Source organism: Acartia tonsa, chromosome 10 (genome assembly GCF_053477335.1).
Source record: "Acartia tonsa isolate MP-2025a chromosome 10, ASM5347733v1, whole genome shotgun sequence".
NCBI lineage: Eukaryota > Metazoa > Arthropoda > Copepoda > Calanoida > Acartiidae > Acartia > Acartia tonsa.
In genome coordinates, this window is record NC_137269.1 from 38,041,549 (window position 1) to 38,329,906 (window position 288,358).

At 33.8% G+C, this 288,358-nt stretch overlaps 11 protein-coding genes across 68 annotated transcripts in view; 9 read left to right on the top strand and 2 right to left on the bottom strand.

Moving 5' to 3' along the window:
• Window positions 1–1,408: 1,408 nt before the first annotated feature.
• On the top strand, window positions 1,409–8,465 carry LOC145330021 (alpha-(1,3)-fucosyltransferase fut-5-like). Of its 5 annotated transcripts, XM_080174552.1 has the most exons (6): window positions 1,409–1,499; window positions 2,997–3,090; window positions 5,276–5,342; window positions 6,163–6,224; window positions 7,706–7,793; window positions 8,276–8,465. In XM_080174552.1, exons 1-6 carry the CDS (start codon window positions 1,432–1,434, stop codon window positions 8,413–8,415), a joined length of 519 nt encoding a protein of 172 aa, XP_080030678.1. In that variant the 5' UTR covers window positions 1,409–1,431; the 3' UTR covers window positions 8,416–8,465. The 5 variants fall into 5 exon arrangements, with proteins under 5 accessions (XP_080030678.1, XP_080030681.1, XP_080030682.1 ...); XM_080174555.1 differs by lacking the exons at window positions 7,706–7,793; window positions 8,276–8,465 and adding an exon at window positions 7,161–7,238; XM_080174556.1 differs by lacking the exons at window positions 7,706–7,793; window positions 8,276–8,465 and adding an exon at window positions 6,834–6,931.
• A 187-nt stretch (window positions 8,466–8,652) lies between these two features.
• Window positions 8,653–11,397, top strand: LOC145330022 (glycoprotein 3-alpha-L-fucosyltransferase A-like). 2 transcript variants are annotated; one of them, XM_080174557.1, is made up of 5 exons: window positions 8,654–8,819; window positions 9,171–9,330; window positions 9,679–9,731; window positions 10,365–10,496; window positions 11,094–11,397. In XM_080174557.1, the coding sequence occupies exons 1-5, from the start codon at window positions 8,709–8,711 to the stop codon at window positions 11,370–11,372; spliced, it is 735 nt and encodes a 244-aa protein (XP_080030683.1). In that variant the 5' UTR covers window positions 8,654–8,708; the 3' UTR covers window positions 11,373–11,397. The 2 variants fall into 2 exon arrangements, with proteins under 2 accessions (XP_080030684.1, XP_080030683.1); XM_080174558.1 differs by lacking the exon at window positions 11,094–11,397 and having other exon boundaries at window positions 8,653–8,819; window positions 10,279–10,400.
• Window positions 11,398–13,964: 2,567 nt separating this feature from the next.
• Window positions 13,965–47,376, bottom strand: eRF3 (eukaryotic translation release factor 3). 30 transcript variants are annotated; one of them, XR_013883496.1, is made up of 19 exons: window positions 47,238–47,376; window positions 46,698–46,777; window positions 45,964–46,236; window positions 45,024–45,158; window positions 44,296–44,377; window positions 43,681–43,827; window positions 30,202–30,502; window positions 29,829–29,892; window positions 28,813–28,892; window positions 28,347–28,433; window positions 25,145–25,232; window positions 24,042–24,122; window positions 22,883–22,975; window positions 19,165–19,242; window positions 17,709–17,809; window positions 15,928–16,007; window positions 15,099–15,178; window positions 14,883–14,905; window positions 13,965–14,079 (listed from the first exon to the last, which is right to left on the bottom strand). XR_013883496.1 is itself a non-coding variant. In XM_080175228.1 (18 exons), the coding sequence occupies exons 2-17, from the start codon at window positions 46,767–46,769 to the stop codon at window positions 15,135–15,137; spliced, it is 1,806 nt and encodes a 601-aa protein (XP_080031354.1). In that variant the 5' UTR covers window positions 46,770–46,777; window positions 47,238–47,376; the 3' UTR covers window positions 14,789–14,905; window positions 15,099–15,134. The 30 variants fall into 30 exon arrangements, 2 of the variants coding, with proteins under 2 accessions (XP_080031352.1, XP_080031354.1); XR_013883495.1 differs by having other exon boundaries at window positions 13,965–14,113; XR_013883494.1 differs by having other exon boundaries at window positions 14,856–14,905.
• LOC145330596 (uncharacterized) lies at window positions 33,620–180,905 on the top strand. Of its 2 annotated transcripts, none has more exons than XM_080175231.1 (14): window positions 33,620–33,623; window positions 174,369–174,514; window positions 174,835–174,927; window positions 175,208–175,303; window positions 176,037–176,114; window positions 176,534–176,667; window positions 177,666–177,766; window positions 177,981–178,072; window positions 178,192–178,295; window positions 178,651–178,750; window positions 179,215–179,282; window positions 179,666–179,741; window positions 180,185–180,292; window positions 180,623–180,905. In XM_080175231.1, the coding sequence occupies exons 1-14, from the start codon at window positions 33,620–33,622 to the stop codon at window positions 180,848–180,850; spliced, it is 1,428 nt and encodes a 475-aa protein (XP_080031357.1). In that variant the 3' UTR covers window positions 180,851–180,905. The 2 variants fall into 2 exon arrangements, with proteins under 2 accessions (XP_080031357.1, XP_080031356.1); XM_080175230.1 differs by lacking the exon at window positions 33,620–33,623 and adding an exon at window positions 173,335–173,433 and having other exon boundaries at window positions 174,371–174,514.
• On the top strand, window positions 51,987–78,645 carry LOC145330023 (kinesin-like protein KIF3A). The gene is made up of 28 exons (XM_080174559.1): window positions 51,987–52,277; window positions 52,700–52,772; window positions 53,728–53,808; window positions 55,658–55,719; window positions 56,342–56,430; window positions 56,859–56,908; window positions 57,300–57,358; window positions 58,219–58,296; window positions 58,860–58,917; window positions 59,957–60,077; window positions 60,596–60,711; window positions 61,491–61,580; window positions 63,847–63,925; window positions 64,226–64,283; window positions 65,949–66,008; window positions 66,476–66,547; window positions 67,016–67,117; window positions 67,407–67,514; window positions 67,992–68,078; window positions 69,656–69,754; window positions 71,352–71,428; window positions 71,991–72,054; window positions 73,436–73,519; window positions 74,916–74,971; window positions 75,729–75,839; window positions 76,926–76,982; window positions 77,182–77,274; window positions 78,023–78,645. The coding sequence occupies exons 1-28, from the start codon at window positions 52,221–52,223 to the stop codon at window positions 78,054–78,056; spliced, it is 2,175 nt and encodes a 724-aa protein (XP_080030685.1). The 5' UTR covers window positions 51,987–52,220; the 3' UTR covers window positions 78,057–78,645.
• Window positions 105,233–110,825, top strand: LOC145330025 (uncharacterized). Its single transcript, XM_080174560.1, has 7 exons — window positions 105,233–105,372; window positions 105,551–105,619; window positions 105,861–106,446; window positions 106,663–109,385; window positions 109,564–109,632; window positions 109,874–110,460; window positions 110,677–110,825. Exon 4 carries the CDS (start codon window positions 107,074–107,076, stop codon window positions 108,553–108,555), a length of 1,482 nt encoding a protein of 493 aa, XP_080030686.1. The 5' UTR covers window positions 105,233–105,372; window positions 105,551–105,619; window positions 105,861–106,446; window positions 106,663–107,073; the 3' UTR covers window positions 108,556–109,385; window positions 109,564–109,632; window positions 109,874–110,460; window positions 110,677–110,825.
• On the top strand, window positions 112,922–160,211 carry LOC145330595 (uncharacterized). Its single transcript, XM_080175229.1, has 4 exons — window positions 112,922–113,770; window positions 148,258–148,385; window positions 148,801–148,887; window positions 158,993–160,211. The coding sequence occupies exons 1-4, from the start codon at window positions 113,367–113,369 to the stop codon at window positions 160,027–160,029; spliced, it is 1,656 nt and encodes a 551-aa protein (XP_080031355.1). The 5' UTR covers window positions 112,922–113,366; the 3' UTR covers window positions 160,030–160,211.
• A 33,565-nt stretch (window positions 180,906–214,470) lies between the features above and the next one.
• On the top strand, window positions 214,471–220,346 carry LOC145330598 (uncharacterized). Its single transcript, XM_080175234.1, has 7 exons — window positions 214,471–214,750; window positions 215,353–215,434; window positions 216,915–216,966; window positions 217,068–217,138; window positions 219,274–219,305; window positions 219,411–219,543; window positions 219,729–220,346. The coding sequence occupies exons 1-7, from the start codon at window positions 214,569–214,571 to the stop codon at window positions 219,777–219,779; spliced, it is 603 nt and encodes a 200-aa protein (XP_080031360.1). The 5' UTR covers window positions 214,471–214,568; the 3' UTR covers window positions 219,780–220,346.
• A 132-nt stretch (window positions 220,347–220,478) lies between these two features.
• On the top strand, window positions 220,479–238,742 carry LOC145330597 (uncharacterized). The gene is made up of 29 exons (XM_080175233.1): window positions 220,479–220,818; window positions 220,979–221,094; window positions 221,181–221,243; window positions 221,314–221,576; window positions 221,667–222,011; window positions 222,082–222,227; window positions 222,497–222,601; window positions 222,681–222,744; window positions 222,811–222,848; window positions 222,953–223,079; window positions 223,155–223,204; window positions 223,281–223,380; window positions 223,488–223,624; window positions 223,747–223,893; window positions 224,050–224,076; window positions 224,352–224,402; window positions 230,557–230,613; window positions 230,686–230,764; window positions 230,915–230,982; window positions 231,377–231,478; window positions 231,918–231,974; window positions 232,085–232,139; window positions 232,518–232,612; window positions 234,130–234,260; window positions 235,134–235,171; window positions 236,333–236,366; window positions 236,698–236,746; window positions 237,457–237,524; window positions 238,046–238,742. The coding sequence occupies exons 1-29, from the start codon at window positions 220,791–220,793 to the stop codon at window positions 238,073–238,075; spliced, it is 2,670 nt and encodes an 889-aa protein (XP_080031359.1). The 5' UTR covers window positions 220,479–220,790; the 3' UTR covers window positions 238,076–238,742.
• Window positions 238,743–243,394: 4,652 nt separating this feature from the next.
• Window positions 243,395–288,358, bottom strand: part of LOC145330604 (hrp65 protein-like) — a 118,245-nt gene continuing 73,281 nt past the window's right edge. Inside the window, exons 2-10 of one of the 4 annotated variants that reach the window (XM_080175243.1) lie at window positions 253,891–253,997; window positions 249,373–250,181; window positions 246,799–246,882; window positions 246,482–246,552; window positions 246,002–246,095; window positions 245,584–245,645; window positions 245,163–245,229; window positions 244,311–244,446; window positions 243,395–243,932 (exon numbers count right to left, since the gene is read on the bottom strand). In XM_080175243.1, the coding sequence (XP_080031369.1) occupies window positions 243,751–243,932; window positions 244,311–244,446; window positions 245,163–245,229; window positions 245,584–245,645; window positions 246,002–246,095; window positions 246,482–246,552; window positions 246,799–246,882; window positions 249,373–250,181; window positions 253,891–253,963 (1,578 nt within the window). In that variant the 5' untranslated portion in view covers window positions 253,964–253,997 and the 3' untranslated portion in view covers window positions 243,395–243,750. Of the gene's footprint in view, window positions 243,933–244,310; window positions 244,450–245,162; window positions 245,230–245,583; window positions 245,646–246,001; window positions 246,096–246,481; window positions 246,553–246,798; window positions 246,883–249,372; window positions 250,182–253,890; window positions 253,998–288,358 lie in introns of those variants that run through there. The other 3 variants (XM_080175242.1, XM_080175245.1, XM_080175244.1) reach the window with 3 other exon arrangements.
• Stt3B (catalytic subunit 3B of the oligosaccharyltransferase complex) lies at window positions 255,610–287,212 on the top strand. Of its 20 annotated transcripts, XR_013883503.1 has the most exons (30): window positions 255,610–255,777; window positions 256,199–256,338; window positions 257,082–257,216; window positions 257,497–257,545; window positions 257,954–258,025; window positions 258,901–258,999; window positions 259,396–259,456; window positions 259,909–259,966; window positions 260,343–260,416; window positions 262,178–262,236; window positions 262,757–262,829; window positions 263,030–263,085; window positions 263,687–263,759; window positions 264,021–264,186; window positions 264,604–264,690; window positions 265,097–265,175; window positions 265,644–265,757; window positions 266,043–266,169; window positions 266,309–266,385; window positions 267,338–267,419; window positions 267,902–268,015; window positions 280,732–280,820; window positions 282,203–282,309; window positions 282,681–282,821; window positions 283,158–283,242; window positions 284,163–284,214; window positions 284,755–285,046; window positions 285,352–285,422; window positions 285,683–286,177; window positions 286,555–287,212. XR_013883503.1 is itself a non-coding variant. In XM_080175236.1 (27 exons), exons 1-27 carry the CDS (start codon window positions 255,742–255,744, stop codon window positions 284,766–284,768), a joined length of 2,319 nt encoding a protein of 772 aa, XP_080031362.1. In that variant the 5' UTR covers window positions 255,610–255,741; the 3' UTR covers window positions 284,769–285,204. The 20 variants fall into 20 exon arrangements, 2 of the variants coding, with proteins under 2 accessions (XP_080031362.1, XP_080031364.1); XR_013883497.1 differs by having other exon boundaries at window positions 285,683–287,212; XR_013883500.1 differs by having other exon boundaries at window positions 285,709–287,212.

Genomic DNA, 288,358 nt, shown 5'->3' on the forward strand with positions numbered 1-288,358 from the left:
CAGTGCTTCGCTTTTATGGATGTTGTCATCCTTGTTTTAATGAAATGATATTACAAAACTAATGGCTTTATTAACATAATAATGACAGTCTAATTTCTTGTTTTTGTCAAAAGTTATTAGTCCATAAAATCTTTTCTCGTATTCATTCGAATCCGGTGGATAGGAACCGGTTCTCATCCATACGAAAAAACTATGTCTAGCATCGTATTATATCCAGCTTTCTACTAATATAAAAATGTACAATCATAAGATTAAAACCAGTTTTTTTAGCCCGTGCCTACGGCACCTAGGGGCTAAAAAACTGGTTTTAATCTTATAATTGTACATTCTATATCCGCGGAAAGCTGTTTATAATACGATGCGAGAAATAACTATTACAACGCATTAAAATTACAAATTTAAATTAAATTTAATATTAGTATTATCCTCTAATTGTTAAAAGCGAGGCTTTTCTATTGTCTTAGTCGATCTGTCCGTCCTAAACTCTGGCATGTTAGAATTGTCCTTTCGATTTCAAACTTTGCATGGTGATTCCTGTATAAGTATTGCACGGTGATTTAGAAAGCGTACCAACTCTATAATCGCTACCAGAATGTCCATTTTAAACATGTTGATTTTTTTAGTTATTTAATAACAAATTTTTTTGAAATATAATTATCCGATTGATCTGATTTTTGGGATATTGTTTCCTAGGACAACAAAATTGCCGCGTCTGTAGATTACAATCAGTGTTTGAAACGTTTGAACACTCAACTCAATAAACAAACCAATCAAAATTCAGTCCCCAAAGTTGTAAAGATAACGAATAAGAAAACGTTCTTATAAAACTTTAGGGACTAGTATAATAAACAGCCCAATGTCCCCTTCCTCCTTGTCCAATAACCCATGAAAGAAAATCTAAATTTACAACTGAACTATGTTTTTGCTTCATCATGATGATATTTTAGACGTAAATGAAATGATACAATTGATACTTTTAAATGCTTACGTGGAGGCTGGCAGCCTTTACCAAAATACCACCATTTTAAAGCGAAAAGTTGGGGGGGGGGGGGGCTGTTCCAAGGAAGTAGCTTAAAACCACCACAGAACCAATAGCTATATCATGTAGAGCCCATTTGGTTCAGCAATTACTTTTGTTCACAAAAAAAAAGAAAAAAAAAAAAAATTTAGAGGGAGGGTGTAGGGGATATTTTTTCTTCTTTAGAAAATAGCTTAAAACCACCCCAGGATAAGTAGGTATATTCAATGAAGAGTTTAGCTCAATCGGTTCAGCAGTTACTGAGATCTTAAGCTTCAGACGGTCAGACGGACTGACATTGGGCTACTTTGTATTATAGATGATATGCGTGTTATGGCCATTTTGTAGGTCTTGTTAGAAATTTATTTATTTTATATTTTTGCAACTTTCAGATGAAATGCACATAAATAAAAATGATTTTGCAAAATTTGCAGTTTCAATTTGTAATTACTATTATTACACTAAACACTTTTACCAACAGGTATAATTATTTAATCATAACAAGAATGACAACATCCATAAAAGCAAAGCTCTAAAACGAAGGACAAACAAACATTGACACTTGTAGAGTGTCAAACCTGAATAATCAGAATATAAATGTATAAAATTCGAAACAAAATTGTAAGGAAATTAGTTAAAAAACTGCTTAAATACAATATAATGTTTTAGGACATACTAACATTCTTGGACTTGATTATAGAGATGCTTCACTTATAACATTATACTTTATTGTACTAGGAATAAGTATTCCAAAAATCAGATCAATCGGATAATTATATCTCATAAAGATTTGTTGTTAAAAATCGACATGTTTAAAATGAACATTCTGATAATGATTATAAAGTTGCTATGCTTTCTCAATTGACGGGGGGACCGACCCTAATTATAGAAAAGCTTCGCTTATGATAAATGTATTTAGTATAGATGTATAACCCATTCAACTACCTGGATCCAATGCTGGGGCCCTTTTTCGTCTCCTGGCAAATTGCTTTCTGTTCTTTTGTAGTGACTTTTTTTTGTTTTTAAAATCCTGATGTTATTGACATATACTCAAATATCCGATTGAAAGTCGGCACGGGTGTTATTATACTTTAATTAATATTATTTAGTTTAAAGTTGAAGTAATTAGCAACTTAACGAATCAAAATTTAGTATAGTATTGTTGTATCAGTAAATTAAAATTAAAGATTTAAAAAAACAAGGATGACAACATCCATAAAAGCGAATCTCTGAAACGGTAGGACAAACGGACATTAACAATCAAAGAATAATTGTGAGTAAATTTGTTAAAAAAGATAATGTTTATGGACATACTTACATTTTTGGGACTTGATTATAGAGTTGCTTTGCTTATGATAATGTACTTTGTTGTCCTAGGAATCAGTAAACCAAAAATCAGAACAATCGGGAAAATGGATCACATACAAATTAGTTGTTAAAAATGTATAAAAAAATCAACATGTTAAAAATGGACGTACGGACATTTTGGTAGTGATTATAGAGTTGCTACGCTTGCTAAATCGTACCTAACTACTACAGGAATCACCATGCAAAGTTTGAAATCGATAGGACAATTCTAACATGCATAAATTAATGAAAAAAGCTACCCATCTCAGACGTGCGGACGGACGGACCGACCCTAATTATAGAAAAGCTACGCTTTTAAAATAATGGTTGTGTTGATTGCATAATATTTAAAACCTGATTTTAGTGAAAAATTAAAGCTGTAATCATCAAATGAAATTACCATTATCGCCCCTAACATAGGGGGAGGGGGGGGGGGTGCTGAGTATTTAACCATTTCTTTCTCAACCGCCCTAAAATAGCTTAAAACCACAGGTAAATTCCCTGAATAGCAGAGCTAAATCAGTTAATCAGTTACTGTGATCTTAAGGGATTAACAAACAGACGGACGTTCAACGTTCTACTTTGTATACATAGATATCAGATAAACATAATTAATATCATCTATTTCTAGTATGAAAACAGTTTTGTTTTGGACACCCTATCATTACCATAAAGACTGGGATATGAAATCATGGTTGCCACATTATCAAAATAATTGTAATCAGGTTAGTTTTGGACACCCTATCATTACCATAAAGACTGGGATATGAAATCATGGTTGCCACATTATCAAAATAATTGTAATCAGGTTAGTTTTGGACACCCTGTCATTACCATAAAGACTAGGATATGAAATCATGGTTGCCACATTATCAAAATAATTGTAATCAGGTTAGTTTTGGACACCCTGTCATTACCATAAAGAACGGGATATGAAATCATGGTTGCCACATTATCAAAATAATTGTAATCAGGTTAGTTTTGGACACCCTGTCATTACCATAAAGACTGGGATATGAAATCATGGTTGCCACATTATCAAAATAATTGTAATCAGGTTAGTTTTGGACACCCTATCATTACCATAAAGACTGGGATATGAAATCATGGTTGCCACATTATCAAAATAATTGTAATCAGGTTAGTTTTGGACACCCTGTCATTACCATAAAGACTAGGATATGAAATCATGGTTGCCACATTATCAAAATAATTGTAATCAGGTTAGTTTTGGACACCCTGTCATTACCATAAAGAACGGGATATGAAATCATGGTTGCTACATTATCAAAATAATTGTAATCAGGTTAGTTTTGGACACCCTGTCATTACCATAAAGACTGGAATATGAAATCATGGTTGCCACATTATCAAAATAATTGTAATCAGGTTAGTTTTGGACACCCTGTCATTACCATAAAGACTGGAATATGAAATCATGGTTGCCACATTATCAAAATAATTGTAATCAGGTTAGTTTTGGACACCCTATCATTACCATAAAGACTGGGATATGAAATCATGGTTGCCTCATTATCAAAATAATTTTAATCAGGTTAGTTTTGGACACCCTGTCATTACCATAAAGACTGGGATATGAAATCATGGTTGCCACATTATCAAAATAATTGTAATCAGGTCAGTTTTAGACACCCTATTATTACCATAAAGACTGGGATTTGAAATCATGGTTGCCACATTATTGAAATAATTGTAATCAGGTCAGTATTGGACACCCTGTCATTACCATAAAGACTGGGATATGAAATCATGGTTGCCACATTATCAAAATAATTGTAATCAGGTTAGTTTTGGACAACCTGTCATTACCATAAAGACTGGAATATGAAATCATGGTTGCCACATTATCAAAACAATTGTAATCAGGTTAGTTTTGGACACCCTGTCATTACCATACAGACTGGGATATGAAATCATGGTTGCCATATTATCAACATAATTGTAATCAGGTTAGTTTTGGACACCCTGTCATTACCATAAAGACTGGGATATGAAATCATGGTTGCCACATTATCAAAATAATTGTAATCAAGTTAGTTTTGGACACCCTGTCATTACCATAAAGACTGGAATATGAAATCATGGTTGCCACATTATCGAAATAATTGTAATCAGGTTAGTTTTGGACACCCTATTATTACCATTTAAGGTAACAATGAACTATAAATTATATACAACCCCAATGAAGATAAATAAAATTCTCCTTCAGTAGATTAATAATTGGTTAATAGGTTAAACAAGGATGACAACATCCATAAAAGCGAAGCACTGAAACGTTAGGACAAACGAAAATTAACTCTTTATAGTGTGAGAACTAAATAATCAGAATATAAATGTTTAAAAGTCGAAGGAAACAAAATTGTAAGTAAATCTGATGAAAAACTGCTTAAATACAGGATATTGTTTAAGGACATACTTACATTTTTAGGACTTGATTATAGAGTTGCTTCGCTTATAATACTGTTCTTTGTTGTCCCAGGAATCAACATACCTATAATCAGATCAAACGGTTAATTAGATCACATAACAATTTGTTGTTAAAAAAGTAGAAAAATCAACATGTTTAAAATGGACGTACGGACATTCTGGTAATGATTATAGAGTTGCTACGCTTTCTAAATCATACCTAACTACTACAGGAATCACTATGCAAAGTTTGAAATCGATAGGACAATTCTAACATGCCTAAATTAACTAATAAAAGCTATCTATCTCGGACGGACGGACCTACCTTAATTATAGAAAAGCTTCGCTTTTAATTAAAATTCAATAAAGTAATCAAAGTTTGTGAGCCAACAAATAAGATAATATGGCTATAAAACTTTAGGGACTAGTTTAATTTTCAACCCAATGTCCCTCCCAACTTGAAATAAAAAAAATTTAATTTAGAAATGTATGTTTACAAGAGATAGATCAAAATTAGAAGAATCTGATGCCATTATTTTTCATTCTCTAGGTAAAGATTTTATCTCATGGAAAATCTTAGGAACTATATTTCATTTGCTTTTTCCTCATCAACTCACCAATTTTTAAGACTACTTTTAGAAACAAAACTACTAAAAAAGGCATCTCCTTTTTATTTTTTCTTTCTGTGTTACGTGTTTAATTTGTCAAGGATGTTTGTACATGGGAAGTTTATTGAAGGTAGCCCTCACCCCCCAATTTGAATTTGAATACATGTTATAAATAAAATATTTGGATCTACTGCAGTTCACGGTAAAATATTGCTGGTAACGAATATTGCCCAAAATCTATGACTTTTAAAGGCTGCTAGCTGCCAAATGGCTGAACGTAAAGATCATACCCGCACACCATTTTAAGCGGTATAAGAAGGCCTACAAATAATCTGGAATAGCCAAGATCTAATGATGCACAGGGAAAGCTTTACTGAAGAAAAAACGCGTAAATTAGACCTTTTTTGCACATTTCACTGCACTGCGAGATAATTATGCATTATTGATTTATGGCTATTCCAGATTATTTGTAGGCCTTCTTATGCTGCTTAAAACAGTGTGCGGGCATGATCTGTACGTTCAGCCGTTTGGCAGCTAGCAGCTTTTAAAATTCATAGATTTTTGGCAATATTCATTACCAGCAATATTTTACCGTGAACTGCAATAGATCCAAATATTTAAATAAGATGTGCACAAATATCTGTCAAAATTTGATAAATTTGCAATCAATTAATAAACTTTTAATATATTGAAAGGTGAAAAGGTTGTTAAAAATCATTTAAATGAGGTACATTGTTCTTTTATTGTTGCATATTTCTTTAGATTTGCCATGGTTTGCCAAATCCTTGTTTTTACCTTCACAATATTCAAGAAGATCAAATCAGGTACAAATCACATTCCTAGCCTGAGAAAACCTCAAAAAACCTCTACAATTTGACAATTCTCAATAAACCTTTAAAAATGGTGGCTTTTTAGTAATTTCTAAGGCTAGGAACCAGATATTTTGAAACGGACAAAAGTTCCTGATTCTACTCCTCAAGGCCTTTCCTGGGAGCACTATGAAGCCATAGTTCTGATTCAATAAATTTTTACTCTCATTTACAAATAGCTATACAATTGTATGTCTGGTCGTTGGTAAAAGGTTGGTAAATAAAGGGTAAGGAAGCGAAATATGACTTATAGTAGGAAATTCATTATTAAACTGGGGAAATGCACAAAAATATTTAGCATTCTAGCACTAAAAGGAACTGAGATAATAAGTAGTAAGGACTTGAATGTCGACTTTGCATATTTTTTTATTAATGAATTACATCTTTAAGTGGTCGCACTCTAAATCTCAATTTTTTAAAATTCTTTTTTGGTCAGAAATTTTCTTTAAGTTAGTTTTATCTATTGCACATCCCCTCTTTGTCTAATTCCGATATGAACCCGTCCTAATGACTATGATGATTTCTTTAACTAGACTATAGTCATAATATAGTTTATTTACCTAGGTATATATATTTATGAGTTATGAGTCTCCAGTAATGGATATGCATGATCTATCTACCTATGATGATTTCTTTATCTAGACTATAGTCATATTATAGATTATTTCCCTAGGTATATATATTTATGAGTTATGAGTCTCCAGTAATGGATATGCATGATCTATCTACCTATGATGATTTCTTTATCTAGACTATAGTCATATTATAGATTATTTCCCTAGGTATATATATTTATGAGTTATGAGTCTCCAGTAATGGATATGCATGATCTATCTACCTATGATGATTTCTTTATCTAGACTATAGTCATATTATAGATTATTTCCCTAGGTATATATATTTATGAGTCATGAGTCTCCAGTAATGGATATGCATGATCTATCTACCTATGATGATTTCTTTTACTAGACTATAGTTATATTATAGATTATTTCCCTAGGTATATATATTTATGAGTCATGAGTCTCCAGTAATGGATATGCATGATCTATCTACCTATGATGATTTCTTTATCTAGACTATAGTCATATTATAGATTATTTACCTAGGTATATATATTTATGAGTCATGAGTCTCCAGTAATGGATATGCATGATCTATCTACCTATGATGATTTCTTTTACTAGACTATAGTTATATTATAGATTATTTACCTAGGTATATATATTTATGAGTCATGAGTCTCCAGTAATGGATATGCATGATCTATCTACCTATGATGATTTCTTTTACTAGACTATAGTTATATTATAGATTATTTCCCTAGGTATATATATTTATGAGTCACGAGTCTCCAGTAATGGATATGAAGGATCTATCTACCTATGATGATTTCTTTATCTAGACTATAGTCATATTATAGATTATTTCCCTAGGTATATATATTTATGAGTCATGAGTCTCCAGTAATGGATATGCAGGATCTGTCAGCATATGATAATTTCTTTAATTGGACTATGTCATACAGGAATGAGTTATAGAAATCTTATGATTGTAAAGTAGCAAATCTGAGAATTCCTTTTGGTTGCAAAGCCACTCTATAAGTGGTAGAATTTGTATTTACTTTTCTTATTCTTCTGTTGCTTTTTCTTTATCTTATCTTACCCTTCACTTCTGTCTATTTCTCACTCTTTCTCTTGCTCTCTCTTTCCTTCTCTTACTGATAGTCCTGTGTTTCTCTTACTCTCCATCTCTTTCTCCCTCTTTCTCTGTCTGTCTGTCTCTTTCACTTTCTCTGTCTATCTCTCTCTTTCTCTCTCTCCCTCTCTCTCTCTCTCTCTCTCTCTCGCTCTCTCTCTCTCTCTCTCTCTCTCTCTCTCTCTCTCTCTTCTCTCTCTCTCTCTCTCTCTCTCTCTCTCTTTCTATTTAGGTAGGGTTGACAAATCCAATAGACCTAATGCATAGCTATACTTCCAATAAATGATTTCTGTAACTTTTTCTCAAAAACAGGCTTGACTCTGATATCTATTTTCCATACAATGCTTTTAAATTAAAAAATGAAGAAAGAAAATTTGGAGATTTAAAACCTCCAGCTTCATGGATGGAGCCAGAGTTTACACATTTACATAAGGATAGTTCAATTTGAATTTAAATTTTACCTATTACAATTTCTCAAAAATATATAGATCTTTATTATAGCACAAATACAATCTATTATATAAAATTAAATATTTTGAATGATTTTATTATGAATTATTATGATTTATAGAGAGACAGTCAATAATTAAGAGATATTTTTGATTGATGGATAGTTTTTTTAGTTTATTTACTGATTTTTAACAAAAAAAGATAAATAAAATTAGAGAGAGTAAACTGAAATGCATTTAAATCTCAAAAAAATATGAACTAACTATTAAAAAGGTAAGTCATGATAATAGAATGAAAGTAGACAAGGACAAAATTGTTAGTTGGGCTGTGTCTAACTGTAAAACTTCATCACAAAGAGAAGATTATATTAAAGAGCTTAGTAAATTCATTAATATTAATCAGGTAAAATACCTTCATTTGACACAATCACACAAATTTTTAAAATATTTTTTGGGTGGAGAAAAGTGTCAGAAAATAGAAAATGAGCAAAAGTGATGTGAAAAAAAACTGTTCCAATCCTGAGCTTTAAGAATCTTTCATTTTACTATTATCTGAAAGTACAAAACTTTCAGTAATTGAGAAATTTTTATTTCTTTTGGGAGGGTGGTTTGCTCAGGAATGAATCAATTTATGTAGGCTTGCTTTACTTGTCAGGGGTGTACCTCTGATTATTTAAAATATAAAGATTTTAAGATTCATAATGCACACCTAGTACAGAGAGTAATATCTCTATAAGAATTAACTTTTTTGTAGGTGGGAAAGTGCAATGGAGTAAAATGTAATGATTCCTGTTACTCCTCTCTGTGGACAGATTCCAAGTTCTACCTGGCCCTGGAGAATTCCAACTGTCAGGACTATGTAACTGAGAAATTCTGGAATTCTTTGGAAAAAGGAGTTGTTCCCATAGTTTCAGGTAGAACATTTTTCAGTTAGATTTTATGTACTTATGTAGTTTGACATACATATATTAATATTTATATATTATATGCTTTTAAAAGGCTTGCAGTAAACTCATTTTTTTTGTAGTTGAATATGCATATAAAAATTTTCTTTTATTGATTACATTTTTAAAAGGCATCCCCCAAACACAAATTCATTTTACTTTGTTAATTTGACTTTTTGTCCATAAACAAAAAAACCTATTAAAGAAAAACACAAGCATTACATGTGATGCATTACAGAACACAGTGTGATGGATCCTAGGCTTAATGGAACACACTTTACATGTTAAATATAATACAAAACTGTTTTAATTATTTAGGTGTTGCAGGACATTCTAAAATAGCTCCTCCTCATTCATATATTGACATTCAGGTAAACTCCACCTCATTCAAATATCAACATAAAGGTAAAGTCTAAAGTAGCTCCTTCTCATTCATTTATTGACATACAGGTAAATCAATATTAATGATAGATACTTAAAAATATATGAACATAAATGACAACAAACCTAAGCTTTTCAGTATAAATTTTGTGATTGCTTTGGCATGAGTTTAGTTTTCTGTGTGTGCTATCCTTTAAAAATCATTTTGCAGGATTTTTCATGACCTGCAGATCCTGGCATAATACTTCTACTGGACAATAATAATTTCTTGTACAACTAGTAATCATGTTGCAGGATTTCTCAGGACCTGCAGATCTTGGCATAATGCCTGGTTCTACTGGACAATAATCATACTTTGTACAACCAGTATTTAAGTTGCAGCATTATTGGCAGAATACCTGACTCTACTGGACAAAAATCATACTTTGTACAACCAGTATTCAAGTTACATGATTATTCAGGACCTGCAGAACTTGCTGTATATCTGATTCTACTGGACAACAGTCATATCTTGTACAACTAGGTTTCATATTTCAGGATTTCTCAGGACCTGCAGAACTAGCTGAATACCTGACTCTACAGGACAATAATGATACCTTGTACAACTAGTATTCATGTTGCAGGATTTCTCAGGACCTGCAGAACTAGCTGAATACCTGACTCTACTGGACAATAATCATACCTTGTACAACCAGTATTCATGGTGGAAGGAGTATTATTCTCTACATGATGGCATCCAGAATATTTGGTCACAGGTTTGAGAAAAAAATTTTAATACAAATAATTTTTAGCTGTCTGTCTGAATCAAAATATCTCAGTAACTGTTTGACAGTTAGCTCTGAAATTGTATTTAACTCAATGTACTTGATTATCCACAACAACAAAAAGACTCAACTACTGCTTTCAATTTTTGGAAAGCCAAGCCATTTAAAGAAGCTAATTATTTTCATTTACTCTGATAAAGTGATGCTCGCAGCTATCTAAAACTAGAGTTGGCTCAATATAACTATCTCACTATTGGCTAGTTTTCTATAAATTATCAATGTTGTTTACTTATTTTTACACTATCCTAACGCTATCTTTATACCATAATTGCCCTAGTTAAAATATGAAGCACTTTACAGTGCCTATAAAAAATTTCGTCATATAAGAATAGTCCATTATTCTAATATGACATAATTCGTGATTTTTTAGCCAAAATTTTTTTATTCAGAACCTATAAAAAAGTGGATAAATTAAAAAAACTTTTGGCCACAAAATCTCGAATTATGTCAAATGGACTATTCTAATATGACGTTATTTTTTATAGACACAATAAAGATCTTCTTGTTCTTAAATTTTTTTTATTTCAGGCTTTTTGTTCCTTATGTGAGAAACTGCATGCAACACCTGTAGAAATATCAGAATACAATATAAGTAAATGGTGGGAGTTTAATAAATGTACAATTCCGTACAATACAGACTGGTTCTCATTACACACTATTATCACCATATACCTCAAATTTTCTTCATATATTATTGCCTTTGTTGTTTTTATTAATTTTTTTGTGCTTATTGGTTTATTAAAGAAAATTATTTCAAAATGTAGAAGAAATTTAATTTCGTTTAAAATGTCATCTAAATTATCATAAATAAAAATAAAATTTGAAATAAAAAGTTTTTTACTTTTTTTTGTACTTGCGGCTACGCCCCTAGAGGCCTCAAGGGGGAACTTGAGGAGGGGGGCGTCGAATCCAAAACCTATTTATTTTAGTTTTAAAAATAATTAAGATAATTCTTTTGAAGGGGGGGGGGGGAAGGATGATAATTTTTTTTTCTAGGGGCGATTTCTCTTGGGAGGGTGGTGGTACCCTCCCCCAAAATAGTAATAAACCTTCCTGGGAGCTATGAGAAGCTACCCTGTTAAAGAGAACCCGATCAGATCAGCAGTTGGCGAGATCCTTCGGTGCAGACAAACAGAGACACAGACAGACAGACAAACAAACAGACATCCTGTTAATTTATTATAAGGATATTAAACTTTTGTCCCTTCTTTTTTAACAGAAACAAGGATGACAACATCCATAAGTTACAAAGCACAAAAAATCTAGGATTGGAATACGGACAAGGATATTTAAAGAGCATTTGTTAAAATCAAGAATTGAAATTCAAATATATTGGGAGGAAAATCCACGAAACCTTTCTCACATACTTTTATATTTTTTTGGTAATCATATTTATTATCTTGAAAGATAAACTGTCGAACAATGTAAATTACATAAAATTCCGCTGAGCGATTTGAAATTTAATTTTGATAGAAATATCTGCAGTATTTTATTGGACTAAGAAACACTATCTACAATACAAAGTAGAACGATGTCTGTCTGTCCGTCTGTCCCTTAAGATCTCGGTAACCACTGAACCGATCGGATTCTACTCTTCAGGGTATCTACCTATTGGTCCTGTAGTGGTTTTAAGCTATTTTCTTGGGGGGTGGGACACCCCCAACCCCCCCCAAAAACAAAAAAATCCCCCATTTTTTTTTTTTTTTTTTTTGAAGGAGATTTCCATGGTCCTTTACGATTTTCGCCATAATTTTTTTTTTATCACCTCTTGGGGCAAGGCCCCTAGAGGCTAGGGGCGAAGCCGCTAGTCTACAATACAATAGAATGATGTCTGTCCGTCCCTTAGGATCTCGGTATCCACTGAACTGATCGGATTCTACTCTTCAGGGAATACCTACTGGTTCGGTGGTGGTTTAAGGCTATTTTCTTCGGGGGTGGGACACCCCCTGTTCCGTGAGATTTCTATCCTTCTGTCCTGTACTGATGTGCGCAGAGATAGGTTTATAGGATTTTTATATTAAAGGATTTCCCCGACAAAGACGACATTTAGTCATTTTTATGAGTTCCAAGCCACATTGAAGGCCTTCTAGTCCAAGTATTTAAGCGGATTTTATGTCGTATTCCATATAAGGATTTTTGAAGAATAATTAGACAAAATTGGCCGGTTCCTTAAAACCAACATATTACTAAAAAAATTCTATTATATAGTTTTTTATGATTGTCTGTTCCCGAATGATTACGCATTTTATGGAAGCTATAAGCTGTAGTTTTAAGCTATATTATTCTTAATTTGAAGTCATTTATTTCTACCCTTATCTCTTTGAATAAAGCTCCATTATACGCGTGAGACGCAGCCAACATACTAGGATAAAAGCATTTTAAGTAGTCATTTTTTAAGTCTACGCAATCTCTGGTGCAAGAAATACGCATTTTAGCTAACAAAATTACCTTTCCATTAGTTTAATCAGATTTCATTAATACGATACTATTTCCCGAACTTTATATAGAATTAATTTCAAAATTGCGCAAGAATGATAAAATGCGATCAGTCGAAATTGATTTAAAGTAAAGTAATTTATTTCATATTGAATCAACCCCTCACTCTCTAAGTTAAAATATTCTTTAGGGTAAAATGGAGCAACTTGAAAAGTTTTACTTTTAAATTTATCAAATGTAAGAATTATAAAATTTTCTACATTTTACCCTACCATAAAAAAGGCTGAGATTTGGCCTTACAACAATTTTACATAAGATTGATCAAAATAATCAAGAAATTAAAGTTTAAATTAATACATAGATATATTTATGAAATATAAAGCACTTTGTTATAAAGGCCAAATCGTAGCCAAAGTAAAAAAAATCACTGTTAAAACCAGTGAGCTATAAATATCATGTATTACACTGAAATAAAGCAATTAAAAATTAAGATATTATATATTAACAATATATTTTTTTTTATATAAACCAAAATAACAATTTATTTATCCCACTTTTTTTTGACATTGCATATTTTTTAGTTAAAAAATTACTTTTAACTCGTTTTTTTTCACTAAATAGTTACGTTATTAAATACAATATCATATGCACGGTAAAAAATGTTAAATATTATTTTCTGAATGAAAACCTAGTTAAGCTTGAAGAGAGCCACAGCTGATCAATAGTCGTGGCTATTAGATTTTTAGCCTTTAGGGTTAGTTCTTTATAGGGCACGCCATCGTGAAGACATGTGACAGATTTTAAGTTTTATTCGTAGGATTTAAAGCACACAAACCATACTAAAAAACAAAATATATGTCAATGAATATAAAACTGTGACAAAACGCCTCTAGAATCAACCCTTTAATTGAGACGAGAAAAAAGATTTTATAGAAAATATGCAGGAAAAAATATGCTGGGTAATAAATTAATAATTATAATAAACTTATTGGTTGTTTGTTATTTAAAAAGCATCACATATATTTATTTCAGTCCGCAAAGATTGTACATAACATTAGGTGTACATACAATTTCAGAACTCAACAATTTACATTTCAGTTCACATTTCAAGACTTTTACCTATAATCCAATATTTGTGTAATACGTAACATAGCTTCTCGTGTTTTTTTCTTCAAAAATTAAAATTCCATGGAAGAAATTGATGCATCTTTGCATAGTATACTCTCAAAAAATAATCTATAATATGCTGCATATTTAGTACCTAACTTATTTCTCAATAAAGAAATTATACAATTGCTAATAAACACCTAAAACTTTAGCTTTTAAGTAAACCATTTATTTTTGACAATGTCTTTAAAAAGCTAGGATTTTGATTATTTGCATTGATCAGTCAGATTTAGAAGATTTTTTTTCCAGTACAGCTTCGAAACCTAAAAATATCAGGTAGATTAGAACTGGTTCTTAGCCATACTGAAAAATTATGTATAAAGCATCGTATTATTTACAGTTTTCTAGGAATATAAAAAAGTACAATTATAAGATTAAAACCAGTTTTTAAGCCAAAAATTGTACATTTTTATATCCGCAGAAACCTGCTTATAATACGATGCTATAAATAACTATAAATTCCCCTTTCTAAATACTTATTAATGGATGGGTGGTTAAAGGGTGGAAATTAATAAAGTTATCCCCCCACCAATTTTTCACCAATTCATAAAGCTCTTATATATGGTCTATAATTGGCCAATGATAGTTAACTTTTATATAAGGCCGAATTTAAAATTAAGTTCCTCTGGATTGTTAAAAATGTTGAAATGTGAACTGTGCACTATTGTTCACTGCACTGCACTGGACAAAATAGTTCACTCATATCAGCCTCACCACATCAATATTAGTCCAATTAACTTTAATAAACATAATAATAAAATAATGTTAAATCACTTGTCATAATTAGAGAAGGCCAACTGTACTTAGATCTATTTTCTAGTAAAAATATATATATCATATCAAATCTGAGTATAATCCATTGCCGTTTCATAAGAGCAATGGACATCTGTAAAGTGAGTTAACATAATGTTATTAGGATGTTGTGGAGATATGATGTGTTGTTGACAAGATAGATAGATTAAATGTTTATTCGACTACTTTCAGAATCTTTCCAATGGCGATGGTAGTACCTGAAATATAAAAAACACATTATTAACAATTGAACTTCAATATTAAAATATAATATTAGTTCTTTATCGCATCGTATTATTGACAGCTTTACGGTGTTAGATTAAAAGCAGTTTTGTTAGACCCGAGGGGCCGAAGGTCCGAGCTATTAATTTATGGTTTTTATTTTAATATTTGTGGAAAAATATCTCCTATACGATGCTATATATCAATGAATTTTCATTATGGCTAAAAACCGGTTCTAATCCAACGAATGACAATCGGTTTCGAAGCCATACTGGAAAAAAAGTTTGAAATATAAACATAAAACAAAAATAATGGTCTTAATATGCATTCATGGACAACACTTTTAGAGTTCTTAAAAGTCATGAAGATTATAAACATTTTGATCAAAAAGCCTTTTAATAAAGTTATTAAAAATTATGGTTAGGCCGGATACTTTTTTTGCCGGATACCGGATATCCTGCTGTATTCTAATTCCGGATATCCGGTCGCATATCTTGCCAACGCCGGATACACGACAAATTACCGGAAATCCTGCTGATTTATAATTCCGGATATCCAATCGCATATCTGGCCAATGCCGGATACACGACAAATTACCGGATATCCTGCTGATTTATAATTCCGGATATCCAATCGCATATCTGGCCAATGCCGGATACACGGCAAATTACCGGATATCCGGCAATTTAGATCAGCCGAATGTCCGGCCAAACCGGATATCTGGCCAAATTGTATTAAAACTTACCTTCGTCTCTAAGTGTGAATCTTCCTAACTGCGGATGAGCTTTAAATGTTTCCATACAGATTTGATGGGAAGTAACGAACCTTAACAAAACAAGGATGACAACATCCATAAAAGCGAAGCACTGAAACGGTAGGACAAACGGACATTAACACTTGTATAGTATCTGAACTGAATAATCAGAATTTAAAAGTATAAGAGCCAAAGCAAAATTGTAAGTATATTTGTTGAAAAGCTGCTTGAAGCAGGATAATGTTTAAGGACATACTTAAATTTTTTGACTTGATTATAGAGTTGCTTCGCTTATAATATTGTTCTTTGTTGTCCCAGGAATCAATATACCAAAAATCAGATCAAACGGATAATTAGAACACTTGAAAATTCGTTGTTAAAAAAGGAGAAAAATCAACATGTTTAAAATGGACGTACGGTCATTCTGGTAATGATTATAGAGTTGCTACGCTTTCTAAATCGTACCCAACTACTACAGGAATCATCATGCAAAGTTTGAAATCGATAGGACAATTCTAACATGCCTAAATTAACGAACAAAAGCTATCTATCTCGGACGGACGTACGGACGGACGGACGGACGTACGTACGGACGGACGGACCGACCCTAATTATAGAAAAGCTTCGCTTTTAAAAATATATTATGAAATTACAAAATATTTAAGTATAGTTTCTATTTGTCAATGGCTGTATATCCTACTATATAGTTACAGTAGTAAGCTTTTTATGTCTGCAGCGAAGGATCTTGATTCTCGCTAAAAGTTAAACCGATATGGTTCTCCTTTACAATCAAGCTTAGCTTCTTATAGGTCCAGGAAAGGCTTTTAAATATTTTGGAGGAAGGATATCTCATACATTAATTGCCCCAAGAGGCTTCTAGGGGGCGTTGTCGCTAGCAAACTATATTTTTGAAAACAGTAGATCCAATGACGTTAGTTTGATAATCTAATTTTTCAAGCCAAAAAAAACATTAAAAGGGTATTAAGTAGTGATGGCAAGCCGTCGAATTTTTGGGCCGGATTCGGATTCTTAAAAAATCCGTCAAAAAAAGTGGCGGATTCCTGCGGATTCCGGATTCTTATTTATGGCGGATTCCGGATTCGGATTCCGGATTCTAGCAATTTAAAAGGATTTTTTTTTTAAATTAAGTGCTACATATGTCCTAAAAATCAATGTTCTTGGTGTTCTCTATAATTCACTTCCGAGAATCGAACCAGATTTTAAAAGATATTATATATAACGATGAAAATCTTTGCCTTCAAAGAGGAGGAATTGAAAGAAAAAACTCAAGACGCTAATTTTAGCCTACCAAATGAGAATCCAGAATCCGCTATTAAAAAACGGATTCCGGATCCGGATTCCAAAATTGGCCAAAAATTGGGCGGATTCCGGATCCGGATTGCCATCCCTAGTATTAAGTATTTTGTAGTTACGGCTTCTTCGAGTATTGATAAGATAAAAAAACCAGCTCTAATGCCATAGAATTTAGTAATAAATCCACGTTAAAATTATTTCAATACGTCTACATTATTGCTTCGAGTAAAACTTATCTTTTTATATCAATGCAAGTGTTAAATTAATCTTATAAGTAGCGAAGCTACTCAATAAATCCAAATATTCGTCTGTCCGAATTGGGGGAAACTTGATTTTCTCGGCTCCTATTTAAGATAGAAGACTTAAACTTCTTGTCAACATTCCCACCATTATTGAACATAATTGACTATAAAACATCCATGGCGATCGGAGCAGGTTTTTGGCTAGTTAAGTTCTACCTGGCAATGGCAATCTGGTCCTGTTTGATAAATCTCGGCCGTGTTTTTGACTTTTCACCAGTTTTCTTATCAATCAAGCAAATCAACGCCTTTATTGTCACCTACATAAAAAAAATAATGAGTTATATATATATTGTCATGTAGTTCAGGTAATCCTATAATATAAAGTAGTAAGCGTTTTTTGTCTGTCCCGAAGGATCTCGCTAACCGCTGAACCGATATTGTTCTCCTTTACAGTGAAGCTTCTTATAGGTCCTGGGAAGGTTTTAAACTATTTTTGGGGAGGGTGTCTTCACCCCCCCCCCCAACAAATTTTTTTTAACTCTTTTGAAACTTAAATTTAAAATGGGATGAGGTCGACTTTTTCCCCTCCTACCTTAAGTGCCCCTAGAGGCTTCTAGGGGCGTAGCCGCTAGTCTATAATACAAAGTAGAACGATGTCTGTCTGTCCGTCTGTCCGTCTGACCGTCTGTCCGTCCGTCTGTCTGTCTGTCCCTTAAGATCTCGGTAACCACTGAACCGATCGGATTCTACTCTTCAGGGTATCTACCTATTGGTCCTGTGGTGGTTTTAAGCTATTTTCTCGTGGGGTGGGACACCCCCAACCCCCCCAAAAACCAAAAAATCCCCCCCCATTTTTTTTTTTTTTTTTTTTTTTTTTTTTGAAGGAGTTTCCATGGTCCTTTATGGTCTCTCGCAATAATTTTTTTTAACACCTCTTGGGCAAAGCCCCTAGAGGCTAGGGGCGAAGCCGCTAGTAACTAATAACTGACATGTTGAAAAATTTGATTCTAGGACAAGAAAATTGAATCATGGAATGAACCCCAATTGAGAGGGGACCATTCTTCCCCTTAAACTTTATAAATGTGTTCTGCAATTGTGTTATACAAGTGTTAATGAAAGGTTGGAAAGATAAAGAACCAAACTTTTCCACACAAATAAAACACATTAAATGAGTAATTTTCTTCATCATAATTATGAGATAATAAAGTATTTTTCATTGTAATATTAGAGTAAAGCAATAGAGGTGGAACAAAGGGTTAAATAACTGTATGCCACCACCCCGAAGACCCTGTGCCGACTTTCAATTGCACCTAGGGTTGGGCCGGATATCCGGTGTGGCCGGATATCCGGCCGGATACCGGATATTGCAACTATACGGCCGGATATCCGGATACCGGATATTGAAACTATCCGGCCACACCGTATATCCGGATACCGGATATTGAAACTATCCGGCCGGATATCCGGCCCATCCCTAATTGCACCTTTGAAAATCAACCAATAGCGTCAGGAATATCAACACAGCCAAGTCGGTACAAAAGAGCAAAAAGCATTTTGCTAGCAGACGAAAAGGTCGATTACATGTGGATCCAGGCAGACGAAAGATAGATTACATGTGGATCCAGGTAGTTGCTCTACTATTGTTCTGTCCCTGATTCCGTAAAACACATACCTCTTCCGCCATGGCTTGTAAATGTAGGATACAGGAGTAACCAGCACAAATAATAGATTTCAGGTCAAGCATAACAATCTAAAAAATACATTAAATGATCAACATAGAAAATTCAAAATTATTAATGTCACGTGTTAGGACTTGCAGAAAAAGGTCATGCAATGTAGTTGTAAACTAAAGACTTGCCGGTGCCTTCAGCACCACGGGGCTAAAAAACTAGTTTTAATCTTATAATTGTACATTCTATGTCCGCGGAAATACGATACGAGAAATAACTATTCTCGTATTCATTCGAAACCGTTTAATATCCGATGGATTAGAACCAGTTCTCATCCAAACGAAAAAACTATGTCTAGCATTTTACTATATCCAGTTTTTTACGAATATAAAAATGTACAATCATAGGATTAAAACCAGTTTTTTTAGAACGAGCCTTAGACATCTCGGGGCTAAAAAAAACTAGTTTTAATCTGATAATTGTACTTTTATATCCGCGGAAAGCTGTTAATAATACGATGCACATTGGGGCAAATCCAAAAACAAGGGGATTTAATTATTTAGAGCCCGAATTTCGTGTTGAAAATGTCATATTAGGGGTTTTTGAGGTCAGGAAATGCATATCTAAACTTATCAGAAAAATTTGAGAATTTTTCAGTAGCGCAGCTACTCTATAACTAGCTTTTTGGGCCCTTGAAAGTGTATCTATGTCAATTGTAGACCGATTTTAGTGTTCAAAGTGTCAAATTAGGGTTGTTGGGGTCTGGAAATTCATTTCAGTATGAGGGGAGGGGATGGTGTAAAGGGAGTGGATGGGGAATCCTTATTTTAGCTAGCTACAAGTTTCACTTTAAGTAAAAATAAATTCATTTGAAATGTGGGCATGATTGACATCAATTTTTATAACTAATATCTATATTTATATTGATGTTAAGATTCTTATTTACCGTTTAAATGTATATTAGCGGCTTTGCCTCTAGCCTCTAGGGGCTTTGCCCTAAGAGGTATTAAAAATAAATTAAGTATCTCTGGTGTTGCAACCACTACATTAAAAAAAGAATAAGGGAGATTTTTGTTTTTGGGTGGGTTATGGGTGTCCAACCACCCAAGAAAATAGCCTAAAATCACCACAGGACTAGTAGGTATATTCCCTGAAAAGTAGAATCCAATCGGTTCAGTGGTTACCGAGATCTTAAGGGATGGACAGACAGACAGACATTAAGCTACTTTGTATTATAGACTAACAGCTTCGCCCCTAGCCCTTATGGGCATTGCCCCAAGAGGTAATTAAAAAAAAAATACCTCTGGTGCTGCAACCATTACATTTTAAATTAACTGCATAAAAAATTTTTTTGGTTTTTTTAGAGGGTGTCCCACGCCCCAAGAAAATAGCTTAAAACCACCACAGGACCAGTAGATATATTCCCAGAAGATTAGAATCAAATCGATTCAGTGGTTACTAAGATCGTAAAGGACAGACAGACGGACATACATCAAGCTACTTTGTATTATAGATTAAAACCCAGGAATCTAGGGGACAAAACAATGACTGATTAATGTATGTAAATCCCCAATATTGATACAGCAAATTATATTACAAAAAAAAATAATTGTCTTTAGATGAAAATTAGTGGTTGAAACGTTTTAACACTCAACTTAATGAACCAACCAATAAAAATCAAACAAAATTCATAATGTCGCGTTGTTAAGCCAACCAATATAAAAACGTTATTATAAAACTATGGGGACTAGTTTAATAAATAGCACAATGTCCCCTCCCTTCCTAAATAAAACTGCAAACATTAAAAATGAAGACCATGTAACTACATAATAAAAAAACAAAGCATTACCAATAGACAGACAGATAATAATTGACGGGGATTTTTTGTTTTTTGGGAGGGTTAAGGGTGATGTATTCCCATGAGATTAGAATCCAATCAGTTCAGTGGTTACTTTAATCTTAAGGGACAGACAGACGGATAGACATCAATCTACTTTGTATTATAGATAAACACCCAGGGATCTAAGGGACAAAACAATGACTGATTAATGTATGTAAATCCCCAATATTGATACACCAAGTTATATTAAAAAATTAATTGTCTGTAGATGACAATTAGTGGTTGAAACGTTTTGACACTGAACGTAATGAACCAACCAATAAAAAAAATTCCTTAAGTTGTTTAGCCAACGAATATAAAAATATTATTATAAAACTTTGGGGACTAGTGTAATAAACAGCCCAATGTCCTTCCTAAATAAAACTGCAGACATTAAACATAAAGACCATGTAACTGCATAATTTTAAAACAAAGCATTACCAAATGACAGAAGGATAGGCTACTTGCTAATTCCAATTTCAATTGATTATAAGAAAATTACGTTATTTGCATATTGATTTTACCTTTCCGCAGTGAGGGAGGGGACATTAGGCTGTTTATAACACTAGTCCCAAAAGTTTTAAAGTTATGTGTTCAAAGGTTTTAAATACTAATTTTAATCTACATAAGATAATTTTGTGTATTATCATTGGGGATGTACATCAATTTATCGAACTTTGTATTATCCCTTTAAATCCCTTATATTTGTAATAATCTATAGTTACATTAAAACCTCGAACATAAAGAGCTTTAGATTTAGGTTTATCCCCCCCCCCCCCTCCCCTCTCCCCATCATTATTGCAATAGAACTTGAAAATATTTATTATTAACTTTAATTCAAAGTCTGAATAACTATTTCCCAATATGACTATGTTTTTGTGTCTTTATTTAATTGAATTATATCTTAAGTTTTGACTTTAAAAGCGCATTTAAACGCTTTTTCTTACAAACTTTTCGTGCACCCACCCTCAGAAAACGCGTTAAAAACCCCTACGGGGGCGCGGGGGGGTAAATAAAACCAGTACAGGCGATTATAATATGTCTTTGGGTAATCAAATATCGTATTTTTAGCCGGTGGCAACCAGTGAAAACATGTTTCCTCTAACTGTCTACTTAAATGTTTATTATAAAACAAACCAAAAAAACTAAAATCTTAACTTCAACTAGAATTATTTAGGACTTATTTCTTTAAATTGTGTTTTTTTCTTTTATAATGTCAAAATATATGTAGTTCATGACTCACCTGAAGTTATTTTGTCTAATTACGTTAATTCTAAGAGATTTTATAATACTTTTAAAATTGTTGGTGAAACACAAAAAATATGCCTTTTTCTGTAAGAAAATTTTTGCATTTCTTGACTTTCAGGCATTAGAAAGCTTACTTAAAAAGCGTATTTTCACGATTCCTTTAAAACCTGATGTACATTGGGTATGACAATACTCATAGAATGATTAAAACTTGATTATGGGGTGGTGAATTGAATCCCCTTGTTGCCCTTATGTGCGATGCAAGAAATAACCGTCATCAGTCTTGGAGGTGTACAATACATGTTATTGTCCGTCCCTTGTCTTATCCCTTAAGATCCCTGGATTCAAGGACAGCAAAGATCAGGGATCTAAAGGGATAAGACAATGGCCGATAAATTGATGTACATCCCCAATGATGATACACAAAATTAACCCTTCTGTAGATTAAAATTAGTGGTTGAAACGTTTGAACACAATCAACCAATCAAAAATCACCAAAAAGTCTTAAAAGTTATCAAAAGCTAAAGGACAAAAAAAATTGGGGACCAGTGTAATAAACATTCTATTGTCCACTCTGGAAAAGATGAACTTACTTGTGCATCGAAAATAGTTCCAGTTTTGATTGGATCTCTGGGGTCACACAGCACAAAACCATTTGTAATGTCAGCTTCTTCGATACCTTTCAACTGAACAAATAATTTTAGTTTATCATTTATTGCATTTTTGTTTTCTGCGGATAGTAATATTAAAAATTAATTAGGTAAGTTTTGTTAGCACAAAGGGGTTAACTTTATGATTTATAGTTTACTTTCGCGTGGACAAATCTATATAATACGATACATGACAAATTATTATATCTCTGAACTAGTTTTAATCCAGTGGATACGAATCGGATTCGGAACCATACTGGAATAGTTATTTCTCGTATTCATTCGAATCTGGAGGATAGGAACCGGTTTTCATCAATACGAAAAAAACTATGTCTAGCATCGTATTATTTCTACGAATATAAAAATGTACAATCTTAAGTTTAAAACCAGTTTTTATAGCTGGTGCCTTCGGCACCTCGGGGCTAAAAAAATATTAGGAATAATTAGAACAGTTGTGCTACCCTTCTTTTTAGAAATTATGAATTTTTCCGAAACACTCTGTAATGAGACTTTCTACTTGAAAGTACATGTAAATGTTTGACAGACTAAAAGTACATAGTTTAGATGCCTTTCCTCCCAATTATCCAGTAATAGAGATAAATATCAGAAGAACTTTGAAAAAAAATGAAGCTTATTTGCATTTAAGATAAATCCGTACGTCCGTTCATCCGTATTTTTAGTTAGAATCTTCCTATAGATTTCAACTTTGCAACACTAAACCTAATAACATACAAGTCCTTATTACTAAAAATGTATTACATTTTTACATGATTTTCCCCAGTTCAATTGCAAGCAACTTTTATTTCGAAAGCTTTGAGTTTATTTACTTTATAGTTTCAATATCCTTATTATTAAGTAACAGGATTCTTTTCTGTCTGTCTGTACCGAAGGATCTCGCTAACCACTGAACCGATTTCATGGTCTCCTATACAGTGTAGTTTCTCATAGGTCCTGGGTACAACTATTTTGAGGGACGGTACCCACACCCTCTCAATAGAATTTGACCCTAGAAATTCAAAACTAAAATAAAAAAAAGGTCGGCCCGTTGTAAATGTTATATGGAAGATATACAACCCTGGAAGGAAAGAAAAAAACTTATTACCTTGGCTTTAATGTTCTCTCCAGAAGTGACGGCAGTCACTTCAATTTCATCTGACCACAACTGATCAACTTTCACTTCAACCTAAGGGTCAAGAAATTAGTCAATAATTCCAACGTTACATAACAAGGATGGCAAAATCCATCAGTAGCAAAGCACAAAGAAATTAGTGAATGACACACCAAACGGACAAAATAAGTCACAGAGCAGAAGTTCAGTGGGCAAAAAATGGAGGAAGAGAAAAAACTTAACGAAAAGGGGAATAAAACCTTAATAAAAATCATTTTATTATCTTTGCAGAATAATAAGATCTATTTACCCGAGGGCCGATAGCATTACGGACTAACCCACAGAAAGAATATTAAGGGGGGGGGGGGGGGGTTAATGCAACCATCTCGTGATCAATGAGTAAATGGCACTTAGAATTCGAATTTCCATCTTAATTTTGCATGAGTAATCCTTAGCAGGTCTATTTTCCCTAAATCGAACAAAAAGTTGGAAAAGTGGAAAAGTAACGGCTAAGGGCTGGCGGCTCAGCCGTTTTGCCATTTTTTAGCTATCTATAGGACAAATTAGTCACGAAACCTATCTCCACATAATACTCTTCGCCGCTCCAAAACGTTATCAAACGGTTTTAGTCGGTAGCTGTTGGTACTAGAAATTTTAAAAATGGTTAATGCTATCATTTAACATGAATTAAACCAAAAATATCATATGTTTTAAAAAGTTGATTCTTACGTAATTAGTGAAGAATTTGCCCTGAAAATAGGCAAAAAAAAACGGCTAAACGGCTGAGCCATAAGCCGATACTTTTACAAATTTTTATTCGATTTAGGGAAAAAAGACCTACCAAGGATTACTAATGCAAAATTTCAGATCAAAATTCGAATTCTAAGTGCCATTTACTCATTGATTACGAGATGGTTGCATTACCCCCCCCCCCCCCCCCTAAATAGGTTTGCTACTGTTATTTTATCGCACTTAAAAATTTAGATCAAGAAAAGGGGGAGAAAAGTTCTGACACTTGAACTTCTTTATCTTTACAAATATTATATATCTTATTTGTAAAGTTTCCTTGCAATTTATTATACTAAAATATAACTTACTCTGTTAGGCATAACTAATAGTGTATCTCCCTTAGAGCATTTGCCAGATTCAACTTTTCCTATCACTACCGTTCCCATCTCGCTATATCTAAATTAATAAAAATAAAATAAGATTTTAAATAGGTAATTAAAGTTCGAGTTATACACGATTTCTAATTAATAACTCCTTTCATCAAAAAAGTATTCAATATTTTCAACCTGTTTTTTGTTAAATCTTATATATTAAGGGGGGGGGGGGGGAAATGTGGTGACTCGTGCCACGACATACCAGTAATTTTATTTTGGGTGCTACTCCCTTAGTTTTAGAGATAATTTCCGCCGCCGCCGCCAAAAAAATTTTTATTGCATTTCTCGCCGAATTAGGCAATTTGGAATCATTTGAGACCATGTTATTTTTTTCAACAATTTTTCCCCTTATAACCAACTTCGTCATTTTTTTCAAATTCTCGTTTATCAAGGTATATCTTAAATTCAGTGCCTCTCCTAAGCTTTTAAAGATATTGAGACAAAACCTTTTGAGGTAGATCAGTAAAAAATATTTGAATAAAAAATGGCGGCGGTACCGCCGCTCCCGCCGTCCACCGCCATTTTCCGCCGCCGCCAAAAAAAAAATTTTATTGCATTTCTCGCCGAATTAGACAATTTGGAATCATTTGAGACCATGTTATTTTTTTCAAAAATTTTTCCCCTTATAACCAACCCTGCGGGGGGGACTTTGTCATTTTTTTCAAATTCTCGTTTGTTAAGGTATATCTTAAATTCAGTGCTTCTCCTGTGCTTTTAAAGATATTGAAACAAAATCTTTTGAGGTAGATCAGCAAAAAAATATTTGAATAAAAAATGGCGGCGGTACCACCGCTCCCGCCATCCACCGCCATTTTCCGCCGCCCACAGGACGGCTTGTTAGGGGAAAAATTGAAAAAAATAATATGGTCTCAAATGATTCCAAATTGCCTAATTCGGCGAGAAATGCAATAAAAAAATTTTTGGCGGCGGCGGCGGAAAATGGCGGTGGACGGCGGGAGCGGGTGTACCGCCGCCATTTTTTATTCAAATATTTTTTACTGACCTACCTCAAAAGATTTTGTAATATTTTTTACTGACCTACCTCAAAAGATTTTGTTTCAATATCTTTAAAAGCTTAGTAGAGGCACTGAATTTAAGATAGGGTCAAGCGGGGCATTAACCGGTAAGGGGCATTACTGGTAATTTTTTACCCACCTTCAGAAAATGACATTTATCTCCATGTTCTAATCGACTGACAGAAAAAAACATAAAACCAAATTTGTTCCTTATTAAATTGCCTACAAAAAAGTATAAAATGAAATTTTTGTGAGGTGAATTTTAAGGGTACTTTTTGGGTCACAAAGTCGGACTAAATTTTTTTTTTTCCAAAATTTTTTTCACCTAGGTGTATAAAGATCGACCTACACAAAAATTGGTAAGACCTAGAACTGATCCGTAAAAACCTTTTGAACTAAGAATTGTCCGCTCTTTCCAAATCCGTTGAGAGCTTAAATGTAGAGTTGATATTTTTTTCAAAAATGACCAAAGTTCGCGCGGGGTATTTTTCGGTAACGTCGAAAAAAAATTCAAATTCGATTTTTAAGATCAATTTTCAGGTTTTCTTTGGTAAAATCTAAAATTCAATATGGGCGTTTTTAAGAATTAGGCCAAAAAGTGAATAGAACAGGTTTTTTTATATAAAAAAATTTAAGTTTTATTTTTTAAGAAAATTTTTGTGAAAAAAAAATCGAAATTTCTCGTCTTTTAAAAAAATGATTTTTGACATAGAAGGAATAGTCCGATATTTATGAAAATTTTTGTGGATAATCCCTATAGCCTATACTAATTATGATTATTTATGTTTGACTGGCCGTTTGGCCGTTTTTCATCGATTTTTTTTAGGTTGAAAAGACGTTACCCACAATGCCCCACCGTGGGGCATTTATCGGTAATTTCTTTGAGTCCAATTATGACAAACTTCTAAAAGTCCTAGGATAACGTCCTATTAGGACCTGATATTCCTTTCCGTAAGCTTTCTAATGGTCTTGGTCCCATTTAAAAATATTAATATTTACCCCATTTTTTTTCAAAAAACCGAAAAAATTACCGGTAATGCCCCGCCTCACCCTATACCTTGATAAACGAGAATTTGAAAAAAATGACGAAGTTGGTTATAAGGGGAAAAATTGTTGAAAAAAATAACATGGTCTCAAATGATTCCAAATTGCCTAATTCGGCGAGAAATGCAATAAAAATTTTTTTGGCGGCGGCGGCGGAAAATGGCGGTGGACGGCGGGAGCGGCGGTACCGCCGCCATTTTTTATTCAAATATTTTTTACTGACCTACCTCAAAAGATTTTGTTTCAATATCTTTAAAAGTTTAGTAGAGGCACTGAATTTAAGATATACCTTGATAAACGAGAATTTGAATTTGGTTATAAGGGGAAAATTTTTTGAAAAAAATAACATGGTCTCAAATGATTCCAAATTGCCTAATTCGGCGAGAAATGCAATTTTTTTTTGGCGGCGGCGGAAAATGGCGGCGAACGGCGGGAGCGGCGGACCCGCCGCCGTTTTTTTTGAAAGATACCAATAGTTGGGGTAATTAGTGACCCAGCCCAAAAGATTTCACCCAATTATCTCTAAAACTAAGGGAGTAGCACCCAAAATAAAATTGCTGGTATGTCGTGGCACGAGTCACCACATTTCCCCCCCCCCCCCCCCTTTTAACTAATATGAAGCTTGTTTTCTCAAAAGATTTTTTGAATATGGTTATTATTTTATAGAATTGAGAAGGCTTGAATAAAGCGAAATATATTATCTACTAAGAAGTGTATTCTTGTTTTTGTAGTATAGCTCTATACCGAGCGATTTAAAGACTTATGCATCTTAAACAAAATTTTCTTTTTTTCAATCTGTTTTTTTTTTTTTGGGGGGGGGGGAGTTTAGTAAATACTAAAACAGCCCCTATCACACCAAAAAAACTGCTGAAACAATATTTTTTTTCCAAATTATTTCAGTTGTTGGTTGGTTGCAACAGGTTTAAAATAATTGAGTCTTCTTGAAGTTAGGAATGGACAAACGATTTATATTTTATTTATATTTTTTTAGGTGAAACTTAAACCATCCAATTTAGTATTTCATGGCAATAAGATTTTAAGATCAAAAGAACTGTCCAATTAACATTAATACTTACTTGTCTACAATAGGCATCATAAAAGGACCATCCACTTGACGTTTTAAACTAGGCAATCCATCGATGTAAGGAATGAAAGGTAGACCTCTGAAATATAGAAAATGTTTTTTATTTAATTTCCTTAGAAAGCTGTAGAAAATATATTAAATTCTTGGAATGACCCAAAAGAATGAAGAAGGCCAAAAACTGATTTTATACTAATTTTCATTTCATATCAAAACCTGAAAGATTTTTCTGTTGGTAACAATTTTACATCTGGAAATAATTTTTTTGTAGGCTAAATCATTTTTTCCTATGGCGATATCTATAGGGATTGCGGTGGTGTTACCTACCCTAAATTTTACGTTTTCTGTTCTGTACTTCGCATGAACTTAAAGGTATTTTTTTGGTTGCAAAATATTAACAAAAGCCCCACCGCTTAATGGAGAACCAAATCGGGTTCAACAAAAATAAAAAAAGAACTTACGTGTAATAAGGAGCGTCGCTACCTACTGGTTCTTTAAGTCCAGAGCCAGTCAGACCAGAACAAGGCATAAACATTAGGTCCTAAAACAAACATTTTCCTTCAAGTTTTTATCCAAGCTAATCTGTTAAAATTAATATTATATAAGACTTTTAAGAATACAGGTGTAATTTTTTTATCAAACCATGATACCTATGTGTTATATCTACGTAAATTCTAAGTGTTGCTTGGCCGTTTTTTCAGTCTTCGCGATTTTATTGTGCGCCGTGTAATTGTTTTAATAACATTCTCTTTTTCGTTTAATTAAAGGCTTTGAGTTCACGTTAAAAAAAAACTATATGAAAACTTTTTTAAAAATTGAATTAGTGGAGACTATTAGCCTTTTTTGAAAGGCATAAAAAGAAACATTTAACTATACGGTCATAACGGAGAAGATAAGGGGGGGGGGGGGGGGGTTAATGCAACCATCTCGTAATCAGTGAGCAAATGGCACTTAGAATTCGAATTTCCATCTATAATTTTGCATGAGTAATCCTTGGTAGATCTATTTTCCCTAAATCGAACCAAAAGTTGGAAAAGTAACGGCTAACGGCTGGCGGCTCATCTGTTTTGCCATTTGTTTGATATCTATATTGCAAATTAGTCACGAAACCTCTCTTAACATAATACTCTTTTCTACTCCAAAACGCTATCAAACGGTTCTAGGCGGTAGCTGTTGGTACTAGAAGTTTTAAAATTGGTTATTGCTATCATTTAACATGAATTAAACCAAAAATATGTTTTAAAAAGTCGATTCCTACGTAATTGATGATGGATTTACCCTGAAAATAGGCAAAAAAACGGCTGAACGGCTGAGCCGCTGGCCGTTACTTTTCCAACTTTTTGTTCGATTTAGGGAAAATAGACCTACCAAGGATTACTCATGCAAAATTTCAGATCCAAATTCGAATTCTAAGTGTCATTTGCTCACTGATTACGAGATGGTTGCATTAAAACCCCCCCCTTAATAAATTGTTTACCTTAGCAGGATTGAAGCCTAATTTCTTGAGATATGGTATTAGTTGTTCTTTGCAGTAATTATACCTAAAAACAAAAAGTTATGCATCAGATAACATTCTTGAAACAGAACAATATTAATGCGAATATCCAAACTTTTTGTACAAACTACAAACAATTACTAAAAGTAAAGACTTTTGGATCTAGTAATATAAATATCTAAAACGCTTAAAATCCATAATTGAAGCTTTTAAATAACAAAGATTAAATCGAAGTTTTTGACATTATTTATATTTGTCTCTATTTATTTCCATTTGAAAATTAAATGTTATTGAACTTCAAGCAAACTCGTTTATTATATAATAACTAGGTAGGTTTACAAAAAAAAAATAAGACCTCTTTTCGTCCCAACCAACTGTAGGATCATCCATTTTATTGATAAGTACCACGAGATGCTTCACACCCGCCGTTTTCACCAACATGGCGTGTTCTCTGGTCTGCCCGCCGCGCTCAAACCCGGTCTCGAACTCGCCCTTTCTGGCCGAGATGACAAGGACGGCAAGGTCGGCCTGGCTGGCGCCGCCAATCATATTGGGGACGAAGGATTTGTGGCCGGGCGCGTCCAAAATGGTGAAATGCTTTTTCTCAGTTTCAAAGTAAGCTCGACCGACCTCTACGGTTTTGCCCTTTTCTCGCTCTGAAAAGGAAAAAATATATCTAAGGGGATTGTTTCATGTAAGTAAATATTACTTTATTTCTGCTACTTGACTAGGTAGGTACTTATTTACAGGGGTGTATATTCTGCATGGGATCCCCGGCTAAGGGGGGGGGAAAAAAATGAAAAATATGTTGAGGGGGGGAAAAAAAATGAAGAAAAAAAATACAGAAAACATCAGCTGAGCGTAGCTCAGCTGATGTTTTCTTTGAAACAAATGTATAGAAATTATAAAATATAAACAATTAGATAAAAATATTGACTGAATGCACGACAGCTTCATTGATTTTTCCATTTTTTTCTATTTATCATTATCATGTATTATTAATATTATAATTTATCAATGTCAGATCTAGTTTTAGTATGGGTTAACTAATTAATAGATATTACTCCGCACTGCACATTTCACCATGGATTTTTCTAGAATTTCTGCTGTGACAAGCTCTTAGTTTCCTGTTTTGTCATTGGCTCTGATACCATATGATCTCTCTCCTAATTGGCTCAACATCCGCCCTACTTCTGGACAACACCTCTCAAATCAAATCAACTCTCAACATTACAGCCTTCAAATACCTCTTAATGAATATCTAGTTTAATGTGTAATGTGATGAAAATCAAAGTATTATGTTCAGTTAGACTAAATCAAGCTTGTTCTATCAAGAGAGCTTAAATTAAATCTTTAACCACAGTAGGCCATAAAATATGTATGTCTAGTATAATAATTTCATAACTTATTTGTTAATTCTCTTAGAAAATAATCATGCCTGGAATTTCTGGACAACGTAAAAGGACACCATTAAATAAAGAAAGTAGATCTATAACAAATTGTCCAGTGCAAAATTGTAGTATTAAAAGAAGAGCTGACAAATTAAAGAAACATCTTTTTGAATTAGTTCTGGCAAATGAAAATGGTGATATTGTTGGTCCTGACTCTGAAGAATATTTGCTCGCCAGTGTTGAGAAGCAAAAGCATACAGATTTCTACAGAGAAAACAATCTGGCTGCAGATTCTAGTATAAAAGCTGTTTTAAAATGCAGAAAAGATAAACAAAGTGTTGGAAATTCAACTATAGGACAGATGTTTCAGGTAATTTAGTTAAAACCAAAAAAATTATTGTAATTAACTTAACTAAGAACATTATTAAAACATGGCTTTTTATAACATCATTAGATATTAAATCAATTAAAAAATCAACATTAAAAAGGCTATTTTGGGAGCGGGACAAAATTCAAGCAATATTAATCAATATACCATTATTAACATACTCTTTGATTTAATTTTTTTCCAACATACATTTAAAATTACAGAGGCTTGCAGACAATAGACTGACGGGACAATCTGCATCTGAACTGACAGTATCTGTTGACACTCTCTCTAATGATCAAGAAACACAATCAGATGAGAATGATGATGAATTAAGTAATAATGATGATGATGATGCACCCATTTTACCAGCTGCTAAGAGGTTTAGAAGTATTAGCCGAGCAGGTAGGAATATTAATGCTTTAAGGGGGGGTGAATTTAAGGCAACCATCTCGTAATCAGTGAGCAAATGGCACTTAGAATTTGAATTTCAATCTGAAATTTTGGCTATTTTTAGGGCAAATCTGCCATAAATTATGTAGAAATCAACTTTTTGAAACATATTTTTGCTTTAAATCATATGAAATGATACAAAAAAAAACATTTTTAGATTTCTAGTAACAGCAACTAGCGGCTAGAACTGTTTGAAAACGTTTTGGAGCAACTTTTCCAACTTTTTGTTCAATTTTTAGGGAAAATAGACCTACCAAGGATTACTTATGCAAAATTTCAGATCAAAATTTGAATTCTAAGTGCCATTTGCTCACTGATTACGAGATAGTTGCATTAACCCCCCCCCCCCCTTTTCTTTTCCTAGAGGGGAAATTGGGCTGTTTAATAAACTAGTCCCCAATGTTTTCTTGTTAATTGGCTTGATATCAAAAGGGAATTTTACTAAATTTTGATTGGTTGGTTCAATAAGTTGAGTGGCCAAATGTTTCAACCCTTAAGTAATATTAAGTAATCTCCATCTAAGTAAACATTTTGATTTACATTAATTTATCAGTCATTGTCTTATCCCTTTAGTAGATCCCTGCTTTAGAATCTTTAATTTCTTCATATTATGGAAACCATAATTATTAATTCTTATTAGTAGCAAATTACTATATTGAAATTTCCAAATGTCTGTTATACACAAAGTGAAGGAAATTTTTCTTAGCTTCTATTTAAGTTAAAAGGCTGAAACTTCTTGTCAATATTTTTATAATTAATGAGCGTAATTAACTATAAACATCCATGGTGGTCTGACTGCTTTTTAGCAGGTTTTTGACTATTTTTGTATTTTTTACATTTTCTTCCATATCTTTAATGTTTTTTGTCTGATATCTAAATTTTTGTAGATATTAATTATTAATATCATAATAAAATCAAAAATAACAAAATGCTCTTTAAATCTTCTTATCTATGATTTTTCTGCCTTGCTACTTATGGATGTTGTCATCCTTGTTTGATATTTATAATTCACTTGTTTACAACTAGTATAAATAACCACACCAACATTTTTACTAGAGTTGGAAGTGTCCCACTCTGATCAAGAAGATCTATATGATGAAAATCAACCAGATCAAGAAGATCAGGAATTAAGAGATAATGAAGTCATAACAGATCCAAATATTGAAGTAGCACAGACTGTTACAGAAGTAGACAATAGTCAAGCACAAGTAAATAATCAGAATTCAAATGAAAAGGTTTGCTTTATACAAACATTGTTAACAGCAGTGGGTAAATATTTTGCTTTGGAAATATTATATAAGGTAGTAAGCTTTTTTTGTCTGTAGCAAAGGATCTGCTAACCACTGAACTGATATGGTTCTCCTTTACAATGATAGTGCCCCAGAGGCATTTAGGGGGAAAAGCTGCTTGTTTTATATTAAAGACTTAAATTCCTATTCATTAGATTTTTAAACATATAGCAATTTAAGAAGTTGATAATACAATAAAAAAAATTTATTTTGTTATTGATTTTTAAATAATTCTGATAGGTTGATTTTGACGAGGAAACCCTAAAAACAATCATGAAATCAATTTTGGATAAAAACAATGCTATATTGATACAAAAAATGCAAGATGTAATAAAATCTGAGTTAAATCAACCAAAGGAAAATGAGGAAAAACTAGAAGAATATTGGAACGAAACAGAAAATACTGTAACCTGTACTGTATGTCTAACTTTTGCTTCGAGTCCTAACAGACCTAGCCACTTGAAAGCCTTACATAAAAATAATTTTGGAATATATCAAAAAAACAGGCGTGGTACAAAATATGAGAAAGAACAAAAGGGATATATGAATCAACATTTGAGAAATAACCTACATAGATGGTGTGCTGGCCAATACAAACAGAAACTTAAGAATAATGAAGAAAGAGAAAAAATGGATAAGAAAGGTTCAGAAATGATTGTTTCCAATGCAGTATTTTGCCTAAAAAATGGATATGGAGCCTTTGATTTTCGAAAATTAAATGACAAAGATGAGTTAACCCTTAGCAATTTAGAGGGAGTTAAATTTCCTGAAAAAAATGATGGTTTAAATAGTTTCTTTGAATTAAGAGGTATGGTCCATAGTGAAATTATGTCTATTGCAAAAGATAGATTCAGTGACTTAAAAAACATTAGTTTTTCTCTTGACAAAGTTACTGTTAGTAATATTCCATATACTGTTTTAGTGACTTACTACTTCTACCTAGGCAAGATTTACATATACTTAAACAGGATCCACCCTATGTTATCAACTGAATATGATGGTGAAAGCACAGCAAAGTTTGTTGCAGATGATCTTATGATGTCTTTAGGATATTCAAGGTACCAATTAGCAGAAAAAGTGGTTCATGTAGCTTATGATGGTGTATATGCTACCCCAGAGGAGAGATCTCATGGTGGTGGATGCTTATCTCTAACCAAGAAGTTTGCTGAACATTTGGATTTAGATCCAGATTTGGACTTTGGGGGATCATGGGATCTAGGCCATCTTTTACAATTAGCTATAGGTGATGCATTTAAAGATAATCCAGATGTTGAAGAATTTAATCGTTTTATGTATACTATTATGTCTGAGCATAAGTCCCACCAATCAGGCCTAAGATTCAATGAAATAGCTGAAGAACTTCACCATGCATGTCTTACAAATAAGGGTTTTCAAGAAACAAGATGGGCTCGATCAGTATTAAGATGTTTACAGGCCTTCTTAAGAAATACACCTACATTCAGCATAATAACTGGAAGAACAATGGAAGAGGCCAGGGAGAGAGGTGACAATACTACTTTCAAGGAACAAGATAAAATTTTCAAGAGTCTGTCCAATGGTTCTATTGTTTGCTTGGCTGTTGGCTTGTGTCAAATTCTTGAAATCTATTCTCAGGCCTCCCTTTCTTTTCAAGATATTCGCTTGCTTGCTTGTACAATCCCTGAAACTTACAATACTTTACATGACCAAATTAAAACCCTAAGTGATAATTGGGCTTGGAAGGATGAAGACCTCAAACTTGCAGGCATTGGTAATCCATCCCAAATAATTGAAGGACTGAAGAATGGAAAATATTCCCCTGACCTATCTAAGGCAGTAAAAGTAGCAGCTTTAAGAAGACATAATACTCTTGCCCAAAACAGAAAAGAGTATGCTAAGTATCTAGAAGAATGTGGGGAGGTTACAGTTACTGACCTACAAGATGATATCACAGAAGAAGAAATTTCAGCTGGAGAGATGGTTATTGAAGAGTTTGACCAGACACAATTAGAAAGAGTTGAGATGAAGTTGACATTTGTTGCTAAAGATATACTCAGGAATTTTTGCATTTAATGTAACAAATATTTACTTTTAAAGAGTGCCTAAGAGGATTAATATAGAATTATTACTTAAGAATATGTCCATCAATCATGTCAAGTAGTTATTGGGTTAGATCCTAGAACATGACATACTTAAGTTGTTGCAATAGTACCTATATAATGCTTCAGCAAGCAATTAAAATAAATAGTTGAAGTAAGGCATTATCTTTCAATTTTAAAATCTTCTGGGGATGGGCGAGATTCAATTGGGCTTGTATTTCTTAGGTGTAAAAGCACAATAATCTCCTTAAAAAGTGGTCTTAAACTTTAATTCAATCTTAAAATTGGTGAAATTTCATTGCACCAAATCATTATCATTAAATGCAACAATTTTTAGAAGTATAGAGAGTAGGGTAAATATACCTGATTATTTGAAAGAGAGTTACGAAGCCTTCTGTAATGTTGATGCTGATAAAGTTGATGATGTTGATGCTGAGATAAAAATAGAAGGAATCCTAGGAAATTTAAAAACACAACGAATCAATGAATTTATTGAAAGCATACAGGATATCAAAATTGGATATAAAAAATTTCTTCAATTCAAACTAGCTAGGCCTAATGATAAACTGGAGCAAATATATGAACAATTTTGCAATCTTTGTGATGAAGAAACAGAGTCATTCCGTGATTTTTTTGAAAACATAAATATTAGAACTTCCTCTGAAGCAATATGTGAGACAATAGGAAGCATAATGAAAATGCAATTATCAAAAGGTAGAAATTTAAGACCAAACAACCTAGACAAGGAGGTCTTTTGTAGATTCAATTTGCCACCATTCCACACTTTAAAAGATTCCTTCATTCCAGCAATTTCGGAAAAGTGGAGAAAAAAGAAACCAAAAGGTCTGTATAGGTCTACTGACAGACTGAAGTTTGCCAATCTGTCATCAAGTTTGCACAATTTTCGACGTGGAGAGGAAAAGAAAAGCTGGTTTCCACCAAAACTTTTCAACAATGAATAACTGATTTTCAGCTGTAAGGTAAAAAGCTATTATGAAACAAGAACATTTCAACATGCTTTATTTTCTAATTAAGACTTTATATGATATACCTGCCTATACAAATTGAACATTGAATTATTACAAATATATCTCATGTTATTTTAAAATAATCTTATCTTAATAAATCTATAATAATGAAATACTGTTAAAAACTGGTTATAGGTATATTCAGGGCGACCACTCCAAAACAAAAAAAATATAGTATTTTTATAGTATATTTATTTTATCCATATAGTATATATAGTATATTTTTGTTTACTCATATAGTATGATATAGTATCGGACTTTGAATTGTTTAGTAATACATAGTATATACATCATCAATAATAACTCAAAGCAAAGTTATTATCAAAGCAATTTAACATATAAGGGGAGGGGGGAGGAGTTTTGCCACTTTCGCTTACTCTGTGATTATTAGGCTAGGTATTAATGTGAGACTATAGGTTATTTGGGATAAATGTTTACTTTTGAGAAGTATTTCACGTATATTCAGACTGGCCAGCCAATTTTGAAAATAAAAAACGTACATAACGTACACACAAAAAATACGTTACGTACATAAAAAAAGTAAAAAACGTACAAAAACGTACATTCCTAATAAAAATAAGTTAAATAATTTCCTAGTTACCTATTTTCAATACATTTAAGTCTACTAGCAGCTACCTGTAAAGGAGAACCATAGCTAACTGACAGACACAAGATATCCTATTACTCTATTTAAAAGAACTAGCGTCTACGCTCCTAAAGGCCTCTAGGGGCACTTGAGGAGGGGAGAGTGAAATTCAATAAAAAAAACATGGATGACAACATACATAAGTAGCGAAGCTCAAAAGTTATTTATAGACATCTGGAAAAAAATTAACTTAAAGGAAGCATGCAAGAAATACCACGCTTTAACTGCTGAAAGACTGCCACAAGTAGACCAAATACCCAAAATTTGAAGCCTTCAGCTTCTATAACAAAAAAGTTCTAGGCATTTTAAAATGACATTTTATGTACAATGGAAATTTTGAAAGAATTGCAATGCTCATGATGAAAACTTTAAAATTAAACTACGTGGCCTAGAAACAAAATTATAAGCTTATTTTTGTCATAAATTTAGGTTTCCAGTAACTAATTATATTTTTACAATAAAAATACCCATTTTTATAGTCAAAATCATTAAAAAAAATTAAGTTTTACTTGCGTTGTACCGAATGTACTGTAGCCAATCAGAAGGCTGAATCAGCTTAACAACCAATCACAGCTAAGCTTGTAATAGTTTACCCCTTTGTTTCCGCTATGATTTTCGTTTAAAAATGCAATTTAAATCGAATTTTTTTCATAGATTTTGACTATGAAATGTGGTGTTTTTATTGTAAAAATGTAATCAGTTACAGGCAATCTAAGTTTCTGACAAAGATAAGGTTATAATTTTATGTCTAGGCAACGTAATTTAATATTGTTTTTTCTTTTATGAGCATTGGAAATCTTTCAAAAATTCCATTGTACATAAAATGCTATTTTGAAATGCCTAGAACTTTTTTGTTATTGAAGCTGAAGGCTTATAATTTGGGGTATTGGGTCTTCTTGTGGCAGTCTTTCAGCAGTTAAAGCGTGTTATTTCTTGCAGGCGTCCTTTAAAATCAGTGAGCAACTAAAATTCATTTTTGGGGGGAGGAGGTAGTTTTTTTCTAAAGTCAATTTCTCTTGGGTGGATGGTGATACTCTTCCCCAAAATAGTTATAAAACTTCCAAAAACCTATGATATACAAAGTATATCCTATTATAAGGACCAGCGACTACGCCCTTAGAGGCCTCTAGAGGAACTTGATTAGGGGGGGGGGGAGGGGAGTTGAATTCAAAAACCAATTTTTTTTATTTAAAAATAAAAAGTAAAAAACAAGGATGACAACATCCTTAAGTAGCGAAGCTCAAAAGTTATGGATGGAAATTTGGGAACTATATAAACTACTAGCGGCTTCGCCCCTAGCCTCTAGGGGCTCTGCCCCAAGAGGTGATTTAAAAAAATTTGGGCGAAATACGTAAAAGGACCAAGGAAATCCCCCTTTTGGGGGGGTTGGGGGTGTCCCACCCCCTAAGAAAATGGCCTAAAACCACCACAAAACCAGTAGGTATATTCCCTAAAGAGTAGAATCCGATCGGTTCAGTGGTTACCGAGATCTTAAGGGACGGACAGACAGACAGACAGACAAACAGACAGACAGACAGACAAACAGACAGACAGACAGACAAACAGACAGACAGACAGACGGACAGACATCGTTCTACTTTGAATTATAGGTAGAGTAGTGTCGTAAAAAATAAGCATTTAACTTATTTAAATAAATCACAAAACCTTTTAAAAATACATAATAACGTGAAAATCTGGGAATAAATTCAGCCCCCCAACCAATAAGCAAATCTCAATGAAATTTAGTGGAAGTATTAAGAATGAAAACTAATACAATCCCTAAAATTACAACCGTCTATCAGGATTATGAGTAGAGAAAATCACAAAAACCTATACATCTAGGAATCGATCTAGCACTGCAACAAATAGACAAACCTTAAAGAAACTTTTTGAAAATATGTAGAATGTGAATTTATTTATTCCCTGAAAATTTCAGTCGTCTACCTTGAATAGAAGTCGAGAAAACCATGAAAAAAAAGAAAATCTAGGAATAGATCTAGCACCCCAACCAAAAGGCAAATCTCAATGAAAATATGTAGAATGTGAACTTATTCAATCAAAAAACAGGAGCCGAGAAAATCACGTTTCTCCGATAGCATAACGGACTGACAAAGTGATTATAGAGTAGCTTCGCTAATAAATTTTTTAGTGACGGAGGGGGGAGTAGACCACCCCCATTTCTGATTTCAATTTTAACAAGGATGACAACATCCATAAAAGCGAAGCACTGAAACGGTAGGACAAACGGACATTAACACCTATATAGTGTCAGAACTGAATAATCAGAATATAAATGTATAAGAGTCGAAGCAAAATTGTAAGTAAATTTGTTGAAAAACTGCTTTATACAGAATAATGTTTATGGACATACTTACATTTTTAGGACTTGATTATAGAGTTGCTTCGCTTAAAACATTATACTTTGTTGTCCTAGAAATCACTATACCAAAAATCAGATCAATCGGATGATTAGATCACATAAAAATTTGTTGTTAAAAAAGTAAAAAAATCAACATGTTTAAAATGGACGTACGGACATTTTGTTAATGATTATAGAGTTGCTACGCTTTCTACATCGTTCTTAACTACTAAAGGAATCACCATGCAAAATTTGAAATCGATAGGACAATTATAACATGCCTAAATTAACGAAAAAAGCTATCCGTGACGGACGGACGGACGGACCGACCCTAATTATAGAAAAGCTTCGCTTTTAAAAAGAAAGAAAACATAGGGGAAGGGTGGTGATTTTTTTCTAAGAGTAATTTCTCTTGGGAGGGTGGTTGTACCCTTTCCCAGGACCTATGAGAAGCTACCCTGTAAAGGAGAACCATATCGGTTTAGCGGTTAGCAAGAACCTTCGGTAAAGGGGCGTCCAAGCTTTTTTTTTCGGGGGGGGGTAACAATTTTTTAAGGGGGGGGGTAATTCGTTTTTTGGGGGGGGGGTATAATGGCGCGCGTAGCGCGCCGCAAATTTTTTTTTACCCCCCCCAAAATTTTTCAGTCGGTTCAGCAGTTAGCGAGATTCTTCGTTACAGAAAAAAAGGATTTATAGGATAAACATATAATAGGATATAGGGTTATTTTGTCTATTGCTAAAGATCTCAGAAAATACTACTCTTTAATACAAAGTAAATCAATGCCTGTCTGTCTAAAGCTTAAGATCTTGGTAACCGCTGAACAGATTGGGTTCTAATCTTCAGGGAATATATCTACTGGTCCTGTGGTAGTTTTAGGCTATTTTCTTAGAGTGTGGGAAACCCAACCCCCCCAAAAAAATCAACCACCCCTCAATTTATTTTTGTAAACTAATGCAAATCAGCGGGATGGGGGAACCCCCACCGCACCCTGGGGCGAAGCCTAAATGAAAAAAATAATCACAATCTTTTTTTATATTTTTTTTGGACAAATTTCCAACAAACGATTCTATAAAAGAGGGGACGCAGCCTCTAGAGGCTAGGGGCGAAGCCTCTAATCCTAGTAGAAAGTAAAAAGCTTTAAGTGTCCCTCCCCCAAAGAAAATAGCAAAAAACCATCACAGGACTATTAGGTATATTCCATGAAGAGTAGAGCCCAATAGGTTCAGTGGTTACTGAGATATTAAGCTTCTGATATACAGACGGACAAGCAGACGGACAGACATCATTCTACTTTGTATTATAGATAATATACTATTTTTGTAATACTTTTTGTACAAATACAAATAAATATACAAATACCTTTATACTTATATTTGATTCTTATTCTTTAAAAACTGAAGATACCAAAAAATAAGACTTCTTAATCCTAAACTGAGCACCACATGATACCTCGGAAAATTTACCCAAGTATATAAAGAATTTTGAAAAAAAATTATGTAAAATCCATAAATTTAAACTATAAGTTATAGTAACATATATGCATAATTTACCTACATATTTTTGTTCTATGAAAATTTAAGATAATATTGAATTTCTTTAATATAATACACCTATAGTTTTTGTTAAAATTTTCGTACAAAACATACAAATTACTTTTCTGCTAATATTTGATTCTTATTATTTAAAAAAAAAACGTAAAACGTACAAAAATACAAATTTCAAAATACGTTACGTACACATATCAAAATAACGTCCAGAACGTACAAAGATTCGATGCGTAACGTACAAAACGTACAAAACGTACACTCTGGCCAGTCTGTATATTCATTTTTTGAATAAGTATCCAGGTTCAGGTCCTGCAGGCTAGCTGGAAGGTGGTTTCTGGACAAGTAAAATGACATTCTGTTTGAAGATTTAGAGATCAACTTATGAAACAAAATATGCATCTTTATGGATGTTATTAACATATCTGAAGGAAAAATTAAAATAGGCCTCCAAGTTCTGGTCTTGCAGGCCTATAGGTCCACTCTAGACAGGTTATAAATATTTTTTTTGAAGAGTTAGAGGTCAACTTATAAAACAGAATATGCATCTTTTTCGATGTTATTATCACATCTGAAGAAAAAATTAAAATCGGCCTCCAAGTTCTAATCCTGCAGGCCTCCAGGTCCACTCTTTACAGGAAAAAAATTCAAATTTCTTATTTGAAGAGTTAGAGGTCAACTTATAAAACAAAGTATGCATCTTTATGGATATTTTTTTACATATTGAAATGAATAATGACATTTATAAGTCTCCAGATTCAGGTGCTGCAGACCCTCAGGTGGACTCTGGACATTTGTTATTAGTTAAACACAATGAGCTTATATTTGGATGTTATTTATATCCTCTTTAAAGAAAAAAAAATTGGCCTCCAGGTTTATGTGCTGCATGCCTCCAGGTGGACTCGGGGACAGGTATAAAATCAAAATTTGAAATTTATAGAGTTAGAGGTTCGTTTATTAAACAACATACCTAAGCATCTTTTTAGATTCTATTTATGTGTTTAAAGAAAAAATGACAATCGACCTCAAGGTTAAGGTGCTGCAGGCCTCCAGGTGGACTCTGGACAGGTAAAAATCAAAATTTCTTATTTAAAGAGTTAGAGGTTAGTTTATAAAACATCATAGGCATCTTTTTAGACGTTATTTACATAGCTGAAGAAAAAATACAATTGCCCTCCAGGTTCATTTTCTTCATATATGTTAAAAACATCCAAAAGATGCATATTCTGTTTTACAGGTTGACCTCTAATTCTTCAAACAAGAAATTTGAATTTTTACCTGTCCAAAGTGGACCTGGAGGACTGATGGATCTGAATTTGGAGGTCGATTTTAATATATTCTTCAAAATTGTTAATAACATCCAAAAACATATTCTGTTTCATAAGTTGACCTCTAACTCCTAAAGTAAGAAATTTGATCTTTTAATCTGTCCAGAGTGGACCTGGAGGCCTGCAGGACCAGAACTAGGAGGCCAATTTGAATTTTTTTCTTCAGATATGTTAATAACATCCTAAAAGATGCATATTTTTTTTAATAAGTTGATCTCTAAATAACAAAAAATTTAAATTTTTTTACCTGACCAGCACCTGATCCTGGAGACCTATCCAAAAAATGATTAAATATAAGTGAAATACTTCCTAAAAGTGAACTTTTATCTAAAATAACCAATATTCTCACATTAATACCTAGCCTAATAATCACGGAGTAAGCGAAAGTGGCAAAACTTCTTCCTCCCCCTTAAGTTAATTCTATTTAAATCATAATAACAAACAATAATATATCTTAAGGGATTTTCTTCATCTCTTTCTTACTGTAGAGCTTTGATCACGGTATCTTTGATAGGTTATTTTAGGTAAGATAAAGGTTAATGATTTCCACTCAGGGCTAGAGCCCCCCGCAGGGGCTAGAAATAGGAGAAAACCTACTGTGAAAATAAGGCAAAACACTCCTTAAGAGGCGTTGTCACAAAACTGACAATATTCGTTTTTTGTTATATAAATGTAATATCATATAGTATATATAGTAAATTTTGGTCAAATAAAGGTAATATTATATAGTATATATAGTAAATTTTGGTCATATAGTATGATATAGTATCCAAATTCATCCTATATAGTATAAATAGTATATATAGTATGCAGTGGTCGCCCTGTATATTTGAACTAGGGGGGGAAAAAAAATGAAAAAATTTTTGGCAGCCGGGGAAAAAAAATAAATCTTGTGCAGAATATACACCCCTGCTTATTTATTTGTATAATATCGCCCTCCCAATTTTCTTATCTTATCAGTAAGTCACCCGCTAACTAACCAAAACGGGGAGAGGGAGTAAACTAAACACTCTTCCTTTCATTTTAGTTAAATTAAAAAATGCACAAGTTTCATTGGGGCGTAAAGGTAACTTCTTCTAAATAAGAATCTTCGGATCATGGAAAAAAAACGAAGTAGTGGGTACGGTTTGTCGTATTTTCAGGAATAGGATAGGAATTTGGGCCCGCAGGGGCTAGAAAGAGGAGAAAAGCCAATGTGAAAATACGACGAAACCCACTACTTCGTTTTCTTTTCATGATCCGAATCTTCACTATACAGAAGAACAATATCGGTTAAGCAGTTGGCGAAATCCCCCCCCCCTCAACACACATCCTGTTACCTTTAAAAAAGATGTATGGCTGCGCCGTTACCTTCTAGGTTAGTGTCCATGCACCATGACAGATACCAGGTCTCTCTGTTCTTCTCCTTCGCCTCCTTCTCATATTTCTCCAGAGTTCTCTTGTCCACCATCCCGGTCAGGTACATCATCTGACCACCGATTGTGCTCTTGCCTGCGTCTGAAAAAAAAAATTAATGCAATATTTATTTATCGGATTTTATTATAAACAGATTTCCGCGGTTATAAAAATGTACAATTATGAAAAAATAAAAACCAATTTTTGTTTAGCCACAAGATGATGAACATAATTTTTCAGTATGGCTGAGAACTGGCTTTTATCACCCAGATATTAATCGGTTACGAAGCGATACTGGAAATATCAAGATTTTTAAATAAAATATTATATTTTAGAGATAAATCAAATAGTTGTATGTATAAGCGTGAGGAAAGGAAGCGTTTACGTCCACCTAAAAAATTACGGATTCGGATTTAGGGTCCAAAAATTTGAAAACTTTGTGTCTTTCTTCTGTGTTTGTATTTTAGGAAATTCAACTAGGTCGGAAAAAATACACCCCAGCATTCTATTTATTAAGTTAAAAGTTTATTTCAAAGACGTATTCCTTCAAAAAAAATGCGCAACTCTTACCGACATGACCAATAAAGACGACATTAACATGTTCCTTCGAAGTTGTCACAGACGCTGCAGATTTAGGTTTCTGTTTGGTTCGCTAAAATATTTAACAAATATTAGTTTTCATTTATATCAAGTAATTGTAATAATAAGGATCAGAGATTCTTCCTTGCGAGAACGACTTTAAAAATTAAAGTAGCTGGGGGGAGTGGGTGGCTAAGCTGATACAGTTCTGTCAAGGGGTAGATGGTTCAAGTCACAGGTGTGATTATTTGCAGTCCCCCGTAGCTTAGTTGGCAATTTCTTTTTCAATTCAAATAGATTTAAAATTGTAGTGTAGCATGATTTATTGTATTATTTGAGGTCAGTATGTGGAATTAAACACTCTTTTACATTCTGTCATCCCTATAAAAGATAACACTTGAGTGGTAATTAACCGCAAAGTGCCTTGTCGAGCACAGAACTTCCCCCTCCCCCTTGTTTAGAAATAAATCTAAAATAAGGCGATGGTTGTGCTTGTTTGTGCAAGTCAAGGGCCCCGCATATTTTAGGTTCTATGAAAGGGATAGGTATAGAAAACCACCCTACCCTCGTTATTATAAACTTATTTTTTTAAAAAGAGGTTTTTCAGTGCTCGCTAGGCGCTTTCAGGAAAATAACACAAAGGGATAACCCTATTATAAAACTGTAGGGACTAGTGTAATAAATAGCCCAATGTTCCCTCCCTCCCTGGATGTGTATACCTTTGGTCTGGTAGTTCCATCCTCATCAATCTCCATGGAGTCCTCCTCCTCTGGTGTTGTTGCAGAGCTAGAATTATCTGCCTTATCCTCCCAGGAATCTGCGGCAGATCTTTCCACTGCGGAATCGTCAGATTTCTAAAAAGAAAATAAGATTTTTGAGTTTTAGAAAGAATAATCTGTAAGGTTTATGATTACGTGCCGCATACGATCTCGAAACAAAGTAACATCTATTACAGGCGTGTATATTCTACACAGGATACATTTTTACCCCATTCTACATAGGATACATTTTACCCCTGCTACAAAATATTTCATTACCTATCATTTCAAGGGATTTTAGTGTGTGTACATGAGTAGATAGTATCTTTATGCTGAATTTTAAAATATTTTCTCATGTCTTTAGTGTAGTTTTGGTTCAAAATTCTGAATAAATAGTATCAGCTGATGTTATTAGTAGGTATTAGGTCAGGGGTGTATGTTCTGCACAAGATTTATTTTTTTTCCCCTGCTACAAATTTTTTTATTTTTCTTCCCCCCCCCCTAGTTTTTTCTCACCAAGTAGGGGGGAAATGAAAAAATATTGAAAGAACTCTATATTTTATTTATTTTATCCCTCCTACCACACATTTTTAAAAGTTTTTTTCACCAAGGACGGGGGGAAATGGAAAAAATGTTTTCAGTTTTCTTAATTTTTACATTTTTTTTCCCTCCAACCACTTATTTTTTATTCCCCCCCCCCCCCCTGAGCAGGGGATCCCATGTAGAATATACACCCCTGTATTAGGTACACTTTAATTTTTTTTTATACAAACCCCCTTATAATTTATAACCCCTCCCCACAAAGCCAGGGATCCCAAGCAGAATATACATCCCTGATTCAGTATTGAATGTCGATTACGGAGATTTTATTGGACAAGAAAAATTACTTTTGATCACTTACCATACTTGCATCGTTTGGACTGGATTTGTTTTCAACATCTGGAGAAATCTTCTTTTCACTGGCTGTCGGTGACATCACCGCGGCTGGCGGAGGCTGTGATAAAACTGCGGCAGGCGGTGGCGGCTGTACAAGCGGCAATGTGGGCGGTGGCTGGTTAAGCACAGCACCGCCTACCGCCGGTGGAGCGGCTGTAGGCGGTGGCTGGTTTAAGAAGGAAGGCACAAAAACGGGAGCGTTCACATTCGGAACAAATGATGGTGCGTCAACATTTAACTGAAAGAAAGAAACATTTATAAAATCATCCAAAATTTAAAGATAATGGAAGTTTTAAAAAAATAAGGAAAATGTGTGTCTCGCTGTCCGCTGGACTTATCTTGCTCTTTACTACAATTATGTTTAGTAATGGATTTATTAATATTTGAATGTAACACCAGAATTTTATGTTGAGAAACTCGCAGCAGGCTAAAATAACGATACCCCCCCCCCCCATCTACAATCTGTACTCAATCCCCTCGTACTCGAGCGAACTGACCAATAAATATGTTCCACGTTAGCAAACTAAATTCACACAAATTTTTTCCCTGTCATTATATCTACGTATATTCTATATCACTTAGCAGGTCTCGCAATGCAATGGTTTTAACTATTTATTAGAATGGTAGCTAACCCTACAAAATTCATACAATACCAAATGTCTGTCTCATTAGTCTGGTAGGTAGGTATGTTGTATTTACCTGGTTTAATTTGTTTGCTAAATTTTGATCATCCGCATCCTCCCAACTTTCTGGAGCTCCGTTGGTGGACATTTTGTTCACTAGCAACAAAATATATTGTTAATTATATTGGCTTTACACGGAGTTAAGCTTGGGGCAGGTTGCTCAACAAGGGGTCAACATCATAATTGAAAAAGGTAAACATGCAGATAAAGAACAGATTATCAGCTGTAACTAACAACTGAATTAATTCGAACACAATATTTTGGATTTCAGTTAATTTTCCGTGATTTTTCGTGGTATGAACGAACTTTATATCTCCCATTCAAATATAACATTACATTTATATCGCTTATTGGTTATACCTTTTCCTGTGAGATTATACTTTAACTCAGATCCGAAAATAAATCATCAATGAAGAAAATTAAAGATTCTTATACGAACATTAGTTTGGTAAAATAATCACTTTTAAACAAAAAATAATAACCCCACTCACTCTATAGTTCGATATTAACATTCAGAAAGGTAGAATTCGTCCTTAAGTACAAACATTATATTTTCCTTGATATGCTTTGCTATTCCTGCAACAGACAAGTCTGGATTACGAGCTTACTATCAAGCTTGTCTTTCCTAAAGTCTCCTTTAACCAGTGTCCCCAGGGACACTGTGGTTGAGACCTAGCTGTGTGTCTGCACGGAGCTAGGGTGCACCTTCTAGGGCTGGCAGGGGGGGTGTGTGGCACTACCTAGAGTTGTCGATACTTCTTACACCTCAGATTTACATTAGAGGTATTTATCTGAAATTCAAATTAAGTTCATGTACAGATTTACAGCTTTACACAAAAATGTCTTGAAGAGTTAAGAGGGGGGGGGTTAACACATTTCCGTTAACAGTGATTATAGGCTTTATCTTTAGGCACAGAGGATGGATTATAATTCATTTCATTCTTATATAATCTCTGTTTACGTAAATGTGTCAAACCACCCCCCCCCCCTTTTTTTTTAACTATAGCGTACAAAAATGTTATATGGTTAGTACAAGTGTTGTTTAAATAGCAAGTGGTTGCGCCTCTTACTAAAAGTGGGGAATGGAGCAGTAAATTAGCCACAAACCATCCCTAGGCTAAAACAAATTAAACGACGAGCAACCGTGGTTGGAGATATCTAAACAGAGAAGCAAATATTAAGGAGTGAAAGTAGAGGGGGGGGGGGGGGGGTGTTAAAACAATTTAACTTTAATAATAATAACGGCTTCGCCCCTAGCCTCTAGGGGCTTTGCCCCAAGAGGAAATTTTTTTAAATTTTAAAACATTTTTTCTGGTGCTGCTAATTTTATGTAAAGTAGTTACACCAGAAATTTTTTTTGGGGGGGGGACTTTCATTTCTTGGGGGGTTGGGTGTGTCCCACTCCAAGAAAATAGCTTAAAACCACCACAGGACCAATAGTTGTATACCCTGAAGAGTAGAATCCGATCGGTTCAGTGGTTACTGAGATGTTAAGCTTCAGACGCACAGACATCAAAGATCCTATTGAAGCGTAGGGAATAGGTGTTTCTTAAATTTACATATGGTATACAGGATATTTGATAACATTATTTTACATGTGCATCACTGAAATATGTAATTTCGTCTTAAACCAAGAATTAATAGCATAAAACCATCCAGGGACATATAAAAAGCTTCCAAAATATAGAGAACTCAAAACTCTGTTCAGTAATTCATAGGTTACACCTACAAATATCTTAAATATTTACATAGAACATACGTAGGATTTAAAGGGGTCTGAAAAACAGAAGCCACATACGGTATATCCTAAACCGGATAAAACCGGATTAGAACTGTTTTTTGTTTTTGTACTTATAGCTCATGCAATGCCTATGTAATGTAACGTTTAATTCCTTAAAAAAAAACATATTACTGCAAAAATTTGGTTAAATATAGATAAAAAAAAATGTGTTTTAATATGAAAGATTAATTCTAATAAACTATCCATTCTTAGAGTTAGAAATTTGAACAATAGATTTTTTTCTAAATTCAATAAACACAGAGAACGAAAGAAAATGGTTTAATATACCTAATAATTGTGAAATGTAATAGAAACTGTAAAAAGGATTTTTATTACGTTTAGAAGCAAAATATTTTATCAATAAAAGGATAAAGCACATAAGAAAGGTTTAGAAAATAAGATTTTGAGTTACAACTTTCAAAAAAATATGTTAATAGATTTTAATCAATATCTAGACAAAAAGACATTTTAAAACAGAATTTAAAATTTAGGGCAATAAAACATATAAACTTATAAATAAATCATAAAAACTATCATTAATAACATAAAAACAATCACTTTTTTACACCACAAAATTTATAAAAACAGACTTATTCTAGCCGGCCTTAGCCTCGTGTACATGCGTGCGTGTGTGTGTGTGTGTGTGTGTTAACACATAGATGGTGTAAGGTGTAATGGAGTCCAGTCCACCCCTTCTAGTCCCACCCAGCAGGTTTTTGACTATTTTATTGATGACGATAATATTAATTAAACAAAGTTTTAATAATTAAATCTTATAAACAATAAATTTTGTTTTTAAAATAAATTTTAAAAATATTTTTATTAAGTGAGTCATTTTTGATAAATTTTGCTGGGTGGTGCAAGGCGAAGCAGCTTCTTTGGGAAAGGGGAAGGCAAAGTTATGGCTCACTTTCCCAAATATGCCAAACCAAACGGAACTCATAAAACAACAAATACGACATTTAGAAATTATTTTTTTTGTGTAGGAAATAATGATAAGGATTTTTGACAATTTCATGAAATAGTTTTCATAACAAATTAATAGCGAAGCTACTCTATAATTCACTTTATCTCTCAATCCGTACTTTAGACATTTGATTTATATTCATATCATTATGGATCATATCTACCATGAAGTAATATCCAGGAATAAGTTATAACCAACAAGCGAAATAAATCTAAAATAATATTTGAGGGGTAGATGTAAATGTCGCCAATTCTACTATGTGTTGCCCCCCAACGACAGCCAAAAATCACATTTATGTTTCGTGATTTTTCCCGAATTTATTTCGTTGTTGGTAAAAGCCGAGTAGGATTGCTCTAAAGCAGGTTTTAAGCTGGTTTTATATTTATATTCATTTCTTATTTTATATCTATACTAGCGGCTTCGCCCCTAGCCTCTAGGGGCTTTGTCCCAAAAGGTGATAAAAAATTTTTTTTTGGCGAAATTTGTAAAAGGACAAAGGAAATCTTCAGCAAAAAAAATGGGGGCAATTTTTTTGTTTTTTTGGGGGGGTTGGGGTGTTCCGTGAGATTTCTATCCTTCTGTCCTGTACTGATGTGCGCTGAAAAAAAAGTTCCCTAGATAGGGGCGTTTCCGCTTGTTAAATCATATAGAAGTAGGTTTTATATAGGCGTGTGTGGGCGTTTTGGAACACACAAACACATACATATATAACATATAGAAAGCTGAAAACCATAATATCGGAGAAAGCACTCTGATAGCAGAACTTTGTCTAATATCGATTTTATAAGAACCTTTCCCTTTACAGTTAGGACTTTGAACAACACTAAGTTGCTATTTTCAATTTAAATTGCTTCGCCGGATAGGTGTCGGGATCGGGTATTTATTACACTGCGTCAAATCAAAGATATTAAGAATAGTTATTTCTCGTATCGTATTATAAACGGCTTTCCGCGGATATAGAATGTACAATTATAAGATTAAAACTAGTTTTTTTAGCCCCGTGGTGCCGAAGGCACCGGCTAAAAAAACTGGTTTTAATCTTATGATTGTACATTTCTATATTCGTAGAAAACTGGATATAATACGATGCTAGACATAGTTTTTTCGTATGGATGAGAACCAGTTCCTATCCACCGGATTCGAATGAATACGAGAAAGGTATTTACTGCTATTACGTAAGGCACATGACTTAATTTTAAGAGAAAGAGCAACGGGTTCGAGTCTTGGAACACTAAGTGTAAAATATAAAGTTGTATCTACTGCTGCTGTGTCAAGGACTAAATATCATAGTTAGAGGAATGCCTTTGCCTATGTAAAGAACAACTCATTACCTCATACAACTGTCCTAAGCAGGTATAGAGCTATTTTTAATGAGGGGGGATTGATTCTTTACTCTATCCACCTTCCCATTTTATGAATTTTAATAATATAACTTTCACAATCCTAACTTTTGCCAAAATTTGTAATACATATATGTATGTATAGTTATACCATTCTTTAGTTAATAAATTCCTTTCTGCTAAGTAAGAAAATTATTCTGTTCGATTATAGATACAAAGTGACTTGTAGGAATGGTTTTTAGTTTATTATGTACTTTAGGCTTTGCCCCTAAGATCTAGGGGAATCTGTATTAATGATTGTTATTTTTAAAAGCGAAGCTTTTCTATAATTAGGGTCGGTCCGTACGTCCGTCCGAGATAGATAGCTTTTATTCGTTAATTTAGGCATGTTAGAATTGTCCTATCGATTTCAAATTTTGCATGATGATTCCTGTAGTAGTTAGGTACGATTTAAAAACCGTAGCAACTCTATAATCATCAGCAGAATGTCCGTACGTCCATTTTAAACATGTTGATTTTTCTACTTTTTTAACAACAAATTTTTATTTGATCCAATTATCCGTTTGATCTGATTTTTGGTATATAGATTCCTGGGACAACAAAGAACAAAAGAACAATAGTATAAGCAAATCAAGTCCAATGTAAGTATGTCCATAAACATTATTCTATATCAAGCAATTTTCCAACAAATTTACTCAAACTTTGCTTCGACTCTTTTGATACTTTTATATTCTAATTATTCAGTTCAGACACTATACAAGTGTTAATGTCCGTTTGTCCTACCATTTCAGTGCTTCGCTTTTATGGATGTGGTCATCCTTGTTTTTTTATAGGGGGAGGTTAGAAAAGTTGCCTTTTACCAATAACTTTAATTTCATATTAAATAAAATTTCTAGGAAACTATGAGGAGCTTCCCTAAAATAAAGAAATTAATCGGCTCAGTGGTTAGTGACACAAAAAGCCCTACTACTTTATATAATAGGACTAGCGGATACGCCCCTAGAGGCTTCTAGGGAACTTGAGGTGGGGGTTGAAGAGGGAATGAAGTTGAAGACCCCACTTTCATTTTTAGTTTTAAAAGAAAAAGTAAAGAAAAATTTAGAGGTGTAATTTTTTTCTGGAAGCGATTTATCTTGTGGTGGGGGTGCTCGGGGTAGTGAAACCCTCTTAAAAATAAATTAAACCTTTCTATGACCCAACCTATAAAAAGCTACGCTGTTAAGGACAACCATATCGGTTCAAAGTGTGCTTAGGTACAGACAGAGAACAGATCCTGTTTAAATTATGAATAAAGAAAGGCGCTCAAAAAAATTCTGACGTCATAAAAATGCGGGACGAGGAGAGGAGGAGTGGGAAACAAAACCCCTAAAAAAATGGATAATCCCTAATTTTTAGACGCCACATACTGATTTTTTGAGCGACTTTCTCCCCTCACTTTACATTTCAGAAAAAATGGGCGACAGTGAACACGTGAGGGTGGTGGTTCGAGTCCGACCCTTAAATAATCAGGTAAAAACAAAGTTAGTATTATCACTTTAATTGATTTTTCGTTGGAGAGTGAAGTTACCTTTCTTAAAATATAATAAAACATTTCTAAGCACACACAAAACGAAAAAATACCTATTCTGCCTTTTTTTCATCACGGATTTTTTTATGAAATAATAAATAATGAATTTTAGAATGTTAGAATTGTACTATCGATTTCAAATTTTGCATGATGATGACTATAACAGTTAGGTACTTATTAGAAAGTGTAGCAACTCTACAATCGTTACCAGAAAGTCCGTGCGTCCTTATTTTTAAACATGATGGTGTCATCCTTGTTTCTTGAATTCTTACTGTTTTACTTGTGTAGAATAGAAACTAATCTATAATTTGGGTAGATCCGTCTATAAGTTCGTCCATTATAAAAAAAAACAACGTTATTTTAGGAAAGGGGCGAAGGTTACAGAAGTATCATACATGTTAACACTATAGATAGAACTATCTCTATAGAATCACCAGGTATAGATAGATACTCATTCCAAGAAGTAAATCGACTAATAATTTAGTAGATAGATCAATTGATGGATACAACCAGGGTTCGGAAGCCGCGCCTCAGCCGCGCATAAGCCTCAGTTTTAAACCTGCTTGTGAGCAGAACAAGAAATTTTTGAAAGAAGGATTGTCTACTAAACAGACAATTTTATACATCCAGCTAAATTTTATAGGGATAAAATGACGATTTCACTGAGGCTTACACGCGGCTTACGCGCGGCTTCCGATCCCTGGATACAACAAAAGATAGACTGATAAATCATCGAAGAGATCATTTGATTGATAGATTTATGTTTATTCAAATAGATGAATATGTGCATGAATTAATTCATGATTAATTACATGTAGTTAAACAGATAGATACAGCAAAAGGGCTTAGTTTTCGTAAAAATATTAAATAAATCAATCTATTTTCCTATGTGAAACTTCCTAATATATAGTACTCAATCAATTTTGTGGATAGCGAAAAATCTTTTCTCGTATTCATTTGAATCCGGTGGATAGGAACCGGTTCTCATGAATACGAAAAAACTATGTCTAGCATCGTATTATATCCAGTTTTCTACGAATATAGAAATGTACAATCATAAGATTAAAACTAGTTTTTTTAGCCGGTGCCTTCGGAACCACGGGGCTAAAAAAACTAGTTTTAATATTTTAATTGTACATTCTATATCCGCGGAAAGCCGTTTATAATACGATACGAGAAATAACTATTCTACTTTATAGAAATCAAGCAACATTTTTATGCTGTTTTGAAAAAAAAGTCATCTGGTGTTCACTTCTGCCACCTATTTCAAAAAAGTGTTAAATTAGGCTCCAAAAGTTTTCCTTTAGTGTGAGTGTCGGTCATACATTAGGATGTTAGGGATGTCTGAGTCTGCTTAATATGTCTTTACATGAAAACTAATCTTGTTTACAGGTAGAGAAACAACTGGAAGCCGTGAACTGCCTGTTGAAGCTCCTCCCAAAGTGTTTACATTTGATACTGTTTTTGCTCCAGGTTAACATACGCATATAAGAATTGCTGCAGCTCTCTAATTCAACCTGTCTGTATCATAGGCGTCCAAGGGGGGGGGTAATGGGGCGATTACCCCCCCCAAACGAATTTGGGGGTGCCGTAGCCACCCCCAAAAAAATTTTCATTTTACCCCCCCCATTTAAAATTTACCCCTACCCTGGGGGTGCTGTATGCACCCCCAACCATTTAGGAGGGGGTATTTACCCCCCCAAACAATTTTGGGGGGGTAAATACTCCCCCCAAAATAGAAAATCTCTAACAAAAATATTTTTGCGCGCTTCGCGCGCATTTTTAATACTAAATTTTTGATATAATTTTAATTACCCCCCCCAAAAATTTTACCCCGGGGGTAAATTTTGGGGGGGGTAAACAAATTTTACCCCTGCCAACAGATTTCAGGGGGGGTAATTACCCCCCCCTAAGCAAATTTTACCCCCGGGGTAAAAATTTTGGGGGGGGGGGTAAAAAAAATTTGCGTCGCGCTTCGCGCGCCATTTTACCCCCCAAAAACCGAATTACCCCCCCCTTTTGGGGGGGGTAAATACCCCCCCCAAAATAGAAAATCTCTAACAAAAATATTTTTGCGCGCTTCGCGCGCATTTTTAATAATAAATTTTTGATATAATTTTAATTACCCCCCCCAATAATTTTACCCCGGGGGTAAATTTTGGGGGGGGTAAACAAATTTTACCCCTGCCAACAGATTTCAGGGGGGGTAATTACCCCCCCCAAGCAAATTTTACCCCCGGGGTAAAAATTTTTGGGGGGGGGGTAAAAAAAAATTTGCGTCGCGCTTCGCGCGCCATTTTACCCCCCCTAAACCGAATTACCCCCCCCTTAAAAAAATTTTACCCCCCCAAAAATAAAAAGCTTGGACGCCCCTGGTCTGTATGTCCATATAATTATTTTGAGTATGGCTTTGAAACCACTTGATATCCAGTGGATAGGAACTTGTTCTCAGCCATACTGAAAAAATTATGTATCGTATTGTATTATATCCAGTTTTCTACAAATATAAAAATGTACAATCATAATATTAAATACCTTTTATTGCATTGTATTATACTTTACGCAATTAGTAAAACTGGTAATTTTTTTTTATTTTATCAATTGTAGAAAATTTTATGTAATACCATCCGACACATGATTTTTCACTAAGGCTTGAAACCGGATCTAATAAAGCGTATACTAATTGGTTTAGAAGCTATAGTAAAAACTTTTACAAACAATGGAGTTTTATAGTGGATAAATTAACATTAGAATAAAAACAAGAAGTAGAAAGGGTTGAATAATTGTATTTACCTATCGCAATGACCTTGTGCCGCCTCCTAATTGGGTCTTTGAAAATCAAACAATGGTTACGGGAATATTAACACTGCCAACAAAATATAACATCAAAAAACATCTATTGTAACACCCATGTCTTAATTTTAAATAAAACAGTTATTTTAAAAATTGGTTTTTAGGTTCTTTTTTTAAAATTTGTTGTCTTTTTAGCTTAAAAACAAGGATTTTATGAAATATTAAGCAATTCAAAGTTTTATTAAGACTTCAAAATAAAAATAAACTCTCTAAATGTTATTTTAGTAATTTGATTGGATTTAGGGACAAGGGAAGAATATTCTGACAAACAATTCTAAAGGAAAATTTTCCCACAACCCTCTTCCCCTTTTCCTCCCCTTCTTACCCACCCCTCTTCAATTACATGAAGAAAAAAATATACTTACACATACTTTAAAAGGTTTCGTGATTTTTTTTTGTAGAATTAATTGTTAGACTAGCTACCCCTGGATTGGATTGGCTTCCGCGTATATGATTTTCCTTATTTTAGATGTAAAGCAAGTTGATGTCTACAACAGAGTTGCCAGAAATATTGTTAATAATGTCCTTGAGGTTAGATAAATAGCTAGACAGTTTTCAGATAAATAGACAGATAGTTTTCAAATGAGATAAATAGATAGATTGAGTGATGGACCAATATATAGGTCAATAGATAGACATTTGTAGAAAGAGACATGGATCTTTTAAAGGAATAAGAAATGACCGATAAATTGATGTTCATCCTCAATGTTAATACACAAAATTATCCCTTCTGTAGATTACAATTATTGGTTGAAACGTTTGGACACTCGAATAAGAAAACGTTATTATAAAACTTGTGGGACTGGTGTAGTAAACAGTACAAATACTCCTTCCTCTCTGAGAAAGAGATGGAATGGATATTTTTATGTATAAATCAATGGATAGATAGATAGATAAAAGATATATAGATTAATTGATAATTTATTGATTATTCATAAATTGATCTATAGTTAGATTAATAAAGATAGTTCAATAGATAGGTCAAATCTTAGGTCAATATAGATTACTTAGTAGATCGAATGATAGATAATTTAATGGATAAATTGATGGGTAATTTATTAATGGATAAAGTATAAATAAGAACATTGATAGAAGGATGGAGGGTTAAATCAATAGGTATAGACGATGGATTGGATCTAATAATCTTATTTAGGGGTACAATGGAACTATATTTGCATATGGACAGACTGGCACTGGAAAAACATTCACAATGGAAGGAGATCGAGCTGTCCCTGAATTAAAAGGAAAATATCAACGTTATGCAAAGTTAAACAATGTTTGTCTGTCTGTCTTTCTGTCAGTTTCTGTAATACATCGTTTTAAAATATAATAGTTAGGGTTGGGCCGGATATCCGGTGTGGCCGGATATCCGACCAGATAGTTTCAATATCCGGTATCCGGATATCCGGTGTGGCCGGATATCCGGCCGGAAAGTTTAATATCCGGTATCCGGCCTGATATCCGGCCCAACCCTAATAATAGTAAAATTCTATTCTCTTATCTTTATTCCTTCTTCTTGGAAATGAATAATGAAAATCTTAACTCCCCGAAAAAAAAAAAAAAGATTTTCTGTGACCTATAAGAAGCTTTATTAGTAGGTGTGAGGATTATCTTTTGGAACAGACAGACCACTTTTCGGTAAAAATTTCATTGATATTTGAATTTTGATCAGGAATAATTCCAAATTCATTTGCTCATATTTTTGGCCACATTGCTAAATCAGGAAATTATTGGATATTTATTCACCTAATAAGAATTTGGAGTTAATCATTGTTCATTTTTAAATACATGTATTATGGGACGTCTAAGCATTTTATTTTGAGGAGGGTAAAATGAGGGGTTTTAAAGGATTTACAAAAAAGTTTAAGGGGGTAGACAAAAGGCTTTCAATGTTTGAGAGGAGTAAACACCCCTTAACCCCCACCCTGGCCTTGGACTGTTGGTCTTTGGAGTTATACGGTTAATGTGGATAACAAGAAATCCAACTTTGTGAAGATTTTTACGGATTTTTCATTTAAAGAAATTTATAATAGCAGAGTTATTGAATATGATTTTAATTTCAAATATTAAAACATTATTAGGATAATTATCCATAAATTTGTTTTAAAAAACAGAAGAAGACAAAATCTTCCTTGTCAGAGTTTCCTACCTGGAAATTTATAATGAAGAGGTATTGATAATATTCAAATCGGATTGATATCCACTGGATTATAAACTGTTCTAAGCAAAAAAAATTGTGTATCGCATTGTATGAAAGACAATTTTACATCTATAATACAAAGTAGCTTGATGTCTGTCCGTCTGTCCGTCTGTCTGTCCCTTAAGATCTCGGTAACCGCTGAACCGATTGGATTCTACTCTTCAGGGTATATACCTATTGGTCCTGTGGTGGTTTTAAGCTATTTTCTTTGGGGGTGGGACACCCCCAACCCCCCCAAAAACAAAAAAAATACCTCCCATTTTTTTTTTTTTTTTTTTTTTTTTTTTGTAGAGGAATTCTTTTGTAGAAATATTCTTTTGTAGAAATATTCTTTTGTAGAAGAATTCTTTTGTAGAAGAATTCTTTTGTAGAAAATTTCTTTTGTAGAAGATTTCTTTAGTTCTTCTAATTTTTTTTGTTGAATTTTTTTGTTGTCATCTCTTGGGACAAAGCCCCTAGAGGCTAGGGGCGAAGCCGCTAGTAAATAATAAAATAAAAGTCATTAATTGGAACCAATAAAATAATCTTATAATTTTCAGGAAAAACAAAAATTTTTAAGGCGTTTTTCCAAAAAAATACTAGTTTAAGAATAAGTTTTACCAAAGTTCAAGCTGTTAAATCTATGAGGTTGCCTTATAAGGTCAATGTGGTCAATGTCATTGTTCCCTCTAACTTTATTCAATAAAATTTATGTACAATTTTGTTTAGACTTACAAACCAATGTTCTTACACTTTATAAGAGTTATTGTTCGTTTGTCCTTCCTTCTGATTTTAGACTTCGCTTTTATGGATGTTGTCATCCTTGTTTTATCAGAACTATTGTTTCTAAGGTTAGAGACTTACTTGGTAAGGACCAGTCCACCCGCCTGGAGGTCAAGGAACGTCCTGATGTTGGTGTTTATGTCAAGGTAAGTGAAAAGTAGTCAAGGACTAGTCAGGGATCCAAAGGGTTAAAACAATGGCCGATAAATTGATGTACTTCCCCAATGATGATGATAAACAAAATTACCCCTTCTGTAGTTGAAAATTAGTGGTTGTTTGAGTCAGGTATAGACTTCTACCTGTTTTTAAAAATTGTGTAAGGTTGATTTTCCTGAGGATTACAGGCGTCCTATGTACGGCTGCCTAGCCTTCAGAATGCTATGGAAAAATACATAAGTATTAAGTAGACTAAAGGACAAGCAGCTTTTTTTTTCCTCAAAATTTCATAATAGTTATTTCTTTCATCGTATTATAAACCGCTTTCCGCGGATATAGAATGTACAATTATGAGATTAAAACTAGTTTTTTTAGCCCCGTATTGCCGATGGCACCGGCTAAAAAAACTAGTTTTAATCTTATGATTGTACATTGCTATATTCGTAGAAAACTGGATATAATACGATGCCAGACATAGTTTTTTCGTATTCATGAGAACCGGTTCCTATCCACCGGATTCAAATGAATACGAGGAAAACTTTTCTTGTTTTAGGATCTATCAGCTTTTGTGGTGAATAATGCTGATGATATGGATAAACTTATGACTATAGGTAATACTAGCGGCTACGCCCCTAGAGGCCTCTAGTGGCACTTTAAATGTTTTTGTTTGTTAAAGTTAATTTTTTATGTACTATACCACTTTATTTGACGTTGAAGTATCCCAGATTTTAAGAAAATTTTCAATTTTTTTGTCATTTCTTTTGGGAGGGTGGTAGTACCCTCCCCCAAAATAGTTAAAAACCTTCCCAGGACATATGAGAATCTACCCTGTTAAGGAGAACCCGATCGGTTCAGCGGTTAGCGAGATCCTTCGGTACACACAGACAGACACACAGACAGACAAACATCCTGTTACTTTAGTATAAGGATTATTAGCAGTCAGGCTACAATATAATTCACTATCGGATACGCCCCTAGAGGCCTCTAGGGGCACGTAAATTTCTTTTCAATCTATTTCAAAATCAGCTGTTTACAAAAAATATTTTTTGTCGCTAGATGAGGTTTAGCTATTTTTTTTGTTTTAGCTGTTTGCCAAAAATATCCGCTAGGCGGCGTTTTTTTGTTTTTTTTTGGTCGATTTTTCTTATTAGGGTGGTGGTACCTCTCCACAAAATAGTTTTAAAACTTTCTTAAGACCTATGACAAGCTACATTGTAAAGGAGAATCAATCGGTACAGCGGTTAGCGAGATCCTTCGGCACACACAGACAAACATCATGTGACTTTTTTAAGAACTAGAGGCTACGCCCCCCCCCCCCCCAATGAGGCCTCTAGGGGCACTTGAGGAGGGGGGAGTTGAATCCCAAAACCCTGCTTTTTAATCTAGATTTTTTTTAAAGTTAAAAATTTTTTTGGTATATTGATTCTTAGACAATTAGATAGAATGTTTTTAGAGAAGCATCTTTATAATCAAGTCTAGAATGTAAGTACGGATTATGTAACATGTATTCCAATAACTTTGGAATAGATTAACATGGAATTTTTGTTTAGACTCTAAATAAAATTGATTATTAAATGCTTTGTTACTCTACATTTGCTAATTTTTGTTGAGCTTCGCTTTTATAGATATTGCCATCCTTGTATTATTTAGGAAACAAGAACCGAAGTGTTGGGCCTACGAATATGAACGCCCACTCCTCACGAAGCCACGCCATTTTCACCATTACGATTGAGTGCTCAGAAAAATCCGCGGATAACTCAAAACATTTCAGGTTAATATATATTTTTCAGTATGGCTTCGAAACCGATTAATATCTGCTGAGTTGGAACCGGTTCTTGACCATATTGAAATATGTTTTCTCCTTACTTTTTATTGGTTTAAATGATTCTATATTAGTAAATCTAGAAATTTTAAAGGACAGTCAATCCTTTTATTGTACCACCTTAGTCTATCCAATGCCATTCTAGATATTACAATATAGTTAATAGAGCAGTACCAGGTTCTATCTTTATTCATGGGTGTTTTTTTTTGGAGGCAAAATATCTTATGTGAACGATACAGCCCCGGGCCAAATAGCTTAAAACCTGCCCTGTTCTGATACTAAACTACCCTGAAAACTATTGAATAATTGGCCTAGCCGTTTACGATAGGGTGGTCGTAAATCCTCAAAAATAGTTATGAACCTTCCATAACCTATGAGAAACTTTGCTGCAAAGGAGAACCATATCGGTTCATCAGTTAGCGAGATAGACATAATTTTACATCTATACAAGGATGCTTGTTGTTCAGGGTTGGAAAGCTGCACCTGGTAGATCTTGCCGGCTCCGAGAGGCAGGGCAAGACAGGTGCCACTGGGGTCAGGCTCAAGGAGGCTACTAAGATCAACCTCTCTCTGTCAACTCTTGGTAAGTTTATTCCAGTTTTGCTTCGAAACCGATTAATATCCGGTGGATTAGAACCGGTTCTCAGCCATACTAAAAAATTAAATACAGAATAGTTATTTCTCGTATCGTATTATAAACGGCTTTCCGCGGATATAGAATGTACAATTATGAGATTAAAACTGGTTTTAATCTTATGATTGTACATTTCTATATTCGTAGAAAACTGGATATAATACGATGCTAGACATAGTTTTTTCGTATGGATGAGAACCGGTTCCTATCCACCGGATTCGAATAAATACGAGAATGTATTATATTCAGTTTTCTACGAATGTGTAAATGTACAATCATGAGATTTTCTTGGCATCTCGGGGCTAAAAAACTGGTTTTGGTTAATTGTACATTTTTATTTCCGTGGAAAGCTGTTTATAATACGATGCGATAAATAACTAGGAATTATTGTTGTTGTTGTGTTGACTACTAGTGACTGCAACCCTAGCATCTAGAGGCTCTGTACTTAATCTTAATCTACAATCTCAATATTTAATCTTAAGCTACAGACGAGACAGCGCAAAATAGCACCATAAAATCATAAAATAAAGTTGTCCAGTCAGAGGTCAGTATATATTGTAATTGACCAATGGTAAAATTTATACTCGCCTTTTATTGGTTATTTTATCGTATGATGTCATTTTTTTGGTGCCATTTTGCGATGTCTCGCTACAGACTTAGAAAAAACTTTACATTAAAAAATGGGATGATGTTTACATGATTAGTTAAAAAAAACTAATTTTGTTTAGGAAATGTGATATCTGCCTTAATTGATGGAAAGTGTACCCATGTGCCCTACAGAAACTCTAAACTCACACGTCTACTTCAGGATTCATTAGGTAATTTTTTTATATTGGAGAAGCTTTGCTCCTAACATCTTGGATAAATAGTCATATTCATTAGTACCAGTGGGAGAGGGGACAATGAGTTATTTATTACTCCCCAAAGTTTCATAAAAAAACCTTTTCTTATTCGTTGGATTAACAACTCTGGGGTCCTTTGTCGAATTTTGATTTATTGGTTAATTAAGTGTTCAATCGCATTAACCAATAAATGTAACATACATAAGGTGTAATTTTGTGTATCATCATTGGGGATGTACATCAATTTATCGGCAATTGTCTAATCCCTTTAGATCCCTTAAAAAGTATGCATAGACGTCCAGGGGGGGGGGTATAGGGATTTTTTAACCTCTCAAACTTTGCAACCCTTACAACCCTCAAATTAAAAAAATTTCATCAGAGTACCCCTTAAAACTTTGAAACCCCTTATTAACCCCCCATTAAAAAAAGTTTGGACGTCTTTGTTAGTTGCAATTCTATAATAATTTCAAAGTGTTTACCTAATAATCAAAGTTAAGGAAATTATAATTAATTAGCGGCTTCGCCCTTATCCTCTAGGGGCTTTGCTCCAAGAGGTTTGATCAACCTATTTTTGTGTTATTTAGATTTAAAAAGAACAGTAAAAATTTTTTTTTTTTTTTTGGGGGGGGGGGTGGGGTATAGTCGACCACTCTTTTTAAATTTTAGTGTTAAAAAGAAAGGGGGGGGGGGAAATGTGGTGACTCGTGCCACGACATACCAGCAATTTGAGACCATGTTATTTTTTTTCAAATTTTTTTCCCCTTATAACCAACCCTGCGGGGGGACTTTTTTCAAATTCTCGTTTATCAAGGTACATATATCTTAAATTCAGTGCCTCTCCTAAGCTTTTTAAGATATTGAGACAAAACCTTTTGAGGTAGATCAGTAAAAAAATATTTGAATAAATAATGGCGGCGGTACCGCCGCTCCCGCCGTCCACCGCCATTTTCCGCCACCGCCGCCAAAAAATTTTTTTTATTGCATTTCTCGCCGAATTAGGCAATTTGGAATCATTTGTGACCATGTTATTTTTTTCAGAATTTTTTCCCCTTATAACCAACCCTGCGGGGAATCATTTTTTTCAAATTCTCGTTTATCAAGGTATATCTTAAATTCAGTGCCTCTCCTAAGCTTTTAAAGATATTGAGACAAAACCTTTTGAGGTAGATCAGTAAAAAAATATTTGAATAAAAAATGTCTGTCTGTCTGTCTGAAGTTTAAGATCTCAGTAACCACTGAACCGATTGGGCTCTATTCTTCAGGAAATATACCTACTGGTCCTGTGATGGTTTTAAGCTATTTTCTTGGGGTGAGGGACAACTCCAACCCCCCAAAAAATGAAAAATACCCCTCCCCCCAAAAAATAAATAAGGGGGGGGGGGGGGAATGTGGTGACTCGTGCCACGACATACCAGCAATTTTATTTTGGGTGCTACTCCCTTAGTTTTAGAGATAATTGGGTGAAATCTTTTGGGCTGGGTCTCTAATTACCTTTTTGGTATCTTTTTTATTGCATTTCTCGCCGAATTAGGCAATTTGGAATCATTTGAGACCATGTTATTTTTTTCAAAAATTTTTCCCCTTACAAGCAACCCTGTGGGGGGACTGGGCTGGGTCTCTAATTACCCCAAGTTTTGGTATCTTTCAAAAAAAACAGCGGCGGGTCCGCCGCTTCCGCCGTCCACCGCCATTTTCCGCCGCCCACAGGACGGCTTGAATGGGAAAAATTTTTGAAAAAAATAACATGGTCTCAAATGATTCCAAATTGCCTAATTCGGCGAGAAATGCAATACAAATTTTTTTGGCGGCGGCGGCGGAAAATGGCGGTGGACGGCGGAAGCGGCGGTACCGCCTCTGTTTTTTTTGAAAGATACCAAAACTTGGGGTAATTAGTGACCCAGCCCAAAAGATTTCACAAGACAAGACAAAACAGACATCGTACTACTTTGTATTAAAGATTAAGCGGTTAGCGAGATCCTTCGCTACAGACAAAAAAATGCTTAGTACTTTTTATGATAGGATTATAAGCTTAAACTAGGAGCAAACTGCGATGTAAATTTTCAATTCAAAAAATGAAATTAGATTCTATATAATGAAGTTAATGCCTGTAATGTAAAAATATTTTTACCCAACTTGTATTTTAAATAAACTGTGCCTAACAAATAAGTAACAGATAAAATTATCTGAGTTACTAATTAATATATATTGCAAATTGCTTTTATTGAAAAAAATTTCAATCTAGGTGGTAACTCTAAAACATTGATGTTTGCTAATATTGGTCCTGCAGATTATAACTATGATGAAACTTTGGGTACTCTAAGGTAAGTCAGTATATCTATCTATCATTAAATCAATCTATCTATATATTATTTCATCAATTATTCTATCTATTATTAAATCTATCTATCTATATATTATTAAATATATCTATCTATCATTTCATCTATCGTTCTATATATCTATCTATTATTTTTACTAACTATCATTCTTTTTATTTGTCATTCAAATCTACCATTATATTAATGCATTATATTTCCTTCTACTTATCTCTAAATCAATTTACCTATACATCTTTTTTAATATTAAAGTGTCATTTATCTATTTTTTTTATCTATTTTTAGATATGCGAGCAGGGCCAAGAGTATTAAGAACAAGGCAAAGATCAATGAAGATCCAAAGGTGAAAAGACAACAGATTGAGAGACAAAAAGACAGACAGAAGGACAGACTGAAGGACAGACAGTTGTACAGACAGTAGGACAGACATAAGAACAGACAGAGGGACAGACAGAAGGACAGACAGAAGGACAGACTGAAGGACAGACAGAAGTACAGACAGTAGGACAGACAGAAGGACAGACAGAAGAACAGACATAAGAACAGACAGAAGGACAGTCTGAAGGACAGACAGAAGTACAGACAGTAGGACAGACAGAAGGATAGACAGAAGAACAGACATAAGAACAGACAGAAGGACAGACTGAAGGACAGACAGAAGTACAGACAGTAGGACAGACAGAAGGACAGACAGAAGGACAGACAGAAGGACAGACAGAAGGACAGACAGAAGGACAGACTGAAGGACAGACAGAAGATAGACAGAAGACAAACAGATAAACAGATAAACAGACAGAAAAACAGACAGAAGGACAGACTGAAGGACAGACAGAAGGACAGACTGAAGGACAGACAGAAGTACAGACAGAATGACAGACAGAAGGACAGACAGAAAGACAGACAGAAGAACTGATGGAATGGCAGACAGAATGATAGACAGAACGACAGACAGAAGGACAGACAGAAGGACAGACAGAAGGACAGACAGAAGGACAGACAGAAAGACAAACAGATAGAAGGACATACAGACAGACAGAAGGACATATAAAGGAACAGACAGAGGGACAATCAGTAGTACAAACAGAAGGACAGACAGAAGTACAGACAGTAGGACAGACAGAAGGACAGACAGAAAAACAGACATAAGAACAGACAGAAGGACAGACTGAAGGACAGACAAAATGACAGACAAAAGAACAGACAGAAGGACAGACTGAAGGACAGACAGAAGTACAGACAGTAGGACAGACAGAATGACAGACAGAAGTACAGACAGTAGGACAGACAGAAGGACAGACAGAAGAACAGACATAAGAACAGACAGAAGGACAGACTGAAGAACAGACAGAAGTACAGACAAAATGCCAGACAGAAGAACAAACAGAAGGACAGACAGAAGAAAAGGCAGATGGACAGACAGAAGAAAAGACAGAAAACCAGACAGAAGGACAGACAGAAGGACAGTCAGTAGGACAGACAGAGGGCCAGTCAGTAGGACAGACAGAAGGACAGTCAGTTGGATAGACAGATGGACTTACAGAATTACAGACAGAAGGACAGACAGAAGAACAGACAGAAGGACAGACAGAAGGTCAGACAGAAGGACATACAGAAGGACATACAGAAGGACACACAGAAGGACAGACAGAAGGACAGTCAGTAGGACAGACAGAGGGCCAGTCAGTAGGACAGACAGAAGGACAGTCAGTTGGATAGACAGAAGGACTTACAGAATTACAGACAGAAAGACAGACAGAAGAACAGACAGAAGGACAGACTGAAGGACATACAGAAGGACAGACTGAACGACAGACAGAAGGTCAGACAGAAGGACAGACAGAAGGACAGACAGAAGGACAGATAGAAAGACAGAAGGAAAGAGAGAAGGACAGAAAAACAAAAAAAGAGAGACAACGGAGATACAAAAGGACAGACAAAGGACATACAGAAGGACAGACAGAAGGACAGACATTGTTTTTCCTACAAAAAAATTTCTAATTATATTTAGGATGCTTTGATGAAACAATATCAAAAAGAAATAGAAGAGCTAAGACGACTTTTAGAGGAGGTAAACATATATATAAATATGTTTTTCTAGGCAAACATCTTTTTTGTGAATATTCCCTTTACCAATAAATATCTAGTCAGTCATGATACAGAAATATATGTAAAAGGTTTTGTGACTTTAAAATATAATTTATTACCACTGAACATATTCATATTAAATCACTTTGGCCGTCTATATTTCCTTCATGATTATTTTTGTCCTTCGCTGCTTATAAATGTTATCATCCTTGTTGTAGCTGTGTTTAGTGCACTAAGAAAATGGGGATAGATATCACAGCTTTTGGCCTACCTATTATATTGACGTCATAATAGAGGGAAAGAGAAAGGTAAAGGTAAAGAAACCCCTTAGAAAAGAGATGGGGTATAGGGTATTTCCTGACGCCCATAGAATAGGTAGGCCAAAAGCAGTGACATCTATCCCCATTTTGCTAGGGCACTAAAGACAGCTACATCCTTGTTTGTTTGTAGAGCGGAGGTGGTACAGACAGCCTCGAGGAGACAGAGGAGTCAGAACAAGAACAACAAGATACAGAGGATCAGGTTCATCAATAAATACATTGACTGAAAAAAGACAAATTAACAGAGAGAGAGGGAACATTTGGCTGTTTAGTGTTTAATATACTTGTCTCCAAAGTTTTATAATAATATTTTCTTATTTGTTGACTTAAAAACTTTTGGAGACTTCAGGGATTTTGATTTGATGGTTCATTAACTTGAATGTCCAATAAGTGTAATCTACAGAATAGGTCCAGGAAAATAAGTATTTATGAATAGATAGGACATGAAATATAACCTATCATTTTGTATTAAAGTTCGATATGGTTCTCCTTTACAGTAATGCTTCTAATAGGTGCAGGGAAGATTTAAAACTATTTTGAGGGATGGAAATCCTCAATCAGCCCCTAAAAAGTATTCATAGATAATTCAACATTCATGAAATATTTCTAGATTCATTTTTAATATATTTATTAATATATTAATTTAATTTATATTGTATATATATATTAGGATGGTATAGAGAACGAAGTAGCCCCTAAAGGGATATTAGTACAGAATGGTGATGCTACCGAAGATAATGCTGACGCTGAAAACATAATTGTTCAGAAGAAGGTATAGTGTTGTCTTGACTTATACAGTGTGTTTTATATATTATAGACAGCTTTTCTGCGGAGAGTAAAATGAATAATAAAAAGATTCATTCCAGTTTTGTAGGCTCCGTGGGGACATTGATTTTTTTCACAAACTAAATTTTCATAAAAACTAATCTTCTTTTAATATTAAAGTAAAAGAATAAAGCGGGAAGGTGTTAATTAATTGTATGGCTCTGTGTCGAAGTTGCCAGGGTTATACATTTATACTTATAAATGAATTGATTTTAACAGTGTAATAATTATTTTAGATTGTGAAAGTAACAAAGAAGATCAAAAAGAAGAAGAAAAAAGATAGTTTGGAGAAAGAGCCACCCAAAAGCAATGCGGAAATACTTGAAATGAAAAGTAAAATTGAGGTAAAAATTTGTGTTTTTTGTCTTGTTAGCAAAGCTACCTTTATTCCCAAATTTATCTTCTTTATTATCCTGATTATCCCATTTGGCTAGGCTTTAATTATTTTTGTATAGCATAAAACCTGCCCTTAAAAAATTCCTAGATATTTTTGGAACAATATTTTCAGCCATTTACGAATTCTTCAGAGACATAGAGATAGATATTTTATTACTATGTAGGAATTTTTATTTAAAGAATTAAAACGTGAAGCTTGCAATGTTAAGGCAATCGAAATATTATTTTTTGGATGTTACACCAGATTTTCTTGTACTCTAATAAGTGTTACTTGCAGCAGGCTTAAATAACAATACCTCACATCCAGCCCCTCCCCTCCTACTGGATAAACACTGACCAATGAATAAGTCCATGTTAGCAGCCTAAATTAACGAAAAATTTTCCCCTGTCATAATATCCATTTATATTATATATCGATTGTTAAGGCTGAGAAGAAGAGATTAGAAGAGGAGAAGGATATGGCCGAGGAACAGAGAAATCAGCTGATCGGCAATCTTAGGGTTCATGAACAGGTAAGGAACAGAGAAATCAGCTGATCGGCAATCTTAGGGTTCATGAACAGGTAAGGAACAGAGAAATCAGCTGATCGGCAATCTTAGGGTTCATGAACAGGTGAGGAACAGAGAAATCAGCAATCTTAGGGTTCATGAACAGGTGAGGAACAGAGAAATCAGCTGATCAGCAATCTAAGGGTTCATGAACAGGTTTTACTATTCACACTTAAGACGTGAACGGGGTAGGGGGGTAAAAGGGGTGTTTAACCCTCTTAGATTTGGAACTTTTCATATGACCCCCATGAATTTTTTAAAATACATTTCATTATCATCCCCCCAGCACCCAGGCAAATACCTTAAAGGAAACCAATCCTTTCGTTACAAAACCTTTGTCTGAGGATCTAAAACTTATTGTTTATCATTTGTATTTATTCACTTTGTGTGTCCGTCCGTTCGTAACGCTAATGGGGTAGATGTGCTTTTTTCTGCTATTATTCAAGATTAGGGGATTTTTTTTTCCCGGCTTTTTTTGAAATTCAAGTAGTGCCGTTGCAATTATTATGCCTTTTGGTGAAAAAACACTTGTGTAAAAATTTTAACCATTTTGGACAAGTATTATGCCCAGTAATTTCACTTTGAAATTTTGACGCCCCCCTTATGGGGGTCAAAAAATCATTGCATCAGAACTATGGCTTCATGGTGCTCCCTGAATAGGTCTTGAGGAGTAGAATCAGGAATTTTTGAAATTTTGAAAATATCTCGTTCCTAGCCTGAGAAAAGTTCAAGAAAACCCTAAAAAACTTTGAAAAAAACTTTTTTTTGAACTTTTCTCAGGCTAGGAACGAGATATTTTCAAAATTTCAAAAATTCCTGATTCTACTCCTCAAGACCTATTCAGGGAGCACCATGAAGCCATAGTTCTGATGCAATGATTTTTTGACCCCCATAAGGGGGGCGTCAAAATTTCAAAGTGAAATTACTGGGCATAATACTTGTCCAAAATGGTTAAAATTTTTACACAAGTGTTTTTTCACCAAAAGGCATAATAATTGCAACGGCACTACTTGAATTTCAAAAAAAGCCGGGGAAAAAAAATCCCCTATTCAAGATAGATGGCTGATTTGTTAGAGATTCCCTTTAATTACAAGAATACAGTGTTTAATTCACTTGTGCCGTTGGTTTGTCAGTTACTCCGTTCAATTTATGAAAACTGAGCATTTGCTTTTTAAATCACTTTGTCCATGTTTCAAGTCATGATTTTTTATGCTCTGCTACTTATGTTATGTTTAGGGTTGGGCCGGATACTTTTTCGGCCGGATACCAAATACCGGATATCCGGCTGATTTCTAATGCCGGATATCCGGTTCTGGCCGGATATCTGGCCAAGGTTCGATATCCGGCAATTTACCGGATATCCGGCCGGATAACCGGATATCCGGCGTCAAAAATCAGCCGGATATCATGTAATTGGATAGTTTTAATATCCAGTATCCGGCCGGATATTGAAAATTGCCGGATATCCGGCCGGATAACCGGCCAGACTGGATATCCGGCCCAACCCTAGTTATGTTGTCATCCTTGTTTTTAATTGCTAGGAGCTAGCAGAGGCCCAGTCTGAACAAGCAAACATAAAAGCAAAGCTGGATGCATTGGAAAAGAAAATAATCGTTGGCGGTGAAAATCTACTTGAAAAGGTAATTTATCAACAACAATAATAGTTATTTCACGCATCGTATTATAAACGGCTTTCCGCGGATATAGAAAGTACAATTATGAGATTAAAACTAGTTTTTTTAGCCCCGAGGTGCCGAAGAAAGCTGGATAAAATACGATGCTAGACATAGTTTTTTTCGTATGGATGAGAACCGGTTCCTATCCACCGGATTCGAATGAATACGAGAAAAAGTATTGGATGATTTAACCCACCTACCCTTGTCAGAAATTAATCATTAATATCTTATTTTCTTAATTGACATGGGGAGTTTTGTATCAGAAAAAAATTAATTAATTCTTTTTTGCCTTTCAATTACAATTCTATTTGTGTTTAAACTTAGACTTTGCTACCAGCCATTGTGGTGAGCTAGCTGCATTCAAGTTATTTTGTCGAAACCATAACCTTGTAAATTTGTCATGATCCATTAATATTTAAAAAATGAAGCACTTTGGAAAACTACATAGATCATTTGGTTGCAACACACAGATACACATACTATCATCTATCTATCAATCAATTTTTCTAATGACCTATATATCTATAATACAAAGTAGCTTGATGTCTGTCCAGTGTCCGTCTGTCCATCTGTCCGTCCGTCTGAAGCTTAAGATATCGGTAACCACTGAACCAATCGGAATCTACTCTTCAGGGAATATACCTACTGGTCCTGTTGTGGTTTTAGGCTATTTTCTTGGGGGGTGGGACACCCTTAACCCCCCAAAAAACAAAAATTCCCTCCCCCATTTTTTTTTGTAGGAGATATCTTTGGTCCTTTTTTTTTTTTTGGTAGGAGATATCCTTGGCCCTTTTTTTTACGAATTTCACCTTAACTTTTTTTACCATCTCTTGGGGCAAAGCCCCTAGAGGCTAGGGGCGAAGCCACTAGTTTATCTATATAAGAAGTTAACTCACAAACGAAAAATATGAATTTTACATATTTATTCCGACATAATAAATTGTTTCGAGCATGTTTGCTCTTTTAAGATGTCCATGTAAAACTACCTATCAATATTTTTAAAAGCGAAGCTTTTCTATAATTAGGGTAGGTCCGTCCGTCCGTACGTCCGTCAGAGATAGATAGCTTTTATTCGTTAATTTAGCATGTTAGAATTGTCCTATCGATTTCAAACTTCCTGTAGTAGTTAGGTACGATTTAGAAAGCGTAGCAACTCTATAATCATTATCAGAATGTCCGTACGTCCTTTTAAACATATTGATTTTTCTACTTTTTTAACAACAAATTTTTATGTGATTTGATTATCCGTTTGATCTGATTTTTGGTACAACAAAGAACAATATTATAAGCGAAGCAACTCTATAATCAAGTCCTAAAAACGTAAGTATGTCCATAAACATTATCCTTTATCTATCAGTTGTTCAACAAATTTACTTACAATTTTGCTTCGACTCTTATACTTTTATATTCTGATTGTTCAGTTCAGACACTATACAAATGTTAATGTCCGTTTGTCCTACCGTTTCAGTGCTTCGCTTTTATGGATGTTGTCATCCTTGTTATTTATCAATTTATCTTTCTATTAATCTAAAAATTATCTATCTATCCAATTTATATATAGAGCGAAGAACAAGAACGATTATTAGAGGAGAGCGCAAGAGAATTAAATGAGACTATTGTTAAAGAACAACAACTAAGGTTCAAATTTATTCTTACTGTTTTTTTAAAATTCAACAGTTCATATTGTTTTTTTTATGGTAATTACAATTTTTCCACCATAATAGTTATTTATTGCATCGTATTATACACAGCTTTCAGCGGATATTAAAATGTAAAATTACAAGATTAAAACCAGGTTTGTTAGCACTGAGGGGCCTAAGGTTAACAAAACTTGTATTTATTATATGATTTATATTTTAATATTCGTTGAAAATTGTCTCTAATAATACGAGAATTTTTACGGATATTAAAATAAATTTAATAAAATTGATGAAATTTAATTTTGTAGTTTTTCATTAAAATATATATCAGTGGAAAGATGTCTATAATATGTTGTGATAAATAACTATTTCATATTTTATTTAAAAGCAAAAAATAGAAAAAATAATGTATTTGGCTACGTAACACAGATTGTGTTGATGTTTTAGGCGTTAGAGTGATAGAGCCCCCACAGGGGCTAGAAATATTAGAAAAGCTACAGGAAAATACAATGAAACTTGCTACTTCTTTTTCTTTCCATGATCCTAAAATTGTATTTTAGGGATCAGCTGTTAGCTAAAGAGGCGGAGAGATTGGATATTGAGGAAAAATACTCCAGTCTTCAGGTACAGAGATAGATAGATAGATAGATATATAGATGGATAGATAGAGATATCAAGGCGGAGAGATTGGATACTAAGGAAAAATACTCTAGTCTTCAGGTACAGAGATAGATAGATAGATAGATAGATAGATATATAGATGGATAGATAGAGACATCAAGGCGGAGAGATTGGATATTGAGGAAAAATACTCTAGTCTTCAGGTACAGAGATAGATAGATAGATAGATATATAGATGGATAGATAGAGACATCAAGGCGGAGAGATTGGACATTGAAGAAAAATACTCTAGTCTTCAGGTACAGAGATAGATAGATAGATAGATATATAGATGGATAGATAGAGACATCAAGGCGGAGAGATTGGACATTGAAGAAAAATACTCTAGTCTTCAGGTACAGAGATAGATAGATAGATAGATATATAGATGGATAGATAGAGACATCAAGGCGGAGAGATTGGACATTGAAGAAAAATACTCCAGTCTTCAGGTACAGAGATAGATAGATATATAGATGGATAGATAGAGACATCAAGGCGGAGAGATTGGATACTGAGGAAAAAACTCTAGTCTTCAGGTTCACATAAGGGTATAGATAAATATGTATCATTTAGGTCTTTGAATATCAGCCAATGGCGTCTTAAATATTAACACAGTCAAATAACTACAAAATACCAGAAAGCAATAGACTTAAAAGGTTCCCATTTCTTGGTCCAGGTAGTTGTCTGGGTTATACATTTATAATTGTACATTTATAATTAAATAGGGTAGATAGGGAGCTTTATATTAAAGTTACAGGTTATCTATCTGTATATCTGTATGTCTGTATGTTCGCATAAAAATATCTCTAGAGCTCTTCTTTGCAGCTTTTTTTGTCTCCCCCAAATAAACAATTGTAATTTAAACACAAAAATTTTAGATATTTGGTTGACCGGCCGAAATCCCAGGCTAACAAAACTGGCATTATTTTTATGATTTATTTGATTTTAAATTTAATATTCAAAAAATGTTTATAATACGATGCAATACATGATTTTTCAGTATGGCCAAGAACCAGTTATAATCCAGCGGATATTAATCGGTTTCGATGTCATACTGGAATAGTTATTTCTTGTATCGTATTATAAACGGCTTTCCGCGGATATAGAATGTACAATTATAAGATTAAAACTAGTTTTAATCTTATGATTGTACATTTCTATATTCGTAGAAAACTGGATATAATACGATGCTAGACATAGTTTTTTCGTATGGATGAGAACCGGTTCCTATCCACCGGATTCGAATGAAAACGAGAAAATCTTTTATTGCCGTTTACGAAATCTTATTGGACATGCTTACAAACATCCTACAACTTGTGTGTGCATGTATGTTATTATTTAGGACGAAGCAAATGGGAAAACTCGAAAATTGAAGAAGGTTTGGTCCATGCTGCAAACAGCTAAAGCAGAACTCACAGATTTACAGGTAGGATTCTTCAATTGATTGACTGGATCAGTAGGTATATTCCCTTAGAATCCAATCGGTTCAGTGGTTACCGCGATCTTAAGGGACACACGGACGGACAGACAGGCAGACGGACGAACACACATTATTCTACTTTGTATTCTAGATAGCTAGTTGGTCGCACCCCATAATCCGACGATCTCAGAAAGGATAATCTAGCAGACAAAAACTATTGTTTATTTTTTGTTGTACACTATTCTTTCTAATAATACAAGCGAAATTTTCGACTGCATAATTATACAAAAGCTAGCTTTGTCCTAAGAAATTTAACAATTCATAGCTGACTTTTTAAGCACGTTTTGTAATATGCGGAGAAACTATTAAACGATACGATTTACCCAAGCGAAGATTTATTCTAAAAACGCGACTATTTATAGCTGAACTAATGTAAGATTAAAATGAACAAATAACAGCCGTATTTCCTAAAAATCTGTACACTTTCAAACCAATAACCTGGCCGTATTGTTCCTCCATGATTTAGATAGTATGTCTCTAGATTAGCTCTATTTGTTCTACATTTAGACGGAGAATAGAAATAGAAGAATAGAAGCATATTATGAACCCTTTTTTCGTCAAATCTAAGAAGGAACATTTCTAGCAGACAAAAGTATTGTTTACTTTCGACTCAAGCTGATGTGGATTCTTAAGAAATTATAGACTCGCTACTCGATAGTGAGACAAAATTATTTTTGTGAAAAATCATCCAAAAGCACATTAAAAATCTACAAAAATTAAACAAAATCATATGTTAATAACCCTTTAAGATTTTATTTCATTTTTGTAAATTTTTTTATTTGATTTTGGAGGATTTTTCACAAAAATAATTTTGTCTCACCAGCGAGTAGCCAGCCCAACTTTTTTTTTAAGAATCCACCTCGTTACTAAGCTTTCAAATTTAAACGAAATTTTTGGGCAATTAATTCTGATTCCGCAAAGCTTTCTACTAAGAAAATGTACTATTTACAGCTGACTTTTATGTATGTATGAAATGAAAAAAAAACATGCCTTCGTAGTAAAATGTGTACACAATTTCAACCAATGAGATTCAATGTAAATTCCGATGCGATTCTCCTATTGGCTCAATCAGACATTCCCTCTCTTTCTTAGTACCTTTATTAGACGGAGTGATGGATAATAAAAGAGTAAATTGCAACATATCTTTGCTACAAGAATAATTATCTCACAGAATGTCTGTTTGTCTATTTATGTGTCTGTCTGTGTGTCTGTGTTCAAAAAAATCATCAACAGCTGAGAAACTCCCATTTTTTCGAAGGACTGATGGATTGACTGACTAACAAAGAAAGTTAATTATAGAGTAGCTTCGCTTCTTAATAATGATATTATTCTTGTTATTTAGACAGAGCAGCAAAGAGAGATGGAGGGGTTACTGGACAGTGTTCGACATTTAACAAGGTTACACATTTTATTTTTATACATACATATATTTATCTATCAATTTTCATGCTTTACAATTATCTATCAAAAATAGAGGGGGCATGTATCTCTGAATAGAACAGAGGTGGATTCTTTAAAAAATTTGCCCCACTAATCGCTTAGTGGTGCAAAATTGTTTTCGTGAAAAATCCACCAAAATCACATTAAAAATCTACAAAAATTAAAGAAAATCATATGTTAATAACCCTTCTATGATTTTGTTTATTTTTTGTAGATTTTTAATGTGATTTTGGTGGATTTTTCACGAAAACAATTTTGTCCCACTAAGCGATTAGTGGGGTATTTTTTTTTAAAAGAATCCACCTCTGAACAGAAAGCAATTTGCTAGCAGATAAAACTGTCTCCGCCATTTGGGCTAGGTTGAAGTCAGGCTTATACATCTTTACTTCTACATGTATTAATCTATCTATCAAATCAAATCTAATCAAACATTCTTTATATCTATTACTATTACTACTTAGCTTTCCATTATCTATCGATCAATAACGCAATGCAATCTATTTTTCTACCATTTTATGTTCTTATTTATTTTTTATCTACATATCTATAATCATCTTTCAACATTTCTATTTATCTACTAATCAATCCACCCATTTATTTATTAATCCAAAACTATATATCCATCTATTAATCTAACTATTTTTAAATCTAGTAATCGAACACCTAATATGAATATTAGAAAAATTATCCACTAAAAATCTATTTATATATCTAGGGAACTCCGGCTGCAAATGTTGATAATAGATAGCTTTATACCGCGAGAATATTTGGATATTATTGACTCCAACGTGGCATGGAATGAAGATATCGGAGAATGGCAACTCAGGTAAGTAACAAGGTTAGGGGGCGTCTTAGCTCAGTGGTAACGCACTGAGCTACGGTGGTGTGAGTTCGAGTTCAAGTCCCCATGTGGTAACTCGAATTTCTCAGTCGAAATTAATTCACGCAACTTCCCATTGGTTGTGTAAAAAGGGTGATAATTGGGTAGTTTGGATGCTAAATAGTCACATACATGATATCAGTGCAGCCCTTACCCAAGCTTCTCAGTGGTTTCAATGAAGCTTGGTCTCAATGGTGACTTAATTTGGGACACCTGCCATACTTGGCGAGGGTGAGGTAATTAAGAGTAGGTCCCTTGAGAACACTTGTCACCAAACCTTTATAATAAGTTTTCATATTCGCTGGCTCAACAACTTTGGAGACTTTTATTAGATTATAATTGGTTGGTTGAGTGTCGACAAACAGACAAAATTAGTTATAGAGCATATGTTTAGTTCTTATAACAAGTTTTAAAAAGAAAGAGATTATGGCAAAAAATCACGAAACCTTAAAAGAATAACGTTTACATTTTTAAAGCATGACCAACAGTCAACGGACAAAGCAATATATAGATAAGTTGCGCAATGCGCATTTGCCATATACACTACAGAGTTCAAATCTACATCTAATAGCAGCCGAAAAAATCATATTTCCTCCCATAGCTTTACGGACTGACAGACGAACAGACAAAGTTAATAATAGAGTAGATTCGCTACTTAAAACAGGAACTTATTAATACAATGGACTAGAATTTGATGAACATCCCAAATTAGCAATAACAAATTTACCCCTTCTATAAATCTAAATTATTGGTTGAAAAGTTTTACCCTTCAATCAAGCATTATTAAATATTTTCTCATGCGTCTATGCAGTAATTGGATGCCTGTCAAAGTATGTATGTTTGTCTGTTTATATGAAATTTAGTTTAACTTACACTTTTTCAGAAAATTATTTCTAGAAGTTCTATATGGATTGTCTGTTCTCAAGAAAATAAATATTGTTTAATCCTTTTAGGAGGCGGGATAAATGCCGCTTTATACCTATTATTGTTAGCAGACCAAACTGAATAGATATAATCAGCTGTTTAATTTAGGTGTGTAGCCTATACTGGTAATAACATGAGGAAATCTTCAGATCTCAATACGGACAGGTAAAACATAAAAATTTAAAAGTATTTTGATTGGACTATAAGATTTCGCTAACCACTGAACCAATATGGCTCCCTTTTATAGTAAAAGCTCCTAATTGGTCCCTTGGAAAATTTAAAAAACTATTTCAATAAAAATTGCTCCAAGATGAAAGTTAGATCTCCTCAAATGTTTTTTAAAAATAAGGATGGAATTTTTCAGGGAGGAAAGTGTTGATTTGGACTTATCTGCCGCGTATCTGAGATACTCTGATATACAACCTAGATCTCGGGCGGAGAGGGTTAAATCTGCCAGGTAGTTAGATAGATAGATATATGAAAAGGCAGACAGATGGGCAGATAGACAGACATATAGACAGACATACAACCAGACAGAAAGTATTGCCTTGGACTTATCTGCCACGTATCTGAGATACTCTGATATACAACCTAGATCTCGGGCGGAGAGGGTTAAATCTGCCAGGTAGACAAATAGATAGATAGATTAATATATAGACAGGCAGACAGACAAACAAACAGACTTTGTTGATTTAAATCTGCCACATAGACAGATAGATAGATGGATATATATATAGAGGTATACTATAGACAGATAGATAGATAGTTATATAGAATGAGATAGATAGACAGGCTAACAGATATACAGACAGAAAATAGACAGAAAAACAGACAAACAAATAACATGACATACAAACAGACAGACAAACATACATACGTCTAGACAGACACACAAACATACAATATCCAACAATCAGACAAATAAAAAGACAGGCAGACTGACAGACAGTAGACAGACAGACAAACAGATTTACAAACAGAAAAATTACACAACAATCAGACAGATAAAAAGACAGACAGGCGGACAGACAGTAGACAGGCAGACACACAGACACACAGTAGACAGACAAACAGACAAAGAGACAAACAAACAAACAGAGAGACAAGCAGGCAGACAAACAGACGGACAAATAGACAGACAGACAGGCAGACCAACAGACAGACAAACATATATACAACAAAAAATTTATCTAATTTTATTTCAGACCCAAAAGTTCCAAGTTACGCAGAAGAAAGTAACTAATTAAAACCTGGTTAAAATAAAAAATCGTTGATATTATGTTGATATGCATAACAGCACAATGAATCAATCACGCATCATATGTATTTAAAATTGGGATCTACTGCAGTTCACGGTAAAATATTGCTGGTAAGCAATATTTCCAAAAATCTATGAATTTTAAAGGCTGCTAGTTGCCAAACGGCTGAACGTACAGATAATGCCCGCATACTGTTTAAAGCGGCATAAGAAGGCCTACAAATAATCTGGAATAACCATAAATCAATAATGCATAATTATCTCGCAGTGCAGAGAAATGCGCGAAAAAGACCTATTTTACGCGTTTTTTCTTCAGAGAAGCTTTCCCTGTGCATAATTGGATCTTGGCTATTTCAGATTATTTGTAGGCCTTCTTATGCCGCTTAAAATGGTGTGTGGGTATGATCTGTACGTTCCGCCGTTTGGCAGCTAACAGCCTTTAAAATTCATAGATTTTTGGAAATATTGCTTACCAGCAATATTTTACCGTGAACTGCAGTAGATCCTAAAATTGTATAATATGAATAAATATAAAATATAACATGTAATAATAAATTGTTTGCAAAGATACTCTATACCTTTGTCTGGAAGTCCTAACTGTTCTTGGTAATGATTTCGCCTGTTTTGAGCAAAGGCATTACCCCTAACGCTACGTCTCTTTAGCCAGCTACAAGTTTCACTTTATTATAGTACATGATAATCTTGTATAAGATCCAAGTGATAGAAATCAATAACTAGAGCCATGTAAGAATAGAATAATTGTTAGAGCTCCTTACGCAAAAGCTAGTAACACTTTTTAAGGTGGGTTTTTGGGTTCTCTGACAGTTAGAGGGATTGTACAAAAAAAATATGATGAAAACAAATATAATAGCCGTTCATTGCATCTTAACTGACATACGAACTAACACAAAAATTACAGATTTTTATTTTTTTAAACACGAAACCTTTCAATTTCTTTTACAAAAACAATCACGCAACCTTTTAAAATTCGTGCAACTTTTCAATGGCTTCAATCAAATTTAATAATTTTCCGCTGGATTGGAACCGGTTCTCATATCACAAATACTATAATAGAAAGTAGTAATGTTTTTCTTTTGTCGTAAGCTAAAGATCTCGGAAAATACTAGTAAGTATTGGTTATAATTTTAGGAAAAGCTTAATAATTTTTTGGGTGGGTTTTGGCTATTTGCCTGTCCTCTCTCGCCCTCCCTAGTGGCTAGGGAGTGAAGCAACTAGTCTTTAACACAAAGTAGTACGATGTTTGCTATTCTATCTGTTCGTCTGAATGAAGCAACCTTACCTTGACTGATTTGGCTTTACTTTTCGGAGACTTACAAGGAAAGAAAACGAAGTAGCTGGTTTCGTCATATTTTCACAGTAACTTTTGATAGGTTGTTAGGTTAGTTAACTGTTAATGGTTACAATTAAGAGAAAAGCTATTTGTGAAAATACAAAGAAACCTGCTACTTCGTTTTCTTTACATGATCCAGAATTTTGGCAAATATTAGATATTTCCCACCCTTTCTTGCGATGAATAGTTCTAGGAGCTAGGGTCGAGGCCACTAGTAATATAAACATTCCTATTTATTTCTTATAGAAAACAAAAATCAATACTTTATGAAACAGATACATTATTCATGATAGCCTGATATCTAGTTGCCGAAAGTGTACGCAGTTTCCTGAGTGTTTCCTCATCCTAGCTCAATATTTACTACTAGCTACAAATCTTCAAACTTCCCTTAAAAAAATCAAAATTTGAATGTGTAAACGATTTATACAATATACATTATAAATTTGAATTTTTTAAATTTTGATTTTTTTTTTGAAGTTTGAAGCTTTTTTAGCTAGTAGTAAATATTGAGCTAGGATGAGGAAACACTCAGGAAACTGCGTACACTTTCGGCAACTAGATATCAGGCTATCCTATTCATATTCCCTCCGCGTATATTAACAACGTCCAAACAATGTAACCAATGATTAAAATTTCACCAATATTGTTCAGCACACCTAATTAACATACATGATTTAATTATCTAAAACACATCGACGTCCAATAGAGAGTGGTGGTAAGAGATGTTTAACCCCTCAAACTTTGAAACCCCTATTTTACCCAACTAAAATTTTTGTTTGATAAATCAGATTATCCCCCTCAATCATTTAAACCCCCTTATTGTATCGCTTTATAAAAAGCTTAGACATCCTTGATTTGGGTCCTTGAAATGTTTAAAAAGCACAAATTTTTACCTTTTTCTACCAATTCAAAACCAATTTATAGGGAGGGGCGGTTGTTATTTTTTCTAGAGGCGATTTTTCTTGGGTTGGAGCGGTTCCTTACTCCGAAATAGTTGTAAACCCTACAGAACCTATGAAAGCTACCATATCGTTTCAGCGGTTAGCAAGATCCTTCGGTACAAACAAACAAGCAGACAGACAGATAAACATCCTGTTACTTTATTATAAGAATTTGTTGTATTGTAAAGACATGATTATTGATAAAGTGTATGATTCATAAACAAAACAGCATTGATTGCAATAAGAATATTTATTCCAGTGTTTATTCCGCTGGAATATAACCGTTTCTCTGCCATACTGAAAAAGCATGTATGCCATCGTACTACAGTTAATTTTATACAAATGTTTTTTTTTAAATCATAAAATAAAGAACTCGGCCTCTGGTTCAACTTTTCATTTTTTTATTTTGTAATCCGCGGAAAGCTGTTTATAATGCAATGCGATAAATAGCTATTTCTTATTCGTTGGCTTAACAACTTTAGCGAATTTAATCAAATTTTGATTGGTTTGTTCATTAAGTTGATTGACTAATAGTAATTTATAGAAGGGTTAATTTTGTGTATCATAATTGTGAATGTACATCAATTTACCAGCCATGGTCTTATCCCTTCAGATCCAACTATCCATATATTTGTTTTTGAATAGAACAAAATTTTAGGTAGAAATATATCGATTAAACGATCAAATTTATTTGATTCTTAAAGAAAAGTAAAATAACAAGGATGAAGTATTAATTAGAAGCGAAATAAACCATTATCATTATCTGAATGATATACCAGGGCTCGTCATTTGCGCTTTTCAGTGAAATTATCATATTATTACTTTAAAATTCATCTGGAAAGCTTCACAAAGTGTTTTTAAAAATCAGCCATGTGACATCATAAAAATGAGGGATTATCCATCTCTTTTTAGGGGGTTTCTTTTCCACTTCTCCTCTCATCCCTCATTTTTATGGCGTCACATGGCTGATTTTTTTAGACACTTGTAAAGCTTCTTTATTTGGATGTCCAAACCTTTTCCTAAACAGACAATCCATCTTTTCAGTACATTTTGGCACACAAGTGGATTTTAATTTGAGGTTATTCGCAATGAAGGCGCGGTTGCCGAGCCCTGGGATATAGTCAGTAAAGGTATATAATCTTTATTTCAGAGAGTTGGTTGTCTGATGGGTGAATGGACGCTTTACACCGCAATCATAAGTATTGTATGTATGTTTCAAGGTGCGTGAAGAGAGGTCTAGTTACCTAGTACCCGAAGCGACACCTAGCCCCCTAGAGTCTTAACTCTTTATATAATCTTTATACTAAATACCATAGTTGCCTAGACCCTAGGCGAGGACAGCGGAGGTCAGGAAAAATATGCCAAAACCATACCAGTTTATTGTCAAAGGTCCTTATAGTACAACACACTTAAACCTGGCTGTACTTAGGGGGGTCAAATTTTCATATTGGGGAGTACCGAACTAAAACCTAACCTGACCTAACCTCTGCGCAAGGCCTATCCCTGCGGGTTGTTACATAACATAACCTAGCCTAACTTAAGGAAACCTAACGTTAACCTAACCTCTGGAGTTGTCCCCCGTACAAGATTAGTTATTTCTCGTATCGTATTATAAACGGCTTTCCGCGGATATAGAATGAACAATTATAAGATTAAAACTAGTTTTTTTAGCCTCGAGGTGCCGGAGGCACCGGCTAAAAAAACTGGTTTTAATCTTATGTTTGTACATTTCTATATTCGTAGAAAACTGGATATAATACGATGCTAGACATAGTTTTTTCGTATGGATGAGAACCGGTTCCTATCTACCGGATTCGAATGAATACGAGAAAACCTATTACCTGTCCAGGACCAATACAAAGTTTCTCTGAAAATTATGAAACAATTTGTCCAGCCGTTTACGAGATCTTTCTAAACAATTTAATCCACAGTGTAGAATAGTTAGAGTAACTTTGTTTTTTAAAAAGGAATTTATTGATTATTATAATGACTCATTAGGAAATTTTTTTTCCAACTTTCCAATGACATAAATGGCAAGGGGAAAAACAAGTAAAACAAGGATGGGATCTACTGCAGTTCACGGTAAAATATTGCTGGTAAGCAATATTTCCAAAAATCTATGAATTTTAAAGACTGCTAGCTGCCAAACGGCTAAACGTACAGATCATTCCCGCACACCGTTTTAAGCGGCATAAGACGGCCTACAAATAATCTGGAATAGCTATAAATCAATAATGCATAATTATCTCACAGTGCAGAGAAATGCGCGAAAAAGACCTATTTTACCGTATTTTCTTCAGTGAAGCTTTTCCTGTGCATAATTGGATCTTGGCTATTCCAGATTATTTGTAGGCCTTCTTATGCCGCTTAAAATGGTGTGCGGGTATGATCTGTACGTTCAGCCGTTTGGCAGTCAGCAGCCTTTAAAATTCATAGATTTTTGGAAATATTGCTTACCAGCAATATTTTACCGTGAACTGCAGTAGATCCCAAGGATGACAACATCCATAAAAGCGAAGCTCTGAAACGGTAGAGCAAACGAACATTAATACTGTTAGAGTGTCATAACTGAATAATCAGGATATAAATGTATAAAAGTCGAAACAAAATTGTTAGTAAATTTGTTGAAAACTGCTTAAATACAGGACACCATTACATTTTGATTTGATAATAGAGATGCTTCGCTTATAACATTGTACTTTGTTGTCCTAGGAATCAGTATTCCAAAAATCAGATTAATCGGATATTTATATTACATAAAAATTAGTTGTTAAAGAAGTTTAAAATGTACTTACTGACATTCCGATAACGAATATAGAGTTGCTACGAACCTAATAACTGCAGAAATCATGCAATGCAATGTTTTAAATCGATGGGACATTTCTAACATGCCCAAATTAACGAAAAAAATCTATCCGATCCAGACGTACGGACGGACGCATAGATCCTAAGGATGACATCATTCCAAATTAGTATAACTTATATGTGTACTATTATTGAATAAAATATTTTTTAACACATCGTTTAGCAGCCTAGAAAATTGTCGTTTCTCTACTGTCATTGTGAATTATAGAGTAGTTTTGCTTAACAATTTTAACAAAAATACTGAATACTACTACGTCTGTAGACTAAAACTATTGTTGGAAAAAGTTTCGACACTTTAGCCTTCGTGTAGAAGTATAATTTACATAGTATAATGTTCCCTTCCTCCCTGAAATTTACATAATATTTCCTTTGCATCGTATAAAACAAGGATAAAACACGTGCAACTAAGGGTGTCCTAATTTTTATCATAAATTTGGTTACAAAACAGCGATAACAAAATATGCTGTGCTCGCCCTCGAAGTGGCTACAGAGCACTGAACTATCCCCCTCCTTTATTTTTAAAATAAATTAAATATAAGGAAGAATAGTCTTTTTTCTATGCCTAACCTCTACAGGAGACCCTTTCCCTGATGGGGCCTATGCCTGTTGTGCCCTAGACCTGCAAACATATAGCCTAACCTGTACTGACCTTAAGAAATTAAGGGGGGGGGGGCGGGGGGTTAGTGTGCGACAAGGCACTTTAACTGAATGAAATTGCCAAATGATCCAAGCTGAAGTAAAGGAAGATATCTTGTTTACAGGAAAGCTTGATATTTTTTGATGAAATTATTATGATTTAGGTAAACCTAACTGAAATGCATAATCCAATTCTAAGATTTTGATTTTTAACTTTAAGTTTGAAAGTAGCTTCACTCATTAATTGAAAAATGTGAATAATGTTGAAAAAAAAAGTTTATGCAATAATTTTCGCTTGGCTGCGCTACATTCTAGCGTTGCAACATTCAAGTAAAAGAATAGAGGGTGCACGAGCTATATTTTACTCTAACACGGGGGGGGGGTACCTTGTCCCGACTTTGAATATCAGCCAATAGCGTCGGAAATACAGCTATAAATGAGCAGAGAGCAATTTGATAGCAGACGAAAAAGGACTCCACAACTTGGGCCAGGTAGTTGTTTTGGTTGTACATCTATACATATACATTAATTGTTGTTATCTGGAGGGCTAGTCACAATAGACCAAAAAGTAGCTTTCAGGTAAAGCGAATATTAGCAGATATTTTGGATCTACTGCAGTTCACGGTAAAATATTGCTGGTAACGAATATTGCTAAAAATTTATGAATTTTAAAGGCTGCTAGCTGCAAAACGGCTGAATGTACAGATCATGCTTGCACATTGTTTAAAGGAAGCCTGCAAGAAATACCCCGCTTTAACTGCTGAAAGACTGCCACAAGTAGAGCAAATGCCCCAAATTTGAAGCCTTCAGCTTCTATAACAAAAAAGTTCTAGGCATTTTAAAATGACATTTTATGTACAATGAAAATTTTGAAATTAAACTACGTGGCCTAGAAACAAAATTATAAGCTTATTTTTGTCATAAATTTAGGTTTCCAGTAACTAATTATATTTTTACAATAAAAATACCCATTTTTAGAGTCAAAATCATTAAAAACAATTAAGTTTTACTTGCATTGTACCGAATGTACTGTAGCCAATCAGAAGGCTGAATCAGCTTAACAACCAATCACAGCTAAGCTTGTATTAGTTTACCCCTTTGTTTCCGCTATGATTTTCGTTTAAAAATGCAATTTAAATCGATTTTTTTCATAGATTTTGACTATGAAATGTGGTGTTTTTATTGTAAAAATGTAATCGGTTACAGGCAATCTAAGTTTCTGACAAAGATAAGGTTATAATTTTGTGTCTAGGCGACATAATTTATTATTGTTTTTTCTTTTATGAGCATTGGAAATCTTTCAAAAATTCCATTGTACATAAAATGCTATTTTGAAATGCCTAGAACTTTTTTGTTATTGAAGCTTAAGGCTTTAAATTTGGGGTATTGGGTCTTCTTGTGGCAGTCTTTCAGCAGTTAAAGCGGGGTATTTCTTGCAGGCTTCCTTTAAACAATGTGCAAGCATGATCTGTACATTCAGCCGTTTTGCAGCTAGCAGCCTTTAAAATTCATAAATTTTTAGCAATATTCGTTACCAGCAATATTTTACCGTTTCATCAGTTAAAGCGTGTTATTTCTTGCAGGCTTCTTTTAAAGCGGCATAAGAAGGCCTTCAAATAATCTGGAATAGCTATAAATCAAAAATGCATAATTATCTCGCAGTGCACAGAAATGCGCGAAAAAGACCAATTTTACGCGGTTTTTCTTCAGTGAAGCTTTCCCTGTGCATCATTGGATCTTGGCTATTCCAGATTATTTGTAGGCCTTCTTATGCCGCCTAAAATGGTGTGCGGGTATGATCTGTACGTTCAGCCGTTTGGCCGCTAGCAGCCTTTAAAATTCATAAATTTATAGCAATATTCGTTACCAGCAATATTTTACCGTGAACTGCAGTAGATCCGATATTTTTAGTAACAAGATTTCTGTCTGTGTGTCTGTTTATACCAAAGATCTCGCTAACCGCTGGACCGATGTGATTTTCCTTTAAAGCGAAGTTTCTTTTAGGTCCTGTGAAGGTTTATAACTATTTTGAGGGGAGGTAACGACATTCCTTCCAACCTACCTTTTCTTATTAAAACTAAATTTTTTCTCTTAATTTTTTTTTTAAAGTAGGGTGGGGGTGAAAACTCGAAGACATCTAAAGAAGCATGCAATTAAAAACTTTATTTCATTTTTCTACATAAACTTAATGAATAAATAAGAATTACTTTTATTAGAAAGTTCATTGAATGTTTTAATCATATATGCTAGAAACTTTTAGAATCTGCGGATCATGGAAAGAAAACAAAGTCATTCCTTAATAAGGACAGAAGTCACCTTCCTAGGAAGGACATAAGTAGCCTTCCTTAAGTGAGAATTTGTTAGATGAAGGGCATAAATTGCCTCCCTTAACAAAGATTTTGCAAGATTGAGGACATAAGTAGCCTCCCTTCACCTCACAAAACCTAGCTTTTTGGTCCTTCACATAGCAAAATCTTGCACAAAATTGGTTTTTGGTCCATCACATAGCAAATTATTGCAAAACTTAGCTTTTCTGTCCTTATTATAGCAAAATATTGCAAAACATAGCTTTTCGGTCCATCACATAGCAAATTCTTGCAAAACATAGCAAAATCTTGCAAAACATAGCAAATTCTTGGAAAACTTAGCTATTCTGTCCTTCACATAGCAAATTCTTGCAAAACATAGCAAAATCTTGCAAAACATAGCAAATTCTTGGAAAACTTAGCTATTCTGTCCTTCACATAGCAAATTCTTGCAAAACATAGCAAATTCTTGCAAAACATAGCAATTTCTTGCAAAACATAGCAAATTCTTGCAAAACATAGCAAATTCTTGCAAAACATAGCAAATTCTTGCAAAACATAGCAAATTCTTGCAAAACATAGCAAATTCTTGCAAAACATAGCAAATTCTTGCAAAACATAGCAATTTCTTGCAAAACATAGCAAATTCTTGCAAAACATAGCAAATTCTTGCAAAACATAGCAAATTCTTGCAAAACATAGCAAATTCTTGCAAAACATAGCAAATTCTTGGAAAACTTAGCTTTTCTGTCCTTCACATAGCAAATTCTTGCAAAACATAGCAAATTCTTGCAAAACATAGCAAATTCTTGGAAAACTTAGCTTTTCTGTCCTTCACATAGCAAATTCTTGCAAAACATAGCAAATTCTTGCAAAACATAGCAAATTCCTCCAAAACATAGCAAATTCTTGGAAAACTTAGCTTTTCTGTCCTTCACATAGCAAATTCTTGCAAAACATAGCAAATTCTTGCACAACATAGCAAATTCTTGGAAAACTTAGCTTTTCTGTCCTTCACATAGCAAATTCTTGCAAAACATAGCAAATTCTTGCAAAACATAGCAAATTCTTGCAAAACATAGCAAATTCTTGCAAAACTTAGCTTTTCTGTCCTTCACATAGCAAATTCTTGCAAAACATAGCAAATTCTTGCAAAACATAGCAAATTCTTACAAAACATAGCAAATTCTTGCAAAACATAGCAAATTCTTGCAAAACATAGCAAATTCTTGCAAAACATAGCAAATTATTGGAAAACTTAGCTTTTTAGTCCTTCACATAGCAAATTCTTGCAAAATACAGCTTTTCTGTCCTAAACATAGCTAAATGTTGCAAAATGTAGCATATTCTTGCTATTTAGACCACCCATTCCTGGGATCTTAAGCTTCAGACAGAAAAACCTTACTGTTTGGTTATTGAATTGACAGGATTTCAGAACAATGGTATTAACTTTGATGTTTTATAACTCTGAATTTTTTTATCCATTTAAAAAAGCCAGCTTTTTGTTAATAAATGTGAAAACTAAAAATGCTTTAAAATTTAATGATCTACTAGCTGCTCTGCCCCTAGAGACCTCTAAGTGGGAGGGGGAGAGGAAGGGAGGGGGGAAAGTTTATTCACCTTATTCTTTATTTCAGTCTTAAAAAGAAAAAAAATATGAAAGAAATTTTTTTTTTGAGGGGGGGGTTGGTTAATTTTTACCAGGGGTGAATTCTCCTGGGAGGGTGGTACCCTCCCCCAAAATAGCTATAACCTATCCCAGAACTAATAAGCTAAACTAAGTACAAAACCCTATTAGTTAAGAAGTTAACAAGATCTACATACAGATAGACAGACACAGATCCTGTTACTTTTATTATAAGGATAGTAAAATATATGTTCTTGTGTAAAAGCTAGCTTTTCAAAATAAGAAGAAAAAACTTGACACATCATGCCGTCCGCCGCGCTGTTGCGAAGTATGGTCTATGAAGAATAGAGTGGGTCAATTTTCAAAGTTTTTTTTAAATTTTGAATTCATTACAATGGATTTATTATTACTTGTATCTTACACCAAATAACGATCTCCCCCACCCGATTCTTTTAACCTATTCCCTCCCCTCTTACTGGATAAATCGCCCACCAAATAAAATCGAAGAGAAATTGCAACCAAAATTTTCTCCTGTTATAATATCAACGTAAATCAATACAGAACTTAGCAACTTAATTTGGCGACAACTTTTTTATGTAATTCTATGTCAATAAGATAGCATGCTTATCAATTCCAAAATTGAGCCACCCTTATGACTTTTGACCCAACACGACCTGGGGTTGGTTAATTACCGATACTAAAATCTAATCACACAAAGTTTTGGAATTAAGAAATATTCTAATTTATTTTTTTGGTATTAAGTTATATGAATACTAAGAAAATTCATAATCCCTTATAAGTTTTCAACATATATATTTAATTGTAAAAAATTTCGAAAATTAATATATCTTTAGCTCTGTTATTGGTCATCCCCCCATATTTAATAGTATTATAATATTCGCAAAACGTACTATTTACAGGGATCTAAAGGGATAAGACAATTGTCGATAAGTTGATGTAAATCCTCAATGATTAAACATAAAATTAACCCTTTTTGTAAGTTATAATTAGAGGTTGAATCGTTTACTATTAACAGGGATCTAAAATGATAAGACAATTGTCAATAAGTTGATGTAAATCCTCAATGATTAAACATAAAGTTATCCCTTCTATAAGTTATGATTAGTGGTTGAATCGTTAATGGACAAGACACTCATTTTAATGTACCAACCAATAAAAATTCAATTATATTTCCCTAAGATTAAGCCAACGAATAAGAAAACGTTACTATAAAACTTTGGAGACCAGTGTAATAAGCAGCTCAATGTACACTCACTCCTTGGATTATTACACAGTACCCAAAGTTTTATCTTAACAATTTCTCATTTATGTGCTCAACATTTTGGAGACTTTTTATTTAATTATGTAAATTGATTTATCATCCATTGTGTTATCCCTTTTAACTCCTGATTTTGGCGTGATTTTTATGTGACGGCATGGGTCAAAAATGTTTAACATCAAAGACAATTTACAAATATAGAATATGTAATATAAAAGATTTTAAGAAAAAAAAATAATCAGGGACCGCTGAACCGATATGGTTCACTTTTATAGTGTAGCTTCTTACAGGACATGGGTAGGTTTATTGCTATTCTAGGGAAGGGTACCACCGTCCTCCTAAGATAAATCGTTCCTTGAAAAAATAACCCTTTAAAAAATCGAATGAAAATAGGGAAGGAGTAATTTGTTTTTTACTTTTTCATTTTAGAAATAATATAAAAATGGAAGGGTTGAATTCAAACCACATCCACCTCAAGTACTCCTGGAGACCTCTAGGGGCGTAGCCGATAGTTTAAAATAAAACACCAACAGGCAACAATAAATCAAAATTCTTACAAATCTAAGCATACATAGTCTATGGTCTTTGTGTGTGTTCCGACCCATGCCGTAAACGCCCAACTAGCCACCTAGCCAAACAGTTTTTTTTTTACTTATTTCTTTATTATCAAAAGCTATCTTTTTTTTAAAAATATTTTTTTACTATGCTATTATAGTAATTGTATGGTTCTTTTACAATTTATCTTCGTATGAGACCAATAAAGGTTTAAAGCTATTTGGGGGAAGAGTACTACCACATTCTTAAGATAAATTGCCCTAGAAAAATGAAATAAAAATTAGGGTGGGGTGACTTTCCCCTCTTTCCATTAATATGTCTCTAGCATAGCAGTTAGTTGATCACTAAATTTAAAAGCATTTTTAGTTTTCACATTTATTAACAAAAAGCTGGCTATTTCAAATGGATGAAAAAATTCAGAGTTATAAAACATCAAAGTTAATACCATTGTTCTGAAATCCTGTCAATTCAATAACCAAACAGTAAGGTTTTCCTGCCTGAAGCTTAAGATCCCAGGAATGGGAGGTCTAAATAGCAAGAATATGCTACATTTTGCAACATTTAGCTATGTTTAGGACAGAAAAGCTGCATTTTGAAAGATTTAGCTATGTAAAGGACATTAATGCTATGTTTTGCAAGAATTTGCTATTAAAGGACAAAAAAGCTAAGTTTTCCAATAATTTGCTATGTTTTGCAAGAATTTGCTATGTTTTGCAAGAATTTGCTATGTTTTGCAAGAATTTGCTATGTTTTGCAAGAATTTGCTATGTTTTGCAAGAATTTGCTATGTGAAGGACAGAAAAGCTAAGTTTTCCAAGAATTTGCTATGTTTTGGAGAAATTTGCTATGTTTTGCAAGAATTTGCTATGTTTTGCAAGAATTTGCTATGTTTTGCAAGAATTTGCTATGTGAAGGACAGAAAAGCTAAGTTTTCCAAGAATTTGCTATGTTTTGCAAGAATTTGCTATGTTTTGCAAGAATTTGCTATGTTTTGCAAGAATTTGCTATGTTTTGCAAGAATTTGCTATGTTTTGCAAGAATTTGCTATGTTTTGCAAGAATTTGCTATGTTTTGCAAGAATTTGCTATGTTTTACAAGAATTTGCTATGTAAAGGACAGAAAAGCTAAGTTTTCCAAGAATTTGCTATGTTTTGCAAGAATTTGCTATGTTTTGCAAGAATTTGCTATGTTTTGCAAGAATTTGCTATGTGAAGGACAAAAATGCTATGTTTTGTGAGGTTTTGCTATGTGAAGGAAAGAGAAGCTATGTTTTGCAAGATGAAGGACATAAGCAGCCTTCCTAATGTAAGAATTTGTTAGACAAAGGACATAAGTCACCTCCCTTAAGTTAGATTTTGTTAGATGAAGGACATAAGTAGCCTTCCTTAGACCAATTTCCAGTGACTTCTGTCCTAATTAGGAATGACTTTGTTTTCTTTCCATGATCCGAATCTGCTAATAAACAAGGTATTATAGGTTTTACTATAAATACGTATTAATACGCTATTTTTGTAATATGTCATTCTTGTTTTTATTTAGAGTTGCTGCATAATTATGAATTTACAAATTGTTTAATGAAATCAAAGAAAATAAATTATATACTACATAACAAGGGTAAAATAAACAAGGATGACAACATCCCGAAGTGCCGAAGGCCATGGCTAAAAAACTAGAATTAATATTATGATTTTTATTCTAATATTCGTGGAATATTTTCTGTAATATGATGCTTAACATGATTATTCAGTGTGGCTGAGAACCGGATCTAATCCAGCGGATATTAATCGGTTTCTAAGCCATACTGGAAGATGTTTTTAGCAACACGACTTCATTAAGTACATTAATTTATCATCCATTGTCATATCCCTTAAGATCCCTGATGGAAAGCTATGAGAGAACCTGGGAAAAGGTATGTGAAATCAAAGTATTCAGAACTTCCTCAATCTTTAATAGTGTTTATATAATGTCAAAAAATCAAACTTTTCCCCCCAATAACCAAAACTATTAATGTGAATAGTATGTTTATTGATTTTATACCTACGAGTGGGTGAGCCCTAACCATGATGGGGCTCTGAATTTAAAAGGTATGCTACCTAAACCAATGAAAAGTATCCCTAAAATGCACGTTTAAGTCGTTAAGCGAGATCTTGATTACCAAACAAAAACAAAAAAAAGGGTAGAAAAAAAAGTATATTTCTCATCTATAATCAAATATATAAGAATTTTTTTCTCGTTTAAGTATTATATTAGCTTCAGAAACTTTTTGTGAAGATTTTCTTTGACACAATAATATCTATTTTAGCACGCTTTTTAAATTTGCTGTTTTATAGACACATTTATTATAGCTCTCTAATTTTACCCTTTAATAAAATTTGTCGTATAAAATTTCCCGAACCACCCCCCCCCCCCCCCACCCCCCCAAATAAACTTAACTTAAGTAGCCATAAATCTCGGCTTCTGGGTTTAAGCCCCTCCCCACCCCCGTTAATCTTCATTTCCTTTCTTTCTAATGTGGTCAAGAAATTCAACAAAAGAAATTCCAGTATGGCTTCCAAACGTACATATTAACGAACACAGTAATAGTGTCTGACTGATTATGACGTAACAAAAAAAATTAGCCAATGAGAGGCCACTATAAATTTTACCATTGGTCAATAACGGCCTCTCATTGGCTAATTTTTTTTTGTTACGTCATAATCAGTCAGACACTATTACTGTGTTCCATATTAACATCTGCTGAATTAGAACCAATTATGAGTCGTACTGAAAAACCATGTATCATATCGTATTATAGACAATTTTCTTCGAATAATAAGATGAATAATAAAATCAATACCAGTATTTTGGCCCTGGCCTCCTGTCCCTCGGGACCAACTAAACTGTTGGCAAACCGAAAATAATAACATCCAAAATATCGAAGCCAAAACATTTTTGAAGGATTAAAAGGAAAATATTAGTCTGTTGGACAGCCCATAGTCAAAGAGAGGTTACGCTACTAAAGATTAAAAAATTATAATCTACTTATTAATTATGTAATACAGGTTACAAAAGAATAGGGGATTTAAATATTTTGGGGGATTAAATATGTTTTTTTTTATGTAAACTAATTTGTAGACAAATGTAATCAAGTAACGACGCCCAGGTTTTTTTTTAGAGGGAAACTTTTTTTTACTATTTATAAGACAGCATTAAAAAAACTTTAAAATTGTTTTAAATTTAAAAAAAAATTTAATTAGAGTGATTTTAAATGCCTAAAATAAAGCTGTCCGTTAGTGCTTGTGAACAAATACGGCCGGCCTAATTGTTAAAAAGATTCGCCTTTCAAAAGGTGAATGGGTCACAATATTTATTATCTTTGATGAGCCAGCATGCACGAAAGCACAGGAAGCTAAAATTATTAACTCCGCCCATTTTCTTAATAATCCATTTGACCGCAAAAATCCCCGCCTCCCTAATAAAATGCTATAAGCGAAACTTTTCTTCTATAATAAAAGTTGGTCCTTACGTCCGACTGTTCATATTTCGTATCCTATTCATTTAATTCTAGGAATATTAATGAAGTGCAACAAGGTACAATGTTATTAGCAAAGCATCTCTATAATCAAGTACTAAAAATTAAGGTATGTATTTAAACAGTGTTATGTATTTAAGCAATTATTGAACTATTTTATTCTATTATTAATTATATTATAATAATTTACTCTACAAGTGTGGATAATGTTGGTTTATCTTGCGGTCTGATTTCAGGGCTTAGCTTTTACGGATGTTGTCATCCTTGTTCTTCTAAAAGTTCTCATCCCCTTGTTATGATATGTGAGTATTTTTATGAACCAACGGAAAAATGGAACACCATAACTCTATAAGCTTTGTCGACTAGAGTTTCAATATTTTATATCGACTATTTTGCACTGAATAAGAGTTACTATGGCTGACAAAATATAGAATTTTCATTTAGATAAAAAATGCAATTTACTTAAAATTTATAGGTATATTCAAAGAAAAACTTTGCTACAACCTTTTTGTACCAGTTAGAGTCCTTCTCTGGCTAACAAACCGCCCTGTTATGACGTTTTGACGTACAGACCTTAACAATAAAATAGCCACGCTTCCAAGAATTTAGCATGTTAATGTTAATAATTAGGTTTTATGACAATGCTAAAACTAACTTATAACTAACAAATAGGTTAAAACAAGGATGACAACATCCATAAAAGCGAAGCTCTGAAACGGTAGGACAAACGGACATTAACACTTGTATAATGTCAGAACTGAATTCAGAATGCGAATGTATAAGAGTCAAAGCAAAATTGTAATTAAATTTGTTGAAAAACTGCTTAATACAGGATAATGATTTTGGACATACTTACATTTTTAGGACTTGATTATAGAGTTGCTTCGCTTATAATATTGTACTTTGTTGTCCCAGGAATCAGTATATCAAAAATCAGACCAATCGGATAATTAGGTAACATACAAATATGTTGTTAAAAATCATTAAAAAATCAACATTTTTTAAATGGACGTACGGACATTCTGGTAATGATTATAGTGTTGCTACGCTTTCTAACTCGTACCTAACTATTACAGGAATCACCATGCAAAATTTGAAATCGATAGGACAATTCTAACATCCCTAAATTAACGAAAAAAGCTATTTAAAAAAGTAAAAAAATCAACATGTTTAAAATGGACGTACGGACATTTTGGAAATGATTATAGAATTGCTACGCTTTCTAAATCGTACCTAACTACTAAAGGAATCATCATGCAAAATTTGAAATCGATAGGACAATTCTAACATGTCTAAATTAACGAAAAAAGCTATCCGTTACGGACGGACGGACCGACCCTAATTATAGAAAAGCTTCGCTTTTAATAAATTAGGAAGGGTAATAAGACCTCCTCCCTCAATCATTAACAAATATACAAATTTCTCCCTATCCTAATCAAGCCTGGAATACTTGTAAGGTCAAAAAAATTTTAACATTTATGTCGACTATATGGTATTACATAAAAATGGCTAATGGTGACATTAGATCGAGATGCCGTTGGCTTATATTATTAAACATTAGAAAACGCCATGATGTTTTTTTCTTTTTGTGCAATAACCCTGTCACCAAAAATAAGTCAGGAAAATATAGAGATATACTCTTAAATCAGCCAATAGGATAACAGTGGAAGAACAAACCGATAATGTTATTGGTTGAAGTTATGCATTTATGCTTTTTTCATTTGTCACCTAATGAGTTAGCTATGAAATGTTGTATTTCTTATGATTCAGCTTTTCTTGGGTAAATTTTATCGTTTAAAAATGTATTTCCTAGTTTAGTAATTGGCTTTCTAGAAATTATATCCTCGAAAAATTTCCTTACTTGTATTACTTGAATGCAAAAAAACAAACAAATGTGTTCGCCTGCTAAGTTTTTTTTAAGTTTAACGAGTTTTTGGGTAAGATGGACCATCTAGACATATTATGTCTATTGTCAGGAGTTACAATTAGAATGATTTATAATGGGTATTTAAATTTTATGATTGGGGGAGGGGGGTCTGGTTGCTAACCCGTCTATAAAATCATATCCTGGACCAAAAAGAGGCTCCCGTAAAAACCGTAGTTAATCGACCTAATTTTATGGTTATCAAGGATGATAAAATCCATAAAAGAGAAACTCTTCTAAATGAAAGTAAAACAATTTAAAAGTCTTAAAAAATCAATAAATTAACTTGAATAGTAAATGCCATAAAGGAACACCCTTGCCTCTTACTTGAATTTAGAGAAAGTGTTCCTTATCGTCTTAGAAATTATCATCTCATCATGTAAAAAAATATCACAGTATTAAATAAAGCAGAGTTGTAAATCAACTTTAATGAAATGCTTGGCAATAATATAGAGCCTAAAAGTTCTAAAAATCATAATTAAAGCATGTAAAAAGTTGATATTTGAATGGTACTCTATGGTAATGATTTTTTAGTTTATGTGGTATAAAAATTGTTCTTTATTTCACAGGAATCGTCATGCAAAGTTTGAAATTGATAGAATGCTTCATTTTATATGTTCTGGACGGCCGACTGATCCTAAATTTTAAAAAGCTTCGCTTTAAATAAAATACAGTTATATCAATAATTTACCAAAAAACTCCTAAGCGATATACTGACAGACAGACAAACAGTTGCCTCGCTTCTATAGTAAATGTCCATAACAAAGGGCTTAACCTATATTTGAAGATGTGCAGTCAATTCCGTACATGAACCGCATTAGCAATTCAACAAAACGGCACGGTGGTGTTTTATTAGAAAGCGTAACAACTCTATAATCGATACCAGAAAGACCAAACGCCTATTTAAAACATGCTGGTTTTGTAACTTTTTACAACATCTTATTGTCCTATTCATCTGATTTTTGGAATAAAGCTTTCTAGGACAACAAGGTACAATAATATAAACAAAACATCCTTCAACGTCGCGTCCTAATGTAGTATCATGTATTAGGCAACTTTTAATTATTTTGACTTAAAAATTAATGTTCTGCTTGTTAAGTTCTAACACACCAAAACAGTTATTGTTTGTTTGTACTACCTTCTGATTTAAGAGCTTTACTTTTAAGGATGTTGTCATCCTTGTGTATTTCCTATTGTATCTTTATGAACCGGAGAGTGAGAGAGAGAGTTTTAAAATAACGTTTCCATATTCATTGGCTTAACATCTTTTGGACTTTAGTGAATTTTGATTGGTTGCTTCATAAGTTGTCTGTTCGAACGTTTCAACCACCAATTTTAATCTTCAGAAGGGGTAATTTGTAAATCATCATTAGGGATGTACATTAATTTATCGGTTGTGATAAAACATAAATATGTTAACTAACACAAAGAAATAAAAGATAAATAAATATCAAATTATTTTCCTAATAAAATAGGAATAGATAAGTGGGATTAAAATTCAGTGGCGGGCACAGGCTTTTACCAGAGGGTATGACTTATAAGGGCGTGATGATTTTCAGGGGGGGGGGGGGGGTATCGAAAATTTCCTCCTGCGAATGTTAAAATAAATACACTTGATAAAAACAGCATTTTCAAATTCCTTTTTTTACTGCTGTGATACTTATATATATTTTCAGCTTTTATACCCTTTCTTAAATTCTTGAGTATCCCTTATAAAATATAAATAAACAAGGATGACAACATCCATAAGTAGCGAAGCACAAAAATTGTGGATGGGAATACGTAGAAGTAGATTTAAAATCAATAATAGATTTATTGGAGAAAATAAACATGAAACCTTGTTTTATTTTGTATGATGAAGATGGTTAAAGTAAATTACATACTAGATGCACATAACAATGGGAAAAAATATTTTGAAACTGTCAATGCAAAAAAGTTTTAAAATTGGACCAAAAATGCCAAAGATATGGGGAAATATATCAACATATAAAAATAGCCAAAAACCTGCTAAAAGGCAGTTTGGTCGCCATTGTTTCTTTTCATAAAACGCCAGAAATTTAATTTTAATATCTTTAACTGAAAAATTTATGAAAATTGAACCATAAACACCAAAGATATGGGTAAAAATGTGAAAAATATAAAAATAGCCAAAAACCTGCAAAAAGGCAGTCTGACTGTCATTGTTGTTTTCTTCAAACGACAGGAAATTTAATTTTGATATCTTTAACTGAAAAAATTTCGAAAATCGGACCATAAACACCAAAGATATGGAGAAAAATGTGAAAAATATAAAAATAGCCAAAAACCTGCAAAAAGGCAGTCTGACCGTCATTGTTGTTTTCTTCAAATGACCGGAAATTTAATTTTGATATCTTTAACTGAAAAAATTTTGAAAATCGGACCATAAACACCAAAGATATGGGGAAAATTTGGAAAATATAAAAAATAGCCTAAAACCTGCTATAAAGCAGTCTGACCGCTATTGATGTTTTATAGTTAATTGTGCTCCTTAATGATGGGAATGTTGTCAAAAAATTTCAGCTCTCTATCTTTTATAGGAGCCGAGAAAATCACGTTTCCCCCAATTCATTAATTACGGACGGACAGACGGACAGACGGACAGACGGACAGACGGACGGACATTATGAATTATAGAGTAGCTTCGCTACTAAAAAAGAATAATAAATGGTAAAATCTTTTATATGCGTGCACATAGTATGATGGGGGAGGGGATAATCTTAATCAGGAGGGAAGTTGTAACCACCCCCCCCCCTCCCCATCAAAATTTCATAAATCTTCGTTAGGATTTAAAAAATATTTTTTTTTGCACGTGAGAGGCAATTCTAGGGGTAATAAGTTAACCCCCCCCCCCCCTCTTTTCGTGTGCACGTCCCTAAATTCTTTTGTGAATTAATCTAATAGAAAATAACACTTGTAATATGAGTATCTTATTTTTATGCCATTTTGAAAGTAGTCTTTGTTGTTAGTAAGTAGAACAGCTACTCACTACTTTATACTCCCCTGTGGACCGTTAATATAAACTTTCCAAACAATTGTGAATTTATTGGTCTAGCCGCTTACGAGATTTTAGAGGAACCAGACAGCCATACAACTTACATGTTCTATAATGTTTCCTAAAGTTGGTTCGTCCTTTCGTTAGGATAATTGGCAAACTTTAAGTGCATAATTGACCAAAAAAAACCTCGTCTTTCCTTTTTAAAAGCAAAGCTTTTCTATAATTAGGGTCCGTCCGTCCGTCCGTCCGTACGTATGTCCGTAACGGATAGCTTTTTTCGTTAATTTAGGCATGTTAGAATTGTCCTATTGATTTCAAATTTTGCATGATGATTCCTGTAGTAGTTAGGTACGATTTAGAAAGCGTAGCAACTCTATAATCATTACCAGAATGTCCGTATGTCCATTTTAAACATGTTCATTTTTCTACTTTTTTAACAACAAATTTTTATGTGATCTAATCTTCCGATTGATCTGATTTTTGGTATATTGATTCCTGGGACAACAAAGTATAATGTTATAAGCGAAGCAACTCTATAATCAAGTCCTAAATAGGTAAGTATGTCCATAAACATTATCCTGTATAAAGCAGTTTTCAACAAATTTACTTACAATTTTGCTTCGACTCTTATACATTTATATTCTGATTATTCAGTTCTGACACTATTCAAGTGTTTAAGTCTGTTTGTCCTACAGTTTCAGAACTTCGCTTTTATGGATGTTGTCATCCTTGTTATATAAGGGGCCGGTGCGATTTCTTGTTGGTTTAGGTTAGGTTATATTTGGTTCAAGAGGTCAGGAAAAATACAGGAAGCATATCTGAAGAAAAAGTAAGAGAGTTAGTCAGTGAAGGAATCAGTAAGGGAATAAAGAATTTATAGAGATGCTACTCATGTAAAAATTTGTATTATTGAAATCAATACACAAAACTTCTTTTACCAATAGATTTATTTCTCTAGATAGCCAATTCATGGACAATATAATTCCACTAAGCAAAACATATAGGTTCAACTATCTATAGCTGGCTTGTTATATTTAGGAATAAAAAATGTGAACACTTACTAACTAATAATGTGGTCGGGTAGTTCCTACACAGTTTTCTATTTTTTTACGTGATATTGGATCTAGTCTTTTTATACAGTGTGTTTTTTTTATGAGAACTTTTTTGAAAGCAATTTTACCCCACTTAAAGTTATCAGAATTTAATGATTAATGGCTTATTTTCTTCGTTTTTTAAGGCAATTAATAGAACAACAAAAAAATATTTCAGTTTTTATTTAAAAAGTACAGTAAAATCTAAATTTCAAAACTTAGGTGTCAACATATAAAAATGGTTTTAGCGCATTTTTCTTAAAAAAATGGATTTTCTGTAGTCGACTTTGGGGGGCCAGTACTCCCTCCCTGGTTGAGATATGACCTTCAAACTTTGATATGTTCTAGTACATGTCCCTAATAGTATCTGTACAATTTTTAGCTCTATATCTCAACTCTGAAGTGTTTAGCAGCCATTCTTGCAAAAGGTTGATTATTTGAGCATAAGAAAAATGCGCTAAAACCATTTTTAGATGTTGACACCTAAGTTTTGAATTTTAGATTTTACTGTACTTTTTAAATAAAAACTGAAATATTTTTTTCTTGTTCTATTAATTGCCTTAAAAAACGAAGAAAATAAGCCATTAATCATTAAATTCTGATAACTATAAGTGGGGTAAAATTGCTTTCAAAAAAGTTCTCATAATAAAAACACACTGTATTTATTGTTTTAAATTAACAAGTTTCCCATATAAACTCCCCTTAAATAAATAATATGCTTAAATCGATTTAAAATAAATAGGAATCAAGGATGACAGCATCTATCGAAGCGAAACTCAAGAAATCAGAGCTGGATCTTTAAATCATTTTAGTGGTGAGCCAGATCGGGGTAAGCCAACTTTCCACCAATGAGAGCACAGCATTCTTTTAAATGCCGCGCTGTGTTCGGCTGAAATTCGGCGCACCCCGATCTGGCACACCACTAAAATGATTTAAAGATCCAGCTCAGATAGAACAATGAAAACGAAAAAATATAGAGTACATTTCAAAAAAAATATATAAATATTTGTGCTTATCGTTCTATGAATCATCATTTTAAAACAATTGTTATAAGACAAATAACTAAATAAAATAACATCTTTAAGATACACATAATAATTTTCGAAGACATTTTTATGTCGACTATTTGGTATTAATGAATGCTATAAAAGTGGTCGTTATTGTTATATTATCGACATAATAAATCTGAATTTTCCAACTTTTAGGTAAATATTTCATGAAAATGTTGTTCCACGTTAATTATTTGTTGAAAGATTCTACATTTTCAACTTTCCTCCCCCCCCCCTCCCTTACAGAACAAGAACAAGCATAATATTGTCGCTTTGAAGCGAAGCAATGAAAATTTAAATAAGATTTTTACTATGATTATTTCTGTACTAAAGAAGTATGTTTGTCTGGTAAGATCTAATACACAGCTTTATCTATTGCCCATAACTTTCAGAGAACTTGTTTTTTTGGCAGGATTTACATTATCTGGACTAGAAAATTTCAGAGGGCAGGGCACCTAGCCTTCTATTTTAGCGATGCCCCCATAGGGTACTCTTATAGAGAAAGAATTAACTTTCAAGAATAGGATAGGTTAAGTTTGTTTTAAGATAGCCCGAAGATAGTAAGCTCCAGCTAAAGACTTCATCCCCTCATTATCTGGAGACGAATGCAATATTTTTTCTGGAAATTATAAGGTTTTCGGTGCAGTCGTTTATGAGATCTTTACATACATGCAGTAGTATTAAAAAGGTTATATCAAATTTAAAGTACTAATTTGTGTGTAATCTGTATATTAAATATGTTTGAAAAGATCTTAGAAAAGGCTGGAACGATCTTTTCACAATATTCAGAACACAGTAAAAGTGTCTGACTGATTATGACGTAACAAAAAAAATTAGCCAATGAGAGGTTATTATTGACCAATGGTAAAATTTATAGTGGCCTCTCATTGGCTATTTTTTTTGTTACGTCATAATCAGTCAGACACTTTTACTGTGTTTATTATTCAGGAAAGTTTAGTTTTGGACAAGGGGTGGTTTTAGACTATTTGTAGAGTTATAAAAGCCCGAAGAAAAAGTGTAGAAGGAGCGGGAGGGGGAGGGTTGCCCCACAACGCATTGAAAGCAAAGCAACCCCCCCCCCCCTCCTCTATTGGCAAAGTGACCTGTATTCTAAACAGTTATAATGATTTTAGGAAAAAATATTTGCCGAGCAGCTGCTCAAAAATTCCTTTACATATCCGTTAATAATATCATTTATTTGTTTAAGACATATAGAAATAATAAATACCAATAGATAGATAATAGCAAGGATGACAACATCCTTTAACGCAAAGCTCAGAACATTAAATAGTCAAACAAACGAGCATTAACAATTATAGAGTAAAAACGCTTTTGTTATTAAAGAATCAAGACTTGTAAACAAGTATTTTTTACATTGCTTATAACATTGTTCCTTGCGTCCTTGAAATCAGGAATCTAAAAATCAAGTAAATAGAACAAAATCAATTAAATTGGACAATTTAAAGTTATAGAGTAGCTTCTCGACTAATAATACATAGAATAGATAGATAGATAAGTAGATAATAGATATATAGGTGGATAATGGATGTATAGATATCCCCCCCCCCCCTCCCACAAATAAATAAATGCTCTATATACAATTCACTTAAGGATTTCACTTAGGGCTCTTTGCTTTATAAAGCTAAGTGCTTATATAGGAGTTACACTTTAGTAGCACAGCAAGAAATAACAAGGTTTGGATCATGTTACTTGTAGGTGCAGCGCTTATCACATGTTACTTGTAGGTTTATCAAACTCATACATGTTACTTGTAGGTGCAGCAATATCCCCCCTCCATTCCCTATAGAGATACTAATATAATTATAAATAGAAGCAATTAAGATTAATTCGTTAGCTAAACATTTATTAGTAATGGTTTTGAATATATGCAAAAATATTATTAAATAATTACACATGATATTGAATAGCAATCTGGTTGCACAAATTGTAAAATGCATTACCATTATAGCGATCCCTCCACATGTATTCATCCAAATAACTTTGTAAGAAGGTTCTGGTTTAATTTGGTTCAAGATGAAGGATGTTGTTTTGGGTTTTGAAGTTCTTTAGAAATGACTAAAAAGCTTATTTTCAATAAAAATATAACTAACATTGTCTGCCTATCTCCTTTTTTTTATCTCCCTTTAACATGTTACTTGTAGGTTTAGCAAAGTTAAACATGTTGCTTGTAGGTGCAGCGCTGCACCTACAAGTAACATGATCCCAAGGTTTTGTCTATATGTTATGTAGGGATCTTAAGGGATAAGACAATGGACGAAAAATTAATGTTGATCCACGATAATGATAAACAAAATTACTCCTTCTGTAGATTAAAGTCATTTGTTGAAAGTTTGAATAATGCTAGTTTCAACCAACCAATCAAAATTCAATAAAAGTACTCTCAGTTTTGAAGCCAACAAATAAAGAACGTTATTTAAAACTTTGGGTACCAGTATAATTTACAGTCCAATGTCGCCCTCTACCATTATTAGAGTACATTAGACATATATTGCTATTTATTCAAGAAACTAAAGACGAAGCCCAATCAGCACCAGTTTTGTACCACTATTAATTTCTGTGACGTCATAAAAATGAGGGAGATGAGAAATGGAGAATACCTCATTTTTATGACGTCACAGGAATCAAAAGTGATTCAGATTGGCCATCGTCGTACCTAAAATGTCATATTTAGTGATTGATTGACTATACCACAATGATTTTGAAGGTGCTTTGACTTTTGTGTCAGAACCTAAATAGGGACATAGTGCATTTTATTACCCTAAGTTAGGTAACTTCATTTCACTTTTCAATAAAATTTAAAATGCAGCGGTTTTTGAGAAAATTAGATTTGAAAATTTCAAGTTAAATTTTCATCCCCTAGGAGTTATCGCATAATCATGACAAGAAAAGCAAAGATTATTTATTTAAAATTTTGAACAACTTTGCTTTTATAAAGTTCTACATAAAACCACTCCTGAAGGGAGTTAATTAATGGCCATTTTTATCAGTTGCTTTGCTAAGGTCACGGAAATTCAGCCTTAAATAAATCATATATAGAGATGTTTTATGAAAGACTTTATAAAAGCAAAGTTGTTCAAAATTTTAAATCAATAATCTTTGCTTTTCTTGTCATGATTATTCGATAACTCCTAGGGGATAAAAATTTAACTTGAAATTTTCAAATCTAATTTTCTCAAAAACGGCTGCATTTTAGATTTTATTGAAAAGTGAAATGAAGTTACCTAACCTAGGGTAATAAAATGCACTATGTTCCAATTTAGGTTCTGACACAAAAGTCAAAGCACCTTCGAAATCATTGTGATACCGTATGTAGTAATTTCAATTTTACGTCGCGATTATAATTTTCATAGAATATAGATTCCCCCTTTGAGTTCCATTTCCTAAGATTACTCTTAAGAATGGGAAGTAGGAAGCACCCCCCCCCCCCCACCACCCCTATTGACACAATTTCACAAAAAAAATACTGTGATAGAGGGGACAATGGGCTGTTTATTAAACAAGTCCCCAAAGTTTTATAAAGTTTGGGGACTTTATTGAATTGGTTGATTCATTAGGATGGGTGTTCAGGGGTTCAAACCATTAATTTCAATCTGCAGTAGTGGTAATTTTGTGTATCATCAATGGGGATGCACATTGTACATCCATTTATCGGCCATTGTCTTATCATCTTAGATCCCTGAAAAAAAAACTTGTTTGAAATCTTGATATTTTTGGTGAAATATAAAAATCACAAATTAAAAAAAAAATGTTAGTATCCAAAGCTTTTAAGGCAACGAATGAGGTGTTTTTAAAAGTTTGGAAAAGCTTAATGCAGATAATGGGATGGTTTTCTGCTATTTTCATGTCCTCTTCTTACCCTTTGAATCTTTAGTTACTAATTACTAGCTATGGGCGACGTCGTTAATATATTTATTTACCATATTCTACATTTATACTTTAAAGATTAAAGAATTATGCCTAACAAGCCTAGGACTCATCACTATTGAAATATAGAACAATGTATGTTGTCAATGCTTTTTATGCATACGTACTTCTTTCATGCAAGGTTTGAAATCGATATAGGACGATTCTAACGTGCTTAAATTTATGACAAGAGCTATGGACAGACGGACAAATTTTAGAAATACTTCGCTCCTAAATGATTTTACACTATTTGTTTTTAAAAAGATTAGGTTAGGTAATAAAAAGCACAAGCAGTGATATGTGATACTTTATTTATATGTCTCAAAACCCCTCACACCCCCCATTTCCTCCCTTCTCGCCCCCAACCCCTTGTCACTTAAATAGAAAATCCGTGGTCTTTGTTAATGCTAAAAGTGTCACTTCAAAACATCCAAAAATTAAAACAGCAAAGAAAATTTATTGGAAAAGTTATGAGGTATGAGTTATGAGGCGAAAAGATTGTATCTTTTACATTTTGCTTTTATCCAATTAACAAGAAAAATTAAAACTTAGCTGCAGCACGGACAGTTTTGAATTGGAAAGTATCTGCGCTACAAAAAAAAATCAGCTAAATTGTAAGTTAACCAATGTTGAGTTGTATCGCCTAGCCCGAAGGTAGGAAGTAGTCATCCTATGTAGTTTTTTCTTGTATTTTAGTAAAGCTAGCTTTATTACTTATTTTATAGTGGGTTTTAGATAAAATCATTTTAAAATTTAAACCTATGTATTATATAGGTATTCCTTACAAACTAATATGTTTGTGATTTAATCTATCATAAACACTTTATTATATGCTGATAGAAAAACAGAACTTTTTAATATAATTCAGGCTCACATGAAGGAGACTAGCCTCTAAATCGTACTGTGTGTTATATGATTTTGGAGAAACTGGTGAATTCAGCTTCTTAATTTTGTTTACAGAATAGTTTTCCCTCCCAGGGAGATATCGGCAATAAAAAAAATATACTAAAATGTTAAAAGTAGAAATCTCGACAAAATAAATAAACGAGTAAATCAAAGTAAAAATAGAATAAAATGTATAAGAAAAGTTAAAAATAATTCAAATAAACAGAAAAATGAATTATTGTACGCCCATTTATTGTCATTCCTTTGGACATTCTTGGAGTGAACGGACGCAACTAAATAAGCGCCTCTCTAGTGAAAAATGTTGGGCATATTATAGGTATGTTGATTTAAATAAATAACATTTACATATAATTTAAAGATAATTTCACGTTGAAAGGTTAAAACGAATGTTGTTAAAATTCTAGATAAAAGTAGACTACAATTTCTTTTTTTATGTCTTCTCATTTTCCTTAGACATAAAAGTATTAAGTAATAATAGAAAAATATTTATTCAGAGTGGACCTGTTATGCTGTTTAGCATAGACCCTAGTTCCTAGAACACCCTGCTAAAGACTGGTTTAAAGGTAGGATTTACCCTTTTTAAGCCATTCTAAAGCTATCGTAGTCATAAGTCATAATTATAGTAAATAGAAAAGGAAAGTCTGTACTAAATTATGTAAAAGTTTTACACCAATGAATTACTGAATTGAAATACAAATAGATTAAAAGCGCACAGTAATAAGCTTTATAGAGTAATCCAACTGTACTGCTTGAGTTAAGATTTTAAAAAATAGGAGTGTCCTTTAACTTTGCTCCTATTTTTAGATTGATCGTGTCGTGTTGTATCCATGCGAGTATCGTGTGATGAATTTTGTGGATTGTGTGCCTGCTGCCCCATATCCTAGTAACACTGCTGCCGTGTGCCCTAGAAGCTGCCAATGAGACCAGTTGTGTGCCGCGCCGCCGCGTCCCCCCCCCCCCTGATGAATCTACCAGTCACAGGATAATATAATAGATTTAAATAAATAATAGAATATTATTTAAGACATCATAAATAGTCTTATTACTTGGTTTAATATTGCATATATTAGACATTATTAGAATAGTTGCACTGCTTATATATTTGCAGATAGATAATTAGGTTAGAATTATAACATAATCTAATCAAAACGTACAGTAAATAGTTCTAGTTCTTCAGTCTAGTATTCATATATTAGAAATTAATAGAGTAGCTTCACTACTAATAATAAACACATAGGTATAAGTAATAAATAAAAAGTTACAATACATAACCAGATCCAGTAAAAAGTATACCACATCACCCTTGTACTCCCCACCAACCATCTGCAGAAGTGTTCCTGCCCTTAGATGTTCGGTTGGTTGTTTGTGAGACCTTAAGCTGCAATTTCCGGTAAGAATCTATTCTTTATTTGCCGGGGTTGTCTCTATTTTCATTTAATTGCAGTTATAAAGAGGTATTAGAATATAGAGGGATAATTGTAAATAAAACCTCTGGGACATTTTCCTTATCTTATTTTGATAGCTGGAATCATTCCATGTTTAATGAGATATTACTAGTTGATCACTGACCCTCTTTACAATCTAGTAACTTTATTCTTTTGTTTAGATTCAATTTAACCTGTATCTGAGAAGACCTTCCATTGAATCTATTGCATATTAAGACGAATTTTCACACAGTTCTTCAAAGTTTATTTTATCATTAGTTGTTATATCCTTGTATTAAATGTGTTTCCTGTATAAATTTTACTACAGTTACATTATTATTCTTGATTATTTCGTCGTCAATAGTGTTCCCTTGTATAGGAGTAGAACAAATGGTTTCTAGATTACCCATTTCATAGAATAATCTAACATTGAATCGGAAAGTTGATAGCTAGCATTAAATACAATAAAGCTTGCTCTTCTAGCTCTCCATAGTATTAGTTCTACTCCTTAATAGTTCAAAAACTTTGAACTAGATTGTTCCTTTCACTATTGGCACATTATAGTACTTGTAACTGTTAGAAACACATTCAAAATGGCAAATAGTATTGTCTCCTCTCTTGCTTATGAGGCCTTAGATATTATCAGAAGTTATTATCGTAATAGCTTATCCATTAATCGGTCTACTGTAGTTTCTAAACTGATAACATTGTATGAGAAAATTTCTCCTTGTTCAGAATCTCAGGATTCATTTAATCTTGCTTTCCATGCTTGCAAAGCAATTAACCAATTCTTGTTTAGAGTAAACAGAGAATCTGGTATTAGTATTGTTAAAGACAAGTTGTTACAGTGTCCACTGCCAAACATTTGTAGTATTGAAAAGGCAACATCTACTGATTTCGATGATCCTGCTAACATAGAGTCCAAAGGAATCCCTCACAAGGTTGAGGTAAATAGATTATTGAATGTTTATCATGAATTGAAATCTATTAATAAACAAATAGTTTTTCATAGCAATAGAGTTTCTGCATTTGCTTTACAATATGATTCAAAGCAAACAGAATTTGATACACTGTTGTTGAAGTGTATTCCTTCTTTTTCCTCTCTTGATAGAATAGATGAGGATTTTTCTTGCTCAAGCAATGATAAATCTAGAATTGAGCCAGGTTCTTCATTTAGTAGCAAGAATCCAGAAAATATTCTTGCTTCTTCTTTCATTGAAAATAGTTCAGAAGAAAGTTCTTGCTTAAATCCTAGTGTTTCTAGGTTAACAGATGACTATTATTTTAATAGTTCAACATGTTCTAGATCCTACACAAGTTCCAAATTCACTCCTGCCAGATCAAGCATTAGTGAATCTCATATAATAGAAGAACAATCAATTTCTTCTATGCCAAGTCTTGTTGATCCTCCTGCAGTTGTTTCAAATGAAACACCCATTGAAAATCCTGTTACTGATTCTGGAAAAGTTGTTCTTGAAAGCCCTGTTGTTAACAGGCCTACCAGTGGTAAATTTCCAATCTTGCTAAGTCCTAAACACTACAGGCATAGTATGAAAAGTCCTGTAAACTACAGGCATAGTATGAAAAGTCCTGTAAACTACAGGCATAGTATGAAAAGTCCTGTAAACTACAGGCATAGTATGAAAAGTCCTGTAAACTACAGGCATAGTATGAAAAGTCCTGTAAACTACAGGCATAGAACTCAAAGTCCTGTAGTGAGTAGGCATAGTACTAATGGATGTTTTCCTACCATTAGTCCATACAATGAAGGTAATAAACATTCCTATCCAAAGAATAACAGGTATAGAAACCAATGCACATATCAAGATATAACTGAATATCCTGCAGGTTATAGAAAGCAAAGCCCTAGGGATTCTAGGCATAGTAACTATGAAACTTCTAGTACTTGTACATCATGCACTTATAATTGGGTCAGGCCAATACCTAGAAAAGCACAAAATAAGCCTTTTCATTCTCTTATGACAGAGACACAATTTGCTTCTTCAAACTGCTGTTTCCTTTTGAGAGCAGTCAGCAATGCTCTTATTCCTTACAGCAATAATAGTTTCTTTTGATAATAGTTCACTCAGTGAGTCACTGCCCCTAAATACATGGTGTGAGACACCACCCCAAATACACGGTGTGAGACACCGCCCCCAAATACACGGTGTGAGACACCGCCCCAAATACACGGTGTGAGACACTGCCCCCAAATACATGGTGTGAGACACTGCCCCCAAATACACGGTGTGAGACACTGCCCCCAAATACATGGTGTGAGACACCGCCCCCAAATACACGGTGTGAATCACCACCCCTAAATACATGGTGTGAGTCACCACCCACAAATACATGGTGTGAGTCACTGCCCCCAAATACACGGTGTGAGTCACAGCACCAAATACACAGTGTGATTCACCTGAAGATTTACTGGTGTACAATACACTGCAATTATATATAGTTGTCATAGATGGTTCCATTTCTACTTCTCTTGATGGAACTATGCTCATTTGTTTGCCTAGATGGAAAAATTATCTAGCAAAAATAGTTACTGCAAACAGCTGAATTAACCAGCGCGTTTTGGCGCAGTGTTATATGATTTTGGAGAAACTGGTGAATTCAGCTTCTTAATTTTGTTTACAGAATAGTTTTCCCTCCCAGGGAGATATCGGCAATAAAAAAAATATACTAAAATGTTAAAAGTAGAAATCTCGACAAAATAAATAAACGAGTAAATCAAAGTAAAAATAGAATAAAATGTATAAGAAAAGTTAAAAATAATTCAAATAAACAGAAAAATGAATTATTGTACGCCCATTTATTGTCATTCCTTTGGACATTCTTGGAGTGAACGGACGCAACTAAATAAGCGTCTCTCTAGTGAAAAATGTTGGGCATATTATAGGTATGTTGATTTAAATAAATAACATTTACATATAATTTAAAGATAATTTCACGTTGAAAGGTTAAAACGAATGTTGTTAAAATTCTAGATAAAAGTAGACTACAATTTCTTTTTTTATGTCTTCTCCTTTTCCTTAGACATAAAAGTATTAAGTAATAATAGAAAAATATTTATTCAGAGTGGACCTGTTATGCTGTTTAGCATAGACCCTAGTTCCTAGAACACCCTGCTAAAGACTGGTTTAAAGGTAGGATTTACCCTTTTTAAGCCATTCTAAAGCTATCGTAGTCATAAGTCATAATTATAGTAAATAGAAAAGGAAAGTCTGTACTAAATTATGTAAAAGTTTTACACCAATGAATTACTGAATTGAAATACAAATAGATTAAAAGCGCACAGTAATAAGCTTTATAGAGTAATCCAACTGTACTGCTTGAGTTAAGATTTTAAAAAATAGGAGTGTCCTTTAACTTTGCTCCTATTTTTAGATTGATCGTGTCGTGTTGTATCCATGCGAGTATCGTGTGATGAATTTTGTGGATTGTGTGCCTGCTGCCCCATATCCTAGTAACACTGCTGCCGTGTGCCCTAGAAGCTGCCAATGAGACCAGTTGTGTGCCGCGCCGCCGCGCCCCCCCCCCCCCCTGATGAATCTACCAGTCACAGGATAATATAATAGATTTAAATAAATAATAGAATATTATTTAAGACATCATAAATAGTCTTATTACTTGGTTTAATATTGCATATATTAGACATTATTAGAATAGTTGCACTGCTTATATATTTGCAGATAGATAATTAGGTTAGAATTATAACATAATCTAATCAAAACGTACAGTAAATAGTTCTAGTTCTTCAGTCTAGTATTCATATATTAGAAATTAATAGAGTAGCTTCACTACTAATAATAAACACATAGGTATAAGTAATAAATAAAAAGTTACAATACATAACCAGATCCAGTAAAAAGTATACCACATCACCCTTGTACTCCCCACCAACCATCTGCAGAAGTGTTCCTGCCCTTAGATGTTCGGTTGGTTGTTTGTGAGACCTTAAGCTGCAATTTCCGGTAAGAATCTATTCTTTATTTGCCGGGGTTGTCTCTATTTTCATTTAATTGCAGTTATAAAGAGGTATTAGAATATAGAGGGATAATTGTAAATAAAACCTCTGGGACATTTTCCTTATCTTATTTTGATAGCTGGAATCATTCCATGTTTAATGAGATATTACTAGTTGATCACTGACCCTCTTTACAATCTAGTAACTTTATTCTTTTGTTTAGATTCAATTTAACCTGTATCTGAGAAGACCTTCCATTGAATCTATTGCATATTAAGACGAATTTTCACACAGTTCTTCAAAGTTTATTTTATCATTAGTTGTTATATCCTTGTATTAAATGTGTTTCCTGTATAAATTTTACTACAGTTACATTATTATTCTTGATTATTTCGTCGTCAATAGTGTTCCCTTGTATAGGAGTAGAACAAATGGTTTCTAGATTACCCATTTCATAGAATAATCTAACACTGTGAAGGAAGCTAAATGTCTTAATATGAAGAAAGCTAACAGGCTAGTATCCTTCACATGAGCCATAACTCAACTTAAGCACACACACAGTAAAACATGCATTGATTTTACACAAAGTGCTGATTAATCACTGATAACACCCCCTTGAAATAAATTTTTTTTCTATCCCTTTTGGCCATAGAAATCTTCACAAAAAAACAAAGAATAAATTTTCCTGCAGTGGCATACACAAGGGTTTCCACTTTATCTGTCTGTATGTTCATATAAAATGTTTAGGGGGAATTGTGATTTTTGTGGCTCCTTTTAAAGATAGATGGCTGAAATTCTCATATTATTGAAGAAAATAGGACACAACCCAATCTGTCCCGATTTTGTATCACTTTTGAAAAGTGCGATTCCTGTGATGTCATATAAAAAGGGAAGGGGGGAAGAAAATCTCTTCCCTTTTCTCCCATCTTTTGAAGAGATTTTCTTCCCCCCTTCCCTTTTTCTTTCCCAAAACGTATATGATGTAACTGGAATCGCACTTTTCAAAGTGATACAAAATCGGGACAGATTGGGTTGTGTCAGAAAATAGATATGAACATAAAATATATATTGCAGTCAGTATGCTATTAAGCCACATTTCAGTGGGGTTTGGTATAACTGAAACCCACATATTTTTTGCTGTTTATGGTACAATTTTACAAAAATTCTGTAGGTTAGATTCCTGTTGTTTTATGTGATTTTTGTTTTAATGATAAATGGACAAGTAGCTTTGTATGGTATTTTATCTATTTAGTGTTTCAGGTACTATTTTCCCAATTTTTCAAGATTATAGTATCAAACTTTAATTTCCCATCGCTCTATGGAATTTTTGTGTTTAAAGATGAAAGTAAATATTTTAACATACCTTCATTTTTAAATTTAATAAATATTTGGTGATTTTGGTATGATTTCCATAATTTTGAAATCTACTAAAATTAAATTCTGGATTAATAAAAATCTACTCTTTAAGTTTCCTTTGTGATATTTTTTTAATATTTTTAATCTTCACAAACTATGGATGTTGGCAACCTTTTAATATTCATTTTGAAACTATAAGAATATGATCATCAAAAGTGAAGTTTTCTATAATTAGGGTTGGTCCGTCCATACATACATCTGTTTGTCTGTCAGGAATGGATAACTTTTTTGTGTTAATTCAGGCATGTTAGAAATGTCCTATTGATTCAAACTTTGTATGGTGATTACTGTAGTAGTTAGGTATGAATTTGAAAGTGTTTCAACTCTATAGCCATTACCAGAATGTCCATACATTCATTTTAAACATGCTGATTTTAATTTTTTTAACAACAAAATTTTATGTGATATAATTATCCAATTGATCTGATTTTTAGTACAAGTGCTATGCTATAAGCGAAACATCTCGATGATCAAGACCTAAAAATGTCCTTTAACATTATCCTATATTCATGCAGTTTTTCAACGAATTTACTCACAATTTTGTTTCTACTTTTATACATCTATATTCTGATTAATCATTATGACACTCTACAAGTGATATTGCTCGTTTGTCCTACTGTTTCAGAGCTTCGCTTTTATGGATTTTAAAGTTTTTAATAAAGTCAGCTATTTACAACCCCCAAAAAAATTCTTTTCATCCCTTCCCACCCATCCCTCTCTCCTAAGCACTAAAATCTCACCCCTCTGGGGATATAACCCTAATACTACTAATAATACCACCCCTTCCCTCTCTACCCTCCCAATACCACGTCTGCAAGTCAATGCTCCCTCTCCCTTTCTCTTCCTTTCACGTAATGCACATCCATTCGTCCGTCCGTCCGTCTATCTGTCCGTCCGTCCCGTAGTTTGAAAGGGAAAAGAAAGGAGGAGAAAGAGAGAGAGAGGGTAAAAGCGTGCCCACCCCACACACACACCACAAGAGTGAGTGAGAGAAAGAGAATCTTATATTGAAAAGTATCATTCTATCGGTCCGTACTGGCTTGCTGGGTAATACGGACGGACGGACAGACTGGTTTCTTAACCCCCCCCCCCTCTCCTTTACGCTGGTTCAGTTCTGTTACTTGGTAATACTTAGTCAGTCATTTCTAGCCATCAAGTGATCATATTAATCCTAACATTTTTTTTCAAAAGAAAAAGACATTCTAAAAATATCATGTGAACTAGAAAAGTTATTATGATAGTCGTGGTTAAAAAAGACTGTTTTACTAATATTATAAAATATGTTATATTTTCATTTAATGATTTTTGATTAAAATTTGTTGAGATGAAAATTTGAATTGTGATAATGAGATTAAAAAAGTAAATCACACGCACACACTTCTAGCAACCTTTGTGCGTTACAAATACAAAGTTCAGTGTGTGGTAGAAAAGATAGAAAGATAGAAATTATCTATCTTTGTTTTCCAGTCAATATACAACAGCTTAAAAATCACCAAAATGCCGGATATAATTCCAGCCCCCTTCCAGCCGCCGAGAAACAATCCGCCGAGCGGTTCAACAGCCGCCGCTGGCATAAATTCACACGAAGCCCGGGAGCGCAAAGAGGAGCGCCGGCGTGAGCGGCGAGAACGGCGGGAGAACCGTCGCCAGCGTCAGCGCCAAACCGAGCTTTCCAACCATATTGATGCTTACATGTATGAGGGCGGCGGGATTACACACACCCACCACGGAATGGCGGCTGCTGGCAACAATTTGCCCGACCTTGTGAATCATCAGCCGCCACCGCCATACGCTACGCTGCCGCCGCAAGGCAGCACTTCCTTATTGTGTCCCAGTGGGGCGCCAGGCGGGCAGTCCAGAGGCGGCGGGTGGAGAGCTTCTATTTCTTCATTTTCTAGAAGGTAAGGCGCGGCGGCTGCAGTGTTTTTCTTTTTGTCCTTAAACTTTGTTTCCAAAAGGAAACCCTAAAAATTTGGTTTGAATATTAGGTGTTAAATAAATATATTAAGATTTCATAAAACAGAAAAATATTTGAAAACTACATGGTTGAAAATATCCACTTAGGAAAAATTTACTATTCTCACACATTTGGTATATTTATTTTCCTAATAATGCGCTTTTTCTAGGGATATAAAGGGATGAGACAGTGGCCGATAAACTGATGTACATACCCAATGATGTTGCATAAAATTACCCCTTCTGTAGATTAAAATTAGTTGTTGAAACATTCAAACACTCAACTTAATGAATCAACCAATCAAAATTCCACTATAGTCCCCAAAGTTGTTTGACCAACTAATTAGAGAACATTATTATAAAACTTTGGGGACCAGTGTAATAAACAGCCCATTTCCTCTCTTTGGCTTTTTCATTAGTTGCTAAATAATTTAGGCTAAAAACAAAAATTTTGAAATATTTTTATCCTTAAAAGGCTAAAAATTGAACGCCCTTAGAATTGATTCTTATCTTAGAAATCAAATCACTTAAAAATCTTTTTTTTATCAAGAATTTTGGAATCAAGATAAAACATTGATAAGGATTTCTTACACCTGTATATGTATCTATCTATCTACTTACTGGGAGGGAGGGGTCACTGGGTTGTCTATTACTCTAGTCCCCAAAGTTTTATAATATTTATTAAGTTAAGTGTTTTAACGTTTGCAACCATTGATTGTAATCTACAGAAGGGGTAATTTAGTGTTTATCATTGGGGATGTACATCTATTCATCGGCCATTGTCCTATCCCTTAAGATTCCTGATTTACTTTCCTATCTTTTTTTTTATAGAAAATAGAAATATATTAAAAATAATATAAGATACAAATCTTTTTTTGGAAAAATAAGTTTAATAAGGATAAAAATGCTATTATAGCGTATGTACGACCTACGTACTAATACACTTAGACGAACAGACCTAAGTTATAGAGTAGCTACACTGTAAGAAAAATAATGCAATTTAAATAGGTTAAGTTCGATCATATTAATAGAATATATTTTGATGCATATACAATATCGTGAAGATTCCCCTGCAGAATAAACAATTATAGTTTACAATCCAAGAATTGTTATTATTAATAGTGCCCCTACTGTATACAATGTCCGTTCCTCTGTATATTTACAAATTTTAATGTTATGTTCTCTGATTGGAAAGGGCATATATTTTAATCTCACTTTTTTTATAGATCCAAATCTCCTTTCCGAACCCAGTAAAAGTGTCTGACTATGACGTAAGAAAAAAATAATAATTAACCAATGATAGACCGCTATATATTTTACCATTAGTCAATTACAGTGAATACTGGCTTCTCATTGGTTAATTATTATTTTTTTCTGACGTCATAGTTCGACACTTTTACGAGGTTCCTCCTTTCCTTCAAGAGTGACTGTAGCACGGCTTTGTATTAATGCTGCGCCACTTACTGGCACAATTGTCCTTGTTTTTATTATTTATATTATTTGCCCGTGCTTTGTTTATGTTTGAGAGAGTATAATAATGCTTTTGTTCACTTCAATTATTAAGGGTTAAGTGAATAAGTTTTTACAAAACAGATGATTTTTTTTATATAATAGCGAATGTTGTTAGCGCAAATGGATGTAATAATATACTTGGATATTATGACAGGGAAAAATTTTGTCGTCTATTTGGGTTGCTAATAGCTATTTCCCTTTTCATTTATTGTTCAGTGTTCATCCAGAAGGAGGGGGAATGGGAGATCGTTATTTTAACTACAAGTTTCACTTTGTTAGAGTACATGATAATCTGGTGTAAGATCCAAGTAATAATAAATCCATTTTAGCGCAGCTAATCTATTTTTCTTCTTAAAATTTCTGTATGATAGATTATTGTTTTTTTTTATAATCTCTTATAAATATTTTCATCCTTTTTTGTTTTGCTATTTATCCTAAAAGAAATTTTGACACTGACCAAAAATACTTTTCTGAAAATTGAAATAATAGCAATTGTTTTCCAAAAATTAGCATTAACTCCTTAGAATTCGTAGTTTTAAGTTCTCAATTTTCTAAAAAATAATGGCCAAACAATTTTTTGTATAGAAAATTTTGTCCACATAGATAGGTGATAATTTTTTGGAAGGTTAAAAATAATGTAATATACAAAATTTTAAAAATATTTATTATCGGTAGGGGAAGACACTAAATTAAACTGGCCCCCAAAGTTTTATAAACACTCTCTCATTTGTTGGCTTAAAAACTTTGGGTACTTCTTGATTGGAATTATCAGCGTCTAAGGGGGTAATTTTGTTTATTATAATTGGTAGTGTACATTAATTTATCATCCATTATCTATCTTATACCTTCAGGTAGCTAACTGTCTATACCTAACTAACTAACGTACATATATAAATTAAGAAAATCATTGCCACTAAAAGTAAAATATAATTTTGAATAGCAAAATCTAAATTGAAAAATATGCTCCTCTATCTAGATATGTTGCCTTACATGTACGCTTTCAAAACTGCAGAAAAATCATTTTAGCTAAACATAAATTAACTGATAAGAGTTAACACAATTAAATTTCAATATGAAGAGTTGGTTATAAAAAGCTCAGGGATCTCAAGGGATAAGACATTGGTCTAAAAATTGAGGTAAAACACTAATTGTAATTAACAAAAATATAATTGTCAAAGTTTGGACACTGCTAGTTTTGTACGACTAAACGTACAATTTTTGTCGACTATATGGCGTTTAATAAAAGTGGACTTTGTTTAAGTAGTAAGGTTTTTTTTGTATAAGGTTTAGGATCTCAATAACTTCTAAACTGGTGGAGTTCACCTTTTTAGTGAAGCTTTACCTTGAAAGATACCGGATAGTTTTAGGCTATTTTTCTGCTTCTTCTGTATCCCATTTAATACAGAGCCCAGCTAGATGCTATAGGTGCACCCTCTAGTATAATAAAATTTGTCATTTGATTTAAGTCTAGCTAAAATTTAGCAGTTTTGCTGTTGATCGAAGCATGTTGAAAATTGGGGCTATAATTTGACTAATGCAAAAACTATAGCTGTACAACTTCAAATATGTACGTACGGGGAAGTTAGTTTTGAAAAGGCGAAGCCTTTCTAAAATTAGGCCTGTCCGTCCGTCCATATTGAATAGCTATTGTTTTAATGTAGGCTCGTTTTAGCTGTCCTACCAGGCATGATTCCTGATATTTTTTTTACCTATAATTACCTCGTACGGGCGGGATTGCAGTCAAGGACCTTATCGACTTGATTTACTGTCCAGGTCCTGTTCCAGCAATCCAGGAGAACTCAGGATGACTGTTACGCTTCCTTCTCTGTCCAAACACCCAATGATATTAGGTTAAGTAACATCCAACAGACAACCAACTCTCTATGATGCACGACCTTTGTCTGAGAAGTCTCAACTGTGCATGGTAACGAGTTGCGCCTGTTTTGGGCCAAGGCATTCCCCCAACTTTAACTATATATGTCTCGCATCTGATATAGCAGCAGTAGGAACAATTTTTAACGTCTTTAGTTATGACGCGGTGTTGGGCCGAGATTCGAACCTATCACCTTCCCGACGACGAGCGGATGCGCTACGTGTTGAGCCACAGTCGCGGGTTATTTTTTTCCTGATACTTACAAGTATATACAAGAGCATATAAACTAAGCCCTATGAGTGTACCTTTATAAAGGGGCAAAAGTTAATACAAAAAGAATTGATTCAACGAGTCCCTGTTAGAACAATATGTTGCTGTTATATCAACATTATACGATGTTTTGTAATTGGATACTTTTAATAGTTCAGAAAAAGTCTAAATATTTGGACAATACAATTTTTCCAAGCAAATATGTACACTTTTTAATCAATAATGTTATCGGATCGTTCCAATTTTGTATTGGGTGATTGGGAATCTAAACTTTCTTTATTTATCGACAAGTCAGTTATTACCACTTTTAAATGTTATCGATATAAGTCATGTCAATGAAATGTCTTTAAGTTTAACTGGAATTTTGCAAATTTACATCTACTCTATATATCTATAATACAAAGTAGAACGATGTCTGTCTGTCCGTCTGTCCGTCTGACCGTCTGTCCGTCCGTCTGTCTGTCTGTCCCTTAAGATCTCGGTAACCACTGAACCGATCGGATTCTACTCTTCAGGGTATCTACCTATTGGTCCTGTGGTGGTTTTAAGCTATTTTCTCGGGGGGTGGGACACCCCCAACCCCCCCAAAAACCAAAAAATCCCCCCCCATTTTTTTTTTTTTTTTTTTTTTTTTTTTTTGAAGGAGTTTCCATGGTCCTTTATGGTCTCTCGCAATAATTTTTTTTTATCACCTCTTGGGCAAAGCCCCTAGAGGCTAGGGGCGAAGCCGCTAGTTCATATATAATCTAATACATACATATATGGGGTAAATTGGGGTAATTTTACTTTTACATTTTTGATGATACACAAAATTACCCCTTATGTAGATTACATTCAGTGGTTAAAACTTTTGGACACTTAACTAAATAAACCAACCAGTCAAAATTAAATAAAGGTCCCCAATGTTGTTAAGCCAACAAATAAGGAAACGTAATTATAAAACTTTGGGGACTAGTGTAAATAACAGCCCAATGTCACTGCCTGCTTTAAATTCCGTGGAGCTTCCACTAAAATCTACTTTTTAACCATCAAGTCCCCCCCCCTTGCTCTCATTTGGCAAAAAAACTTTTTTCTAGCTCTTGAAGGGCTCTTCTAACCTATACTTAACCTAACCTAAAAGAAGCACTAAATACAATATTGGGGAAACCGCCTAAAAACTACCCTGGTCTATCCAAAGTAGCTGAAAGGAAGTAAAAAGCAAAAGATTTTCATAAATATGGGGGTAAAATAGTCGGGGGAAGAAATGTGCATACAGTAAAAGGGGGAAAATATGTACAGGGGGGAGAATTTTTGACCAAAGTTGAGATTTTAAGGTCATGATGCCATTTCCTGCAGATTATAAATTTTAGATCAGCTTCTTCTTATTTATTCATTATATACCATCTTCAAAAGAGAAATGAATAGATAGATAGAAATATGAAGATTAAAGGGGTAGTTGCACGAAGTGCATTTATTTAAACATGAACTAAGTGAACTGCATATTTTTTTCTGTTTAATAGTTTAAACTACATCTATAGGGCATATATTTGAAAGAATTTCAATTTTCTACCAGGTAGTTATAAAAATACCAAGCCTTAAATATTATATTTTTTTGATATATGCAGCTTAAATGGCTGTCCTTTTTCACAAAAACAGCATGATGACTATTTTGGTGATGCCTAATTGATTGTTATTTATTGTAATGCAAAATTATATATGTTAGATGGTATTCTTGTAACTTATCAGACTTTTAAATGCACTTCATGCAACTATCCCTTTTAAAATAGATATATTATTTAGAATTGTTACAGGGATCAGTATGACAAATTAAAATCTATCAGAGGTTTTAATTCTCAATAAGATGGACAGACGGACGGACAGGCCGACTCTAAATATAGAAGAACTAAGCTGTATATAAAAATTATTAAGACTCATGTTTTTTCTACTTTCTTTTCTCCTGCTAGATTTTCCCTTTTTTTGCCAAATGTTTGCTCGTCAAACTTTCTCCAAAAGCAAAAAATATAAAAATCATTGTTTTTTGATGGTTATATAAGAAAAGGTGAATTCTACTTTGATTGTTAAATTGAAAATGTTAAAACTATACCATTTTTTTAATTCTTTAAAAAAAAATTTGTTATGAAACGGCTTACATATCCTATTATATGAAGTAGTTAGGTTATTTATGGCTGAAGCTAAAGATCTTGTAGAGTGCTTGTTTGAACTGATTGTACTTACCAGGGGATCTTTATATGTGTCCCATTGTGGTTTTAGGGCCATAGAGGGGAAGCAGCTAGTTGTTATAAATCAGAATTCACATAGTTCATATTCATAATGTACGGACCAGGGAGTAAGGGAGGGGACAATGGATCGAATATTCAATTTTTAGGAGTCTCAGACTTTGGGGACTGGCTTAAAGGGAATGTGCAAGAATTTAGCAGTTTCTGACTGAGTTTGGGGACTTGCGCATAGAATGCCGCTACTCGTTATGTATGTTTTGAATATTGCAGACGGGGAGAAGGGATAAGGGAAGTGGGGGGAAGGGAAATAAACACTCGTTGTGTTAGTTTGGAATGTAGCAGACGGGGAGAAGGGAGAAGGGAGGTGGGGGCAAGGGAAATAAACAGAATAAAAAGGGGCAGTCATATTCTTGCTAGCAGCTGGCCGGGTCCAATAATCTTTTAATATTAAAATCACACCAAAAAACCTCAATATATTTCATCAAAAACAAGTTGTGATTTCACTTTACATGACGCTATGGAAATCTATTATTCAATTAACAATCCCTTTATAATTTCCTACAAATTTATTGGATTAAACTAGATTTCATGCCTTTTCTTTGATAACTCTTATATTGAATTAATTGCCCATTGTCCCCTCCCTTACTCCCTGGTACGGAAAGACGTACAATCATAGTTCTACTTTCTATAGCAGCTATGCTTCTAAAAATTTCTAACTCATGTATTTTAAAAAGTAAGTTTCGTTAGGTTTTAATTTATACTATGCTGCAAGCTAATATCGATAGGACTATTTTAACATTGATCAAATCCATTAATTTTGGATAAACAGTCTATAAATGTAGAAAAGCTTTTTATTTTCTAATATTTTTTTTATCTTCAGAGTATCTATCTTCGTTTCTGTTTGGAGAAAAGTTGAACTTTCCTAACCCTAACCACCCATTTTTAAGTCAACACTCAAGACACTCACACACAAACTCACACACACACACACACACACACACACACACACACACAAACACAAAACCAAACTTCCACTTAGAAACATATGTAGTTCCCATATCTCTCTCTCTCTTTCTCCTTTTCTCTTTCTCTCATTCACGTCTTGGCTTAGAAAAGTATTCTTTAAAAAATATCACTTTTTAATTCAGTGGTGTGCACGGTAAAAATGATTTGTAATCCTCTTTTTTTACCCTCCAATGGTTCCCTCCCCCTGGTGAATAGTTGTGCTCGCCACTGCTTTTAAAAGACAACATACAAGTGTCTTGGACACTGCCTATGAAGAAATAATAGTCTCCAAAGGCCTCAACCCCCCCCCCCCTGTAAAATCTATGTGTACGCCTTTTTTTTGGGGGGGGGAGGGTCATTTCTTTCTTTGTTTTGTAGAATCAATTTCTCTATCCAAGTTCATAGGCCTTAAAATACCCATCGCTCCTCCCCCCCTCCATTTTCCCTCCGTATTACTCAACCTTCAAAACTTCCTAATTCAGGCCCAAAGCAACCTAAAAACTCCCCTCCCCCCCCTTAAGGATTTCACCACTGTTAAATAGAATTATTCAAATTTGAATTTTTAATAAAAATATTCTTTTTACATAAGCTTAATTTCTTTTAATATTTTATCCCAATATTTGTTTATATTTGATTTAAAAAAGGATTTTAAACCTCCAAAAATATTGCATTTTTTCCCACTGTGGTGATCCCCACTCCTTCAATTTTCAGACATCATTTCATATTTATCACCATAACCTAAACATCATTTTATATCTTTCTATCTACCCATCATGCCCAATATCTAGGTATCCATCTGTTATTTTCTGTCTTTTCTATCCAGAAAATTTTAGTTTTTGTCTTAATTATCAAATTTTTAAAGTAAATTTGTGTCTGCCCTGTTATATAGCTGATTTCCTGCGTTTAACCATCTTAAACAAGATGCCTTGTATTGACTTACTCCATATTTACATGATTTAAGTATACAATGGCTTCAAATAAAAGTAGCCATTACTGTTCAAATGTAGCCATTGAACTGAACTGGTCTAGAGTGGCATATAATTGACGTGCCGTTTTACTAACTTATTTTTCTTAAGTCGGCATAGTAAGAGCTCTTAAGTTTTACAGGGTTATAAGACAAGGGCGTTTATATGCATATTTATCTATGAGGGGGGCTAATTGAAAAGGGGCGTCGAATGTATTGCAGTCATTCATTTATCATGTATCTATCTATCTATATAATGGCATGTATATCTATCTATAACGCGTAATCATTTTAAGTTATTTACTTATCTACCTATCTAATTTATTGACTTACTATCTATCTATTTAAGTTATTGACTTACTATCTATCTAAGTTATTGACTTACTATCTATCTATCTGCCCAAGTTATTGACTTATTATCTATCTATCTAAGTTATTGACTTACTATCTATCTAAGTTATTGACTTACTATCTATCTAAGTTATTGACTTACTATCTATCTAAGTTATTGACTTATTATCTATCTATCTATGTTATTGGCTTATTATCTATCTATCTTAAGTTATAAATCTATCTTTCATTCAATTATAAAATATAAATGATATTCGTTGAAAATCAACAAGAATAGATATGTTCCTAAGTGGCGCAGCAATAATTGTTGGAAAAGTTTGTTCACTGTTAGTTTGACCAACTTGATATTTTACCAACTAATAACAGAACAAATTTTGAACATTAGTATAATTTACAGTCAAAAGCCGTCTCTCTCCCTGATGATAAAAGATATTTTAAAAATCCGTTAATAACCATAAGCAAGGAAATTACCGCCAATCAATTATAGGACGTACCCTTAGCATAGAGTAGCTGCGCTACCAAAAATTAATTCTGAACGTTAAACAGCAATTGTAACTTTAAACTGAATATACTTTCAATTATAATTTCAATTCTTATTATAAAATCAAGGGCAGTGTTAAGAAATATAATCCATCCAGCGGCGAAGCTATTCTATAATTTAATTTGTCCGTCAGTCAGTCAGCGTGTTTTTCTCTGCTGCTATTCAAGATACACAGATTATTTTTTGTGAGGATTTTTTTAACTACTAATGAGTATCCAGTACATAATTTACTTTAATGGTCAGATTTTGTAATTCTATAATCTATTCTTGTCTATCTGCCCTTAGGTATATCATATAGTTTTTATATCTATAATTTTTTGTGCTTCGCTACTTGTGGATGTTGTCATCCTTGTTTGTTTGTTAAGCGTTGATAACCCCCCCTTGCCCCATAATTTTAATTTAAGGTACAAAAGCATTGTAAACTTTTATGTTATTCATTATATCAACATAAGAGAGCATAGTAATAACGTCATTAGAGTCATTCATGACCCGTTCTTCAGTACTATAAAGTCGAACTTAGGGGTCACTTTAATGGACAAAATTATCCTTGCTTAATATCAAAGACTACCTACCCTAACAAATTATAATATTCAAGTTATAAAACTTCAAAAAAAATAAATGCCTTAAAAATTTCTATTTTGGTAGTAAACAAATTTTAGGTTCATAAAAGTCAAAATTTAAATGACGGGGAAGGGGTTAAAGGTTGATAGGAGTGCTTAAACAAAAATGTTAATAAATGAAAAAGCCCTCATTAAACAAGGAAAAAAAAATTAAAATTAAAAAAAATTATCGTTAGCATAAAGTAATTTTTCATTGATTGATAGATTGATGAAATAGATTTAAATAAAAGATAGAAAGAATGGATATATAGATAGAAAGAAATATAGATTGATAGATAGATTAATATTTTGATAGATTGATTTATAGATAGATAGATAGATTCATATCCTTATAATAAAGTAACAGGATGTTTGTGTGTATGTGTGTTTGTGTGTTTGTATGTTTGTACCAAAGGATCTCGCTAACCGCTGAACCGATCGGGTTCTCCTTAACAGGGTAGCTTCTCATAGGTCCCGGGAAGGTTTATAACTATTTTTTTGGGGGGTGGGACACCCCCAACCCCCCCAAAAATAAAAATCCCCCCCCCAAAAAATTTTTGAATTTTTTTTTACTAAAATTAGAAGCAGAAATTATTCGCCCCCCAAATTTTTTTTTTACTTTTTCTTTTAAAATCTGAAATAAGAAATTGAATTATTAAATTCGACTCTCTCCTCCTCAAGTGCCCCTAGATGCCTCTAGGGGCGTAGCCGCTAGTATTGATAGATAGACAGACAAACAAAGGCAAACTTTATAGTTAATATAGGATCATTAAGAAACGCACATTTTTGCTATTTTCCCCCAAACGTTAGCAATTTTAGTATAGGATATGTATTTTCTGAAGATTTTTTATTAGTAGCGAAGATACTCCATAATAAATGTCTGTCTATACGTCTGCCTGAAACGCATCCAATATACAATTCAATTTCATACGTCCGAACGCACGATTAAGACTTTTAGTAAAAGATACTGTGAATTTCTTATTTACAGACTGATTTTAAAAACTGCTTGAATTTTACTACGACGCAATCTATTCTAAGTAAAGCTAGCTTGTTATTGCTGCGCTTTTTTGGGACATACTTGTTTTTGCGAGTTCTAGTCCCTACTCGTGAATATTTGTTGTATATCATTGATACCTTGTGTTCTTACATTACAGACAATTATTATAACAGCAAAATTTAAAATACATTTTCATTGAGTTCTTATTTTATTTTGTTTTTCATATTCACGATAAAGCTTAATAGTCAAAAGTATTTATTTTGTTGATTAGCTATCATGACAATCAAGAGTTTTTGGTTTTTCTGTTTGGCCACCTGTGATACTTAGGGGACCTGAGATATGTGATTATGTAAATGATCACTCTCTATAACAATACAACAAGGATGACATACAACAATATTCATAGGAGCGCAGCTCATTTAATCTGACAGTTGGACAACGAATATTATAACATGTAAAGAATGCTTACATTTTAAAGTTCTTATCATACAGATGCTACGCTTAGGATAGGATGGGGGGCAATAAAAAAGCCCAAAACCATCCCACAACTTAGACTTAGATATCTTAACGGACAATCATGAAACCTACTTTATAAGATTTAGGAATTCTGTTTCCCTCCCTTTTGGAAAGGAAAAAATAGTTGTAGATAGATTACTTTTAATGTTCCATCTAGGATTTTTAAATTCAAGGTTTTTAAGGCAAATTGACGATTTTAGGGACTTAATGTTTCCCTAAAATTGTCAAATGACTATTTTGTATGGGGATAAATTATTTACAAATAATTTGATATTTTTTTCTGTCTGTCTGCCTGTCTTTTTAAATGTCGATCTGTATGCCTGTCTGTCCGTTTGTCTGACTGTAAATCTTTTTCTCCATATCTTTTTTATACCTCTCGTATATTATTATTCAATTGGCTTCAATTTTGATTTCGGCATTATTTACTAAAAAATTCTCTTTTTATTACTATAAACACTTTTTTAGATCTTTATTGCTGAGCTACTTATAGACTAAAGTGTTCTAACTTGAAATGATTTTAATTATATTGGAGATATGAAGTTTTCCGTGACATCTAATTTAGGATCAAATCATTAAAAGTTTTCCATTAAAATTTAAATAGTGAGACCCTCATCTTAAATTTTTAGTAGCGAAGCTACTCTATAATTTGAAATATCCGTCTGTCTGTCCGTATGTCTTAGTTTGGGGGAAACGTGATTTTCTCGGCTCCTATAAAAGATAATGTTTAATGTTTATTGTATGACACTGCATTATAGAACATTTTTTCCCGATATTTCATCATTTTTTAGCTTTGCTACTTCTGGATGTTGTCATCCTTGTTTTGTTTTAAATAGAAAAAAAGAAATTTTGGGGGAGAGGTTAGTTCTAGACCTATAAGAAGCTTAAGAGTTAAATGACAACCATATCTGCGGTTAGCGAGTTATTAAGCTACAAACACACTGACAGACAGATAGATATCATGTTACTTTTATATAATACATATTAATGTTTTTATTTTCTTTTTAGGTATGTTCAATCTTTTTTTATGCTATGCCTGAGGGATAACATTTTCTCGTATTCATTCGAATCCGGTGGATAGGAACCGGTTCTCATCCATACGAAAAAACTATGTCTAGCATCGTATTATATCCAGTTTTCTACGAATATAGAAATGTACAATCATAAGATTAAAACTAGTATAATCTTATTATTGTACATTCTATATCCGCGGAAAGCCGTTTATAATACGATACGAGAAATAACTATTAAAGAAGAATAGTGGGAGAGGGAAATGCCTTGTTCATTTACAAGCGCAAATTAGGACTTTCAGATAAGTATTGTACAATCAAAGGGTCAGTTGGCTTTGATTACATTACTTGTGAAAATAGTTTAAATACCCAAAACTTGAGTTAACAACAAACAATACCAAAACATAAATTGTTGTCCCAAAAATCTGCAGTTTTGAGGGATCACTTTATTAAAATTAGAATATATTCTTGGGCTAGTACAATAATTAGGTAATATGCTTAAATTTCAATGTATAATTTTTCATAAAATCTAATCCTTGGCTTAAAAATTTATTTTATGTAAATAAGGAGGGGTTAATTCTAGTTTAATTAACGTACTAACAACCCTTCTCCCCCCCCCCCCCCAAAAAAAAAGAATCAACTGCAGTTCACAGTAAAATATTCCTGGTAACGAATATTTAAAAAATCTATTTTAATGGCTGCTAGCTGCCAAACGGCTGAACGTACAGATCATGCCCGCACACTGTTATAAGCGGCATAAGAAGGCCTACAAATAATCTGGAATAGCCATAAATCAACAATGCATAATTAACTCGCAGTGCAGAGAAGTTCGCGAAAAAGACCTATTTTACGCGTTTGTTCTTCAGTTAAGCTTTTCCTGTGCATCATTTGATCTTGGCTATTGCAGATTATTTGTAGGCTTTCTAATGCCGCTAAGACTGATAAAATAGGATATACAGCATTCAATGAAGAGTTATTTTTTTCAAAATTATAAATAAAAGAGTTATCTAAGATTAGCTACCTAATTATTCATTAAGATAAACATTAATTTGTAACGTACATTGCATAAAATTTGAAAGTCTGTCACGAAAATCAAAATTTTATGAATTTAACTACATATATTAAAAGTAGTCCTTATGTTAACAGCGGTGTTCTTAAAATATTCTCAAAATCGATTCTGCTGTTAGCTAGATCCTTCAATACACAGAGACAGACAAAAATCATGTTACTTTTATATAAGAATTATTCAGTGAGGTTCTCTTTGTCTTTAATTGACCGTCCATGGACTGTTGGGCATCGTTGAGCATTGTTAGGCATGAGAGATAATGGGTTAAGTAATACCCAACTCTTTGAATGCATAAACTGTAAGTCTTAACTGTGCTTGACAGTTAGTTGCGCTCGTTTATGGGCCAAGGCATTCCCCTCAACTCTTAGTGTCACGCACCTGACATATTGAATGTTAAAAACCCATTGATCAAAAATTGAGAAGGTTGTTTTTTTTGCTGTTTTATGTTTACCCCCCCTAAAGTGCCTACTTAATAAGCAAGTATTCAAATAAGTATTATGCGCATTTATAAGCTCAGAACAAGGTCATATTTATATATTAGACTATAAAAGTTGGAAAGATTTTTAATCAATATAATAGATTTGAAATCTGCATAAAATTTTAAGGATTTTTTTCTAAAATTAGTTTTTTACATAATTCTTTATTTAAAGGCGCAAATACAAATTAAGTTAAATAATTTTGAGATCTGTGATTGGTGGATTGAAAACTATCTGCGCTCTGATTGGAGAAGCTTAAGTGACGTACACCATTCAACCAATTAGAGCGTAGGTAGTTTCCAATCCAGCTATCCTATTGGTCAAAATTTATTAACTTAAATCGTATTTGCGCCTTTAAATAAAGAATTATATAAAAAACGAATTTTATAAAAAAAATCCTTAAAATTTTATGCAGATTTCAAATCTATTATATTGATTAAAAATCTTTCCAACTTTTATAGTCTATTATATATGCAAGGACAATCATGTCTTGTACATGAGTAGCGCAACAATAACAAGCTAACAATATTCATGGATGAAAAAAGAAGAATTGGGTATAATACAGAAGTAAATGTTGGTAATGTCAATAAATTACTGAAAATGACATTTAATTTAATTTTTAATTTTATGCGATTAGTTTATTTTATGGAACAATACATTAAATCACCATTAAACACAATGATAATTTACAAAATTAGTCCTTTTGTAGATTGAAATTAATGGTTGAAAATTTTAGCTACGATTTGTTTGAATCGTCCAAACAAGCTTTTTCAAGTACCCAAAGTTTAAAAGCCATCGAATGAGAGAATGAATGAGAAATTTACAGTCTAATGTCCCCTCTCTTTCTGACTATTTGTAATTTCAAATGTCGATCGATTGCAAGGTATTATATAAAAGTGCACATAAATGACATATTGACGACATAACAAATTTAATCACTGCTTATGACAAGGTACATGTAGCTAGAATCGTATATATCTACCTAATGAATCTAATAAATTTGTATTGGTTGTCTTATGGGTGCTAAAGCTCCAACTTGCCAACCTTGCAACTTTATCTCCTTGAGTCGGTGGGAAAGAAATTATTAACTTTGTTGACGGAACTTAAAACGGTTTCAGAGACCATTAAAACATGATAATATTACAGAAAGAAATCAGGCTAGATAGGGCAGAAATTCTATAGTTACAAACAAAGTTGAAATAACTTTAATAACAGCCTCAAGTAAAATACAAATTGTTCTTATTTGTATTAAAATGTTATGTTCTTTAATTCCTACAAAAAAAAATATTAAATTAAAGCCAACAATCGAGGATGGTAAAGTTAAATTACTGTATAATACTTTATTGTGGTTTTTTTTGCTCAAAAATAGTGTCAGCGACTTATTGCTGCGCTTTTTATAAATATAACTGACCTTTTTTTGACTAGTGAAAAAAAACTAAAAAAGGCAACAAAAAAATTGCTAGATTGATTGGATAATGACCAAAACAATTGTTATTCTTACGGATACGTCATTTAATTTGGCTGCCGGTCATAAGCAGCGCAAAATCTGAAAATTATTTATGATGAAAAAATGTTGTTTGCAGCTAAATCGAGCTGTTTGGTTACTGGACTTGCTCGTTTTGAATTAGGTTAGGTAATGTGAAGGATAGAAAAACCCCACAGGCATAGTACTATGTAGGTAAATGGTTACGCAGGAATAAGCTATCTGTTGGGGCTAGAAATATTTTTTTAATTAAATTATAATTGAGGGGGTGATTTTTTCTTAATATTTGGATATTAAATTTATTCAATTCTTGGTCTACAATATCCTTAGGCATTTTAAAGATTTTGATAAGCATTCCGACAAGAATTTCTAGTATATATAAACACCACTGAATAGAATTTTTGAATTTATGTGGGGGGGGGGGGGGGGGTGCGCACACCTCTTCAACCCCCTCTCCCATGAACTGTGTGAGAAATTTAATTGTATCTCAGCATTGCTGTGAATTATCATTTCATTTTTGGAACAATGGTAACGGACAATAATTATGGTTGTTTCAATTAGGGTATATGCAAGTTCCCCATGCTTGTTTTAATCCTCGTATTAAAGTATCAAGATGTCTGTATGTCTGTAGCTTAGGATCTCGCTTACCACTGCACTGGGCCGATATGGTTCTCATTTACATTGAAGATTATTATTGGTTCAGAGAAGTTTTTTTTTTGGAAATCGTCGAGAAAAAATCGTCCCAGGATTTCCTGCCACTAAATGAAAAACTAAAATGAAAAGTCCTCAATGTAAATAGTTAAAGAAACACGACCAAACATTATTAAAATGTCAGTCAGTCACCCAAGGTTTTATATAAATAGGGCCATTTTTTCATGCACCATTAGAAATTATGAAAACAAAAGAAAGCCCTTTCAACCGATATCAAAATTACATGATGTAAAGTAATTTCAACAAGAACGCTTCTTTTCATATAGGTATAACGTAGCAATGGCAAGTGTTTTATGTATAATACCAAGTTTCTTGAAGAGGTGCAATTGTTCTTTAAAATGTGGTTCATTCCTCAATTTCAAAGCCACTATAATTTCTGAAATTTTGTCAATAATCATAAAATACGACAAGTTTAGATAGAGCATTATGTTCTGAAATATAAATCCCCTAATAAATAAAGAAATATACATGAGTACGATGGAGAGACGTACAAAGGTTTTAGAGTAGCTGCGCTACTATTAGTAATCAAATCGATCAACGTTAATATTGACAAATTTTGTAAACCATATTAAAGTGTAAAAACAGTTACTTTTTCCCTATATATAGTAGTACTATAAAACATTCATTTAAAACGGCAGAAAAATATGTACTGTATAGCCAAGTAGCATGTGTTATTGTCTGTATGTATGTTAAGCAAGATCTTGTAAACGGTAGGAACGATGGTTTCACAATTTTATGAAAATTATTCAATTTTTAGAGCAGGTTTTAGGCCATTTTCGTCCACCATCCTCATCCCAACCCCCCCCCCCCCCCCCTCCATTATGTATATATTATGCTAAATCGAGAACTTGCAACTGTTATATAACTTACCAGGGGCGATTTCTCTCTGGAGGGGGGTGGTACCCTCCCTCAAAATAGTTATAAACCTTCCCAGGACCTATGAGAAGCTATCCTGTAAAGGAGAACCACATCGGTTCTGCGGTCAGCGAGATCCTTCGCTACAGACAAAAATCCTTACTACTTTATATGATAGTTAGCTATTTTTAGCCAAATGCAAATGCCTTTATTGTAAAAACGTCAAAAAGACCTAGAAACTGTTAAAATCAACAAACAAAGACCAAAAAACTTTATAAACAAGAGATTTGGCATTTTAGACAATTTTTATTTCCAATCAAACAAAGAAATTTTCCCAAATAGATCAAAATAATAATTTAATTTACTTAATTATCGTTTTTTTGTAGCGAAGCTACTTTTTTATTCGATATGGTCGTTGGTTCGATTGTCGGTTTTTGATTATTTTATATTTTAAAATAAGTAGGTATTAATGAATATGTAATATTATATATGACATCTTCTGCCAAATATATTTTTTATTGTGATCTAATATTATTCTAAATACAAATTGCCTTAAAAATGATTACTTATTATTGTTGCGCTACTTATGGATTCCATTGTCTTAATTTCATAAAATGTTCATGTATAGCTACTATAAAAATTATTTGATGAAGAAAATATATGTTTTTGATAAATCCTATTATATTACACAACCCAATCTTTCCCGATTTTGTATAATTTTTAAGGAACACGATTCCAGTGACGTCATATTTTTCTTTCCCGAAAAAGGGAAAGGGGGAAGAAAAAAGAGATGGGAGAAAAGGGGGTTTTCCCCATCTCTTTTGAAGAGATTTTTTTCCCCCTTCCCTTTTTCGGGAAAGAAAAATATGACGTCACTGGAATCGTGTTCCGTAAAAATTATACAAAATCGGGAAAGATTGGGTTGTGTCCTATTATATAAAGTGGTAAGGATTTTTGTCTGTAGCTTAAGATTTCGTGAACTACTCCTCCGATTGAGTTTTCCATTTCAATTTTTTTTTGTCCTTTTCTTCCCCCTTCGAATACAGAGCCCCTATATGCCAGGGGCGCAGCTGTTAGTATTGTTATGAAGTACACGAAAACTAACCCTTTGAATGTGTTTGGTGTGCCATTTTTTTGGCCAAGAAATTCTCACTACGGCTTTATATTCGATGCGTGAGGTAATAGATTCATCTTTCTGGCACTTATGTAGACGCGTTACTTTAATCATTGAAATTTGTTCAATTTCTTTTTTTTTCTCAAAAATAATGCTTTGAAACTTTTTAGGTATTATCCTCTTAGAAATTTTTTTTTCAATATTGAAAATTTGAGTACTCCCCCCCCCCCCCCCCCCGACAACCGTGGCCGCAGCGCTCGGCTCCCTAGCCTGCCTAGCCGCAGCGCTCGGCCCCCTTGCCTGCCTAGCCGCAGCGCTCGGCCCCCTTGCCTGCCTAGCCGCAGCGCTCGGCTCCCTAGCCTAAAACCTAACCTAACCTAAAATAGTTGTTCGTCGGTAGTCGGGGGGGGGGGGGGGGGGGGGGGGGGGTACAAAATTGAAAAAAATTGAAAAAAAATTTTCTAAGAGGATAACGCCACTTTTTATGTATGCGTGTATTGAAACAAATTAATGTTTGATTTTTTATGTTTTTATTTTCTCTCCCTTCAACTTTTTAAAACTTTAACCCTTTTTAAATCGTAGGTTTTCTTCAATTAATTTTTGGTAATTTGTATGTACGTACGTCTATGCCAATCTGTTCATTTATTCTATCATATAAAGTAGTAGATTTGTTTGTTTGATGGTTATGACCTCGCTAACCATTGAACCGATTGAGTTCATTCTAGAGATGCTTCACTAAGAACCGGGGATGGTTTTAGTCTATTTCATGCCTCCTCCCTCTCCCCTATCAAAGTTAATGGAAAAAATTTGTATACTATTTACCTAACCATACTTAATTAGTCTATCATTTTTCTTCTATCTACTCCTTTATCTATCTATCTGTTCAAGTAACCATTTGATGATTTGTCTATCTATCTTTTCTTTTGTTAATTTACCTATCCCAATGTCTATCAATCTATTACTATGTCTATCCATCTATCCCTCTGTCTGTCTATCTATCTATCCCTCTGTCTATCCATCTATCCCTCTGTCTATCTATCTATCCCTCTGTCTATCCATCTATCCCTCTGTCTATCCATCTATCCCTCTGTCTATCTATTTATCCCTCTGTATATCTATCTATCGCTCTGTTTATCTATCTATCCCTCTGTCTATCCATCTATCGCTCTGTTTATCTATCTATCCCTCTGTCTATCCATCTATCCCTCTGTCTATCTATCTATCCCTCTGTCTATCTATCTATCCCTCTGTCTATTTATCTATCCCTCTGTCTATCTATCTATCCCTCTGTCTATCTATCTATCCCTCTGTCTATCCATCTATCCCTCTGTCTATCCATCTTTCCCTCTGTCTATCCATCTATCCCTCTGTCTATCTATATATCCCTCTGTCTATCTATCTATCCCTCTGTCTATCCATCTATCCCTCTGTCTATCCATCTATCCCTCTGTCTATCCATCTATCCCTCTGTCTATCTATATATCCCTCTGTCTATCTATCTATCCCTCTGTCTATCCATCTATCCCTCTGTCTATCCATCTATCCCTCTGTCTATCCATCTATCCCTCTGTCTATCTATATATCCCTCTGTCTATCCATCTATCCCTCTGTCTATCCATCTATCCCTCGGTCTATATATCTATCCCTTTGTCTATATATCTATCCCTCTGTCTATCCATCTATCCCTCTGTCTATATATCTATCCCTCTGTCTATCCATCTATCCCTCTGTCTATCCATCTATCCCTTTGTCTATCCATCTATCCTATTGTCAATCTATTTATTCCTCTGTCTATCCATCTATCCCTCTGTCTATCCATCTATCCCTCTGTCTATCTATCTATCCCTCTGTCTATCCATCTATCCCTCTGTCTATCCATCTATCCCTTTGTATATCCATCTATCCCTCTGTCTATCCATCTATCCCTTTTTCTATCCATCTATCCCTTTGTCTATCCATCTATCGCTCTGTCTATCTATCTATCCCTCTGTCTATCTATTTATCCCTCTGTCTATCCATCTATCCCTTTGTCTATCCATCTATCGCTTTGTCTATCCATCTATCCCTCTGTCTATCTATCTATCCCTCTGTCTATCCATCTATCCCTTTACTTTATCTATCTATCTAAGTAACCATGTAAAGTCATATAGCCTTAAAACAATTGAAGCGAAAAAGAGGCAAGAGAGAGGGAGAGAGAAAGGGAAAAACTTTTACATTTAGGTGTTCTATCAATGTAACCGTAATAAATTATATTCAAATCTTTGTCTGTCCTCCCCCCCCCCCCCTACATATTTTTAATCTCTTAGCGACAATCAGATTCCAGTTTAATAAATTTAGCCCTTATTAATTAATTTTCAAACAGTATATACGAAATGTAAGTTTCAGTCCTACCTACCTACTAATTTTGTGGGGTTTTAACCGTATGGGGCTCATACCTTATAAACCTAATAATTGGACTCCCCCTAACTATTCTCAATCTAAATTATTTATAGATTAGGCTTCTCCAAAGTCACATGCATCTATTTGGTAGCTATTATATTCTATTTGGAGGGAAGAATGGGATGTGGATTAATTCACTGCTGCTTAAAGATTTTTTTGTATTGCTATTAATATTTTTTCTCTAGATTGTTTGGACACACCAAATTTCACCAAAAACTCTCTCTCTCTCTCTTATTCTCTTTCGATTATCACACATACACACACACTTGAAGATAAAGGGATGTGTGTGTGTGTGTGTGTGCGTGTGTTTGTATGTGTGTGTGTGTGTGTGTGTGTGGGGGGGGGGGTGTTTATATGAGTGTTTGTGTGTTTGTTGTATTTAAGTTAAAAGTTGATTGCTAAAATAGACAATTTTGTCATATCCTAAAGATAGACAGTTCCGCTTGCTAACTTTTTAGATATCTTCTTGCTATCTATCTTTCTACTATTTTATATTTAGGTACATTTTCTATTTTTCCTTTTGTAAAACTATACTGAGCTGGATCTTTAAATCATTTTAATGGTGCGCCAAACCGGGGTGAGCCAACTTTCTACCAATGAGAGCACAACATTTTATGAAATGCCGCGCTGTGATTGGCTGAAATTCGGCGCACCCCGATTTGGCGCATCATTGAAATGATTTAAAGATCCAGCTCTGGTCCCCAAGGTTTCATTAACACGATATCTTATTCGTTGGTTAAGAAACTTTTTTATTAAATCTCAATTGGAATGTACAAACTAGCAACAATTTTACTTCTACGTTTTTGTGGCCTAGCAGTTGTTGAGATATTTTACTTCAGACAGACGAACGGACAGACAGAAAGACGAACTATAGCTTCTTTATTTTTTAGAGGCCTCTAGTGGCACTTTAAATGTTTTTGTTTGTTAAAGTTAATTTTTTATGTACGATACCACCTTATTTGACGCTGAAGTCTCCCAGATTTTAAGAAAATTTTCAATTTTTTTGTCATTTCTTTTGGGAGGGTGGTAGTACCCTCCCCCAAAATAGTTAAAAAACTTCCCAGGACATATGAGAATCTACCCTGTTAAGGAGAACCCGATCGGTTCAGCGGTTAGCGAGATCCTTCGGTACAGACACAGACACACAAACAAACATCCTGTTACTTTAGTATAAGTATATTTTTAACTTAACTTACAAAATATACTAATTTTATTTTATTTTTACAGGTATGTATTTCTAATGAATTTCATCATCTCAAATTTTAAATAAAAATCAAACCTCTATTTAACATAGCAGCTGAGAAAGTTCTATTTTCGACAAATAATTCGTGATTTTTAATTAACCAGGGATCTAAAGGGATAAGACAATGGGCGATAAATTAATATATACATCCCCAATGAATTCTGACAAAATTACACCTCCTGTAGAATGAAATTATTATTGGAGACTGCTAGTATGGACTCACCAATTGCTATTAAATAAAAGTCCCTAAAGTTTTTTTGCCTATGAATATGAGAACTGATGTGTATTTTGTTCCCTACCTCTCTGTAATTAGCCCTCTCATTCCGAAGAGCACTTTAAGGCTTCTATTTACTTTATTTTCCCCTTTTTATTCATAAATTGTTCTTACGTTGTAGCATAATAAATGTAGATTAATCGTTATATTATTACTTGGATGTTGCTAAAGATTTTCATGTACTCTAATAAAGTAATACTCACCCCCCAAGCACCTCTTTTATCCCCCTCCCCCCCTAGTAGATGAATGAAATGTACTATAAATGAGGTTCATATTAGCAACCTAAGTTGAAGGCAAATTTTCCCCTGTCAATATATATCCACTTATATTCTATATTAAATTAAAGCTTTAGGATATATTTAGGATTTGAACCAACAGCACATTATTACTACTGCACAAATTGCCCCTTTTTCTTTCCTTAACACAATAATCTAATTTATTTGCTAATTTTGCGATTTCAATTTGAAAATATGCGGAAGTGAAAAAACACCAAGTAGGAATATATTCAGGGATCTTAAGTGATAAGACAAATAAAATTGCCATTTCCATAGATTCGACTTAATGGTTGAAAAGTTTGAACACTGCTAGTTTGAATCAACCGATCAAGTCCTCCAAAGTTGTTAAGCAAAGAATGTGATAATATGTTTATAAAACTTTGGGTACCAGTATAATTTACAATGTTCCCCTCCCTGTGGTATATATTGAATTATGTATTAACATACCAATTTCCTGTCACTGATCAATACTATCCCTGTTACGCTTTTGTCCTGTTATTATATCAACAAAATCATCTTCGAAACCGACTAATATCCGCTGGATTAGAACCGGTTCAATACTAAAAAATTATATATGTTATCGTTTTTTCCAGTTTTCGAAGAAAATACAAATGTACAAACATAATATTAAAACCAGTTTTGTTAGGCCCGTGCCTTCGGCATATAGGGGTGAACAAAACTGATTTTAATCTTTACTCCCTGTCGACGTAATTATTAATTTAATACATTTTATGACATAAACAAGTTTGTGTCAGTATAAAGCCACTAAGTTTAACTGGGAGTTGTATATCTTACTATGTTATTGATCGATATTTTATATTACTTATCTATCCATTCATTTGTAAGTATATATGATTATACTAAACCCTCTTTTTAAGCTTTTTCATTTTATTAGCTACTTTAATAATTCGCTTGTATTTTACGGAAATAGAGATAACAAAAAAATAGCTTAAAGCCACCGCTAGACTTAGATTCAAGATTTAAATTACCTTAAACCATATTTATACCTATAGATAAATCTCCTAATTGGTTCAGTGGTTAGCAAGATCTTAATGGTGAATCTTCAAAAACGTTACTATTTTACAAAATAGGTCATAATTTAGCTTTTTTAGGAGGCTTTTCCTGTGGACATACGTTTGTAGCAGCGTGTATGGAGTTGCTACGCTTTTTAGATAATTTCTAATTCTTACAGAAATTTCAAAGCAAATTTGAATTCGATAGGATATGCCTATTCTATGTGTCTTAATTTACAACTAGCGGCTTCACCCCTAGCCTCTAGGGGCAAAGCCCCTAGAGGTATAATTACATCTTTTATTACCTGGAGATCCCCCACTCCACCACTATTTAAATAATTTTTTAAAAATGGCGGGAGGATTTTTTGTTTTTTGGGGGGGCTGGGGGTGTCCCACCCCCCAAGAAAATAGCCTAAAACCACCACAGGACCAGCAGGTATATTCCCTGAAGAGTAGAATCCGATTGGTTCAGTGGTTACCAAGATCTTAAGGGACAGACAGACGGACAGGCATCATTCTAATGGACGGAATGACAGACACGCCTGATTTGTTAAAAAGGTCATGCAGTTGAAACAAATACTCTAAACCTAAACAAGAGCCATAAAGTTGTAGGGAAATAAATACATGTATGTAATGTATGTACTAACTTACACCTCAAAATTCACTTTTATTCGTGTTAAAGGGTTCCCATTCATAAATACCAAAATTTATAAATTGGTATGTTTGATAATAAGATCTCGCAAACGACTAGATCATTTGGTGATTTTATAGATTAACATAAGGATAAGACAATGAACGATGAATAATATGTTCATTGTTTATCCCCCAATAACAAATTTTTCCCCTTCTGTAGATTAAATTAATGGTTGAAATTTAATATGAGACCTACGATTCAAAGTTTTTAAGCCAACAAATGAAGGAAGGTGTTTATAGATCTTATTTAATGTGCTCGAATTTCTTGCACGATCGACATTTGAGCTAAGACTGTCAACTATAAACATTAACCTCACACACACACAAACACACCTGAATTTATTCTAAATACAGATCACGTTCTTTTTAGTGTGGCTGATTCTGAAATCATCCAACGAAAAGACAATCACATCACTTGTTTAAGTATTTAGAGCTGATTTATTAGAGTAATTTTTAGTGGACAGTTGCTTTAGAACCAATTTTGTTCTTGTAGGGCTTGTGCAATGTTTTTTCAGGGTTTATGGGTTCATTTTACACACTTACACACACACACACACACACACACACACACACACACACACACACACACACACACATATCTAAGAGGGAGGGGACAATTGGATGTAATTATACTGGTACCCAATGTTTCATAATCCTTTTCTTATTTGTTAGCCAAACATTTTTTAAAATCTTGATTGAAAGGTACAAAATACTAATAATTTTAATCCATTAATTGCACGACATTTGTCTTGAAGTTCTAGGCTAAAAAATAAAGGTTTTTCAAATACAATTTATGATAGACATCTGATTTATTGTGTGCAGATTCTTAAGATTATTTGTCACATATAAACATGAAACAACCTCAGCAGTTGGACTGATTCTTAACTGCTTATTAAGTTGCTAAAGTATCCTGAAGTCACGCTACTTATGGATATAATAGTTCTTGTTTAAATGGAAATAAATTTTACAAAGACAAATATGTTGTTAAAATACAAGATTAACGTCAACATAAAACCAAAATAGAATTGTTAGACCCCCAGCTTTTAGGGGTACTTTTGCATTTTACTACAACTGTCAATATTTTAGGTCCCTATTTTTAAAAGCGAAGCTTTTCTATAATTAGGGTCGGTCCGTCCGTCCGTAACGGATAGCTTTTTTCGTTAATTTAGGCATGTTAGAATTGTCCTATCGATTTCAATTTTGCATGGTGATTCCTGTAGTAGTTAGGTACGATTTAGAAAGCGTAGCAACTCTATAATCGTTACCAGAATGTCCGTACGTCCATTTTAAACTTGTTGTTTTTTTTACATTTTTAATAACAATTTTTTATGTGATAAAATCATCCGATTGATCTCATTTTATGATTACTGATTCCTATAACAATAAGGTACAATATTATGAGCGAAGCATCTATATAATTAGGTATTAAAAATGTCAGTATGTTCTTAAACAGTATTCTGTAGGTATTTAAGAAGTTTTGCAACAAATTTACGTATAATTTTGTCAAACCTTATATTTTCATATTTTGTATATTCAGTTCTGACACTCAACAAAAGTTAATGTTCGTCTTTCATATCGTTTCAGTGCTTTTATGGATGTTGTCATCCTTGTTTTTGTTTGAACTCTGTTTGTCCTTTTGGATTTCATTTTTGAATAAATATTCTTTATTTTTATTGTATGTTATTTTTATTATTGTGGGGGAGCAGGGGTGTAGAAAAATAGCCTAAAACCATCCCAAAATTATTTACTGATACTCCAAATTTCTACTTTTTTTATAATTATTGCTAAAAGTATTGTATTTGAACATAAAGTCTTGGTTTAAAAACATTAAATTTACTAAAAGCCTAAGCCTAGCTACTCCAAATAATATGTAAAAATAGACGTACAGACATATCTGTTCATCATTTGAACGTATAAGCTTCGCTTCTACAAAGCCAGGACGGGTCATCTCAAAAAACGCCTATCTCAGAAACATATTGTATAATATTCACAATACCTTCTTAGACTGAAATGTTTCACTACAAGACAATTTTTAAAAATGTAGTAGGCATTTTATGAAAAAGGCGTTTTTTGAGATAGGCGAATTCTGAGATGGGCGTTTTTTGAGATAGGCGTTTTTTGAGTATAGCCGCCAGGACATGAAAGACGGAAGAGAAAGCTGAATGGGTGTATGTATGTATGTAGGAGGGTGTAGCCATTTATGCAGTCCTGGCCTTAAATATTTTAATTATTCCTTTGTGTTTATGTATCAGGCTGAGTATTAGAATTGTTAATTCGTTGTAGCTAAAGTTACCGTATAAAAGATGTTTTTGAGGGGGGAGGGGGGGGGGGGGCGGCATTTATCTTGGAAGGGTGTGGTGGTAACCTTTCCCAAAATAGTTAGAAACCTTTCTAATATCTTTTTTTTTTTGGGGGGGGGGGTTGAATTTAGGACGACTGATTGTTATATTTTAAAATGTTGCGTGTCTTTGCCGTTTTTAAAATGATTTTCAAAATATCTATTGCTATTACTATTAGATTTAATTGCTTTTATAAAACAATACCAGAAAAGACAACAAAGTTTTTATGTAAACTAATCTTATAAAGTTGACTTTTACGATTAAATAATTTTTAAGGCCCGATCCTGAAATAATTTATCATTCATTTTCTGCACAATCACATTCACAAAGCAAAGTTGGGACTTTAAGGACGTTTTAAGGAAGCGGCTAACATTATGAAATAGTATGTCAATATTTAGATTATTTTGTTTTATCAGAAAAGTTTTTAAAATTTTCTTTTTAGCTTTAAATATTAAATAAAAAGATATAAATTGAAAAATAAATTGATTTTGCTATTAAGTTACTTTTTATATTTTGTATGATAATCCATGTACAGTATATGTTAAAATAGGAAGGGTTTATTATTTACGGTTTATATAGACTCATTTCGTTGATATTTACTATTTGTCATGTGTAAAATTAGCTTTAAACTTGCCTAGGAATTACTAGAGCCTTCATAAAAATTACAGTTAGATCAGTCCTTCCTTTACACAGATCTTAAGTAACCTAAAATGCGCCCCTAGTATCTAGGGGATCTGTATTTTAAAATTAGAGAAAAGCAGAAAAATAGCCTAAAACAACACCTGCGAAGCATCCCTAAAATGAAGAACTCAATCGGTCTTAAGGTTATGGAAATTCTTATGCATCAGACAAAACAAACATTACTACTTTATATAATTTAATCCCCCCCCGCCCCCCCCCCCCCAACACATCCACTTGATTTTTTTTACATTTTCAATAAAATACGGGCTGTAAATAAATGTATAGAGTACATAAAAAGTATAAATAAGTAAATTGTATTGTGAGGATGTCGCGGGCTCGAACCCGGAAATGATTGAAATCTAGGTCAGAACTTCCGATGAGCATTTACAACAAGGCACACAAATAAATCAGTGGCGTGAGGAAGAGGGGGGTTTACCCCCTCCCCTCTTAAAATAACATATTAAAAATCTGTTTACATTTTTTTATCAACCCATTAATATCAATATCAATTATCCTGAGCCTTCGGCTCTTCTGTGCTAACAAAACTGGAATAAATCTTTAAATTTTGTATTTTAATATCCGCAGAAAGCTGTCTGTAAATATTATGCGATAAACAAATATGAAACATATTGTCTTGAATTAAGATAGTGAATAGATAGACAGACAGAAAGGCTGTATTATTTCAATGAAATATACTGTTATATATGTATTGTTCATGCTTATTTGCTAGAAAGATTAATATTTTAGATAACTTTTAAACAAAAATATAATTTTAAGCCTTGATATAAAATTGTAATTTGACAATCTCATTATTACATATTAAGCAGTTTTGACGCTGACATAAGTCATGTCCAATCGCTAAAGTAATTTATGTGCAATTTTTTAATTTAATTGACACACAAACGGACATACAATACATACATTCTAATTCCAACAAAGCTACGATTTAAAATTTTCTTTGACCTCAATAAATAATCTTAAATTATAACAATTAAATCAATAAAAATCGTCAGTGTATGACAAAAGCAAGGACAATTGTCTTCTTAGTTAGCGGAGCAATAAGATCTTAACAATATTAAAGAGAAAGAACAGCAAAGTATTATACAGCAAGAAATCTATTTTGATTAAGCCAATAAGATTATAAATCTGTATTATTGTTAGTAACTATCTTTAAGTAACTGTTCGACGGACGAGCTCTTATATAAAAAGCTGCATTTTTTAAGATAGGAAAAATAAGGTTTTATTTACTCAGTATGCCGAGCATGTAAGCAAGTTAAAAAAGTACAAAGCCAAAAGTAAAATAAAATACGGCTTAAAAAAGTATAATTTTTTTTAAACATTTAAATACCTAAATAAACCTTTTTTAAAGATAAATGAAAAACTCAAGAAATATGTATTCACTGTACAAAATCGGAACCAGAATTTGCCTGTCATCAAAAAGATTTTGACTGTATGAACCTTTATATTATTTTTCTGTTTTTCAAAAAACTTGTCTCTTATGCTGATGTCAAAAATAGAAATTTAAAATTTTAACTTCAATACGCAGTTTAGTTACGCTTTTCAATAAGGTTAATTATATCGTTAAAACTTTTACAAAATTTATTTTTACAGACATACAAAAATAAGAAAATAATACTTTAACAAACTTACAGGCCTATGCTACAAATGTATAGAAAAACCTTCGCTTATGATAAGGGGAGGGGGGGACAAAATTTGACCTGCGTTTTACGCAATCTATTTTTGATTTTTTGAATAGGATAACAAATTATTTAGGCACATGCTGTAATAATAAGCCACCCCCCCCCCCCCTAAATCCTACCAATGTTATTCATTATTAAATAATAACCCCCCCCCCCCCCTCTAAGCATCCCTCGATAATTAAGGATGATTTTTTAGAGGTTAAGAAATAATAGGAAATAGAAATATCATATTTAGCTACTTAAGGCAGAAATTTGTAGTTTTTTAATTATCAAGGGGGAATGGGGGAGACTTTAAATCACACTGGTACCCAAAGTTTTATAAACACGTTCCCCAATCAATTTTATAACCTTTCTGTATGGTATCCCCCTATAAAATTGCTAACCATTTGTGATGTTAGCCTGTTAATTTAGCAATTTTGGTGTTTTTACAAAAATACTAATATAATCTATTAAAAAAGCATTATTTTTCGAGTTTAGTTACATAAAGTATTGTGACTTTAGTAGTCTTGATTATCTATTTGAATTTTACCATGTGATTTTATCAAAGTTTTAATCATCTTGTCATTGCTGCACTATTTAGCTTTAAAAATTTCCTTGTTTTTCTCAGTTTTGCAAAAACATACGGAAATTATAGCATTTGAAAAAGAATACTTTTACTGAAAAACATTATAGATAGAAAAACGGGATCTATAGTCAAAAAGCCACATTAATGTGACTGAAATGTAACAGGCTAGGTTTGGCTGAAATTCCATTGTAATTTACTGTATTTTATGATTTTAGAACCCTAATAATCTTTTGGCAAATAAGGGGGGTAATTTTCAGGGGAGTGGGGTTATATAAAAGGACAGGTGTTTCGAGGTTAGGGAAGGGAGGGCTTGAGTCTATGGGGGGGGGGGGGATAATGGTAAGCAGGTGCACAGGAAAAACCTTATCAAATTTTAACCCTCCCCCCCCCAAAAAAAAAATTAATACCTTACCCCTACTTACAAGTAATTTGTAATGATACCATTTTAGAAAAATCTATCAAAAGTTTCTAATTTGCTTAGATGTTTTATGCATACATACAATGTTGCCATAATTTGGCAGGTATTGGCTATAAATAATAGCAATAATTTTAGCTTTAAACTGATGTTTTAAGAAAACACTAAACGAGGGGAAGTCAGGTAGGTAAACCATGAAAAAAATTTCTTTAAATTTATTTCTCGTATTCATTCGAATCCGGTGGACAGGAACCTGTTCTCATCCATACGAAAAAACTATGTCTAGCATCGTATTATATCCAGTTTTCTACGAATATAGAAATGTACAATCATAAGATTAAAACCAGTTTTTTTAGCCGGTGCCTCCGGCACCTCGGGGCTAAAAAACTAGTTTTAATCTTATAATTGTACATTATATATCCGCGGAAAGCCGTTTATAATACGATACGAGAAATAACTATTAACACAAATTGAAAGTAAGTTTGTGTATTTTCAAATTTGATAAGCAGGTTTTAAGCTATTTTAACACCTTTTTATTTTTATTTTGTAACTTAAATATTTAATAAAAAAAAAACTGTTGTCATTTTTGTATGTACATTCACAAACACATATTATATACACATCTAGCTTAGTGTTTCATATTTGGAAAAAGTCACAATAGCTGTACTAAACCTAAAGTAGTAAGGTTTTTGTTCGTTAAGCTCTTTCTAACCTCTAAAAATGATTGGAAAGTCTTTTATTTGTTCAGGGTGGCTTCAGGCTATTCTATTTTTTAAAAGTCTTGAGATACTTTAGTCTCCTCCTTTCTCAAGATGCTATGGGCGTAGTCGCTAGTAGCAAATATTTATTAGAGTTGTATTAATTATGATAGTAAAGTTCAATGTTAGGGGCAGTTTTTGCTCATGTATTAATATGCGTTTTTGATGATTTGGTAATGCAATAGTGCGGTAGTTATGGAACACCATTTTTCATATCATTTTACAGGTGTTTTTATTTTATTTTTAATACCTTTTTTAAGCCGACAAGTAGTGCAGCAAAATTGAAATTGAAATTAAATCGCGAATTATTTTTGCATAGGTATTTGTCATTTAAAATATTTATTGGGACATTTATTGCAAGTAATAATGGTACCCAAAGTTTTATAAACAAATTCTTTCATTCATTGGCTTAAGGGGTAATCATATGATTATTGGTGTTGTGCATCAATTTATCATCCATTGTCTTATCCCTTAAGATCCCTGCATTTATCCAATTCGTTTATTTAAATTAACTTTTTATCAATTCTCTAAAAATCGATAAAATATTAAGAAAACACTTGAATTAAAATCAATATTAATCTATTTTACATATGTTATAGTGGAGTAAAATGCAAAAATAAAATTTTATCTATAATACAAAGTAGAATGATGTCTGTCTGTCCGTCCGTCTGTCCGTCTGTCTGTCCGTCTGTCTTTCCGTCAGTTCCTAAAGATTTAGGTAACCACTGAACCGATCGGATTCTACTCTTCAGGGTATATACCTATTGGTCCTGTGGTGGTTTTAAGCTATTTTCTTGGGGGATGGGACACCCCCAACCCCCCCCCCCCAAAAAAATCCCTTTTTCATTTTTTTAAAAATAATTTGCTGAAGATTTCCTTGGTCCTTTTACGAATTTCGCCTTAATTTTTCTTAAATCACCTCTTGGGGCAAAGCCCCTAGAGGCTATGGGCGAAGCCGCTAGTATAATATAAAAAATATAATTGTGTACAGTAATATCCAACAGACAACCAACAACCTTTGTCTTGAAGTCCTAACTGGGCAAGTTTATAAGTTGCGCCTGTTTAAGGGCCAAAGCATTCCACGTTCTCTTACAGTTAACATGACATGCCTAACATAGAAGCACCATTTTTAACGTCTCTGGTATAGCGCAGTGTTTTCCAAGACTCGAACCCAACTCCTCCCCGACATAACAAGCAAGCCGACAAGCTGTAAATCAATTATCTTCTCTCTCTTAGATTACTAAGTCATAGAAATCCTACAGACAATCAGAATTACAGACAAACCGACAGACAAAACCACTCACACTTAAATATAGTGCCCCAAGGTTGTAAGAGTTATCAAATACACAGACACACAATTACACATACACACACACACACACACATACACACACACACAATCACACATACACAATCACACATACACACACACACACACATAAATGATTGTTACATATGATAGAACATTATGGATTCGTGTCCTAAAGGATTTGTTACCATAAAGTTGAGAAATAACTGATTTCAATCTAAATATGTCAATTTGAAAATAGCTTGAAACCTGCACTTGATCTAATATTTAGCTTTTGTAAAATTACTGTGCCTCTTAACTGTTTTTGAGATCTTAGCAAACACACGAATAATCATCTACTTTAGTATATTAGTTATTAGCTTCACACCTATTATGCAAGGGAAGAAAACTTAACTACTTTATATTATAGAGTAAAAAGGTTAAAAAAAGGTAAAATCAATAGCCAAAATATAAGATGTGTTTATTTTTGTGACCTTTTCGTATTTTTGCCTCGTTCTATATAGGCGAGATATAAAGTGTGTTAACACTGCCGCAAATTGTCAAATCAAGTGTATCATAATTGCAAAACAAAATAGTTCTCAAAATTTTCAATAACCTTTTCATATTCGTTGGCTTTACAACTTTGGGGACTTTTTTTATTAAATTGGGTGATTTATTAACTTGCGTGTTCAACGTTTCAACCACTAGTTTTTATCTACAGAAGAGGTAATTTTGTGTGTTATCATTAAGTGTTTGTAAATAAATTTATCGGCCATTGTCTTATCTCTTTAGATCCCTGGGCTGCTCAGATAATGTGATACGTCTGCGGAATTAATGGCACACCAAATATTGAATAGAATATTATTTAATCTGGGACATGTAATATATAATAATAGCAGCTGCGCCCCTAACATTTTATTCCTCGAATTTTGTGGGTTTTACGAGTTGACTTATCCTTTCTCAAAATAGATATCTAGGATTTTCCAGTATGGCTTCGAAACTGCTTGATATCCGCTGGATGAGAACCGGTTCTATGCCATACTGAAAAATCATATATAACATTACATCGTATTACAGACTATTTTCTACGATTATTAAAATGGAAAATCATGAGATTAAAATCGGTTTGGTTAGCTCTGAGAGGCCCAAGGAAAGCTGTCTATAATTCGATGCAATAAATAAATAACTTTATTTTCAGTTCTATTCAATTTCTTCAAAGCCTCCATTTTAAATGATTTTAGTTGACTGTGATGATTTTTGGTCTACATGATGTATCATTGACTAGATAGCGTCATAGTAGTTTGTCTGTCTATCTGTCCATCTGTCTTTCTATTTGTCTATCTTTATATCTATGTTTCTATCTATCTATCTTCCTCTCTATCTATCTATCTTTCTGTCTATCTATTTGTCTATCTTTCTGTCTATCTATTTGTCTATCTATTTATCCATCTGTTTGTCTGTCTATCTATTTATTCATCTGTCGTATCTTTATATATTTCTTTTCATCCGTCTGTCTGTCTATATATCAATTTATCGTCCATTGTCTCATTCTTTCAGATGAAGGTTGGATTGCCGTACCAACACAACTATAAAGTAGCAACTCTACCAAACATATGTTTCACAGGGATCTAAAGGGATAAGACAATGAACGTTATATTGTCATACACCCCCAATCACGATAAACAAAATTAACATAGACGTAGAGTAATTTTATCGGTTGGGAAGTTTGTACTCAATCCAACGAATGAGAGATAGTGTATGATAAAACTTTAGGGATCAGAATGTTTTCAATGTCCCCCTCCCTCCTCCCTAAAATATTTATCTGCAGTATCTCTTACTGCTAATGACTTTATTATGCTTTGTGTTAAAAACTATGATTAACAGTGTTTTAAAGTCAAATACTGTAAAAAAAAATATACATTTAAGAAAATGTCGCCAATCTAATTAAATGAAAAAGTAGTTTCAGCTAGAAAAAAACCGGTTCTGACTGGTACCTCGTAGAAAACTTGAATAATTTTTTTTGCGGGTACCCAAAGTTGTATAAACCTGTTGGCTTAAAACTTTGAGAACTTTTATAAATCTTGATTGGTTGGTAAAAACTAGCAGTTTCCTCTTTTTTGCCAATAACTTTAATCTACAGGTCTGCGATAATTTTGATTATCATCATTGGGTATTTATCGCCAATTGTCTAATTCCTGTTTCTACACTTTTAAAATATTTTTTACCGTTTAATTTAAAGATTTTGAGAATTGTTTTTATTAGTGTGTGAGTTCTTTTTTCTTTGTATGCAGTCTTTTTTATGCCTTTTTAGTAGCGCAGCTATTCCAAAATTTAAGTAAGTCTGTACATCTGTCCGATATAGTCATGTTATGAAAATTTTCCATAAACTAAAATAATGTTAAAACCAAAAATGTCATATTTCATGATTTATTTACAATAACAAAATATATTATCTTAATTTTTACTACATATATATTACTTCTTTTTATTTATTAAAATATTATTAGCAAGTTGTTGAGATTTTCCTAAAAGGCTATTTACTCGTTATTTTAAATGTACATCTTCAAGTTGAAATGGATTTAAATTAATTAATTGAGTGAGAGAACTTTTATATTCTTTTACAGTTTTTTTTGCTTTTTTCTTCTCTTTCTGTCTCTTTTTTTTCTTTTTCTCTATCTATCTCTCCTTTCTTCTTATCTCTTTTTCTCTTTTCTCCTTCTTTCTTATCTCCTTCTTTCTTTCTCTCTCACTGTCACTCTATCTCTTTCTTTCTTTTTTCTTTCTTTCTCTATCTTTTTCCCTCTCTTTCCATATTTAATTTCCTTTTTTACACTTTTTCATTAAAAAAAAACTTATTTTTGGATGTAATTAATTTGTCCGCGTTTTGCGTGTAAAAGTTTTAAATTAGTGGAATAACAAAAATTGCCAAGCGCGGCCCTTGGCGCGGAAAGTGCAATTTCCTTTCTGTAGTGCAAGGTTGACTGTAAAAAGTCCAAATATGGATATTGTCGGCATTAGCCTTAAAGGAGCGAATCTACTCCATACTTATGCTGAATCAGGGTTAGGTTTAGACTTCCAGCTGATTTTTAAAATTGTAAAGGGTTGATTTCCCTAAGGCCTACATGCTGCCGACGCGCAGCTGCCGAACTCGGTTTAATCAATCAATCAATTAATAGTTTTTTTTTTATTTCAGACGGCAGAGATGCGGCGCTGGTGCTGGTCCCCCGCTGTTGCAAGAGGATGAGACGAAGCCTTGCTGCGGAGTTCTCGTATCTCAGTCCGTGTCTATCAGATGGTTCATTGTTATGATAGCGTTTGTAGGTCAGTAGTGCACCATATAGTAATATATCCATTTACTTATCAATCTATTAACCTATTTACCTATCCATTTTTGTTATTGTCTATTCATTAACTATAAATATAACAAATGATTTGTTTAACTATACCATCATCTATTTATCTATCTTACAATCTATCTATCTATCTATCTAGGTATATGTTGTGCCGTGGTAGGTACTGTACTTGGTGCTATGAAACTATCTATTTATCTAATTATCTATCTATCTATCTACCTAATTATCTATCTAACTATCTATCTATCTACCTAATTATCTATCTATCTATCTATCTAGGTATATGTTGTGCCGTATTAAGTACTGTATTTATTGATATGAAGCTATCTATTTATCTAATTATCTATCTATCTATCTACCTAATTATCTATCTATCTATCTAGGTATATGTTGTGCCGTGGTAGGTACTGTACTTGGTGCTATGAAGGCGACGGGAAGAGAACATCTGACTGTTTCTTTGCTTATGATAGGTAAGCATTAATTATAGAGTATCTTCGCCCTTAGCTCCCTATATATAATAAGCTGCTACGCCCCTAGAGGCCTCTAAGATCAGCTGTTTACCAAAAATATCCGCTATGCGGCGCTAAGGAGGTGGTACCCTCCCCCCAAATAGCTATAAACCTTCCCAGGACCAATGAGAAGCTACAATGTAAAGGAGAACCTCAGCGGTTAGCGAGATCCTTCGATACAAACAGACAGACATACGTCTATACATCCAAGTACTTATCTATAAGGATTAGTGCAACTATACTCTATAACTAAGAAATGTCCATCCATTAGGATACCAATTGAAACAAAAAAATTTATTGCTATTCTATGTATGTATTAAATTGTCCTTATCTATTTAATAGGGCAAATAAATATATTTTTCTTAATAGGTTAAATAAATATAATATCAAAATAACCTATTTAATGCAAGTCGAATAAATAAAAATTGATAAGAAATCTATGAAACGGGTAACTAACGAGGTTATAATTATAACATTTATAAAAGCGAAGCTCAACAAATTAGACGGTCAGTCATGCGAACCGTAACAAATATAGAAAAACAACGAATTTAATTCTCAGGATTATGCCTTAAAAGGACATACTAACATTTATGTACTAGATTATAGAGATGATTTGCTTTTAATAGTGTTCCCAATCATCATAGCAATCAATAATTCAAAAATTTTAGGAATAGAATAATTATATCATATGTATAGAAATCATGTTTAATATGGACATACAGACTTTATAGTTATGATTATAGAGATGCAACGCTTTCTAAATTGTACTTAAATCTTACAAGAATCAACATGCCAAGTTTTAAAAGAATAGAATTACCCTTTTGGTTTAATTATAATTCTACTTTGATATGTGGACTCGAAAACAATAACCTATTCTTATACATATTTAAAAGCGAAGGTTTTCTACGTTTATAACAAATCTGTACGTCTGTCTTAATGTATAACCTTCATGCTTACTTAGCAACTGTTGAATCATTATAAAAAAGGTCTTACTTGAATTGAAATGTCCTATGAGTTAAATTAACTTTTTTTAATGGTTATTACTAGGGTGATTAGGTGCTTGTGTTTGAATTGGTAAGCTTCGCTTTTGTGAATGTTTTCATCCATTTTAATCTTTTTATAAAATGGACATTTTCTATATTTAGCAAAAACCATGTAATTGTTCTTGTGCCTTGTTGTAAATCTGTATGTATTTCTGTCAATTTAATTTTCTGTTCGTTTACTTAAATATAATATTAATATTACTAAAATGTCTATCTGTATCTTTCTATTTATCTATGAATATGTTTGTCTGTCTATTTATAAATCTATCTTTATCTTTATGTCTATCTATCAGGGATCGGAAGCCGCGCGTAAGCCGCGTATAAGCCTCATTGAAATCTTCATTTTATCACTATAAAATTCAGCTGGATGTATAAAACTGCTCTTTAGCAGACAATCCTTCTTTCTGAAATTTCATTTTCTGCTCACAAGCAGGTTTAATACTGAGGCTTATGCGCGGCTGAGGCGCGGCTTCCGAACCCTGCTATCTATGTACTATAATTAATTGATCTATCTATCTAATATCTTACTTAATATTAATCAGTATTAAATAATAGTTTGGACAGTTAAATTCCCAAACAATTTTAATAAAATACATCTAAAATATTTATATTAACAAGGATGACATCTTACATTGGATAGCAATCAATTTAGGCGGTAAAACTCCTTTTTTAATTTTTAAAGTGTTTTCAGCATCTCGGGGGGGGGGGGGGGAGCCCTAACCCCTCAAGGGAATGACTCAAAATAATATCACGAAAAACTATTTTTTTTATTATAAATGACTTATACGAAGACTACAATTTTCTTTGGACTAATCGGACATAGCAAATTTTAGAGTTGCTATGCTTTTTCGAGCAATTTTAATAAATTATCTTCGATATTGTTGTTAAATATAACTGTCGGTCTATATGTAGTATATAGTTCTTATCAGGGAAGGAGGGTACAATGGTCACTATTATTATACTTGTATCCAAAGTTTTTACGTTCCTTAATTCGTTGGCTAAACAGTGGTGGCTGGCATACAATTTTGATTGGTTGGTTCAAATTATCAGTGTAAAAACTTACAAAAGGGGAATCTTGTCTTTCATCTATAGTAGAGATATACATTAATTCATCGTTCATTGTCTTATCTCTTATGATCCCTGATTTCTTATACATTTTTCATAATTGTTTTAAGATAATATAAATCAATTTTATTTTTATACTTTTCGTATTATTCTTGTTTTTTAACGATTTTGATAATTTTTCAATTTTTATCAAAGTTTTTAAGAGATTAAAGATTTAAGCCCTCCAATTATGATAAACAAATTTACCTCTTATGTAGATTAATTGTTATTGGTGGCAAAGTATAGACTGGTACTTTGTAAAAACCAATCATAATTCAACTCAGACGAATTTAGTTGAGTGTCCAAACGTTTTAACCACTAAATGTAATCTACAGAAGGGGTAATTATGTGTATCATCAATGGGGATATACATCAATTTATCGGCCATCGTCATATCCCTTTATATCCCTGCTCCCGTCCCATGGGACTTTGGATCGAAGCCATGTAATTTATTTTTGATAGGGAAATTAATTTCCCTTCTTCATGATTTTTTATATTAGTCACGATTCTACTCCGTAATTTTTACTTGTCCGTTTGTACATTGGACGGGTAGCTCTTAATGCATATTAGAATTGTCCTCTAAATTTCTAACTTAGCATGATGATTCCTTCAACAGTTAGATACAACTTAAAAGAGTTGCAATTCTAAAATCATTACCAGAAATTCCGTATGTATGTACATCAAAAGTATGTTTTTTTTAAATGACTTGTTAACAACAATTTCTACATGACATATTTTCCTATTCATATGATTATTGGACTATAAATACATTATAATCTTAATTCTAAATAAGTTTGTAATTGCTGCGCTACTTATAAACTTAATTAACCTAGTTAAAACACCATTAGTTTCCCTAGGTACATTTTTAGCTTTATTGCATTTCCGTAAAAGTACCTTCTTAAATTCAGGCTTATTTAAAATGTTAGTAAAATAAAGTTAGCTTCTTAAAATGTATTTTTATTTTTATTGTTTATTATTAGATTTCAAAAATTTAACATAAAATAATTATGGAAATGGTAAACATGGATTTTCTTTACGGGTTGAAAATAAGTGGATGAAAAATAGATTACCTTTTTAATAACAATAATATTAGTTTAAACAAACCCCAATGATAGGTTTTATCCTCCCCCTCCCTCCTTGTAATAATGTTTTTAATAGCGAATTTTCTCCTATAATTCACTTTGTCAGTCCGTCCGTCAGTATATATTGCCACGGGGCTATGGTAAAATGTGATTTTAAAACCAATTACATTTGGACATCAAATAAGAGCTTGGTATATAGGTAGATAGGAAGGCAGTGTTTATTTAAGATAGAAAGATAGAAAATTTAGTGTTTATTTTGCCTCCCTCCCACCTTTAAATGTTAAAATGTTTATTTAACCTAAATTTTAATAGCGAAGCTACTTCATGTTACATTAATTGCATTTGTCCGTCCGTCGGAAACTACACAGTCTAGACTCTGTAGTATCTTCACAGTCTAGAATTTACATAGCCTACACAGTCTAAACTCTACAGTATTTACACAGTCTAGACTCTACAGTATCTAAACAGTCAAGACTCTACAGTATCTACACAGTCTAGACTACAGTATCTACACAGTCTAGACTACAATATCTACACAGTCTAGACTCTACAGTATCTACACAGTCTAGACTCTACAGTATCTACACAGTCTAGACTACAGTATCTACACAGTCTAGACTCTACAGTAATTATACAGTCTAGACTCTATAGTAGCTACATACTCTAGACTCTATAGTATATACATAGTCTAGACTCTATTGTATCTACACAGTCTAGACTCTATAGTGTCTACACAGTCTAGACTCTACAGTATCTACACAGTCTAGACTCTATAATATCTACACAGTCTAGACTCTATAGTATCTACACAGTCTAGACTATACAGTAACTACACAGTCTAGACTCTACAGTAGCTACATACTCTAGACTCTATAGTATATACATAGCCTAGGCTCTAAAGTATATACACAGTCTAGACTCTACAGAAACTACACAGTCTAGTCTCTTCAGTATCTACACAGTTTAGACTCTATAGTATCTACACAGTCTAGACTCTATAGTATCTACACAGTCTAGACTATACAGTAACTACACAGTCTAGACTCTACAGTAGCTACATAGTCTAGACTCTATAGTATATACATAGTCTAGACTCTACAGTATCTACACAGTCTAGACTCTACAGTATCTACACAGTCTAGACTCTACAGTATCTACACAGTCTTCGCAATACTGTATATTATAGTTCTTTTTCAATCTACAATATTAATTCGGCATCAAAAATAGTCTATATCGACTTTATGACATTAAATAAAGAGGTACATGTTTGTATTGCTGCACTACTTGTTGCCAAAATTATCCTTGTTAAATTCAACAATTAAAGGTAGAAATTTAGATTTTAGCTCTACAAATATTAAATGTGTAAAGAGGTGTGGGGATTAAGGGATAAGTTTATAATCAACAATCCTTTCTTCCACCTAAATCTGCGTCACATAGGCTATACTGCAGCTATGTCAGATGCGTGGTTTTACCATTAAAAAAAAGGGAGGGAATGCATTTATTGCCATGAACATTTAGGACTTTTAGACAAAGTTCTTGCAATCAAAGGGTTGATTGTCTACTGTAGTAGGGATATTATTGCTTTAAGACCGCCTGTAAAGGTTTATAACAACCGTCCCCAGAGGTATTATTAGGTATTACAGTACTTCCAAAGGCAGAATTGTAAACTTTGCACTTTGGGGGTATGATTTATTTATCGTTCTATTTCTTTATTAATGACACAACACTATAGGTATTGTACTTAGGAACAGCTGCTATTATATTATAATTTTAACACTTGTGTGCTGAAAATATCAGGAATTTGGGGATATGACAACGGATATCAAATATTTTTTAAAAAGAATTTGGGGGTGATTCTTTTTTGGAGGTTGGTGGTATCCTCCCCAAAACAGTTATAAACCTTCCCACGATATATGAAAAGCTACATTGTAAAGGAGAACCATATCAGTTGAGCGGTTTCGAGATCCATCAGTACAAACACACACACAAGTATAATAGTATGTTATTTTATCGTCCATATCCCCTCCTTCCCTGAACAATATACATGACAATAACCCGTCTTCCTCTAGACTGTCCAAAAACAATTTTCATCAATCAAATATTTCTATAAATTTCATTATGAATTAAGATGATTTTGAAGGTTAAGTAAGTAAAGGCCCACAGGGTTAGAGCAACCCCTAACAAAAAAAACACAGAAAAAGTGGTTTTGATATATTTACTTATACAATTGTGATCTGTTTTAAAAGTGTTGCCAGCCTAATTCGAGTGTTAAGCGACCTTGAGGGGTTAAAAGATGGCCCGCCCTAAAATCTATTTCGCTCACAATTATACTTTTAACTATCCATCTAATTTTTGTATTATCTATCTTTATAAAATACTAGCGGCTACGCCCCTAGAGGCCTCTAGTGGCACTTTAAATGTTTTTGTTTGTTAAAGTTTACGATAATTCTTTATGTTACGGATACCTCTTAATGTTACGTTGAAGTCTCCCAGATTTTAAGAAAATTTTCAATTTTTTGTCATTTCTTTTGGGAGGGTGGTACTGCCCTCCCCCAAAATAGTTAAAAACCTTCCCAGGACATATGAGAATCTACCCTGTTAAGGAGAACCCGATCGGTTCAGCGGTTAGCGAGATCCTACGGTACACACAGACAGACAGACAGACAAACATCCTGTTACTTTAGTATAAGGATAAATAAAACTTAAAAAATAGACTTAAACTTGCTAAGAACCAATATTATTCTTCCATGAAAATGATTTACCATCAGTAATTTAAAGATTTTAAGTAGGGTTGGGCCGGATATCCGGTGTGGCCGGATATCCGGCCGGATAGTTTCAATATCCGGCCGGATAGTTTCAATATCCGGCCCAACCCTAATTTTAAGAGACCGATAGGCATTTCTTTGCTTTGTTACTTTTGATGCTAAAATTGACATATACCAGTAAAAGCTAGTACAGATTATAAACGCATATTACCATGTAATAAGCTAACTTGTTTAATACAAAAATTCAAACGAAAACAAGGATGACAACATCCACAAAAGGCATAACTAGAAACAATTGTTGATGGACATTGGACAATCAGACAAAGTGACTTATAGAGCAGATTTTCAAAGGTCATAAAAAAGAGGAAGATGAAAAGAAAAAAGAGAGGGATAAATAAACGAAACCTTTGCATGAAAATAGTCTTTGTAGTCTGACCGACAGACTGACAGTTTCGTACTAGATCTTCTTTAAAAATATCTAAAATAGTAGCCGAGAAAATAATAATTCTGACGGACGGACAGACAGACGAAAAAGAAAACTATAGAGTATCAACACTACTAAAAATACAAAGTTGCTACGCAACCTAAAACGCAATTTAATCGTATTCATTCGAATCCGGTGGATAGGAACCGGTTCTCATCCATACGAAAAAACTATGTCTAGCATCGTTTTATATCCAGCTTTCTACGAATATAGAAATGTACAATCATAAGATTAAAACCAGTTATTTTAGCCGGTGCCTCCGGCACCTCGGGGCTAAAAAAACTAGTTTTAATCTCATAATTGTACTTTCTATATCCGCGGAAAGCCGTTTATAATACGATGCGAGAAATAACTATTCAAGAATATGTACCATTGGTTTATAAAAGGTGTGCATTTACTTACACATAGAATCACATACTCATTGTGTTTTAGAATCGCATAAAGACGTAATTGCAAAAATAAACAATCTGGGATATTAAATTATGAGGGAAGAGCGGATTATGAGGGATCTAAAGGGATAAGACAATGGCCGACAAATTGATGTACCTCCCCAATGATGATACACTTAAATACCCCTTCTGTAAATTACAATTAGTGGCTAAAACGTTTAAACACTCAACTTTATGAACCAACCAATTGAAATTAAATAAAAGTCCCCAAGTTTGCTAAGCCAACGAATAAGAAAACATTATTATCATTTGTGTCATAATATGCAATTCTGCTGATTTTATTTAGCGGACGGGAATGTTTAACATATAAAAAAATATTACATAATCGTCTTACATGATAGGCCTTATTGAAAAGCTTTATCTTTGGACTGAGAGGATAGGTTATTAATGATAAAATCATTCTTATATGATGAATTTCATTTTTACCTGTACAGAGAGCACCTGGAGGCCTGAAGCTCCGGAACCTGGAGGCCTATCTAAAAATCTTAAATCTTCGTGAAATTCATCATATAAGCATGATTTTATCATAAATAACCTATCCTCTCAGTCCAAAGATAAAGCCTAGGTGACAGGTTTACGCAAATGTGTCAAAACTCCCCCCCCCCCTTATTGTCTTATCTATCAATAGATTTATCTTTATTTCATCCATCTATTCATTCGTTGAAATCTATTTTTATTAAACATTAAATAAATCTTTTTTAATTAAAAAAGTGGAGGTCCAATTTTCAAACTAAAAGAATAATACACGTATACCTAAAAGTAATAAGGTATTAAAAAGACCTAATAAATTATACATTTTGTTTAAAACGTACTAAATCAATTATGTATGATTTCGTACAAGAAAATCTACGATTATGTCAATAACCAGCACAGCAGTAACAAGTACAAGAATTTTAAAAGAGCATATTAAATGATGTTTGTAAAAATGTACAAAAAATAAGTGCCCAATTTTGGTTATGTTATGTAAGACGTACTTTTTCTTATTTCCTGTTTTTGTTCCTAGGCCATTTTATAGGCAACACTTGTAGACAAAGGCACTAATAATATTAAAAACACTAGCGGCTTCGCCCCTAGCCTTTTAGGGGCTTTGCCCCAAGAGGTGAAAAAAAAAATTTGGGCGAAATACGTAAAAGGACCAAGGAAATCCCCTACAAAAAAAAATGGGGGGATTTTTTGTTTTTGGGGGGGTTGGGGGTGTCCCACCCCCCAAGAAAATAGCCTAAAACCACCACAGGACCAGTAGGTATATTCCCTGAAGAGTAGAATCCGATCGGTTCAGTGGTTACCGAGATCTTAAGGGACGGACAGACAGACAGACGGACGGACAGACAGACGGACAGACATCGTTCTACATTGTATATAGATATTAGATAACGAACAAGGATGACAACATCCAACAATAAATATCATGGATGGACAGACGAACAACGTCAGTTATAGAACAGATTTTCAATGGTCGTTAAAAAATGAGATATTATGATCACAGAAGGGGTAATTTTGTTTATTGTGATACAGGTTGTACATCATTGTATCGCCCATTGTCTTATCCCTGAAGATCCCAGTATCCTTGCCCTTTTTTTGTGTACAAAGATGTTTTTATATTCTTAAAACAGTTAGTGTCGTTTTTGCTGCTTAAATCTATATATGTGTGTGTCAGAATCTAGCTAGTGGCTCTATGCCTTTTATAGTAGCGGACCTACTTTATAAGTAGGGTAAATACGTTGGTAGAACTGTATATTCACAGTCGAAACTTTATTAAACAGAATTTATTGTTAGTTATCTGTTCTTTAAAACTAAAGGTACTTAATATTATATGGCAGCTGAATTAATATTGATATTATGCCTTGTGATAAAATTTTAGAAATGTTAGTTTTATTTTGATATGTCTTTTTTAATGACTACTTAAAACTTATAATGATGTTTATACTTTACTTCTACAGTTAAATAAAGTTAGTTTTTCATTTAAAAAACAAATTTTGCTACCAAAGGCATTTTGTAATATTTTAAGTATTATATAAGTGTAATCTTGGTTATAAGAATTAAATGGTATATGGTTTAGAAAGGTATGCGATGCGATACTGTTAGGTATGCCCAGAGACGGAGGGCACATTGGATTGTAAATTGTCCAAGTCCCCAAAGTTAAATCAAACATTGTTTCTCATTCGTTGGCTAATAACTTAGGGGACTGTTCTTGGTTGTACAAACCTTCAGTGTTTAAATTTTTCCACCATTATTTTGATCTTCAAAAGGGATAATTGTGTTTAATGTGATTTGGGATATACATCAATGTATCACCCCTTAAGATCCCTAAGTTTGCCTTTAAAATACTTATTCAGACGAAGAGACAGACAGTGTTCTACTTTGTATTATAGATAGTGTTAAGCAAAATAGTATTTTCATAACTAGTGAAATAAATCAAGTCGACAGCATGACTGGGTTTGATTTAAAAAAAAAACTAACATGAAACTATAATACTAGATAAATTCAGTAAAATTTTCTTCATTAATAATTAGATATATTATTTTGTTTTGATTAAAATATTTGTAAAAGAAAATATTCGCTTTATATGAAAAACATTTTTTACTGGATAGTAAACAGGAAGAAAGTCAGCAATAGTTTTTTTACCCTAATAATAGAATTTTTAGGAAGTAGAAAACCAAACTGCTTTATTTTTATTTACAATCTATAACCAAAATTAGAATAAAAGAATAAAAGATCTATAAAATATATAAAAACATAACATTTTATTATATTTAAAAGGGTTTTAATACATAAACACTCTCCCCACCCCCCTTTCATTTTTTTTTTTTGGGGGGGGGGGATGTAAATTTAATATATCCCCATCCTAACCCTAAGAAGAAAGGGTTATAAAATAAAGATTGGTTTATAAGGCCATATGTTGTTATACCATTTATAATACTCTGCAATTTTTGACAAGAGTAGATATATCCTATTGGGCGCAGCTGTTAATTAAAAAGAGAAAATCCTTAGGTTTATCTGAGTAACTTGATTCTTTATTGGCGGATTTTAAAAAATGTAGTTTAATGTCATGAAAGTGGTAGCATATAGGAAAAAATTCTTTCGTTTTGCTTATAATAAACTAAATTATTTGTTATTTTTAACCTCTTTTTCTTTTTAGGTGTCGGAGTGGTATTAATAACGGTATCCGGTATCGCCTGGCGGATGACGTCTCGCGACGCGCCGTCCTGCCGCGCCATGATGGGACTCGATCCGCACGCGGAGTTCGGCCTCGGTGGCGCACTGGGCGCGGGTCTGACCAACGGCGCAAGTGATAGTCGGTTTTTGCCGGCGCGCGGCATTCCTTTTCCACGCGGCGGTAACACAAACGGCACTGGGGCGCATCACCCCTATGCGGGAATGTTGTATAGTGAATTCCAATACCGGCCGCCGCCCCCATCCTATCAGGCCAGCATGCAAGAATACCGGCTGCGACTCTTGCTCATGGATCGTGGCACCGCCGGAAATGCAAGCCAACAAACCTCTGGATTGCCGCATCCTCCAGGCGGCGTAGTCAGCCCTCCGCCAGCTTATCGGGGCCGCGGTTTGATGCCGCCGCTCCCTGACGTCTCCCGACCGCCCAGCTATCGGTCACGCGCCAGCGATCCGTCCAGCGGCCATCACGGGATCCACCACCACCCCGCCATGATACACCACGCCCGACACAGCAGTCAACTCAGCTACCTCAGCGCACAGACAATCGCCGAAGATCCGACCGTGAGCTCCGCCAACCACCATCTGGACGGCAAGATCGCCGTTGTTGATGTGGTGAGCGGGATGGGCGGCGATGATATTGGCCACAGCGCGGCGCTGGAACACGCCAGCGTTGTTCCCGTGCTGCACAGCAGTAATTTACCCGTCCGCCATCACAATATGCATAAAGCTAGCATTATTATCCAACAAGACAAAGACGGCAAAGAAACGAACCAATACATCGCCAACATTCAAAATCAATTTGACAGCGAGCACAGCAAGCTGAAGGACGGTCACGGCAGCCCGGGCAAACACATGAAAAAGGACGACGTGACCATTGTGCAGAAAGAGGAGGAGGGTGAGTTGAGCGGTGGTGTGGTTGTGACAGTGTCGGCCACGGTTGACCGCCACAACACCTCCTCAACATGCTCTACGCCGGAAGTTGATATTCTAGCGCATCTATGATCGGTGCAGTTGTGCATAGTTTGATATGCGGTGTAAACATTTATATAATAGTGAATTTTAAAAATAGATTGTTATCTAAAAGTGACAATATTTTCAATTTTTACAGTGTAAATATAAAAAATACACAAAAATCCTAGTGAATTACTCAATACAAAGCAAAACAAAGTCCTACAGTTCTAAAAGTCAGAATTATATAAAAAAACATAATAAAATCATATCAATAATAACCAAAAAATGTGATGGTTTTATCACTTTGTGTTATTTAAGTCTTTTTATGTTAAGTTTCGCGATTTAAAATTTATTTTCTGGAAAAAAATCTTTTAAGCAACAGTTTAATCAGCTCAGTGTGTGTCATTTTTCTGTGTATGTGTGTGTGTGTGTTTGTGTGTGCTGGTTTTAGTGTGCTTTGTCTACAAAGTTCAAAGTTTTGTATATGTGAGTGTGTGTGAGCGTGTTTGTGCCCTCGCGCGCTCAGAATAACTTAAAGAAACGCGCACACAGATGAACACACACACACACTCAAATTCGCAAACCATTGCAAACTCTCTCTCTCTCTCCCCCTTCTCTCTCTCTCACTCCATTTCTCTCTTTCCTTCCTTTACTTTCTCTCTCTCAATCAAGGATATGTACCTCCCTTCCATCTTTCCCTTTCTTTCCATATCTCTCTCTATCTCCCTCTCTTTCTTTCTATCTCTCTCTCTCTCTATATTATATATGCTTGAACGTGACTATCTATATATCCATCTATCTTCTCATATATCTATCTATCTCTGTTCAGTGTTCATGTATGTATAGAGAGAGGCTTTTCTAAACCAAATTCTAAAAGTTCTTTAAAATTAACCAATTTGTCATTTCAAAATTTTATCGTTTTCTACCCTAAAACTGAGAATAACTTTTTTTATAAATAACAAAATTGTCAAATCAAATTATAGTTTTGTCTATATTATCTCAATTGGGTTAGTTGTAAGCGAGATCTTATAGGAAAATTTAAAAAACCTACTACTTTATGTAAGAAAACTACGATTTTTTTACACTGCAACAAATTGCAAATATAAAAAGCTGTGTTATTTTTAAGGCTTCTTAGTTTAGGCTACATTTTAGGAACATTTTAACCCTTATAGTTGTCATGCACTCACACACACACACACACACACACATACACACACACACACACCTATACATATATATGGTTACATTTAACTTTAGCATTTAGCACATATTCAAATTAGACAAAGAAAATACAAATTCTATGCGTGTACTAAAGCTTTGTGTTTTTCAATAAAATCTCTAAAACGGCTCTAATTTTCATGAGGGTTAACATTTATTAAATACAGGTTTTAAGCCATTTGGATCAAATCATTAAAGGGCATCACTTAGTTTTAAGAAAAAATCCTAAATTTATTTATATTTGAGACAAAAATTCTTAAGATACTCACATAAAGATTGTACAATTTTCGCTAAAGATAAAACAATTCTGATACGTGAAGAAAAAGCATAAATAGTATAGAATAATATATATGTTTCACATATATATAAAATACCCTTTGTTTATTTCAGGGTTCAAAGATTAGCTTTTTCTGTGTGTGTGTGTGTGTGTGTGTGTGTGTGTGTGTAAGTGGCAAGGACATATGAACCCCAACTCCCTCACTTTCTCTCTCTCTCTCCCTCACAAACCAAATTGCTTTTGAATATGATAAATACATATAAAGAAGTATTGAAAGTATAAGACTCTTAAGGGGAGTTCTGTTTTATTAAAGTTAAGGGATGGGTGTAGAACCTGGCTTTATGTCACACTCGCCTTTCCGGCCCGGGATCAGGGGCTTCACAGTCCAATTTTTGCGGAGTTTTTAAAAATAACCCCCCCCCCCCCTATTATGAGATAAAAAGTCTGATGTTTTCAACCAATTAAAACCAAAATTGCAATTTTACTTTAATTTCAATTTGTTTAAAAGTTCTTGAAAGACAAGTATACCCAACTACAGCAATACCTATTTGTGACTTGCATATATCTACTTAGTTTTATTAGAATTTTGTGAAAATGTGCTTTTTTAGAGAAAACTCTAATAGATATTTTTCTTCAATTGTGGCGCGACTTGTGGTATAGTGTTTGAAAGTGATGGATATAAAATACATGGATATTGTACACAGAGGAAATTTTGTACTCATTTTAGGTTGTTGGTATTCGTCATCAGGTATTAGTCAGGTTATGGGAGGGGGTATCATTATATTTGCCAGCTGGTAGTATCATTTTATCAAAGTAGGCGCAAATCTGATGCAGTATCCAAGTAATTTTATATCCATTATCCAAGTGAAGTGAAATAGTGAACAATGATCGCATGCTGAGCTATTATAAACATAAAAGATTTTTATCTTAATAGTGTCCCCTCAATGTAGCAAGTGAAATTTGCCGTAGCCCAATTACTCGATAATTAGGCACAAAAACCCAGATGGGACAATTGGCTGTTTATTACACTTATCCCCAAAGTTTTATAATAATATTTTCTTATTCTTTGGCTTAACAACTTTGGGGACTTAAGTAAAATTTAGTTTGGTTGGTTAGTTAAGTTGAGTGTTCAACCACTAATTTTAATGAACAGAATTGGAAATTTTGAGTATTTGCTACATTAGGGGAACACTGTTGAAAAAAGAGATGGTTTATCGCGATCCTTTTATTTTTAGTCATATTCCAGAAATTTTTATTCTTCCGGTTTTTTAAATTTTTTTATTTAGAAAAACATCTTTGAATTAATTTTTTTGTAATTTAAACAATGTTGTATTATTAACTTATGCTTTATGTTATTATTTTAATTTATTTTGTATGTATAATAATAATATTAATAATTAATATTAAGAATTGTCTTTCAACAAAATCCAAAGTTAAAAAGTGGTTGCTTATTTTTTAGTGTCATTTTTGATAATTTTTTTTGTAAATAAAAGCAATCATTTTTCTTATAATTAACATCTTATAATGGCATTTCTTTTTGATAATTTTTGAAAAAGTCAAAATTATTTTGATTTTTTGAAACATTTTAATTTAAAAATGTTGATCTCAAATACCTAATTTTATTATTAATATGTTTTGTTTATTTTTAAGCTTTTATAATTTGTACTACTTGTCGTTTCTGCTTATAAATCTTCCAATTTATGATTTTAAAATAATTTTTTCTTTTTTTTAACATAAAATATGTCTTTTTTAATACTTAAATATCGACTGAAGTAATGATATTTTTAATGTTTTTTTTTATGTATATGTTTTTAGAAGTTTATTTTTAAAGCTGCTATATTATAGGCAATATAACTATTAGGGACGAACGGACAATCTTATATAAGTCGTAGAGTAGCTACCCTCTTTTTTTTAAAAATGTATTTATCTATCTATTTTGAAATAAGGTATGAATTGTAATTTAAATTTTCACCTTCCCCCCATGGTTTTATAGCTATTGACTTATAACCTCTTAATATTACACATACACACACACACAGACTCAAACACACACAAATAAACACACACACACAGACTCAAACACACACAAATAAACACACACACACAGACTCAAACACACAAATAAACACACACACACAGACTCAAACACACACACACAGACTCAAACACACACACACACACAGACTCAAACACACACACACAGACTCAAACACACACACACAGACTCAAACACACACACACAGACTCAAACACACACACACACACACAGACTCAAACACACACAGACTCAAACACACACAAACACACAGACTCAAACACACATAAATAAACACACACACAGACTCAAACACCCACAAACACACAGACTCAAACACACAAACACACAGACTCAAACACACACAGACTCAAACACACACAAACAGACACACACACACACAGACTCAAACACACACAAATAAACACACACACAGACTCAAACACACACACACAAATAAACACACACACACACACACACACACACAGACTCAAACACACACAAATAAACACACACACAGACTCAAACACACACACACACATAAATAATCACACACACAGACTCAAACACACACAAAACTTTAGCCGACAAGCAGTTTTTTAACCCCAAGTTTTTTTTGTAGTAACTTTGCTAATTAAAACCTTAGTAAATAAAGGCTTAATTAAATTTAAACCGAAAAAACTTTATTTTTTTTTGTTGGGGGATTTTTAAAGTGTCTTTTTCTCTTTTAAGTGTTTATAAAACTTTCTCTAAAATAGATTAAAACCTGATCAAATCCTATATCCAACTTCAATCTAGCGGTTAAAGAGATCTTATAATAAAAACAGACAGACAGTAGACATCTTATTATTTTTATTAGAACATAAAACGTTATGAGCAGCTTAAAAAATAAATATTTAGTCTTTAATTAATAAATAAATAAAAATGATAAATTTGTTTAAAAATTGCTTTAATTTATAATTTTTCTAGTCATATCCAAAACATAATAAAAATTGATATTATTATACTTTTTGGATGCCTTAAGTAATATAAATAAAAAAAAGTCGTATTTTGATATATTTTTAATATAAAATGATTGTTTTTAGTTGTAAAATGTAAATAGTTAGATATTGTTAGTGTGTAAAGTTCATTTTTTACCATGATTACCTATTATGTTTAATATGAAAATAAATTCTTTTTCAATTATTTTTTTTGTATTTTTTTCTACAAAATAAGGATATTTATGTTAAAAAGTAGCGTAGCTAAAAGTGGATTGCAACTCAAACTGGTACCCAAAGATTTCTTTCTACGTTTAAAAAACAATGGGTACTTTTATTGAATTTTCAGAAGTTGATATCTAAACTTTTCAACAAATCTACAGAAGTGGTAATTATGTTTATCATCAATGGATACGTATTTCAACTTATCGTCCGTTGTATTAACCCTTAAGAGCTCTGCTAATAAAAGTTGCTTTGATTCCTAGCCATACTAAAAGTAAGAGTTATATTCTTACAAGGTTTCGTGATGTTCTTAAAAAAATTATAATCCTTATAATAAGGGAAAAGAATCAGTCTATGTGTTCGCTGAACCGACACGGTTCTCCTTTTCAGGGTAGCTTCTTAAATGTCTATGGAAGGTTTATAACTATTTTGGGAGGAGTGTAACACCACTTGCCCTTAAGAAATCGCCCCCAGAAAACCCCCTCCAAAAATATTCATTTTAAAACTGAAATGGGGATGATTGACCTCCCGCAAAAAACTGTTATGGAAAATTTAAAGAAAAAACATGTTAAGTGATTTAGTCTACACTAAGTAGAAAAATTTCCATAAGTGCTTTCGTTACAAGCTTAAGATCACGCTAACTGCTAGACCAATTAAGCTTTACTTTTGATAATATAAAAGTTTTTGGTGGGGATTAGACACGTCTTTCTCCTCCAAAAAAACAATTATTATTTATGGGGGTATTCTCAACACTATCTGAGTGCCGCGCGTATTGAGCTTTAGGGAAATCATATCATCGAAAAAAATTTCGTCGCTCGTATTATAATAAATTGAATGGAACAAATAATAAACAAATGTGATTTCCTGCTAGAATTTCCTCTTTATATTTGACTAGCGGTTACGCTTCCCAGAAGCCTCTAGGAGATTTTAGGGTGGGGAGGGGAAAGTTCACACCACCATTTTCAATTTAAGTATTTTTTTAATTTAAGGAGTGTGCCTCTATTGGGAGAGTGCAGATATCATCCTCAAAAATAGTTAAAAACCTTCCCTGGACCTATAAGAAGCTTCAATGTGAAAGAGAGCCATTTCGGTTCAGCGGTTAGCGAGATTCTTCGCTACAGACAAAAAAAACTTACTGCTTTATATAATAGGACTAGCGGCTACGCCCCCAAGAGGCCTCTAGTGGCACTTTAGATGTTTTAGTTTGTTAAAGTCTCTACGTTACTTCTTTATGTTACGATACCTCTTTATGTTACGTTGAAGTCTTCCATATATTTTTTAAATTTTCGATTTTTTTGTCATTTCTTTTAGGAGGTTGGTTGTACCCTCCCATAAAATAGTTATAAACCTTCCCAGAAACCATGAGAATCTACCCTGTCAAGGAGAACCCGATCGGTTCAGCGGTTAGCAAGATCCTTCGGTACAGACACACAGACAAACATCCTGTTATTTTAGTATAAGGATAGATTAATGTGTAGATTTGAGCATCTATTTAGATGTACTATATCTATTCCCCTAAACCTGACCAAATCACCTGGGAATAATGCAGCAAAATTTTTACTTGTGTATCTCATTTATTTACTAATTTAATTAGAGTTAATTTATCAATTAGCAGGGTTCTTAAGTGATAAGACAATGGATGATAAATTGATAGACAACCCCAATTATGATAAATAAAACTACCCCTTTTCTAGAATAAAATTAATGGTTAAAAAGTTTAGACACTAAAAGTTTGGAATTTGAGAAAGCAAATAAGATAACGTAGGTATAAAACTTTGGGTACCATTCTAATTTACAGTTCAATGTCACCCCCTCCCTTTTATCAATTAGTCTTAGTTTTTTTCGTATTCATTCGAATCCGGTGCATAGGAACCGGTTCTCATCCATACGAAAAAACTATGTCTAGCATCGTATTATATCCAGCTTTCTACGAATATAAAAATGTACAATCACAAGATTAAAACCAGTTTTTTAGCCCGTGCCTTCGGCACCTCGGAGCTATAAAAAACTGGTTTTATTCTTATAATTGTACATTTTATATCCGCGGAAAGCGGTTTATAATACGATGAAAGAAATAACTATTCCATGACTCTAAGTTTTTAGTAGCGAAGCTACTCATATAATAATTATATTTTATGTCTGTAAAATAAAGTAGAACGATGTCTGTCCGTTCGTTTGTCTATCTTAAGCTGAACTGATAAGGCTCAATTCATTAGGGAATGTGTACGCTGTTCCTGTGGTGGTTTTAAGCCATTTTGAAAACATTGAAAAAATGAAAAATTATCAAATTATGAAAAGGAACTCTTTGCAACTTGAGAAATTATTTTACCCTAAACATTAAGAGTAAACGTATAGACAAATTAGTTAAGCTTATTTATCAGGGGAACCTTCACAAGAAATTTGTATAGTTGACCTGCAGCCGGGTAAAGCACTTTTTTCTTAGAGAAGGAATGGCAACGGTAATAGTTATTTCTCGCATCGTATTATAAACGGCTTTTCGCGGATATAGAATGTACAATTATAAGAATAAAACCAGTTTTGTTAACCCCGAGGTGCCGAAGGCACGGGCTAAAAAAATTGGTTTTAATATCATTATTGTACATTTTTATATTCGTAGAAAGCTGGATATAATACGATGCCAGACATAGTTTTTTCGTATGGATGAGAACCGGTTCCTATCCACCGGATTCGAATGAATACTAGAAATAATGATTATATTATTTTAAATCTCACATCTAAGATCTATTAAATTTTGCAAATTAATTGATTTAGAGGTCTAAAACCTTCAAGACCTAAATCTAAACTGCAATTTTTTCAGAAAATGCCTAATTGTCTAGAAATAAGGTATAACCAACATGCGAAATAAATCTAAAAAAATATTTGGGGGGCAAATGGAGAGGTCGTCAATTTTACGATGTGTTGCCCCCCAACGATATCTGAAAGACACGTATAAGTTTCGTGATTTTTTCTGAATTAATTTCGTTATTGGTAGAAGCTGCTAATTGTCCCCATCCTCTTCACGACTGTAATATAGACACTGTGTCATTGAGACGTAAAGAAGTACATAGGGTCATTGTAGACAGACAGAGAAGGGGACAATGGGCTGTTTATTACACTAGTCCCGAAAGTTTTACAATTACGTTTTCTTATTCGTTGGCTTAACAACTCTGGGGGCTTTTATTGAATTTTGATTGGTTGGTTAACTAAGTTGAGTGTTCAAACGTTACAACCACTCATTCTAATCTACAAAAGTGACAATTTTGTGTGTCCTCATTGGGATGTACATCAATTTATACGCCATTGTCTTATCGCTTTAACTCTCTGCATTGTAGAATAGCATTGCTTCATAAAAAAAATGTTGGTCACACTCACAACAGTTCCACCCTTAGGTGAAATTTTGCCTGGACCATGGAGTAATAAGAAAGAGTAGAAATAATCAGGGATCCTAAGGGATAAGACAATGGCCCTAGAATTCTTTTATAAATTAATCTTAAACAAAATAACAGGTGCAATATGCAAAGGCTAAATAGATAAGTCAACGAATAAGGAAACTTTGGGGACTAGTGTAATAAACAGCCCAATGTCCCCTCCCTCCCTAATAAGCAAACAATGTTGACACAGCAGTTCAACTCTTAGGTGAAATTTTGTCTGGACCATTGATAAATAAAAAAGAGTTTAAATGACAATGGATATAGAATATGTGGATATATTGACAGGGGAAAATTTGTAGTCAATTTAGATTGCTTATATGGATATCATTATCCATAAGAGGTAATACCATGCAGGTTTCTTCCAACATTTACTTGAGCTAACCTAACTTTAGCATAAATATACGTTTTTTTTAGAATTTAGTTTGAGGTCCATATGAAATATGAAGAAAACCAATAAAAATAATAATGATACCTGATATATTCAGAGAACTCGGAGTTACGTCACAATCAAAAAAGAAAAGGTGATATATTCAGATCAGATCAGTTATTAGCCAGCTGAAAATTCATGCTCATAGTCCCACTTCCTCCTAGTAAGTTACTCATGTGAACAGACTCATGTAGAACAAAGATAGCCCTATTTCTGTTTATGTTGTTACTCAAGTGATCATACTCATGTAAAACAAAGGTAGTCCCATTTCCTCTTAGATATTTACTCATGTGGAAAGACTCGTGTAAAACAAAGGTAGTCCCATTTCCTCTTAGTTAGTTACTCAAGTGAACAGACTCATGTAAAACAAAAATAGTCCCATTTCCTCTTAGTTAGTTACTCATGTGGACAGACTCGTGTAAAACAAAGGTAGTCCCATTTCCTCTTAGTTAGTTACTCATGTGGAAAGACTCGTGTAAAACAAAGGTAGTCCCATTTCCTCTTAGTTAGTTACTCATGTCACAAGACTTGTGTACAACAAAGGTAGTCCCATTTCCTCTTAGTTAGTTACTCATGTGACCAGACTCATGTAAAACAAAGGTAGTCCCATTTCCTCTTAGTTAGTTACTCATGTGAACAAAAGGGAGTAAACCAATTTAACAAACTTAGTCCTATTTTCTCTTTGTTAGTTCCTCATGTAAACAGACCCATGTAAAACAAAGGTAGTTCCATTTTCTCTTTGTTAGTTACTCATGTGAACAAACCCGTGTAAAACAAAGGTAGTCCCATATCCTCTTAGTTAGTTACTCATATGACCGACTCATGTAAAACAAAGGTAGTCCCATTTCTTTACATTCCTCTTTGTTAGTTACTCATGTGGACAGACTCGTGTAAAACAAAGGTAGTCCCATTTCCTCTTTGTTAGTTACTCATGTCACAAGACTTGTGTACAACAAAGGTAGTCCCATTTCCTCTTAGTTAGTTACTCATGTGACCAGACTTGTGTACAACAAAGGTAGTACCATTTCCTCTTAGTTAGTTACTCATGTGGACAGACTCGTGTAAAACAAAGGTAGTCCCATTTCCTCTTAGTTAGTTACTCATGTGGACAGACTCGTGTACAACAAAGGTAGTCCCATTTCCTCTTAGTTAGTTACTCATGTGACCAGACTTGTGTAAAACAAAGGTAGTCCCATTTCCTCTTAGTTAGTTACTCATGTGGACAGACTCGTGTACAACAAAGGTAGTCCCATTTCCTTTTAGTTAATTACTGATGTGACCAGACTCATGTAAAAAAAGGTAGTCCCATTTCCTCTTAGTTAGTTACTCATGTGGACAGACTCGTGTAAAACAAAGGTAGTCCCATTTCCTCTTAGTTAGTTACTCATGTGACAAGACTCGTGTAAAACAAAGGTAGTCCCATTTCCGCAAATATACTAATTTTATTTTGCCCCAACAAAACAGCAGAATTTTGTGTTCCAATTAAAGAAAAGGTTCTTATTTATAAAAAAATTTCAAGGATTTCGTGGCTGGACAAATGGATAAAAACTACACAACATAATTGTAAACTTTTGAAGTACGACCAACAGAGCAACTAACTAAGTAAATTGAAATAGGGAATCTTCACAAAAAATTCAGCCGTCTATCTGAGAATTTCTCTAAGCTTAATGAATATTAGTTATTTTACCATAAAAACTGTTCAAATATTTTTTTGGCTATTTTTAAAATTATTTAGCTTTTTTATATTGATATCCGAAAAAAATAAAATCGTCAAATAAAATAAAATATATGAATAAAAAGAGAAAGAATAGAGATTAATAAGCATATTTTAAAAACAAGGACAATTATGTCCACCATAAGCGGAGAAGAAAAAATAAGTTCAGAGCATTTTTGGGATCAACCGCAGTTCACGGTAAAATATTCCTGGTAACGAATATTTCCAAAAATCTATAAATTTTAAAGGCTGCTAGCTGCCTAACTGCTGAACGTACAGATCATGCCCGTACACTGTTTTAAGCGGCATAAGAAGGCCTACAAATAATCTGGAATAGCCATAAATCAATAATGCATAATTATCTCGCAGTGCAGAGAAATGCACGAAAAAGATCTATTTTACGCGTTTTTTCTTCAGTTAAGTTTTCCTTGCGCAGCATTGGATCTTTGCGTTTCCAGATTATTTGTAGGCCTTCATATGCCGCTTAAAATGGTGTACGGGTATGATATGTACGTTCAGCTGTTTGGCAGCTAGCATCCTTTAAAATTCATAGATTTTTGGAAATATTCGTTACCAGGAATATTTTACCGTGAACTGCAGTTGATCCCATTTTTGTCACGAAAAGAAAAACGAATTTTAAAATCACTTGGTAAAAAGCTTCGCCCCCAGCCACGTGTAGTTTCATCCCTCACGATTAAGTTCTGTTTGAGAAGAAAATTAATCTTTGCTGTGCACAAAATAGCTTAAAGCCTGTCATATACCAATACTAAGCTTCTCTTCAATAGGAGACTAATATTCCCAGCCGTTCTGAGATCTTATTTGACAATCATACACACACTGATCTGCTTTATTGTTTTCTTTTGCTAGTAATTATCTATGTCTTGCTAAAGAGAAACTTTTTTCAATGAAATCAAATTTTATTTTATTACTATATAAAATGTTCTGCTTCGATAGTTAGCTCTATATATTACAGCGAGGTATAGGACAATGTCGCTTAAAAATATCTCCTTCTTCATTAATATTTAGAAGTTACTAAAGGCAGAGTTCGTTTTCATTTAAGTAATATTATTTAGTTCTTGGACTCACTGCTATTTTTAAAAGTGAATCTTTTCTTTAATTAGGATCAGTCCGACAGTAACCATTAGTTCTTTCAGTTAATTTACACATATTAGAATTGTCATATCAACTTGGCATGATGATTCCTGTAGTAGATAGGTATGATTTAAAAAGAGTAGCAGCTCTATAATCGTTACCAGAATGTCCGTACGTCCATTTTTAAAATGTTGATTTTTAACTGTTTTAACAACATTTTTTATGTGACATAATCATCCGATTAATCTGATTTTTAGAGTACAGATTCCAATTACAATAAGGTACAATCTTATAAGCGAAGCATCTCTATAATCAAGTCCTTAAAAATTTCAGTATGTCCTTAAACAGTATTCTGTATTTAAGAAGTTTTGCAGCAAATATACATATAATTTTGTCAAACCTTATATTTCCATATTTTGTATATTCAGTTCTGACACTCTACAAGAGTTAATGTTCGTCTGTCATACCGTTTCAGAGCTTAGCTTTTATGGATGTTGTCATCCTTGTTTATAATAAAGATAGGTCCGAAAGATCGTAACGTTTAATTCTTTTAGTTAATTTACACACGTTAGAGTTGTCCCATCCTTTTTAACTTGGCATGGTGATTTCTGTTATAGTTAGATGTCCTAGGAATGAAAGAATTTAGATTATACGATAATAATTTGGTGTCAAAGTGGTTAACAAACATCGATTTATCTCAAATGATGGACGTGCGAGTTTATTATTATAATTATAGAGTTGCTACGCTTCTACATATACTGTACCTTATTTCACAAGAATCGTCATGCAAAGTTAGAAATACAAAAAAACTGATTTCAAATTAGCATGCCTAATTATTTATTATTATTTACGTAACGGACAGACGCACGGACCAATATGTAGAACAGTAGAGAAACTTTGATTTGATAAAGTAAGTTTAACAAATCATAGACAAACAGCGTTTTAAAATCGTATAATATAAAAAAGCTGAATGTAAATAAGACTATTTTTAGAGTAAGATCTTAAAAACTGCTTGACCGAAGTTCAACAATTTTAGAAAGGTCCATGGTAGATTATGGGCTACGTTACTTTTTTTTATTAGGAGGAGGGGGGGCGGTGCTTGTACCCCTTAAAGATATGTCTACGAAAAAATCCCTTCCAATCCAAAAAAATCCGGGTAGGGGGTTGTGGGTGTTAACTCCCATCTCCTCTTAGTCGAAACTAAATGATTTCTTTGACATGAAGGCAATAATAGTATCACTACATATTTGGTAGCTGGATAATCCCGTAAACGACTTGTATTTACGTTCCAAAACAATTTTAAGATAGAAAACATTGCATATATCCAGAAAAGATTTTATGCTAAGTTTGGAGAGGGGAGAAAGGTCAATTCTTCTAAAAAAAAAATAGGCACTGAATAATAAAAGGACGAATTATTAAAACCCTCTAAGAATTATCGACTAGTCAAATATGATTTTTTAAAAATTATACAAATACATAAATAGGACTAAATTTAGCAAAAAAAATTGTACTTTTTATAATATAAAAAAAAGAAATAAAACATTTTTAAAAAAATTTAATTTGGATTGTTTTCTATAATTTTAATTATTTATTAGTCCTGATGTTTTTTTTATGTGATAGTATGACAGTAAATTTAGGCTCTAAACCAGTTGCTGTAGTGCTGTCATTCTAGGGTTAGAGAAATCGACTTTGTTTTAGATCAGCTGAAATAAATTTCATATTCGAGCCCTAGTTTCCTAAAGTGTACAGCAGATAACCCAATTATTGCAGACCCTATTTTCAGCGACTCCGGTCAAATGGAAAAGCGATTTAATGTATAAACGATTTATACATTATACATTCAAAAATTTTAATTTTTCAAATTTAGACTTTTTTTGAAGTTTGAAGCTTTTTTAGCTAGTAGCAAATATTGAGATAGGACGCGGAAGCTACGCACACTTTCGGAAACTAAATTCAGTTCATCTTGTTTTATGTTTGTTTACATTATAATGATTGGAATGGCTATAAAAGAGAGAAACGTACATCATTTTATCAGTACAGTCTTGTATTCGTTATCATGAAGGTTAGTTAATTAAATAGTAAAATTTATTTATTGTTTTTTATTTAATTATTGGAATTTTGTTGTTTAGGTCAAGCTAAATTGTCTTTAGTATATTTACAAAACTTTCTTGCATTTTAAGTTTATATTAACCTCTTATATTTGTTAGTATATATTTTTAATTATTTGCATTTGGCAATAATTATTAACTTGTGCAATTACTAATTACTTTAATATCTTGTTTTTCTTAACATTGTCTTCTAGTTTTTTTTAGATTTAAATTATTTGAGTTCACTTTGGTTGAATATTTGTTTACGTGAAGTTGTTATATTATAAGTCATTTACGTCCTCTGTATTCTGTTACTGGCGATTGGCGTGAGTATGGGGCGATTACCCCTCCCATACGATTTTGGGGGTGCCTCCTAAAATTTTTTTCATTTTGCCCCCCCATTTAAAATTTACCCCTACCTTGGCGGTGCTGTAGGCACCCCCATCCATTTAGGAGAGGGTATTTACCCCTCTCCCAAACAATTTTCGGGGGGTAAATACCCCCCAAAAATTTTACCCCGGGGGTAAATTTTGGGGGGGGTAAACTAAATTTACCCCTGCCAACGGATTTCAGGGGTTAATTACCCCCCCTCTAAGCAAATTTTACCCAGGGGTAAAAATTTTAGGGGGTAAAAATAAATTTCTGCGCAATTCGCGCGCTATTTACCCCCTCACCCCTAAAATAAAAAGCTTTGACGTTTATGCCTGCAGCACTTGTAAATATATTATACCTGTTCAGGTACTCTGTGCATTGTTACTGGCGGCTGGCGGGAGTATGGTAGGTGACACTTCCTGCAATATTTTTAAATATATTATTCCTGTTCAGGTACTCTGTGCATTGTTACTGGCGGCTGGCGGGTGTATGGCAGGTGTCCCTTCCTGCAGCACTTGTAAATATATTATACCTGTTCAGGTACTCTGTGCATTGTTACTGGCGGCTGGCGGGTGTATGGCAGGTGTCCCGTCCTGCAGCACAGTCTGGGAGGAAAAGTGTTGGGACGAGCCGACTCAAAAGTGTCAAACCGTACAGAAACCCGTAACTTCCACCTCATATACAGTAAGATTATTTACTATGTTTAAAACTTTGTGTTATTTATATTATGTTGGTTATTTGTCATTGGGGGTTTACAACTATCAAAGGTTTTAAGGCGTGGGGGGTAAAATAGATTTGTTTAAAGGGATTAATTTTTAGAATTCTTATGGGGTTAGTTAGAAGGGTAGGGGGTTAACATTACACCCAGGTCTTTGACGTCTGTGGGGTAAATTCTACACTCTTTGTTTTGTAATTTATTTAAAAGTTTTTTAAGTAAATTCTTTACAGATTCTTTAATTTCTGTTTTAATTTTTTGGATATAATTATAGTTTATTTTTATACAGGAACAATGTGAGACTGCTTATGACAAGAAGTGCAACACTGTATATGATAATGAAGTTGATTATGTCCCCAGACAGGAGTGTCAAACTATCCAGGTTTCTAGTATTCTTTAGTTTTATAAGTAAAGTTACTTAGATATTGTCTAAATAAATTGGCTAGAATTTAAGGAATCTACAGGAATAAGAAAATTCTTGATAAATTGAAGTTCATTCCTAATGATGATGCACAAAATAATCGTTTTAGTATAATTAGTGGTTTAAAACTTTAAACGTTGGAACTGTCAATTTAATGTACTTTAATCTTATTTAGCAAAATTCTCTGAATCCATTTATTTCATACTAAAATTTAATTAAAATATTTTTTTTCTACCTTCAGGTGCCTAGAACAGATTCTGTTCCAGAACAAAAGTGCCAGCAAGTGCCAGAGCAGAAGTGCAGCACTCATTATGAGGATAAGTGCCATACTACACAGGTAATCTATAATACAAAGTAGAACGATGTCTGTTTGTTTGTCTGTGTGTGTTTGTGTGTGTTTGTTTGTAACGAAGGATCTCGCTAACCGCTGAACCGATCGGGTTCTTTTAACAGGGTAGCTTCTCATAGGTCTCTGGAAGGTTTATAACTATTTCCTTGGGGGGGTGGGACACTCCCAACCCCCCAAAAAATGGAAAATCCCCCCCCAAAAAAAAAATTTTTAATTTTTTTAACTAAAATTAAAAATAAGGGGGCCTTCCAAAAAATAAATTTTTCGCTCCCCCCCAAAATTTTTTTTACCTTTTCTTTTAAATTTTAAAATAAGAAATTTAATTATTAAATTCGACTCTCTCCTCAAGTCCCCCTAGAGGCCTCTAGGGGCGTAACCGCTAGTCTTATATAAGTGATAGCCTAGAATGACTGTTATTTATGATTGTGAGGTGGTGTGTTTTTCACATTAGTAACGTATTTGAAAGTTTTTTTTTTTATTGAAGTTTAAATTTATTTTTTTGGGGATAAAGTGAAAGGATAATGTCTGATAAATTTAACGATCTTAAGTTTCTGCTTTTGTACTTTGCTTTTAGTGGTATTTAGATATTTACTTAATGAACCAACCAATCAAAGTTCTAAACTACTTTCCTAAGATTAGCTAAAATAAGGAAACTTCACTAAACCTTTGGTTTTAGTGCAAGTATTCATGGAAATAGTTTTAATGATATCTTATTTTTAAGGAGCAAGAATGTAGCACTGCCTACGAGAAGGAATGCAATACTGTTTATGACAACCAGTGCTCTACAGTTAATGAACAGGTAATGTTTATCTATTATATCAACTATCTAATAATTAGAGACAAATTTTCATTGCCTCTTTAAATGATGCAAAGTTTTTTACACCTTATCAAATTAATCCAAATTTTTATAGAATTATCTTCGAAAGTGTATTGTACAGAGGGATCTTAAGGTACAAGACCTTAAAACAAAATGTATCTAAAGCTTTAGGTTTTTAATAGGTGTAAATTAGTCAAATGTCTACTTATCACTCATTTTTTTTATTAAAAAATTTTTAAATCTTTATTTTGTGTTAAAAAAAAATTTCATAAATATCAGGGAACTGAAGAGTTAAGGTAATAAGGGGAGGATATTGGGGGCGTATTTATTATTAGCCAGCTAGGAGAATTTTCACAATATCCATATTCTGTATTATTAAAAATGTTCCTTATGTTAATCAGAAATGTGAAGAGACTAGTGAGACTAAGACTGAGTATGTGAAGCACCAGAAGTGTGATCTTGTCACTGAAGAACAATGCCATGATGCACCAGAACAGAGCTGCCAAACTGTCCAGAAACCTGTTACTAAATACAGGTAGAAATATTTGTTTATGAGTATGTTGAAAAATCAACCTATTCAGTCTATAGTTTTTCGAGATCTTCGCTTCAGATAAAAAAGTTACCTCATTTAATGGGATGGTATGCTTAATATCCTCTTCGAACCAAGTTTTCATTAATTGCTAAATATGTTTATGTAACTTTCTTTTTCTTAACGTACAAACTATATAAGCCTTACAATGTTACATTACTAGTGGATGTTCCCTTCGCATCTTTTAAATATGTGACTTAAATGGTAGGTGAGGACAGAAAATGGCTAAAAACTACCCTAAAGACAAAATAGCCTTAACCATCCGTTAACACCTATATATATTTCATGTAATTGGTCCAGTCTTCTTCAAAATTAAGCTACAAACGACAAATGACAAGGAATTTCCTAACAATGCAGCACCAGCTATTAACAATAATATTAATATTTACTTTCAGGGATGACAAGAAATGCCATACAGTTACTGAAAAACAATGCAGCACCAGCTATTAACATTTAATATTTACTTTCAGGGACGACCAGGAATGCCATACAGTTACTGACAAACAATGCAGCATTAGCTATTGCCAATAATATTTACTTGCAGGGATGAACAGGAATGCCATACGGTTACTGACAAACAATGCAGCACCAGTTATGAACAATAATATTAATATTTACTTGCAGGGATGACTAGGAATGCCATACAGTTACTGACAAACAATGCAGCACTAGCTATGAACAATAATAGTAATATTTACTTGCAGGGATGACCAGGAATGCCATACAGTTACTGACAAACAATGCAGCACTAGCTATGAACAAGAATAATATTAATATTTACTTTCAGGGATTACCAGGAATGCCATACAGTTACTGACAAACAATGCAGCACTAGCTATGAACAAGAATAATATTAATATCTACTTTCAGGGATGACTAGGAATGACCTACAGTTACTGAAAAACAATGCAGCACCAGCTATTGCCAACAATATTTACTTGCAGGGATGACCAGGAATGCCATACAGTTACTGACAAACAATGCAGCACAAGTTATGAACAGGAATGCTCCACCACTACCCAAAGAGAATGCTCTACTGTTGTAGGTAATTCCTTTTTTTTAAAGATATTTAAAGTTAATATCCATTAGTGCTTTTGATAAATATTTTTCATTAAGATAAGTTTAAAACCCTGGTTTGTTTTTAATTGTTGGTAGTTAGAAGAATTTATTATTTGGGGTACTTAAAGGTTCATTATTGGTCTAGGTCAGGTTTTAGTCCATTTAGTGAGAAATAGTTTTTTAAATGAAAATATTTTTAGAGAAAGAATGCAGCTATATAAATGGTGATGAGAAATGTTGGGATGAACCCAGAGAGAAGTGCTGGGATGAACCTAGAACCACCTGCAAGCAGGCATATTTTAAAAATTATTTTTTGTTGAATTTTTTATTATTTCTCTAGTTTAATTAAAAACTGGTTCTAATATTGCTTATAATTGTCCTCTGTTTATATTTTCATTTAATATCTCCTAGATTCCCAAGGAGAGCTGTGTGGATGTACCCAAACAGGACTGCAAGCCCATCAAGGTTCCCTACACTGACTATGAGAATGAGCAACAATGCACCACTGTCAACAAGTAGGTTCCTCGTTTCCTCATTTCTTTGATAGGCTGTGTTAGGGGGGGGGGGGGGGGATTGGATAACAGGGTATAGTTTTTCTCTTACTCCTTTTTTAAATGTCCCAGTCTCAACCCCCCTCTCTATAATTTTTTATGGAGGATGTTACTCCTTAAGGAAATTACTTAAAATCAATGCAGGATTCGTGAACCACCTTTACACTGAGAAATTTAACAATGTCTGTCTATAGGTTCCTGACATTTTAAACTTCTGACTGCTCTCTTTCTACTTTTTAATTTAGATTTCTATTTGTCATTATTAATTCTTTGTAACCTATAGACTAGCTAATTTTCTGATGTATATTTACTATTTCAGGCCTGTATGCCGTTCTGTTCCAGTAAGCAAGTGCCATGAGGTTGAGGAGCCAGTGACTTCTGTTGTCCCCAGCAAGAAGTGCTACACTAAGCCTAGACAGGTAAGGTAATTTTGGCTATTCTGGGACTGTATTTAACTAGTGGATTAATAGGCATTAACGTTTCACTCAATGCAGACAACCAACACTTGTAGCCATTTTTGTCTTAAATTTTTTCTAACTTTGATACTAATGTCAACTAATGGTGCCGTTTTTTGAGCAATTGCATTCTTTCCACATTTTTAAAAATTTCAAATGATCGCTAGGATTTTAAGTAAAGATTCTTGCCATTTGTACGGTCCTAGTTGACTTTGTGATTCCTTACTTTTGTATTACAATTAATAATTTCTTTTTTTATTAAATGTATTTAACAATGCTAAAGTTAAATAATTGTTATGTACTTATTGATGGTTTGAAGCTAGATCTGTAAAATTAATTACTAACCAATTTCTTAAGTTTTTACTGATTTTCTTCATCAACTGAAAAATTCTCGCTTTTATTTTTTATCACTGATTTTTTTACTTCAGGTGTGCCAGCAAGTGCCAAGAGAGGAATGCAAGAATGTTCCAAAACAAAAGTGCCAGTATGTGCCAAGGTATATTTTTTTTTTAATTTTGTAATTAAATATGGCTTTTTTAAGCATTTCAAAACAATTTTTTTTTGCTTATGATAGATTACTATTTGTTTATCAAAGTCTGTTAAACTACAAAAGATTTTTCATTCTAAGTTTATATTTATCCTTCCTATTAAAACTTTTCTACTGGATTTTTAATTATTTTATGACTTTTGTACTCTTCCAACTTATTTGTCAGTATGTTTGTCAATGGTTTTGCTACTTATGTTTGTTGTCATTCTTGACCTGCATGGTCCTGCGTAGAATTTGCATTCAAATAGATTTTGTTAATTTAGATTTTTGCGAAATTATTGAGTTATTAAGATACACTACGCAAATTGATATAGATTTTCTATTTACTATAGGGAGAAATGTGATAAGGTTCCTAAGCAGACCTGCCATACTGAGTACAGACAAGAATGCAAAACTGAATACGAACAGGTTAATTATCTTATTCTTTTTCAAATTCAGAGTTTTTGAGTTTGATTTTCTTAAAACTGATTGCAAATGTGTCTAAAGTAACTATGTCTTCAACTGGTTAACTGTTATAGTTTTTTTACTATGTAGAATATTAAAGTCTCTGGATCGTTCATTACTATTTTCGAGATTGTACCATAACTCGAATGGATTAAATTATCTATAGGAAGAGTCTCTCTCTCTCTCTCTCAAAGAATGCTTAAAACTTTCTTTCCTTTCCTCCTTCCCATTTACTAGTGCATTTAGAGGTACATTAATGCAAAGTACCAATATTATTCATTGCCATGATTTATGTTAGTTTGTCTAATAGATATTATTAATGACCAAAATGTAATAACCAATAAATATGACCTTTAGCGAGTATTGCCTCTATTATTCATTGTGATATTAATTTTATTTTGTATCAGGTGACCAGGTATGATTCCAAGCAGGAATGCAAGACTGTACAGGATAAGGTGGAGAGACAAGTGCCCAGACAGGTTTGCCATGATGTCCCCAGAAAGGAATGCAAACAGGTACGATATTTAAATGGATGTAGAATGTACGTGGAGATATAATGATTAAGAATAACTAACTTTAGGTTGCAAATTTCCTTTTGTTTTTATTATTCGGGTTGTTTATTCAGTAGGAGGGTATGCCGGAGATTTGGCCTAAATTATTTTAAGTCTTTAATAAAAAAAAGTTAAAATAATCTAAAACATAAATAAACTTTAAAGCTTAACTTTATAAGTTTGAAGAATTTTAACAAAAAAATTGAACTTTTACAACACTAAATAAATAAAGCTTAAATGTCTCTAGTAATAATTATTGCAATGCTTCCAATTGATCTCATTATTTTTGTTTAGGTTCCCCACACCAGTACCAGCTACCAGCCCGAGACTAGCTGCCATTCTGTGAACGAGAAGAGGTGTACCAAGGTATCCAAGAAGACTTGCGCCTACCACAGGCCTACCCAGACCTACCAAGCTGCACCCAGCCATCACTCAGCACCAAGCCACAGCACCCTCGTATCTGCATTTGTTGTTCCCGCTCGTTCATACAAGTCTGGACACAAGTCTCACCATAAATGGTGATTTTTAAACAGAACTATGATTTTAACAAGTTTTAAATAAATTTGAACTATGAAGACATATTTTGCTTTATTTCATTAAGAATTTATTTATCTCGTATTCATTCGAATCCGGTGGATAGGAACCGGTTTTCATCAATACGAAATAACTATGTATAGCATCGAATTATATCTAGCTTTCTACGAATATAAAAATGTACAATCCTAATGTTAAAACCAGTTCTTTTAGTCGGTGCCTTCGGCACCTCTGGGCAAAAAAACTGATTTAATCTCCTAATTGTACATTCTATATCTGTTTATAATACGATACAATAACTATTATCTTATCGTAGACCTTCATGATAGAATTTTCCTAAAAATTGAAAACTTTGCATGATTACTATAACATAAGATATATTATTAATTGAAAGTCTTTATTTTGTTGAAACTATCTCTACTATCAGATGTTTACTATACTCTCCCCCCCCCCCCCTTCCTCTCTCTAAAAAAGCTTTCACATTGTTATCAAACCTAAATATATATGTATCTGCAATTGGAGTTGCAAAATTCATTTACCATATTTCTTTCTAATAGTGTAGGCTCGCTGCTTAAAATTGTTAACTAAAAGTAATGATTTTAACCAAAAAAAGTTGCAATTTTCTTTTAGCCTATTTTAAAACTAGCATAAAAATTTGCATGTTTGGCTCCTATTTCGCAGCTACTAAAATGCAAATTTCACGCGTATGTCTGAGCAGACCAATGAGCATAAGGGATAGGATTATTAGGAAAAAAATTATATTGACTTGCGTTTTCACTCTTTGCATCTCCATGTGAAGGAGTAAGGAAAAAGCCTTAAACCATCCACGTACTTATAGGAAGCTTTCATTAAATTTAGAACTATATCTGTTCAGTAGTTATCCAAATTTTTTGTTACAGACAAAAAGAATGCTTTTTTAAAATAGATATAAAAGAAAATCTCTCATTGATATATGTTATAGGTTAAGTTTGGATACAATAATATATAGATGTTGTGACAAATGTATTTTGTCGTCAATTTGGGTTGCTGTTAAGTCTTCATATATTGAGGGGGAATTTAGTAAATAAGTGGGGGTGTGGGATGGTGTTGTGAAATTGGCCAGCTGGGAGTAATAACTTAACTAGGTAGGCAAGAATCTCTCAATATACATGAATATCTCTCAATAGCCATGTAGAATGGTCAAATCCATTTCTATTCTTGGGTCGTTGGAAGGTTAGACAGGAAGCTACTACAAAATATTTTAAGCAATACTCCATAGTGTAATGTATCTATTTTATAATTGCCAGAGATGGAAGGAACATTAAGCATAACATTTTTTTATGGGTTAAAGTAGGTTTCAAATGCTTAATGGGGTGGGGTGTAATCTTATATATACATGTATTTTTCCAATTTTGAGGGTAAAATTAGGAGAGTGAAACCTCTCCCTTATTTCTAAATTGAGATAGTGTTTAGAAAACACCAGTAAGATAATTGAAAATCTCTAATCTTTTTATGAAATATATCTCCTTATCAATTTTTTGGGTCAATGGGGTTCTCTAAAAATCATTAAACCTCTGTTAAAACTGAAGATTCATTAGCTACAGAGATATGATTTAGACGACATGTACTTGTAATTTTGCCCTGAGAACAAAGCTTGGTAATTTGTGAAAAGATTTTGGTTTATTAAGCTTGCTTTTCATAGTGTTTATTCGATACTGCAAACTCTTTTAATTCTGTAATATCACAATTGAACTGAAGTGGAATTTCTTTATGATAAATAAGTGGCTTTGCACTTGCATCTAGGGGGTCTGTGTTGAGGGGAGGGAGGCGATAGAAAAATTGCCAAAAACCATCTCAAGAAAATGAGTTAAAAACTTAAATTTTAAAAATAACATCATTGGACCAGGACCTATGTGTTGTTAAGTTTATAGGAAATGGAGAACTCAATCGGTTTACTGGTTACAGGTATAGGTATAGCTAACAAGCTAAATAAATCTAAAATAACAAAAAAAAGTAGTCAATCCTACTATGTCCCTCCCCCCTACGACAGCTGAGAATCACGTATAGGTTTTTGTGATTTTTTCGAATTAATATCATTTTTCATATAGGCTGATCTTGACTGACAAGCCCAAAAAATAACTTAATATAATAGAATGGTTCGCTATCTTTTTTATTTGCTGCAATACATGAACATTGACTTAGCATCTGCCTGTCATAGCAGCAGCAGTTTGCTTAACAATGTAACACAGTTTCTTTAAAGGATAAGGCAATGACAGATAAATTGATGTAAAACCCTAATGATAATAAACAAAATTACGCCTTCTGTAGCTAGATTAAAATCATTAGTTTATGAAAAGTTTATTAAGTAAAAGTACCCAAATTTTTTATAACGAGCAAGAGAGTATCAAAACTTTGGGTACTTTGGTATAATTTACACTCCATTGTCCCCTTCCTCCCTGAAGAAACACAAAAGAAAAGAATTATGTCAATGTACAAGTTTTTGGGGTTGGATTTTGAAAAAAGGGATATACATAAAGGGATCTAAATGGATAAGACAATTGCCAATAAATTGGTGTACATCCCTAATAATCATACACAAAATTACCCCGTCTGTTGATAACAATTAGTGGGTGAAACGTTGGACACTCAACTTAATGAACCAATCAATCAAAATTCTATGAAAGTCCCCAAAGTCGTTAAGCTTATGAATAAGAAAACGTTATTATGAAACTTTGGGGAATAGTTTAATAAATAGCCCATTTTCCCTTCTCTCTCTGATATACATGAATGACAAATGTCAGGGAAGAAGGGAACAATGAACAAAAGTTTATAAACTCTTTTTGCCATTCGCTAGCCCAATATCTTTGGTTGTAAAATTGAAATTTAAGTTGAACAACGCACCAGCGTAAAAAAAAACAGGAATAAGGTATAACTATCAAACGAAATAAATCTAAAACAATATTTGGGGGGGGGGGGGGGTCAAATGTAAAGTTCGTAAATTCTACTATGAGTCGACCACCAACGTTAGCTGAAAATTATGTATAGGTTTCGTTGTTTTCTTTCGAATTAATCTCGTTGCTGGAATAAGCTGGTAAAAAACATTTCTGATGATAAGCATTAACCACATAAGGGTAATTTTGATAATCATATTTGAGTGGTTTAATTATTAATTGTCCTTAGATCCGTGATTACAATGTCTGATTTCCCTGTTACAATAGTAGCAAACTCATTGAGCATGAAAGAATCGTCCTAATGATTAAAACCATAGGTTGTAAATTATATGCTTAATTTTTTATAAAAGTAACAGGGTGTCAGTCTAACAATCTGTTTGTGTTTGCAGCTGTATTACGATCTCGCTAACCGCTCGACTTCTCCAAAGATAAATCGCCTATATGTAAAAATATCCCCCCCCCAAAAAAAAATTCTTCACTTTCTTTTCAAAACTAAAATGTAAAGTTGATGATCTACTTACTCTGTTTATGGAATTTCGTTTTGTCCATTGGCTCTCAAAATCCTAACAGATAGACAAAGCAACCCTTACTACTTTATTTGTGTTTTTTTTTATGTTTAATAATCAATTTAACTAAAATTAGAACTATGACAGAAGCAAACAAATAACCCCTTTCAAGCCATCCCCATAGAAGCTAGGGACGAAGCTAGTGATATCAAATTACCCATTGTTTCTTATTTGTTGACATTGATAATCCACCTTAAATAATACACCTATACAGTTGAAACAAATCGGGTACTTTCAACTAATTCAACCAATTTCGGACAAATATTTCTTATAGTTGTAGAGCTACTAAAACAAAATGTCTGTATGTTTGTTCCAAGGACGTCCAAGTTTTTTTTTTATTTTGAGAAGGGAAAAAATCTAAATAGAGGTCGTCATTCAAGTTTGAGGTTGGTAAAATGGCCAATCTTTTTTCTAACAAACCCATCAATTTTACATAGAGGAATTTACCTCATTGACTTTTTTAGGGAAGAGTTTAAAAACAGCTGATTTTTAGAAACTAAATAATAAATGGTTCTCCAATATTCTTTGGATTTGATAAATCTAGAGGCATCGTTGGAAGATGAGATCTTCTCATCTTCCAGTTCCCTTAGGAGTTCCCTCCTCCAAGTTGTTTTAGGTCTACCTGGTTTTCTCTTTCCTTGGAATTCCAAGTCAAGGCTTGATTGGTTAAATCACCATGTCCTTTCTTTAGAGTGTGCCCTAACCCTCTCCATTTCCTCTGTTTTATTCCTCTGCTTTTATCATTGCACTCTAAAAGCTCAGAATTTGTAATCTTATTTGGCCAAAAGATCTTGTGGATTCTCCTAAGACATATTTATTGACATCTATCAGTAGCTTGGAGACCACAACTGTGCTTTGAAACCATGTTTATTATCCGAAAATACCAACATAGTTTTCAATAAGGAAGATCTCATATGTGAATGGACAGGAAACCGCCACACAATCACACACACGCACACACACACACACACATACACGCATACACACACACACCAGAGATCTAAAGGGATAAGACAATGGCCGATAAATTGATGTACATCCCAATGATGATACAAAATTAAGCAGATTACAATTAGTGGTTTAAACGTCACTGAACTTAACGATCCAACTAATCTACATTCAATAAAAGTCCCCAAAGTTGTTAAGCAAACGAATTAGAAAACGTATTTTTAAAACTTTGGGTACTAGTGTAATAAACAGCGCAATGTCCCCTCCCTTCCTGCCTCTACACACACCCATACACACAAATTCACACACAAAAGCATTTCCGTTTAGAAAAGTTGGCATAAAAGAAAATTTGGGGTAAAATTGTGAGAAAAAAAAGCTATTGTTATTCTTATGGGGGGGAGGTGGAATTCTATAATTTGAGAGATCTTAACACACAGGCCCAAATCTTCTGTAGATGAAAATTATTGGTGGAAAGGTTGGGAATCTGTCATATGTACCTACCAATCCAAATTTTAAAAAAATCACAAAGTTTGTAATTGTGCGAATAAGATAGCGAGTTTATAAAGCTTTGGGCACCAGTAAAATTTAAATTCAATGTCCTCTCCCTCCCTGCTAAAAACTCCCCCACCCCATAAATTATAAAAATCAATTAATTTATTAAATATAAAGACGTTGTCATAGCAACGTACAGGCACCCATTATATATAAGCTTCGCTTCTCGAAATAGAATTAAAATACAATGATATTTGAAAATAATTTTGACATATTCTGTGATATTTTAATGATAGATGATGTTTTTATACATGTAAAAGGTACACTGCTATTAATATTTTATATTCATGTATGACTTTGGCCGCACCCATAGCACATAGGGGCTATTTATTGTATTAGAAGGGGTGGAAAGAAATGAAAAATAGCATAGACCATCCTGGGACATTTGTAAAGCTTCCCTGAAATGGAGAACTCAATCGGGTCAATTGAAATCGTATGCTACAGGCAGAAAAACCCTTATTGCTTAATATATATAAGGATAATTGTTAGTAATGACTTAAAGTATTAGGGGACATCTTTTCGGGGGGGGGGGGGGGCGGGGGGTAGGGAAGGCTGGAAAATAGCATACGACTATCCAAGCTCAATAACTTAAAAACAAAGTTACAAAGTTCCTAGAACAATAAGGCAACTTAGGTTTAGAGTCCACTCCAGGAACTAGAAATATTTTTTTTGGCAAAAAATTGAAAATGTGGGGTTGTGAGGGGGTTTTTCTAAGTGGTCAATAAATATCTCAGAGTGAAAAAACTTTGAAACTTCCCCCCTCAAAATTTAAAACGACACATTAGATTATTCCCATGAAACTCTTCATTTTAACCCCTCACAATAAAGCTTGGGCATCCTTGGCACCAGCCATTTATTTTTAAAATTTTCTAAATGTCAGAGTATCCTTTCAGACTGCACCTATAAAACTTTAATTATAATAAAACAAGGATGACAACATCCATAAGTACCAAAGGTAAAAAAATCATGGATTGGAATACGGACAAGAGCAATTATTAAAATCAAGAATCAACCGTCTATATTAAAAAAAAAAGCAGAGAAAATCACATTTCTCTGACTGACGGACTGACAGACAACGTGAATTATAGAGTAGCTACGCTACGGAGTTTTGTGTTTGTAATTAGTAAGTTATTTCTTTCATCGTATTATAAACCGCTTTCCGCGGATATGGAATGTACAATTATAAGATTAAAACCAGTTTTAATATTCCTAATAATACGATGCTAGACATAGTTTTTTCGTATGGATGAGAACCGGTTACAATCCACCGGATTCGAATGAATACGAGAAAATTAATTAATAATGGCTAAGGAGCGGCTTCACCCTTGGAGGCCTCCTTTTTAAGAGCGGGGGGGGGGGATGGAACTGATCTATTTACAACTAGCGACTGAAGGTGATGTCGACCCCCCACCTTAAATTTAAGTTTTTAAATATTTAGGTAGAAAACAAGGATGACAACATCCATAAGTAGCGAAGCACAAAAAATCGTAGATTGGAATACGTACAAGTAGATTAAAAGGGTATTCATTAAAATCAAGAATATATTTATTGGATAAAATATACATGAAAACTTGTTTTATTATGTATGATGGCGATGGCCTTTATGGATGTTTCTTTAAACGATGGGAAATTTAATTTTGATATCTATAACTGAAACAAATTTGAAAATCGGACCATAAACACTGAAGATATGGAGAAAAATGTGAAAAATATAAAAATAGCCTAAAACCTAAAAAAGTGAATTATAGAGTAGCTTCGCTACTAAGGACAAAGTGAATTATAGAGTAGCTTCGCTACTAAAAAGTTTTAAGTTTTGAAAGCTTTCTTACATGAAGCCTCATTGTTAACAGAGGCGGTCAAAACACATTAATAATAAGATCACATAACAAAAACTCACAAACAGAGAGACATCCTATTACTTTTATGCAAGAACAACATAATTTCTTTACATTCACTCCATGCAGTATAAGGTTTAACCAACAAGCGAAATAAATCTAAAATAATACTTGGGGGGCAGATGTAAAGGTCGTCAATTCTACTATGTGTTGCTCCCCAACGACAGCTGAAAATACGTATAGGTTTTATGATTATTTTGGAATCAATTTCGATGTTGGTATAAGCTGTGTTCACTGATCTATTTTGTAAAATTCCTACCTTAATTTCTTTTCATTTAAAATTGAAATTAACTTGTAATTTGTGCCGCTTATTAAGATCTTAATTGTCCCTGTTACATTTAAGATCCAATTACTCTTGGATATATTACTTTTAGAACTTAATTAATAGAGTAGGGATATTTTTTCTTTAAATCTCAACTAGGGGATAAATTATATTTTTCTATGTGTTTTAGAATATTTTAAATATGATTTTAGGCTTGGTTGGTTCAATAAGTTAAGTGTTGAAACTTTTCATCCACTAAGCCAAATCTGCAGAAGGGGTAATTTTTTCTATTATCATTTAGGATGGATATCATTTTATCGGCCATTGTCTTTTCCCATTAGATCCAAGGTTGTGGTTATATGGGACTTTTGTACATACTTCTAAAAAACATTGAATATTAAATGCAATGTTACACTATATTTGATTATGTTCGGTTGTCAGTCTTTCTGATTTATTTAGCTTCCTTTCCTGTCATGGGTGTAATCATCCTTGTTTCAAACAAAAAAATATTGTCGCAGGCCTTTTTTTTCCAGAACAACAATACCTTTCCTACCTAGTTAATATTAGATAAACAAGGATGACAACATCCTAAAAAGCAAAGCTCACGTGATGAATCAGACAGATAAATAAATACAAACTTAAACGCATGAAATGATCATTATAAAATCAGCGTTCAAGCAAAATATTCATTATCGAAAGGTTTGAAATTGTCCTGCGAACTTCTTTTTAAAAAGAATTGTAGAGTTGCTATACTTTCTAAATTATACCTAACTCTTTCAGGAATTATCATACAAAAGTTTAAAATTGATTGGACAATTTTAAGATTCCTAAATTAACGAAAAAAACTACGTTTTACGGTCGGACGGAACGACCCTAATTACAGAAAAGCTTGGATCTTAAAAATAGATTTTAATTGGGTAAAAGATAATATATGTTTTTAGTAACATTTGGTTCCTATACTTACTCAGATATTTAGATACTAGTGACTGAGCCCCTATACTCAAAACATGTGCTGCAAGGTCATTACCCTCATTATTCTTTATTTTTTGTTGGAGGGGGAGGGGGGGCGGTGGTACAAATTTATCATTCTTGTTTTTCAAGCGAAGCTTGTTTATAATTAGGGTCGATCTGTGCGTCAGTCTGTTGGAATTTGGCAGGCCTGCTTTCCCCTTTTTTTTCGTTCCCTGGTAAATTGATGTGCATGCCACTGAGCCTTTTCAGGGTCATTTCGATTGAACCAGGGAGGGAGGGGACATTGGGCTGTTTATTACACTAGTCCCCAAAGTTTTAAATTAACGTTTAATTATTCATAGGCAAAACTACTTTGGGGACTTTTATTGAATTTTACGTAGTTGGTTCATTAAGTTGAGTGTCCACATGTTCCATCCACTAATTGTAATCTACAGAAGGTGTAATTTTGTCAATTTAAAAGAATGACCTTTTTATTTGATCTTGATCCATAGTAGTAAGGATTGTTTTGTCTGCAGCTTAAGATTTCAGAACTAATGAACTGAGTTTTTCCTTCTAGGAAAGCTTTAGATAAGTCTGTAAGCCTTTTGATGGTCTAAGGTTTTTTTTTCTGCCCCCTTCTTACCCTTTTAAGACAGGGTCTCTAGATACTAAGGGCACAACTGCTAGTATTTCAAAAATCACCTACTTTGAAAAAAAAGTATGTTATCTGACATCAAACTCCCCAAGCAAATGAAGAAGAAGCAGCTTATAGTGCCTAATAAATAATGATGTCATACAATACAAATTACCAATGATAGGCCAGTATACATTGGTTAATTACAATGTATACGGGCCTATCAATGATCATTTGTATTGCATTAATAATAAACAATGGCCGTCCGTCCGTACGTATGTGATTGCCTATTTCTTCATTTTTAAAAGCGAAGCTTTTCTATAATTAGGGTCGGTCCGTACGTCCGTCCGTCCGAGATAGTTAGCTTTTATTCGGTAATTCAGGCATGTTAGAATTGTCCTATCAATTTCAAACTTTGCATGGTGATTCCTGTAGTAGTTAGGTACGATTTAGAAAGCGTAGCAACTCTATAATCATTACCAGAATGTCCGTACGTCCATTTTAAACATGTTGATTTTTTTACTTTTTTAATAACAATTTTTTATGTGATAAAATCATCCGATTGATCTGATTTTTTGATTACTGATTCCTATTACAATAAGGTAGAATATTATGAGCGAAGCATCTCTATAATCAAGTATTAAAAATGTCAGTATGTCCTTACACAGAATTCTGTATTTAAGAAGTTTTGCAACAAATTTACTTATAATTTTGTCAAACCATAAATTTTCATATTTTGTATATTCAGTTCTGACAATCAACAAAAGTTAATGTTCGTCTGTCATATCGTTTCAGAGCTTCGCTTTTATGGATGTTGTCATCCTTGTTTTGTCAATGAACGCTTTAGTATTTATTGTCTATTGTATTTCCCCCAACAAAGTTCAAGCATAATAGATCTATTACGATAAAGAAATTCAAAAGCTGCTTCGAAAATTGACAATTTAGTGAAAAATAATAAGAATTACATCTGCCCATAACACAATATTGGTGTTTATACGTTTTAACTTAACTGTATATTAGCTTGAATTGTAACAATCCTGTAAGTAGTCCGGTTGGACTTTTGTCATACTTAAGACTTTAATAGTTATTTCTTGCATCGTATAATAAACGGCTTTCCGCGGATATAGAATGTACAATTATAAGATAAAAACCAGTTTTTTTAGCCCCGAGGTGCCGAAGGCACCGGCTAAAAAACTGGTTTTAATCTTATGATTGTACATTTCTATATTCGTAGAAAGCTGGATATAATACGATGCTAGACATAGTTTTTTCGTATGGATGAGAACCGGTTCCTATCCACCGGATTCGAATGAATACGAGAAAATAGTTTCTCTTGCTTACTAGTAATAGGAATTCCTTGACCAATTAGTAAACGTTACTTGGGGCCGATAAAACTTTAAAACAAAGTTTATGTAATCAAAAAGGTTCATTTTTTTTGTAGACAATGAATTTTACAAATTCTCTTCAAACAAAACATTACTCATTTTGGGAGGGGGGCCCAGAGAAATCACCCCTAGAAAAAAATAAACCCACCCCCCCCCCCAAAAAAAAAATTCATTGAGGAGCTACCCTGATAGACATCCTTTATTATAAGTATAATCATAATTTATACTTAAAATTTTATATTTCTGCGGAAACGTAGCAACACTTGAAATAATGGGATGCTTAACAATAAAAGTTATAAAGTTGGTTTATTATCTGTTATTGTAATCAGCGATACAGCCATCTGTTCGCAATCGTGCAAGGTTTAAAGATTTCATTGTAGCGCAGCTACCCTACAATTAGGGTATGTACGTCCGTCCTACTGTTCTGCAATTCAAATACCTTTTCTATGCAATTTCTCTAGCAGCCTAGAAAGTTTCTCTTGGAAAAAAACATTATTATTACTGTATTAAAGTTTACTTTTCGTTTTATATCTATACATTACAGTACTATACAGTGCTAGATAATAAAATAATTGAGAATAGAAATTTGGGATCATGGAAAGAAAACGAAGAAGCAGGTTTCATCGTATTCTAAAAGTAACTTTTCTAGACCCTGCGGAGAACTCTAACCATGCGGGGCCTATTTCCTAACCCTGGGGGGGGGGGGGGGGCTCCTGTGAAAATACGACGAAACCCGCTACTTGTTCATTCCATGATCCGAATTTATTTGGTTTAACCACTCTAATGTGATTATCTCTATTGTGTAACCACTGTCGCATTCCTGCTGGCTTTACTCCTGCGCGTGCTGGGATTTAACCCCCTCCCCTTTTCCGATATCATCCCTTTTCTCCCCTCCACAGCTTAAATTGACCGCTGGTGTTTGCGCGTGTGTCGTGATTCAAAGGAACACCCTTGACTTTATTTTCTGTTCAGACTTTTAGTATGCAAATCCCATTCCCTACAGATATAAAGTAACATGATGTATATCTGTGTGTTAGTTGGGAATTATCCAGGTAACTGTTCTGCTTTTCTGGACATTCCTTAAAGTGAAGCTTCTTATGGGTCTGTTTAATAAAACAATCTAGTTTAGAATAATTCCACTTTCTAAAGAGAAATTGCATCACCCAAATGATTAATAAGTTACAAAATTGTAGTGTCTTTTTAATACCTTCAGTCCTTCCCCTCTATTCCAACCCCCCCCCCCTCTCAATTTCACCTTGATTGGCCGCTTTGACCACTTGCTGCTTTTATAATCACCCCACCCATCCATTCTTCCTTTGACTTTATTATTAATGCTATATAATTAATCTTTGTCACCCTTCGCCGTAAGTGTACAATCCCAATGATAAAAAATGATATAACCCCTGCTATATATTAAAATTATTGGATGAAAAGTTCAGACACTAATAAGATAACGAGGTTATAAAACTTTGGGTACCAGAGTAACTTTTTGTTTAAATACCCAGGAATAAGGTAAAGCCAGGGTAAAGCAAACAAGCGAAATCAACCTAAAAAATATGTTGAGGGCAGATTCTATTAGGTGTTGCCCCCCAACGACAACTGAAAATCACGTATAGGTTTCGTGATTTTCCCCCAAAATAATTTCTTTGTTGGCGCCATAAGCTGCCAAATACCTCTTTTGAATTTTTTAATGCAGGACATCAGCTTATGTATAAAACATATTTTTAAAGCTATGACGGAAATGTAATTTTATCGGCTGCCATTTCAGATATACAGCAGAAATTTTTTTGTAAAGATTTCTAATGTTTCAGCACATCCAGTGTATAATTTACTTGGTCCTAGCTTTGGTCTGTTGCCATTAAAAAAAAAACATAAAAAACTTAATTTCTGTAAAGGTTTCGTGATTTTTGATTTTTTATCTTATATTACCTCGATCTCCTTGATTTTCTTATTTTATGATCATCTGCTCTACAATTTACTTTGTTTGTCCATCCATGATTTTGTTATGCTTCACTGTGTTAGGATGTTGTCATCGTTGTTAAAAAAAATAAATCACAATTTAATGATTAAACAGTCTATGTTGATATTTTTGTATTAAATATAAATGTTCATGGATGACATATTTTCGACATAAGTAAGTAATGTCGCTCATATGACATTTGCTGGTATTTAATATAGCCCACTATACTACAGTCTCAAAATGGATATAAAGTACATGAATATTTCTCGCATACCCTGATAAAATGTTTCTCCTAGCTGACTAATATAACGATACCTTGCATCCTTCCACTCTTACAAATTTACCCCAGCCTATGCCCTGACCATAGAGGAAAGTATTGGCCAATTTCTGAGGACTATACTAACAACCTAAATTAACAAAAATTCCATGTATTCTATATCCATTTGTCTTAAAGACTTCAACGATAGATAAACAAACATCGGTCAATAAAGAATAGTTATTTCTCGCATCGTATTATAAACGGCTTTCCGCACCTCGGGGCTAAAAAAACTAGTTTTAATCTTATGATTGTACATTTCTATATTCGTAGAAAGAATAAAGGTACTAAGAAAGAGAGGGAATGTCTGATTGAGCCAATAGGAGAATCGCATCGGAATTTACATTGGATCTCATTGGTTGAAATTGTGTACACATTTTGCTACAAAGGTATGTTTTTTTTTTCATTTCATACATACATAAAAGTCAGCTGTAAACAGTATATTTTCTTAGTAGATAGCTTTGCAGAATCAGAATTAATTGCCCAAAAATTTCGTTTAAATTTGAAAGCTTAGTAACGAGGTGGATTCTTAAAAAAAGTTAGGCTGGCTACTCGCTGGTGTGGCAAAATTATTTTTGTGAAAAATCCTCCAAAATCGAATAAAAAGAATTACAAAAATTAAGTAAAATCTTAAAGGGTTATTAACATATGATTTTGTTTAATTTTTGTAGATTTTTAATGTGCTTTTGGATGATTTTTCACAAAAATAATTTTGCCTCACTATCGAGTAGCGAGTCTATAATTTCTTAAGAATCCACATCAGCTTGAGTCGAAAGTAAACAATACTTTTGTCTGCTAGAAATGTTCCTTCTTAGATTTGACGAAAAAAGGGTTCAGAATACGCTTCTATTCTTCTATTTCTATTGTAGAAAGCTGGATATAATACGATGCTAGACATAGTTTTTTTTCGTAAGGATGAGAACCGGTTCCTATCCACCGGATTCGAATGAATACGAGAAATACATTTCTCCAGGAATGGAGGGGATATTAGACTGGAAATTAAACTAGCACTTATAGTTTTTAAACAAACGTTCTGCCATTCGTTTGCTTTATGAATATTAATTGGGCTGTACAAACATCCGGTGTTTAAACTACATAAGGGGTAATTTTGATTATTAAATCAGAATCCTCTGATTTTTTTTGAACAAAATAAAGTTTTCAAATTGGTTGGACTCATATGTCCCTTTTAAAAGAATATTTGGACCTAGTGCAGTTTATGGTAAAAGTCCTTGGAATCGATTATCTATAAAAATTGATGAAATTCAAAGGCTGCTAGCGGTCAAACGGCTCAACCTAAATAATATACCTATATTATGGTAGTGCATAATTGTAACTGGCTTGAATAACCGACGGTATCCATTACTGAATAACATCTCGCAGCACAGGTAAATAAGCGAATAGTTATTTCTCGTATCGTATTGTAAACGGCTTTCCGCGGATATAGAATGTACACTTATAAGATTAAAACTAGTTTTTTTAGCCCCGAGGTGCCGGCTAAAAAAACTGGTTTTAATCTTATGATTGTACATTTCTATATTCGTAGAAAACTGGATATAATACGATGCTAGACATAACTATTCGCTTATTTACCTGTGCTGCGAGATGTTATTCAGTAATGGATACCGTCGGTTATTCAAGCCAGTTACAATTATGCACTACCATAATATAGGTATATTATTTAGGTTGAGCCGTTTGACCGCTAGCAGCCTTTGAATTTCATCAATTTCATCAATGAGAACCGGTTCCTATCCACCGGATTCGAATGAATACGAGAAACAGACTTATTTAACGCGTGTTTTCTTTAGTCAAGCTTATTCTGTGCACCACTGGATCTTATCTGTTACAGATTATTTGCAGGCCTTCTCTTAATAATATGCAGTTATAAACATGTACGCTCAGCTGTTTGGCCGCTACTGGACTTTAAAGTTGATAGTTTTTTGGAGATAGTACTGCACTAGATCCGAATATTTTACTGTGTATTTTATTTATAGCTGTTAAGAAATAATAATTGCATCGACTATTATTAGACAAGGACAAGTACATCACAGAAAATATAAAGATAATAAAAAAGTGGTAGAATGTGTGTGTGTTTGTTACAAAAGATCTTGCTTACCACTCATAATAATTTTTGTGCGTTCCAGTAAAAGTTTGTCTTTTATATGAACACAGTAATAGTGTCTGACTGATTATGACGTAACAAAAAAAAATAGCCAATGAGAGGCCGCTATTGACCAATGGTAAAATTTATAGTGGCCTCTCATTGGCTAATTTTTTTTGTTACGTCATAATCAGTCAGACACTATTACTGTGTTCTTTTATTTACTAAGTATATTTGCGATTACTTTTATTTAATGAAATCTTCCAATTTTTAACATGTACAAAACGGCCTGCTTAATTGCTTCAAGATCCATGTCAGATCTATATAGGAAATAAATGTCTATATACGAGCTCAAGTTTTCCAAGGAATATATGATTAAAACTCATAGTGCTCCAATAATCCATAATAAACTCTCATTGCCCAGAACGATAAGACCCATTATTTTACTTTATTAACAATAAATTCATTTTTTTCATTTCATGTTGCTATTTACCTTATATTGATGTATTTAATTTCTAATCATAAAAAAGAAAATTTAAATTTATAATATGATAAATTTAAGAAAACTATGTTTTAAAAGAATTCGATTGTGGCGACATTTTGTGTGTTCAAATATTAAACTAAAATTGTAATCATCATCATTAACCCTTTGGTGATGGTAATGTAAAGAAAAAAATATAATTTTAAAAAATCGTTTAAAAATCATTTAAATTATTAAATATTTACTTTCTTTTAGATAGTAATGCCGGGTGAGGAAAATAGATTTATTGAGAAATAGATATGCATATAGAAAACTAGCCAATAGGGAGATAATTATATCGAGCCAACTCTAGTATTATTATATTTGAGAGAAGCCCTGAAGCTAAACACCCCCCAAATTGGGGAAATTTTAGGTTAAGTGTTGGCATTCTATGGATGATATGCTATTTCAAGGGTTTATGTCGACAATATGGCTTTAATAAAAGTGGTTGTTGTTGACAATGACATGATATTTAACACTCTTGACAATATTTGCGTCGACAACAGGGCTTTTGTAGATAGGGGTCTTGACTGACATAAAATTGACAGACAGTCGAAGTCGACATTTCAGTTTTAAAAAGAAAAGAAGAAAGGAAACATTGGGGGGGTAGAGATAATTTTTTTCAAGGGCCGATTCCTAAATGAAGGATGCAGGTATCCTCCCCCAAAACAGTTATAAAACTTCCCTGGAACTATGAGAAGCTTCACTATAAGGGAAGAACATATCGGTCTAGCAGTTACAAGATTCTTTTGTATAAATAGATAGACAGACATCCTGTTACATTTATATAAAAGCGTACGAGAAATATTTAAAGCTGTTGTTTAGGAAAAGCTTTGCTCCTTAAACACCAACAAAATTAGATTTATTGTATATTTCTTCAAAACAAGGATGACAACATTATTTATATCAGAGCAATTCAGTCAGACCACCCCTAGTTCCAATAAGAATTGCATCGTTGAAACTCTGGGATCTGAAGGGATAAGACAATGGTCGATAAATTGATGTACATTAACAATGATGATAAACAAAATTACCCCATCTGTAGATCACTATATAAGCTTATATACTTTGATAAACATACTTTTTTTTGACACCCTCTGTATAAATTTTTAGGACACCCTTCTAATAATATATGGAGTATAATGATATCAATAAAAATCTCTACTGTAAAAAGCTAGAAAGACAATTCTAATTTCAAATTTTTTTTTTTACATCCATGCTCTTTTTGTAGATCCAAACTTCATAGGATGTTTGTGTCAACCAAAACTGAGGCGGTTTCCCTCAGAATTCATAGCAATGCCTAGAATCCCCCACACCCGCTATTTTGAAATAGAATGAAAATAAGATGTTGGGTGGGTTTGATTTTGTTTGTTAGTTTATTACTTTGGGTCTGGGTAGGTTATAATGAATACAGTGTAGCCCTGCAGGGCTAGGGCACCGCAGGTATAGTCTTCGCCGGGGTTAGTCAAAGGAAAAAAAACCTATTTTCAATTAATTTAAAAATAATGGGTTTTAGTCCTCGAAATTTTAAAATCTTTAAAATTATTGATTTTTTTCGGGAATAGATCTACTAAGCAATTTAAATGTTTTATATCGACAAAATAAAAGTGGCCACAGCTGATGTATTACTGATGTATCACTGTTATACAGACATAAATGACATTATTAATGACTACTGTTTATATGTGGTGTGTTTTGCCTCCAAAAGTTTACAATCACGTTCTACCATTAGTTGGCTTAAAAGCTTTTACTTTTCACAAAACAAAAAAGTATTTTACACGAGATTTAAAAGTTAGAGGTACATTGCATGATTTACAATCCATTATTATTTCTATAATTAAATTAAAAATAATGGGGTGGATTTCCCCCTATGACTAACCCAAGCATGGGGGTCTAACCCTTCAGACTACCCATTAACCAACATAATCTAACTTACCCAAAGTAAAATAAAAACTCCCCCCCCCCCCCTCATATATATCTATTTATTTCCTAAATAATGCTTTTTGAGAAAAAACGCAATAAAAAGAAATGTACACGTCCAAAAAGGACCCGATACCAATTTTCTTTATAATTCTTGGTAATAATATAGACGAGAGGAAATGGGGGGAGAAAGTGTGTATGTGTGTGTGTGTTTGTGTGTGTGTGTCTATGTGTGTGTGTGTGTGTGTGTGTGTCTATGTGTGTGTGTGTGTGTGTGTGTGTGTCTATGTGTGTGTGTGTGTGTGTGTGTGTGTGTGTGTGTGTGTGTGTGTGTGTGTGTGTGTGTGTGTGTGTGTGTGTGTGTGTGTATGTATGTGTGTTTCTATGTGTTGTGTTAAAAGCTAAGCTTTTCTTCACTTAGCATAGGTCCTTACGTCCGTCACTGACGTTTATCTCTTATGGTTAATTAGAGCCCTTTAGAATTGTCATATCGATTTCGAACTTGAAGATTATAAATTTATCAAGCGAAGGAACTCATAACTGAAAAGTTAATATGTTCATCAGCTATGCATCTGATTTTTAAAATAATGATTTCACGGACAAATAAGACCTATGTGAAACATTTCTAATATCAATTTTTCAATCTATTTTTTTTTACAAAAATTACTTCGATTTTTCTTCAGACTTTAGATATTGTTGAATATGGAATTTGTTGATCGTTTGTATGTCTGATTTGTCAAGCTTCGCTTTTATGGTTCTTGATATCCCTGTTTTCTGTGTTATTCATGTATGTGTGTGTGTGTGTGTATTGTTTTCTGTGTGTTTTGTTTTGATTTGTGTATGTGTATGTTTATTTATTCTAGTGAGCAACCCCCCCCCCCCCAACAAAAAAATGAAGAAATTTTTAGACCTAACCTCTATTTTGTAAAGTTTTTATTCAGTTATATGGTTTTTTGTTTGTACGTTAATATCTTGTTAACCACTGAACAATTGCGTTCTCTATTTTAGGGTAGCTTCACTTAGGTCCTAGGAAGGTGTTAAGCTTTTCATTTTCTAAATATAAGCCTTGAGTGGTTTTATTTTCCATGCTTTTCTAATAGGAAGACTCAAAGGGTTCAGACTTTTAATGGTTAATGACAATCTCCCCGAAAACCTTAAGATTCCTTACTACGCCCTTGAGTATGTTTAAATGTGTTTGTGTGTGTGTGTGTGTGTGAGTGCGTATGTGGGTTTACACGTTCGATCTTTTTTATTACCCCAAATGTGTCACATATCAAAAAGTAACCATTTTAGAAGCGCACCTACTCTATAATTTCATGATTTTTTAAAGATTTCAGTCTAGACTGTGTAAAAACAGTGGAGTATAGACAATGTTGATACTGTAGAGTATAGACTATGTAGATACTGTAGAGTCTATACCGTGTAGATACTGTAGATTTTAGAATGTGTAGATTCTGTAGATTCTAGAATGTGCAAAAACTATAGAGTCTAGACTGTGTAGATACTGTAGAGTCAAGACTGTGTAAATACTGTAGAGTGTAGACTGTGTAAATACTGTAGAGTCTAGACTGTGTAGATACTGTAGTGTCTAGACTGTGTAGATACTGCAGAGTCTAGACTGTGAATATACTATAGAGTCTAGACTGTGTAGATTCTGTAGAGTCTAGACTGTGTATATACTGTAGAGTAGACTGTGTAGATAGTGTAGAGTCCAGGCTATGTAAATACTGTGTAGAGTGTAGACTGTGTAAATACTGTAGAGTCTAGACTGTGTAGATATTGTACAGTCTACACTGTGTAGATACTGTAGAGTCTAGACTGTGTAGTTACTGTATAGTCTAGACTGTGTAGATACTGTAGTCTAGACTGTGTAGTTACTGTAGAGTGTAGACTGTGTAGAAACTGTAGAGTGTAGACTGTGTAGATACTGTAGAGTGTAGACTGTGTAGATACTTTAGAGTCTAGACTGTGTAGATATTGTAGAGTGTAGACTGTGTAGATACTGTAGAGTCTAGACTGTGTAGATACTGTAGAGTCTAGACTGTGTAGATACTTTAGAGTCTAGACTGTGTAGATACTGTAGAGTCTAGACTGTTTAGATACTATAGAGTCTAGACTGTGTAGATACTTTAGAGTCTAGACTGTGTAGATACTGTAGAGTCTAGACTGTTTAGATACTATAGAGTCTAGCCTGTATATATACTGCAGAATGTGGACTGTGTAGATACTATTTTTTTTTCTAAATAACATAATGTTGTTCTTTTTTATCTAAAATATTGCGCTACTATTGCACATTATTGTTCTTGTTTCCGGTAAAAACAAGCAAGAAAACATTCACAGATAAATTTGTAAAATCCCAATAAATAAACATGTAAACTGATAATACTCTCAGACAAATGCCGTTTAACCAATTGCTCAAATACTGGATACAGTAAAAGATGCCCCACTTAAAAATATTTTACCTTCTTGTTCTAAGAATCATTTTTTTCAAAAATAAGATAAATAGAATAATTATATCGTACAAATTTTGTTGTTGAAAAGTCAGCATGTTTTAAATGGGCGTACAGACTTTCTGGTAACGATTACAGAGTTGTTACGCTTCCTAAAGCGAACTGTTCTAGGAATCATCTTGCAAAGTTTGAAATCGGTAGAACAGTTCTAACATGTCTAAATGGACAAAAAATGCTAACCATTACGTACGGACCGAAACCAATTACAGAAAAGCTTCGCCTTTAAAAAGAATAAAAGAGAGAGAATTGTTTAAAATTTTAACAATGAAAATTTCTAAGGAAGAAATAGTCATAAAATAAAGGTTATTCATTTTTAGCAACGCAGTAAAAATTAGAGTGATGTATGTCGGTCTAACGTACAATTTTTGGCCTGCTAACCGTTTAACCAATTAAGGTTCAGCTTTTTAGAATACCTACTGGGCATATCTTAGATGTGAAATATTTAATTCGGGGGTTAGAGACTCCCCCGCAGTCCCCCTTCCCTGTCCAAACTGGCAGTATTTGGTCTATTTTGATATAATTAGTCCTCAATTTACTCCCGCCCCCCCCCCCCCCCCGGTTCCAAAAAGTTTTATTCCAAAGAACATAATTCTCTACTACTTGAATGCTTGATTTTGCACAAACAAGGATGACAACGTCAACATACAAAAGCAGCGAAGCAAAACAAATTATGGAGAATCTAACAAATTCAGGTAAAGATGTTCAGTACTCATAAACAATAAATATGTAGAATAGTTATTTTTCGCATCGTATTTTGGACAGCTTTCCGCGGATATTAAAATGAAAAATGATAAGATTAAATCCAGTTTTGTTAGCCCCGAGGGGTAATGTCAAATCTTGATTGGTTGTTTCAAACTAGCAGTGTCCATACATTTGAACCAATTATCTAAATCTACAAATGGGTAATTGTGTTTCTCGTATTCATTCGAATCCGGTGGATAGGAACCGGTTCTCATCCATACGAAAAAACTATGTCTAGCATCCTATTATATCCAGCTTTCTACGAATATAAAATTGTACAATCATAAGATTAAAACCAGTTTTTTTAGCTAGTGTCTTCGGCACCTCGGGGCTAAAAAACTGGTTTTAATCTTATAACTTTACATTCTATATCCGCGGAAAGCCGTTTATAATACGATGCGAGAAATAACTATTGCCATCTTTCATTAAGTAAATTTATCGTACTTTTTCTTTTTCCTGGTTTGAATATTGTAAATTAAATCTGAATTATTTGCAAATGTTACTGTGTATAATAAAAAGAACGCATGGACAAAACAAATTGTAGAATAGCTGAGCCTCGTTTTTCTTTCATCAAAATTCTCAATGAAAAGGCTTTTTATTTTAATAAATGTTGACTAAAATTTCTGTAATTTCCAATAAATTTGATTTGACCCGCCTGCCACCCACTTTAATAAAATTAATAGGGACGCTGACAGACGTACGGACATATCGTAAGCATTGAATAGCTACGCTACTTAAACAAGAGCTGGATCTTTTAATCATTGCAATGGTGCGCTAAATCGGAGTGCGCAGAATTTCAGCCAATCACAGCGGCGTATTTTACGAAATGATGACAATGTTCACATCAGAAACAACAAAGATAAAAATTTTGGCTAAGACATTTATTGAAACCAAATCATTCCAAAAAATTTAAGTTTACCCCTTCTGTAGGTACATTAATATTATTGGTGGAAAAGTTTGTACCCAAAGTTTTTAAGACAACACATGAGAGAACTTTGAGTACCAGTATGAAACACAGTCCATTGTCCCCTCCCTTCCTAAATAAAGGAAAAGTTCTACGTTTTCAGGCTCGCATGAAGACTTAGTATTTCACAAAGGGGTGTTTTAACTCGCTTACATCCACCTTGGGACAAGGTTATTAAAAATGGAAATTGCCAATAAATACTCTGTGTTTCTTTATTTTTGTTCAATTCGCATTGAAAATTTAAAAACGAAGTTTTTCCACATTTCAGAATAACCGTATTTTTTGGGTTATAATGAGTTGTCTGATCATTTTAAAACTTAATATAATCAGGGATTCTATGGGATAAGACAATGGACGATGAATTCATGCACATCCAGTGGCGTGCACAGGAGGTTGTATACCTTGATGGGGTAAAAAAGGGAAAGGAAAGATTTTAATAGGGGTGTGTTAATACTCCCCAATGATGGACAAAATTACCCATTCTGTAGATAAAATTCATAGTTTTTAAAAGTTTGGACAATGCCAGTTTGCACCAACCAATCAAGATTTAAATAACTTGCTTTTCTCGTATTTATTCGAATCCGGTGGATAGGAACCAGTTCTCATCCATACAAAAAAAAATTTCTAGCACCGTATTATAACCAGTTTTCTACGAATATAAAAATGTACATCATAAGATTAAAACCAGTTTTTTAGCACGTGCCTTCGACATCTCGGGGCTAAAAAAACTGGTTTTAATCTTATAATTGTACATTTTATATCCACGGAAAGCCGTTTAAAATACGATGCGAGAAATAACTATTATATAAATACTTGAGGTTAAGAACACCCCCTCCACCTCGAACGAACGGCCAAGCTTTTAATAAAGGCCTTACTTTTCGTGGATGTATATTATACTTGTTTTTCAAATATTTACAGTTATGAACTAGAAATTCAAACAAAGTAATCTAAAAAAATATTTGAATAGAGCATTGGAGATAAAGGAGGGTGAAACGGTATGTCCATTGTCCAACCAGACTTAGATACGATAAGTTTGAAGTAGCGACATTGAAACTACAGACAGTAAAAATTGTATAATCAGCTTCTTTGTCCGGCACGTGACACTAGTAGATAGAGTAGGAATAATTACATGACCCCATAAACAGACGAATCTCATTACCACGCACAATTAGGACTTTCTTACACGGGTCGTGCAATAAATCTAAATATATTGGTCGTGCAATCAGCTTGAATCGCTTCACCACTATTACATATGCATGAAATTTTTTTATTTACTAAGAAATCAAATAAAATATGTATAAAATAAATATCAATGTCAGGTTTTTATACTTTTTTGCATACCTCCGTTAAACCTGCGGCTCTGACCCTGGCAAACGCGGATATTAAGATCTCATAATTGCCTTTCCCTTCTAGTATTGCGTATGACCGCGAGGTCTCGCATTTTCTCTGCTACCATCTAGTAAAAAAGGGTTGAAATGCAGGTGAGACAGGGCACATTGTACTGTAAAACATACTTGTACCCAAAGTTTTATCAAATTTGATGGCTTAAAAATTATGGGTACTTTTATTAAATCTTGATTGGTTGGTTTGAACTAGCAGTATCAAAACATTTATATGAATAATTTTAATTCTAAGAAGGGAAAATTCTATTTGTTAAGTTTGGCGGGTATCCACCAATTTAACTCAATTGTCCTATCTCTTAAAATCTATGTATTACTTTGATGATCAAGTTTTTTTAGTACCGGAACTTAAAACCTATTATTATAGCACATCTTTCTTGAAGTGTAAATGGAAAACAAAAAATGTCTGCCCTATAAGAAGAAAACAATAGTTTTAGACATTTATAACAAGATTTAATCCTGAAATTTTCAAAATATTCTAACGAGGGCTTTTTGAGAAAAATGGATTTGAAAATTTCAAGTTCAATTTTCATCCCCTAGGAGTTACCACAAAATCATGACAAGAAAAGCAAAGATTATTTATTTAAAATTTTGAACAAGATTGCTTTAATAAAGTTCTTCATAAAACCACTCCTGAAGGGAGTTAATTAATGGCCATTTTATCAGTTGCTTTGCTAAGGTCGCGGAAATTCAGCCTTTAATAAATCATAAATAGAGAGATTTTATGAAAGACTTCATTGAAGCAAAGTTGTTCAAAATTTTAAATAAATAATCTTTGCTTTTCTTGTCATGATTATGCTGTAACTGTGGTATGCGGCAGCTCTGGACCATGCAGAAACCAAGACATTATAGTGATGCTACGCACCTAGTTAAATCCTGTTATTCTACAATTATGAAGCCACCTGAAAAGATGTCAGATAACGGTACTGATTTTATCTCTCAGTTGTCCTGCAAATGGAGGGAGGGGTGTTACCCCTCCCTCTCCCATCTTAAGCACCGGAACCTTCCCCTTCAACCACCAAGTTATCAGCACCACCTCAACCCTGAGGATAAAGGATCTAAACCTGCCCTCACCTGATAGAATCACCCCCACACAGACTGTTGTTGTCACCAGTAATCATCAAACCTTCCCTCTTTAGTACCCAGACCTACCACTCAACCCCTCTATGCTTATCTACCTATTGTGCTGCTCCATGGGCTATCCTGCCTGCCCCAGACAGGGATAGCCATCTACCTAACCATTGCAATTATCTATGTTTTACTGTATGATTTATCTTTAACCATCTTTATTCCTAATCCATATGTATTTATATTATGGTTAACTGTATTCTTAATTCCCCCCACCCTTTCCAGGGATGGGGAATCATGATTGCCCAAACTGACTATTGTATATGTATTATAATGCTTTTATGTTATGATCATTTATTCCTATCCATGTAGTTATTGTTTGTTGTATATAGCTTTAGTATCCTTTAAACCTCCAATAAAGTGACAACTGAAATAGATGTTGATTCTTGTCTAGTGAATGCTAGAGAAGCGTAGCTTCTCTATAGTAAGGTGTCCACGTCTGTTCACACTGCCGTAGTCTTTATTCGAACTCTGGTGTCTGCCATTTACCCTAGGCGGATACCACAACTTTTGGTGACAGCTGTGTGAGATTACGGCGAACCACAAGTGTAGAGCAGACGCGCAGCTGAGGCTAAGGTACTCCCAGCAGTGAAACTGGCAAAACTGACACAAGCAACCTGAATTACCCACCCTGGACAGCAAGTCTAACTCTGCATCCGGCAGTTGTGGAAGTGAAACTGGACGAAGAACCGCGAGAAGCGCCGACATCTAACGGAGAATTGAGCGCTCAAAAGGCTGAAACAGGCCTGCGGACCGGCTGAAACAAGCCAAATAAGTGTAAACGGCTGAAAATAGGCCAATTTTACTGCAAGAGATAGCAGGATCCGAACCAGTGGCGCTAGCAGGACGGGACATTCCCTGCCGCCATCAGCTGGATTTGGATAAGCGGCGCTAGCAGGACGGGACATTCCCTGCCGCCGATAGGCTGAAACACACCACATAGCTGCAAGCGGCGCTAGCAGGACGGGACATTCCCTGCCGCCGATAGGCTGAAACACGCCACATAGCTGCAAGCTGCGAGCCAACATACGAGTGTAGTGCACCAGAACAGAGAAAAACTACGTCAACTCCAAGTATCCTGAGAGGCTACAACGCAGCCACCCATCTAGAAAAACAGATATTATGTTACAGTGCAGGGATTACCACCCTGGTGTGATGGCTAAACAATAGATTTATGAGCAAAGCTTGGCAAAACAAATTGTTGTGTTGTGATAAATCTAAAAATAGAACAGGCTTGGATTTATTGTGTATTGTGATAACAGCTAAAAATAGGACAGGGTTAGTAAACAAATCTGTTATGCAATTGTGATAAGGACAAAAATAGAAGCTAGATGTAATATAATAAAGACCCTGATATACAATCAAATCACCTCAAGCCTATAGCACAACAACAATACACCCCTTATTCCAAGGGAAAGGGAGGAGCCCCTCTCCATTGAAGGCAAATACAATCAGGGTGATATAATAGATAAGCCTAGGATTAAGAAGAAAAGGCACTATTACACCAGCACACAGTTACCCCCCTCCCTCACAGGGGGAACGGACGGAGTTACCCCCGTCCCCTCACGCGCTCCCCCCCTCCTACCCACACTAGACTAAGTCCGTCTGTAGTGTGGGGCTAGCGACCGGGAACACAAAGCGCCATTCACGGGTAGCGCAACAGAGTGCGGAAAATATCATAAGTCCAACGGACAAAGCGGACCAACGAGAGAGCGAGTTGAGGGACAAGTGCGCGTTTTATCTGTGTGCGCGGATTGACGGTGCGTAAGCGCGCTGCACGGAAAGGAGATTTCACGCACACACACACACACACACACACACACCCACACAGGAGAGGGGCCACTCTATAGCATACAACAGAGATATTTTTTTAGGAGAAAAACTTGCAAGCTCCTCCCTCCCTGTCTACAGTGTGATAAGGAAAACTAAACCAGTTCCTTAAACCCGCTCAGACCCTCAACATCTCCTAGCCCTGCCAACCCTACTTCAAAGCTGAGTGGTTAGTGAAACAAATATATGTATATATAAATACCCAAGTGATAAATAATGTTGTTTTTTTTGTATCATGGGTACAAGTAAGTGAATACTAACCCCACCATACAACACTGGAAACTGATATGGTAACTGAACGAAAGTACGCCCACCCTGTGGACATAGCCTGACTTGATGCCCCACACTGGGCAGTGGTGGTGTGTACCTGGACCATCGACCTCATAGTTGTGAACTTTATACAGAGGAAGCGTGATTTTTTTTGGAGCAAGGAGGAAAGCTAGCTAGCTCTGGGGATATTCTTATACACGTATATATATATATGGGAGTGTAGCCATATATATATATATATAGTTAGCCTACCTATCCATATATCTACCAGCGGATACGCTCCTAGAGACATCTGTGGATCCCTAACATATTCCTTTTACCTTTAAGCTAAGATCCGCTGGTTATCACAGAAATCAAGAGCTATACTGGAAAGGAGAACAACTCAGGCTCAACAGTTAAACAAGACGCTGGCACCAACAGACCAACCCCCTGCTACTTATCATGGGGACGCGCCAGCCACAGAAACTCTTGAGCCAGGAGGACCGAGCCTACGGCTACGTGGACTACCACCCTAATTACACAGCTATAGTATTTATATTAGGGGTGAGCCGGCTCGAACCCCCTTGCGGCGCGGCTACTCTACTCTGCTCCTACATCTACAAGATAAGAACTTGGCAGCCCCTAGCCCGACGTGCGGAAATAGAAGACATTCATGATTGGGTATTAACTGTGTGCCTAGGCCTGCTGCTGACACTGTGGTGGACAGAAGTCTTCATTTGGACCAGAACCACCAACATCTGTACCCCACCACTCTCTGCTTCCTCATACACGATACTGCTTCTGTTATTACTCTGGCCTACTGTGTTGAGTACAGTGAACATCAAACACATGCCAGGTCACAGACCCCTGGTCCCTGAGATGCCCTTGTCTGGAAGGGTGACTGAATGTCCGCTGCACCGCTCCTGTTCAGTTGGTGCTCAACGCACGAGAAATAGCAATACTGGACTGGGGATTGCTGAACCTGTAGGTGTCCTCCTGGGGGTGTTGAACGATGCAACTGAGCCTAATGAGAAGGTGACAAGCTTCAGAGACTTAGTGGCCAGCCCCAAGATGGACACTACTACCAGAACTGAGATTTCAAAGGGGCCCAGCCCTAGGGCCAGTACCACCTGTTTCTGGGGTGGAAAGGTCCTCCCTGGCACTGGCCTCACCAATCTGGAGGATGGGGAGCTGTCCCAGGGGAATAGGCTCTTCACCCAGATGCCCGACGCGTACCTGGGGGTGGGGGAGCCGCCACCCAAGCCTCCCTGGGAGCCCCCAGGCATGGAACGACTGGGGACCGGCCTAAGGATGGGGACTGGTGACCTGCTGCAGTGGAAGACTTTACCCAGCACGGAGGGAGCAGGGTTGACCAGCAGCAGTGAGGCTGTTCCCCCACACTCCAAGACCAGATGCCGCTACTCTGTTGAACCACTGCACATGTCCCAGCCAAGTTCCCCCATGCTGCTGAAGATGGAGGCCCACCAGGATGCAGAGCTCCAACTAGGGAAGTCAATAAGAAGGCCACCCCTTGCCAAAACCAGAACCACCGCAGGGGCTCCCCACCAGCAGCTGACGGAGCCTGGCAGGGACGCAATACCAGCTGGCAACTCTGGCCCAACTCAGGTGGCTACCAACAGTCTGCTGACAGTCCGGAATACAGTTCAGGCTACCATCAGTATGGCATCTTCTGGGCCTTGCTGGTCCACCTGTGGGTACCTGTCCACACACTGGCCACAGGTACCCCCCAGAGATCATAGCCCCCTTTCCGACTGGCACCATCAACAGCCTTTGCTACCAACCACCTGGCATACCCAGAGGCAGGATCCCTCATGTGGAGAAGCACCTGCAGAAGCTAAGGCCGAGGCTGGCCTCGCCACCCAGGGGAGGAGAGCCGCTGTTGGATGGAAGGAACCTGTGTGTATGGGGAGGAGGCTGAATGTAACCAAGGAGCCACCACAAGCAGCCCAGCACCGCCTGACCCCTAGTAGGGGAGACCCTGTTTGTCAGCTGGTGCCCCAACTGGAGGAGGAGAGACCTGGCAGGTTGATACACCCTGGGGAAGCCGGCCTGATGGGACCCAGCTGGACAAAGGGGCGCTGCCGCTTCAACGGCCACACAGCCGCCAAGTGTAGAACCGGTTGGGACCGGGCAATGAAGAAACACCAGGCCGCCCAACAACCTGCATGCAACCAGTCTGCCACCCAGGTCCACCTGGAGGGAGATGCCCAGCCGTCACCCCAACTAGCTGCCGCCGCTGGGGCCGCGGCTACCCAGGAGTCTGTGTCTCAGATTGGGACCATGGTGGCCAGGATCAACGTGCTGGGAGGAGCGGCTGAACCCAACCGGGTTGGCCTGGACCTCAGCCGCAACCACAGGGGACCGGTGTCCGTAACCCCTGTCACCCCCAGCAAGAGCCGAGGGGCGCTACCCAGCGCCACCGGGACGGTGTACGGGGAGGCCCTGGCGGCCGCCGAGTGGGAGAGGCAAGAGGCGCTAGCCAGCGAGTCTGAGTCGATGTATGGGACGCCAACCGGCGTCGCCACTTGGAAGGAACGAGAGGTGATTCCCTGCACCACCAAGCTGATGTCTGGGGCGACAACCGTCGCCGCCACCTGTGAAGACTGGGGGGTGCTATCCAGCGCCCCACGCTGGTGCCTGGGGCGACAACCGTCGCCGCCACCGAGAGACCTGGACCCCTGTGAAGACTGGGGGGTGCTATCCAGCGCCCCCACACTGGTGCCTGGGGCGACAACCGTCGCCGCCACCGAGATACCTGGACCCCGGAATGAGCCCGCAGCCCCAGAGGAAGGGGTGACACCCGTCACCCCCAGCCAGCCAGAGCCCCCAGCCAGCAGGGAGAGTCCAGCTGTCCCTCACCCTCAACTGCATCCAGCTGTCTACCTCCCTCAACCAAGCCAGGGTAATTGTATTGCACTGGTGTACCAGGAAGTTTGGGCTGGGCCAAACTTGCCTGCGCCCCCTGCATCTGCCCCAGGAGCCAGGGTATCAGCCATTACCAGCCAAACTGAAGAAGCTTTGACCGCTGCCTGGGGAGTAACACAACTAGATGCGCCAAGTGCCGAGCCTAACCATAGAAGTAGAGGATCCCCAACAATTATGTCTACCCAAGATGGAGACAATGTGCCTGGACCCCTTCAGGCTAGGGGAGGAAATCCGGAGCCTTGTGCCTCCAGTCCACTAGCAGCAGTGTCCGTGGATGGGCCTGTCTCCCAGCCAACTAGAGCGGAGCCACCCTTGCAGATCCAAGACAGCCTCCGGCATAAAGGGTGGACTGTTACCTTTCCCTACCCCGCAGGTCGGACTGCCATGCACCACCCTGCCAATGTCCAGAATGAGCCTGAAGGAGGCAACGCTCCTACAGTATGGCAACCACCACCTGCCCGCGTTGACAGAGACCCTGGAAGCCGAATGAACCTGACCAGCCCCGAGGGCGAAGAAACTGCGCCTGCATCCAGTAGCCAGCCTGCCAGCAGCAAGGTGACCAACACGATGGAGACCACCAGCCCAGTGGAGAAACCTGCAGAGGTGTATACCAGGCGGCTGTTGGTCCAAGCCCCCTCATGTGCTGTGCCACCCCTGGAGGTTGCCAGGGTGGCCTCAGAGGTACACATCCAACGGCCAGAAGATCCAACAGGACCAGCTACTCCAGCAGATATAGCCGATTCCGTTAGACCTGGGGAGGGCTGGAGTCCACCCCCGTCCAGCAACTGGTATCCTGGCGGACCCATTCCACAAGGACAACAAACTGAAGGCCGCAACCACTGTCGGAAGTCTGGCGGTGCAGACAACCCCTCCAGCCTTCCGAGGGGAGAGTTGTGGTATGCGGCAGCTCTGGACCATGCAGAAACCAAGACATTATAGTGATGCTACGCACCTAGTTAAATCCTGTTATTCTACAATTATGAAGCCACCTGAAAAGATGTCAGATAACGGTACTGATTTTATCTCTCAGTTGTCCTGCAAATGGAGGGAGGGGTGTTACCCCTCCCTCTCCCATCTTAAGCACCGGAACCTTCCCCTTCAACCACCAAGTTATCAGCACCACCTCAACCCTGAGGATAAAGGATCTAAACCTGCCCTCACCTGATAGAATCACCCCCACACAGACTGTTGTTGTCACCAGTAATCATCAAACCTTCCCTCTTTAGTACCCAGACCTACCACTCAACCCCTCTATGCTTATCTACCTATTGTGCTGCTCCATGGGCTATCCTGCCTGCCCCAGACAGGGATAGCCATCTACCTAACCATTGCAATTATCTATGTTTTACTGTATGATTTATCTTTAACCATCTTTATTCCTAATCCATATGTATTTATATTATGGTTAACTGTATTCTCAATTCCCCCCACCCTTTCCAGGGATGGGGAATCATGATTGCCCAAACTGACTATTGTATATGTATTATAATGCTTTTATGTTATGATCATTTATTCCTATCCATGTAGTTATTGTTTGTTGTATATAGCTTTAGTATCCTTTAAACCTCCAATAAAGTGACAACTGAAATAGATGTTGATTCTTGTCTAGTGAATGCTAGAGAAGCGTAGCTTCTCTATAGTAAGGTGTCCACGTCTGTTCACACTGCCGTAGTCTTTATTCGAACTCTGGTGTCTGCCATTTACCCTAGGCGGATACCACATAACTCCTAGGGGATGAAAATTGAACTTGAAATTTTCAAATCTAATTTTCTCAAAAAACCCTTGTTAGAATATTTAAAAATTTCAGGATTTAATCTTGATATAAATGTCTAAAACTTTTGTATTCTTCTTATAGGGCAGACATTTTTTGTTTTCCATTTACACTTCAAGAAAGATGTGATGGGAAAACGTGATCTTTTTAGTTTAAGGAATATTTTCTATTTTAAGATATGGTGATAAGTTGATTTCTCAGTGCCAAAAATTCAATATTATATTTGGCATTTTAACCCTTCCTTTACCCCTTCCCCCCCAAAAAAAATTAAGTATTTATATACAAGAACCATTTACAAAACCCCAGGGGTAAAAATTTGGGAGGATAAAAAAATTTAACGGACAAACCCCAACTCGTTATTTAAAAAAATAATTTTATCAATTTTCCATGACCTAGTCAAAGTTAAAATGATCTTAAAATGAAAAATACTGTACAAATTAATCCTAATTATGATTTACCTATCTATTTATCCCATCCAGACGGAATATATCATAAAAATGGATGTAAAATATACATGGAAATTATGAAAGGGAAAAAATTGCTTTTTTCCCTGACAATTATTGGTCAGTTTGTTTATTTATCCAGTAGGGTATTGTTATTTTAGCCCGCTGTATTGTTCGCTTTGTTAGAGTACATGGTAATTTGGTGCAAGATCCAAGTAATAATAAATCCATTATCATCAACGTTTTTGCTGGAAAATTGTAAAGACCAACACAACACAGTATTTATCTGTACAATTTATTTAGATTCAATGTTCTATTAAATGGATGGTTTAAGCTTGCACTGCCCAAACTTTTCAACCAATAATTTTAATCTGCGGAAAGGGTAATTTTGTTTTTATTATTATAGTTGGAAAAGTTTGAAGTTGGGTTAACAACTTTAGGTACTATAGTGAATTTTGACTGGTTGATCATTAAATTGAGTGTTAAAAATTTTCAACCACTAACTTTATCTACAGAAAGGAAAATTTAGTTTATCATCATTGTGGAAGTACATCAATTTATCGGCCATTGTCTTATCCCTTTAGATCCCTTGTTTATTTTATACTTTTATACATTTGGGTTTAATGTCCATTGTCTTATGTCTCCCCTCATCCCACCAAAATATTTAGAACTCAAATTTGAAACTATAAAAGCAATAGAAGTATTACTGTAGATGAATAAACATCATCTCAATTTTAAAGTAGCGAACCAAGAAAAGTTAAGAAAATCTAACCAGTTTATTTATTCAGTTAATTGTTAATTGAAATGAATTAAAAGAATTTGAATGGTTAAAAAAATCAACAAAAAATGTCAGTAACCTCTTTTTGACCCACAACTGTGTCGTAAAACGTACCGCATCCGCTCGTTGTAGGGTAGGTGACAGGTTCAAATCTTGGCCCGACACTGCGTCATAACTTAAGACAGTAAAGATGGTTTCTACTGCTAGGTGTGCGACATAAATAGTTAGAGTAGGGGAATGCCTTGGCCCAAAATTACCATGCACAGTTAGGACTTTCAGACAAGGGTCGTGCTATCAAAGGATTGGTTTTCTGAAGGAATTTTGACCTTATAAACATGCACCATTGCACATGATTAGGCAAGGTTCCGAAACACTAAATTAAGATCTCATAGTGTATTCCGTCCTCAAAGTCTATGCGAAAACTGGACACATTACAAACTTTCCCGATTTTGTATTACTTTTGAGGAACATGATTCCAGTTACGTCATATATTTCTTTCCCGAAAAAGGGAAGGGGGAAAGAAAAAAAGGGAAGGGGGAAGAAAAAAGGGATGGGAGAAAAGGGGGTTTTCTCCATCTCTTTTGAAGAGATTTTCTTCCCCCCTTCCCTTTTTCGGGAAAGAAAAATATGACGTAACTGGAATCATGTTCCTCAAAAGTAATACAAAATCGGGAAAGTTTGTAATGTGTCCGAAAACTGATATTCTATAAGAAAAAAATCGTTAACCACAAATTTTGTTCGTAAAAATCTTTCATAAATGTAGCAATAAAGTTATTAAAATCCCAATCATGTCATCATTTTGAATTTGGAATCTGTTTTGCAATTCTGGAGATCTTAATTAATGCACAGACATATCTAATACGTCTATTGTTACTAAGATTTAAATTTTGTAATTTCTTGTCTTACGTAAAAATAGCCAGAAGGCTTTTTTAAATATGAGAAAGTATAATACATTTTGATCAGCAGGGTTTTTTTCACTAGCGTGTTAGAATTTTACATTCTAGAGTGTATTTATCCTTTTAATGTATAAAATAGTAAGGATTTTTGTCTGAAGCTTAAGATTTCGATAACGACAGATTTGGTTAAAGCTTAACTTAGGGCCCAGGAAGGTCTTAGGATATTTTACTACTCCTAGATATTAGGGGCGCAGCAAAGAGTAAATATGTTTAAAGAAGAAATATATAGTTTTTAGTAGCGCAGGCTACTCTATAACCAAGGTCGGTTCATCGGTCTGTCTATCCGTCCTAGAATATTAACAAAAATTTAATTTTCTTAGAAGCCATGAAAGATTGGTTAATTTATTCAAGTGTTAAAACGTTTCAACCAATAATTGTAATCTACAAAAGGGTAATTTGGTGTATAATAAATAGGGATTTATATCAATTTATTGCCCATTGTCTTATCCATTTAAATTTCTGGACATTTGTCCAACTTATGGCTACCAATTTCATTACCTTGTATTATATAACCCTTTATTCTGGTGTATCTAGTAAGTGCTAGTATCTCAACCAGTCTCCATGTGCCAACCAAACCGTGAAAAATTCTCAAGATTTTCGTGACAATAAAGCATAATAATGATAGGTTAAACAATTCATGTGGCTTAATAAATCATTTTTTAACAATAAGCTTGCGGAGGGGGAGGGGGTGTAGGGGGCCAGGGAGTCAACAACCCCATTTATATTTAAATTAGGTAGTCCTGCCTTCCCCTTTTTCACTCCCAGAAATACAAAGTTTTATTTAGCAAACGAGAAGCGCGGCTGCCGAGCCCTGAGCACCCATAAAGGCAAATATCAACATAACTGTTCCAGAAGTTGTCATGCAAAGTTTGATATTCATAAGACAATTTTAACATTCCTAAATTAACAGAAAGAGCTATCTGTTACCGACGGACAGACCCAAAATGGAGCTTCTAGTTGAAAAAGAATGTTTTAATTGTTTTTTTATTCAATTTTCTCAGTCTACGATTTTCATTTTTCAGTAAACCTATGTAAAAAGAAAACAGAAATAAAATGTCTGACAAAGACGTCGCCAAGCACAAAGTTGTCATTAAGATCAAGTGTGCTACAGATGATGATGATGAGCAAAATGTTAATTCTATTTCTATATCTGATAATAGTGACAATGATCTCAGAATCAAAGATTGTCAAACTGCAAAGAAAGAAAGAGTTTTGATCAGAAACACTATTGACAGGTAAATTTTTAATATTTGAAAAAAGACTATAAATTTTGAAATGTCGGGTATAATAAACCCTTTCGTAACATCGCACCTTATGGGGCGATTCTTCGTATTTTTCACAGTAGCTTTTCTCCTATTTCTAGCCCCTGCGGGGGGCTCTAACCCTGCGGGGTCAATTACCTATTCCTGTGGGGCAATAGCCTAGCCCAATATAACCTAACCTAACCTAAAATAACCTATAAAAAGCCATTTTAAAAATACGTCGAAACGCCCCTTATGGGGCGATGTTACGAAAGGGACTATTCCCAAAATGTCTACAGGATTGGTTGTAGTTCGTTCATCCAGTAGATGGAGAGGGGATGGGGTAAAGAGGGTTGAAGGGGAAATTTGTTATTTTAGCCCTCTTCGTGTTTTACTTTATTTGAGAACATAAAAAACTAGTGAAAGAACCCTCCCGTTAAATCGTGGTTTCCTTTTTTAAAGATTTTCCGACTATAACACAGTCAAAGTAATTTTTTACTTCCTTAAACCTTTTATTTAGCAACCTTTTATTTCATGCTCTAATTATAGAAAAGATTCGCTTTTAAAAATTTTAATCCTTTATCCATTTTTGCTAGGTCAACCTCTGTTGATGAAAACCATCTGGAAAGTGTCCAGAATGGATCAATAGAACTTTCAACTCAAGTAAATGGGGTTCAGGTACAATTTTGTTTTACAAATTATCGTTTCTAAAATCCCATATTTCATATATATTCATATAATTAACTTTCACTAATAAATACTTCAGTCTTTTGTATCCAAAATACTATTATATAAAGCAGTAAGATTTTTGTCTGTATCATAAGATTTCTGATAGAGTTCTCCTCGCATAGGTTTCCGGGTGGTTTTAGGCAATTTAATTTTCTGATATAAGTCTTGAGATGGTTTGAGCTATTTTTTGTACATTCTTCAGAACCCTTTAAATACAGGCAGTGGCGTGCGAAGCACTTTGTCTAGGGGGGGGGGCATTTTGAAGATTTTGTAAAATTTTGCCCCCCCCCCTAAACCAAAGTGAAGCGCACCTAAAAATATTTACTCCCCCTTTGAACTAAAATCAATTAAAGACAACAAGAGTGGCGTATTTTATCTAGTTAGGAATATAGAGTGTAGTTAGTTTTAAGGGTTTTTAATGAAAATTGCCATAAAAAAAACATGTCTTTTTGTAAGGGTATGTACACAAAAAAAATGATAAACTTATCCTGAAAATAATATGACATCATATTTAGTTATTCATTTAGACAGACATACAGTGTTGAGAAAAAGGCTTAGATAAATATCAACGCTGTTTCTTTTTTATATAAAATAACTTTTTGATTAAATATTTGTTGTTTACACATGTTTTTATAGAAATAAAAACAAAATATACAATGTGATAAAAAGCAGAAACCATTTGGAAGGGCGCGAAGCGTAAATTTTTTTCTTCAAATATGCAGGGAGGGAGGGGTTTTTGGGCTATTTATTACACTAGTCCCCAATATTTCATATAAAATTTTCTTATTCATTGGCTCAACAACTTTGGGGACTTTAATGGAATTTTGATTGGTTTGTTAATTAAGTCGAGTTTCCATACATTTCATCCACTAATTGTAATCTATATAAGGGGTAATTTTGTGTATCATCATTGGGGATGTACAAAATTTCTTTGGTAAAAAGTTTATATTATACAAAATAAAATACTTCCTATTACCTGGTTTGTTATCTTCAGTGAAAAAAGATTATAACCTAATTTCTACACTAATTAAAAAATTTGGTAAGGTTAAATGAATAGTAACTGTCTGTTTGACGCGAAGCGCCAAAATTTTTTTTTTTTGAGTATTTCTTGATCTTTTTTTTGGAAACTGGGATAGTTTTGCTTTTTGTAGGATAAGGGGCAAAAAGGGGCATTTTTGTTGAACAGGGGGGGGGCAAAATGGGGCATTTTTCAACATTTCGGGGGGGGCAGGGGGGGGCGGTGGCTAGGGGGGGGCAGGGGGGGGGCGTTTTGGTCGCTAGGGGGGGGCGATTGCCCCAAATGCCCCCTTCGGTTCGCACGCCACTGAATACAGGGCCCTAAATGTTAGGGGAGCAGCTGCTATTATGATATATTTTATTGAATAGTTCAAGTAAAGAAAAACTATGGCTTTATACAGTATCATTTTAGGCTGAAGAAGTAGCAGAACAACATGATTCAAGGAATGACTTTGCACCAAGAGGTAATATTAATTTTGAATATTTTTTTAAAAGAAATGCTAAGGTTATAGATTCAAAATTTTGTTTACAATTGCTGTTTCATTCAAGATATTTTTTCATACAGATATGGGGAGCCTATCAGATGCACCACCATCATATGAGGAGCATCATCAAAATAATCAGTATGGAAATGGAGTAAGTATAAGAAAGGTGCTAAATCAATCTGCACCCAACCACAATCAAGAAAAAAAATTATTTGATAGTTTTATATGACATTAATTTGAAAATTTAGATTCTTCAAAAGGGGTAGATCCACGAAGTCCATTTATACTTGAATTTAGTGAACTGCACATTTTTTCAGTTCAATAGTTTAAACTACATATATTTAAAGAATTTCAATTTTCTTCCAGGTCACGCTTCGTTTTTTATTAAATGAATAAGTTGGGGTACAATGTTTGGCACTTTCGATATAAGTAAATGATAATAAAAAACCCATAGAATGCGATAATAACTTCAGAAAAATCGTAGAAAATAGTTTTCATACTTAATTAACGTTTTTAAGTTTTTCTTTAAAAAGTTTAGATAAGATGCCTTTAAAAGTCGTCTATGATTTTGTCAGGGATAAAAATGTAACTTTAAAATAAGAATTACAACATATTTTTTCAATTAGTACAAAGTAAAATTTTGAACATTTTATTGATCAGTATATTTTTTAAAATGTGAAGTAGAAACCTGAATATTTTATCATGAAAATTGTGTTATGATTTGATTGTCTGCTAGATTACAAGAAAAAAAGATACTGACAGTACTTGTTGGTTCTTTAAAAAAAATTAGGTAAATTACTTTCAGAACCCCTCTTTTTGCAACATTATTTCAATAGAACAGAGCCGTAGTCTTAGTGTACTCAATATCTAGACAGCCAACCATTGTTTTAGAATTGTTAAATTTTTTTAACTTCTGATAAAAACAGACTTAATGGTATTTTTGTAAATATTATACCTCCAAGAAATGGCTATACTTCCCAATCATATGTTGTGTGATATTTAAGAGGAATTATTTTGATATAATGTCATTAAAATATTCGTTGAAAAAAGTGCTATTCTAGCTTATACTTCACATTTTAATGTGCATGATAATTCAAATAAAAGATAATGAAGATTTATATTATATTTAATTGTTATAATTATAAAGAAAAACCTGGAAACAGTAAAAAACTGACTTTATTTTATTGACGTAGGGAAAATTTTGTCAAATATTTGAATTAAAAAACAATATAAAACAAAATAAATTATTTTTAATATAGTCACAAAAAGGCTTAATGAGTTTAGGAAATAATTCATTCACTAATCATGTCATTTAAACTCTATTACACAGAATACAGTGTAAAAAGATGTTCTCGTTTTAATTTTAAGTAATTTCAAATGCATTTTAATACCTTTTAATGATTTATAGTTTGAAACATCTTTTTATAAAATGTTATTGATTTTTGATTTTTATATGTTAGAATGTTTTTAAATTTTGTCAACATTTTGTTTTAAATGTAGAAAATTGGTAATTCTAAACATTCAAAAAATAATTTTATTAAATTTTCATCACTTAAATTGCATGTTTGATGAAATTTTCAACTGATAATTCAAGAAAAATCGTTTAAGTTTTATTATATTTAACTTTGAATTGTTAAAAAAATATATTATTGTCAAAAAAGGAGAAGTTATGTTTTCCTTAAAAAAAGACCTAAAACATGAAAATTAACATGTGTAATGAGAATTTTTTTCTTTCAGGTTTAATTTTAAGTAATTATTGATATTTTTTGTAAAAAGGATTTTATATAAAAAGTTTTAAAACTCAAGTTAAGTAGTGGTGCTAAAAAAGGTTGCAAATTTATGCAATTTTCTTGCAAAAAAAATTTTCTAGGATTTTAAAAATAGCAAAGGGTGTTATTAGACGTACTTACAGATACAATTGCTAAGTCATTTTGGCCAAACACTAAAATGAAGTTATTACATCTGAGGGTGCACCCGTGAGGTAGTTTTTTAAATCTCAAGACTTGAAAATCATAATTTTTGGGTGTATGCAACATAAATGGCTGTCCTGTTTTCGCAAAAACAGCTTGATGACAATTTTGGTTGTGCCAAATAGATTGCTATTTATTGTAATAAAAAATTGTATAAGTTAGATGGTATTCTTGTAACTTATGTATGCAATTAAACTTGTTAAATGCACTTCATGCAACTATACCTTTATAACAAATTTAAAATTAGTATATAATTCCTCATATATTCAGTATCTTATCATATCTTCACGATTTTCTCATAATTTACTTATCTTAGGGTGAGACTGAAGTGCAGAACTTATCAAGAAGGCAAGTTTTAATTTTAAGAAAATAAGTTCAAAAATTTAAGATCTGCAATTACTTTCAGATCTGTAATTAGTATACGAATTTTAATTTTTGTGTTTTTCTGTTTAGAGCTGTTTTATTGAGAATATTGACAATAAACAACTTGATGTTTCTTCTCTTTGATGTTTGTTTTACAGCCTGGGATATAATCAGTGATTTCATGGTTCTGGGTGTTTACTGGTCCAATGCACAATTTGGATGGGTAAGAGTATCAGGAATATATAGGGGGGGGGGGGGGGGATATGGAAAAAATAAGACTTTGATACTATTAGTGAAAAATTATATAACAACTTTAGCACAATTTCAAATAAATTTTTAACTCTTAACTTTTATGAGAAACTTTATTTTTAATCTATTATTGAATTATTAATACAATTATTTGTATAGACTGGATTTGTTGAGCAAAGCCAAGTTTCACAATCAGGAGGATCAATATAAAATTGTTGGGGATGATATATACAAAATCTGATATAAGATGTTTAGGATCTACTGCAGTTCACGGTAAAATATTGCTGGTAACGAATATTGCCAAAAATCTATGAATTTTAAAGGCTGCTAGCTGCCAAACGGCTAAACGTTTAGATCATGCCCGCACACTGTTTTAAGCGGCATAAGAAGGCCTACAAATAATCTGGAATAGCCATAAATTGATAATGTATAATTATCTCGCAGTGCAGAGAAATGCGCGAAAAAGGCCTATTTTACGCGTTTTTTCTTCAGTGAAGCTTTCCCTGTGCATCATTGGATCTTGGTTATTCCAGATTATTTGTAGGCCTTCTTATACCGCTTAAAATGGTGTGCGGGTATGATCTGTACGTTCAGCCGTTTGGCAGCAAGCAGCCTTTATAATTCAAAGATTTTTAGCAATATTCGTTACCAGCAATATTTTACTGTGAACTGCAGTAGATCCGATGTTTAAAATATTTTATAATTTTTGCTTAATTAATTATTGTGTATGGTTAACAGGACAAATGTATGATTCACTAAAACCATAGTTTCTAAACATATATGTAATTGTGTTACTATTAGGATAAATACCAAAATCAATCACAATTCTAGACTGGCAGGAACCTTAAGAATCAGTTGAAAATTGTTAGATAATCAACTCTTTAATTTATTGTCACTTAATGACCAGCAAATAGAGAAATATTACTAAAACATTTTAAAAAAGTACTTTGTTCTTAATTAGTCCATGCTTGAATTGAGATTGGTATTTTTCTATAAAAGAAAACTTATCAAGATTTTTTGAACAATTTCATAATTTGCAAAGTGTTTTGCTGGGTGAAGTTAAAAATAACATTTTTTCTTTTTGCGATACTCTCTTCGGCCACAAGGAGATTTAAATCTAGACAATATAAAAGGAAACAAGAAATTCATGAAATTTTATGTTTTTTGGTATCAGATTTTCTGAATCACACTGACAAATATACAAATTTTGGGGAACCTCAGATGTACTCCATTGGTTTTATAATATCAGGTACCTGTAACTTAATTAAAAGCAATTGTAAAATTAATCTTTTAACAATTATAATCACATTTTTAGATGGAAAAACAATTATCAATATTCTTATCATTCTAACTAAAGTTGTGCAAGATAATTTTATTTTATATGAGTTAAAAAATTCACAAATATTTAGTGATTATTCTTATGCTGCCAAGCTTTTCTTATATTCTTGACATCATCATCAACAGAGAGTTCACTGCCACAGAGTTTTTGACTGCTTTAGCCTACCAACCTGTTATGGTGTGGAAGGTAAACTCTTAATGTATATCTTTTTTTTTTTAATTCTTTGGAAAAATATTATTTAAACAATTTTAATTACTGATTATTAATTTAAGGGTATGAAGTGTTTCCTTAATCCTAAAGATCTGGAGGGAAGAAAAAAGTTTCAAATTGCCAAGGTATCTAGTTGAATTACATATGAATATATAAATTCCTTTTTATATTCTTGCAAAAAAATATCATTTGTAGGTATATGAACTATCAATGGAAAGTTCACTGCAGTTTCTGCTCCAAAGTGGTGTTTTATTGTTTAAGCTATACAGCAGTGAACCATTTAAAGTAGATCAGATTGATGTTGAAGATAATACTAAAGAAGTCATCAGCATAGCAACATCATTTCTTGCTATCATCTTTGGATTTAGTGGATTTAAGACAAATATAATACAAAAAGAGCCAAAATTACTGCACAAATTGAGATTGACTATCAGAAGTACTGTGGATGTTATACCAAGGTAAAAAGCTTTAAAAATAATTAACATTTGATTAATATTGTAATGAATAATCAGCTAATGTTTCTAATGAATGATTCTTTTGTGTTTTAGATTTTTGACTTTGCTGAGCATAATCATCTTTAGCCTTGAATGGAAGTTTGGAGTCTTGATAACAACTATAAGTATCTGCATGCTGTTAGTTGTCATTCCAGCAATTGCAAAATTGTGTGAAAAAGATTCTAACAACCATTTTGTACTTGCTGATAGATCTGCTTTCTTTATTCCAATTCCAATTGTGAAAACAGATGGTTCTAAAACTATGGATGAGATCTTAAAAATATTGACCCAATCAAGAATTAGAGACAAGGTTGTCAATTTGATGCTTATAGCCTTGATTGGAGTGTTTCAAATATTTGCATTTAATGAAGAAAGTTTACTTCCTGACAAAGATTATTGGTATAGTAACATTTTGAATTATATTAATTTTAACTTACTTGATATAGCTTTAATATCTGAAAAATTTAAGGTGGGATTGTCGGAATAGATCAAGAAGCATATCTTACTTATTAAAACTAACATGGATAACAATTGTAACCTGCTTGATTATTTCTTCAATAGAAATTGTGCAGTACTTTTATGATGGTTCTTGTTGGATTGAATTTTTGTATAAAGGTAACTTAGTGACTCTAATTTTTGTAAAATTGCCAGTCTCATTATTAGGATATTGCAAACAATTGAGAAGTGAGACTTAAAAAGATTATTCTTAATTCAAATGCTTTAATTTGGAAAAATCATATGACAATTTAAAACCAAAAAACCTCAACAGAAACCATCCTTAAATAATATTATCTTTTTTTTTGTTGCATATTTAGGATATTTTATTACACAACTAATAGAAAATCATGCTTCATATAATTCTTTATCTATTTTGGATATTTTAGGCACATCACAAACAAACACAGATGGTTGTAACTATGATTGGATCTTTAACATTTACAACTTCAATTCTACTCTTGTCACATCTGATAAAACTAATAACTATTTGGGTAAGAAATATGATTCTTTATTGGGTAGAAACTTTTAATAAAAATATTGGAAATTCACCACAATATTTTTGTAATTAAGGAAATAGAGAAAATTATCAGAAGGAAATTCGCACAAAAATTTTTTTCCATTTATTGGATCATAGGTAAATAATATTAAGTTGAGATCAAGGTGATCCTACTTTATACATTTAACATTATTTTTTTTTCAGATTTGTTACTCTTAGCTCTGTCATAGACTTGCTCTCAGGTAAATGCCATAAAAAAAAATAATATGAAATTAATACATTTTATTATTTATACATATTTTGAAGAATAATTTCAATCTGTAATGATAATTTAAATCTTCATTAGGAATTTTATTTTTTGCTCTACTTATTACAATATTGGTACTTGCCTTGAGCAAAGAGAAACTTCATGAAGGGGTTTCATCAATGAATATAGAAATGTTTATTGGTAAATTTGAGGAGGCTAAAACCAGGTAATTCAATTTTAGATTACAAACCAAGAAATATGTATTCTAAATCATCAAAATTTAAATCAATCTATTTTTAAGGAATGAAAATATATGCATATTTTTGGATACTCATTATAATGATTCTGAGGGTAAGTATTATTTGGTTGAAATTCAAATTGAAAAAATATTGTTATTTACATGATATTTTATCAAAATAAACTTTAGTTGCAACTGCTCTGAACCTGCTCATTGATAATGAGAGATATGAAATTGCAGCAGATATTGTACACTGTAATAAACCTCACAAAATCTTTTTCAAAAAGGGGTAAGTCCTAATGAATATTGAAAATGTCTGCTACGTCTGTAAACTTATTTTACTTTATTTATGTTAATAATCATTATATGATAAGTGTAAAATACAAATAATTTTAGATCTAAGGAAACTATTCATACAGCAATTCACAGCACCATAGAATCCTGCAGATGGAAGCCAAGTAAAGATTGTCTCATTTTGCTGGATACAGTTCTAAAGATTTATAACAAAGATATAAATACACAAAATGAAAAAGGTAATATACTAACAAAACTTTTTACATGAATTTGCAGTTTATAGTTTTAATACTGTATTAAAATTTATTAATAATTTTTTACTGTAACCTGTATGTGCTTGTGATTTTTTGATATATTATAGGTGAGACACCTCTTGTATTGGCTGGTAGAGATAACTTTATCTATCAAAAAGTTCTAGAAAATGGTGGGGATAAAGACATTGCTACTTATGAAGGCCTGTTCACCATTCAAAGAGATTCTCCACAGTTCAACCAACCAGTTTGCAGTGGTAGGTTTTATCATATTTAATTGAAAATGTATGTGTATTTTTCATTAGTTTTATCAGCTCCAGTAAGAAAGAATAAAACTTTTTACAAATTATCAAAAAATGAAATGTTTATTTTAAAAAAAAATAACTTTATATTATTTATGAATATTCTTTCAGTTCGGGAGATCAAAAATCTATATACAGGTTACATTTGATTATATGAAATATGCATTTATTATTTTTTTTTATATTGTTATCTTAATATTTAAATGTTTTTCAATCTAAATTAAATAAAATTACACTATTTTAAGACATGAAGTTATATTTCTAATTTAGCAACCTAATCAATTTATTTTGTCTCTTGTAGAAGTGAATAGAGCATTAAAAGCTTGGTAGATATCTATTATTTAGTTGTAATGAAGCATACATAAATTAATCATTTGTATATTGCTTTTGTACTTTAATAATTACTTTTTAAGGATGTGGAATACATCAATTTGTGTGCAGCAACTTCCAATGCATTTCTTTGGGTAATAGTTAAAACACAATCAATTAAAATTTGAGCATTTTATGTCTAAAGGAAAAAAGTTGAGTTGGACGATAAATCTCTTATAATCTGTATTTAAAGGACGCCTGCAAGACGCTGCAAGGACGCTTTAACTGCTGAAAGACTGCCACAAGCAGACCCAATACCCCAAATTTAAAGCCTTCAGCTTCAATAACAAAAAAGTTCTAGGCAATTCAAAATAGCATTTTATGTACAATGAAATTTTTGAAAGATTTCCAATGCTCATAAAAGAAAAAACAATATTAAATTACGTCGCCTAGACACAAAATTATAACCTTATCTTTGTCAGAATTTTAGATTGCCGGTAACTGATTACATTTCTACAATAAAAACGCCACATTTCATAGTCAAAATCTATGAAAAAAAATTCGATTTAATTGCATTTTTAAACAAAAATCATTGCGGAAACAAAGGGGGAAACTAATAAAAGCTCAGCTGTGATTGGTTGTTAAGCTGATTCAGCCTTCTGATTGGCTACAGTACACTCGGTAAAATGCAAGTTAAACTTGATTTTTTAAAATGATTTTAACTATAAAAATGGGTATTTTTATTGTAAAAATATAATTAGTTACTGGAAACCTAAATTTATGACAAAAATAAGCTTATAATTTTGTTTCTAGGCCACGTAGTTTAATTTCAAAGTTTTCAACAATAAAGGTACTAAGAAAGAGAGGTAATGTCTGATTGAGCCAATAAATGAATCGCATTGGTTGAATTAAACTGAAAATTTCTAGTTTTTTCATTAGAGTTAATTAGAGCTGTTCTTTCAACTTTTACTCGAATCAAGTCACTGTGAGCTACAATTGAATCAAGACAAAAGTAAGTGCCGAGCCCTGGGACCTATGTAGGGTGAAAATAGACATAAATCCTTGATGATTCCAGGTGGAGACAAAATATTTCAGCGGGGTCTTTTGGTTTTTTTTCAGTTTTAAGTTCTGAAAAAAAATTGAAAAAAATATGAAAATCTCTAATAAAAAACAAACAAAAAATAATTTTCAATATTTTTTTTTATTAAAAGATACAAACAACTTATATAAATACTATAAGATTTTAAAAAATCACAATTCTTAAATTTAGACCTTCAATATAAAGATTTTTAGAAAAAACCTAACAACAAATTCTAACATATTTCTGATCAACATAGCAATAAAACGTCTTTTGCAAAATTTTTATCATCAAAAATAAAAAGCACTTACTAAAGACTTTTTTTCATTTAAACTTATACTTTTTGCATTAATCAACTATAAAGATTGATTTTTTAAAAAAAGAAAGGTTGCGTGATTTTTTATTCATAATTCATTGCCCAATTTTGAGATTCAGACAAAAAACCTTACTGCTTTATATCAGGTGATACTCTATTAGCAGCGGCTATGCCTTTAGAGGCATATAGGGGCCCTTGGGTTGGGGGGGAAGTCGAACCCCCCTTACAATTACAGTTTTTTTAAAGAAAAAGTTAAAAATATTTATTTTGGAGAGTTAATTCTCTTGGGATGGTGATGGTAACCTTCCCTAAAATAGTTATAAACCTTACCAGGACATATGAGAAGCTACCATGTAAAGGAGAACCATATCGTTTCAGTGGTTAGTGAGATCCCTTGGTGCACAAAGACTCACATAGAACATGTTACTATATTATATACTAGCGGATACGCCCCTAACGGCATCTAGGGGCACTTAAGGTAGGAGGGGGAAAAGACGACCTCATCCCATTTAAATTTTGTGTTCAAAAGAGAAAAAAAATTTTTGGGGGGGAGGAGAGGGTAGTGAAGACACCCTCCCCAAAAATAGTTTAAAACCTTCCCAGGATCTATAAGAAGATTCACTGTAAAGGAGAACAATATCAGTTCAGCGGTTAGCGAGATCCTTCGGGACAGACAAAAAACGCTTACTACTTTATATAATAGGATACACAGAAGCTCTACAATCAGAGTATGTCTGTTTGTACATCAGTCTGTATAAAAACAATACAGCATATATTTATTTAGTACTAGTGGCTACGCCCCTAGAGGCCTTTAGGGGCACTTGAGAGGGGAATAAGTGGTTGAATTCTACAAATAGATTTTTATTTTGGGCTTAAAAAGAAAAAGTTATTTTTGTGTGTGTAATGGGGTCCATTTTTAGGGGGTGATTTCTCCTAGGATGGTGGAGGTATCCTCCTAAAAAAGTTATAAACCTTCCAAGGACCAATGAGAAGGTACATAGAAAAAAAAGAACCATTGATCATTGTTACATACTATTCAGGGATCTAAAGGGATAAGACAATGACCGCTAAATTGATTTACATTCCCAAAAATGATACATGGATAACCCTTCTTTATGTTTCAGTTAATGGTTGAAATGTTAAGCACTTAATGAACCAACCAAACAAAAATCGCAACAAGTCCCCTAAGTAGTTAAGCCAACGAATAACAAATTGCTATATTAAACTATAGGAACTAGTCTAATAAACAGCCCATTGTCCCATCTTGCTCTGATTAATATATCTTTGCATCTGTATGTTACACTTGCTATTTTCTTTATTTGTATTCTTTTGAGGTTGATAATTACAATTATGTTTTATAAAATGGAAAAAGAACACTTTAATCATAATTCAAGATAAAAATTATTTTATCACTAGCGGTTTTGCCACTAGAGGCATCTAGGGGCCCTTGATAAGTGGGGGGAAGTTGACCCCTCCCCTACTTTCAGTTGTAGTATGTAAAAGAAAAAGTTTTTTTTAAATGTTGGGTAGGAACTCATTTTTTTTCTAAACTCAAAATTTCTCAGGACCATGAAAAGCTGGAACCAAAAGTTAAGCGGTTATAAAGAATCTTCGGTACCGACAGACACCCACACACATATACACACAAACAGACAGACACAGAAACTGTTATTTTTATATAAGGATTAATAGACACTAAACTACTCCTTTATATGTTGATCCTATTATCAGTTTAAAAGATAGGTCAATAAAGAAGAAGCAAATTGGTCCAGCGGTTAGCAAGAACTTAAGGCACAGACAGAAAAAACACATGGACATCCTATCTTTTTTATACAGGGAAATAACTTTTAAACAATAGCAAAAAATTTTTTTAGATGATATTTCTTTCCCTGCTTTAAAGCACTATTTATGATACAAAATATATTGATGTCTGTTTGTCCATCTTTCTGACGCTTAAGAACTGATATGGTTCTTTTTTTACTTTACTATGTAGCTTCTCATTGGTCCTTGGAAGGTTTATAACTTCTTTTGGGATGGTACCTCTACCTCCCTAAGAGAAATCGCCCCTTAAAAAAGGACCCCACAACACATAAAAAAAACTTTTTCTTTTTAAGCCTAAAATAAAAATATAGTTGTTGAATTCAACCCCTTCTTCCCCTCTTAAGTGCCCCTAAAGGCCTCTATGGGCGTAGCTGCTAGTACCAAATAAATATATTCTGTATTGTTTTTATACAGACGGATGAACAAACAGACATACTCTGATTGTAGAGTTTCTGTGTATATATGTATCTTTATAATAAAGTTACAGGTTCTATGTGAGTCTTTGTGCACCAAGGGATCTCACTAACCACTGAAACGATATGGTTCTCCTTTACATGGTAGCTTCTCATATGTCCTGGTAAGGTTTATAACTATTTTGGGAAGGGTACCACCACTATCCCAAGAGAATTAACTCTCCAAAATAAATATTTTTAACTTTTTCTTTAAAAAAACTTTAATTGTAAGGGGGGTTCGACTTCCCCCCCAACCCAAGGGCCCCTATATGCCTCTAGAGGCATAGCCGCTGCTAGTAGATTATCCCTTAATATAAAGTAGTAAGGTTTTTTGTCTGAATCTTAAAATTAGGCAATTAATTATGAAAAAAAAAATCACGCAACCTTTCTTTTTAAAAAAAATCAATCTTTAAAGTTAATTAATGTGATAAATATAAGTTTAAATGAAAAAAAACCTTTAGTAAGTGATATTTATTTTTGATGATAAAGATTTTGCAAAAGACGTTTTATTGCTATGTTGATCAGAAATATGTTAGAATTTGTTGTTAGGTTTTTTCTACAAATCTTTATATCGAAAGTCTAAATTTAAAAATTGTGATTTTTTTAAAGCTTATAGTATTTATATAAGTTGTTTGTATCTTTTTATAAAAAAAATATTGAAAATTATTTTTTGTTTGTTTTTTATTAGAGATTTTCATATTTTTTTCAATTTTTTTTCAGAACTTAAAATTGAAAAAAAACCAAAAGACCCCGCTGAAATATTTTGTCTCCACCTGGAATCATCAAGGATTTATGTCTATTTTCACCCTACATAGGTCCCAGGGCTCGGCACTTACTTTTGTCTTGATTCAATTGTAGCTCACAGTGAAGTCCATCACATGAAGTACTGCCTTCATATTGTTGTTTCACATCTATGTTTTATCTGTAAATATGCTTCATCTATTGCAATCGTCGTAAAATAATAAAAATCCCTCTATGAATTTAAGTTAATAAAATCATATTTTTTTCTTGAGTTTCTATTCAAACAAAAAAATAATATCTCGGACTTCAAATGTACATGATTTATAATCTTTAATTTGTAATTCGTATCTATTATAAACATTTAAAATACATAAATTCATAGTTTGTTTCATGTTTACCTCGAAATAAATTATATAAAAATAAAATAATTACAAATAGCAATACAACAGTACGTTCGTTACGTTTTCAACAGGACCTAACATAGTACTGTGTATATACTGTACACATATGGGTAAAAGGAAAGGGCATATTTTTTTCATTTTGTTCATATAAAGAGTCAGCTGTAAATAGTCGAATTTCTTAAAGGGCGAATATAGGTTCGATATGATATGAGCTTATATCAAAGGTGCAATTCCATAGATTATAAATAACTTAAAAATATTGACATATTCAATTGTATAAGTCTATTTATAGCTTAAAACCCGTCAATCTCGAAAAAAAAATTTGGAATTAGTGTGGTTCCCTAAGAACTCAAACACCCTAGCATCACACAAGGCTTCGTGGCAAGGTTGAATTAAAAAGCTTTCGTTAAATGATAGTCGTAATAACGTGGAAACCAATTAATCAGGGGTAAATATACCCTCCTTCTACCTTCATAAAGTAAATTATTTAAAAGTTAAAAAAAACATCAAATAATGTAAAAAGTAAAAAAAATTAATCGATAAAATTTTCTTGGAGGAAGAATGATTTCAAATCCCTGTTTTTTTGTGGCCGTGTGTGTGTGTGTTGAAAATGCGTACAGAAGGGTTGTTTATATCATCATGAATTAATCAAAGATCTCTGTACAGAAAATAAACTTTAAGACGTATTATTTACCCTGTCAATACTCCTGACGCCTTTCTACGCAAATTATTTTTATGCTTTTAAAAAAATTAAATAAACTAGTATATAATCTAAAATAATAAACATTTAAATTATCTTTTAAGGTGCGTGCCAATGTAATAGTCAATCAAACTTAAGCAAAACAGTCAAAAAAAAGTCTTGTAAAGGGCTAAAATAAACGATTTTGTCGGCAATCTCATTTATTATATGTTCAATTGAAACAGAAAATTGCAAAATCTACTTAAGGATTTTTTTGAATTTTTAAATTTGGCATAGATATTCTAAAAGTATGTAATGGCACCTTTGATATAAGCTCATATCATATCGAACCTATATTCGCCCTTTAAGATAAAGCTTTTCTCACAAAAATTATATAGTGTTAAAATTTATTTTCTAGTATAGTGTAAAGCATATTACAAATCCTTTAATAAGTTAGCTATGAATTGTTGAATTCCTTAATATAAAGTTAGCTTTCTAGAAATTATATACCTACTCAAAAAATTTTAAAGTTTTTTGTCAGCTGGAAAAGTTCGTTCGTCAGATTTACGAAAAAGGGGTTCACACTATAGTTCTCTCTATTTTTTCAACATGAGCATTGCAATTCTTTCAAAATTTTCATTGTACATAAAATGTCATTTTAAAATGCCTAGAACTTTTTTGTTATAGAAGCTGAAGGCTTCAAATTTGGGGTTTTGGTTTACTTGTGGCAGTCTTTCAGCAGTTAAAGCGTGGTATTTCTTGCAGGCGTCCTTTAACCTTTTTTTTGGTGATAAACTTTTAAAAGAATTATCTTTTTGAAGGAAAAAGATGTGATGGAATTAATGATTGCAGAGATGAATCTGATGAGAGAGATTGTGGTATGTTTATATTGCTTTAGAAATCATGATATTTACTTTGAAATGAATGAAATTCCCTATATTTTAATTAAGGACCAAATTACAAAACAACTCCTTGGAAAAAAGGAAAAATTCCTTACACATTTATGAACCATTCTAGTTATGGTAAAAGGTACTTTTTTTAAAATTATAATTCATAGAATACCATTGTACTAATTGAATGATTGTAAATTTAAATAAAACCTTAATTTCTATTCTCCGCTCCTTTTTCTGTATTATTTTTATTTGATTTTCTTGGAGCTAAATTATGTTTGTTATTTAGTTACACAGAAGAAGAGAAAAAAATTGTAAGGCATCAAATGGGAAAGTTGGAAGATCAGTTAGAAAAAAGTAAGTTTCTCTTTTATATTCATTACTTGCAAGTAAAAATTTTCTTTTTAAAAAATAAGCAAAAATTAGAAATCCTCATAATCTAATTTTTTTGAGAATTACAATATTTACTAGAATATACATAAGATACCTTGAAATTAAGTATTTCATCTAATTAAAAATAAAAATTTAATTATATTGCATATTTCTATCAGGGTTCGGAAGCCGCGCATAAGCCTCAGTTTTAAACCTGATTGTGAGCAGAAAAAGAAATTTCAGAAAGAAGGATTGTCTGCTAAAGAGCAGTTTTATACATCCAGCTGAATTTTATAGTGATAAAATGAAGATTACACTGAGGCTTACGCGCGGCTTCCGAACCCTGATTTCTATATTTCTCATAATTTTTTGTTCGCAGATTGTGTAGAATTTATTGAGATTGAAAATGTAGAAAACACTACATATCCACACATTCTGAAAGTTCATAAAAGGGAGGAGGATAGATGTTATGGAACTATTGGTAATTGGATTATTTAGGGGTGGGGGGGGATATTACATTAGTTTCATTAAAGAAAGTTTTCTGACTTTTTGAATAGCACAATTTTACAATTGTTGAGAAAAAAATGGCTTCTTGTTAAATTTATGATGAATTTGTAATAGGCATAAAAGTTAACTTTTAAACCTCAAAACGACCACTGATAGGCATAACTAACACCATAAGATTCCAAAACATTTAAATTAACATTAAAAAACGGTGAATTGTGATAAAAATCAATGCAAAAATTAGATTCATTTACCATTTTATTGACAAAAAAATTTAATCAAAAGCTATCTAGAGAAATTTCTTATCACACAAAATAAATGTATAGTATTATTAATATTGGGTATAGTTAAAAGGTAATCTCAATCTTTCATATGGAACATGAAAACATAGTTTGAATTGATCAATTTGTATTCAGGTTACAGCAACTACTCCAGCCTAAATCTTGGGAATCAAGATTGTTTTGTAAACAATGGTGATTTTTTTTTGAAAAGATGCATAGATTAATTCTAAGTTTTACAAAAAAATTTTAATATTATCTAGAATCTAATTAGGTAATTTTCTATTATGGCATTATTTTCTTAGGTTCTAATATTCCTCATGACCTTGGGCATATTCTTGGCTTTCTCCATGAAATTAACAGGAAAGTTTAATTTTATTTATTGTTTAAAAACTAGATAATTATGCCTTTTTTTATCAGATGGAAAATGTTAAATAAAGGAAGCCTACATGAAATTCAACGCTCTGACAGCTAAAAGAATGCTAAAAGTAGACCCAATGCCCAAATTTGAAGCTGCATCTTCAAATACAAAAAAAAGTTATAGGCATTTTGAAAGACATATCAGGGAATTGAAAATCTTTCACATTTTTCCAGACCTTATATCAGAAACTAAATTTGGGGTTATTGGTTCTACTTGTAGCAGTCTTTCAGCAGTTAGAGTAGCAGTCTTTCAGCAGTTAGACTGATGTATTTCCTGCAAGCTTACTTTAAGGAAATCATTATTAGCGTTAACTATTTCAGGTATGATAGAGATGTTTTTATTGCTATTGCATATGGATTACTGGATCCTAATTTTCCAGTTTCAGCAAGAACAATGTATCTAGAAACATTTGAGGAAATTTGCTAGGCTTTTTTTAAAATTTTTATCAATTTCTCAAAAAATGTGTACATTCTTTTGGTTTTTAAATTGATTTAAGCAATAATTCTTAAGAACACTTTGAAAACTTCCCTGTGATAAATTCCTTCAGAAAATAAAAAATATCTTTTTCTGCCTTAAAGGACGCCTGCAAGAAATTACACGCTTTAACTGCTGAAAGACTGCCACAAGAAGACCTAATACCCCAAATTTAAAGCCTTCAGCTTCAATAACAAAAAAGTTCTAGGCATTTCAAAATAGCATTTTATGTACAATGGAATTGTTGAAAGATTTCCAATGCTCATAAAAGAAAAAAACAATATTAAATTACGTCGCCTAGACACAAAATTATAACCTTATCTTTGTCAGAAACTTAGATTGCATGTAACTAATTATATTTTTACAATAAAAACACCACATTTCATAGTCAAAATCTATGAAAAAAATTCGATTTAAATTGCATTTTTAAACGAAAATCATAGCGGAAACAAAGGGGTAAACTAATACAAGCTTAGCTGTGATTGGTTGTTAAGCTTATTCAGCCTTCTGATTTGCTACAGTACATTCGGTACAACTAGTGATGGGAATCCGGATCCGGAATCCGAATCCGGAATCCGGAATCCGCCCAATTTTCGGCCTATTTTGGAATCCGAATCCGGATCCGGAATCCGTTTTTTATAGCGGATTCTGGATTCTAAATTGGTAGGCTAAAATTACCGTCTTGAGTTTTTTCTTACAACTCCCTCTTAAATTTTTTTGTACATAACAAATTTTAATAATTACTAATGTGATGTAAATGTTTAACACTTTAACACTTTAAACAAATCAAGGCTTCAACCAAGTAACATAGTGTTAAATTAATGAAAAAAGCTATCCCTCTGTGACGGACGGCCTTTTAAAATACTGCTAGAATCCGGAATCCGAATCCGGAATCCGCCAAAAATAAGAATCCGGAATCCGCAAGAATCCGTTACTTTTTTTGACGGATTCCTTCAGAATCCGGAATCCGAATCCGGCCCAAAAATTCGACGGATTCCCATCCCTAGGTACAACGCAAGTAAAACTTAATTTGTTTTAATGATTTTGACTATAAAAATGGGTATTTTTATTGTAAAAATATAATTAGTTACTGGAAACCTAAATTTTTGGCAAAAATAAGCTTATAATTTTGTTTCTAGGCCACGTAGTTTAATTTCAAAGTTTTCAACATGAGCATTGCAATTCTTTCAAAATTTTCATTGTACATAAAATGTCATTTTAAAATGCCTAGAACTTTTTTGTTATAGAAGCTGAAGGCTTCAAATTTGGGGTATTTGGTCTACTTGTGGCAGTCTTTCAGCAGTTAAAGCGTGGTATTTCTTGCAGGCTTCCTTTAATAAGTGTATATGCTGCTTATATTTAACCAATGCTAAAAGAATCCTTAAAAACCATTGCTCTATCTTTTTTCATTAATTCAAAAGCTAAAAACTTTTTAATAAGTCTATCTAAATTCTTAGACTCCATTTGACTTTTTCTCCATTATGAATGTTCCTGATACCTTTGGATGTGTGAATGAAAGTGTTTGTAATACAATCAAAGAACCTTTTAATGAAATGTTTGACAGTCACATTTTAAAGAACTATCAGGTACTTGACAATTAAGAATATCCTATTTTCTTAGATTTGATAAAAAAAAGACATAATCTACATTACATAAAGGGAGTGCAAAAAAAATTCGGAATTTTTGAAATTAAAATTGCGCGACCTGTATTAATAGTAGAACAATACTACGCATACCGTTAGAACCGCTTAGAAGTCAATTATTAGGAAATATAAAAACAATTTCTGTGCTACGCATAGTTTAGGAGCTATGTATTAAAATAACCCAACTGGCTTAAACTTAACTTGCGAGTAAATTTTGGGACATTTTACCATCTGGCTCCTAGATTATTTGTAGCACAGGAGCCGTTCTTATATTTCCAAAATAATACAGTTCATAGCGGTTCTAACGGTATGCGTAACATTTTTCTACTATTAACACAAGCCGCGCAATTTGAAATTAAAAAATGTAGGCATCTCTTTTTGCAAAATATCTTCTCTAATTATTAGTTAATTTTAAAATTTACTCGCAAGTCAAGTTTTACATCAGTTGGGACATTTTAACACGTAGCTCCGTAACTATACCTAGCAGAGGAATCGTTCTTATTTCCAAAAAATAAACTTTTTAGTGGTTCTAACGGTATGCGTAACATTTTTCTACTATTAACACAAGCCGCACAATTACAATTTTAAAAATGTTCGCATTTTTATTGCACACCCTTTAGTCTCTGAAACAGCAAATAGAAAAACAGTGGAGGAACAATCCAGCTATTTATTTTTGGTTTAAAAGTGTACAGCTTTTGTTAGAAAAGGGCAATTTGACCATCTAGATATACTAAATCTATATTTGATAATAAAGGTTAATGTTCTTTACTTGAAATGGTTAGAAAAAATTTTATTTGTTACATTAAAATATTTTAGAGTACTTTGTCGGCAGTGGATATTGTAGAAATATCAAGGTATGATGTTCCATTACTAATATAATTCACATGTTTATTTCATTGCTTTAGAATGCTGCTTATTCTAAAATTAACAATAGTACAGTCAGTGTTTTTTTTGTAGCGAATCTACTCTATATTTTCAAATGTCCGTCTGTCCGAAACGTTTTAAAGGAAACGCGATAGCTCGGCGGCTCTTCTTTTTGGCTGAACTTTTCAGGGATTGATTTAGTAAGTTTACATTTAAGAATTACATATTTCCAAAAAGTTTTTTTAAGATTTGATTATTGGTTGGGTTGCTAGATCGATTCCTAGATTTTCACGTTACTAAGTCTAAAAGGTTTCGTGATTTATTTTTTAAAGTTTCTTTTTTTCTCCATGTATTTCCATAATTTTTAACTTTGTTACTTATAAGTCATCCTTATTCTGACAATAAGTTGGAGAGTTTTGTCATTTAATACTTATATTTGCGGGAACTTTTATTTAATGAAATCTTCCAATTTTTAACATTTACAAAACAGCCTACATTATTGCATCAAGATCCATGACAGATCTATATAGGAAATAAATATCTATATATGAGCTCAAGTTTTCCAAGCGATAAATGTTTAAAACTCATAGTGCTCCAATAATACGTAATAAACTCTCATTGACCAGAACGATAAGACCCATTATTTTACTATATGAAGAAAAAATTCATTATTTTTATTTCATTCTGCTATTTGAATTATATTGAAGTATTAAATTTCTATCCATAAAACATAAAATTTAAATTTATAATATAGTAAATAAAAGAAAACTTAGTTTTAAAAAAATTTGATACTAGCGATATGTGCGTAATGTGGTAAGATATTAAACTAAAATTTAACAGTTAACTAAACATTTTAACCCTTTCAGGACGATAATTTGAAATAAAGAATATTAAGATCCTAAAATAGTTTAAAGAAAGAAATCGTCAGGGAGAAGATAATTGAAGAATAGGATTAATAGTCAGAATTCAGATAATCAAAAGAAAGTAAATAAAACATTGAATAAACCTAGCCAATAGCGAGATAATTATATCGAGCCAAACTCTAGTTTTTAATATTAAGATTAAAAATTATCAGTCTGTGGTTTATGGATCATGTTTCTTATTGATTACTTTTGAAAATGTACTAAAATGTCTTTTCTTTACATTTTTAGGATGTACAACTGTACTGTTAAGAAAGATATTGAAGTAAGTGAATACATAAGTTATTTTCAGTGTGGTTAAATTTTTTTATATTAAATACCTTGTATTTCAATCGACTAGAATTCATATTTAGTCATATCTGATCACCCTATACATTATGATGTTAAATAAAGGTATCCACCCCTTTTCCATTTGTCTCTATTCCCATAAACCAGGGGGGGGGGGGGATCTCAAGTAAATTAAAATTCACACAACCATAACGATAAAGAACACACCTCTTGTAGTCTGTAATACAACACCCTGAAGTTAATACCCGTCCTAAACCCTGGGCTCGCCACTGCATTAAACTCACTTAAAATTTGTTGTATTAATTTAGGAAAAATATGAGGAGTATCAAAACAAAATAAAATCTGCCATAAAAACAGGTAATCCTATTAAAGGGGTAGTTTCACGAAAGGCATTTGAACTTAATTTAGTGAACCGCATATTTTTTCCTGGTTAATCGGTTAAACTACATTTAACTAATATTTGAAAGAATTTAAATTTTCTACCACGTAGTTTTAAAATATCAAGACTTGAAAATCGTCTTTTTAAATTGCATATCACAAAAAGACGATTTTCAAGTCTTTATATTTTCAAAAGTACGTGGTAGAAAATTGAAATTCTTTCAAATATATGCCATAAAAAATTAGTTTAACCCATTAACTAGCAAAAAATATGCGGTTCACTAAATTAAGTTTAAATGCATTTTGTGAAACATTAATTAAGTAGTTAGGTTTTTGTCTGTAGCATAAGATTTCGATAACTACTGAACCAATTGAGTTCTCCATATGATGGATGCATTATATAGATCATAGGTGGTCAATTTTTATATATAAGACTAGGGATGGTTTTCAGCCATTATCTGTTATTCTTTACTTCATTTAATACAGCCCCTAGATGCTAGGGGCGCAGCCGCTACTAAGGAATACAGTAACTACAGTAGATTTTTTTTACAGGAATAAGGTATAGCCAACAAGCGAAATAAAACTAAAATAATATTTTGGGGGCAGATAAAAAGGTCGTAAATTTTACTATGTCTTGCTCCACAACGAAAGCTTAAAAATTACGTATAGATAGTAAATTTTTTATTTAGTTTTCTGTGAAGATTCTGAAAACTTGCCTCAGCTGGAAAATGGTTATTGTAATGAGATTTACAAACAGGTATTTCATGTTTTTTTTGCTTAACAAAAGACAATAAGGGTTGTGGGGGAACCCCGACCACACCTTGGTTCGAAGCCCCCTTGAGAAAAATACTAACCCCTGAAAAAAATTTAAAAAAGAAAAACTGGTTGTTGGGACAAAACCCCCGAGAACAGATCCCCCCCTCCTAATTTTTTTTATTATTAATGAGTATTTAACCTGGGACAAATTGTGACATATAGTAACTTTAAATAGAATAATATATCTTTAGTTTATAAACGATTCTACATAGGAGGGGAATTTCCCTTTATCTCTAGGGGCCGAGCCACTAGTTTAAAATACAGAGAAATTAGATGTCTGTCTGTTTGAAGCTTAGGATCTCGATAACCTCCCAACCTAGAATCTTGGGCTTCTCCAGGAATAGGCATAGGGAATCCCAATTATTTTTTTCTAGATACATTTTTTTTAAAGGAGAAGACCCTCCCTTACACCTGAATGTTGGAAACCCCCCAAGTTCCTATATAAATTGTTTTTCTATTTAGAATAATCATTACGGAAGGACTGTTGATTAAGCAAAGAAAACAAAAACAGCTAAAACACAACAGTACAAAAATAATGCTCTAATATATTGTACCTAAAATAATGATCCAATTATATATAATAGTTATGTAATACAGGGTGTTTTTTTTTTAATAGGACAAAAGTATTGCTTAATATAACCCACTTGCCATTGAGAGAAATTAATAATCTATATTTTAATTTCTTCATTGGGTTGGGACATTTTGTAAAAGAAAAAATGTTATGCATATCGTTAGAGTCGTGATAAACTCTAGTTTCGGGTGTATAAGAGCTATTCCTATGATACTTATAGTTTAGGAGCTACGTGGTAAAATGTCCCAACAAATTTAAAATTTTTCAACCTTTCTCACATTTTCCAACGTAGCTTCTTTACTACAAATAGGATGAATTTCCTAAAACTAGAGTTTATGACAATTCTAACGGTATGCGTAACATTTTCCTACTATTAACACAAGCCGCGCAATTTGATTTTTAAATATGTAAGCATTTTTGCACACTCTTTAAATTGGTCATGATCCAAAAATCTTGCAAAAATAGGTACTTTGTAAAAACCGGTTTTTAAGGCATAATTTGTTGAAAATTGCCAATTATTTTTTTCTTATACAAAATGTCCCAACCCAATAAAGAAATTAAGATATATGTAGATTATTAATTTCTGTCAATGGCAAGTGGGTTATATTAAGCAATACTTTTGTCCTATTAAAAAAAACACCCTGTATAAATATAGAATACGTTAATTTTAATACCTCGTCATATCAGTATTAAATGTAAATAACAATACTACTAATAAAAGAATATTAATATTTTCTTTATTGTGCATTTACTGAAATCTATAAAATTATGGCAAGTTTGTCCATCTACAACTACATTTATTATTTCTAGATCTACTAACTTTATCGCAGAAAACTCGAAAGATTCCAGCTTATACCAACAACTAAATAAATTCGCATTTATTGGTCGGGCCGTTTATCCAGTTGGAGGAAAGGGGATGGGAGGATATTGTTATTTCAGCCCGCTACAGAGTTTAGTTTATTATAGAACATAAAATTCTGGTTTAAGATCCAAGTAATTTGTCTTACGGACGGACATTTCGAATCATAGAGTAGCTTCACTACTAAAAACACAGCACAAGCATGTTTATTAGGAGTGAGGTTCGAATATAAAATGTTTAGCCCCGAGGTGCCGAAGGCACGGGCTAAAAAACTGGTTTTACTCTTATGGTTGTACATTTTTATATTCGTAGAAAGCTTGATATAATACGATGCTAGACATAGTTTTTTCGTATAGATGAAAACCGGTTCCAATCCACCGGATTCGAATGAATACGAGAAACTATTTTAATATTTCTTACCTATTACTAGAAGAGCAACTACTCTGTAATGTTCTTCTGTCAGCTAGTAGGAAATATTTTTTCTAAGCTTCGATGTAAAATAAATTGCTGTTTTTTATTTGAAGATAACAAAATATAGTTTGCGTTTATCTCAGATTCATAACCACCAATTGACACAGTAATAAGAAGCGAAATAAAGGGGGGGGGGGCGTAATGACATTTATTCGTAATCCGTGAGCAAAATGGTCTAAAAATTTAGCTAGACCCTTCAAACTTGGTATATAAGCCTAGTCCTATAGGTATTACATCTAAATGGCAAAAAAATCCCAAATTTTTTATTTTAAGGTTAGGTTAGGTAAGAAAAACCCTGCGGAAATGGGGTTTTTAGACTTTTTTTTGGTCTATTTTGATGTGGAAACTTACCTTAAATTGTTTTTTCTTAGGGTTTTAACTTAAATACACTGTATCTATTCATATGGACATTATTTAAGATGATTCAGCAAGTCGGGGACCGACCCCAGGGGGCTAGGTGGGTGGCCCGCAGGGGTTAAGTGCCTTTATTCCAATACATATGTTGTGATACATCTAATTATAGGTTTTTTAGGTCAAGTAACTCAAATTTAGAGTTAAAATAAGCATTAGACTAATCTGAAGCTAGCCCAGCGGGCTAGGTTGGTGGTCCGCAGGGGTTAAGTGCATTTTTTCCAATATATATCTTGTCATATATCATAATATAGGTTTTTTAGGTTAAGAAACTTAAATTCTCAGCAAAAATTAGCATTAGACTAACCTGAAGCTAACCCCCCCGGGCTAGGTTGGTTTTCTGCAGGGCTTAAGAGAATTTACCTAACCTAACCTAGAAACTTACTTATATTTTTACATGATTTTTTTGTCCGTCCGTCCGTCAGTCCGTAACGCTATGGGGGAAATGGGATTTACTCAGCTCCTATAAAAGATAGAATGCTGAAATTTTTTGTCAACATTCCCATTATTAAGGAGCACAATTGACTATAAAACATCATTTGCGGTCGGACCGATTTTTACCAGGTTTTAGGCTATTTTTATATTTTTCACATTTTTCTCCATATCTTCAGTGTTTATGGTCCGATTTTCAAAATTTTTTCAGTTATAGATATCAAAATTAAATTTCCTGTCGTTTAAAGAAACAATCATGAAGGCCAGACTGCCTTTTTAGCAGGTTTTAGGCTATTTTTTATATTTTTCACATTTTTCTACATATCTTCAGTGTATGGTCCAATTTTCAAAATTTTTTCAGTTATAGATATCAAAATTAAATTTCCCATCTTTTAAAGAAGACAACCATGACGGCCAGACTGCCTTTTCAGCAGGTTTTAGGCTGGTTTTATATATTTTTAACATTTTTCTCCATAACTTCAGTGTTTATAGTCCGATTTTCAAAAATTTTTCAGTTGTAGATATCAAAATTAAATTTCCCGTCTTTAAAGGAAATAACCATTACGGTCAGACTGCCTTTTTGGCAGGTTTTAGGCTATTTATAAATATATTTAACACTTTTTTCCATATCTTCAGTGTATATGGTCCGATTTTCCTAATTTTTAAAGTTTTTAAGGATTTAAAAATTAAATTTTTTGTCGTTTTAAGAAAACAACCATGGCGGCCAGACTGCCTTTTATCAGGTTTTTGGCTATTTTTAAATGTTTTACATATTTCCCAAGATCTTTGTTTATTTTGATCCAATTTTCAAACTTTTATGGGATATCAGTATCAAAATAATTTTTCCCATTGCATTGTTAATATAATTTACTTTGACCATCGTCATCATACAAAATAAAACAAGGTTTCATATTTATTTTATCCAATAAATCTATTCTTGATTTTAGTAAAAACCTTTTAAATCTACCTGTACGTATTCCCATCTACCATTTTTTGTGCTTCGCTACTTATGGATGTTGTCATCCTTGTTTTTAATAAGCTTTGCCTATTAATGAGGACTTTATTTAAGATAATCCAGCAAGTCGGGAACCGACCCCAGCGGGCTAGGTTGGTGGCCCGCAGGGGTTAAGTGCATTTTTTCCACTATATTTTGTTATATATCAAAATATATGTTTTTTAGGTCAAGAAACTCAAATTCTGAGCGAAAATTAGCATTAGACTAACCTTAAGTTAACCCACTCCCCCTCCCCCCAGGCTAGGTTGGTTTTCTGCAGGGCTTAAGAGCATTTACCTAACCTAACCTAGAAACTTACTTAAATTTTTTATGTTTTTTTTAATAAACGTTGTCTATTAATGATGATTTTATTTAAGATAATCCAGCAAGTCAGGGAAATAACCCCAGCGGGCTAGGTTGGTTTTCTGCAGGGCTTAAGAGCATTTACCTAACCTAACCTAGAAACTTACTTATATTTTTACATGTTTTTCTTGAATAAACTTTGTATATTCATGAGGACTTTATTTAGGATATTCCAGCATGTTGGGAACCGACCCCAACGGGCTAGGTTGGTGGCCCGCAGGGGTTAAGTGCATTTTATTCCAATATATATCTTGTTATATATCAAAATATATGTTTTGTAGGTCAAAAAACTTAAATTCTGAGCAAAAATTAGCATCAGACTAACCTAAAGCTAACCCCCCCTGGCTAGGTTGGTTTTCTGCTGGGCTTAAAAGGGCTCTCCACAGAAAAATCAACTTTGGATTTTTGAAAATCTAACCTGAAATTATTATTCTCTGTTCAATTTTAAGCATTTTTTGTTTTTGTGGCATCGCGATCGAAGCCCTTTGAAATTTTTTACCTCCTTTAAGTGAATCCTCCCGCCATTCAATTTGTGCTGCTTTAGTGATTTTTAGCTTCTATGTTGCCGCATTCATCGCCCTTCTCCGCCGCTATTCATTGCTGTATGTCGCGGTTCAATACATGCTCCCCTCTCCCTTGTTCAGAAATTAAATGGAGGCTGGGGGTGTTGTGTATAGCGACGTACGCAATGTATAGCCGAGTAGCGACGGAGAAGGGCGATGAATGCGGCAAAAGATAGTTATATTTGGCGGAGGCGAACACAAAATGGAGGCGGCAGGATTGTCCAGTCAGGAAGAGGATAAATCGTAGAGCGATCGGTTGCAATGGAGCAAATGTTCTTTAGCGGCAAACATATATTGAATGGAAGTAAAGTGTAGTATATATTGTTATAGCGGCAGTACAAATAGGTGGCGGACAAAATTTTCAAAGGGCTTCGATGGCAATGCCACAAAAACAAAAAATGCCTAAAATTGAACAGAGAATAATAGTTTCAGGTTCGATTTTCAAAAATCCAAAGTTGATTTTTCTGTGGAGAGTCCTTTTAAGAGCATTTACCTAACCTAACCTAAAAACTTACTTATATTTTTACAGGTTTTTTTCTTGAATAATATACCAAGTTTGAAGGGTCTAGCTAAATATTTACAACCATTTTGCTCACGGATTACGAATAAATGTCATTACGCCCCCCCCCCCCCCTTAAATAATATTTAGGGGGCAAAATGGAGAGGTTCTCGATTTTACGATGTGTTGCCCCCCAACGACAGCTGAAAAACACGTATAGGTTTTGTGACTTTTCCCCCCGAATTAATTTCTTTGTTGGTAGAGGCTGCAATTAGCTTTATCATATATCTTGATATGATTTTGTTGAGCTTAGCTACTTATGGAAGATGTCATACTTTTTTCCAGTAATCGTTCTAAACGCAGTATTTTCTTTAAAAAATAACTTCTAGGGCAAGTTGCTTCGCCCCTAGCCTGGGATGACTGAATAGTGTACGAAAATTACATAAAGCCACTTAGTCTATTGTAAAGCTTTCCCGAAAAGAAAAACAACATGAGCCCAGCAACTTTAGGTATCCTGAATTTCAGACAACTCGAGGTTCTTTGAAAATAATACACGCGTCTAGCACACAAAGTTATAAAAGTAGGTGAACATAAAGACTTTACTAATACAGAAAATTTTGTTTATTATCTTTAGATGTAAATACTGTATTATATGTTTTTTTTTATGTATTTATTATTTTACACTATACATTAATACAAGTACAAAAATGAAACATTAATAACAAAATTTTTAAATATGTCATGATAATAAGACACAAAATATTAGTAATTTTCAAATAACAGTTATGAAAAATGCTTTTATGAATGTATTTTATTTGGGAATTTTTTCAATGATTTAGTTGTAATTTGAAAAAAAAACGACTATGCTAATAATATTTTTTTTTATCATTTTTGCTTGATTCTGAGGTACAAGAAAAGAAATTTAACCATTATATTTTCAAACGGCTGTTTACAATAACATATGTAGATATATATAAGTGAAAAAAATAATCTATTTTTGAGGCTTAAAAACGTCTGCCCCTCTTAGCTCCGGGTCCCTCATCGTCAAACCTTCTTGGTCCGCCACGGCCCATCATGGGACCGCCGCGGGGCATCATACCACCACGGGGACCGCCTCTTGGGCCACCCATACCGCCCATTGGGCCGCCCATTGGTGGCTTGAAATCTCCCATTTCTTCGCTCATACCTAAATTAATAGCTCTTTTAGGTCCTTGTTAGGTAATTCAAATAAATAGTTATGGATCTTGATAAGACAAAACAATGGACGATAAATGTATTCCCATAATCATGATGAACATAAACACCCTCTCCGTATATGGTTTTAAAAGTCCCCAGAGATTTCATGCTAATGGATTAGAGAATATTCTTAAAACTTTTTTGCAGTCCAATCCAATGGAGGGGGGCTCCAAGTTAGTATTAGAGAGAATCTTAACACACTTCAAGTAAATAAAACTTAAGATTTATGAGTTTGTATTAGTATTATAAATTATTAGACTGTATCATTATGTCCAGTCAAGCCACATAACCCAGTTGTGGAGAAACTTAGCTACTGAAGACAGCTTACCTCTGGGGGCGCCCATACCGCCACGTCCTCCTCTAGGCATTCCCATGGGGCCGCCACGTCCGCCGCGAGGAGGCATACCACCACGTCCCATGGGTCCGGGGCCCATTGGACCGCCCATTGGTCCACCCATTTCTTGCTGCTAAAACAGTAAAAGTATTGAATACCAATAGAGGAAAATTATACTATGTTACATATAATTCTTCCCAATATTTTAATGACCAAACTAAAAAAGAAACTAAGGATCATGGAAAGAAAACGAAGTAGCGGGTTTCGTCATTTTATAGCAGTAGCTTTTCTCGTCTAGCCCCATGCGAGAGACTCTTATCCTTCGGGGCAATCATTAACATTTACCTAACCTTACCTAAAATAACCTACAAAAACTAATGTCAATACAACGAAACCCGCTACTTAGTTTTCTTTCCATGTTCCGAATTTAATCTCCTTTGAGTTCTACTTTTCCATGTACTTTAGATTTACCATATAACGAGTGAATAACTTTTTCAGGGGTGTATATTCTGCACAAGATTTTTTTTCCCCCTGCTACAAATTTTTTTATTTTTCTTCCCCCCCTAGTTTTTTCTCACCAAGTAGGTGGAAAATGGAAAAATATTTAAAGAACTCCATATTTTATTTACTTTATCCCTCCTACCACACATTTTTAAAAGTTTTTTTCACCAAAGAGGGGGGGAAATGGAAAAAATGTTTTCAGTTTTATTAATTTTTACATTTTTTTTCCCTCCAACCACTTATTTTTTATTCCCCCCCCCCCCTGAGCAGGGGATCCCATGTAGAATATACACCCCTGAACTTTTTAAAGTGCCCAAACTTTGTTATCAGCCGTAAAAATAATACCTGAACAAACATGTTGTTTTCCTCTTGTCTGCGTTTTAAGTTTTCTTCCTGGGCTTGCATTCTCTCTCTATATAAAAAAAACATTGATAGGACAATTCAAGAATGACAACATTTTTAAATATCACAGTACAGTAAATATTTGATTTCAAAAAAATTCTATATTGGACCAACGGATCAAGAAATTTAAAAATTAGTATAAAAAATCTTTTTAAAAAATTATCCGTTCATTTCACGAATCTGCATATTGCTACCGAGTAAATCCATGCAGTTTCGGATGAGGACAAAAAAATATTTTTCACAGGATAAAAATGGTGACAGAAATAATATGAAAATGTTATAAACTCAAATATGGGAGTATTTTTTTCCTTGTGGAGTGGGGGATAATTCATGCCTCCAACCCTCGTAAGATTAAAAAACCTACCTGATCATGGTTTCTTCCTGTTGTTGACGGCTGGCCTCTGTCTCAAAGGCTCTGGACATCTCCTGAAAAAAACTTCTGTACAACAATCCTTTTATATGAAGTTAAATGCGTGTTTACAGTAAAATCTCATGAACGGTTCGACAGATCATTTCGCAATAGGAATGAATAGTTTTGGATCTGGCCACGTTGAAAGCTACTATTAATGGGGGTTGGGGTGTGGGAATAAGCCAACTAAATTAATTTGAACAAATGCCCGTTTTAATATTTGGTATGCTTCGCTACTTAAAAATGTTAACTTATGACTTAATTTCAAAATTTGCTAAAAAAAAAACCAACGAAATAAAGGCTTATAAAGAAGAGCTTTAAGGGTCCTAGGGTTGTTGTTCTAAAGACGAGAAAGTATAAAACCACAACTTACCACTTCCTTCTGTTCCCACATGGATCTATTCTGGTCTCTGCCCTGTTCTCTGGCGGCAAGCTGACGACGCAGGGTCTCTGTCTCGTGTTCATACCTACAAACATGAGGTTTAATTTGGCTCATTGATTAAATGTTAGATATATGTATAGGGGATTATACAGACTTGGTGTATATTATTTTACAACATTACTTCCACCCCCCCCCCCCCCTTCATCTATTAATCCCCTTCCACCCACTTCATAAAAATCAGAATATTTTCTTATTTGAATTCTTCAGGAAAGAAATGTGTGAAATGAGTCAAATAATTCTTTTTTGTATAAAATCTAGAATGCATTTTTTTCTGTTTTATTTTTGTAGCAGGTAAACATTAACTTAATTCCTAAACTTCTAAGAGTTTTATATTCTATCTAAAATCTGAGTGTCATTATTCGCAAAATAAATTGAACTATTGGTTAGGATGCAATTGGATGCAAATCTTACCTAGCATATTCCATCTGTGCAATAAGTTTATCTTCTTCTAGTTTCATTTCTCTGTCAAGAGCTTCCAGTTTCTATGAAATAAAAAAGATCAGTTTTAGAACCAACTAAAATAATCTTGATCGTATTAAACTTTAATATTTTACGCGGTTGTCTGCTATAAAATTAACTATTGAGCGGCATTCTATGCTAGTAGTAACCTAATTCATCAAAATTAGTAAAGTTGCTCTAGTTTCAGTATCATAAGTCAAAGACAACCCAAGATTAGTTTTAGAGCCATTATATCATTCCTACATTCCTGCAAGATTTAAGGCCAATACCTGTTTCTTCATTTCATACAGTTGCTTCCACTTTTCTCCATATTCAGCTTCGAAACTACCGTTCTCAGCAAATCTAGGGCCCACCTGATTTAAAATAAACAAAATTAGGACACAGTAATGAACATTTTGTCTAAGTGTTTATTAATCCAATTCTTTTAATTTTCCCCCTCAACATAATCAATTTTCTCTTTAATTATTAATTCTAATGAATTGTTTAATAAGCACTTGAAGGGCCTTAATTTTTCAATATTAAAATTAAATCTATATTATTCTTTTAAATTTAGTTTAAGATAATGGCAGATGTTGTAATTAATACAATTAGAATTCGTTCATTTTTATTAAATTGAAAACTTTAAATTTGTATTGTAAGTCCTTATGAAAAGATTTTAATGAATTGATCAGTGGTTAAATATATAAACTTATTTTGGAAAAATACTTCATTATTAGGAATAGTTATTGATGTTCGATAAAATCATTTTTTTAAATCTATGAAATATTCATACTTTACTTCACCGTTATCGGGTCTCCATATTATCTCGTATCTTAGGTATTTAATTGTTTCTATTTTAATCTATCTATCCAATATAATCTAACGTAATATGATCGGGGGGGCTTCTCCCCGATCCCATGAAACCCAGATTCTGAGCAACCCCTCGTAATTCTAATTGAATTGAAACATGGAAAGACAATGTATTCAAAAAGGGAAGATTTTAAGAAAAAAAAAATAAGAAAAAATTAGGGTTTCAAGTCGTTAAAATTACGGAATATCTATCTACCTACCTACCCTTTAACTTAATTTCTATACTATCCATTTAACGAGACATATCAAACACTTATTTTCTCTTAGTTACAATAAGAGGCACTAGTATAATAAGAACAAGTAAAGATAAATAAGATAACGCTTGCGCAGTCAAGAACATAATAATCATTAGGTTAGCTCTATGTAATAAACAGTGCGTTCTACATCAATTATCATCAAGTAGTTTTTATAAACATAATATCAATTTAAAATTTATACTTGTAAAGATTTTAGAAATAATTCCACATCGCGCATTAAGTGTTATAAAAAAATCCTTCTCAAACATTAATACATATTAGGAAGTATTAAATATAATTAAAGTTCACAAAAAAAAGGGTGCAACTATTGGTTACGATTGTCCTGTTATAAAATACTAACGGCTGCGCCCATAGCATATATGGTTTTCGTATTCAAAGCAAAAGGGTTGGACAATCAATAGCTGAAAACCATCCAGGACTTCATTCTAAAGAAAAAAAAATAGCCAAAAACAAACCAAAGACCCATGTAAAGCTCCCCTATTATGGAAAACTCAATCGGTGTAGTAGTTGAGATCTTAAGCTAGACAAAAAACTTCCAACTTGTCTAAAATAGGATATATTTTTAATGAAATAGATTTTTGATTCTCAAATCTCCTAGTGGTAATTCTAATTTCTTCTGAACTCATGTTCTAAGGTCTGATGCGTATTTTTGTTATCTCTTCATAGTTAAGAATGTTCTTTTTTATTATATATATTTCATGTATATCACTAAGAATAATAGTTCATTGTTCTTTTTTATATGTTCAATATTCACTTCAGATGTTCATTTTAGATTTCTGTTAAGTTATTTCGAATAATATTTTCAAATATATATTAATTTGTTCATAAATGTTAATGTATCCATAGAAAGCATAGCGATAACGAATTTTTTTTTTTGTATAAATAGGCGTAATTTTACTAGGTATAACATTTTAATCTAAGAGGTATAATTTTCATTAAGTTTTAGGATATTAATAATCTATAGGAAAAAAACGGCTGTAATCTGAGACGTCCAGGGGTGTGTACCACAAATAAAAAGCTTGGACGTCCCTGGCTGTAGTCTAGTTAAAGAAGCAGCGTTGCTAATAATAATCATAATTGTCATATGGTCAAAATGTACAGTTTAATACTTTACTGTAAGAATTATCTTCAAATATTAAGTTTCATTTTTTAACATAATAGAACAAAACCATAGAATTTTTACCACTCTTTATAAACCTTTGATGTTTATATATTTTATTAGTTGTTCTTCGTCATATCATGATATCACATAAATTTGAGTTTAAATCTATTTCTAATGTTTATATTTTTTTGTAGAACTTCGCACATAAAACAAATTAAGAGCATTTATCATAAAATATTTCAGCATTGAAACATCGCTTGCGCCAGTTAGAAAATATATATATATTATTATAATTTTTTTTGTTATAGAAAATGCTATTTTTATAATTGAAATCTTTAACAAGTTTTAGTAAATTTTAATCAATGGGTGCTAAAATAGATTAAATCCATTAAAGCTATAAAAAAATTCAAACTTTAACGATTTTCTTATGGAAAATTAAAGCAAAATTTATAATATAGTAATAAAAAATAAGATACAAATTGTTTAGTAGCATCGCTACTCAAAGTTAACAACATATGTTAGAGAAATATAGGTAAAATTGTAAAAGTCTTACCTGCCCTGCTTGGAATAATCTATCTTTTTATAGAGTACATATCAGAGGAATATAAAAAGTAAAAAAAAATATGTATACAAACCTCGCGCTCTTTCTGGTATTCAGCATTTCTTTTCGGCATGGCCTTCTCCTGGAGGCCGTCGTCGTCCTCAGTATCATCCACTTGCTCAACAATAATCGGCCTCAGACTGCTGGTCAAAAAGTACTGTCCTTCGGTGCACCGCTTGTAGGCTTCATTTGCGGCTGGTTTCTTTTCAAACTCAACCAAACCCTCGCCCTTGCTGCGTCCACGCTCGTCAACAAAGACCAACGCACGCTCAATCTCACCGAACACGCTGAATGCACGGTGCAACAGCTCGTTGGACACCCACTGCCCGATGTTCTTGATCCTGAGGGCGCCCTGGTGGGGCGCGAAGCGCACGCGCAAATTGCGGCCGTTGTGCAGCTTACCGTCGAGCTCGCGCTTTGCCTTCTCGGCGTTTTCGCGATAATCCATGCGAAGGAAGGCAAAGTGCTTATCATTGTTGACAAAAGCCTCCTTGCTCTCGCCGAAGGGCTTCAGCATTTCACTCAACGCCGACTCGTCAACGTTCGGGGGCAGGTTACCGATGTAGAGCCTAGACCTGCCGGAGAACTGCTTCTCTGAAGTATCAACAGGGGGCAGATCAAGTGAGGGGCCAGCAACCTCTTGAAGACGTCTTGTGATGGGATCCACACGAGGGAAGTTGCCATGGAAATCTCCGCGTCCACCACCTCCACGTCCGCCCTGGGGACCGCCTCTTCCGCCGCCACCGCCAGATCTATCGTTGTGAGGACCACGGGGACCGCCACGAGCTCCACCTGGGCTACCACGTCCACCTGAAGACCAACGTGTTTGTGACGAAGATCTATCTAAATATTTTTTATCCGTAGAAAACAAGTTAATAGAACTTAACCTGGTACTTACTTCATCATCCACAGTCTTCCATAGAATAAGAGGTCCTCAGATTGCCGAGAGCAAATAAGTAAAAACATACCTGTTTATTAGTCCATAGAATATTTTGAGCTACTCATAGGTAATATTTTCTTAGTACCATAATTTAAATTTATGTACACCTTCAACTTTAATTTCTTTCGTCTTATATTGAAGATCTGTATATCGATTATCAAATTTCAGTTTCACGTCTTTTCATTAAAAGATTTTTTTAATACAAGAACAGTAACTATGTGGGAAAAGCTAATCTTTTTGGAACACAACCAATGAAAGAAAAGATTTTTTTTATTAACATTCGAAATGTTTCTTAAAACTAACCAACCAACTAACAATTAAAAATCATAATATAGTAGAAATCTTTAAAAACCCAAATACAACAACTACACTTCAAAAAATTCCTAACTCTAGAACCTTTACGTTAACGAAAACACTACCAAGGATATAGAATAAACAAACATAAATATGTAGAAATAATTCTACTATACGTAATCTTCTAAAAAACTAGAATTGATGCATGGGGGCCTAAATGCTTAGCTTTTTTTAAAAGATTAAAAACTTTGTAAATACGCAAACAGAAAGTAATCTTAATCTCAATCTAGAGTTTTTTCTTTTAGTTTTAAGTTTTAAATATTCTAACGTGTTAATCTTATAAATAAAATTTCAAATAAATTCTGAACTTAATTGATTGGTATAAACACCTTTCGATATTACTTACAGTTACTTACCTTATTGGTAGAATGCTGATATGTAGGTTTTAAATGTAGATTTCTATTTGTTTTCCAGTAAAAAAATTCCCTTCATTTTCCCAACTGTAATATCATATGAGTCAACCCCCTCCCCTTAATTTTACATAAAATTAAAATTGTCCCTAATACCATAGTTGTATGCAGTTTATAGGTATTATTCTTTACCAAAGTCCTTTAAGATATTTCGAGAAAAGTTTACTGCGTAATATGGAATCCATATCATAAGACAAATAGGATAGGGTCACCCTTCCTCCCCCCCAATAAAATTTGGCAAAATCTTAAATTAATGTACACCAAATGTTGCCTAACAAATATACACCTTTTGTAGAACAAACTAAGTCTGGACGTAAATAACAGTCCCCCCCCCCCCCCCACTGAGGCTACAATGTCCTCACTAACAAAGTAAATTCACAGACTATAAATTCGAATGTAGAGTAATGTATAAGTAAGAATCTTCCTGTTTATTTCAAACTTCTTAAGATTATTTCAGCAAATATTAAACAGCTAAGCATTAACTTCGTATTAAGAATTCTTAATATTAGTTTTTCTATACTTCAAAGCAAGTCAAATTATCCTTTTCTACCTTCACTCTCATAGATATTGTCATCCTTGATGAAAACAAAAAAAAAAGGATTTGGAAAACGTGTAGCTTATTTCACATTTGGGATAGTAACGCAGCAATTTTTCTATCATTGTAATGATCAAGCAGTTTTTAATACTACATTTAAAACAGACTTCTTAATTAACAGCAACTTGCGAACGTAGAGTAGCGCATCCGATTGTTGAATGAGATAATAGGTTCGAATATATGCCCTGAGCAGTGTCATACATAAACATTATATCAACTAATTGCAGCATTGACAGTCCATGCGCGATATTCAAAGCAACAGTAGATGGATAGCCCCCCTCCCCCCCAAAAAAAATAGGTTAAACGCATCCTGACACTGATTAGCAATCAAAGGTTTATTTTCTGCAATAGCATTAGTTGAGAGGTTAATGCTTTCGGACCAACAACGATCAGAACATCAAAAATTAACACAAAAATTTCTTTTTTAAAGATATCTATTTTCTTTCATAATCGTATGATAAAAACGTATATATTAAGCGAAAAGCCTATTAAACAGCATAGCATTAGAATCTTTAGTGCTATGATAAAAACTAGCGGCTTCGCCCCTAGCCTCTAGGGACTTTGCCCCAAGAGGTGATCAAAAAAAGTGTAAGGTGAAATTCGTAAAAAAAAAAAAAATAAGGACCAAGGAAATCTTCCACAAAGGAAATCTTCCACAAAGGAAATCTTCTACAAAGGAAATCTTCTACAAAGGACTAAGGATATCTCCTACAAAAAAAAGGACCAATGATATCTCCTAAAAAAAAAAATGGGGAGTTGATTTTTTTTGTTTTTTGGGGGGGTGGCCCCAAAAAATAGCTTAAAACCACCACAGGACCAATAGGTATATACCCTGAAGAGTATAATCCAATCGGTTCAGTGGTTACCGAGATCTTAAGGGACAGACGGACAGACATCGTTCTACTTTGTATTATAGATAAAAAACGAAAGACGAGTAGCACAGCAATGTTGTAAACGACAATTCTTATTTACAGTGAAGCTATGCTGACAAATCCTTACGACCAAGATTAATACTTATCAATACTGTTACTTTTTTTTCTAGATTATTTTCATCGCAGCTTTTTTTCTTGTTTGCTTGAATGGTAATTTATCCAAAGTTACTTACTTCTTTTTCTACTGTTATATGATGAAATTCTTTCAGTTACTGACTTTTTATATTATAAGGGACATAGTGTAATAGCTATAATCATAAGAGGAAGCTTAATTAACTTAAGATAAAAAAATATATCTTAAAATGCCCAAAGCAGAGGATACATGTTAAATAGTTTATAGCAGCAATTAAATGGAAATATATTAAGTAAACGAAGGAAATAAAATTGCATAACATGATTTCTAAATAACCCCCCTTTATCAGTCCTTAAAATAAAAATTACCAGTAAATGGTTTAGGAATGGCAAAATATAAACAAAATAAAATTTCAGTTTAATACTAACATAAGTCCATTATTATTCTATTACTTTAAAGGGAATCTAGAGGATGCCGTAACTTAGATTAATCATTATTAGCTTTAAGACAAATTTCGCTTTTTTACTGAAAAGAAAATAATATTAAACAAATACATATATTAATAAACAATCCTTTAGGGCAACAATAGTTTTGTCTTCTCTTTGATATTAAGATTTCAGTTTTTAATGTCTCTAGCATAAATAATATCATATGTAATAATTTAGATTAGATAGATTTATAGAGAAGAACAAATAAGAAAAAGCCCAGGAATGTTTCAAGTCGAAGGAAAAGCTTTGAACATTTTATTTTTCATAATACATAATTGAGCTTAAAAAACTGTCTTTTCAGAACTTTAGCTTCGACTTTTATTGATATTTATACGTCTTTTTGAGATTATATATTTTTTTTCCGAAATATATTTTTAATAGGAAATTATGACATTTTATTAACAGAGGTTTTTTTAAGATATCAAATAATCTTTTTTTTTTGAATCTAAGATAAAGTTGAACAGCAATTTATAAGGGGAGTAAAAATTATAATTTAGATCTTGTAAAAAAAGATTCTAGGGCCCTTCAATCTTACATAAGAAATTTATTTACCAGAAAAATAAGCATAGTTTCAAATAAATTGCCATTTAACTTGACTACCTATTCATGAAGGATTTCAGAATTCTTTTAAAAGCCGGAAAAATTTCATCTGTGAAAGTCTTTTCTTTTAATTAGGGCCTTTAATTTAAGACTTATTCATAATAAAACCTTATTTGGATAATATTTAAGATTTGCAGATAAAATTGGAAAAAATTCTTACCTCCGCCTCTGGGCCCACCACGTCCGCGGAAGTTACCGCCGCCGCCACGTCCTTGGTGCATAACATCAGCCATGGTTCTGTAGTTGTGTGTGTGTAAATTAAATTTCTGAAAATGAAAAAATCATAATATTATTGGATTGTTTGTATGTTAAGATCTCACGAGCAACTAAATTAATATTAGCCACGGGAAAGTTTCAAGCTATTTAATTTGATTAGTAAGAGAGAAATTTCAGTTCCTCCCAATCCCTTTGTAGAACTCAAAGCCCCTAGAGGCAAGGAAAATTTAACAATAAATAAAGATACCCTATCCCTCCCCCAAAATACACATTTTAAATATTTCCATTCATTAACAAGGAGGATTCTTTCCATGTAATTGTAAAATGTATATAGCAAATAAAATTAGGCTATATTAGGTAATCCAGATTAAACCAGATATAAAATAATGAAAATCCTATTACAAAATGAAAAAAATGTAAGTCCTCTAATAAATTAAGTCATAAAAAGAGATAAAATAATTAAAAATAGGTTAAAACTAGCAATTTATAATATAAATATTTAGAAAAGTAAACGTATTGAAACGGCAAAAAAACATGTAAAAAACACAATATAATGGACAAAAATTAAAATAAAACTAATCACAAGAAAGCATTACATCTAATAAACATCATTGGAACATGAAAACGGCACAATAACGACAAATAACGGCTTAAAACGCCAAAAATCGGCGGAAAACGTTATAAGTGATCTGACTCGTCTAACGACGCCATCAAAAGAGAAAGGTGAAAGGAAGAAAAATGGAAATTTGATAAAAAGGGGGAGGGGAATATATTTTGGGGGGAGGGATCAAAAAGTGGAGGATAAGTAACGTTTAAACAATGAAGTAAATTTTCAAAAAGTATTTCTAATTATAAATTTTATTTTCGATAAAACTTCATAATTAAGCATTAAATTTTGAAAAAAAACATAAAATATTTATATATATGATTTTATGAAATCAAAAAATTAAGCTTATTTGTAAGAAATTAAAGGGGAATATTTTGGAGGAGTATCTAGGACAAGGCAGGTGAGCCCAAGAAAGGGAAGGCAATAGAAATCGATTACTTTCTAAAATGGCGGACAGCTGTTGCCAGAAAAAGAATATCAAAAATTCACCTAAAAAATTTAACTATTTATATACAAGCAGAGAATCATTTGTTTGTTTTATATGTTAATTTTAAGAAAAAAAATATATTTCGAAAAAATTATTTTTTAAAAATCTGGCAACTTGCCTCAGGGCCAATTTCCCTTCATTCCCTTCTACCGATAGCCAATGAAAAGATGGAGGGCATGTCATGTGATCATAACGAATAACCAATTACAAAGCTTCAATGTATTCACGTGACTTTCAAGGAAATGAAGATTCACCTCTCATATAAGGAACAAAATTGTTACGTAAAAACTTAATAAAACTAAGTTTTAAGAAATATTTTAGAGGAATTATAAAAAAGTTTTTAAGAAAGAGAAATGTTAAGTTAATAATTACCTATCTTTCTGTCAGAGATATTAAAAGTTGGGTTAAAAGTAACTTTTAAATGTCGTCTTTGAAGACAGAAAAATAAAACAAGTTTATTAACATTTGATTGACCAATAAGAATTGAGCTATTTGTTTCTAAACCGCTTTGTCATTCTCTTATTGGTCGAATTTTTCTTGTATTTTCTCTGGTTGCTTACAATATTTTGTAGATTTTCTTGTATTGGTGGATTTTGTGCATATTTACGTGGAACTCGGGTCGGGGCATTGATTAGGCTTTAGAAGCAGACGAAATTGTTGGTGTGTGAGTTTCGTTGCAAAGGAGGGGAGCCGACTAAAAAATGACGTCTCACGCCGAAAGTCCGGCGTTTCAACGGGTAAGATTCGGTGATTTTTACAGACGGAAGCCGGTTTTTTAACATTCAAATTATAGATACTTATGTCACTTGGCAAAACATATCTAGTAATAAAACTTATTTTTCAACATAGCAAAGTACTACGTCCGTCAGTATATAGGAAACGTTAATTTCTTGGCTGCTATTTAAGATTGCTACAGTTTTTGTGAAGATTCCATGTATAAATGAATTAGCAATATCCTTTAAAGTTAAATGGCCGGTTTGACGTCAGTCCTTCTATCAATCAAAGACATGTTTTTTGATTTATAAAGTTTCTTGAGTTTTTATAACAAATTTTTCTGATTTCACTCTAAACCTGCCGGCCGTCCGTTTGCCAATACATGTTTATTTACATTCAAGAACATCTTTCCTCTGCGACATATAATATTTATATTTTGTTTAGACGGGAACGTTCCTGAACCCAGCGGGATCCAAGAGCCTGATTGTGTTTGTTGTGCTGGCCCTTGCCTGGCTGGCAGGATTTAGCTCCAGGCTCTTTGCAGTCATCAGATTTGAAAGTATCATCCACGAGTTCGATCCATGGTAAGTGGCAGGGATCTAAAGGGATAAGACAATGGCAAATAAATTGATGTACATCCCCAATAACGATACACTAAATAACCCTTTCTGTAGATTACCATTAGGGGTACGTTAAAACGTTTAAACACTCAACTTAATGAACCAACAAATCAAAATTTAACAATTTCCGAAAGTTATTAGGCCAACGAATTAGCAAACTTTGGGGACACTCTTTAATAAGCCTAATGTCCCCTCCCTCCATGGGCTAGTGATAACATTTCAGCTACCTTTTGATTTTCAATTTTTTTTTCAAAGTTTATACTTTATTTATTTTATTGTTGGATCATACACATTATAACAGTATCTATAAGTCTAAAAATGGCTATAAATCGATCTCAAAATTACTTTAATACAGGGTGCTTACAACGGATATACATATATTATTAAGCTTTGCTTGTATCACAGTGCCTATATTAATCTATTTAAAAATCATTAATTCAAAAATCAGATGAATAGAATAATTAACTAATATCATTAGAAAAGTGTTGTTTAAAAGTATATAGAAAAAACGTGCATGTTTCAAATTGACGTTCTAATTCATCCTATTTTAAAATGAGGGAGGTTTTGTTTGTTGAACCAATTAAAATCTTAAATTTAGGGGAGCTTATTATAGGTTCCGTGTTATATTTTCCTATTACAACTGATAAATATAGTTAATACGATGAAAACCCTACTTTGTCTACCTGTTAAGCTATCCTTCTATCTAGGTTCAACTACCGAGCCACGGCGCATATGGTGGAGCATGGGTTCTACGACTTCCTCAACTGGTTCGACGAGCGGGCCTGGTATCCCCTGGGCAGAATTGTCGGGGGTACCGTCTATCCCGGGCTCATGATTACTTCAGGAATGATACTTTAATGATTTCTAATCATTAATCAGAAAAACAAATGGGGGAAATGTTAAATTACCTTAGTAAAGTGTTTTTCTATGTATATTCTTTTTTTTTGGGGGGGGGGGGTGGGCAAGAGGAGGTGTTTATTTCATTCCACCTCACTGGCCTCTCTGACGAAAAAGTAACAAAGGCCAGCATAAAGATTCCCTTAATCAACGATATCATACAGGACATAAAAACTAATTCAACTACATATAGAAAAAGGAAGAAATAAAAGTATCATGATGATTAGGGTCCATTCATTATGTTCTCTCACTTCTAAATATTCCTGTTCACATTAGGAAAGACATTATATAAATAAATCAGACTTTTAAAGATGATATATTTATAACATTATGCCAACTTTTCACAGAAATCGTCATTTTAAATACAAAAATAAGAAGAGTTCTTCGTCTATTAAGTACAATTAAAGTTTAAGCTTAAAATGATATAATAGTCCGTTTTCTTAAACAAGCTGATCTAAAATAAGTGTGGTTAGGTTACTGTACTCCGTTCAGTTACCAATCATGAAGTACGCAAAAGTTTTATAATGGTTTCATAAATAAACTGATGTGGACAATGCGTCATTTTTAACATAGGTTATAAGCTGTCGTAGTAAACCGATGAAAGGCAGGGTTGCCGTTTTAAAATTCATTTAAATTAGCATAAAAGGCCTGTTTCTGACAAATGATAAAATGTCTAAAATACAGGGATATCTGTGTGTTTTTAGCCCCACTTTTCAGTGGGCTAACCGCAATCTCTACATACTTCTTAACAAAGGTATTTTATTAGATTATCATTTAATTTTGTCTTTGTATGATTTTAATTCCTAATGTTTGAATTAGGGTTGGGCCGGATATCCGGTGTGGCCGGATATCCGGCCATTTTCAATATCCGGCCGGATACCGGATATTGAAACTATCCGGCCGGATATCCGGCTATAACTTTTTTTTATATTTTACACCAAAAATCTCTGCTTTTTAAAATTTTAAATGGCTATAATTTTCTTATTATTGAAGCTAGAAGAACATTTTTTGAATATGTTTATCTTTATGTAAATTTTGTATATGAAATCTCAAAAGTTTATTGATAATTTTTTTTGCTACTTTAATATCTGGTAATTTAGCCGGTTATCCGGCCGGATATCCGGTAATTTGGCAGGATAACCGGATATTTGCCGGATATCCGGCATTTGAAATCAGCCGGATATCCGTTATCCGGCCAAAAAAGTATCCGGCCCAACCCTAGTTTGAATTTAGATTTTGGTAATGTATAGTTTCTTAAAAACGAAATTGGAAGCTCAATTTACTGTTTATAAAAATCTAAATTTCAAGGTTAAGAATACTGCGATACATCGTTATTTGTTAACAATTTTATCCACACTGATGAGTGGAAAAAGTTTACTCATTCAAAGTTTTCAAAGAATTAAAAATTGAAAATAAGATGATATGTATGTCTCCAGAATAATAAAAACATATTTTTACATAAGCTTAGACTTAAGGTTTCTATGTAGTTAAGTTATAAAATAATTCCTTGATCTTGTGCCACTAAATTTGCCATTTTAACACTAATAGAGACCATTAATTAAAAAATTTAAAAAGGTAAAGATCCTTTAGGCATTTTATTTGCCCCACTGTGATACCTTTTTATTGTAGGAGTTATGGTCAGAAGGAGCAGGCCTGTTTGCTGCCTGTTTTATTGCCATTGTACCTGGATACATCAGCCGTTCCGTTGCTGGCAGCTACGACAATGAGGTAAACGTCCATTGCGGGCGGAATGACTGACAGATAACCTACCAGAGGCATCACACCACAAACAAACTTTTATTTCATAGGAGGAATTTTTGTGAGTTAATTAGGAGGGTGGCGGTGGGGTGTTGGCCCACCTTCCTAAAGAAGCATTTAGCTTTGTCTGAACCAACAATCCGCTTCCTCTAAAGTTTGTGCAGCCGTTTACGAGATCTTTCTAGAAATATAGACAGGGAGTAAACATTTACATTAGGCATGATAGCTTTCAAATTTGGCTAACCTTTTGGAATAAGCTTCAGTAATTAGATGAAATTTTATTACATTTCCCCTTCGTGTACGTTAAAATGTTTTTTATTTCACTTCCTACAGAAGACAATAATTGTAATTGTGCTTTAATTTCAGGGTATTGCCATTTTCGCCTTGATGTTCACTTACTACCTGTGGATCAAAGCTGTTAAAACAGGCATGGCATTAGCTATTTACAATGCAAGATATGGGGGTTGGGCATTGCTCACCATCTTTGTTTATTTTGCTCTTGTGTTAAATGGATTTAGAGTTGAGTAATCAAATAACCTGTTAATATGAAGGCTAGTTATTATGTTAAATAGTAAGAATTGTGTGAAAATGTCGCATTTATTTTTCCTCGCTGAATCAGACTATTTTGAGACCCAAAAAGTGAGTTACTTTTGATTTAAGTCAACTTAAACACAATCTTAACATTTATTAGGTAAAATGTTAAGAAACTATAACCTCCCAATCAAATGAGGTTGTTCTAATAAGAGTTTATTACTTTATATTGATATTATTTTGTATTGATCAATAATACCTAGTCTTAACTATTTTTAATTTTAATAAAATTCTGAATTTTTAAGTCTTTAGAGGTGACACTAAAAATTAATGGTTAATGCCTGACAGGATCAGTGTACTGGGGAGCCTGGACAGCCCTCTCATACTTCTACATGGTTTCTGCTTGGCACGGATACTTTAACATCATCATAATGCGTTCATTAATCATTTTGAAAAGACAAAATGATTAATCAAAATGTGATAATATTCCAAGAAAGACAATTTTAATTCTTTTTTATTAATTTGAAAAAGTGGTAGTTGCACGAAGCGCATTTAAACTTGAATTTAGTGAACAGCAAATTTTTTCAGTTCAAACTACTAATAAAAATTCGGCGGATTGTCAACCCTACTTTTTATAATGGATATACCATCGGTTCAGTCGTAAGCTCCTAGTTAGATCCTAACGGACAGACTAAATAATATAGAGTTTTCATATTCCATTAGTTCAGCTGGACACCCTAACCCTGCGGGGCCACAATGTTAAAGTATCCTACTGTGTGCAGGGGCGGCTATGTGTTTATTATCAATTTGATTCCTCTACACGTCTTTGTTCTTCTCATCATGGGCAGATTCTCTCAGGAATATTATTCTAACATAAGGAATTATAAAGGGGGGAGGCGGATGTGCCACTTTTTGAAACCAAAAGTAAAACGGGCATGATCTCAGCCTATAAAAGAGTTACAGCTCTAAAATCCAGCAGTTGCTTTTGTGAAGAACAATATGGAACTTTGAAGAAACAGCGGCGGAACCGCCGCTCCCTTCGAAAACCGCCGTTTCCCGCCTTTTTTGCCTTTTCTTGCCATAATAGGCAATTTTCAATCAACTGAGATAAACTTTTTTTCATAAAAATTTCGCTTATATTTTCATTTGACACTTGTAAGATTTTTTTAATATTGACAGGTTTGAAATATTACAAGTGTCACGTGAAATAATAGGGGAAATTTTTTATGAGAAAAAAAGTTTATCTGAGATCATTGAGAACTGTCTAATTTGGCGAAAAAAGGCAAAAAAATCAGCGGGAGCGGGGGTTCCGCCGCCGTTTCTTCACAGTTTCATATTGTTCTCCACAAAAGCAACTGCTGTGCCGAATTTTAGAGCTGTAACTCTATTATGGGCTGAGATCATGCCCGTTTTACTTTTGGTTTCAAAAAGTGGCACATCCGCCTCCCCCCTTATAAATACCTATAAATTTATAATATTGAAGGTATTTTATTGCTTTGCATCAAAGTTATAGTTATTCCTAGAATTTTTATAAAAACGAAATAGTTGGCTACCTCAGGGAGTAAGGGAGGGGACAATGGATCGAATATTCAATTTTTAAGGAGTCTCAGACTTTGGGGACTGGCTTAAAGGGAATGTGCACGAATACAGCGGATTCTTACTGATTTTGGGGACTTGCGCATCAATGCCCCGCTAACTAGCTGAGCTAGTTTTGAATATGCAGACAGAAAAGTTTGTTATTTATCGCTGGTTTTAACAAATATTTTTTCCCAAGAAAATGTCTTTTCATGTATAGAAACTCTACTGTGATATTTATGTATTAAATAATCTAAGAACCGCTTGAGTTTAGGGGTCAGTTATAAATATATCAGAAGGGATGAGGTAGTTCTAAACAAGATTTTTCTAGTGATTAATTACAGAATGTTTACTACATTGTGATGTGTTGATAATTTAGTTTTCAAGTAAATGATTTTTTTCTTAGAACTAATTTTGTTCTAAATTAGGTTACCATGATCCCTTTACAATTTTGGTAAAATTTTCTTGATAAATCTGGTTTTCATTGCTTTTCAGCGAACCCTCTTAAATTGAATTAATTGCCCATTGTCCCCTCCCTTACTCCCTGTGCCTACCTAGTCAATTTAATCATGCTTGTCAGTTGGACAGACAAATCCTAGACAGAATTTGGTTGTGATAATAGAAATATCAATCAATATTTTTCCAATATGGTTTTGAAACCTGTTAATATTAGCTGGATTAGAACCGGTTCATAGCCTACTGAAATATCATGTATTAAATCGTATTCGGCCCGTTGGAGCCAACAAATCTGGTTTGAACCTTATAATTTTTCATTTTAATATTCGAGGAAAGCTGTCTCTAATACAATGCGATTTATAACTCAAACTTTTATTCTTCAGTTATCATATTTTATTTATTTCATTATAAAAACATCTGTTCATTGTATTAATAGAGAACAATCAAATAGATTATTTTGTTCAACAAGAGTGACAACATTCAAAAGTAACGAAGCACAATAATAGAATTTAATAATAATAATTTAAGTAAAAAATATGAAGATTTCGTCATTATAAAGAATATTTGTTAAAATAATAAAATTTTTAGAGAATTTATGTGGCGTACAACTCTTTCTTCATTATTGGGTTGCTTTGCTCTATGCAGGTTTGTATTTAAAAACGATCTTTTTTCAATTGATGTAAACTGGTTCTTACTTTATAAAAACATCTAGTACAATTTATAAAAAATACACACGACTTTCTTTAACATTGGCAATTCCTGGAAAACAAAAAAGGAATAATATAATCTTTAATTTTCTTATCCGTGGTTAACTTTTGGTAAACAGTACTAGAAATATTTTTTTACTCTAATGGTTTGCACAAAAAAAAATATGGCTTAAAACCTTCATAAATAATGTTAAACTTTCCTGAAATGGTGAACTTATTCTGTCAGAGTAAAAAAATGGATATATTTTAGTGTGGATGTATAGCACCCAACCGCCTGTAGCATAAAACTTTACTATTAAATTCGTGAAAAATAAAAACCGATCGGTCCAGCCGTTTACGAGATTTTTTTTACTAGTAAAGAAAATGGGACGAAATCACAGTTTCCAACATTGATTTCAATGTCAGTAATCACCTTACCCCCGCCCCATGCCACTGACCCAACCTCTGTTCTATTTTAGATTCCATTTGTTGGATTCCAGCCAGTGAAGACAAGTGAACACATGGCCTCGGCGGGAGTTTTTGCACTTCTACAGGAAAATTATTAAACTTTGGAGTTCGATTAGGAAGAGAGGGGGACACTAAGCTGAAAATAACACCTGTACCCAAAGTTTTAACACGTTTCTCATTATTTGGGGTAAAATGAAACTAATTCGCACATCAAACTGACATACAAACTTGCATCCAACTACATGTACAGAAATTAAACTCCAAATTTTACTTTATTGGTTTGTAGGCTGTTGCTTTTCTCAATTATCTCAGAGGATTCTTAACCAAGTCAGATTTCAAGGTAAATATATCAAAAGCTTTCTAATGTATACAAAAATCTTGATTAATTTTCAGGGGTGTATATTCTACATGGGATCCCCTGCTCAGAGGGGGGGAAAAAAAATAAAAAATAAGTGGTTGGAGGGAAAAAAATGAAAAAAATTAAGAAAACTGAAAACATTTTTTCCATTTCCCCCCCTCCTTGGTGAATAAAACTTTTAAAAATGTGTGGTAGGAGGGATAAAATAAATAAAATATAGAGTTCTTTAAATATTTTTCCATTTTCCCCCTACTTGGTGAGAAAAAACTAGGGGGGGAAGAAAAATAAAAAAAATTGTAGCAGGGGAACAAAAATAAATCTTGTGCAGAATATACACCCCTGTTAATTTTTGTACAGCAATCTAACCCATGCTGGGCCCTCGGACCCTCAGCCCTTTTGGGGCAAAAATTATAATTGAAATCAGGAATGAAATCCTTTAAAATTATGATTTTTAGTTCGGATTTATCCGGAATTCTAATCCGGTTTTAATATATCCGCCAAATTTGGACAATTCGACTATAATCGGAAACGGATTTTGTGAAAACTGTCTCTCAGGTCACCACTGAAAATTATATATTTTTAGGTTTTCTTCTTAACAGCTGGTACAGCTGCGGCCGGTCTGGTGTTTACAGCCGTTGTGGGACTCACATGGGCAGGTAAGACGTCAGGGATGTATATTCTGCACAAGATTCAAGTTTTTCTCCGACTGCAAAATATTTAATTTATTCAAATGAATCGCTTTTAGAAATTAAATTCCCTCGCATTTTTTTACTTAAGCCAAAAGTAGATTGATACATAAATTGACATAGCTAGAAGATTGATTATCATTTATACCTAAGTTTAGTAGGTAAATAGATTGACAAGTTTGCTGTTAAAAAATGTTAACAAAATATCCATTATTCAGCTATTAATTTTAGGAGTGATAGCACCCTGGAGTGGCAGGTTCTATTCCCTGTGGGACACCGGGTACGCCAAGATTCACATCCCGATTATTGCCAGCGTGTCTGAGCATCAGCCCACAACCTGGTTCTCTTTCTTCTTCGATCTACACGTTCTGGCATGCGTTTTTCCCGTTGGGTTATGGTAGGTTTTTTTTAAAAACTTAAGCAAAGTTGCTCTATAAAATATGCAAATAAATCAATAGGTATGTCTGTCGGTTAGGTGTTTTCTTGTGTTGTTATTAACAAACAATAAAATATAATAAAAATTGTATCAAAAAATGTTAAAGTTGATACAGATTAAATCCCAATTTATGCATCGTATTACAGACAACTTTCCGTGGATATTAAAAAATACAAGATTAAAATTAGTTTTGTTAACCCCGAGAGGCCGAAAGCCCGAGATAACTAAGCGAATTCGTAGCCATACTGAAAATAATATTCCTAAACAAAAAATGGAATTCATATAATGGTATTAGTTCAAACAAAATAGAAATGTGGATAAATTCCTATTTAGGTACTTTCTACGTTTATCAATATCTGAAATTTTTGTTTTTCATAGGTACTGCATCAAGAATGTCAATGACGAAAGAGTATTCATCATTCTGTATGCAATTTCAGCTGTTTATTTTGCTGGGGTTATGGTTAGGTAAGAATGATAGATAGATTGTTAAATTATTTGATTGATTAATAGATTAGGTACTTGAATAAGATTGGTAGAAATACTTATGATCAGATAGAGTTGTTAAAGAGAAATTTTGTCAAATTTTAGTAGGAGATATATGCCCCTAAAATTTTATAGGTTTAAAGGATGGAAGGGGTGTGGGAGGGGAAGTTGACCCTTTACTTTAAGTTTTATCCAAAGTAGTACGGTTTTGTGTCAGAAGCTTAAGATCTCGAAATTTCTTTGGGGTATAAAGGTATTGAGGTTATTTTTGTTTTATTTTTCTGACCACCCTCGCCAAGCTTGATTGTGAAGGAGAACCATATTATTTCATTTCATCCTTCGCCACGGACAGACAGGAATCAAGTCACTAAAATTGATGTTTATTTAGATTGATGTTGACACTAACTCCGTGTGTGTGTATTCTATCTGCTATTGCCTTCAGTAAACTATTCACTATCTATCTAAAGGTATGTTTTTTATAAGCTGGGATTTTGGATATTGTATTTTCTTGTATTAAGATGAGATACAACGGTGCCTTTCCTTAAAAGTGCTTACGAGCAATAAAACACCTAGCCTCTTTTTTTTAAAAAACAATATAAAAGTAAGGGGAGTGGAAGTATTTGTTTTTCTCTGAGGTCTGTTGAACTACTTCGTTCCATATAATATATATAATATAATTTGACCCTAACTAGCCAAATATAAAAATTTAACAAAGAATGAATGTACCCTTGCAATAATGCGTAGATACATGTAAATAGATATAACATTTTGCCCAAAAGCAATGCAAAATAAGGTTGATTATTTAAGAACTTTATTATTACTTTTGGCAGATAATGCCAATAAATTACTAAACCAATTTACAAACATAAATAAGGTTTTCATTTTTTTTTCTCATCCCTATCCCGACACGGAAGGAAACTGTGGCTAATTTGCAGGGATCATTTTTCAAGGATGATGAAAATCCAAAGGACGAAGATCCCGAGACAAATGAGAAAAATGGGAGGCTGTACGACAAGGCCGGCAAGATGAGAAAGATGAAATATGAACAGGTATAACAACGTCTCTTTTTTTGGCGGCAAAATTTAGGCATTTCTGTTAACTACTAGCGGCTTACTACCTAGAGACCTCTAGTGGGATTTCAATGAAAGGGCAACTAGTTCATCCACTTTCATTTTTTCTTATTTTTAAATTGGGAGGGAGGGGGTGATCGGAGGTATGCGCCTCTTAAATAGTTTAAACTAACTAAGGAAAACCATTTCGGTCCAGTGGTTAGCGATATGCAAATCTACGGAATTATATCCTGTTACTTTTATACAATGATTTTAAATATTCAGGGCAAGGGAGATGATCTTGGAATGAACCTGCGGATGATTGTTGTGCTTGTTGTATTGCTGTTGCTGATGATGTTTGCTGTCCACTGTACCTGGGTCACCAGCAACGCCTACAGCAGTCCCAGCATAGGTATTGTAATTTTCTTGCATTCTATTATATGTAGACTCGTAGAATAATCACGCTTCGCAATGGGGTAATTATGTTTGTTTTCATTGGGGGTAATTATAATAATGAAATTAAAATATTTTTGCATATTGTTATCTTTCAGTGTTGGCTAGCTATGGAAATGATGGTTCCAGACAGATTTTGGATGATTTCAGGGAGGCTTATTACTGGCTTTGGCAGGTACGTACAGGCAGATAGAATAATAGATAGGAAAAGAGAAAAAGACAAATTGTCAGAGAAAAATAAACGTACAGATTTACATACACCATATAATAGAGTGACAAGTAGATATATCTATAATACAAAGTAGAACGATGTCTGTCTGTCCGTCTGAAGCTTAAGATCTCAGTAACTGCTGAAACGATTGGGCTCTACTTTTCAGGGATTATACCTTCTGGTCCTGTGATGGTTTTAAGCTATTTTCTTGGGGGGTGGGACACCCCCAACCCCCCCAAAAAAAAAAATTAAATTTCTTTTTAAAACTAAAATTAAAATAGTGGGGTCGACTACCCCCCCCCCCCAAAAAAAAAAAAAATTTTAATTTTTCTTTTAAATCTAAAATACGAAAAATTGGTTTGATTAAACTTCTTGGGGCAAAGCCCCTAGAGGCTAGGGGCGAAGCCGCTAGTATATATAAATAGGCGGTCAGGCAAGTCAAATAAGTTTACACGACAGATAGACCGACAGACAATTAGACATGTAATTGTAGAGTGTAGAAAAACGTTCACAACAACAAATATTTAGAGAAAAAAGTGTCTTATGTAGCATGAACGCTAGACCAACGGACCAAGTAAAGGGGGGGGGGGTTTAATGCAACCATCTCGTAATCAGTGAGCAAATGGCACTTAGAATTCGAATTTCGATCTGAACTATTGCATGAGTAATCCAACTTTTTGTTCGATTTAGGGAAAAATAGACCTACAAAGGATTACTCATGCAAAATTTCAGATGGAAATTCGAATTCTAAGTGCTATTTGCTCACTGATTACGAGATGGTTGCATTAAAAAAAAACACTTTTGTATACTTTTATATTAAAATAGGAAATATGTACTAAAACATTTAGCTGTCTTTAGTGAATAGCAGCTGAGAAAATATAGGATAATAAATTATATTTATGTTTTTGTGTTACAGAATACCCCCGAGGATGCTAGAGTAATGTCTTGGTGGGATTACGGGTATCAGATAGCGGGAATGGCCAATAGAACCACGCTAGGTATGAAACTATTTATATGTTCCTTAGCAATTAGGGGCTCCCTATTCAAATGGGGGATGGTTAGGGTTGCATGAAAAAGTAGATTTAAACCTACTTAATTAAACTTCAACTGAAAATAAAATATCTACAAACGGGAACTGTGTAATGCTTCTCTGAATGGGGGAACTGATTAAATTTTCGTTGTTTGCGAGATATTTACGGACAAACAAAGAAAACCTTATTTATTGGGACTTTTGAAATATTTTTTTCTTTCTCAAATTGTCACATTTATGTTTGTAAATTCTTTATTTCCGCCTTGCTGTTTATGCTTTTATAGCAAGTACATACGACCTAGCAATCATTTTTATATGTCTTAGTAGCAAAGTCTAAGCTTTTGATCATATCATAATTTTGACAATGACAAGCAGGGGGGGCTCTCATTTGACCACATGAGTTATTTTGATGGAGATGTCCTCTTTTAACAAACTAATACAATATTTTAGTTGATAATAACACGTGGAATAACAGTCACATTGCTCTGGTGGGAAAAGCCATGTCTAGCAACGAATCAGCTGCCTATGAAATTATGACGGAATTGGATGTCGACTATGTCTTAGGTAAAATATAAATTTTATAGGTACATAAAATAATAGATACTAATGATATATAAAGATAAGTACCTAGGAAAAACCAGCCAAAAAAAATATTTGGAAGATTATGTCATACAAAAAAATTCCTATAAAAGGGGGATGTGGAAAATAACCATTTGGGCAGGGGGGGGGGGTTTACTCGAGAACCCTTAGAGCTAGAGGGAGCTAATTTTGGATATAAGCTTCTATGGGGCCAAAGTTACTTTTAAAATTATCGTCGACCCCCCACCCCCCCCCCAAAAAAATTTTTTTTTGGGGGGGGGCGGGTGGATTATACTATAGGATGTTTCTCATGAACGACTTGAGATAAATGGAGCAAACCTTGGGATACAAGTTTTGTAGGCCTATATTTGATTTTAGAATTATCGTTGACCACCCACCCACCCCAAAACCCCTAATTTGGGGGGGGGGCGGGTGAATTATACTATATGGTGTTTCTTATAAACAACTTGAGATAAATGGAGCAAACCTTGGGATACAAGTTTTGTAGGCCTATATTTGATTTTAGAATTATCGTTGACCACCCACCCACCCCAAAACCCCTAATTTGGGGGGGGGGGGGGGCGGGTGAATTATACTATAGGGTGTTTCTCATAAACGACTTGAGATAAATGGAGCAAACCTTGGGATACAAGTTTTGTAGGCCTATATTTGATTTTAGAATTATCGTTGACCACCCACCCACCCCAAAACCCCTAATTTGGGGGGGGGGCGGGTGAATTATACTATATGGTGTTTCTTATAAACAACTTGAGATAAATGGAGCAAACCTTGGGATACAAGTTTTGTAGGCCTATATTTGATTTTAGAATTATCGTTGACCACCCACCCACCCCAAAACCCCTAATTTGGGGGGGGGGGGGGCGGGTGAATTATACTATAGGGTGTTTCTCATAAACGACTTGAGATAAATGGAGCAAACCTTGGGATACAAGTTTTGTAGGCCTATATTTGATTTTAGAATTATCGTTGACCACCCACCCACCCCAAAACCCCTAATTTGGGGGGGGGGGGGGCCGGTGAATTATACTATAGGGTGTTTCTCATAAACGACTTGAGATAAATGGAGCAAACCTTAGGATACAAGTTTTGTAGGCCTATATTTGATTTTAGAATTTTCGTTGACCACCCACCCACCCCAAAACCCCTAATTTGGGGGGGGGGGGGCGGGTGAATTATACTATAGGGTGTTTCTCATAAACGACTTGAGATAAATGGAGCAAACCTTAGGATACAAGTTTTGTAGGCCTATATTTGATTTTATAATTATCGTTGACCACCCACTCACCCCCAAACCCCTAATTTTTTTTTGGGGGGGGGGGGGGGGGCGGGTGGATTATACTATAGGGTGTTTCTCATAAACAACTTGCAGCAATTTTATTTTGGGTGCTACTCCCTTAGTTTTAGAGATAATTGGATGAAATCTTTTGGGCTGGGTCACTAATTACCCCAACTATTGGTATCTTTAAAAAAACGGCTGCGAGACCGCCGCTCCCGCCGCCCGCCGCCATTTACCGCCGCCACCAAAAAATTTTTTTAATTTTATTTCTCGCTGAATTAGGCAATTTGGAATCATTTGAGACCATGATATTTTTTTCTAAAATTTTTCGCCTTACAAGCAACCCTGCGGGGGATTTAGTCATTTTTTCAAATTCTCGAAAAAAATAACATGGTCTCAAATGATTCCAAATTGCCTAATTCGGCGAGAAATGCAATAAAAAAATTTTTTTTTGTGGCGGCTGTAAACGGCTGCGGGCGGCGGGAGCGGCGGTCCCGCCGCCATTTTTTTTAAAAGATACCAATAGTTGGGGTAAGGGGGGGGTAAGTTTTGCCACTTTCGCGTAATCAGTGTTGTGTGGGCTAGGTATTGATCTGAGATTATAGGTTATTTAGGATAAAAGTTTACTTTTGGGTAGTAGTTCACGGAAATTTAATCATTTTTTGAATAGGTCTCCAGGTTCAGGTGCTGCAGGCTGGAAGGTCGTTTCTGGACAGGTAAAAAAAAATTAAAAATTTTGTTTGAAGAGTTAGAGAGCAACTTATAAAACAAAATGTGCTTCTTTTTGAATGTTATTAACATATCTGCAGAAAAAATTAAAATCGGCCTCCAGGTTCGGGTGCTGGAGGCCTCCAGGTATACTCTGGACAGGTAAAAATTAAAATTTCTAATTTGAAGAGTTACAGGTACACTTATAAAACAAAATATGCATCTTTTTGGATGTTATCATCATATTTGCAGAAAAATTTAAAATCGGCCTCCAGGTTCAGGTGCTGCAGGCCTCCAGGTTCACTCTGGACAGGTAAAAATTAAAATTTCTTATTTGAAGAGTTACAGGTACACTTATTAAACCAAATATGCATCTTTTTGAATGTTATCATCATATTTACAGAAAAATTAACAATCGGCCTCCAGGTTCAGGTGCTGCAGGCCTCCAGGTACACTCTGGACAAGTAAAAATTAAAATTTTTTATTTAAAGAGTTACAGGTACACTTATAAAACAAAATATGTATCTTTTTGGATGTTATAATCATATTTGCAGAAAAATTTAAAATTGGCTTCCAGGTTCAGGTGCTGCAGGCCTCCAGGTACACATCTTAAATTAAAATTTTTTATTTGAAGAGTTACAGGTACACTTATAAAACAAAATATGCATCTTTTTGGATGTTATTATCAAATTTGCAGAAAAATTAAAATTGGCTTCCAGGTTCAGGTGCTGCAGGCCTCCAGGTTACTCTGGACAGGTAAAAATTAAAATTTTTTATTTAAGAGTTACAGGTACACTTATAAAACAAAGTATGCATCTTTTTGGATGTTATCATCATATTTACAGAAAAATTTAAAATTCGCCTCCAGGTTCAGGTGCTGCAGGCCTCCAGGTTCACTCTGGACAGGTAAAACTTAAAATTTCTTATTTAGGTATTTTTTTATATTAGAGGAAAGGTTTCTAAATAGAAAATTGTTAAAATATAATAAAATAGCAAAATTTATCAAGTAAACCTTCTATTTGTGTTCCAGGCAGGCTCTGGTGGCCTCCAGGAGCCTGCAGGATAGCTAATAATCTTAATACATAATTTTTGAATTTAGAGAAAAGGTTATAAAATAGGAAATGGTTAAATATCATTATCAAATAAAATACATATTATTTAATGTCCCTAGATGTGCTTTAGACAGGCTAAAGGTGGCCTTCATGAGACTGCTGGACAGGTTTAAAAAATTAATTTTATATTTTTTTTATTTAGATGAAAGGTTTGAGTTATGCTCCAGACAGGATCAAGGTGGCCTCCAGGTGCCAGCTAGATAGATCTGAAGTATTTATTACTTTTTGTTTGTGTATGGTTTTCAACCCATATGCAAAATATAATTCTGTCTCAGATATAATATTACAGATACTCAGAATGGGGAATGCAATTTCTATAGGATTCAGATTATAAAGTATAGATGCTGGTGAAATAATATTAAAATTACTATTGAGAGAGGTTAATTTTATCCAGATGTCATCCAGAGCTACAGATTCTCCTTCCAGGTTAGTAAAATATAAAGAATATGAATTGGATAGTCAATCCATGTATCAAAGAGAAAGGCAAGGATGCATGACACATCCAAAAAGATGCATATTTGGTTTAATAAGTGTACCTGTAACTCTTCAAATAAGAAATTTTAATTTTTACCTGTCCAGAGTGTACCTGGAGGCCAATTATCATTTTTTCTTCAAATATGGTAATAACATCTAAAAAGATGCATATTTTGTTTAATAAGTGTACCTGTAACTCTTCAAATAAATAATTTTAATTTTTACCTGTCCAGAGTGTACCTGGAGGCCTGCAGCACCTGAACCTGGAAGCCGATTTTAAATTTTTCTGCAAATATTATTATAACATCCAAAAAGATGCATATTTTGTATAATAAGTGTACCTGTAACTCTTCAAATAAAATTTTTTAATTTTTACCTGTCCCGAGTGTACCTTGAGGCCTGCAGCACCTGAACCTGGAGGCTGATTTTAAATTTTTCTGCAAATATGATGATAACATCCAAAAAGATGCATATTTTGTTTTATAAGTGTACCTGTAACTCTTTAAATAAAAAAATTTAATTTTTACCAGTCCAGAGTATACCTGGAGGCCTGCAGCACCTGAACCTGGAAGCCAATTTTGAATTTTTCTGCAAATATGATGATAACATCCAAAAAGATGCATATTTTGTTTTATAAGTGTACCTGTAACTCTTTAATTAAAAAAATTTAATTTTTACCTGTCCAGAGTGTACCTGGAGGCCTGCAGCACCTGAACCTCTGAACCTGGAGGCCGATTTTAAATTTTTCTGCAAATATGATAATAACATTCAAAAAGATGCTTATTTGGTTTAATAAGTGTACCTGAAACTCTTCAAATAAAAAATTTTAATTTTTACCTGTTTAGAGTGTACCTGGAGGCCTGCAGCACCTGAACCTGGAGGCCGATTGTTAATTTTTTTGCAAATATGATGATAACATCCAAAAAGATGCATATTTTGTTTTATAAGTGTACCTCTAACTCTTCAAATAAGAAATTTTATTTTTTACCTGTCCAGAGTGAACCTGGAGGCCTGCAGCACCTGAACCTGGAGGCCGATTGTCATTTTTTTCTTCAAATATGGTAATAACATCCAAAAACACGCATATTTGGTTTTATAAGTGTACCTCTAACTCTTCAAATAAAAGTTTTTAATTTTTACCTGTCCAGAGTGAACCTGGAGACCTGCAGCACCTGAACCTGGAGGCCGATTTTAATTTTTTCTGCAGATATGTTAATAACATTCAAAAAGAAGCATATTTTGTTTTATAAGTTGCTCTCTAACTCTTCAAACAAATTTTTTTTTAAATTTTTACCTGTCCAGAAACGACCTTCCAGCCTGCAGCACCTGAACCTGGAGACCTATTCAAAAAATGATTAAATTTCCGTGAACTACTACCCAAAAGTAAACTTTTATCCTAAATAACCTATAATCTCAGATCAATACCTAGCCCACACAACACTGATTACGCGAAAGTGGCAAAACTTACCCCCCCCCTTAGTGACCCAGCCCAAAAGATTTCATCCAATTATCTCTAAAACTAAGGGAGTAGCACCCAAAATAAAAGTCGAAACAAAATTGTAAGTAAAGGGGGGAGGGGGGAAATGTGGTGACTCGTCACACGACATACCAGCAATTTTATTTTGGGTGCTACGACCTTAGTTTTAGAGATAATTGGATGAAATCTTTTGGGCTGGGTCACTAATTACCCCAACTACTGGTATCTTTAAAAAAAAACGGCTGCGTGACCGCCGCTCCCGCCGCCCGCCGCAATTTACCGCCGCCACCAAAAAAATTTTTTTTATTGCATTTCTCGCCGAATTAGGCAATTTGGAATCATTTGAGACCATGTTATTTTTTTCAAAAATTTTTCGCCTTACAAGCAACCCTGTGGGGGATTTAGTCATTTTTTTCAAATTCTCGAAAAAAAATAACATGGTCTCAAATGATTCCAAATTGCCTAATTCAGCAAGAAATGCAATAAAATTTTTTTTTTGTGGCGGCTGTAAACGGCGGCGGGAGCGGCGGTCCCGCCGCCGTTTTTTTTTAAAGATACCAATAGTTGGGGTAATTAGTGACCCAGCCCAAAAGATTTCTCCAATTATCTCTAAAACTAAGGGAGTAGCACCCAAAATAAAAGTCGAAACAAAATTGTAAGTAAAGGGGGGGGGGGGGAAATGTGGTGACTCGTCACACGACATACCAGCAATTTTATTTTGGGTGCTACTCCCTTAGTTTTAGAGATAATTGGATGAAATCTTTTGGGCTGGGTCACTAATTACCCCAACTACTGGTATCTTTAAAAAAAACGGCTGCGAGACCGCCGCTCCCGCCGCCCGCCGCCATTTACCGCCGCCACCAAAAAAATTTTTTTTATTGCATTTCTCGCTGAATTAGGCAATTTGGAATCATTTGAGACCATGTTATTTTTTTCAAAAATTTTTCGCCTCACAAGCAACCCTGCGGGGGATTTAGTCATTTTTTTAAAATTCTCGAAAAAAATAACATGGTCTCAAATGATTCCAAATTGCCTAATTCAGCGAGAAATGCAATAAAAAAAATTTTTTTGTGGCGGCTGTAAACGGCTGCGAGCGGCGGGAGCAGCGGTCCCGCCACCGTTTTTTTTAAAAGATACCAATAGTTGGGGTAATTACTGACCCAGCCCAAAAGATTTCATCCAATTATCTCTAAAACTAAGGGAGTAGCACCCAAAATAAAAGTCGAAACAAAATTGTAAGTATTGGGGGGGGGGGGGGGGGGGAAATGTGGTGACTTGTCACACGACATACCAGCAATTTTATTTTGGGTGCTACGACCTTAGTTTTAGAGATAATTGGATGAAATCTTTTGGGCTGGGTCACCAATTACCCCAACTACTGGTATCTTTAAAAAAAACGGCTGCGTGACCGCCGCTCCCGCCGCCCCCCGCCATTTACCGCCACCACAAAAAAAAAAAAATTTTATTGCATTTCTCGCCGAATTAGGCAATTTGGAATCATTTGAGACCATGTTATTTTTTTCAAAAATTTTTCGCCTTCCAAGCAACCCTGCGGGGGATTTAGTCATTTTTTTCAAATTCTCAAAAAAAATAACAAGGTCTCAAATGATTCCAAATTGCCTAATTCGGCGAGAAATGCATTAAAAGAATTTTTTTGGTGGCGGCGGTAAATGGCGAGGGGCTTCGGCGGGAGCGGCGGTCACGCAGCCGTTTTTTTTAAAGATACCAGTAGTTGGGGTAATTAGTGACCCAGCCCAAAAGATTTTATCCAATTATCTCTAAAACTAAGGTCGTAGCACCCAAAATAAAATTGCTGGTATGTCGTGTGACGAGTCACCACATTTCCCCCCCCCCCTTTACTTACAATTTTGTTTAGACTTTTATTTATTTGCCACCGTTTACAGCCACCACAAAAAAAAATTTTTTTTTTGCATTTCTCGCTGAATTAGGCAATTTGAAATCATTTGAGACCATGTTATTTTTTTCGAGAATTTGAAAAAAATGACTAAATCCCCCACAAGGTTGCTTGTAAGCAAAAAAATAACATGGTCTCAAATGATTCCAAATTGCCTAATTCAGCGAGAAATGCAATAAAAAATTTTTTTTGGTGGCTGCTGTAAACGGCGGCGGGCGGCGGGAGCGGCGGTCCCGCCGCCGTTTTTTTTAAAAGATACCAATAGTTGGGGTAATTAGTGACCCAGCCCAAAAGATTTCATCCAATTATCTCTAAAACTAAGGGAGTAGCACCCAAAATAAAAGTCGAAACAAAATTGTAAGTAAAGGGGGGGGGGGGAAATGTGGTGACTCGTCACACGACATACCAGCAATTTTATTTTGGGTGCTACGACCTTAGTTTTAGAGATAATTGGATGAAATCTTTTGGGCTGGGTCACTAATTACCCCAACTATTGGTATCTTTAAAAAAAATGGCTGCGTGACCGCCGCTCCCGCCATTTACCGCCGCCACCAAAAAATTTTTTTTAATGCATTTCTCGCCGAATTGGGCAATTTGGAATCATTTGAGACCATGTTATTTTTTTGCTTACAAGCAACCTTGTGGGGGATTTAGTCATTTTTTTCAAATTCTCGAAAAAAATAACATGGTCTCAAATGATTTCAAATTGCCTAATTCAGCGAGAAATGCAAAAAAAAATTTTTTTTTTGTGGTGGCTGTAAACGGTGGCAAATAAATAAAAGTCTAAACAAAATTGTAAGTAAAGGGGGGGGGGGAAATGTGGTGACTCGTCACACGACATACCAGCAATTTTATTTTGGGTGCTACGACCTTAGTTTTAGAGATAATTGGATAAAATCTTTTGGGCTGGGTCACTAATTACCCCAACTACTGGTATCTTTAAAAAAAACGGCTGCGTGACCGCCGCTCCCGCCGAAGCCCCTCGCCATTTACCGCCGCCACCAAAAAAATTCTTTTAATGCATTTCTCGCCGAATTAGGCAATTTGGAATCATTTGAGACCTTGTTATTTTTTTTGAGAATTTGAAAAAAATGACTAAATCCCCCGCAGGGTTGCTTGGAAGGCGAAAAATTTTTGAAAAAAATAACATGGTCTCAAATGATTCCAAATTGCCTAATTCGGCGAGAAATGCAATAAAATTTTTTTTTTTTTGTGGTGGCGGTAAATGGCGGGGGGCGGCGGGAGCGGCGGTCACGCAGCCGTTTTTTTAAAGATACCAGTAGTTGGGGTAATTGGTGACCCAGCCCAAAAGATTTCATCCAATTATCTCTAAAACTAAGGTCGTAGCACCCAAAATAAAATTGCTGGTATGTCGTGTGACCAGTCACCACATTTCCCCCCCCCCCTTTACTTAAAATTTTGTTTCGACTTTATTTTGGGTGCTACTCCCTTAGTTTTAGAGATAATTGGATGAAATCTTTTGGGCTGGGTCACTAATTACCGTTTACAGCCGCCACAAAAAAATTTTTTTATTGCATTTCTCGCCGAATTAGGCAATTTGGAATCATTTGAGACCATATTATTTTTTTCGAGAATTTGAAAAAAATGACAAAATCCCCCGCAGGGTTGCTTGTAAGGCGAAAAATTTTTGAAAAAAATAACATAGTCTCAAATGATTCCAAATTGCCTAATTCAGCGAGAAATGCAATAAAAAATTTTTTTTTTATGGCGGCGGGCGGCGGGAGCGGCGGTCTCGCAGCCGTTTTTTTTTAAAGATACCAGTAGTTGGGGTAATTAGTGACCCAGCCCAAAAGATTTCATCCAATTATCTCTAAAACTAAGGTCGTAGCACCCAAAATAAAATTGGTGGTATGTCGTGTGACGAGTCACCACATTTTTGCATTTTGCATTTCTCCCTGAATTAGGCAATTTGGAATCATTTGAGACCATGTTATTTTTTTCGAGAATTTGAAAAAAATGACTAAATCCCCCACAGGGTTGCTTGTAAGGCGAAAAATTTTTGAAAAAAGTAACATGGTCTCAAATGATTCCAAATTGCCTAATTCGGCGAGAAATGCAATAAAAAAAAATTTTTTGGTGGCGGCGGTAAATGGCGGCGGGAGCGGCGGTCACGCAGCCGGTTATTTTAAAGATACCAGTAGTTGGGGTAATTAGTGACCCAGCCCAAAAGACTTCATCCAATTATCTCTAAAACTAAGGTCGTAGCACCCAAAATAAAATTGCTGGTATGTCGTGTGACGAGTCACCACATTTCCCCCCCCCCCCCCCCTTTACTTACAATTTTGTTTCAATTTATTTTGGGTGCTACTCCCTTAGTTTTAGAGATAATTGGATGAAATCTTTTGGGCTGGGTCACTAATTACCCCAACTATTGGTATCTTTTTAAAAAAACGGCGGCGGGACCGCCGCTCCCGCCGCCCGCCGCCGTTTACAGCCGCCACAAAAAAATTTTTTTTATTGCATTTCTCGCTGAATTAGGCAATTTGGAATCATTTGAGACCATGTTATTTTTTCGAGAATTTGAAAAAAAATGACTAAATCCACCACAGGGTTGCTTATAAGGCGAAAAATTTTTGAAAAAAATAACATGGTCTCAAATAATTCCAAATTGCCTAATTCGGCGAGAAATGCAATAAAAAATTTTTTTTTGTGGCGGCGGTAAATGGCGGGGGGCGGCGGGAGCGGCGGTCACGCAGCCGTTTTTTTAAAAGATACCAGTAGTTGGGGTAATTAGTGACCCAGCCCAAAAGATTTCATCCAATTATCTCTAAAACTAAGGTCGTAGCACCCAAAATAAAATTGCTGGTATGTCGTGTGACAAGTCACCACATTTCCCCCCCCCCTTTACTTACAATTTTGTTTCGACTTTTATTTTGGGTGCTACTCCCTTAGTTTTAGAGATAATTGGATGAAATCTTTTGGGCTGGGTCACTAATTACCCCAACTATTGGTATCTTTTAAAAAAAACGGCGGCGGGACCGCCGCTCCCGCCGCCCGCAGCCGTTTACAGTCGCCACAAAAAAAAAAATTTTATTGCATTTCTAGCCGAATTAGGCAATTTGGAATCATTTGAGACCATGTTATTTTTTTCGAGAATTTGAAAAAAATGACTAAATCCCCCGCAGGGTTGCTTGTAAGGCAAAAAATTTTTGAAAAAAATAACATGGTCTCAAATGATTCCAAATTGCCTAATTCAGCGAGAAATGCAATAAAAAAAATTTTTTTGGTGGCGGCGGTAAATGGCGGCGGGCGGCGGGAGCGGCGGTCTCGCAGCCGTTTTTTTAAAGATACCAGTAGTTGGGGTAATTAGTGACCCAGCCCAAAAGATTTCATCCAATTATCTCTAAAACTAAGGTCGTAGCACCCAAAATAAAATTGCTGGTATGTCGTGTGACGAGTCACCACATTTCCCCCCCCCCCCCTTTACTTACAATTTTGTTTCGACTTTTATTTTGGGTGCTACTCCCTTAGTTTTAGAGATAATTGGATGAAATCTTTTGGGCTGGGTCACTAATTACCCCAACTATTGGTATCTTTTAAAAAAACGGCAGCGGGACCGCCGCTCCCGCCGCCCGCCGCTGTTTACAGCCGCCACAAAAAAAAAAATTTTTATTGCATTTCTCGCTGAATTAGGCAATTTGGAATCATTTGAGACCATGTTATTTTTTTTCGAGAATTTGAAAAAAATTACTAAATCCCCCACAGGGTTGCTTGTAAGGCGAAAAATTTTTGAAAAAAATAACTTGGTCTCAAATGATTCCAAATTGCCTAATTCGGCGAGAAATGCAATAAAAAATTTTTTTTTGGTGGCGGCGGGCGGCGGGAGCGGCGGTCACGCAGCCGTTTTTTTAAAAGATACCAGTAGTTGGGGTAATTAGTGACCCAGCCCAAAAGATTTCATCCAATTATCTCTAAAACTAAGGTCGTAGCACCCAAAATAAAATTGCTGGTATGTCGTGTGACGAGTCACCACATTTCCCCCCCCCCCTTTACTTACAATTTTGTTTCGACTTTTATTTTGGGTGCTACTCCCTTAGTTTTAGAGATAATTGGATGAAATCTTTTGGGCTGGGTCACTAATTACCCCAACTATTGGTATCTTTTTAAAAAAACGGCGGCGGGACCGCCGCTCCCGCCGCCCGCAGCCGTTTACAGCCGCCACAAAAAAAAATTTTTATTGCATTTCTCGCCGAATTAGGTTATTTGGAATCATTTGAGACCATGTTATTTTTTTCGAGAATTTGAAAAAAAACGGCAGCGGGACCGCCGCTCCCGCCGCCCGCCGCTGTTTACAGCCGCCACAAAAAAAAAAAAAATTTTATTGCATTTCTCGCTGAATTAGGCAATTTGGAATCATTTGAGACCATGTTATTTTTTTTCGAGAATTTGAAAAAAATTACTAAATCCCCCGCAGGGTTGCTTGTAAGGCAAAAAATTTTTGAAAAAAATAACATGGTCTCAAATGATTCCAAATTGCCTAATTCAGCGAGAAATGCAATAAAAAAAAATTTTTTGGTGGCGGCGGTAAATGGCGGCGGGCGGCGGGAGCGGCGGTCTCGCAGCCGTTTTTTTAAAGATACCAATAGTTGGGGTAATTAGTTACCCAGCCCAAAAGATTTCATCCAATTATCTCTAAAACTAAGGGAGTAGCACCCAAAATAAAATTGCTGCAAGTCGTTTATGAGAAACACCCTATAGTATAATCCACCTGCCCCCCCCCCCCAAAAAAAAAAATTAGGGGTTTGGGGGTGAGTGGGTGGTCAACGATAATTATAAAATCAAATATAGGCCTACAAAACTTGTATCCTAAGGTTTGCTCCATTTATCTCAAGTCGTTTATGAGAAACACCCTATAGTATAATTCACCCCCCCCCCCCCAAATTAGGGGTTTTGGGGTGGGTGGGTGGTCAACAAAAATTCTAAAATCAAATATAGGCCTACAAAACTTGTATCCTAAGGTTTGCTCTATTTATCTCAAGTCGTTTATGAGAAACACCCTATAGTATAATTCACCCCCCCCCCCCCCCACCCAAATTAGGGGTTTTGGGGTGGGTGGGTGGTCAACGATAATTCTAAAATCAAATATAGGCCTACAAAACTTGTATCCCAAGGTTTGCTCCATTTATCTCAAGTCATTTATGAGAAACATCCTATAGTATAATCCACCCGCCCCCCCCCAAAAAAAAAAAAATTTGGGGGGGGGGGGGTGGGGGGTCGACGATAATTTTAAAAGTAACTTTGGCCCCATAGAAGCTTATATCCAATATTAGCTCCCTCTAGCTCTAAGGGTTCTCGAGTAAACCCCCCCCCCCCCTGCCCAAATGGTTATTTTCCACATCCCCCTTATATTTTTCATCATAAAACTTTAAGTTCATTAAGTTTTCTAAATGAGATAACGTGCCTTAAAAACTGTGTGTACATTTACTAAATCTTTTACAGAAATGTTTTTTTAACTGGAATCGTACATCAATTTGTCGTCCAACGTCTTATCCTACATATCCCTGAATCCATGCCAAAAAGTGACAAAAAAATTGTTTTGTCTTCATTCAAAATTTATTTTTTATTCATATTTTAAAAAAATATGAATAAGTTGGTAGATTTCAGCCGATTTTAGTAAATTTTTTCCCCGGCATTAGCAGATAATTGCCAAACAATAAAAAAAGCAAAAGTTTTCATGTTTACTAATCTTGTTTTCAGTTATTTTCGGTGGAGTTATTGGATATTCTGGTGACGATATCAACAAGTTCTTGTGGATGGTCAGAATTGCTGAGGGAGAACATCCACAGGTAAGAGTCGTTTACTTAATAGATTGCAGGGTTTCGGATCCGCATTGATTGTATGCGGAACCCTAATAGATTGAATGATTAGCCATAGTATAAACCTAGAACGTCATGGAGTAGGTTGAGACACTTGCAAATTATTACCTTACTATTGCGGGAAAAACAGGTGTCCCAAAGGTGTCTTTTTTTTATATTGCGTATTGGGACCAAATACACAACATGCGAGGGGGACAGATCAATTGATTCATTTGATAATAATATCTCAGTTGAATACATCCACGCAACTTCCCCTGGTTGTGTAAGAAGGGGATTATTGAGTAAGTTTGAATACTTAATAGTCACGTACATCATATCAGTACTTTCCTTATCCCAAGCTCCTCTTCGGTGAGCGTCATTCATTACGGTGACTTAATTTGGGACACCTGCCATACTCGGCGAGGGTGAGGTAATATGAGTAGCTCTCATGAGATAGCGGGTCAAGTCATCATGTTCTTGAACGTGGTGCTTGATAGGCTAGCCCTAGTGGCTATACAAAAATGTCTCAGCCTACTCCATGACTACTTAAGTCCAAACCCTAAGAGACTATGGCTTATCAATCAATAATAATATCTCCCCCTCCCCACCTCAAAGATTATAAACTCATACCATTTGTAATTTTATATTATAAAAGGATTAATGAAGGTTAATTGATTTATCACTAATCTCTGAAGCCCCTTGGAAAAGACGAAATTATTTTTGTGTTGACTTTGGTGTTTTCATGTAAATTGATGAGATACAACACCATGCAAGATTCTTGTTTTGAATTCCGCGTCCCGTATGAATATGCAAAGACCCACCATACCTTACTTAGTTTAAATAACCTTTTCATGGCATTATTATTAGTGATGGCAATCCGTCGAATTTTTGGGCCGGATTCGGATTCCGAACTCTTAAAGAATCCGTCAAAAAAAGTGGCGGATTCCGGATTCTTAATTTTGACGGATTCCGGATTCGGATTCCGGATTCTAGCAATATTTGAAAAGGATTTTTTTTTTAAATTAAAAAATTAAGTGCTACATATGTCCTAAAAATCAATGTTCTTGGTGTTCTCTATAATTCACTTCCGAGAGTCGAACCAGATTTTAAAAGATATTATATATAATGATGAAAATCTTTGCCTTCAAAGAGGAGGAGTTGAAAGAAAAAACTCAAGACGCTAATTTTACCCTACCAATTAAGAATCCGGAATCCGCTATTAAAAAACGGATTCCGGATTCGGATTCCAAAATTGGCCAAAAATTAGGCGGATTCCGGATACGGATTGCCATCCCTAAAATAATTGCAAATGTTAATTTAAACAATCCTTAAGTTTTCAAATATATATGTACATAAACTCCTTTTTCTTTTAGAATATCAAGGAAAGTGATTATTTTACGGAGCGTGGCGAATTTCGCGTTGATGCCGAGGGCTCACCCACTCTTCTCAACTGTCTCATGTACAAACTTTCTTATTACAGGTATTTATAGATAGATGGATATTTTGATGGATATGTAAAAAACCGTATAACAGATATACAGAAGGATTAATATATAAAAGACAGACTGACATATAAACTGACTACATTGAAACGGACACAGAGATAGTCAGATATACGGATATTAAAATTCTGGAATAACAAAGGATATATCATAAATATCAAGAAGAATAGACTACCCAATAAAAGTTATACAGGCTAGCCTCCATGCTTTGCACTCTTGCAGGAATAGGAATTCAAAGTGTTAAATCACACATGCAAAAAAATAAAGCTTATTGCTTCTGAATCCCAACTTTAGAGAATCAAGGCTACATACATACAAAAAGTGAATTTATAGAAAACCATTTTTTAAGGTTTGGCGAGCTTAAGATGGACTATCGCAGCCCCGCAGGGTTCGACAGGACTAGGAACGCTGTCATTGGGCACAAGAACTTCGACCTAACCTACCTAGAAGAGGCGTACACAACAGAAAGGTGGCTGGTTAGAATTTATAGGTATGCATTTTTTTTTTTGGGGGGGGGGGCTGGTGGAGTGGAAGCGCTTCTATGTGTACTAAAAAAAAAATTTGGAGATCGTTATAGTCGATTTCGATTTAGAGGGTGGAGGTAGCCTTCTCTAAAATAGATTTATTAGGGGGGGGGGGGGGGATCGTACCCACCTCACATTAGCCTAAAACCTTACATGAAAATGGGAACTGTGACAATTATGGTATGAGATTGACCAGCCGTTTTTAAGATCCCAGTATACATACAAACAGAAAAACATCCTGTTGCTTTGTTTAATGTTTTAAATATAAGATGAGAACTAATCTTGTAATCTACAATTTTTAGGGTGAAGAAGCCAGATGAATTTAACCGCCCCAGAATACCCTATTCAGATAGGATCATCAAAACTAAAAATTTTCCCTCTAAAAAGGTATTAATGTAATATTTTTAAATAATACTTTACAGGATTAAAACCGGTTTTGACTTATATTGAAAAATCATGTATCGTATCGTATTACAGAAAAATTTCCATGAATTATAAAGTAAAAATAAGAAAATTAATGCTAGTTCTGTTGGTTAGAGCCTCTGGACACTTAAGGTCAACAAATTTGGAATTAATTTTAAAATTTTTCATTTTACAGACCGTAGAAAGCTGTCTACAATACGATGCGATAAATAACTATTTTAGTATGGCTCCTAATCCAGGCTTTCTTAGGTTCTTTTCAGGGGTGTATATTCTGCACAAGATAAATTTTTTCCCCTGCTGCAAATTTTTTATATTTTTTTCCCTCCTAGTTTTTTCCAGCAAGGATGGGGATAAAAAGGAAAAATATTTTCAGAGCTCTTTATTTTATTCATATTATGCCCCCTTCCTCATATTTTTTTGTTTTTTTTTCACCAAATTTTACATTCCCAAGTATATACTTTTTATTTTTTTCTACCACCCACCCAACCCCCCTTCAGCCGTGTCAAATTTGCAGAATATACACCCCTGGTTCTTTTCATTCAAAGGGGTAAGAAGTGGATAGTAAAATAGCCTAAAACCATACCAGGGCTTAGATATATATAAAAGTCTAGCCTGAACCTATGCGAAGTTACATAAGAAAGGAGAGCTTTATCGGTTCAGATTTGAAATCCTGAGCTTCTGACAAAAACTCTTTTTATTTATAAAAGTTAAGCGGATTCGTCCCTGGCCCCAAGAGGTAATTAAAAAAAATCGGAGACCACTTATTTTGGGGTTAGAGTGTCCTATCTATAGCCAAAAACCACCACAGGACCAGGACAGACAGACATCGTTCTACTTTGTATTATAGATTGTAATTCCTATTAAAATACCTAAAATATTTTTAGACTTCTAAGAGAAAGCGTGGTGTAATCAAGTCTAGACCTGTTGTTGTTAAAGGTAATTATTGAATCGTCCTACACAGTTCAAATCAAGCACATAGATTTTCTTAGCAGATAGGTATCATTTGGTAAGCGTAGCGAATGCGCTTGACTTTGCAGCAGTGTCTTTGTGTCCCGGCCTCGAACTTAACACCTCCCCGACGACATTTACAAGTTATGTGTATTACTGGTTTTGCTATTGCTGAATACTAAAAGAATCCCGCTGCAAATACTTGCTGCGCCCCTAGCATCTAAGGGAGTGATGACAAAAGATAAACATAAAATTATCCTAGGACCTTAGTGAAGTCGATTACTTAATCGGTTCATTCGTTAGCTACATCCTGACGAATAGACAAAAATCGTCGCTACTTAAATAAAATAAAACTAGAGGCTCCGCAACCCCCCCCCCCCCCCTGCCTCTAGAGGCACTTTAGTTGAGGAGGGACAAATTTGGATGTTACGGGTGTCATTTTTTCCTTCAATATAGACACACAGAAAGATAGATAGATTTCCTGTTACTTTTATATAAGTATTATATTTTATTAAATTTTCATTTTAGGATCCAGATCGTAGGCAATAAGAATTAGAAAATCCGAACTAGTGGTTCCTGTCGTTATCAAAAGTAACTTTATCACATTAGATTTCATAGCTGTTATAGTACTACTGTCACAGAATGACGTCATTATGTCCGATTGTAATTTAATTAAAGCTCTAAAATGGCAATTACTTTTTACCTCTATTTAAAATGTTTAATATTTAACGTTGAAAGAATGTGTTAAAATTGTGAATTTTGGATTTAGATGATTATTTAATTTTCCCCCCAATTATTTTTGGTAGCTTTAAATTCTTTGGTATGTTTATTAATTTATCTGCTGATGATCGACCCCTCCACCAAGAAAAATATACAAGATAAAAACTAATAAAATACAAATGTAGAGCTTTTTTAAACATGAAATATTTATATGTTTTATACGTCTTTTTTAATAAATAAACATTAAAAGACAAAAAATGTACATATATTTATGTTGATTTAAGATTAGTTTTTGGGGGATTTTTACTAAATAATTAATTTATTAATTGTAATACTCTTAGTTAATAAGCAAATAGAATCTAAGAGTATAGTTTTTTTTCTTCAATTTTTTCTCCAAATTCTTAGGCACAGTTTTCTATATTTTTTTTATTTATTAGATGTTGTATTGCATTCCTAGTTGTGGAAAGAAGTTTTCTGTAAAATAAATAGTACATTTAATTGGGACGTCCAAGCATTTTTTTGGCGGGATGAGGGAAAATGGTAGTCGAAGAGAAAGAAATTGGGGGGTAAAAATACACTTTCGAAACTTTTGGTATGCCATAACTACCCAAATAATTAAACAATTTTTTAGAATTTTGTTTGGTGAGTTCTTACCCCTTCATCCCCTCCCCTCAGACGTTAGTATCATTTTCTACCACGTAGTTTTGTGAAATTAAATTTACTTTTTATTTTTTAGAATATTCTTTCCTTAACTTTCTTTAGTGTGTTTGTTCTTGTATGAAAATTAGGCAAAAAAACAACTAAATTTGGTGATTCCTGGCATTTTATGATTTGGGGGGGATGTGCTAATATATTTTTATTTGGTGTTTTAATTTTGTGTCATGATCGAAAGATGTGGAAATCTAAAAATAATTTTTTTTGGGAGGGGGATTAACTCCCCCCACTTCTTTTCGAATAAGAACATTCCCCATTCACATATGTATGAACCAAATCATTTTTTGGCCTTTTGCCTTTTTTTCTCGTAGTTTTTTGTTAATTCTGTGATTTTATTATGATTTAATTATTATTGTTTTATTAAATTGTGTATAAAATAATTTGTTGATATGCTTATAATATTATAATAAGATCATTTCAAGCATTTTTTCATGATATAAAAAGGCATGTTTTTTATTTATTTATCTTACACAAGAAAAATTTTAAATTATGATATGACAGTTTGCAATTATCCAAAGTAGTAAGCTTTTTGGTCTTTAGGTAAGTATCTCGCTATTTGCTAAAAATCTTATATGGTTCTTCATAACACTGAAGGTTTTTAACTATTTGGGGGGAGGGTATCTCCACCCTCCCAAAAAATGTTAACCCTTAAAATAATTTTTTTTTAAAATTTTCGTATAAACATTTTTTTCTTTTTAAAACTTCGATTTAAAATGGGGATATGGACTTCTCACCCCCTTAAAGAATAAATATATTTTGTTTTTTCCAATAATTTTAGTAACAACTTAATCCGAGACCATCCAGTAACCTAAAATTGAGAACTCGATCAGTTAAGAGATTGGCGAGATCATAACATAGAAACATAAAAAAAAACCTTACTACTTTATATAATAGAATACTATGGAAAATTAATGGAAAACAAAAAAGCCTATTTTTCTTGATACATAATAAGTTGTTTATGTTTTTACACTACTTTTGTATAATTCATACAGAATTTTGTTTAAGTCCTTACATGGCTTTTAAAATCAAAATATTGGATCAATCATATTATATAAAGTATTTTTTTGTCTGTAGCTTAAGATTTTGAAAAATACTGAACTGAATGAGTTTTCTTTTTTAAGGGAAGATTCATGTAAGTCCCATGATGGAGTATAAGACTGTTATTTTTGAATAGATTCAAACAATTTTGTTTTTAGATGGTTCTAGGTTTTCTTTACCCCCTCTCATACAATTATAATACAGAGCCCCTGTGCAATAGGGGCGCAGCCGCTAGTTTGTAAATTAAAATGAAGCCATATTATTACTTTAAACAAGGACGTTTAGGAACTCGAGTTGCGAGATAATAACAAGCTAATGACAATATTAGTGAAAAGAACAATATATTAATTTTGAGAACTGAAGGACAAACGGAACAGCTCTTGTTGAAGAGTAGCTGCATAACTTTTTAAAAAATGATGGGGTTAAAACTAATTTAGCATTTAGTAACATTAAAAACACGTTATTTTTTATCACAATAAGATGTTATGTTTTTCAAATAAATACACAATCAAAACATTTGTTCTTTTTTTACAAGTAAAGATTTCGTATACTTAAGATTAGTCTGTTACCTTCCAGGTAGGGAGGGGACATTGAGCTGTTAATTACAAAAGTTCCCAAAGTTTTATAACAACGTTTTTATTTATTCGTTGGTTTGACAACTTTTGAGGACTTTCAAATAATTTTTATTGATTGGTTTGTAAGTTTATTATCCAAACGTTTCAACCACTAGTTGTTATATACAAAAGGGTTAATTTTGTGTAACATCGTTGGGGATGAATATGAATCAATTTATCGGCCATTGCCTTATCCCTAGTTACCTTGTCAGGTCAGGAGAAGGTTTTTCTTTCGACTTTAAGTTATCGTTCAAGGTATTTAGTGCAAGGTTGCATGTCTGCTTATGTGGTATTCGGCAACCGTGAGCCATGCCTATGGCACCCCTGACCGGGGTTCGGGGAAGGGCCACAGGCCCTCCCCCGAGTCCTGGGGAAGGGGTCTGCCGACCCCCTCCCTATGCCTTAAATTAATGATTGAATCTGACAAGCTTTATTATGGTTAAGCTGCATTGTTAATTCCCCCCACCCTTTCCAGGGATGGGGGATCATTATTGCCCAAACTGACTATTGTATATGTATTATAATGCTTTTATGTTATGATTATTTATTCCTATCTGTGTAATTATTGTTTGTTGTATATAGCTTTAGTACTCTTTAGACCTTCAATAAAGTGACAACTGAAATAGATGTTGATTATTATCTAGTGAATGCTAGAGAAGCGTAGCTTCTCTATAGTAAGGTGTCCACGTCTGTTCACACTGCCGTAATCTAATTGAACTCCGGTGTCTGCCATTTATCCTCGGCGGATACCACAACTTTTGGTGACAGCTGTGTGACATTACGGCAAACCACAAGTGTAGAGCAGACGCGCAGCTGAGGCTAAGGTACTCCCAGCAGTGAAACTGGCAAAACTGACACAAGCAACCTGAATTACCCACCCTGGATAGCAAGGTCTAACTCTGCATCCGGCAGTTGTGGAAGTGAAACAGCGAAACTTGACGGAGAACCGCGAGAAGCGCCGACATCTAACGGAGAATTGGGCGCTCAAAAGGCTGAAACAGGCCTGCGGACTGGCTGAAACACGCCAAATAAGTGCAAACGGCTGA

Coding starts and splice junctions, on each gene's coding strand:
- LOC145330021 (XM_080174552.1), top strand. CDS start 1,432: ATGATTTTGCAAAATTTGCAGTTTCAATTTGTAATTACTATTATTACA. Junction 3,091..5,275: donor ATCAAAATAATTGTAATCAG/GTTAGTTTTGGA, acceptor AATTTAATTTAG/AAATGTATGTTTACAAGAGA. Junction 6,225..7,705: donor ATTCAAGAAGATCAAATCAG/GTACAAATCACA, acceptor TTATTTCCCTAG/GTATATATATTTATGAGTCA.
- LOC145330022 (XM_080174557.1), top strand. CDS start 8,709: ATGAAAGTAGACAAGGACAAAATTGTTAGTTGGGCTGTGTCTAACTGT. Junction 8,820..9,170: donor AATTCATTAATATTAATCAG/GTAAAATACCTT, acceptor ACTTTTTTGTAG/GTGGGAAAGTGCAATGGAGT. Junction 9,331..9,678: donor AGTTGTTCCCATAGTTTCAG/GTAGAACATTTT, acceptor TTAATTATTTAG/GTGTTGCAGGACATTCTAAA.
- LOC145330596 (XM_080175231.1), top strand. Junction 174,928..175,207: donor AGGAGTGTCAAACTATCCAG/GTTTCTAGTATT, acceptor TTCTACCTTCAG/GTGCCTAGAACAGATTCTGT. Junction 180,293..180,622: donor CCAGAAAGGAATGCAAACAG/GTACGATATTTA, acceptor ATTTTTGTTTAG/GTTCCCCACACCAGTACCAG.
- eRF3 (XM_080175226.1), bottom strand. CDS start 46,769: ATGTCCACCAACGGAGCTCCAGAAAGTTGGGAGGATGCGGATGATCAA. Junction 43,828..44,295: donor CGTCTTTATTGGTCATGTCG/GTAAGAGTTGCG, acceptor TTTTTTTTTCAG/ACGCAGGCAAGAGCACAATC. Junction 29,893..30,201: donor GTTGGTTGGGACGAAAAGAG/GTCTTATTTTTT, acceptor TTTTGTTTTTAG/GTATAATTACTGCAAAGAAC.
- LOC145330023 (XM_080174559.1), top strand. CDS start 52,221: ATGGGCGACAGTGAACACGTGAGGGTGGTGGTTCGAGTCCGACCCTTA. Junction 66,548..67,015: donor AACAAGATACAGAGGATCAG/GTTCATCAATAA, acceptor TATATATATTAG/GATGGTATAGAGAACGAAGT. Junction 76,983..77,181: donor TCAGATCTCAATACGGACAG/GTAAAACATAAA, acceptor GGAATTTTTCAG/GGAGGAAAGTGTTGATTTGG.
- LOC145330025 (XM_080174560.1), top strand. CDS start 107,074: ATGGCAAATAGTATTGTCTCCTCTCTTGCTTATGAGGCCTTAGATATT.
- LOC145330595 (XM_080175229.1), top strand. CDS start 113,367: ATGCCGGATATAATTCCAGCCCCCTTCCAGCCGCCGAGAAACAATCCG. Junction 113,771..148,257: donor ATTTCTTCATTTTCTAGAAG/GTAAGGCGCGGC, acceptor TTTTTATTTCAG/ACGGCAGAGATGCGGCGCTG. Junction 148,386..148,800: donor TGTTATGATAGCGTTTGTAG/GTCAGTAGTGCA, acceptor CTATCTATCTAG/GTATATGTTGTGCCGTGGTA.
- LOC145330598 (XM_080175234.1), top strand. CDS start 214,569: ATGTCTGACAAAGACGTCGCCAAGCACAAAGTTGTCATTAAGATCAAG. Junction 217,139..219,273: donor ATAATCAGTATGGAAATGGA/GTAAGTATAAGA, acceptor TACTTATCTTAG/GGTGAGACTGAAGTGCAGAA. Junction 219,544..219,728: donor CCAATGCACAATTTGGATGG/GTAAGAGTATCA, acceptor TTATTTGTATAG/ACTGGATTTGTTGAGCAAAG.
- LOC145330597 (XM_080175233.1), top strand. CDS start 220,791: ATGTACTCCATTGGTTTTATAATATCAG. Junction 220,819..220,978: donor CATTGGTTTTATAATATCAG/GTACCTGTAACT, acceptor ACAAATATTTAG/TGATTATTCTTATGCTGCCA. Junction 221,095..221,180: donor AACCTGTTATGGTGTGGAAG/GTAAACTCTTAA, acceptor TATTAATTTAAG/GGTATGAAGTGTTTCCTTAA.
- Stt3B (XM_080175236.1), top strand. CDS start 255,742: ATGACGTCTCACGCCGAAAGTCCGGCGTTTCAACGG. Junction 258,026..258,900: donor CTACATACTTCTTAACAAAG/GTATTTTATTAG, acceptor TTTTTATTGTAG/GAGTTATGGTCAGAAGGAGC. Junction 262,830..263,029: donor GGGAGTTTTTGCACTTCTAC/AGGAAAATTATT, acceptor TTATTGGTTTGT/AGGCTGTTGCTTTTCTCAAT.